The 288358-nt window shown below is 37.4% G+C and overlaps 3 protein-coding genes across 5 annotated transcripts in view; all 3 read right to left on the bottom strand.

Moving 5' to 3' along the window:
• Positions 1 to 11639, bottom strand: part of NFIL3 (nuclear factor, interleukin 3 regulated) — a 47183-nt gene extending 35544 nt beyond the window's left edge. The window contains exon 1 of one of the 2 annotated variants that reach the window (XM_039724126.1): positions 11616 to 11639. The gene's annotated coding sequence lies outside the window, so the exon portion shown is untranslated. Of the gene's footprint in view, positions 1 to 7162; positions 7294 to 11615 lie in introns of those variants that run through there. The other variant, XM_039724123.1, reaches the window with a different exon arrangement.
• Positions 11640 to 67643: 56004 nt separating this feature from the next.
• On the bottom strand, positions 67644 to 211224 carry ROR2 (receptor tyrosine kinase like orphan receptor 2). Of its 2 annotated transcripts, none has more exons than XM_039724168.1 (9): positions 210786 to 211224; positions 112642 to 112719; positions 102744 to 103031; positions 101655 to 101685; positions 80366 to 80493; positions 76689 to 77003; positions 74769 to 75014; positions 72927 to 73129; positions 67644 to 71286 (listed from the first exon to the last, which is right to left on the bottom strand). In XM_039724168.1, the coding sequence occupies exons 1-9, from the start codon at positions 211081 to 211083 to the stop codon at positions 69844 to 69846; spliced, it is 3030 nt and encodes a 1009-aa protein (XP_039580102.1). In that variant the 5' UTR covers positions 211084 to 211224; the 3' UTR covers positions 67644 to 69843. The 2 variants fall into 2 exon arrangements, with proteins under 2 accessions (XP_039580102.1, XP_039580103.1); XM_039724169.1 differs by lacking the exon at positions 210786 to 211224 and adding an exon at positions 210328 to 210379 and having other exon boundaries at positions 67645 to 71286.
• A 19777-nt stretch (positions 211225 to 231001) lies between these two features.
• SPTLC1 (serine palmitoyltransferase long chain base subunit 1) lies at positions 231002 to 266151 on the bottom strand. The gene is made up of 15 exons (XM_039724128.1): positions 266053 to 266151; positions 264311 to 264418; positions 255519 to 255613; positions 250887 to 250980; positions 250369 to 250441; positions 245967 to 246099; positions 244160 to 244289; positions 242219 to 242308; positions 241425 to 241532; positions 239868 to 239963; positions 239488 to 239584; positions 237943 to 237997; positions 236250 to 236367; positions 235327 to 235400; positions 231002 to 234785 (listed from the first exon to the last, which is right to left on the bottom strand). Exons 1-15 carry the CDS (start codon positions 266113 to 266115, stop codon positions 234692 to 234694), a joined length of 1428 nt encoding a protein of 475 aa, XP_039580062.1. The 5' UTR covers positions 266116 to 266151; the 3' UTR covers positions 231002 to 234691.
• Positions 266152 to 288358: the final 22207 nt, after the last annotated feature.

The raw sequence follows: 288358 nt of genomic DNA, 5'->3' as shown, positions 1-288358 counted from the left end.
AAGTTTACATTCAGGTTTAACCAGTTTGAAGCCCTGCTGGCTAACCACATTATTTTCCATGATAATGGTTTTATCTGGCTTATAAAAACCACATTTTAAGGAAAAAAGCTGTGGTATAAAATAGGGCTGGAAATAAACAGCATTGAGGGCAGTGACACCATGCAGCAGCACAAAGCTACAAGGGAAGAGCCTGTAGCCCATCCGACTCAGGCAGAAAGGATAAGAGCAGCTATTTGGGGAGAAGGAGGCCTGGAGGTCATTTATGCTTGGCAGCATGTTTTGAGAAGTTGTGTATGATCACCCTTCTGGCTCCTGCTGGGAAAGGAAACATCAGCTGAAAGGAACCAGGAGCTTCCCCCATAACCTGGCACTTGAGGGGAGACTGGCTTGGAAAAGGGCCCCATTCCACATTGTGTGTGCTGCTCTGACCTTTCTCTCTTGTTTGGAGTCTAGCCTGTCAAATTTTGTCCCTTAACACCCAAGGCCCAGCAATGTGAGTTAAAGTTATGCCACTGGCCCTAGAGCTGTATTTCCTTTGTTTGCAGCTCTTTAAGCAAATTCCTCTTAATTATCTAATGTAATTTATACGTGTAATTGTGGACCACATGAGTATAAAGAGGTAGGCATGGCACCAGAAATGTTCATGGAACCGCCTTTGCTTACACCAAAGGCTGAATTTGGTCCAGTATTTTTGCACAGAAAGGCAATGTGTAATGTTACTGCAACACATTTGCTCTGGCACCGTCTCACTGCTGCTGGCACAGACACAACTCTTTGATATTGAGTAGGTAAATGATTTTCCTTGCCAGCTTTCTATCTGTAACTTTGACTACCAGTAATATTTGCTAGCTACCATCAGTATGGCAGCTTTTAAGTTTTGTTTCAGTTGTAGCTCAGACATTAAAACAAAGCTAGAGGCAATGCCTGTCCTAACAAGTCACGATATTCTGTGATGATGCACTTCTGCGTCATCTCAAAATGACAGTATGTTCCATGAAAAAGAAAAGGAAGGGGGTGTAGGCTTATGGCTGCATTTATCAGAAAGCACAAAAAACACATTTCTGTCTCCATTCCTGTGTACAAAATGCATCCACAATTCTCCATCAAAGAACAGACTGCAACATTGTAAAACAGTCAATAAAACCATCTGAGTGAGGCTGGGTTTTGGGATGGGAAAAGAAAAAGATGAACAGCTATTAATACCAGATTTTAAGTCCTAAATCTTTAGATTTTAAGATGTTGAAGTAGGATAGTTTCTTATCACCAGCCACCCAGAAACCACAGGGACCAACTTGTACTTTAATGATATTTTAATTTGTATTTTAACTTTATATCAAAACATTAACAAATGTGATTCAACCTGTAGGGCTGACTGGACAAATCCTACATAATTTATTGCCTCCATTCTTCCATGCTGGCTTATTAGTCTACTGAGTAACAGAACAGCACTGCAAATACAATGCCTTTTTGAGTGTCTAATAACAGAAATAACAATCTTATACAACTAGAAATAATATTCTACTCAAAACATGGGATCTAGATTAGAAAGGTGCAGCACTCCTACCTATAGATAAGAGTATGCCTCACAAATGGGAAGGGGTTTGTGCAGGAGAAACAGGGAGAATATTTGGCTCCACATGCTTTGCTCAATGTGCAGTTTCACACCACAGCCAGCAAAATGCAATGGGGACATTACTTCAAATGATCTCCTACTTCTTGTCCTCTCTCCAGCATTTTTCACTTGCTGTTGCTCATATCCCATTTTGCTCTCAGGAGCTGCAGAGCTGGCCAGTGAGCAGCTCAGACAGATGGTGGATTAGCCCCTGTGCTGGTTCAGTGAGCTGATCCCATGCTCCCTTCAGCAGAAAGATCACTGGATCTGCTGTACTTATGCCAGTGTTTGCACCAGAGCTGTAGTCATCTCTGTCTGTAGCTTGGACCCAGCATATGAAGCACCTCGTATTCCTGTGACTTGAATCTGTGGGGCTGACAATCAATCAGCTATTCCCAGCCCTGCTAAATTAAGTTAAACAATGACAGCTAATTTTGTAATTTAAAGTGACGGTATTGACGTTACACCCAGTGCATATTTCTTTGAATGTTGCCCATCAGACTGCCCTACTTTCTGAAGGTTGTGAGGGTGCTGTAATGAAAGGGATGCAAATGTTTCGTAATACCAGCAGAACTTCATAAAGGCACTGTTTCTGAAAATTACCAATCATCAGTCAGGGCCTGCTATTGCTAGCAGCACTTGGGGCTCACAGCCTGAGGTACACCACTGCTGCCTCTGCTCCTTTGCATGACTTGTTTGTCTCGTATCCTCCACTGACAGGTCAGATTGTAATCTCGGGTGGATTGTAAGCAGCACCATGTATCTGGAAATGTCTGCTGAGATACATGTTTATGTATGCTGTGTGCCCAAGATTAGTGCTTGGCCCAGCACCAGGAGTTAGGAAACCAGACCCTACCCAGCAGTTAAGAAACTTGCTTACATTTGTTGTGTACTATTTAAAACATAAGAACAAAGAGGAAAACACTCTGCACTGATCCTTGCTGATGTGGAAAGTCAGACTAAGACACCTATTTAAGTTTCACAATGTTGAGGAATATCTATTACTTAGGATGACAGTCGTGCTGAGCTTGTTGTGCAATAGGGATTTACAAGAACTTCTGCAAACTTACCCTCTTAGGTACCAAACGAACTTAAGCCTCCCCATGTTTGCTACACAAAGTTCATTTTAGTGCTGAAATAGTTCATGGCACTCTTTGTCCCATACTTGCTTCACACCCTTCAGCAAGCAGCATGTCATGCAGACCTGGAGGCCAAACCCTGCTGACATGTAGGGGATGGTCTTGCAGTCAAGAGCAGGGTCTTTTTCTGCAGGGTTTTTCCACAGGTTTTTGTTTGTTTTTTGTTTTTTTCTTTTCTAAAGGGAACAGAATAAAGCCAGTAAAGACTTTGAATTTCGAATTTAAAGAGTAGTAAAGGACTACTCTTTAAATGAGGCAAACACTTTAAAGCATCCCCTCTCTCCTGTCAGAGGTTCAGTGGAGTTCTGGAACTGAAATCTGGTGGTCCCTGGTCTCTCGGAGGCAGTCAGTGAGGTCTAGGGAGCTGGCCTAGGTTCAGGCAGCTCTCAGTGCACTCACTGCAGCCTGGAGGAGCCACTGCCTTCAAATCACAGAGAGCAGTTGCAGACCCACACCCCCAGATTGCTCACCTCCCTGAAACGTGTTAAAAAGATAGAAGAGATGAACCCCAGCCTACTGGAGGGGGTTTGCTGGTAAGTAAACAGCAGATAGGGCAGCAGTGAGTGCAAGACAGATGCCCAGTTTTGAAAGGTGTCCAGGCAAAGCAACATTGAGCCCTTGTAAAATTAGGTGCTGAAGTTGGGCTCTTACCGCAACAATTAGTTGCTTACATAAGTGACCTGATTTTTCAAATGTGCTGAATATCCAACAGTTCCCATGGACTCCAATTAGGGCTGCTGGCTGCTCAGCAGTTTTGGAAATCAGACCATTTCTTTGGATGCCTTAATATGGGCTTGGGGATTCTGGCTCTAGCCACGCCAACTTACAAATTCTGGTCATACTATTTCTGCAGCAGAGGCAACCCCAATTAAGCTGAGCAGAGCTAGAACTCATTCTAGAAAAGGAACATGACAGCACTTGGAAAATCTTTCTGGTCTGCTGACATGAAGAAATGAATTTGAAATTCCTGTGTTATTTATTGATAATCATCTGTAAGATAAAATAAGAATGCACATGTCCTTCATACTTCACTATTTGCCATTTTGCTTGGACTTTGAGAGAAGTTGCAGAACACCAGGAACTGATTTTGAAAAACTGTTAATTTAGTATACATTCTGCTTGCCCATCCCAAAACACAATGTACTTCACCACAGGGAAAGACTTGGACTTCTTTTCATAACAAAGAAAAGAAAACAGCAATAAATAAAAGAACTAGGAGGCAACGGTCAGTGTTGAAACTTGTTCTCAGGTTGTTCTGCAAGACTTCCTTCAGTCTACCCCCTCCTTCTATCCCTTCACAGGGAGAAATGCTTGGGGTGACAGTTAGCAATGGGCTTCAGAAACATTCTGACAACAATGAAAATTTTGCATTTCCCTTCAAATTCCATCCAATCGAAGGGAAGCTCTTGTTAGCCAGAAATAACACTTAACAGTTGTCCAACAGTCAGAAGTGACAGTCCAATAGTCAGCAGTGAAAGTGTACAGTGCAACCTGAGTTTGCTCAGGTTCCTTGTAGCACTGGTATGAATGAGACAAGCTCTGTTAGAGATATTCATAACTCTGTACCTTAAGCAAGCTCTTTCTAAATGCCTTCTGACAGCCCAGTCACTCTGAAATCTCTTTCACCACTGTCTGTTTAATGTGCCCCCATGCTAATCTCGAAATGTGAAAACAAGGTTGAGAGCCAACACAGGTTGTCTGAGCAGTGACGAAAAGGTGCTTTTCTTAGGTGTTCAGCTTAAGCTTCTCTATTTGCCTCCCCAAAACAGGCATGCTTGGCAAGTTGGTGTCAAATGAATTACTAATACTGGCTTTCAGCAAATTTTCTGTAAGTTTTTATACTGATTTATTCTCCTGGCAAGCATTTTCTAAGTTCTGAAAACATATTTAGATATTATCACTAACTTATGTAACACTTACAGAAAGCATGGCAAGTAGTATGGAAAGGGAGCTAATTTTCATTTGTATAGCTGATAGAATCATGTAATTATATGTTTGCCCATGGCCTGTTTGCATGCTGATTCCTGTCCCCATAATGATAATGTAATTATATAAAGTCTTCACCATGAGTCACATAGGAAACTTCAAAGACAATGAAGTTCATTCATTTGTACACTATGTATTTCCCAAATTTAAACAGGAAAGTTATCATCACAGCATCCCCCGAGGGGTCAGCCCAAGTGATAACAGTTCCCTTCCCTTTCCCTTGTAAGTATTGCTCAGAGTATTAAGTAACTTTCTCATGGACATTCCAGAAAGGGTAATGTGTAATCTATGACTTCACATAAGACAAAGAAATCCCTGCTCATCTCCCATAATGGATCTCCACTGAATAAAGACAGTTCATTCTTAAATATATTTACTTTAACATAACAGGGGCATTTCATAGCCTGTGACAGCAATTTCATGTAAGTGTCCATTTATTCAGGAGAGCTTTTGCTGCAGTACTGGAGGCAATGTTGCTTGTAACACCATTTCTCTTTCTCTTCTGTTTTTGCTCCACCCTAAATGCCTAAACACTGATTGCCCATCTTCTGGAAGGTGCTTCTTCTAAATAAAGAGAAGAAGGAATGTTAGTCTGGGGCTGGCTAGTGTATGGCTGTGTCCTTTGAGAAAATCCTGGCATCCATTTTTAAGATCCAGTGGTTGAAGGACATACCATAGAAAAACTATCTGTATGGAGATCTGTCCAGGAGCTCCATTGCTAGAGTTTCAAAATAATCTCTGCCTGAACACTTTGGAAAAAAAAAAGGAAAGAATTTTGTTATTGTGCCAAGTGAATCTTACAAGAGAATTAATGTATTTTTCTCCTTTCTGTCCCATCAGAGTTGTATTTAGGATTTGATTTGTCATTCCTCATTCCTGACAGGAAGGGAAGTTTTCATTTGTTAGTCATAAGAAGAATAGAGAATGCTGGACTTCACAAGATATCAAAAAATTTAATTGCAAATACAGAAGGTTCTATCAATGCTGCACAAATACTTGTAAGTTATCAGTGATGTGATTTTCTCAGATGGGTGTCAAACTTTAGAGACTGAGCCACTGATTCTTGAATTTAAAAGGCACCTTCACTTCCTGGACTACCCTTACCTCTTTCTCATCTGTATGCCTCAACCCTGAATTCCACTGCAGTTTTGTAGGTTCAAAGCAAGCCACAGCTGGTGAGAATTTTCAGCAAGCAGGTAATAGACAGTCATTGTAGCTAGGTAAGGACTATGTTTGTGTATAAGAAAGATCTTAACTTGATTGGGGACCTGGAAAAACATATAAATTAAAAAATTATTATTTCTCCAACTCCTGCATAGATCACTGTACTTAACTTCAATAGGCATACTAATGAAATGTAATTCCAGTTACTATTCAGAAATAACAAGGTCAGCCAAACTCATCCCAATAAAATCTTTCAGTCAAACTTTTGCTATGTATTTTCTCTATGGATTATATATCTGTTATATTAAAGCCCACCTTAATACTGTTCTTCTAAAAGACAACAATGTTAAGCATTCAGGATTTAGGAAATCCTGGCAATTAAGGCTCCCTGTGCAACCTTAATTCAACCTCTGTGGCACATATGTATTGTCATCATGTATGGTGAGACAGTCACATAGTGGTTTCTTCTTACAAGACCTCTGCCTCTTTCAATTACTTAGGAAGGACAGTGCCCTGTAGGTTTTTAATATTTAATTCTTTCCTCATGCAGTACACTGTTGCCTAATGTGTTATTTATTTAACACTATTCAAACACTATTTTTTCACTCTGAAAAAAATCACATAAAATTTCCTCAAGGGCTTTTCTGTGGTGCTTACCATAACAGTGCTGCACACAATGATACACAAATGTTAATGATCATTTCACAGGCTAAGAAGTGAGATAGAGACATTAAAACCTGGTAAGCAATTTTGAATGTCTGCAAACTTTTCAATAATTATTTAGCATTATATTTTCAAAGCTCATCTTCCACTAACTGCAGCTGTGAGCATTCAGAATTTCTGCAGCACAGTCTTACAGCCTTCAAGTCAGAAGATCAAGAAATATGAGAGAAAAAAATAATGGCCGGGTCTGGGAAGTCACTTAGCTGTTGCTTAGTTAGGGCTTCCTTCTGGAACAATCCAGGTTTACAAAACTGGTCTGAACCAACCATAAATTGAATTCCTAATCATGAAGATTCCAGTCTGGACTTTAGAAAAGTTGTGTCAAAACTGGAATGTGTCCATTAATGACTTTGTTTTGATAGACTGGAGTTTTGTGACAAAAACATTGTGTGGGAAAATTCCCAAACAGCTCCCTTTTTACTAAGGACACACCAAGAAACCAAATTAAGGTTGTTCCAACATTCATTTCTGGTATTTCTTAGCTTTTTAAGTGCATTAGAGTGTATCCATAATAATAATAATAATATAAATAATTTACCAGCGTGTGCGGTCACTCTGGATCCATATCAGTGAATGCAGATGTGTTCATATTGACAACTGCACGTAGACGCAGATGTGCTGGGATATGGGACTGGGTTAACTGTCAGAATTATCACTTTCATTTGTGTACTGCAATTAAGCAAGACAAAAACAGTATATAAACCAAAGATAATCTGCTGCTTCTGACATGTTTTATAAGTAATGGCAGACATGTCACTTAGGAATATGATTTAGAGGTGGACTTGGCTGTGCTGGGTTAATAATTGCATTCAGTGATCTGAAAGGTCTTTCCCAACTTAAATAATTCTATGTTTCCATGAAGGTGACTCAGGCATTCGTTTACACTGTAGAATCAGGTTGTTAGCAATTTTCACAGCTATGAACAACTATATACAGAAAATAAATAGATTTTCAAAATATTGCTGTATTCATTGTTGTTGTATTATTTATTTCTCTAGATAGGTTTCTAATTCATTCAGGAAGGATACTTCAGGGGAGGGTTACGAGATGGGGAGGATTTTGCAATGGGAATAGGCTATACTTTTACGCTAGATGTTATACAGAAAGAATTTTAATAAAACCACCAATTGTATTACATCAGTGCATCCTCTTAAATCCCGTTGAGATTTTCCTAAAGAGAGCTAAGCCATTTGCTTCAAACATCTTATCTATTTCTGTCACTACACAAATCCCCTAAATATTTCAGTCACTGCAAGGCCAACTGAAATGGTAAATTATCTCGTATACTAAAGGGAAAATGTTGAATAGCACTAGGTTTGGATCCTGCTGAAAATGAGGCTGCTGGGATTGAAGACAACTGCAGGAAAATCAGAATTATAAGCAGTATCGTCCCTGTCCAACTACTACACAAGTGCCTATTGGTAACATTCCTTTATACTTCTCCTTGCTTTTATTTTGTCTGATGAGACATTGCTATTTTTCTAAGCGCATGTTGAAAGGGAACGGACAAAGGATGGCCTCACCTATTATTCTTTGCAATGGAACTGTTTGCAGACAGGTCATCAGAGGCTATTGCAGCTTTGGAAAAGCTGACAATAATACAATAAAAGCATTTCTGAAACCTAAGGCTGCCTCTGCTGTACTTTTCCTTCTTTATTTTACAGTGTCAAATGCTTTTCTTAGTGCCCTCTAGCTAATTTTGGAAGCAGGGATTTTTATTAGATGGATGGTTTTAACCTGAGAATAAAGCTAGCAACACCAGGGCACAAACCCAAGTGACTCAGATAAGGTTCAAATTCACTTACAAACTTATTCATAAAATGCTACAATGAAGGACAAATCCAAAGAACAATTAGCTTCTGCCACTACATGAATTATCTTTCTAACAAAACCACCAGAGCGTTAACTGTAATCCCGGGAACTGACAATTCATAATGATGACATCAGCCTACAAAGGGAAAGCAGAAAGAAATGCGTGGAAAGTATTATTATCCTCCATTATTCTCTAGGATTATTATTTGTGGTTTGTGGTACTGTCTCACTTGGGACACAGCCTTTCAATTGTAAGTTTTGACACTGGATTTTTTTTTTAAGATGTCCTTATCAGGAAAAGACATAAGGATTCTATTTTCAGCAAAGATCCTGAGTTTTGAGGCTTTTCCACACCCTTTAGAGATGAGTCTGAAGTTCAAAGGCAAGTCAGGAAGTAAATTACATCTTCAGTAATGGGGAGCAAACCCCAGAACACATGCCTGTAATTCTCATGTACTATTAAACCACCGATATTATTAAATGGAGCAGGGATAACTGAGCCCAGAATTTTGATTGATCCTTCAAAATTTGACCTTATTTACACTAGTAAACAACCTGCTGGCAACTCTAGTGTAAAATGAGCTCTACTCTCAAATCACGGAGGAGACCTTCAGGAAAGAGCTAGTCATACACTTTGCTGTATGCCAGCAGATATACCTCACCAGTACAACGCCATCCCAAGGCCATGGAGGAGGTCCCAGGTTTTGGACTCTGCCTCAATACCATACTATTTCTGGCATGGACATTTTTTGTCCCTGACCACCTTTCAAGACAACAGCAAGTCACAGTGGCACATTAGACACATGGCATCTGTGTGGAGATGGATCTCCACAGCAGCACGCTCTTTTGCATTAAAGAACTCCTGCTCTCCTTCTCATTACTCTAGCCTGCTCCTTTCCTCACTAGTGCTGGCCTCTGCACTGGCTTGCTCCTCTGTAACTTAGGAAATCTGTCATCTTCATGTTAGATGCCAGAAACATCTCCTTCTGTCCCAAACAGGCCCCCAACAACCTGAGTTGCTGCACTGCCCCTCCAGGAGACAAATGCATGCCTTAGGGCTGCTCTGCTTGGTCTTGTAACAAAACTGCTCACTGTTTGCCAGGGACTGGCCTTAAGATCTTGGAGTGCTTCCATCCTGCTGTCAATCCCACCCCCTGTCCCCACAACCACCCCTGTCTTTGTTTTCACTGATGTCTAGTACTTTAAAGCATTAAGTCTGCCTGGGTATGTATCAGATGTCAAGTGGGATGACAGTGTAGCAATGCTGTCACAAAGGAAAATTAACAGCATATTTCTATTTTGGCAGAAACCAGTTGTTCATGTGGGACTGGAATCTCATTGAGTTGTGGCTCATGCCACTTGTACCTCAAGAGCAAGCAGCACAGACAAGATGCCTGGTGGAACACGCATGCCTGCTTAGCATCTAGATTTGAAAATACAGCTATGGGTGCACTAGAAGAAATACATGTTTTCCTGAAAACTAACCATAGTGTTTGGATTCAGAAAATTCCCTGCTGGGCTTTTAAAAATAGGCTGTCATATTTACATGCCTCCAAGAAGTAACTTCAAAAAATCAAAAATAGTTCTTTCTTGTATGATGATGACACAATGATACCAGCTTTCTTTTCCTGTTCTGAATTGAAACTCATGTCTACAGAGAAGTGGAATGGAATCTTCATCTCTCTCTTTTTTTTTTTTTTAACTTTCTTGAAGACTGACACCAAAATGTATTTATATGGGTTGAACACGTTTTTTTCCTTGAAAGAGGTCAGAGGGGTGAAGTCCCAGTTCCCTCTGACTTCACTGTGGAAAGAGGCCACAGCATATTTCTGCTGAATGTCTCTACTTTTCTTGGGAAATTTCTTTCTTTTTCTTCTTGAAACAATTTATGACATTTTCTGGAAATCAAGGGCAACAGCAGCATGTTCAAACCAACCTAAAAAGCCAGCAGATTCACACAGATGTTGGGACAAAAGCTTTTCAGTTCATTATTTTGAAACAAAGTCAGAGAGAGAGGTCGAATGCCACACTTGGTTTTGTTTGGTTTGTAATTATTTGAAACAGTGGCAGGCTCTCCTGAAGTGGGACCTGAGTAGAAAATGAGGATGAGGAAAGACTGTAATTTCCATATGATCTCTGTGCACCTTCATACGTGCACGCGCAAGCTGCATTTACAGTTGTGTGGCTCCAACTGCAGTGTCCCAGGCAGAGCACCCAAGGACTGTCCCTGATCTGTGCAGGTCAAGAGAAGTGAAGAGGAAGGTTTGATGCTGCAATGTGAATACACTCTCCCAGCAGGTGGGGGTTGCCCAGTGAACTCCGTTCTCCTTCTGGCACAGCTGGAATCTTCAGCCTTCCTGCCATGGGACTTTTTGTAAATGCTGTAGTCCAGCCCCAAGCCTGGAAGGCAATGCTAGAACTATCATAAAAGGCAAAAGTATTGTAGCAGTTACTGCTCAAAGCTAATTCAATCTGCTATTGAAAACACTGATGTTTGTTTGAAAGAAAAAACTCACTGTACCTGTATGTAAATAGATAACTGAAGTCAGCTATAAAAGAAAGACTAGCTGACTTGGGAAGCATTTGCTGAATTCTCCCAACTACAGTATACTGTTTTCTTCCATTTGATACCTTAATTGCATCCACAATTCTTTGGACACAAAAGGTTAATGTAAGAACGCTATATCCCCTGCTGTGCAGGCTGTTAGTTCCATCTCTTCATCTAACCTTCCAAGTACAAACCAGTTCTTAGATATGGAAGAAATGCAGACAGGTCTGATTAATACTTGAAGCTGTTCTCTAGCTTCTGTTCTCTTGTCAGAGGCTGTAGCAGCAATGATCACATCAGTGCCAGCCTTCCTGCATCACACTTTGCACAATCAAAATCCCCAAAGATTTGGTGTAATCCACAAAAATCCTGGAAGACTGTATTTGAATCACTGATTTCTGATGTTGCCTTTGGCCTTTAAAACTTCAGTATCTGGGTTTATTTTTCATAAGATCACTATGAGTTAATACAACTGTTCTCTCAGTATAGATGTGCAAACATTGGAACCAAAAGTCATCCTGAATAGTTTTCATTCTAGTGCCACCTTTCTAGTGAAAGATTTCAAACCACTTTGCTAAGCACTAATGAAGACTCACAGCACTCCTTGGAGCTTAATAGGATTCACTCTTACCTTTTCTGATCCTTCCTTTCCTCATGAAGCAGATGAGACACTGTAGTTACAAGCAGTTTGGCCAGCTTTTGCAGCCCAGAACAGTGGAATGTTGTCTATGAAGAAACATCGCCCAAAATGGCAATAGAGACCTATGCTCCAGATACCACAGCTCACACTGACTTGTCCATGAATTAATTTTAACTTATTCCTGATAGCAACCACTTGCACGCAGGTTGTAAACTAGACTTATAAAACTAGACATTACTCCATTTCAGTTTATCCCTGCTTGGTTTCTCTCTACTTCTAAATAAAGCCTGTGATGTTATTTTTAGACACCAAGCAATGTGTTTCAAGTATTCTATCACAGCTTTAAAATGGCTGTTTACTATTTGATGTGACTAATTAATCTAAAAAAAAAAGAGAGCAAAACTGATCGGCAACATCAAAAAGTATTGAAAGCAAGCCTCTCATTCTATTCACATGGAGCCATTTTTCAGGACACTTCTCAGGTCCTTAGGAAAAGTAATAAAGCAGATTTGACAGATTAGAAATAAACAATTGCAGTTAAGAACTTTAAAATGAAACTCAAGTAAAAGTCCAGCACAAGAAAAAATTAGGCTAACGTATAGTAGCAGAGCATCCCCCAACACAAAAAATAATGTACATTGACTCTATGATTGCAGAAGACAGATCAAATACTTCACTGTCACTACACTATACTATACTACACTAAACTATAACTCTATACTGTATTATACTACTAAGAAAATCCCTTCGCCCTTGCCACACAGTCCAATACACACACCGTGGATCCAATTGGTCAATGAATCAAAATACCAGTGTCCAATTAAAAACCCACCTTTTGGTACACAATCTCCATAACATATTCCACATGTGCACAACAGGTGCAGAGATTAAGATAAGAATTGTTTATCATTCCCTTCTCTGAGCTTTCTTACAGCCTTCTCAGGAAAATCCTGGGAGAGAATTAATTCTCTCTCTGTTCAGAGAATATATGATTACCATACTACCATTGAGGCTATGTGACTAAACTTAAGACATTGCACAGAGATTACATTTTTTCCCACTAGCAGAAATACCTGTCTGGATCAGATCACTCCTGATGGGAGAATCTAGTTTGTACATTACAAACTAGTTAGATGTAGCAGCTTAGACAGGAGACAGAAATTCTGCATCAGGAAATTAGCCAGTTAATTAGGTATTTGTCAACAGGAAAAAAGCTACAGGCACAGATGGATTCCCAACTGAGATTTTTAAGCTTTTAGAAGTAATATCATCTTCTAAGCTGTTTAGAATCTTCAATGATGTTTTGAAGTCAAGGGCAGTTAAAACTGAATGAATCTGATGGAAATACTGTCACCTTTAATGAAGATAAACCAGTGAGCCTGTTGCCATTTGCCAAGTTATTTCAATATAAAAAAATACCTACAGATAATTTGGCAAACAGATTGGAAAACTGCATAAAGCACTTGATTGGCAGAGATCATCTTAGTTTAAGTTCTGGCAGGTGGATAACATCTGGCAGCTTATGGATTGAGTTGTTAAAGGAATGAAAGTGACATAAATGCTGTAAAAGTTTTTGTTACAGTCTACAAGGATAATTATTATAAGCATGATAGATAATGGACAAAGAGCAGATCTAAACAGCTGGACAGCAGTAAGATAAGGCTAACCATTTTGCATGAAGGAAGAATTGTACACTTTGGAAAGAACATGTAAGCAACATTGACCTCTCCCTTTCACCTCTGATTTTCAATCTATTAGAAAAGGACAAGTGCAGCAGATCCAGAGAGCGATAAATAAAGAAACAGCAATAACTGGCTAACCCAGATTAATGGATTACTGCACCAGTGCAGGCGTAACAGGTGTGTTATATTAACGTTTTGAAAAATCTACCGACAAATATCTACTGATAGCTGACTGATAACTGGTTAACACTGAAGAATAAGCAAGCTGCCTTTTTTAGAGTACTGGCAAAGGACACAAGTGTGTCCATAACCCTAACACCTGACATGGCTGAATGGCTCCAAATTGTTTTGGGCTGATGTTATCCATGATACAAAACTGTACTAGTGACTAACTTATTGACTACCTGGCAAGTACATCTTTGCTGCATGCAGCCAGTGTTGTCTCCATGATCGTATTTTTCTCATATTGCCAAGTATTTTTAAGCGGCAAAAATAAGTGCAGAATTGGTGAAAGAAAATGCCAAACACTTGCTAAGATACCAATGAGTTTTTGATTACCTTGCTTTAAGAAACAAGAGAATCCACCCCATTGGATTTTCAAGATGTCCCCAGAATCTGTTAGAGGGAGAGAGGTGGGCTGAGATACCAATTGAACTCATACCAGACTAAATACAAATAGTGCAGCCCTGCTATTCTGGTAGAGAAAGTCCTTAAATATTTTACACTGGACAAACAGTATTAACTGGCATTTTCAGAGGAGCCAAATGAACTAAAGTGTCCAGATCCCATTACATTTTCTGCCTAACTCCATTAGGCTCTAAAAACTTCATCATTTTATACAGAGATATAAAAGTTACTCTGTTTTCCCAATTTCATTTAAAATCACGTTGCATTTCCATTGAAATTCTCCTCATAGTTAAGAACTTTGCTGAAAGTCATGCATTAAGAATTTAATTTTCACCAAGATTTAAAGTTAAAACACACACACATTAGTTGCACTTTAGTCCTTTCCTAAAGAAAAGTACTATCACTGATATAATGAAGATATCCAGAATTTTTCATTAAGGAAATGGGAAGAAAAACCTTAGAGTAAAATATTTTACTTTTTTTTTAAGGTTATGGCTAGAAGGGTTGTTTTTTGTGTTGGTCTTCATATTAAAAAAACAAAACAAAACAAAAACCCACAAACAAACAGAAAACCAAGAAAAAAAAAACCCACACAAAAAACTCAACAAAACAGTATCTTGAGGACCAAGAATAATGAGACAAATACAGAATCCAAATTGCAATAAAAATTCTTCCTTTTTACTTTAGCTCCAGGGTCCAGAAACCTCCTGAACAACTCCCAGTTCCCAAACAACAATACGCCTTCTTTTTTTTCATAAATGGGAAAAGGCAGGACTCTAAAGCACAAGAGAATTAACTAAGGGAAGGTTGGATTTTGAGATATCACAAAAGCATTTATATAAAATTAATTTTAAAATGCTGTTATTTCAAACCTCAGAGAAAGGGTAGAGTTTGCAGACCACATGCAGAGGCAAAGAGGTGATAATTAATTCTGTGAAAGGACCACGGACATAATTTCAAAACACAGCAGTGAACCTAATAAGCCTGATACAGAAGATGAAAGTTAATTATAGGAGTAAGAAGGGGAAAGACTTCTGATAAGAAAATTCCCATTGTGTTTTGGACCCCAAAAGTGAAGGATGTTGGCTTTCTCTACAAGATTTTTTCCTAGCTGTAAAAGAAAATAATTAAAAGTTATTAATTCAGAAGCACCAAAAAAATTTATTCTTTCAAGATAATTCACAAAGATGTCTATCACTGGCTATCAGAGAGAGTGTGGGCTGAAAGGCAGGTAAATTTTATGCAGATTCTACCAGGCCATATGGACTTTAATTGGATGATAAAATGTTGCAATATTGGATAAAAGGTAAAATTATCACTTCCTGAATTTAATGCTATAATAAGACTCATGAGTATATGCCATAAAAAGAAATGCCTTTAGCAACAAAATGTGAGTAATAAGCCAAATTTTATTAATTCTGGACATTTAGCATGCATGTTGAAAACCTGGATACATAGACGGCAATTCAATGCTCTCTTCTAGAGAAGGAAACTTCTTCTAGAGAAGGAAGCAATGCAGACCTCCTCCAGTATTTTGATGAGGAGGGTTTTGTTGCGGACATATGGAAATAGTTTGCTTTAACAGAAGAAATATGTGCAGTACACCGAGAACTGATTGACCCTGCAGTGCACATAAACACATGGGTTATCAGGATGACATCCACAGTACGCAAAACCTAAGCAGTATTGAGACACACATCGAGCTGACTCAGAGGACAGCAAAGATAGTAAACCAGGGCTGTGTTAAAATATCCTAGACTCAATTAAAAATGGGCTGCCAAGAAGATACCAAACACAGAAGCAAAATCTTAGAATCTGGTGCATGCTACAAATAAAAAATATTAATGTCACAAGCAGTACTATTTTGTTATTTTGCTTCTATCTTTCTATTTTATCATTTCATTAATGAAAATTGAAATGTGCAGGGGAAAGAATAAAAGAAGTTAAACATGGAACAGACACCTGTTTTAAAAATTTCTATTCGCCTTGCAAGATAGTTACTGTTTTTTCCTCTGTGGTACGCACCTTTGTCTTCCAAATAAGATTATTGGTGTTTCACTTCTAAGAGCCAATTTGGAGTGAACACAAAGAACTCCAGTGCATTCACCAGGCATGTCTACAGCTTGTACTTTCTCCACTGAAATATACTGAAGTGCTCATACCCTTGGCCTTATTCAATGTTTTCATCCCCCTAAGCTCATAAAATATTTTTAAATGTTGTAGAAGACAGCATGAAAAGCAGAAGCAGAGATGAAGAAATTTTTTTGACAAAGTTACTCTGTCATCTGTACAGTCTAGTATTTTCCCAGGAAGTATAAGCTCCCATTCACACTTGAGAGTGATATACGAGATACTTTTTACAGATATTTTGATATACAAGATACTTTTTACAGATATTTTTGTTGCTGTTATTTGCACTCTCCATTAGGAAGAGTGGATTGCAAGGACAGGAGCATTCAGGCAGGAAGTACTTTGGCCATGCAGGTTTGCTCTCAGTACACTAGGAATGCTCACAAGCAGTAATCAACTTTACAAACCATGACACAAACTGCACCAATTCCTCTTTGCAACTTTTTAATAAGCATTGTGGTCCTTGGAGCACAAGAAGAGGCTCTGGAATTATTATTAAGCATCCCTATTATCCTAATTAACCCCTCCCCGCTTAAACTTTAAACTTTTCCTTTTACTGTGCTAGTGCTAGCAGCTAGTGCTGCTCAGCTTATAGCAATAAACACCCTGTATCATATCACACTGTTCAGTGCTGCCTTGCGCCTCCCTGATCCCTAGTCCCAATCCTCTATACATATGTACAGGCCCTGGCTGCTGTTGGCACTTCTGGCTCGCTTTCACTGGGTGATTTCCAGTGGTTAGAGCAACTCCAGCTTGTGGCTGACTCCACAGACTGAGACTACTTGGCCCATTTTATTTTGTCTGCCTTGCTACTAGTGTGTCTAAGAAGCTTCAGTTAATGAAGACACAATTGATAATGGTCTTGCCTTATGAACAAGTCTAGCACACAGAGTTGTTTTTCTTCAGCTGATAAACACTGCTTACAGATTAGCAATTTATTCAAAGAAGCCAGTTCATTCCTCTTTTTTTCTCTTCTCTTCTTTCCTCTGTCTCTCCTTTTTGTAGTGGATTCCATTTTGCTGGGTACTTCCTTCTGATTTTCCATAAGATGTCCAGAAGAAACATGTGAAGCAATGTTTTTGTATTTCAAGGTTAAATTGTTTCTCCTGTCTCTTAAAGCACTGCCTGACAAGTAAGTCTCTAAATAGCAAAAATAAACCTGTTTGTTCTGGAGGCAAATGAAGGCCAAGCTGATCTGTCCTCTAGGGTTCTTGATGTCTCTTCCCAAGCAGCTGAAATTGGTCTTCACAACAAGCACAGGCAACAAAATTTTTCCAGGCCAGAAATATCCCAAGAAAATATCTGAATTGTGGAGGGAGCTTTCTAATGGGTGATTTATGTTCGGCAGTTTCTTTCCATAATCATAAATGCCAGAAAGACCTTGGGTCCCTTGATGGAGGTCATGACATCTTTCCTCCTCCTTTTCAACACATGAAGGACGTTGGCACTCTGCAAAACTGTGTGATTGTCTTTTTCCATCTTCAATTCTGGAACTTGAATAGGAGCTGAGCAGGAAGGAGATACATGCCCACATGAACAATGGAGTTCCCATTGCCTGCAGCCCACATTTCAGTCCTTTACCAAAAAAAGAGCCTCACACATGAAAGATGAAGGTATATCCAGAAAAACAAACAAGGGTCTAAGTAAAAATTTGTTGCACACAATGCTAATATTCATTACCTACTTCTATTTATTTGCAGTCTCCTGCACATAAACACATTGGTGCCTGGGATGTAAACAAGCCTGAGATATTTGTAAAGTACCTTCACTATCCAGGCTTTAAAGGAATTCAGTGGGGTAACAGACAGTAGCTGACCTTGAAGAGATATTCTTTTAAGCCTCTGTGCTATTCACCACCTTTCATATTTGCTTGTAATACCCCAGAATCTGTCACAAGTTGTCATAGCTACCAAGGGGGTAGATTTTCAAAGTTAAGTATGTGCCAACATCCATCTAAGAGAAAGATATAGTACATTTTAAATCTGCAGTTCTTTTCAACAGAAGTTAATGATGCAGCCAATTTGAGTATCACAAAGCACACAGACATTAAAAATGTAATGATTTAAAGAAAATAAGTTATGACAAGGCAATTTAAAAAATGTACTTACAATCACAGATCCAACCCAAAGTAAACAAAACCAATCATTTCACAAAAGTGAAGCATGCGCCACAAGAATTTTCTGCTGGCTGGTGTTTTCAAAAGAGTTCTATTGTTCAAAGTAGCTGACACTGCCAAAAGATACAATAATTTTATTACATTTTCTCAGTGAACAGTAAACTTCTCTGTGTACTACAAAATGGAGGACGAACTGCAGGGTTTTGAGAGGAAGAAAAGTCTGCATACTAAAACATCTCTGCTGCAGGCCTCTGCCATGAAACAGTTCAAAGAAAATACAAAATAAATACAGAAATAAATGACCCAAATTTTACTAAAGTATCAACAACACCTAGCTGTTTGTTTCTCTGATTAATTACCTATAGACAGCTATAAGAGCAGAAGTTTATAGGTCTGTGCTTAAAGTAATTGCAAAAAGCATGTAAATTTAGACAGCTAGTCAGTGGGAAAAAAGGGAGACGTGATTAATCAACAGGATTAGATAGAAAATTTCTTTGCATATAAATGTAAGGAGCAACTGTACTTTAATTGTAGCATTGAGAGAATATGTCTTTCAAATGTTAAATTATTCATCATATTACATACTTGAATGATCTTTTCTTAAATGTTCATGTAGGAGGTAAAAATTCTACAGACAATACTTTAAGGAAGATACAGTAGGAAAATTTATATAAAAATTTTAGGAGTTGCTTGTCTGCCTAGACTGATAAATAGTAAATATGAAAAGAAAAATAAAAAAAGAATGAAAAATTACTTTGAGAGACATCGTTTGAGAAGCCTGTTTCTTAGAACAACAAATAGTGAGTCATCACAATAGAGAAAGAATTAGTCATTCTTTGCAATGCTACAGTACATCCTCTGCATGACTTATGCAGAAGATATGCAGAATACGGACTAGACTCTAAATCAGGACATAAATGGCTGATTTTTAACAAAGATTCATAAAACGATCAACCAAAGGATGAAATCCTGTGCTTTATAGTGTTCTGTAGGTGCAGCATCAAGGCAACAATGGAATGTAAACTGGATTCAGGGAGGCAGGTTGGAGATGCAGTTAATAGCAGAATCTAATCCTGACATGTCACATCACTAAAGCTACCCTGGGTTATACCAAGAGATCTTTTCAGGATGAGGAGGAAATTAACAGAATTAAGCATGCCTTGCAGAAACCAGTGTACTAGCAGAAGATGTAATTCATCAGGATTACACATGTAATTTGGCTTCCTGACACTATTTTATAGGCAAATGGGGCAAAATTGAGCCAAACCATCATTTTTTTTTTTTCTTTTTAATGCGAGAACCAGTCTAGATTAAAATATGTAAACCAGAATATTTTATTCCACCCTAAAATATCATCCCGCATAAAGCCAGAGTAAGTGCCACCAAAAACCATGGAGGGTATTAGTTATTGTTGACTGACATGGAAGAGGCCAGTTTTCATCTGGATAACCTCTAGAGCAGTTTACTGCCTACAGGACACAGCTGAGTTGGCATTTGGGATGTCATAAAGAGGATAGCAATCCTGCTAAAAGCTCAGGACTATCATCCACTCCTACTCTTTCATGTAGGATCATATGATGCCATGACAAAGAGATTCCAAAATACCAAAAGATACTTCATGTGTCTCAGAAATATACTGAAATAATCTGGAGCACAGATAGTATTACCTTCCATCTTCCCAGGTGGGGGGCTGGGACGCAGGCAAGTGGATATCCACTAGACAAGTGGATAGAGTGAATGACAAGACCGGTGCCTGTTCCATGTTTTGCGTTCTTTGGTCTGGGACACGCCTTCAAGAGACCCGGGATGTTAGCAGTTGGGGAGCACCTGACCAAATGGGACACAAGTGTTCTGGGTAGTAAGCTGGTAGGACTCATTAATGGGGCCTTGAACTAGATTTAGCAGGAAAAGAGTGCGTGTCTGTGAGGAACCAGAAAACAACCGCATGTTAGGGAACAGCAGGGAAGTACTTGTAGATCAACCCAAGGAATTGGAAAGGGCTCCTCCCAAAAGATTAAGAGGTTTCCATTCCAGATGAAGTGCCTCATCATCAATGAGCATGGGTCATAAGCAGGAGGAATTGGAAACTGTGGTACAATTAGAAAACTATGACTTTAACTGCAGTCACAGAATCATGGTGGAAAGAGTTGCATAACTGGAGCACTGGAATTGAGTGTTACAAACTTTTCAGAAGAGGTAGGCTAGGAAGGAGATGCGGGGTCAATGCACTCTAAGTATAAGAAGGGATAAATTGTGAAGAGCTGCCTCTACAAACCATACAGGAACATGTTCAGAGCCTGCAGATGACAACCAAGGACAAGACCAAAAATACACACCTTGTGCTGGGGATCTACTACATGCCTGACTAGGAGGAGCCTGCTGAAGAGACCCTTTGCTTCGGATACAAGAGCCATTGTATTCCCAAGCTTTCATCCCAATTTCAACTGGGATTTCAATTGCCCAGACATCTTCTAAGAAAGCAATATAGCTGGCTGCAAGTGATCTAGGAGACTCTTGGAGGACAACTTCCTGGTCCAGGTATTAGAGAAACCAAACCAAATGTCAGGTGATGCTGGACCTGGTGCTTGTCAGTGGGGATGAGCTCATTAAAGGAATGCACAGCATGTGGAAGCAGAGAACATGACCTAAGGAGAGTACAAGAACATAGCTTAAATCTGTAAGAACAAGGTCAGGAAAGACAAGAAAAAGGTGGAATAGGAGTTGGAAAAGGACTTGCAGAATAACAAGGATTTCTGTGAGTGTTCAGGTGACAAAAGAGAGGCCAAGGAGTATGTACCCACCCCTCTGATAAACTTGAAGGATGAGCAGGTGGCAACTGAAATGGAAAAAGCTGAGGTACTCAATGGGTTCCTTGCCTCAGTCTTTACCAGCAGTCACCCTTCTCATTTCTCGCAAGTCCTTGATCTTTTGTGCGGGTATGGGGGAGTGAAGTCCTTCCCACTAAGCGAAGAGCAGATTTGGGATCACCTGTTGAAACCGAATAGCCCCAAGTCTGATGAAATACGTTCCAGAGTCCTGAGGGAACTGGCTGATGTTATTGGCAAGACAATCTCATCATATTTGAAAAGTCAAGGCAGTCCTGTGAAGTCACTAGTGACTGGGCAAAAGGAAACATTACTGCCATTTTTAAAAAGCAGAGGAAGGAAGATCTGTGGAACCACAGTCTGGTGAGCCTCACCTGTGTGCCTGGGAAGATCATGGAGCAGACCATCCTAGAAGATACACTATGGCACATAAAGGACAAGTGTTCTGAGGCAGCCAGTATGGCTTTACTAAGAGCAAATTGTGCCTGACCAATCTGGTGACCTTCTACGATGGAGTGATGGCAACAGTCGACACGGAAAAGTCAACAGACATCTTCTATCTAGAATTCTGTAATGCCTTCAATACTGCCATGTTTTTTCCTGGCTGGAAGCTATGCCCTTGTTCCCAGAACACAAAGAGTCCCTTCCTCCCACTCTCAGCAATGACCTGATGTGCTATTAAATAACATCTGGGTTCTAGCCATGCCTCCTCCCAACTACTGCAAAAAATTAATCCTATCCTTGACTGAAAGCAGGACAATAGGCAATGTGTTATACAGGAGAAGCTGTGGTTCAGTCACAATCACCTCTGAGGCAGCTTGAATCTGCTTATAAGCTGCCAGTATCTCTTTTTCAGTGGGCATGTAGGACACTTTGGATCCTTTGTATCCCTGACTCCAGAACCCCTGGGGTCATCCTCCCTGGGTATATTTTGCCAGAGATTCCAGGAAGGACCATTCTTCGTGGCTGCAGGGTACAGTGCATTTTTAATATCTTGTCCTGACCTGATTGGCCCAAGAGCAGTTGCATGAATCCTTTTAAATTTGCTCAGAAGTTTCTTGTTGTTCAGGAACATACTTAAATAAAACCTTCCTTCTTCCACATGATAGAGCTTACTAGAGCTTATCTGGAATATGCATCCTCCAAAAAATGACAGTTTCTAGGAAAACCTGTATTTCCTTCTTGCTGGTTGGTGGGGACAAAGGTACTATTTTGTTAACCATGTCTATTGGAATAAGACAATGCCCATTTTGCCATGCTACTCCTAAAAATTGAATTTTCCAGGCAGGTCCTTTGACCTTACTTTGCTTTATAGCAAAACCAGCCCTCAGGAGGATTTGTGTTGTTCTCTCTCCTTTCACAAAGAACTTCCTCTTCTGTGTTTTCCCACATAATGATGCAATGTGTTTCAAGTATTCTGGAGCCTCACCATTTCCCAGTGCAGTCTGTATCAGACCATGGCCAATGGTGGGGCTGTGTTTCCACACATGGAACAAACAGTTCCAGGTGTACTGGATACCCCTCTAGGTGATAGCAAACTGTGGCCTGCACTGTCCTGCTAAAGGAAGAGAAAAAAAAATTGGCAACGTTGATGATGGCACCATCTCACTGCTTTGGACTCCAGCTCATACTGAAGTCCCAGCATGTTGGGAACAGGGACATTCTCTCAGGTACTGGGCACTTTTCTCCATTGTGCCTCAATGACTTAGGTGCATTATTAGACCACCTGTGAGAGAAAACCTTTCACTCATGCTTGGCAGGAGTCACCTCCAAAGGCTGAAAGTTTCTGTCCTTTTCCCAATCCCCTTGTCAATGTCCACATCCCAGAACAGGGATCTGTGTTGCTTGGCTTCACTACCTTCTAGCTTCATATCATGGGCTGTCGCTGTGTCCTCTCAGTGACCGTCCAGTCACTGCCCGACCAGCCTGACACCGCTGACTGTGGGGGACACTCCCCCGTGCCCAGGGGGTACAGGAGAGCAGCTAGGGATGTTAATCCTAAATCAGAGGAGAAGCTGGCAGCTGGTGATGGAAGAAGAAAGGGTCAACTCTAGGCAGGGATAAATCCAAGATTTATTTCAGGGCTCAGGGGAGCTCCAGGCATCAAAGGAACACGCTGCAGAGAGCACAGACGGAGCGCCTGCACCAGGCTATAAAGGTGGGTGGAAACAAGGGAAAGATACATCAAACAACCAATAGGGGAAATGGGGGGTGTGTAAACCGGCGAGATGGACGTGAAGGATCACATATTAGGAAGTACCTTAAGGGAGGGTCCTGACCTCTGCCCAATCACTCGATGCCCCTGAGTGAAAATTCTGGAAAGAGGGGAAGGGATGTCGGGTGATTAACAGGAGTCCAGGGAGGAGACTAGGGAATGGCTCTGCAGACATAGGGAAGATTGACATGAGGGAGGAGGGGAGCAACTGGGGGCAAACCATTTCCAGGAAAGAAGCAGGGGTACATAGGTGAAACCATTTCAAACTGAGAACAAGGATAATAAAACAGAATGCAACAAACATGGATAATAAAACACAACATCGGGCCATGATATCCCAGCATCAGGGTGGCCAGGTCACTCAGGGCTCATTCGACTGGCAGCTAAAATCTTTTTTTATCTCTTGGAGATCACTCAGGGATAGAGACAGGGTAATTACCTCTGGCCCTGCCTCTTTCTCCTGTTCTAAGGGCTCTGCTTCCTCTTCATCCCTCACTATGGGATCTATTCTCAAATTTCTTCTGTCTAGGAGGAGCTGCTACCAGCACAGGTTGTTTCTCTGGCCGTGTTTGAGTGGCCATGGTATGTGTTGGTCTCCTTTCTTCGTTCTCCCCATGAGGGTACTGTCTAGTGATTAGCAGTGTCCAATATACAGTAAACAGCATGTTGCATAACTTTGCCCCTCTCTGGAGCTACCACAGCATTTTTCTTTCCCATTTTTTATCAGTTCAACAGGATGTAATGCCCCAAATGACTCACTGAAAAGGTGTTTATAGTGGTTCCTGTACTCTGGGTTAAACACACAGGAGAAATACTGACTTGATGTTCTCAAGAGAGAAGTGTACTGACAAACTATAGAAAAATCAAGGAACTTTAGCAAAAGGTTTCCTGCAACATCCAACCAACATAAAGCATTTCTTACAGCATTAATTTGCCCCATTAAACTTAGTAAATGTTAAAACTTTTCAATGTTAAGGGGTACTCAAAATGTTTCAAGAAGAGGGAATTAGAAGAGAAAGACACAAAGATATAGGAAAGCACTCATATAGCTACCAACTCACAGGTGCCAGCAGTGCCCAGAGACAAACTCCAAGAGGAAGGTAGGTTCAGGATGTGCTGGCCTTGTGTTCAGCCTTAAATACCTCTGGGACTTTATGGGCCCTCCCTCCAGGTGAGACTTCCAGTCATTTGGACCCTCAGGAGCTGGGTTAGGGAAGAGTGGAACCCCAACTCCATTGTGCCAATGATTGGCAACTCTGCTGCACTGGGATACAGGCTCTGGGATGTGGAGTGCAGACAGTTCACTATCTAACCAGAGGAAGGTTTGACCTGCTCTGTCCCCCTGACAAAGGCATCCCAAAATGTATTGAGACAGCAGTCCCTCCAGGCTCTGACAGGATCCTGTAGCTTTTCAGGGGTGAATTCCAAACCGCTGGAGGACAGAAGTCTTCCAAATACTGACCCATGTCATCTCACATTCCACGCCACTCATGACTACCAGCCCTCAAGGCAGATCTCTGAAAGGCTTCCCTTCTTCTGTAACTCTAAACATGGTGTGGACTGCACTAAGGAAACCTGGCAGACCTAGCAACAAGAACATGCTTTCCTTAACATCTAAGGAAAATGAAAAGTTCTCAACAGGTGTTGTAACAGGCCTGAGGGAGAAAAAGGGGGTGAAAAGCTGGGGAAAATAATTCTCCCCTGTTTCTCCTACAGACTGAGTATAGCCTGGACTCACAAAGGTAACACATGAGGTAAAGGTACAGAGAACAACACTGAATACACATCCCAAATAACTCTCACTGCCCTTGACATTATAATGTTATAAGCTAATATCACACACAGTCCAGCAACAAAGCAATCCTGATCCCTCTCCCTGCTCTGAAAAAGAACAGCACAAGAAGCATGAACAGGTTGGGTAGAGCACCCACATGAACAGAGCAAGCAACATTGTGACCAGTGGTGCCCTACCTAATGCAACAAGTGCTTAGCTCAAAGCCGCCAGATGTATTGTTACCTCAATCCTTTGTGCCACACATTGTGTGACAAATAAGCTACAAATAGTAGTTTAGGTATGGTATTCAATTTAGTACTCCCACTAAAACCATGCATGCATTACTTGCTGCACCCTCCACTTCACCTGCAGCACCCTGGAGAGGGGAATTGGAAGGACAGAAAGCAAAGAAATATGAACAATTTACTGGAAACAGCAATGAGATAAGAAAATTAACAGTAACAGAAAAAATACTAGTGACAGAGGGTACAAGAGACAGGGTCCTCCTGACAACAGACAATACTGGGTGGCTCCATCCACCATTTTTACTCGCCCAGACCAGAACCCTGTCTCCCCTTCTCCTTGACTCCCAGCAAAGACATGAAGTGGTATAGAATAACCTCCAGGTCATAGACATGCCCCTCCTGGCAAAAAATTAACCCTGTCCTAGCTGGAATCAGTACAGATGAGTACATCTAGATACAGACACATAAAAGTTTCAAGGCAGTATATTGACCCATTAATGTATTTCTTAACTTCCACATGCTACCTACATTAATTCTGTAAAAAAGGGCATTTATACACATTTTTAACAATAGTGTCAGAAAAGCAGGATAATCAAACACAGGATAAAACAAACAAACAAGCAAACAAAACCCCAAACAAACATACAAAAAAAACCCCAAACCAAAACATGCTTAAAGAAGAGGTGATTCACTGCCCTGTTAGTGAACAAAAGCAGGTTTGTCTGGCTGTGGAACACAGGTTGCATCTTGCACTGCAGACATGAACTCAGTAAAATACAATTAAACAATCACAGAACAGTTGTTGATCTATAATAGACAAAGGACATCCCAGAGCCACCAGTTTTCTCCACAGAACAGGGACACTTGCCTTTCAGGAATGTGTTGAAAGATTCTTGCCTTACTTTACTTTCACTGCCACTTGAAAGACAAAGATTGTTCCTTCTCGTCCCTCTATGTTAGCATGCCAGTGTCTTGTGCTTGTTTTCACTAGAACTAACATGGTCAACAAACTAAAATGCAGCTGACTCAATCTGACATAGGGTGTCTTTCATGAATTACACTTATATTTATGACATGCTCAGGTTTATGTTCCAAAATATTTCAGTTGTTAAAGAGCCAAGTTTGCCAAAAGAACAGTTTCTCTACACAAAGAAATGATACTTGGAAATTCTGCCAAGTGAGAAAAAGGTCATTCATTTAAGCAAAGAGTGAAGTTGACAAGTAGCCCCCCTCGCACAGGCCTGTTCAGATCCATAGTGTGTATCGTGTGTGAACTGTTCATCTAAAGAGACACAAGCTAGCATTACCCTTGACTTGTGTAACATAACAGTTTCACACCTGACTTTTTGTTTTTAATGGGGGCTCATTGTAGACTGGATATAATTTTTTCTAATTCCAAGGCATTTTGTATTCAAACTTAGGTTTTTCTACACACAAAATGGTTTGAATACAAGGGAGGTGAAGTACCTTTTCTTTAAAATACATCTCTACTTGAATGACTTCATAATCAGACAACTTTTCAAAAGCTAGATTACTGGAGAACTGCCTCAGGATTTAGGCAGAACATCCAAGATGCCAGAGTTTGGGGGTACAGTCTAAACCCCTCAAGTCAGGTGCCAGCAAAGCCTGGAACTGCCTAATACATTCTCTGATTCCCACATTTCTAGGTACCTCCAGCAGTAGCATTGTGGATGGCCAAAACCACCCCTGATTTTGGTGCCAAATTTAGCTGCTGTCCAAAGTAATAAGAAATCAAGAATAAGCTCTGCTTCTGCTTAAGCTTTCTGTGAGATGTACCTTACAGTAGGCATTCCTGGAGCTCACCTCACCTTTGGCAACAAGTCACAGTATCCTCTTAGAGTGTTTCTCTTGTTCCTAATGCTTCTTGTATTTCTTGTTTTGCAGGAGAAAAGCTTACACAGGAAGGGTGGGGATTGCCTCTAGCCAACTTCAGAACTAGTCTGGTGCTGACAACACTTTCATAGAAGAGAGGTAGGAGATAAGGGTTTTGGCAGCCTCAGGCTGAGTAGGGTAAGTACATACACTCTCCTGTTTCCTAAGAGAACATTCCAACCACTTGACTGCTATGCTTAAGGGGCAAGCCCAGCTACCATCTTCCTTCTTGTCCATCCAAGTTTCAAGTCCTTCTAAACAGCCACTTTTCTCTGAAGAGAGCCCTAACCTGTGAATCTGAGGGGAACTGAAGAAGTAGGTGCTTAAATAGCATGCCTTTGCTCCCTCCCTGGTTAGTATTTCCAGCATCTTGCTTTCTGTGAACATTTCTGGTAGCTCTAGGAGGCAAGTTTCTCAGTAGGAAGGCTACAATTTTCCCCATGTAGTTCTTCCAAATGCCCATTTCTCAGCATGAAGCTCTTAGAGAGCTTATATGCATTATGTAAAGTCCTGGGTGGTTTTTCCCAGGCCAGAAAAACTTCACTGCTGGGTGGATGAGAAGATCACCATCCCATGTCTCTTCCATCTCCACCTATTTGACTGGCTGCCATTGTGCATTTTTCCAAGCCATGCAGTTACAGCTATGCATCCTTCTCCATTAGAACTGCAGCTACATTGCTTAGCTAAAACGAGAGGTTTATCCTCAAGGCATTTGTGAATTTCATTGCTAGGAAAGTTCAAAATACGTTCTTGAGTTCAAAGCTAAAAATGACATACAGAAAAATTCTTAAGAAATTAAAATTCTCCTCAAAATGAATTTGATATGTCATGGAATTAAAAACCAACACCCGTAAAATAGTGATTAGACCACATTGCAGTGATTTGATAGATTTCAGTGGACTTAAAACTGGTAAATACTAGTTCAGGTTTTACCCTAGACAGCATAAAATACTAGGCAGACTACTGTGTTGAAAGCAGCTAAACTGTGTGTGTGTGTGCGTGTGTGTGTGTGTGTGTGAGTGTGAGAGAGAGAGAAATAGGAAACGTTATTAAGAGTTTGATAATTAGAGAATTGGATTAAATTAAATCCCTCATTGAAATATTAGTGCCCACTATGGTCAGGGTTGTGTTTCAGATTAATTATCAAATTTACTACTTTGTACTGACTCCCAAAAGAGGATGGCTGATAACTAAAATCAAAATAATAATAATAAAGGAGCTATTCACTTGCGGTCTGATTGGGACTCCAAATTCTCATCAAATCAGGAGCAAATACAAAAAAGTGAATTTGATCACTTCTATTTTAGGAGTTTTTTTGATTTGTATTCAACAAGCAGATATGGAAAGATGTTGTTTTCTTTTTCAAAAACATGACTCGATTTTGTTGATTGTTGAAAATTAGCTTCATGAATATTTCAGTATGGAAAAAGCATTTCATCAAGTATTCACTGACTTCATAGAGCTAATACACAATTGACTTAAAATAACTTCTGTTTACAAGGCTGTATTACATGGAAAATGTGCAATCTGCTTGGTCTAAGATGGGTATTATTCAACACAGATATCAAACCAAAAGATCTCTGACTATTCTGTGGCCAGTCAGTATGAAAAATACTGCAAAGGATATTCCTTACCAGCCTAGATATTTTTAAGAGTATTGCATCTGAGACAGGTCCAGAACTTCTAAACTGAGTTTCTCTGTTTTGACTTCTAAATGCATTTCAGTATATCAGTGAATGGATAGACAAACTCAGATAAAATTCTGAGAATTTTTAAAGATTTAATTTTAAACAATATTGAAAATAAAAATCACATATTCCTAATGATTCATAGACTACAGCAAGATTTCCTTGGGAAATCACAACTTTGTGACAGAGAACCAGAACAAATTTGGTTATAAGGGATGATAAGTAAGGAAGTAAACATTGCTGTATGGCAAACTGTCTGGAAGCCCATTTACTAAAAGCTCCTACCATCTTTATGTTGATTTACTAAACACAAGTTTACAAAAATTCACTTGTGTAGGTTTGAATTCATACATTAAATCTAGAAGGCACAGGGACTCCAAATACAAAGTGCTTGTGTCATGTACTTACCATTATTCTGAAGACACATATAACAGAATTCGTCTGTATCATGTTTACTATTTTTTTATGAAAGGAAGCCACCATCAATTCTACTACTATAATGGGATTGTTCTGAGTTTATTTATAAAATAATAATTTAACAGAGAATCAGAAATTCCCCTATTTTACCTTGCGTTTTGTCAGTGGTTATAAACAGCAAAGTTGCGATGAACAGCTGTGATTTTAACTGCTTACTTTAACAATTTTCACTTGTTACCTCTTAGATCTCATAAAAAGAAGGATGTGCAAGGAATACTTTGTGTGTATACAAGACATTATGGAAGGCCAGGGCAGACTCCAGAGATCTGATCAACTAGTGCAGAAGTAGCATTCAGACTTAGGGTTTTGGATTTATGCTGCTGAAACCAGAAGTAAATATATATAATTTCATTTTTATAATGTAGATAATATTACCTGAAGTGTGGCAATATTTACAACTCATAAAACCAGTTGATTTTACAATTTTCCCCATCTTCTAAAAAAATATCTGTCTAGAAAGATATCTCACTGCAGATAAGTACAAGTATTTTGGTTCTCACCACAATCTGCTGTAGCTTAAGTGAATAGCAGAAAAAAAATCTTCCATTGCACATAAAACTCCAACTCTCTGGATTAAAAAAATCAGATTAAGCCCAAGAATTATTTTAATCTGAAGGCACTTCTTCTAGGACAGCCTTAAGGTTCAGAAAAATGTCAATTCTTATCAAAGGAAAGGTTACATTGATAACTACAGTATGTGTCATATTTCTGTGATATTACTGGGGGCCCTCTCTAAACTGAGGGCCAACATGTCAATTGCTAATAGTTCATACAGTGCAGCCAAAAGTGCTAAGTTTGTCTAATGGAATCTTTCTCTTTTTCTTAATGAAGTGCATACCATACAGACATTTACACAAACTTCCAAGTAAACATGTTAGCCAGTTGATTTTATCTGCTGAAGTTTTACATTATTTCCATACAAAAGCCCTACAAAAGCTTACTGATTGATTATCATTGGTGTGCTTGAAAATTACTATGTATAAATTCTCGTATTTCTGAAATTATACCACGCCAAAAATTTTAAATTTTCGTCTTTGATTAACACACATGATTTTTTTTTCTAATTAAATTTGAGAAAGATTTTAGAGAAATATAATTATTCTCAGTGCATATTTGGCAGAATGACAAAGAAAACCAATACAGTGTTCAAATATGCTTCACAACCAGTATTCAATTGTGTCACATGGGCTCAGCTGGGCTCAGCCACAGGGACAAGTGGTTATCTCCTTTCTTCTCCCACTGCTCCTCAAAAATGAGGGACAGTTGATGCAATCAGCAGTGACAGTGTACAACAGAGTTCCAGGTCTATATGCATGCTACCTGAAAAAGTCACACCACTGCTATGTGAGAGCATAGATTTGCTATTAATGTGAACATGAAGGTTTTTTGAACCAAAAGAAGGCTATTCAACACTAAAACAGTGCTGATTTGTGATACCATTGAATAGTTTGTGTCACAGAAGCCTGTAATGAAAATCAGTTTCTTTCACAGTGAGCCCTAAATGTTATCAATCAAAATCCAGTTTCCTATGGATGTGGACACCCTTTGAAATTATATGCTATCAGGATAAATAAAGACAATTCAATTTCTCAGCATCAGTGGAAAAGTGCTCAAAGCTTTTGGTTGCCTGTTTATGAATTTTAATGAGGCCTGGATTTGTCTCAGAAGGAGACAGCCCTAATTTTCAAAGTGATTCAAACAAGTCAGTGCAATATTAGAAAACAGTACAAAAAAGCATGAGTGATAATATAATAAAGCACTTTCATGAAGCTATGTTGAGGAGGGGAAGGCAGCTTATATAAAAATCACCCCCGCTGTTTCTCCTCCTAAACTACAAAATTACCAACTTTAGATCTCAGTTTCCAATGTTATTTTCACCCCTTTTTTTTTTTTTTTTTTTTTTTTTGCTAAATAGTCTGTGGTATGAAATGAACAGTAAATTCAGAGGATGATTTGACATTTCTCAGCCATCAATTACAGGACAGATGCAAGTTAATTTTGGTTTTAGAAAATGTTTGCCTATTTTAATTAATTTACCAGGATATTTATGTGCAGAAATTGATTAATCCTTAGCAGAAGCTACTCCATTATTAGCAAGACCTTCAAAGTTCCTGGTCCAAACTCTACTCTTACATCTCCCAGACGTGTGTTCATATCTATATACCACAGCAGCCTGGCAGTGCTCTGTGGCCACATGTGAAGGGAAAAGCTGTCCTGACAGCCCCCAGGATCCTATTCCAGCATCTCTCTTCGCTGTTTTTCTTACATTTCCTATGTGTCCTAACTCTGGGCAGGCATATACATTGTTTTCTTACCTGCAAAATGGAGAGCATCACTGCCCAATGCTGCAATACCAGCAGGAGGCTCATCTATGCAGCATCCTTGATCTCTTCAATAAACCAGATTTCAGGGCTCTGTGAAAACCTGTACTCTGTTTGTGTGGGCTTAGAAAGAAGCAATAGATGAGAAGAGTCAATATTTGCCACATAGAAAACATCAACAAACCTGCATAAGTTTTCCACACCCTAGTAGGTCATGTGGAGTGAGAAAGGACACTCAATTCATGACAAACTGATGGATTTATGTGAATACTGTGGTGGCTAAAAAGATTAGCGTTTAGAGCAAAGAGTCAGCTCCTAGGTGATCACACCCTAAACCATGGATGAGAGAAAGACCGGGGAGATGGAGCAAGGAAGGGTATGTTTCATGTTCTTGTAAGAAAGAGGCAGTCCAGGACCTCCATGAGTTGGAAGAACAAACTGATTTCTTGCACTCCCCCAGCTCTATCACCTCGACTTTCAGCACAAGCAACATGGTCCTATCGCTTCTGCTGGAAAAATGTGGGATGGGAGGGTCCCTCATTGAGACACCCTTCTGCAGCTCTTCCTGCTGGATAAATTACACTTCTGTAAGACATTTCTGCTCACAAGAAATGAAATAACCTAACAATTTCCATCAATGATAGGGACCAGAGCATGGGGTTGTTCCAAGTTTCTTAGGGAAGACTTTCCTTTGCTCTCTCATCTGAGCTACTTAGAATTTGCTGTACTTATCTTCAGGATCTCCACTCAGCGTTCTGAAGTCAGACCCTTAAACGCAACAGCAGATGGAAGTCCCAGGTTGTTGGGAGCTTACGTGAGTTTTCATATGTTCGGATAAAATTGTCTTGGTTCTTCTGTTGACCTTACTGACGTGAACATTTAAAAACATTTAACATTCTGTAGAAAGGAATTAAGTCACACTAAATCAATGCTGTTGTTTTTCTCATCTTTTTTTTCCCATGTTGTTATGTTCATTTTCTTCCATCTCCCTGTTTTATTCTCATCCTTACCTACTGGATTGCTTTGTTTTCCAGCCTTATTCCACTTTATCTTGGTCTTTGGTTTTTGTTCTTATGTAGCTCTTCAAAGTGGTATCTATTCTTCTAATATCTATTACCTTTCATTTCCATTCTGGTCCCATTTACTTCAAATTGCTTGCTTATACTGAGGCCTAGCTTTCAAATTATTTTACTTCCCCTACACCTACATTTAGTGCCAGCCCCTCAGTTTATCTATTTCATCTTATTGCATTTTCCTCCTCTCTCCCATATTTCATAGATTTGTTGAGAAAGATAAAGGAGACAGTGTTCTTAGAATGGGAAAGACATGAATAAAACAACTGCACATTTGCAAAAAACCTTGTTCCTTTTAGCCAGAAATGGCAGACTCTAAGCCAGGTATTATCATAATATCCTTCAAAAAAAAGGTAAGAAGTAGGTGGGAAAAATTTTATTTACTCCTAAGTTAAGCACTGGTTCCTACTGCATGCTATGTTATATTCATCACATTCAGATAATGAGATCAGTTAATGGTAGAAACAACATTTAGGAAGTGTACATTTATGCAATATATAAAATGCTTGATTTTGGCATTGAAATACTACCGCACACAGAAAAAAAGGCTTTCTCCTTTTCTGCCTTGCAATACATTAACTATCAGCCCAATACCAGAGTAGTTGTTATCTGGCTCCATTTACTAAATGCGCAGGTAATAAACACCCCTGTCAATGATGAGAATCCTTAACATTTTCCTGGAAGGAGCATAAAATAGCTTGGATTTCTGAAACTTTTACCTAGGGATTTATTATAGGCATATAGCATACTTTCAGATCACTACCGAAAAAAATGTGATCTCCAAATTTCTTCTACCATTTGTACATGGAAAATAGATTAAGCACTGGCCTCAGAACCACAGAATAAGTTGTGCAACTGCAAAGCATCATAACCAGCAATTGGTCAGACAATACCAAGAAAAGAACACTTTTGGATCTAATTAGTAGTAAGTCGATTTTATCCTCCTTTTGCTCACTTGCTTCTGTAGCTATTGGCATTTCGTGACCTATGTTTGGATTCTGCCAGAAAAAACTATGTTATATTCTTTTAACTTAGTTTTTCTTAGAGCAGTTATAGGGTAAATTGCAAATGTGAAGGAATTAGTAGGCTTTGCAACAGTAAGTCTTGAAACACATGGTAGTGTTTCAGTTTTTCAGACAGATCAGAAATCTAAGACATTGCTACAGGACATCTAAAGAGCAAGCCTTGAATTTCTGGTGTTCAGACTGTAGCTGATAGTCATGTCCCTTTCATGTTTTTTAATGTCCATAATTTTTTACATTGTCCTTGGAGTCACTGTCATGGATTTTTATTTCCTATGTGCTGGCTTGGGAAACACCCTGCAAGATAATTAGTCATTGACTCTGAAATGTGAGTATAAGGAAACATGTTCTGCCCTCAGGCTCCCAGTGATACTTTTTGCTGTCTAGGAACATATACCACAAAGCCTCATCTGCTAAGAGAAGTGTGTATATGTGTGTGTGTGTGTGTGTATATATAAAAATATAAAAGATCAGAACGTTCCCTCACTAACTAGATCATACAGCTAAGCCATACAAGAAGACTGCACACTGGTCCAGGGGGCAATTAAGAGAATTTCACTTTATGTGAGAGTCTTTTGCTCAGGATTACTAATCTACTAACAAAAGGGCTGCTTAAGAATGCAGTAAACATTACGAAATCAGATAAGAATGCGCAAAGATTTCAAGAAAGGTTATAAAGATAGAAATATATTAAAAGACACATTCTCATGCATCTCTGGGCGACCCATCCAAGGAAAACAATCAAAATTTTCAACAAGCATGTGAATTTGGAGCTCAGAGGTCTGATGCTATCTCAATATAAAAGTGACTTTTACTGTCCAGCAGATGATAAAAACATTTTATATCCAAAAATGGAAAATCAGATCATTGAAATGCTCATGAGGTGCAATGCCTATTTTACTAAGAAGGAAACAGTGGGATTAGAATTTGTACGATAACATGACATTTCAAGCCATGGATAACATTGATGGTACCTGAGATGATAGGCATTCTTAGTTCCCAGTCCCACAACAGCAGTGGGAAACTTACGTCCATACACTGAAGAGTAAGTAGTAACTATACGCCTTTTCCAGAAAGTTCATGAATATCAAAACAACTGTCAAGCTCTAGCCTCATCATGTGGGAATGAAGTTCAAAACAGGAAAGTATTAAGAAGCACAAGCCCTAAAGCCACATTCTCTGTCTTGAGATACGTATTATGAACCACAGAAATCCTGTGTCATCAAATCTCAAATCATGTCAGGCATGAAGGGAATAAAGAGATTATCAAAACTGGGATGAACTAAGCCCATGGCGTACAACCCTGCAAACGATCTGCTATTCAACAGGTGCCAGCACAGAGCTTTCAACACTGGGGACAGATGTTTGAAATGCTTAATGGGAGCAAGAAGCCCTGCCTCTGCATGTTGAACCTGCTCCTGGAGCATCCACAAGTGCTTGGCCAGACAACTTCAGCAACAGTTCAATTTTCTGTTCCCAGAATTATGACTTCCTACACAAGACTTCCTGCTAGATCTAGGTGTAATGTTCAGGTTTTATGCTTTTGAATAAGCAAGTCTCTGGCAGCTGCATGAAATTTGACTGGTTTTCATAGATACAAATACAACCCTAAGTATTGCAGTTAAACTCTAAGTATTGCAGTTAAAAGCAGATACGAAAATTTGTTACAGGGGCTGTGTATTCACAGACGAGTGGCTACCTATAAATTTAATCTTATGGCATATTAGGAAAAAATCATGTGTTTAGTCAAGTGATCTATATCTTAATAAAAATACAGTGATACACATTTCTAGCACTGCAAACAAATAATCTTAGATATATTCTCTTAGGTACTGGGGAATGGTGCTCTTTTCATCATCCCATTTTACTGATGAAAAAATCAAGACAGCAGCTTCTTACAGGAGGAAATTGTCATAATTTACATCTAAGAGAAAACTCTTTCCAGCTGTAACTTGAATTACCTGTGTTTCTGTTTTGGGTGTGCTTGATTCTTTCAGGACCTTGAAATGGAAACAAGATTAGTTGACCTAAGGTTCAAATGATCAACTAGCATAAATAAGCATACTTTCCTCTGTTTGACTGGACCAATGAAAATATATGCAACCATATATTCCTACTATTTTATTTTATGGGAATCTGAAAGTATTAAACACTTTAGTCTTCCTTTCTTAATAATTATCATTAGGAGAACTTCTTGAAATGAATAACAACATCAAAACAGTTAACTTTATTGGTCTATAGAATCTATCTTTGCTGCCAATAGGTTTTTCTTTGTCATATCCATTGCTGGGCTTTTTAAGGATTAATTTTTCTAGATAATGTCCTGTGCTGACATTTTCTTCTTTGGCCCATAAGTTCTGCCCCTACAGATTTTTCTTCTTTATTTGGAAAGGAAAATTGAAAAGGATTAATTTGATCTCAAAATTAAATACAAAATAGGAAATGGAAAGACCATACAAGTACTTTCCTTCTCCCTACATTATATCTTGAACTGACTCTATAGCTGCCTTTTGGACACTACAGGTTATGGTACAGATGCTTGTACCATAGCATTCTTGTACCATAACAGAGAAATCAGGAAAATATTTCCATTCTCAGCAGATTTTTTACTTTGTACTTATAAGGCCAGGCTTCCCATCAAAGGCATCTTTGGTAACCTTTTTGCCATCATGATAAGTACTAAATGAAAAGGATTCATCATAAAAGGAAAATGGACAGGTTGATATTCTCCATATCTGTATACTGAACTTCACTTACAGAAAGCCTTTAACAGTTTTTATTAAGAGAGGACACTATTAATTCTTCTTAGAGTTTGTCTCCCACAAAAAAAGTGTTGTTTGAAAACATTGGATTTTTCCTACTGAACTTTCTATGACCTGCCTGTTTTAAAATGTCACCAAAGCTACAAACCGCCTTGGATATTCACAGAAAAGTCCAAAAATCCTTCCTCTGGATATTTGAATAGAGGTGCCTAGGGATCTTGAAATTTATGTAGAGACATTAATGTCTGCACAATGAAAATAATTTTTCAAGCTTTCAAATGTTTTTTCTAGCTTCTCACATTTCTCTAGACCTGTGATTCCAGACTTCACTCATTTTTTCCCCACCTCTTAAAAACTAAGGTATTAGACTGCATCACATTCTTTATTCTTTATTACAGGAAAAAAAATGCAATTGCTCCTGTCTGAAATATTCTTTTTCCCAGTAAGCCACTCCTCCTCCTTGTCTAACACTGAATTTAGATCTGATAAACATGGTGAAGAATAATACATTTTGTGGGATCCCAAGTCATTAGGGAATCAGCAAGTACTCTTCTTGTATTTTGCAGCAGTGCTAACAAAATACATAATTGCTAGAGTTATTTTTTCTTCTTTGTAATCAAAGGCAATTAAACATTATTTACTGTGTGGTCAGTATGAGCCTGAATAATATGAATTATAATCACAAAAGAGCTTTTAGGTGAGTGGAAAATAGCAGCCATGATTTTTTTTCTCCCTTAAAAAAAACCTAACAAGCAAACCCAGGAACACAACAAACACAATGCCATTTTAGAACATTTCTGGGAATACTTAATTAGAACTACACAGCACAAGTCAATATTAAAGCTCCATAACAAATTTATACCTTTTAAAAATTCACTGGGTTTCAAATCCAAACAAAAGCTGCTAAGTGACAGAGAAATAATAGAATTACAGCTGTATGCTAGGATACTGGCTGTAACAAAGAATCATGCTATTCCCTGTTGCCAGTCCCACAGAGGTTCCAGTAGAATGGATTCTTCTTGTGCTCCAGAAAAGAAAAACAAAAATACAAATATTTTCAAACTTGTTCCAGCTGTACAGGTGTTACACACTTTCTAAATTAAGTGCTAGTCACACAGTTTTGCAGTTACTATACTGCAAACGAACAATACCTTGAACTAATTTATCTTTTTAAAAATATAGGGAGGATGTCATATGGCGTAAAAATGGCAAATGCCTTGCTGAAGTACACATTTTAACTGTTAAAAAGACAAAAAATTTTAAGACTTTGAGCTTTTGCACACCACAGCTTCATTAGCAGCAGCATCCCTTCTACAGACATCTTCATTTTCATAATAATTGTTCAATTTTGTTTCAATACAGAAACATATCCAAATTCAGTGAGCTTCATGTGAAGACAACCTAACATTTGTATTACAAAGTAAAATGATCAGCAAGAAATCTAGTTCTATGATCTATTATGATTAATCTAGTTAATCATATCTACAGTTTGGCTTCAGTTTTTGTACATTATATTGTTATTACATAGAAAAATTATTATTACATAGAAACATTTTTCTCCTACCCATTCAGTCTTAAAAATTATGTCCGGCTATTTTTTACAGCTCAGTAACTGACAGATCTTTCTCGTGGCCCTTGACAAATGCTGCAACACATCGCCCCTGTTCATTCACAGCTGTTCCTTCTGACCTGCCTATTTTTCTCACTGACTGTGTTTTACATCTGCTGCAGCTTTTCTTCTTCCCACACGTCAGCCTAAGATGAGCTCCCTGGCTTACCTACAGTCCAGTCTCTCCCTGTGTCTGACTCCTGCCTACACACAGCCAGCTACACCAGGCATTACTTTTCCAGCCAGTGCCATCCAGCTTTTTCAGGTTGTCCTGTGATAGACGGAAGGAGTGCAAAGGGAAGGGGCAGCAGCCACGTCCTTTGTGAGGATTCTTGGCAAAAGGCTGTGTCCCTGTCATGCTTGTCAGTATTGTTTCATTAGTGTTTCTTCTCCAGATACTGCTGACTTGCAAGAGAGACTTAGTGTTTGATGTTGCAAGACCCTGCCAAGTGACCTCTGTGTTGCACCATTCAGTGATTTTTGGCTGGTGGTTGTCCCCAGCCCCCTGGGACCCATGATGCTAGTTGGCATTACTTCATTAACAAAGAACCCAGAGCAAAGGTAGCAGCAACCCAAAGAATTCAGACCTGACATTTTTAATTCCACACAATTTTTTATTTCCCTTGGTCTTATTAACTTTATAGCATAAAATAAAGCTGTTTTTTAAACCTGATGATGTTACAGGGCTGTGAGATAGAACTTATGAAAGTCACTATTGGCTTGCTACAGAGTGCACCAAGTACTTGAAGCGTGATGTTTGCAAATTCCTCCACAGTGGCTGGTTGAGTGAAGACATGACATAAAAGTGATGTTTTCAAAATGTCACATAACCAGAAATTTTGCTCAAGAAGTTAGATGGCAGAAGCATGAAACTGTTTTCATATAAAATGAAGAAACCCTGGCTTTGATTAGTACTTAGAAGTGAAAGCTATCCCAAGGCCACTTCTTTGAAACACAGGCATCAGGAGAGCAAAACAGCATCTTGTTAGAGACAGACTAGGCAAAGAAGGTGCTAAATGAGAAAGACCTTTACAGACCCTTAGTACCCTGCGCTTACTAGAAACCCAGTAAGTGTCTCAATCAGCATACCTCCATGGAGAAAAAGCATTTCATAGTCCAGTGTTAACTATCCCTTCTTTTATATTAAATTCTACATCGGTGACCTTGCTGGTTTTCAAAGGAAATGTGAATAAGAAAAGGTTTTGCATTCTTACTAGCATTCATATTTCATACACGCCCTGAAGTCTGAACATGCTTTTAAAAATTCAAGTGTAACCAAGATGTGGCAAAGCAGATCATACATATTAAAGTGCACTGTGGATTGCATATACTGAAGTCTATGTATCTATCTAGACACATAGCTGGAAACCAGCCTCTTGTCAGAGATGCTTTGACTAAGCATGATATTTAAACATTCCGTGGTGTAGATTTTCACCCTTTAGGTTTTGGTGTGTGAATTTAATTTTCAAAATAAATGTTTGTGGATTAGCTTTGGTCTGCAGACTACAATTTAGCACATGGATGAAAATGAGACAGACTCAATTCTAATTCACAGTATAAAATGCAGCTGGATGTACTGAAGTACAGCTGGGATGCACAGGCATGGAGTTTTTTGATGGCTACAAATATTGTGAAGTATATCAGCATTTCCAAAAGCAGTGAATATAACACTATGAAATTATATTTTATATTTTCAGCATTCTGTATTGAAGAATGAAAAGTAGAAATGCAGTGTGTTTTGTCTTTCCAGCAAAATATTTCTCCCCTTTTCCATACAATTTATGTTGATAAGAAATGATCAACCTGATTTGATTTACTTTTTTTTATACACATCATATATCAACACAATCCTGAGCTGAATTTTATGTTCCATAATCCTGTCCAGAAATGTTTTTATCATGACAAAATTACTGCCTTCTTGAAATTCAAGTCTATAACACTTCATTGACATATTAACTCTAGAATTGTAAGAGAATATGTGGAACTATTTTCAGCTGCTATCAAGTGTACATGACTGTGCTTCTGAAGCACTTAGAACATGGGGATTGCTGAAACATTTTGTGAAGGGGATAGGTTTTGAAGAATGATTATTTCCTTAAAGAGATATATCGAAGGTTTTTGCCTTCACTTTCCACAACGCAAACAGCAATGCCTGGGAAATTTAAATACATTGTAAAGAAAGCAGACCATACAAAAAAAAAAAAAAAATTGAAACTGCATTTTAAACCTGTTTTACACTGGCAGTGGCATTGCTTTATATATAAAGAACACAGCATGCGCAAATATTTTTTCATCTGGCTTCTGAGCTGAAGATGATATGACTGGAAAAAAAATTGCTTATACAACTAAAATTTCATCTGAATAGTTGTGTGTGTGATTCATGCCAAAAGTATAATTTTAGACTCCTTTCACTTGCCCTTGAAAAGCTTTTCAGGAAAACCTTAAGAAAGTCTAAAAGCCACGGAAAAGACAGGATGTAGAAAAATATCATCATCTTTGTTCTCTCGGTATTTAAAAGATGAACTAAAAGAGCTTATTGTGATTATAGGTCATATTCAGTAAGAGATGAACTATACAGTAATTTAGCCACAGATTAGGTGTCTAAATTTGTCTCTTGTCTAAAGCCAAGAGACTTTCCTGTCCAACTCCATTATGTCTTCATTAAACACTCTCATGTTTCATGTGCAAAGCATCAGGTTTGTCTGTGAGCCGTGGTGCAGGATGTGACCTGTCCACAGCAGCAGGGGAGATGCTTAGGGCGGCACCAGGCTTGGCCACTCTTTCCCATAGCATCAATCCACACTCCAAGGAAAGTAGTGTAGGTGCTTGGATGGAATGTCTTTTAAAATACATATTTTCATAACAAAATGTGGTTTTGTGGCTACTGCTCTGTAGAGTAAATATTAGATTTCATATACATTCAGCATATTGCTGCAGATCAGTTTAGTGAACTTACTTTGCTGAACAGCTGAAATTTTCGTGGTGTGGTTTGATGTTTAAAAAATATACACCTTTGACTTTGTAAAAATAGTTATGAATTCTGTAGCATAGGCACATTCACTATGTGGAACCCAAACATTGTCATTATCTTCATTAAAACAAACTTTGCTGAACAGCTGAAATTTTCGTGGTGTGGTTTGATGTTTAAAAAATATACACCTTTGACTTTGTAAAAATAGTTATGAATTCTGTAGCATAGGCACATTCACTATGTGGAACCCAAACATTGTCATTATCTTCATTAAAATTTTTTTTTTTTTTCTTGAGATGCTCCACCAGAATTCTTCTACAGGTTTCCCTGCTGATGCAAGTGGGTTTTCTTGTTCAGTTTTTTCTAACATTTCTTCTTTCCATGTCTCACAATGACCTTTACAACATAGCCATTAGATCCTTAAAGTTGTTAACCAATAGAAGGAATAAAATCCAGCTCACCAATAAATTTGGCTGGAATAAAATCCAGCCAAAACTTTGAACCTGTTACAGACTCTTCTTCCACACTGCTCTCCTGCGTCTCTTCTAATGGGCCACAGACAGGCATATTGCAACTCCTCTGGGGGAACGGAGCGTGTGCTCATGGTGCCAGTCCACCTACATGTGCAACTGGATTGGCTGGACCGCTTCTGCCAAATATCTTGATCCCTTGTAGGGAAAACTCACCTATTACAGGGATTTGAGTCACTTCCCACCTTCCTCCTATGTTGTTTCAGACACTAATTTCAACAGATATTAAGGAAAAGTCCTTTGAGACATTTGTTCCAAAGCTGACAAAAATTGGTCAACAGATTCAACTTTCTTAAGCAAAAAAGAAAGACAAGTAGAGATTGCATAATAATAATTTCATCAGGAAACTATGTTAAAAACAAGTTCCTGAGTCCTTAGATGTAATAATTACTGTTATTACTGCATAATACACATTTCTATTAGCTCACTAAATACAAATAACCTTTGGAATTTTTAGGGGATCACACCCCTTTTAGGTCATTTAGAACTAAATTTGAAGCAATTGCAAAGTCATGAAACACGGGCATCCAGTTTCCAAATCTGAAGGCAGAAGTTAGCAAGTTTTCTGTATTAATGTCTTTAACCAATGTGCTAGATGGTATTTGCCACATACCCAGGGATTCTGCTGGAAATTTCAAACTCCAGATATGCTCTTGGTCTCCTTAATTCACAGAAAGATACCTGTATGACAAAGATGTATCAAATCTGTTTTAGTTATACAGATTGCTACACAGATTCTCAATTTAAGGGTCTTATATTGGTCCAACTATTAAAAACTAGACTGCCTGCTTATGACAAAGCATGTAACAGATCAGATAGGGCATATTATAATTTTATATGATCACAAGCAGTGGAAACGTATTGAGTTTTCACCTCAGTTTTCACCTGTTTAAAAACTGGTGAACTTCATTTGAAATTAGTAGAAGGCAATTTCAAAGCAAACAGGAGAAGATGCTTCTTCATCCAACATGTATGAGTTCAGTGGTTGAAGTTCTTCTCTCTGGAGATGATTGAAGATGCTATCAGTCAAACTGACAAAACCGCTAATAATCTGCAAACCACAAATTATTCTGGAAAAGTATCTACTTCTTGGGCATTTTCTACTGACCAGCATTTCCTCTGTTACTTTGTTTTGTAAAGAAATAAGACTTTATTTAGGCACGTATCTCTGCAGCTGCATGTATCTGTCAAGGATCCCAGACCCCAGGCACAGCAGCAGCATGCTCTCTGCTCCCATGCCCTATGGTCAAGACCACACCCTGGTAGCTACTTGTTAGTGCAGCATGGAAAATATTCAGCCCATCTTGGCTATCCAGATGTCAGCTTTTAGTAAGGAAGCGGAACTGGGATGAAAGAGACCAAAACAAGGTTCAAAACTGTTCTTGGATTCTTGTAAGCCGAGTTTTCAGTCTATTGATAAAGAGGCCCCGGTCCTCATGCCGTACTGGGACATGGTGCATACTGATAGAAAGCCGCAGTATACTTTGACATCACTTTTAATCAGCTATTTTATATTAAAGGAGTATTTTATCTTGTTATTAATTTTCATACTGATTATTTTCTCATAATTTCTGTTCTTCAGAAGTCCTATTTCATAAGGCATACATATATTCATAAGGTATGTTCATAAGGTATTATATATATTGCCTTATGGAAGTTAGCACTTCTGTAACTGCTGAAAACACAGCAGAAGGCATCAAAAGTATTTTTTCATCAGAACATATTTCATTCCTTAAATACAGCTTCGCATAGCCTTTTCACACTAATGCTTTATAAATTAATCATCATGAAAGGATGCCAAGTAGGTTATATATTTTCTTGGTAAAGGGGAAACGCAAAAGGCCAGTCTTCTATTTGCTCTAAAACAGAGGCCTCCTGTTTATCTTGTTGCCTATTTAATAGGAAATATTCTGTTTGTATTTTCAAGAAAGTTCCCATGCTATTCCTGTGTTGCAAAAATGAGACAAAATTTCCAAATTAAATGCACTGAGGTTGTTCTTGATTTGAAGTATGCTTGTTAATGTGCATCTATAAATACAAAGAATATCCTGCATACATAGTTTGTTTGCACAAAGTAAATTATCTTTGGGGAAATAAATGTAGAGTAATACAGTGCACTTCACTGGAAGAAACTGGAAGTGTTTTTCAGGTTTTTTTTAACACCATTTCATATTGATGATGAGTGTGCACATTACCTCCAGCATAAGAAATACCAAATACAAGGGATTTTGAACATTTTTAAATGAATGCAACATTACATTGTTTTTTCTGGAGAATAGCTTTTAAAATTTCAATTACATTAAAAAATATTATTCTCAAGAAGAATATTTCCGTTTAATGAGAATCAATGTTATTACACTGTCCAGACATAAAATGGCTCAATAATTATCTGTAGAGTTTGGCTTGTAGGCAAAGTTGAAAGGAGCCATTTGTATACAACTACGTAGAAGCAACATCATCACAACCTGAATATTACCAGCCAAAGTTCTAAGCCACAACTACACAAAAATACTCAGAATTTACTTCTGTAAAAGCCTAAATCTTATCTAATGTTCATTGATTTACTTAAAAATGAATGATATGTATGCCTAGAGAAGGTCTCAAAAATGTATGCAACTTCACTATTTCCTCAGGTCTGTCTAATTTTAGTGATTTATAAGTGCATGAAACCCAGAGCATATGAAATAATTTTGAAGTTTACTTATACAGATTACTCTCAATTTTACATTAGATAAGGCAATTAATTTCTTCCATGTCTATATTCAGAAAGGTAGCTTTTATGTATGGCAAAATTAAAATTATATAAGAGAATATCAGAATTGTGTAGAGATCCTACAAAGACTTGCAAATCAAAACACAAAACCTTTAAGCTCACTAAATTTCCTTTCTTGAGTAACAAGACCTGTTTTCCACCAAGGTTTTAAAAACTAAATTGCAGAGCCAGGCAGCTCCCCTAGTAATACTGGAATGGTGAGAAATTTTTCTTCCAATGAAGAGAGAACATCAGTTTATCCAGTTTATCCAACTAATTCAGACCAATGCACAATACTACTGATAGTCTGAATGAGATATTAAGAAAAAAAGCAACACCACAATCTAGAACTTTTTCAGTTTATACAAAAATAAGCTATTGAACCTTATATCTTCTAGTAGTAGGTCTTGGTGATGAGAACAATTCTTTCATTTTAATTTCTGTACACGCTGCTTAATTGCTTGACTACATACATTCATTAAGTGTCTAAATAATATTTTAACTTTAGAAAATGCTTTACATAGCCAATACATTTACAGTAGTGCTATTACTTAATAGAAATACTTTTTTAAACACCATTTGTGTTCATTTTAAGTGAATTGCTGCTCTATTCAAAAGCAATTTGGCATCAGCCATAAAAAAAGAATAATCACAGAGTAACTTAGAAATACATAATTGATTATTTTTAACAAAATTAGCTACAAACTGTTTAATAAATTTGCACAGGTACATAATTAGATTTTTGTTAGCCTTATATATAAATGTCAAAACTAAGGTCATTAATTTGATAATCAAAATGTTTATGTTCTTACCAAACAATAACAATTTAATATTCTTCAGAATAAGTTAATACTACTATTAAAAAAACAAAAAAAGCAAAAAAACCCAAACCCACAAAACAAAACAAAATCCCCCAAAACCGCAAAAAAAACCAACCAAAACCAAAACCACCAAAACTAATTACATCAAGTTCTTGCTTATTGATCTAAATCAATCTATCTGCAAAAAAAAAATTGTTTGGACTCCCTTAATGTCTTTCTGCAAAGGAAGATATTAATTTTCAGAGAAGCCACAACCATGCAGATTTGTTGTTCTGTAGGTATGACAAAATGGTGTTGACTCTCCTGTGTTTTAAAATGGGGCTATTATTTAGAATGTTTTCTGATAACTGAATCTTTACAGATCATCATAACATGATGTTGGAATTGAAAATTACATCAATGATTCTGCACCATGCATTGTACATGACCTGCATACTGAGGGAAAAGAGTACAAGCAGTAAGGAATGCTTTTTGCACTTGCTGAAACTCACCTCATCTCCCTACATCCACTATGTTCAGTCTCAGTGAACAGATTTTACAGATGTAAAATCCACATTCTACACTGTGTTCCTGCTTAAGTTCTTAAGAAATGCTGAAGTAATGATGAAATAACCTGAGATATAGTGCTGAAAAAATCCAGAAAAAAATACTCTGACACAAATTCAGATTTGTATAAATGCTCTCAAGGTATTTAAGATTCAAGCTGCAGTTTCAGATGTGAAAAAATGCAAGTGAATTACTTAAGAAAAATTGGCATGATTTTCAGAGGCACTCAGCAGTTTCAGCTCCCATTTAATTTACCTTTAAAATTACATAAAACAATCTATTTGTGTAATCTGCAGTCTTGGAGAAAAAGGTCTCCTGTGATCTCTCATAAAAGATTCTTGGCAGATAAATGTGAGTAACAGCAGAGACATTGTCTCTTTCCTGAAAGTGAGTGCTGAAAGTCCAATAGCTTTTCCAAACATATTGTTATAAGCATTTTATTTAAAGAAGATAAAACCATAACACTTTTAATGTTCTCTTTTCCTCAAAGTGTGTTTTGGTTTGGTGGCTTTCCTCAAAGTTTTTCCGAGTTGTGTTGTGATGAGGAATGCTTGATGGAAATAGGAATAGCAAATACTACTAAAGACAAAAAAAAGACAAAAAAAACCCACAAAAAAGACACCGCAATGACTCTGAAGTGATTGATAAAATAAGTTAAATCTGTTCCAAAATAGAATTTTGGGGTTTTTTTCTAATTAAAAAGAGAAATGTTCTGCTTCAGAATCTTTTGACTAAAAAGGACACACTATATCTTCTGAATGAGCAATTGACTGGCTTGAAACACCCACTATACAAGTGTCTATTTATATGTACTCATGGCAGCAGGTATACACACCTGTATGTACCTTATATCAGTGTATATTTAACTGCTTCCCACTGAATGCTAGAACAGTTTACTGCTTCACAATTATTTATTTTCACTCTTACTTCCATATTTTCATTTAAGAAACAGAAGCCACGGTTTCTGAGAATGGAGTACACTGCAGACTCTGAAACTCAAGAGTATGTTTCCTCTTGCCATCATTAAATGACTGTCATTAATTAAAGGACTAGGAAATTATGACATTGCCTATGAGCTACATAGACCCTGGATATCAGTGTGCTTCCTCACTTTCAAATGTTCTTCCCTTGGAGTGTTTCTGTAAAGGGGAACAGCAAATTGGAAATGGAAGTGCACAGTATCTCAGCAAGGGGAAGACCATGTGTCAGTACAACAGGCAAGCCCTGGGACATTCTCCCAGGGCATTGCAACATTATGCAGGGCTCTGGGAGCAGCAAAAGAGCTTGGACAATGCTCAGGGTGCCAAGGTTGTAGCATGGGTGCCAGAGATCATGAGCTAATGTGCTTGTAAAATCTCTTCCCACACAATGCCCAGGGCTATGGGTTTACCTCGGTCTTGTGATGTGACATTGAGATTACAAACAGGCAGTGTTGGAGAGTCACCTGGGCAGTAACCAGGTCAGACCTCAGCTTGTCATCACTAAAATTATGGTCCCCTTCTCATAGGATGTGCCAACACTCCCAGCAAATCTGTTCCCAAAGATCTAATCTTCATTCTGCCAGCTGATAAAATTAAAAGAGAAGTGTGAAGAAATTTGCCTAACAGAAATTTGCCTTAAATGTGTTTTAACACAAAGAGCCTACAAATATTTAACTATTGATTGGTACCCCTTCCTGCAGGATCTGCAGAAAAAATCAGTTCAGAGTAGACTTTAGGTTAGAGCTCAGCACTGGGCTATGGGAGATAAATATCAGTCTGTGGATCACAACAGACAGGGGAGCAACTTGATCCTAGGTGGAGCAGGTCTCCGTATTCCTGTCCTTTATAGTGGAAAGGGAAGGAGCACAAAATAATTCAGTTTTGTCATAATGCAGAGGGGAAAGGCCAGGGGAGAGCAAACCCTTGCTTCCTTTCACCCTGCTAAGGTCATTCACATCAGTGCAAGTGCTAACACACAGTGCTTCCTTCCTGCCAGCTCTGCTCTCCGACTTTGGAATGCAACACAAGTAACCAATTTTATGTTAATCTGTATTGGAGCATAGTAGCATGTTAGTCACATTTACTTTTTATAAACCCTCAATAAGGGCATATAGGAAGACTGGATGAAAGGTTAATGTTCACAACTGCCCTCAGCCCAGATTATTCTGTGCCCAGCCTGAACAACACCCAGCTTCAATGGTCTACACCTCTGAAATACAAATGGAATTAACGAAGCTTGTATGCTCTTATTCATATAGTCACTTCAGAAGAAAATAATTTTAATGGAATGAATCCCAAGTACAAGGTAAGATTTCTCCAATGACTACCTTCAATCTTTGTTTACAACATCACCAAAAAAAACAACCCAAAAACATATGACTCAATTATTTATCTATCCATTATTTATTCATTCTCCTAGTAGTATCTCAGTAAACTAGCATGTGGTTTGGCTGCTCAGTTATCCCCTAAGGATTCTGGCCAAACACTCCTGCACAAAGGAAAGCTGGAGAGTATTTTCATTTGAAAACACAAAAACACAGACATATCTTTTCTAATCTCTTTCACTAAATCTTTAACTGGTCGTGGACATATTCCAGACAGTCTAGTTTAATCTTGGATAAAGTCTTCAAATATTTGGAGACTTCTGAAGTACCCTTGTGCTCTATTGTGCCCCTGAAAGCAAGTCCTAGAAAAACTCCTTATCTCTGGAACACACTAAAAAGGTATATTTGGTTACACATTCCAAATACAAAGAAGAGATGAATGTGAATTTACACACACACACACACTTGTTCATGTAAGCTGAACTGGTTAATTTGAGGATATTTTTGTTCTCAGAAAGTGTAACTTACAACTCTAGCAGGCTTGCTCTGTCTCACTTTGAGTTCCCCTTTTTTGATTTTTGCCTGACAAACATAGTTCCTACCCTAACTATGCAAAACCTGCTGCTTTCACTTCACATCATTTCCTCAAAATTAATTTCTCTCTCTATCTTATTTCTCTTTAGCGAAGAGGAAAAAAAATCTGCCACAATAAACGAAATGTCAGGTTTTGTATCTCATCATTATTTAAAAAAATGCAAAATCTGTGGGGAAGGAAGGATTTGGATAAAATTTGGTCAGGATCCAGAAAAGAAAAATATTCAGAGATGTGGTGAAATCCTTCCATAAGCTTGGGCCAGTCTTCACCATTAAAGTATCTCACATCTATAGTCTAACTGCACCCTCTTGTAAACAAACCCTTTATAAGCAGAGTTCAGCATGAATGCACCAAAGCTCAGCCACCAGAGCAACTCCCTATTAGAGCGAACAAAGAGGGAAAAAACACCCCACCACCACCCTCACACACACATCTTCAAACTAAAAGAAGTCAGAAGGTGGTGGCGGGAGAAAGCCAACTTTCAGTGTAATAAATGTAGTGGGGAAGGTCTGAGGGGCAGTTGCATGCTCTCCATACTAAAGAATAGAGGTGATAAAAGGCAGAAAAATCTAAATAACCTGAGAAAGCATAGCAAAAACCAATTTGGTGAAAGATTGAGATCTGGGGTGGGCCTGACCTGTAGTCAACCACTAACTTAAGCAGTCTGTATTTTAAACACAATTGGTATGTTCTGAGAGCAACTATGGTTCACTAAGACTATATTATTTGGGTATCTAGAGGCTCTGAAGTATTAGAAAATTCTGTCAGTCACTTAAGTATGCAATAAGTGTTATCTGTTTGATGGGTTATAAAAATCCTGATTTAAAAAAATAGTTATAAATTGTATTTAGAAATTAAAATCTTCACAATACTGGAATAAAGAGTAAGACAGCTAACTATGACTGTAGAGTATGACTAAAAAACAAATGGTGTTTTTCAAGTCATCACCTTCACAGGAGGAGATGTCAAATATTATGGCAAGACACACAGAGATGTTTTCATTTATAGCAAGCCAAATTAATCCATCTACATTTATTGTGACTCTTGACACTTCACTTCCCAGTCCCAAGGTTTAATTGTAAAGTTCCTTGAGATCCCAGGAGATAGGGTAAGGCACCCAAGCCCAAACCACTACAATGTTATAAAATGCAGTGAAAATGAATTTCACCACAACTATAATTTAAATCAAATTTAAGCACTGAATGTCATTCTTGTGGCAAGATGGTTTTGTCTTGGCTTTTTGTCCAGTGCAGATATTTACTTACTGTAAATTTATCAGAACAAAAAGACTATGTCTAAAGAACTGAAAGAATTGCAGGACTTGTAATAAAATAAAACTTCTCTAATGACTCTATAATTAATGTAATATAATTCAGGAATTCAAAAGATCTAGAGATTTTAATAAACTGAAACACTTCACTGCATTTGCTTTTGTTCAGGCACGTCCTACATTTACTTTCTCATAAATCCTCTTTAGACCAGCAATTTACCTAAAACTAGCATAATTGAGCATATTTTTAATAATACACATGGTAATGCTTCTCACTAGGAGACTAAAGCCTAAATTTTATTATTTCAAAAAAGGAATAGTAAGTGAATTATTGCACTTCAGAGGATGAAGCTTTTAAATTTTACTCATGTGCCTCTAAATATGATACCACAGTGGCCAGATATAAGCCATGACAAAATTAAGTCCTGGAGAGACATGCATTTTTAGTATGCACTAGTATGTTATGGGCCTGCAGCCAATTCAGACTCTGCAAACAGACCAGCAATACCAGCAGGACTGGAAAAGAATAAAATAGCTTGCTCCTAGATCAGAGAACAAAAGGGAGAAGGATTTGTTCCCTTGCCAATATGACAATTTAAAAAAAAATATGTATGTGTACATATATATATATATATATATATATTAGTTAGAACAGTTACAATAAAATTTTGATGTTCTAGTATTTTCTGTAAAAAAAAAAAAAAAGAAAAAAAAAGGAAAAAAAAGTCCTTTCACAACCTGGAATATGCAGAGGTCAAAAACCAGCCTGTGAGGCACCAATATACCAGCAAACAGCTCAGTGATTATCTGCTCTGAAGAGAAGGCTCAGACTGTTCACTTCAGAAAGACTGAACAAAGTTTGATCACAACCCACTGTGATTTCCCATAGATGTCATTTAGGCCATGCCTGCAGATTGCCAGTTGTAAATGGTACTCTTATAATATTCTTTATTATTCCTTCAAACCTTACCTGACAAGGAAAACCAAGAAATTTCATTGTAGCCAGTCAAGAAAGTATCTTTCAGTGAAATTTATAAAGAATTTGGATTGAAACTGGCACTATCTCGCCCTTATTGATTTTTATTCCCTTATAAACTTATGATGCATAAACTTATTTGGCTTATATTTCAGAGGACTCCACTAGGGATTTATTACATATTTTAGTATCTTAGCCACATGAAGAGGGATTGGTTTGAGAGGGTTTTTTTAGATGTAATTTTTCTAATTGTGCATTAAGTGCCCATTGTAGCACTAAGTCCCTCATGGTGTAACAGATGCCTTTGTGTTTTAATTCATGTAAGTTCCATGAATATTTATGTATATTAGTTAAAAACAATTCAGCTACAGCAATACTATTCTGTGTTCCCTCGTCAACAAATAAAAAGTGCTCCCCTTGCCACACGCTTATCTCTCAGTTATTAATGTACAATAACAAATTCCAAGCTCTCAGCTGGGAACATTATATTGTAATTGCTTAGTAGGCTATTAGGGCATACCTGTCTGTCAGAATCAAAACACAGGAATTAACTCTCCTGGTATGGGTAGAGAAAGATTGATTTCTTGTGCCATCTCGTGGAAAAGGTATTAATTGCAAGACAGTCTTAAATATGTCACACAGTTCTATATATGAAGAAATCTGAGGAATGCGGCTCAAGACAGTTTTGTTTCCTACTCCAAAAAATCTGCTGCTTATAAAGTAGTAATCTCGTTTGGTAATATCTTATAGTCAAATATTTTCAATTATCTGACCTAAACTCAGTAGCTGATCTTTCTGTATGCTTTGTGGACTGTACATACAAACTATTTTTAGATCTTCCTTCATGTTCACATTTATACAAAAAGATACTGTGCTTCTTTTACAATTCATTGTGCAACAGAAGCATTTATTTTCACCTGGACTGCTGGCTGGAATCTGTTTTTTTTCCCCTCTACTTTTTTGAAAATCACAAACTGATTGTTCTGAAAATAAATATTCACTGATTGCTTAATTAAACTTATTAAAATGCAAATTAAAATCCCAAAGTAATGACAATAATTAAAAAAGAACACATTACCACAATGATGAAAGATCAGATTTAACTTTTTCCATTATCCAATACAATGTCAATTAAGTATAATTGGAAAATGAGAAAGCACAAAAGTCTTTTGCCACAGAAACTTAGCCAGGAGTGAGTTACCTCATAGCTCAGAAGAAGATGATAGTGTGTTATTCTGCAAGGGGGTTTGGATATTTTTGGGTTCTAAGTCCACTTGCAGTCCATGAGTTTGAAACACAGGCTTAATCTTCTTTATGTCCTCTCCCCTCCAGCCATAATATTTTGGCTGTAGGAAATTGAAACAGTTTTCTATTTCCCATATCTTTGATCTATAGCCACTTGCTAAACTACATTCACAGAAGAATACAGGTGATAAGCTCCAGGAAACCCCAGTGTGTGTGTGTGGTGGAATAACAGTAATTCTTCAGGATTTAACCATGCAGCTCTTTTTAGCATTAATGTGAGTCAATAAAGTTAATCTCTACATTCCACTTTGAAACTATGTGTGCAAGGGTTTAAATTATTTCTTTTTTTTTTTTTTTTTACAGTTATCCTTTGATATCCTTCAGCATGTGAATGCTAGCAAACAGGATAAAAGTAGAGTTCAGCACCATTTACTCATTGCAAAAGAAATTAAATAGAATTGCCTGGGAGCATTCTAATCCAGCAAATATTTCAGTAACTGCTCCATCCCACTCTCAGAAGCAACAGGCCATTTTGCTACATTTCTGATTATTTCTAGAGTAGATATTGCTCTCTTACACTTCTGCATTATATTTCAATTGTTAAAGAATCCTCTACAGACAATGTCAAGACCAACGAATTGAGTGATTATCTAAATAAAAGCCACTTGATGTGCAAGCTACTGCTAAGATATTGCTGCACAGACCTACTTCAATCTGTACTATTAAAATTCCTCTGGCCTCTTAAATGCTGGTTTGTGCTTTGATGCTGCTGCAATACCTGTGCTATAAAGCACAGTGCACTTTTCAGAGGGACTTTGGAAGAGTTCTTATGGAAGAGAGAAGTTATTCTGATTGTGTCAAGCTCTCATTTAATGTAGGTCAATCACAATAGGAAGAAACACAGACGCATCAGCAGTTAACCCACTGCTGGGAGTGTCTCAGACAAGAAACAAGGTGGTGTCCCTGCCCCTATTATCTTGGTCTCGAGCATTATAGTCTCCTAATGTGGAACTTAGGAGCCCTAAGTTCCTACCTGAGTGCTCTCACCACCTGTATTGTAAGCTGTTGTTTCCAGAGACTTTGTGATCTCAATCACAAGGTTGCAAGCAGCATAGGGTTGTATTACAAACTGTCTGTACAGGCCTAATCCAAGTCACAGTAATTCAAGAGCTGACATGAGTCAGTTTTACTCTGACACAAATAATTTGCTTCTTAACATCGGTCACAGCTTACATACTGTTCTCCATACCATAAACCTGTGGAATTATTTGCTGCAGTACCATCTTTCACGTCACTATCAAAATTGGACCTATTGTAGGTGGTTATTGTTGACTTCTTTTCTAACAGGAGGAGAAGTCTTATTCCAGTCACATAAAAATTAATGAGACTATAAAATTAAGTGCTGACAAAGTACAAAAGATTATGCTCTCTTCCTTTCAGAATGTGTAATGTATGTTCCTTTGTAGCAAGGGTTCACATAAGCATGCTTCCTATTTGTATATTTTGCTGCTACTGTACATCCGTTGCAAATAGCATAATTTTCTGGTCAAGATCTCTTACCCACTATTTGATTACTATAGTACAACATGCTGTCAAAACGTTATTCCTGGTATCTCCTCAAGAAACTTTCCTGCCTTGCCTCAGATGCAGCCCCAGATCTATATATGCTGAGGATTCCTACAACACTCAGCATAATTTCCAGACATTGGATCCATTCTCTTGACCACATGGACTCAGACGGCTTATGGATTGGGTAAGAGAACTGGCTACCTGGAATTTCCTGTGTTGACAGCCCTAAGCATATGGAAACACTAACCATTGAAAAACACAAGGGTTGAAAAAATTAAGTTGATTCGAGGGAACTTTCTTGGGTCTGAGTGTGAAAATCCTGTTAAATCTTGTTTTCCAAGCTGTCTTTGAAGGATTAAGTACCAATAGTTTCTTTTCTTCAGGTTTCAGAATTCTGCAAGATATTATGTGTGAGACTTGGTAAAACTGTAGCTCCCACAACTCATTAAAAATGAAATCTAAGTACCCTTAACACAGTGAAGTCAATGAAGATTTCCTAGGTCAGCTTGAGTCAAAGGACAATTTGGTAGCTATGTTAATGGACACATATTCAAGGAACTCAAGTACATAATCAGCAGTAATAACAATTCTGCAAGACAAATTAGGTGGTTAATAACATGTAAATAGAACCACGGTATTCAGATTACGTCATTAGTAGTAGCTGTGTAACTGCAATGTCGTCAGAGGGAACACACACACAGACCTAGATGGAAATTGCCAAACTGTTTTGTTGATAGGGAAGAAAGGGAGGACAGCTGGATTCCACCCTCCCAGCTGTGTCAGTTGTATAAAGTTAACAGAGCAGAAAGTACTACAAATTTAATTTTGCCCTGGAAAGCCTGCCAATTTTCCATATTCACACTTCTTTTATAGACAATGCCTCACTCTTCCTCACTACTCTCTTACTTGCTGTCAGGCATTTCCTTTTCAATTTGTTATTGCACTTCTTCTTGACATGTTTTCTTTCTTCTATTTAATCTCCTTGTAAATAAAGCTATAGTGGCATGCAAAATGTCATCACTTGCCTCAGAGAGGACATGGAGGTGACATACAGCTCCTCTAGACCTCCTTCCACAAGGAGCCACAACTCACTTCGGTGTCTAAGCTGTGTGAATAAAGAAGAGGATATGACCACCTATGTTCCCATGGATATGACATTGGCTATAATGCCCTTATTTGTTGCAGTGGAAATGGTGTCAGCTTCAAAGTTAAACATTCTTGTTATTATAAGCCTATGCAATGACAGGACAGTAATGCATATTTACTCAGTGTTTTGGTGATCCTTTCTCAGACAGTTATAAATTATTTCTTAGATGAGAGCTTTTTATACTTGATGAATAGCAGATGATTGTCACTACTTTACTGTTTAATTTTTAAATTAATCTGAAGTATAATTCTCCAGCTATAAAGTGCTCTGAGACTACTAAGAAATTAATCACATTAAATGAGCTTCATTATAAATCATCATCCTTACATGACTCTCAAAATCAGGCACTGGAGAAATTAATGCATCAAAACAGGATTCTCAAGGCTTCATTTAAACAGAAAAGGCATTTCAGAATTGAGAAAACACTAGGTATGTATTGAAATTGTGGAATTGTGAGGAACTCCTTCATCAAAGTTATATAAAATTCAAGTTTATACAGAGTGAGAGCATACAAGTTTGTAACACCTCTAAGATTTAAACTTGTGCATTAAGCTCATATTATAAAAGAATTTTAAAAGCATTATAGATCTGAGCAGTGACCTACAGTCTCAGACTTATACCACTGAAAAACTTCCAGTAATTACATTTAAGACAAAAAGCCAGTCATGCATGAATAAAAGCAAATATGTTGCACTTTCTATGAAAAACCATGACATCTTCATATTTAAAACACACAAAATATAGTTATTAAACTTGTAAAACAAATTCACGATGTTTAAAGAGATATTGAAAGATAAAATATGAAGCACATATCAAAAGTTACAGTTTGTAACTGTAGTTTGCTTTTCTGGTAAAATCCAATCCTTTGAAATGAGAAAGAAAAAGGAATAAACTACTTCTGAATATGGGACTGCCAATTTTTGTAACCATATTTGCAAGTCTTAAGTGCAATGTCAGAAAGCAAAGGCAGCAGGCTAAATATCCAAGCTATTCAGCTGGGCAGCCATGCAGAATATTCAAGCTGAAACAGGAAACTACACATTATGAAAACATAACTTCCTTTTTTCAAATACAGTTTAAAATTGTATTTAAACAAAGTTCAGAGGATTTGAACTTGAGTAGGAGACTTATGTTAATCTTTCTGCTAAATGCTCAGCTATCTAGAGGTACCATCCAGTGGCCTACACTAAACTCTGGAGACCACTAATTATGATTAGTTTAGGAACTTGCCTCTGTTAACTTTGTAAAATTTTGTCAAAACAACAAACAAGCACTGAGAATGAAATGCTACAGTGAAATTTTGGAAACCAACACAAATTATATACCACTCAGCTCTTCAGAATTATTTTAAAGAAACTGCTATATAATACACAGATTCAAACCTGCAACTGCAAATTTAAGCTTTTTTTTTCAGGGAACTTTAGTGTCTTAATTGTAAAAAGATATGCTAAGCCTAACCAAGGGGGCTGCATATCTATTGAACATATAGAAAACAGAATGCAGAACAAAAATTATCTAGATCCACACTAACTAGACTTACATTTAATATGCAAGATAATTCTTAGACTTCAATAAGGTTTTAGACTCCATAGAGTTTAAAATTTTTATCCATCTGGTTTTTGAAATTTCAGGGAAGTTTAGGAATTACTGACAGACTTTCCATAAAAAGCCAAAAAGTTTCCTCAATCTGAGAGAATTTCCTAAAAAGAAAAGGTTTTAAAAAGGTTTGGGGAAGAGTGGAGTTAATTCTTGCTCCCTTTTTTTTCTACACATGAGCAGACATTCATGGTCAACAGCTGAAAGCAGAAAATACTAATGCACAGAGTCCAGACAGCATACTCTTAAAAGGTTTGTTTTTCTTAGCTGGTTTATGCCTACTTGATGAGGCAAAGGTCTACAAAATGAGTATTTTACGACCCCAGACCAAAAACCAATAGGCAACTTTGCTGCCCCTGACCCTATGCACCAGAAAAATAGAAGTAAAAAAGAAAAAAAATTATGGTAGAGGGACTGCCTTCATTTTGCTCCAAAATAAACATTTACTTGCTTTTTAAAGGAGGGAGGGAGGAGAGAAGGAAAACATTGACTTAATGGAGCATAAAAGAAAACAAAGTTTGTTAAGTTCCTTTGTCCCTCTCTAGAGAATTACCTCATTTAAATGCAAGACCCATTTATGGATAATGGGAAAAATAAAAGCTTTGTGAATGTAGGCAAGAAAAATTCTTATACTTGCAGAAAACATTGATGAGTCAATATCTGCTTATTTGGAAGATTTATTTAGTGTAACAAATAAGTACTTTAATTAAAGCTTCCATTTCTGGAAGCTGACAAACACTGCACCTTTACTGTTTCTGACCGTGATAATGCTGAAGGGGAATGTTTCTGTGCAATAGTGTCACCGAGGTCATTATATGGTATTTAATGATTATGTTGAAAAAACTGAGCTTTGCACACTTATCTCTGATATGAATGTAAATTTGACCTTTTCTAAAACTAAAAAGGACGTGAATATAAAGAAGGAGTAACATATTCCACTTATTTCACAGTACTTCAGCAAGAAGGCAGATCTAAACCAAGTGAATAAACAAGTGAATATGACACCACTGTACGTGTACTTCAATTTATAAAATGTAAAACCTGCAGATATTAGCTCTATGGGTATAAGAGTATTGATATCTCTGTGTGTTCTTTTGGATTACATTTTAGTCATTTAGTTGAGTTTAGTTTAGTACTTTAGATATATTTTTTATGTGTATTGAAACTGCTTAAATGTTCCTTTTTTCACCAGAGAAAGTGTATCATCAAGATGCAGAAACACAAATTCTTTCATTAAACAGAAGTAAATGGTAAAAAAATGCTTTATAAGTAAACCTAATTGAGATACAAGGAAAACTGCAGAAGAAACATCAAGTATAATAGATTATATGTGGATTGCAATATGCGTACATAAATGCACATGAAATTTATGGGACTAACATAATAAAGGTGAACATATACCAAAGTGTCATCTGCAATAACAGGACACTGCCACTAGCATGAGAGACAAGATGCAGAGGTGGAAGATTGGAAGACTGGTGTACAGGTAAATCAAAATTACTTCTCAAGCAACTGTATTACCCAAGAAAAGAGCTTCATTATAGAGGAGATAAACTAGGCAGTAAACGATCAACACAATTACCTAGTTTTCCATAAGGTTGTCATACAATTGTCAACACAAGATGTTTTGTTACATAACAAAGGATTCCAAATAAACTCATAGTTACAGTGCCATCATGGGTAACACATCTTAATACTCCACTGTTGGCAATGCTACGCTCATACAACACTTTAACCAAATCAATAAAAATCATTGAGAAAGTGTGAAATGAAACATATGGGCAAATCTGTCTTACTATCACAACTCTGGGATATTCCAAAAAGCATCTGCCTTGTTCAATGCCCTTCATTTTATTAAATCCTAGAGGTTCCAAGTGTTCTTTTTTATAAAGACTGTGAAATCGATTAACATATAAATATTTATTTAATTGTTTTTACCAACAGTGTCTAGTTTCAGGATTACTGATAATAGGCTTAAGCTTCTAAGAAAAATGCATGAACTTTGGTCTGTTAGAAAATTTACTAAGAATCTGCTGTTAGATCAAGGCACAATGATGCACAATTTATAAGTGGTTTCATCCCATTATGGAACATCGTACTGCAGAAGTTTAAAGTTCTCAATTATATGGAAGTACATGTGCCAAATGAATATCAAAAGTACAACCATGAAACATCTCACAATGTATCTTGCTTATTCTATCTCACACTTGCAAAAAGAGCTGGTATATTTCTTAGAAGTGTTTCTGTGATTTATGATTTCTAGAATCATGTTTTATTCATTGCTTCTACAGTTACTTAAACTGTCCTATTGCAAGCATACTTGCAAAAGTCTGCCCCTGCAGACATATAATAATGTTCAACACATATCTGTATTTCCATGAAAAATAGTTTCAGTGAAACTTTTTCCTTGTTGCTACAACTGCATCTTCATGTTTCAGAAGTAATTACTTAGAGATACCACATTCCAACTTCATTTGATAAGCAAAAAATGCTTATCCTTTCCAGCCAAAAAAATCACAGGTCAAAGCTGCATTTATGATTGCAATCACCCCCTCTAATGATGCCAGAAGAAAAATAAAATGTTGCTACAAAGGCTTTTACTGTCGCCAGCTACACATCTCTTTCCCCCTGTTTGCTAATGTGACCAATGGCCCGTGCTGCCACCTGTGACACAGGAAACAGGGAAGGCCAAGAAAGCGTGGCCATTACCTTTAGTGAGAAGCAATTTCTGCACTGGCAGCAATATTCAGTAATTCTCAGTAACATTCAAAGGTAATGGAGAAAATTAATTTTTTAAACACGACCCTTAGGACATTGTCCCCTCTCATTTCATCACAGGTCTCAATTATGAAGATTGTGTTTAGAATAAGTGGCACGATTCTAAATGGCAAGAATTCGCACTGATAACTAATTTTTTGTCTTATTTTAAGCATATACTTACAAGTCTTACCAGTTGCAGGCTTATATGGAAAAGAATAGCAAAGAGTAAATGTGAAACATAACAAGGAATCTCCTTTCTCCTAATCCTTTTTCTTGAAAAATGAGAACTACACATTGTTTTGGTGGAGTGCCAAGGTTAACTCTTTAAAGAGTCTTTTATCACGTTTTAATGCTATTTTAGTTCTGATATGCCAATTTTTTTTTTCTGTTTAGCATAAACTGAAAATCTCACTTCTCGTACCTAACAGGACTTTGGTACAACCTGGACATCTGTAGGCCTGAAATGTAAGCTCTCTTAATAACCGTGGGTCCTTAGAAAAGACGTATTTTGGAGTACTGCTGTAGCCAAGACAAAGAGGGCATGGTCAGAGTCTAAGACCAAACCAAGATTTTCACTGACTTTCCTTATTTGATTTTCACTGCCAGCTGGAAATTGAACTGCAATAAAATTAACCAGCATAGTTTCTTTCTACTGTGTTTTCTTATAAAGGAAATTTAGCTGTCAAAATTGTAAGGTTCTCAAATTATATCTGATTGACCAGAAATGCCAAAGCTTGTGACAGTCAGGATTCACTCTAAAGAACTGGTGATAGAGCGTCTCTCCCTGAATTCAACAAAACCAGAACAGTTCTGGCAAAGTTTATCAGCACAGTTCATTGCTGCTTCTCACTTGCTTTGTCAAATGTGACTAGCATCTCCTTTCAGGGATGAGACCATGGCATAAGCAAAACAATGCAATACAAAAGAAAATTATTATTGAGGTTGGTTCCTAAATTATTCTGGAGATTTGTTCCTAAATATAATTTTTTTTATCTTCTAATCAGTATCAGTGTAGAAAACTACACTGAAAATAGAGGATAGGATATGTATAAGCCAAGGGCCAAGTTAAAAATTTACAATTTCCATAATTCATAAGAATTTATAATGCCAGGTGAAATGTCACAAGACATTCTTTGCCAATAGCTCGCTGGATTCCTTTCTTGAAATTTACAGCTCACTCTTTTCCTTGAAACTTTTCCAGGGACATTGTTTAATTTTTATATAAATTTTTAAAAGCATTCATTTTAAAATCCCTTTTAAAAAGTGCTGAAAGTGCATCCTCTACCAAAACAACACTGTATTGGACAGTGTTTTGCGAGAATTACATTCAGTTTTTTAATACAGCTTCTAAAACAGTTAAAAATATTGGCCAGTTTTGCAAGTATTTATTGATTCAATAATCTGCTCAGCCCTGTGAGAGTACACAGGTATGTGCATGTGTATGTGTAAGGCAGGAATCTAAATAAGTAAGAATTGAATGTATAGGCAATTCATTTCAAGGTCATGCTTAAAATTATCCTTGCTTTAGCGACATTTCTGTGAAAAAACATTGAAGAGGTTTAGCATTTCCTCAAAGGCTTACCAGAAATATAAAATCTTGACTTGCAACCCAGGATTCACAGCAAAACCAATCTAAAAGAAACATTAGGTGAATGTGTGCCCACACACTGGTAACAGTGTTTTGGAAAACTGCAAGTCAAGGATAATAACCTCGGCAAATGTAAGGTTCACATTAAGCACTAACCTATGAACCTTGTGTATTAAACCCACAAAAAGATAAACTGATTTTTATTAAAAAATCATCAATTCATCTAAACCCTGAATTTTACTTGCACAAAATACCTTGCGGGACCCCAGAAAGTGTCTTCTCCCCTTGCTATGGCATGCTTCCCTGCTTTCAGGAGCCATCCAGAAGCAGAAGTCCAGGAGCAGCAAGAGTGCATTTCCAGGGCTGTACTTCTGGCCTGGAGAGAGAAAGCACAAAAAGCCCTGCCTGAAACTTGCTGGCAGAGCAGATTCCTGACAGGATGAAGACAAGTATCTTCTTACTGTGAGTGCATTTTCTTGAGCAGGCCGGGTGAAATCTCAGGAGCCTCTGAGACCGGATCAGTATCCCCACCCAACACGACGCCTTGCTGCGGTGCTGGGCAGCTGTTAGCATCCACCACTGCTGGATTCCCTGGAGCCACATGAACACGGTGGCCTTGCAGTGCTCAACTCTCAGTGCCCTGGGACACACACCAGGTATCAGGCCCTTGGAAGAAAGGAATAAAGACTCCAGAGCCAGAGGCCAGCAGGGGAGGGTCAAAGCTGGCAGGAGACACTTGGGTGGGATGTGGCCACTGTTTTATCCCTCAGGCTCCCTGGCCCACAGACTCTCCTCTGACATGGGACAAAGAAAAACCTTACTATCTCCATTTCTTGGGCATAATCTGTCAGAGCTGCACCTCAGAATGGAGGTGGACTTCTTCCAAAGCAGCAGAATTCCAACTCTCCCTCCCCCTCCTCCAAAAGACCCTCTTATGTTAGCACATTTGAATATGCATGAACCAAGTCAGGTATATTAACTCCCACTTATTAAAATCAGATAATTGCAAATATGTATGTGGGTTTGTGGGTTTCCAAGCAAAGTCGAAAAAAAAATATGTTTTCATGAATGTTATTTTGGCAAATATTTTTCCCAAGGGCACAGGCTAGTGAACAAAATGATTACAAGAAATTACAGTATGTACCATGAGTACTTTTTGGTATGCACAGAACAATTTAAGGCATTATAATGTCACACTGCCACATGAAAAAAAAAAACCACCAAAAAAACCCCAAAAAACAAAACAAAACAACAAAACCAACCAAACAAAAAACAAACAATCAAGAAACCACCAAAAACCCCCAAAAAACCCAAACAACAACAACAAAAAAAACCAAAACAAAAAAACCAACAAAATGCCCCCAGATTTTCAATTTATTCAGAAAATCATACTTTCTTTATCGTCTGATATAGAAGCTTTAAAAGTAAAATAAGATTTTTTAAATAATGCTTTGAGCATGTCAATTACAAGTTGGAGAGTGTTTATTTAAAAACAAAGTGAAAATCTCTTATGGCTTTAATCCAAATCCCTTTGAATCTGCAGAGTTTTTCCCAATGACTTCAACTGGCTTTGGTTCAGGCCTCAAAACCATTTGTCATTATAAGATGCAACCACTCACATCAGAGCAGCGCACCCCAGAGGAAGGGCTACATCTGCACATGATGCACCCACAACCAGGCAGCCTGCACCAAGCCCAGGGGTGCCAGCAGCCTCTTAATCCACTGATCTCCAGGGGAACAGAGGATGCCTTTCACAATGCCTTTGTACCATGTCTTGCATGAAGCCTCACCCACCATCAGGGTGCTCATCTTGCCTGCAGTAAGAATTCCATGTATCCCCTGTGTTTTCCTTCACAATGCCTGTAGAAGCACACACAATTTTGCTGTTTACAGCAAAAGCAACAGAAACCTAAACAACTTTCATGAGGTCTCACATGGTGCCAAGTGACAGACATGGACATTCAGTCCAGAATTAACCCCATTCCTTGAACAAACATGATTAGGAAAAATACTCAGCCCCCTGCCCTCATGCAGCACTATCTCAGTGTCTCAGCACAGTCGGCCAGAACGACTGCCTTGAGGCAGAGAAGAATAAGGAGTATTCACTCCATTCCCTGCTGTGGCTTTTGCCGGGTGTCCCAGAGCAGGAGGAGCTCGGAGCTCAAAGCATTCCATCTGTTTTGGAGATTAATTCCTCATTGGTTTGGTTGGATTTGCTTCTTTTAAACTGGGGAAGCTGTTTCCACAAGAGTAGCAGACATCAAGACATCAAGCAGACATCAGACAGCAGAGGACTGCTACAGCAGATACCTGGATAAAAGAACACGTAAAGAAATCACAAAAATAGTCGCTAATTGACATGGAAAAACATCAATGAACATCCAGCACTTACATTTAATAGGATGTAAAATTGAAGGCCACAGCAAAGTCAGGAGTGAACTTGTGATGAAAACCAGAGATCCACACACCCATTCAATTGGGAATATTTGAGTTTGCAAGTTAGTGAACAACAAAATACTTATGCCACTGTCTTTTCGAAATGTCAGGACTGAGTCCATTCATAAGTATGTCTATTTATAAATATATAAATTTTGTCTTTTAGTCTGCCCTGAAGAAAACAGTATTTCCAAGTAGAGGAGATGTAATAGTGAAGAGTGCTGTGGTTGTCCTATGAGAAATATCTGAGAGAACAAGGGAGTGGAACATCATACAGGCATAAGGAACAGAAGAAGCAAAGGCTTATTAAAATACCTTTCCTTCATAAAGAAACAAATTTTTTTATTCCCAGTGCTCTCAATGTTAGCAGTAAACAATTTGAAAGGTTTCCTCAGTAATTTGTTGTAAAATTTTCAGCTGAGCTGGGAAGAGAAGGATTCACTGAGGAGACATGCATTTGGTGTGGACACAAGATGATGGAACAAAAATGGAGCACAGCATGCCTTCCTTGGTATGAAAAGCACATGGCTGCTAGCATTTTGCAAGATATTTCTTCCACCACCTCAGGTTAATTCTCATAAAAATATTTAAATCTGATATGAAAGTAATTAAATGGAAAACCACATCAAGTTATGAAAATGTATCCATAGGATTAACAACAGAGCAAGGCAATGATCTTTATCATAACTGTAAAGCGTCAGACTACATTTGAGAATAATCAGCCTCAGCTGAAGTAATATTATATCTAAATTAAATTATTGTACCTTAAATGTTTCTGGTTTTAAGTTACTTAGAGATTCACTTTTTTAGTTTGCTGTCTCTTTTCCTATCCACCACCATGTCTGTTAATTATTTTGTCATTCTGGAAGGAATTTCTTTTGTTTCATAGTGCTGGTGGATATCAAATAGCTACTTCTAAAACAGAGTAAGAATTAAACTTCTTGATAAGATTTTAAAAACTGATTGTTATGAATCAAAACTACAACAGTTCCAAACATATCCAGTGAATAGTTTATTAGTTTGAAAAGAAATATGCAACAAATCTATGTGGAGGGTGGTTCCTACAAAAAAAATTATTCTTCAGAAAAGATATAAAATATGGAGCAACAAAAACACTTTCTGTAATGCTCCATGATGGTTTTTCATTACTGGCTGTATGAACCAATCACTCAATTAAATGAATGTAGTAATTTTAATTCAAATTCCTTCCTCTAATTCCACTACTTTTAAACTTAACAACCTACTGAACAGATGGATTATTTCAGTTTTAGACAGAAGTTTTAAAAAGGACAGTTAAACCATCAGGTACACTGAAATCGAGATAAAGTAAAGTTCCTCTTTTAGATCAATAGAAATGAGAAGTAGCTACATGGGATTCTGTGTTCCTTCAGTATTTTATTATTTTAAATTCCGACTCTCCTGGAGATTTACAGCCCTCAGAACCCCATACTATTTCCAGCTTCTGCCATAACCTCTGTTACATTACTTCCTCCTGCTTGTGCAATCTTGAGGTATTCAGCTAAGATTTAGAACCATAATTTTAAATTTTTAATCAAAAATTGGGCCTGGATAGGACAAGAGGGACACAGTGACAGTAAAAACCCTCTTGGCAGTTCTACATGGAGGCAGTGCTCCGTGACTGCTGCTACAGGATTCCTCACTAGAGTTTGTCCTGAGAGTCTGCTCTTGCCACAGCCCCAAGGAGTGTGACTGAGTGGAAGCAGTGCCCAGTACGCACCAGGAGAAATGGATTTGGATTCAGAGCTGCACAAGATCTCACACAGCCCTGGGACAACAGCACATCACATGCAAATGTGTTCATCCACTTCATTAGACCCTGAACACAGAGCTGTAGCCTTATGTTCCAGATATTTTTTCTTGCAAAATCAGGTGTGTGTGTGCACACAAACACATGCAGGAGCTGCCTTTTATTTGATGTCACAAAGCAAGCTAGGGGGCCCAGTCTTTTGCAGTGGCAACCCAGTGCTAGGAACCCTCTGTTGTGTGAGGGTTTAAGAAGAAATTGTTGGAGAGTCCAGACACTACAACTTTACAACATCAATCATAGCACAAGCCAGGAACAGTAGGTGCAAAAGGTTTTTACAGCATTTTTCTGGAAATCCTGCTGAACCAATTTTCCTATATTTTATCATACTAGACAGAGTACATTTTGGTCTTGAGAAAGATCTTACTGACCCGGATGATCCAGACTTGGTTTATCTTGCCAAGTGAACACATTTAGTATTTCTTAACAGTCCTTAGATTGTTTAGAATTCATATTGGTGATTGAAGGAGACCAAACTTGTCTTATCTGGAAGCTGTGCAAAACAAAGACTATACAAGGCCCCTTTTTGAAAAACAAGAAACAAAATTCAGTTTTGTGGTAAGGTGGAACTAAAACTCATACACTGAGCCATGCCATTGTTTGTGCCATATGCTATTACTATTTGTATGCTACTATTCAGTTTTCCATTGTTTGAGCAAATCCCCAAAACTTGATTATAGTAATGGATTCCACTAATATTTATAGACTCATTAATAGAACAGGAACATACATTGTTGTCCCTTACAATATGAATTTAGTCCCTTTCCTCAGAGAGGATGGTTTTGCCAGCTAATTTTCTCTTGATATTTTGGGTAACTGAAATGCTGTTTTGGATACAGTTTGCCATTGCATTTGCCTGTCTAGATATAGAATGGCTTTCTACCCCTGGTGAAACTTTGACTTAGGGTTTATTTGAAGATACTACCCTACATGCAGCTGGCATGTTTCTCTCCTTACATCTGTTCTGTCAAACACCTCAAGGTCTGACATTTTCTGAGATTCTCCAACTCAGCAAATGTTCCTGAGCTCTCTTCCAGAAAGTGTCAGACCTATTCCATTTACTCCCACATAGGTGAAGTGAGATGATTCCTCTGAACACAAAACCAGTGACATCTGATTAACTCCTTAGATAGTAAGTGAGAAAAAAAATCAAATTAATCTCTCTAATAAAAGTTTGAGGTACTGTTACCATGAAGAAAATTCCCTGTGACTCACTGTGATGTTTACAGCCGATAGGTGAAGTGAGATGATTCCTCTGAACACAAAACCAGTGACATCTGATTAACTCCTTAGATAGTAAGTGAGAAAAAAAATCAAATTAATCTCTCTAATAAAAGTTTGAGGTACTGTTACCATGAAGATGTTTACACTGTGATGTTTACAGCCATGGCAGATACAAAAGCAAAGGATTCATATCTCAGCAGGGAGCTTGCTCCTCTGGATGAGTCTTTAGGGAAATGACTAGATGAAACTAAGAGTAGTGACGTTTAGATGAAGGAATGAATCTGCCTATCGAAGTTTGTAATAATGTCTGTTTGCAGTTAGCATTGTGGATGAATCCTCAGTTTTTATACAGCTGCCCATACTGCATTCTTTATAGCTTTGTCTTCCCCATAGTCTCAAGGGGTAAAACAGACTAAAAGTCCCTGCAATAATGTAAATCTCGGACAGTATCAGAACAGAAGTCAAACTGGAGCTAGTGACACATCTATAGTCAGTTTCCTCACTCAGACTAGGAACCATTACTCAGTTTTCCTGCCATGTGATTGCAAATCCATTCTCCATCTACCCTATATGCTTTTCTAAACAGGGGCCTTCCTGCCTCAGCAATGGACTGCTGAGCACAGTATCCACACCCAATCCACTTTTCCTAATGTCAGACCAAGTATTCTTATGAAAATCATATAGACAGAGTAGGGTACTAGAAGCAAAAGAAAACTTTTGTCGTAACCTCACAGTCTTCTCAAAAACACCTTGCCCTTTACTCATCCTCTAGACATGTATTTACTGCTAGAAAAGCTGTTCTGCCCTCAAGAAAAATTCCAGCTTTGCTAGACCTGCCAGGAAGAAGAACCTCTGCAAGCCCAAGTGAGAAGTATTGTGCTGGTTTTGTTTGGACCCAGCCCCAAACCTTCCCTCACTTATTGCCACCTTGTCCCATCCACTTACCTCCTCATCCCTTTTCTGATCTCCCTCAGTCTTGCTTCCAAGTCTTGCAGAGGAAAGGCAGACTCTGATACTGCCTGGGACCATGCAGCAGATATCAAGACTATTCTGGGAAGCTGCAGAACAAGAAGTTACTGCCAATCCATATGACTCAAGAGTAGCCACTAAGATGCTGGTGGTGGCATGTGCTGAAGTGCATAGAGGGCATTTGCATGCCATCATGGCTCCAATCTTGACAGCTCAGATGAGCCCACCCACACCAACAGAGGGGGAGTAGCCCTCTCCAGTCCTGGGTGTATTGCCAAGGCTGGCCTAGAAAATTATGTATTGCTCCTCCATAACCACTTTGAGAGCAAATCCACATTAAGTGGGCATATGAAAATCAGAACAGAAATATGACCTTTTTTTCTGTCTGTAGTTACTTTATGAGGTTTAAAGAAGAGAATTAGGAGTTTCTCAAACTGTATTCAAAGCACAAGAAGTCATAATGCTCTGTCTACTAGAAACAGGTTGAACTTCAGGCAGCCCTGTACAGAAGCTTCCACTGACGCCATTCATTTGCTTACCTATCTTTTCTCTCTCTAACAAATCTGTGGTATAAACGAATCTTTTGCTCTCCACTTACTTTGAAGTTAGCAAAGGAACAAAGAAGGACAGTGTAGCTGATTAATCAAGTTCATTTATCTGAGATAAGGAAACTTAGACAAAAACAATGTCACGTAAATAAATGTCACTTTTTTTTTCTTTTTTATTTATCCTTTATTTAGTAAAAGCATCCAAAGCTGCATTATATTAACACAAGTAATAAAGCTTTCATATTTTATTCCTACCAGTGCATTTCCAAGTCCAGGTGAAATGCTGGAAATAAGTAATGCTGCCGTACCTTGAACACAGGGTGTAGATCACAATGATACATGACTTACGAGTGAATCCCAATGTAATAAAATAAAAACTTGTAGTTTAAAGTGTGAAACCTGTAACTTAAGCAATTGAGGCCATTTCTATTTCCACAATGTACCATAACAAAAACAGTGTCTGTAGGATAACATACTTCATCATACCTTTTGCATCACTTTATTGAATATTCCATGTTGGATGTAGAACTTACAGCTATAGTGTGTGTTGGCTACAATGCTACAATGAGAATGTGTACCGCTAGTATTACAGAAAGGGGTCGTGAAATGTATGGACCTGTCTGCATGTTTAACAAAAGGGAACAGCAATACCATAAAACTGCACCACATGTGAATATTGTAAATGGTTAAGTTATAAAGTCATTCATTCAAAAGTCCAAATATTTCAATGAAAAAATGTATATAAAATGTAGTAAAACATAAATTACATTTAAAGGTCTGTACATGATTCATCCTGCAAATAGAAGCTCAAAACCAGCACCTTGTATATTATTGCTTATTTTGGTCTTCTAAAGTTCAAAGATCATTTTTACTAAAAAGTTGGGAAAAAAACATGGTATCACATGCAATCCAGCAGTAACTGTGGTAAATCAAGTAAGTCTGTAACCCCGCACAAAACCCAACACTTTTACAATGCAGGAACACACATGAGGAGCCCTTTTCTATACTTGATAACCAATTAAAGTTGGATTTATTAAGTTAGTGCACACCTATAATATCCCCTACAATATCCCCATTTTTGGTTAACAGTGTATTAAGGCTGTTTGCTGTTAAAAATACACAGCAGAGAAGGAATACTTTCATCCACAAATGCAGTCAGATGATCTCATTTGGAAGCTTCTGTCAGTCATTCACCCAAAGTGATGAAAGAAAACCATCCTTTCTCTTCTCGTTACTCCACAAGCTGTTGTGGATACTATAGCTCTATGTGAGTTCAAAATCATTTGGATAAATTCATGGTAGAAAATTCCATCAAGGGTTATTTAACAGAAAGAGATTCCACTTCTGTCTTGGGAAGGCCCTAAGCCACAAATTTCTGGAGTCTGAGGCAATACCCTGGGACATTTCTGTGAGGGAAATTGCCCTTGCAGTCTATCCCTTGGCAGGCATTATCGATGGTCTTTGAAGACATGCTACTAGGCTGGACAGACCCGTGGTGTTACTCAGCACAGGCATTTTTATGTTCAGTTTTCCCCTTTTCTTCTTATTGTAATACAAACACAGATCATTATTCTCAACTTAGATTTTCAGACTCAAAAAGCAAGAAACAATCTTGTGTCCATTACGTTGAAGAGATAAATACTACAAACTAAGCTGTCCATCACATCCAGGGCACTTCTTTATGCTTAGGGCAATTCTGCAACCATTGCTGGATTCCTTTTTGTGTTATTGGTTTAAGCATAATTCACTAACATTACACTCATGTATCATGATATACATGATGTGCAATGCTACTCTGCAACATGTTGCACAGCAACAGTACATATTTAAAAAGCAGCTTCTCTCAAGAACTGTAGGACAGTAAAAAAGATTAAATTCAGCAAGTCTACACCACCATATTTGAAAAATCTGCTGGTGGCACTGGTCATTAGACCTGGTATGTCATTACTGCTGCGCTTTTAAACGGATGTTGCTTTATTTTAGTTTTGTTTCTTTGAGTCAGATCAAAATCATTCTATTAAGCCTAATGATCTACTGTCTCCATGTATGGAAGCGATGTGACATTTTTAGCAAAGAGGCCAAATTCCTTAGGCTTCTGATTGAATTTCTGCTTCATCCATCTGAAGTGTGTCATTATCACCCAGCAATTCTGTTTCAGGCACAGAGCCCTCTTCCTCCTCCTCCTCCTGCACAGGGTTCTGGGCGATATCTTCCGTTCCATTATGTGTGTCATCCGTGCCTTCAGACAGCAGAGCGGCCCTGTCGGCCACCGACGCATTGGAAGGTGCTGTTGTTACATAGCCTGTGCTGGTAGATCCACTCCCACTGTGGTGGGAGCCTGGTTTGGGAATGATCTGGGGAGGTATTTGCTGAGGAGCCATTTGCATTGGAATTTGGACGGGATAAAAATTTGGCAAGTAAGCACCATAGGCAGGCATTGGCTGGTAACCATTGACTGGAATGTAGAGCTGAGGAGGTGGGACCATTGGTCTCATCTGGCCTTTCATTTGTATGAACTGAGGTTGAGGGAAGGCTGGAGTTTTCTGCTTTGGTCCAATGTATCTAGCATTGCTGACATTGCTAACAGGGCTTGTGCTGAGAGAACTTGTTTGTGTGGTGTTGCTTGCCCCAGAAGTTTGCGCTGAGCTGTTGTAATTGGAAAGGTTCCCCCATGTTCTTAGTCTGTTATGTATATCTTTAAATCTTGGTCTTCTGTTGGGAAATTCATTCCAACACTCCAGCATCAAAGTGTATATCCATGTGGGGCAGTCATCGGGACATGGCAAAACTTGTCGGTTCCTGATCATCTCAATGACATCCTGGTTGGAATAACCACAGTAAGGCTGCAGGCCATAGCTGAAAACTTCCCACAACACAACTCCGTATGACCATATATCCGAATCAATAGAAAACTTGCCATACATAATAGCCTCAGGGGACATCCACCGGATAGGAAGAAGGGAATTTCCCATCAGTTTGTAGTAATCAGCAGCATAAACTTCCCTGAAGAGGCCCAAATCAGATATTTTCACATTCAGTTTATCGAACACCAGTATATTTCTAGTGGCCAAGTCCTTGTGGACAACATGGTGGCTAGAAAGATATTCCATTCCTGCAGCTATCTGAGTCACGATGTGAAAAAAGTCTGCTGGTTCCAGAGTAGATTTTACTGTCTTGTCATCATCAGTGCTGCCAACATCCGAGTGAGGAGATCTCATCACCAAGAACTCATGGAGATCACTGTGGCTACAATAACTAAATATCATACTTACAGGTTGTTCCTTTGTCACTATTCCCAGCAGACAAACTATATTTGGGTGCTGTAATCGTGATCTCATCATTGCCTCATGTTTAAATTCTTCCCGAAGAGCCAGTTCTGCTTTGTCTTTAAGTGTCTTAATGGCAACGGCTTGTGTCTGTTCACCTGGTGCTGTACCAAAAAGATGCCCCTTGTAGACTTTTCCAAACCTCTCCTCTCCTAGTTCCTCCATAAATCTCACAGTGGACAGATTAATTTCTTTAAGCTTAGCCTGGAATGAAGAAAAGACAGTCAATAAAAAATCACAATATTTTCTGAACAAGAGGATCTCTTATTAAAGAAAACCTCCCAGTGGTTTGATCTCCAAATGGAAGATAAATTGGGCCATAAGGATTTTTCTGGCTTTTTTTGTGTATTCACATCAGTATATTGATTTCACAATTAACCTTGAAATGAGTTACACAATTATCAGAAGTATAAATGGAATTATACCACAGGATAATGGATATAATTATTTTTATAAAGGAGTGGCCACACTTCCTGCAAGCTGAATGAATACTGGTTTCATAGTAAATCTGGCAAGCAATGACATCTATTAACTGCAGCTGTATTCTCCCCGCAGACCATCCCCGAGCTGCCCAGTGGACATCTGTCACAGAAGCAAGGAGGCTGAGGAAGTGGCAGTCTCAGAGTGAACTGAAACATCCTTTCCAGCAGAAGAAGGAACAAAATCCCTCTCTTTCAGCTCTGCAGTACCAGATAATGCCCTTTCTTCTCTGCTTCACTATAGGAATGGCCCCATGGGCAGCAGTGTGCAGTACCACTGCTGAGGAACCTTGAGCTAGCTTGGATAAAGATGGGGGTGGAATTGGAGAAGAAAGGAGAAGGAATTTCCCTCTAGTACTTGAAGAAAAAGGTTGCAAACCCAAGGGTGGGAAATCCCGAGCCCTCCCTCTGCAGCTGGAAGGGAAAGCCAGGCAGTTTGTGATGGTGATGTAATGGGTCTGTCCTGACCAGCATGGGATGGAGTCTCTGACCAAATGAGGTGCAGCTGGCACAGCTTCACATACAGGGCACCACAACCTGAGGGAGCAGGGCAGGCTAGGAAGATGTTTTAGCAGGTGATTTGGGAACAACCTCTGATGTTAGTGTCCAAGAGCCTATAGACTGGGCTGGAAAATTTCCTTCAAATATTCAGATATAAAAAAAAATGATCGCAATTAGTTACAATTGGTAATATTCATCAAATACTCTACAGTTTCCTGAACAGATGTTGCCAACTTCTAAAATAAGCATTGTTTTTTAGAGCTTGCATCTTGTAAATGCTGTGATTAACAATTCAACATTAGCTCTGAACAGGATTTTAGTGCAGAGATCAATTAGCTGTCCCAGAAAATCCTATGCAGGAGCTGACAAATGTAGACATGAGTTCAAAGCCATTTTCCTTTCACCACTCTTTGTGATTCACAACCTTGGAAACATGTTGCATGCCATCTCAGCTCTCAACTCACTTATGGATCAGAACACCAGAGGTCTTGTATTGAAGGATTAGAACAAGAAGCCCCGTGGTGCATCATGCTTTAAACAGGCAAACAGGCCATGTCATTACCAGGGGCAAAAATGAGCTGCAGGCTGAAGACAGGATCAGAGGTAACCACTTCTTCAGTCACATAGACAACAGGCAAAATGGCAATAGATGGATAAGGACAAATGCCATTAAATGCTGTGTACTGAAAGCTGTTGTCCAAGGTCAGGATTTCTAGAGACACCTACAAAGTGCAAGACCTGGTTTTCCCTGAAGCAGATGGCCTGCACATTATGAAAATTAGGTTTGAACACAGACAATGTGAGATGCTGAAAATCACTGCACTTTGAAAATATGTGGGCCTAAGCAAATTATGTAAGAAATACCTGTTTGTGTTGATTAATGAGTGGCATTTCCATGTCTTGGCTAGGAGATGCCATCAGCTGGCGGCGCTGTGGTGTAGCAGCAGATGCCTTCTGCTTGTTTCTGCACATGCAGACCAGGAAGAAAAGGCAGGCTATCACCAGAGGGATGGCTATGCTGGGAACAAGGATGTAGAGGATTCCCATTTTGCTGCTGTCACGTGGACCTGTGAAGCACAGAAATGGTTACTCTAAGTATTTTTAAGCTAATTGATAGTAACACAAATTATTATTAATGCTATATTTTAAATCAAAAGTAAACTATGCCCTGAAAACAGAAGTCACATTACCTTTTCCCCTTTCTTCATAATTTTCCATTACATATTTCAAAAAAATTTGAATGGACATAGCCATTGACTGTATGAAGATAAACTAGGAGCCCCACATTTAATGTGAGGGCCGTAGCAGTATGTGATTGATTTTACTTAATTTTTGAGACTTTCATTTGAGGAAACTGTAGAATAAAGACCAAGGTATCATTGCATTATCCTGTTCAGGGTATAAAAAACAAGTAAGCAGTCTCTATCACAATATATAAACCAGTGAACTCAATGTGACCCAGAACAACAACGCAGTCTGACCCACTCTCATAGATTCAGCCATTTCATCAACACTTGGTCAATTCTTTACCTCTACTGGTGCTACTTCTGCCCAGAATAAAATAAGTTGCACTTCTCATTGGTAGAGATATTACTTGTTCTGTACTTAATAGAATTGCACAGCTTTTATGTTCGAGTTCGAGAAAGACATGAAAGACCCATCAATACACTTAGGTCTGGAACCTTCCTAAAATATTTTTTCACTAAATACTTAGAGACTTTAGGAAAGCCTAGTGATGTCAAAAATGTTCGCTAGAACTGCCTGGGATGTTTTCTGTAACCTGTGGTTTTGCTATTTGTGGCAACTGCTTTCACCACAACCACATCCCAGTGTTATCTTTACCCTATGGTACATGCAATGTAGAAATTTATTACATATGTCAAATCATGTTACTGCAAAAAAGTGAAATAACTAAAAAATTTTGTATTAGTTCTGAGCAGTTTTAGAGACCCATGTAATCCACTTTTATGACTTCCATGACATATCTGTATCTTGCTGCAGGAAGCATGCTTTCCTTCCTAATGAAGCACAATATTAACTGTCATATCCAAAGACACCGTCATATCCAAAGACCATTACCAATGTGTGAAGTCTACTATGCCTGTATACCAACACTGGGAAAACGAGCAGAACATAGCAATCTGTGGAGAGCTTTACTTTTCATTTTTTCAAACAGTTGTGCTGTACAGAGCCACTAGCAGATAATGTAGGACTTTTCTGATAAGATCATCTACTTTATGCACTTCAAACTGCTCTGCTTCTGCACTTGAAATGGTTTCTTCCCAGCCAGGCATGGTGCTATATCTCCCTCTATAGGATTTGAAAATCCTTGCTGCCTGCAAGATGTCATACAGAGCAAGAGAATGTACCCTTGAGCAGCATGAGCAAACCAAACACATACCAGTGATTTGCTTGTGCAATCTGTCATTTGACAAGTCAAAATACAAACTGCATCATCATCATTAATTATTACCTCAGACTAAGCCTCCAGTATATAATAAAAAAGTGTCAGAATATCTTACAAACTTTCTTCTCCAGAAAATGTTAAACAATTACATCACAAGACATTACAAAACAAAGTTGCTTCAAGTTAAACATTTAGAAGTATAACCCTCCTAAATGAATTCTACCTGAAATAACCAGGAACATTCAAAATTACACAGGATTCACAACAGCAGTAGGAGAAAAAAGAAAGAGAATACATACTACAAGAAGGTATGTCACACAGTTCCATGCGTACGTTTTTATTCTTTGTAAAACACCAGGGACCATCCATTTGACCTCCAGGATTTCGACAATATGCATGTCCTCCACCCAGCTCTGGAAACTGTGTGCTTGTCAGATCATGGTTGTGGGGACTCTGTGAGTCCCACAGCTGGCAAGTGTGGCCTGACTTGGTAACACTGACGGTCCCTCTGTAGTCAGCTCCAGAGCCGTTGTAGCACTGATGATCTAAAACACAGGGTTTGGGAAAATGTTAGAAAAATCAAAACAATCAAGGGACACCATGACCAAAACAGCTGAAGTCTACAGAATGTGTATACAAACAAGTACTTAAATTTAGGTACCTTGAGATTTAATGAAAGCCATTCAATTTGAAATTTCAGTTCTGTGTGTATCTGTGCTTTTACACCCAGTTATTTCTGGATTATGTCCTGAAATGTCTCAGCTCTATGGTACACACATGAGTACTCTCACTTCTGAATTCAAATGGAGACTAAGAAGCATGTATGAACCTTTAGGTAAGTTAAAGTAAATCAGAGACACGCACTTCCCTTCAGGAAAAGTCCCCAGATATCAAAAATGAAAACTTTTACTTCTCATAATCTTCCGATTTTCTTCACACTGCTCACTTGCTATAGAAATCAGTGCTGTATTTTCTAAAGCCTCATGCCTCTTTTTTCTTATTATAGTCTTTAGAAAGAAAGGATTCAGGATCTTCCTCTTTAGAAGCATCATTTTCCTATCTGCTGGACCCACATCTTTATTCTTTGTTTTGCTGCTATCATCTCTTCATACTTTTTGAGTGCTTGCCTTCCATATGCATCATCTGAGCTGAATCATGCGTTTTTGTGACATTACCTTCTCCATTTTTCTGTTCTCTCCAGCCCTCAGGAATCCAGCTCTCTTAAACCCCACAAATACTCAAGTTGCAGCTGTTCCATCAGCGACAGCACCACTGGCTCTGAGAATCACAGACAACCTTCACCAGATATTTTAATGATCTTGTTCCCATGCCTTTTGCTTCATATCTCTTGTCTCTCAGATTTGCCTCTGTCATTGCATTCTCAGTTACTTCTGTTTCTCAACTACATTGCATTATTTACATAAAAGCACAGAATTAATCTTTTATGTCCACCATTATGCCATGGCTCCTGCTCCTAACTGTGGATTCAGACTATGGATAGACCAAATAATCATATTACACATTGTACTTTAAATATCTTTGGTCTCTTCAAGTTTTCTTTTCGCTTTCTTATTTTCTGATTGAACAATGTAGGGGGTTGTAATTAATCGCTATGAAATGGAGTAGTCAGAAAGATTGTCTGCACAGAATTACTGACATCAGAACAGGATGTAAATACAAATTCATGGAAGCAAGATCAATGTTTTCACCCATCCCGTGTGGGTAAAGGAAGAGAACTGCACACCATGTTCAATTTACAGGATTAATATTCCCATGGGTTTCCATATAGAAAGAATTAACACTAGGTGGTTCATTTCCTGACAGATCTTCCAGTGAAGCTTCAACAAACTATATGAAGTTAATCGATAGGTTCTTAAATAGGTGTATGGGGAGGCTCGCCCAAAAGTGCAAGGACTGAGACACAGGTAGAGGCAACATTCTGCAAATCTGCATCAAATCAGCCAGATGAACACAAAGTTTTATAGCCCTGGGTGGTGAATATAACACATTCTGCTGTACAAGCAACATCCTTTAGGCTTCCTTGCCATCCTAACTCTACCTTACAACAATGCAAGATTATGGTCAGTATTAGCAAGATAAAAATGAATAGTTCAGCACTTTCTTTACAAAAAGAATGGCTGATAAAGTATTGTTTCTCAGACTCAGCCGAAGAAGCAACAAGCTGTACTGTTTCCCGGTGATGAAGCACATACACTTACATCGGCTCAGTCTCTCCACAGGGATCCCAATTCTAATGCAGTTGGCAGCTTCCAGGGTGTCCGGTCGTGGGAGGTCCTCACACTTAGGCAACTGTAGCTGCATCAAGATGAGGGGGTTTGACCTAGCAATGTTGTACTCCTGCCTACAGAGATCATTCTCCAGAACCTCACATTCATCCCGGCACAGCTCCCGTGGCTTAGGGGTCCGAGAACGCTCATCACACAGGGGAAACACAAAGTGGCAGAAGGAAGGTATAGCGAACTGCGAGCACTGGTCAGACAAATGTGTCGAAGTGCCAATCATGGTAAACGCAGCTGCAGAGGAACAAAAATACAGACAAGTGTTGATTCATAGCATGAGAAAGAACTTAATTTTCATGTCATTTGCCTTGAACATCTTTATTCTTTCCTTAAGGGTCTGACAGCCTGCTGTGCAATGGGTAAATGAGGTAATTTCGCTGTAAAGTAGAGTTGACAAATGCAGGAAGAAAACCCAGCATCCCAGTGTCCCTCTGATATCTGCACAGAGCTTGTAGGCCTCAGTTCCCAGAAATTAACCCACAAGATTACCATTGCTCAGACTACAGGCAACTGGCTAATTTTAACTTGAAAGGCTCAAGAGCCAAGGCAAGATACACCTGCTAGGATACTGGTATGCATTTCCAAAGTTCCTAATTACATAAAATCTGCACAAGGATTCTTCCTAACTTATTCTTTCTCTAGACATTTTGATAAATAAGTGTTTTTCAAGTCTTGTCAGGCAAAAAGAAGTGTATCATTGATATTTGGGAAGATACAGCTTTAAACAGACATGAGAAGCCTAACAGGCAGCAGCTTCGTGGAAAATTAATGTAGTCAGTCTCAGCATGCTGATCACATTAAGATGAATGTCATAATGAGTTAGGAATGTAATTCTCCCTTTCAGCTCTCAGCACCTACACACTAACATTTAGCTCAAAATTTTCTTGCACATTGCAAAGGAAAGACAAATGTATGTGTGCATCATGTATCTGGTTCTGAATCAACCTTCAAATGTAGGAACATTCACTCCCCCAGTAAAGCATCATTTATGAGTGAGAGTTGCTAGACTGCATGTTCCACCAACTCACACAGTAAAAAGAGAGGAAATGTCATTCAGCAGTCTATTTACAATCTACAAATAAAGTCTTTCTCTCTTGTCCAGCTCTCTCCTTTCAATCATCTATTTCCTGTGGACACATGGTACCACAGAGTCTCTTCCTGAACACCAAACATGCAACAAGCAGCTGCAGCTCTAGCCTTTTAGACTGTTTATACCTTTGCTTATTTTAATTCAGATATATTAATGCAAGAATATAGCCATTTATCAGTCATATTGGGAACACTGCATGCATGCAGACCATAAGGCCTCAAAGGACAGTTGTAACACATGCTTATCGCAAAGACTAAAACGGAAAAAATAAAACTGAAGGACTGAAGTAGTCACTGTCAGTTGTTTGAAACTCCACACTAAGTTTTGTGAAGGTATTGAATTACAGAATTTAGATTATCATGACAGAAGAGTGCACAATTTGCAGTTATATCTTTATTTTGATGGAATGTGTGAAAGCCAGCAGTACTGTGTGGTAGCATCTAAGGGATTAATATTTTCTTCACTAAACAGATGTTAAACCGCACAGCAGAGACCTTGCTAGCCAAACACATATACACAGGTCAGGCATCAGGTCTGTGCACTATTCATTGTTGGCCTTCCAGTCCTCCAAACCAGACCTAAAGATTTTCTCCAGAAATGTAATTTTTTTTTTTTAACCAAAGATTGCTATTCTCACCCAATCACATGGCCAGGATCAAAAAGCACAAGGGGCCATGGAGACAAAGAATATGTATTTCTCACAAGAATACAACAGGGAAATGAAACTCCAGAATGAAAATTCCCCACAGATGTAACCTGGCTAAATGCTCCTGGAGTCGGACAGTAGGTGTCCCCACTTCCCATGCACATTGGAAAACACCATGAAAAATTGCAGTTAGCAGCTATGGGCAAAACTATCAGCAAAATCTCAGCAGCAACTATTCAGCTTTTTCAACTATTTCCTTTACCTAACAAGTTACTGCAATTTCAAAAAGTACCCACTCATATGGGTATAGAACACCCAGTCTTACAATCTTACAATACTTGCTTTATATATAGTATGGTTTACAAGAACTAATAATGCTATGAAATCCTCAGGGTACTTTTGCATAAGATGTCTGGTGTGACCTTCAGAAAATGCTGTAATAGACTGTCATAACTGCCTAGCTAGGCACTGGGAAGCTCTATATGGTGTCCTCCTGAAAGAGAACCTTCCCATCACCAATTCTCCTCAACTGCAGAACAGAGAGTTCCAACACCCTAGTTTTGGAAATCTAACGGATAATTGGTAATATTAGGAAACTAGCAGCCAGGTCATCAGTGCCCATGTTCCATATCCTAGAAACAAGTACAACTCAATCAATAAACATTTTCTGGATAATATCACAGGTTTTTTGGTTTTGGGTTTTGAAGAGAACATTATGAACCCAATTCACAGAATTACAGATTTAATCATTTCATATAGTCAAACATTTCCATATTGCTGAAAAACATCCAAACAGGCCAAAGATTATATAGCTGGTAAAAAAAGAAAAAAAAAGTATCAATATGTATTAATTAATAACATAATGATTAAAGAGGCTGGAGTTACAAGAGAGTACAGGAGAAGGGTGGGAGGAGAATGTGCTGTAATAGTGTAAGTAAAGGTCAGCACCTGGATTTTGCCAGCCCCAGAAACTGGTCACCATTTCAAGAACAAGAAAAAAAACGGACTCGGATTTCTGGCTTAACAATGAGTCTTTAAGGTAATGTCTTTAGGGAGTTAGAGCTGAAAAGTGAAGTTAAACTCTTTTTGGCAACTAGTTATGCTGAAGTTGGAGAGTACATTAGTGAGCTGTATCTGGTATCTGGCCAGATGCAAATCAGCTCCTGCTGGACTGAGTTAATTTGCTATGCATTATGACAAACAGTTTGCTCTATTCTGTGGGTTCATTTTGCTTGCTCTACTTTATGTACATCAGAGTCACAGCTGCTAATATCAGCTAGCTGATATCCAGTGAAGAAAATCCATGTTGACGTACAGCCCATTAAAAATCATTAAGGTTTTGGATGCATGTTTGCAACTCTGTACAAAAACTATGTTAAGAGAAAGATTAAACATAGGCAGAGCACAGGAAGGTCAACTCTTGTTTTATATAAATCAATGTGAAATCCAGACTCTGCCAGAATTATGCAAAAAGGAAAGACCAAGAAAAGGCCACCATACGTGTTTTCAAGAAAATAAAAGATCAGTACTTTTTCACTATATCACAGATCCATTAAAAAAACCTCAAAATCTTTTTGAACCCATCATGCAAAAAGCTCCAGTATAAACTAGAAGCTGTTAAAAATTCAGTACTCCGACATCTTACTTAAGGACATGGAGGAAGCTTTATACATTACCACTGATACCATCTTCCTTGCTCCAAATTTCACTAGCTGCTCAAGTGGGGAACAGGCTCATCCCCTCAAAACTTTAATATGAAGATGGCTGACAAAACCAGAAGGATGACAGTGCTGTTTTTACCTGAATTGGATACTTTTATGAATGTTTCTTTCTCCCTGCTAAAAAGATGTGTAAGCTTACCAGTAATTCGGTTTTCAATTTCCCCTTGCATCTGGAGGGAGTCCACGTAAATGGTTCTGTTTCCAATGATTCGTGCACACGCAATTCCCCTATATGGCTGACAGAACCCATCTTCATGGTAATCTTCTCTGCAAAAGACATGTTAGGATTTCATATGCAGATGTCTCTCTGCTGCCAATGGATTTTTACAAAATATATTCTTATAAAAGTGGAAAAACTCAAAATACTGTAAACCTGAAATTGTCCCATACCCAAGGTGCAGTTTTTTCCTCCAATTCTCTCTTACCTTGGAAGTCTTAATGAGTATACGGCTCATTACAGTAAGAAGAAAACAAAACCCAACATGAATTTTAAAATAATAAACCAATAATGGAATTTGACAGACGAATCTCTTAAAAAAGCCTTTACACTGAGACAGCAACATAGAACTAGTTACATGTCCCTATGCATTTTTGGCATCCAGCTGTACCCCATAAAGTCAGGCAGTCTGTTCTCTTCTCCCACTTCTCTCTCTCACTCTTCATTTCCTGTAGTGGATAGCAGAAGAGATCTTGCCAAGGTTGAATTAAAACATGGAATAAGAGTAATCAAGGCTATAACCTCTTTTCCTCTTCTCTCTAGTGAAAGCCAGTGCCAAATTTCTCTTTCAACATGTATTTCAATATAGTTTTCAATTCAATGAAACTTTGGGCCTTTCACTCCCTTACATCAACATAAATATTTTGGCACAAAAGCTCTAGTCTAAAGGCTCAGTGGTTCAACACTTCATCCCCAAAGTCCCTGTAAATAATACAGAGCCAATCTGCAGATCATAACTGTCAGAGAACTGAAAAGGGACTTCAGAGTGAGAGCACTCTCAGAGTAAATATCCAGTATGTCATGTGTTTCCTCCAGCATGGCATTGCCTCTGTGCTAGGATTCACTAAACCAATGGATTCACATCATGCTGCATGATGGACCAAAAATAGGTTTAAAAAAATCTAAAAAAATGTGTCTCTAGAGTCGGGCATCTAAAAACTTAATTAGCTTTTGTAACTAAATGGTTCAAAAGTCTGAGCCAGCAACATTTGAAGTATTACTTCAATGCTCCTCTGCACCTCATACTTTACTATCTTTGGATATTAACACCTGTTTTTGTCATGTATGTTCCCTATTCCTTTACAAATACCTCCATCATTTCTTCAGATACCACATGAACAGAACAAAAGTGTCAGTGACTATGTGTAAAATCTCATAATTAGCTAGGAGAAATCAGCATGAAAACCCGCTGTCAGACAATAGTTAGCCAACATTGCATGCGTCTAGTGCAGCCCCTCACAGTGATACCTTACTCTTGTCTTAGAAATATTTTCATTTTTCCTCTGCTGTGTCTCGCTGATAAAGCCCACCACTTCAGGGAAATGTTACCAATATTTCTTTACTCTTTGGCCATGGAAAGTTGGGCAGGACTGTTTGTACAGGTAGCCAAAAGGTGGAACCAGCAATCACCACTTGAGCTGCATCTCTTCTTTGCATCCCAAAAAGACAATGACTTAACAGGACTCTTGAAAAGTCATGGATATAAAGCTGCATATCATGCAGTCATCCAGATATGGTCTTTATTTCCTATCACACTATTACTATTAAATATTCATAAAGCAACATCTTGTCTACAAACTCTGAAACAAGTTCTACTTCCTCAAAGATACTCAAGTTTTTGATTAGGGTGGATGAAGTAAAGGAAGAGTCATAGGATCAACTACTTCCTGCAGTGACATTCTTTCATTCTTACAACAAAAACTGTAATTTTGCAACAATTGCATCATGCCTGAAGGGACAAAAATATCAAAGCATTTTGTCTGTGCCTGTTTTATGATCCTTGACCACCTCAGTAGGAAGTCAGCAATTCCCAGAAGGAGCTGAATGAATATGAAACCTCTATTTGACCTCTTTCTAAAGAGTAAATTCATACCCCTATCCTGCAGAACAAAGTCTGCAATGTATCTTACTGAAACTGTATCTCACACTTCAGGTCTCAGTTCAGGGTTCTTTTGCCAGTACCAAAAAGGAAAAAAAAAAAGCACACTCCAAACAGCATGGGTTTGGTGACAAAAGCAGTGTAATCTCTTACTTAGCTCTGCTTATTTATTTCTGTCAAGAACTTTTAAACACAGCTTAGATATTATAAATACGCACATATGCTCTCCCCTCCCATGTTATAGTCAACTGCTGATTATACTAAACAAGATATGACCATTACCGTGGACACAAGCAAAAGTAAACAGTAACCTGATGTCAGCTAACTCTGACAGAAGCATGGCTGTTATTCTACATGCATCTTTGCCAGGGCAGGAAACTCAGTGAATGCTGTTTGACTAGTAGTGGTATTGAGAGAACGAAATTACATTTGTCTTCTTAGGAAAAAAACTGATTTCAGCTGCTGAAGTGGCAGCAGTAAAAGTCTCCTGATAGATTACTCTGTCCTTCAGCTATACGTACCCTTGGGACGTGGCAAAAAATCTGCAACAAAAAGCAACCTGGGCAGAGTCTGGTAGAACAACACAGGAGTGGTATAATGCTCAGTTCAAACAGGAGCCCTTGGAAGCATGTGTGGCTTTGAATCATGCTCCAAACAACATGCCAGCAATTTAGTTGCTGATCAGAGCAATAATTAAAAGCTGCTGAAAACAGAAATACTGACTCTTCAATTTCCTGCTGCTTGAGCTATACTGTCTGCTCTGACCAAGAACCCTGGTGAAAAAGAAACCTGACTCCACAAAAGGAACCCAGAAGAGTCCAATTTTTTCCACTTGCAGAAATCTTACAAGCTATCCACCACAGGTACTTTTTTACCTTTGTTCTTGAGTTTGCATATGTTTCAAGACAGCATTGACTTTTCTCTCCAGTGATTTTCTTCCATTTTTATAGTATTATTTAAAAAAAAAATAAACAGAGTCAGGCACCTGCTAAGTGTTGGTCTATTTTGCACATTTGCTGGAAGGCTGAATCAAAGACAGTGCACCTAGAAACTGAATTTTCTCAGCACTCAGTTAGAATGGAGGTAAGGTATTCTCTTACTGAGTGAACTCTCCTCCCAACTACTCATCATATGGTTGACCAGAGTTTGGATTTAAAACTAAAATTGTAAAGAATATGACTAAGCAGATCTATTCATAAAACCCCAATTTCCATAGTTCAGTGTTATCATTCGGTGTTAATCAGTTTTCCAGACCCACAAGGTGATCTTCTGCCAGAACAATTCAGTTAAGAACTAGGGTATCTTATCAAAAGCAAAAGCAGAAGAAATTACTACCTCAGTCACATGTAAATAAAACCAAAATATTGATACTATTTTTATGTAAAACATGGAATTTGTATGAGGTCTGATATGCATTTACAAGGTCCTGATCACACATGCACTGCAACACATCATAAAGCCTGCCTTCAGGTTTGTGGGCAGAAGTCCATATGAAATGGAGAATTAAACAAGCAAGCAGTGTAGAAGAAAGATGCAGATTCAATCATACAGTGCTATTCCTCCCATTGTTAGAAATCATAACTTTCAGGAACATCTGGGTATATAAAGGAAGAAATGGATGAACCAGGTGCCTCACAAGAGGAATAAAACCTAGCAGGTGCCTCAGAAGAGGAATAAAACCTAGCATGATGAATAGAAAACTCTCTAGATGGAAGTCATGCAACTCTTCCATAAGATAGCTATCTGCTCTAGAAATACATAAAGAGATTTCTAGATGTTCTGGAAAAAAACATAGCAGACATCACTACCCCCACCCTCTCATTAAGCATTACTTTAATTTCACATGTGACACAGAAAGGACACCAAACAAAATACTACAGAGGGAAACACACTGGCAACAAAGACGCTTTTCTTAATGGAAAATTTGAAATGTGGAAAGAATATGTCTGGGCGCAATACACTATATGCTATCTATGTAACACCACCTATTGTTTGCAACTGTCACAGCTGAACAGACCAGAGGGCATATGAAACAAAAATGTCACAGTAAAAAAAAAAAAAAAAAAAAAAAAAAAAAAAAAAAAAAAAAAAAAAAAAAAAAAAAAGCAACCATGGAAACTCGGTTTAGTACTAAAATCACCTTCTGAAGTACCTGAATTTGATTTGACCAAAAAAAAAAAAAAAAAAAAAAAAAAACAAAAAAAAAAAAAAAAAAAAAACAAAACCCCAAAAAAAAACAAAACAAGAAAAAACCAAAGAAACAATGGAAACTCGGTTTAGTACTAAAAAATCACCTTCTGAAGTACCTGAATTTTATTTGTGTTTTCAGTATGTATTTAGTGCCCCTGAAAGCACAGTAAATGCAGACCTTGTGGATTTCCTTAGAAATAGAGAAAACATATGAAGCTCTATTTTTAGCAAGGATTCACAAAGGGAAATATGAAAGCCAAACTGAGGGGTACCACATATTAATTTACTAGTGAGACACCTTTATTCTGATTGCATACCACAAGTTTTACTTACAAAGACAGCAGAAACTTCTAAGTTAAAACTGCTTTCCTGAAAATAGACACCATGCATCAGATACAGAAAGAAACTTGGAAGTTCTCGAGAAAATTCAGAAAGAGTAAGTTTTTTAATATAATACATTGAAAAAAAAATCTCATTTAATAACACCCTACCAACCTACCCTAGCATTTATATGGACAGACATATTCTCAGCCTACACTTTACCAAAGTAAACAACATAAGCCAGTTCATAGATTATAATAGGATATTCCAAAGGTTATCTTTCAAAAAGTAGTAGAAACTTTGTTACAGAAGTTTCCCACAAGCAAACTAAATGCAATTAAAACTTCCTATAAATTTTCCCACAATAAATAAACTTGAAGCTTTGACCCTCTTCCATGCTGTCCAGGGATTAAGCAGTTTTTAATCAAGAACTGTTAAATACTGGGACCTTCTACTAATGTTCCATTACAAACAGAATGGCAAAGCAAGGACAAATGCACAGAAAACCACAGACTGTGACAGATGAAGGAAAAGGCAAATTATTTATGTCAGCCTATTTGCTATTCTTAGAGAAATACAACATTTGATATACAGTTGCGCATCTTGTTGGGATGTCTCAGGATTTCTGATAGTTACAACTTGATAATTAGTATCAGAAGCTGTGTAAAGAGAATGATCATGACGGACAGCAAGATCAGAGGAAAAAGGACAGGCATCATATTTCAGATTACGAGTTTACTTAGCCCAGTGTGTGGCTACTTCATAAATATAAATCACTGAAATTACATGACATTACAGGATATCTGAAGCACCTGAATGCAATACTAAAAAGAATAAAGGAATAAATCAAATCAAATCTCTTTAATCAAAGAGAGACAAATCTCTCTGACTGGGAAGAGCATTATAAAGGGCTGCAGTAAAAAAAAATAAGGTATTTCTGGGTTTTTACACACACACACACACACACACATATATACATATATACATGTATATCTACACAGACACATACTCTTTTATATATATATTCATATTCATGGTTTGTTTCTACTGAATCTCAAAATCAGGACATCTTATAATGTTGAACTACAGTCTTTGTAACTCGTTACCCTTACTCTTGATGTGTATCATATCACATCATAGTGCTGGGAAGCAAAACCTATTCACAAAAGGATCACTTTTCAATAGTTAAAATGATTTTACATCCCCAAATATTCCCCTCCCCAAGAGGCTACAGATGAGATTTGAGAGAAAGGAATCATACTACCTTTGTCATATGCCATATCACATCTATAAGATTTGCCTCATTTCAAAAACAGTGAATATGTATTAATGTTACTATAGAAAAATACTTCTGGCCAGGTTTGTATATTTGTCTTCAAGAAAATATCAAATATAGCACTCGATTTCTTGTTTCACCACAAAGGAATTTCATTTTTCAAGAAATGCTGTATTTTAAATAACGGGCTTTAAAATTTCTCATTCTCACAGGCCTCCCATTGTCACAGATAATCAATGGAAGTTTTACTACTGACATTCAAGGCAATAGAATTGGGGTGTAAATATTTGATGGAGAAAATGAACATTATTTTTTTAGAAAGTATGGTTTGAACTATTACTATCCATTACAGGGCTGGGCTAATGCCAGGTACTTCTGACATCACCCATAACACAGGGCAGAAATTCAGTAACACACACACAAACAGGTTTTTGGTTTTAGTGTAGTTTCAAAAACCAAGGTATATAGAAAAACCTCAAAAAAAACAAAACACACACACACAAACAGGTTTTTGGTTTTAGTGTAGTTTCAAAAACCCAGGTATATAGAAAAACCTCAAAAAAAAAAAAACCCCAAACATGCAAACCATAAAACACCCAAAACTCCACAGATGCACATTTGTGCCCTTCCTGCTGAAGCCAAGAAACTAATGGGTGGTAGGGACAACTTGGTTGCTGCATTGGGCCCTTTCTTGAATGGAAGCTACCCTGCACCCACATCAAGGGAGAAGGGCACAGGCTTCCTGCCCTACCTGTATTCATTCTCTGAACAAACAGTTTCATCCTCTGACCAAAGGTTTCTGCAAATAATCCACCTTTCCGGCACTTAAAATCATTGTTTGCACATCTTCACCTGTGTCTAAAGATCAGTGCTCCTGGGATATCAGGAAATCCATACTGATATACTTAACTCCTCAAAGAGAGACTTAGAATACAAAATACTTAGAATACAGTAAAAGTTTTCCTTTGCACTAAAGGAATGTAAGAAATACTATCAGAAAAGAAGGGGAGCCTAGTGTTAAAGATAAAAAGCTAACAGGCAGGGGAATTTGTATAAATAGTCATAGCTCAGTTGAAGTTAATGGGCCTATGACAATTTACACTCACAATGGATATGGCCCATGACTTCTGTTACCAGATGCTTATTGAGTGTAACAACAGACCCAAAAAGAAAGATTCCCTTTAGATTTAGCACACAACATGGACAAATATTTTCGGCTTTTTGTCTCAAAAGTAGTACATCACAGAATCCCTTAAAGAATTTACTGAAAGTTCCAATTACTGAACACAACAATTGTGTTGCATTTGATTTGGATATTTATCTACTAGTTACTAAAAAATACAGTGTGAAATGAAACTCCATATTCAATGCCTAAAATCAGTAAAAAATAACAGTTGATCTTTATTCTACTAGAATAGATTCTATTATATTATGGATTTGTTCGTATTAATCATAGGATCTGAGAGAGTATTTTAAGCCAGCTCATAGATAAAACAACTAATTGAAATGTCATCAGTAAAATCACAGCTACAAATGAAACTATTGTTTGTGACAAACTAAAGAGAAGACATTTGTCAAAGAGCAACTTGCAAACTTCAAAACAACCTCATATGTAGGCTACTGAAAATATTGCCAAAATGGATTATGAAATCAGTATTTTTAAACACAAAATTCAGGTTCCAAAGTCTGTCTCTAAAACACAGTCCAAAGAATGTTTTAAACATATATTCCAATGTAAGTGTGAAGTAGGAGTCTTTTGCTGCTAAGTATTTAAAAATAATTTAAAGACAAGAAAGGGAGAGAACATCAGTAGGGTTTAATGATAGGCCTTCACTGACTCATGACCTAGATTGGTCTCCTCAGTAGGAATTGCCTTAAGTGAGTGTCAGCAATCTTAGCTGAGCTGTGTCCTTGATAAAAGATACTACGATCAATTATTTAAGAGGATAAAACCAAAAGAAAATGGTGTTGCCTTCCTTTCTTTCACACACTCATCCACTATTTTTTCTATAACATGAAAAACGTGCCTCACAGGCAGACAAATACAAGAAAGAAAAAGAAACACATGAAACGGTGGCAGGTTGCTCATTAGGTAACTGCATGCTGCTATGGTTTCTTGGTATCATATCTGCAGGTAATTATTATTGCTTTGCATCTTTAGAAAAGTTTTCAGTGTACCAAAAAATGTTTCAGTTACCAAGTACAGCACATACAGAAGTACAGACATATGTGGCATGGTTGCTTTTACTACAATAACCTGGATAAAACAGTCAAGGAAGCAAAACTAAACAAGGCCATCAATGTTCTGAATTTCTGTAAGAAACAGAGGATTGTCCCTAGCTGTATAACCAGCCACAATCCTCTTGATTAACACATGTAACTTCAAACAGATGATCTAATATTCTGCCAACAACATTCAACATTCTGCCTACAAACTCCCTCTTTCAGTTAACTCAAAGGACATTTCTGTAAATTCTCCCTCTGCTTTCATAGGTGTTAGCACATTGGGATGAAATCTTGAAGTCACATGAGTCAGCTGGCAATCCGGGGAAGGCTGCAGATCTGTTTTGCTGAGTGTCAGGTACTTTTAACATAACAGAAACATTTCTGTTACAACCACGGTTAGTAAAAATTTGGAAAGAAAAGCCTTCAGAAAACTAATTTCAACACATGGGAACATGAACCTGGCCATGCAGAATTCTACCTTCTCGCTCACCAAAGAAGCCATTATGAGCCTTCTTCTCCCCCACTTTTTTTCAAGGCATGTTATCCCCCTCAATGTATTATGACTGTCTAATAAATTGCCTTTCTCTGACATCTCCAAGGAAAATGAGCAGGGCCAACAGACCCTCTCTGAAGAGCCTCTAACAAGCAGCTCCCTCTTCCCTCTGCTGATAGAGGAAAGCACAATTCTTAGCTGTTATCCATCCTCTTCCTGCCATGCCACCTTCAGTGAGCAAGTACACATAGGTAAGCTCCTAAAAAGTCTTAGAAAAGTCCTCCTGCTGGTGTATCAGGCAGCAGCAAAGGAGGGACGTGACTGGGGGTGTAGAGCTAAGAGATCATGTCAGCTACCAGGGAAAATGGGAAAACCATGCAGGAGAAGGAGAAAGGAACTTAGATGGCAGTGGGGCTGAGAGAGTGAGGGAAGGAATATCTGACCACACCAAGGGGACTGGCCTGGAAGCTGGGGTCCCTTTTCATGTTGTGAATGGGTGAGAGAAGGGCAGCCTACCTCCCACCAGGCCACTCTGACCTTGCCTGGTGTGATCCTCACCCCACTCTCTAAATGCCACCAGAGATAAGCTCAATATGGTAGTTTTTTTCTTTCACAAACTCCTTTGCATTTTCAGGTAGACCTTAATGCATTGTGATTTACCTACATAAGCAGATTTTATGCACAAACAGGAATTTTTAACTATAATTTAACTGATTTAAATTCACTGACAGAACTATGTATATATATGCCAGGAAGACAGATAAGAAGTAGAAAGTCTTGAGAGAAAAGACTGTGCAAGCATAGCTGAAAATTGCAAGTTATAAAAATCCAAAGAGGAGGGAAGGTTAAAAGAAGGACAAAAGAAAAATTTAGAACATAAAAATTAAATCCTATGGAAATGTCTTAAAGCTTTTCATTTTGGTTGTTTTTTTTCTTTTTTTTTTTTATTTTATTTTGAATGATGGGGAATATAAGCTTTCTACAAAGTACTCCCTGCATTTTTATAAGAGGTTAAAAAGTTAGAACATTGAACATTTTTGTAAAAAGAAAATAAGTCAAAAGTCATTATTAAATGTTTTAAGTGTCCATGCCATTAAAAACGTGATCACTTCTGGAAGAATATGAGCAAATGAAAAAGTTAAAATAACTGTACTGTCACCATTTTTTTCTTATTGCTTCTGTTTTTTTAAAACAGAACAAAAGTGGCTTTTCTATCTCAGTTACCACAGAGATTATACATCTGCTAGCAGAGAGCTTTGTAAAGCAGCTAGAAATGATCACAGCACCAGCTATAAACTGGCTATATAATTATATGTAAAGTGTGCATCTTCAAAGTCTGTTGCAGAACACTTTCATTCAAACTACAGAAACATCAAGTATTTAAGAACATGTAATACTGAAGTGTCAGTTTTCTAGTCTTAAGGAAAAATTAGCACATTCTATCTACTTGAAAAAGATTACATCTTTTAAATTATGTCTTTAAAACATCTAAGTGACAATATGAAATATTTGTTAGTTTCTCTACTACTTTTGATGGATGCAATATGAAATAATTCTAGGTGATGTTGCAGAAAGTTAGAGTTTGTGAATACTTCCCAATACTTCCCAATATCACAAACAATTATCATACCTTCTCTTTGACAGGGCTTATTTGAGATTAAGTTTTCCACAGTACAAAGATAATTTTTTCCTTTTTATTTTTGGTTACTTTTAGATGTTTTGAAACATCTAAATTGTTAGATGTTTCAAAAAATAAGGCCAAGGAATTTTAAAATATTTTATTTCTCTTTTGGAAAAAAATAAAGCCCCAAACACAACCAATACTAGCAGAAGGAGCAACCACTTGGTTGTGATGCTGTCACATTGTCTTGCTTTTGAGCAGACACATGGGACAGACATTTGTCCCTTCCCATGAAACACTGCCTGAATTTGTCCACCCTTTATGTAATTTCCACCTAAATGCACAAATGCCCAGTCCGACCACTGTGTCAATTCTAGGTGATGTTGCAGAAAGTTAGAGTTTGTGAATACTTCCCAATACTTCCCAATATCACAAACAATTATCATACCTTCTCTTTGACAGGGCTTATTTGAGATTAAGTTTTCCACAGTACAAAGATAATTTTTTCCTTTTTATTTTTGGTTACTTTTAGATGTTTTGAAACATCTAAATTGTTAGATGTTTCAAAAAATAAGGCCAAGGAATTTTAAAATATTTTATTTCTCTTTTGGAAAAAAATAAAGCCCCAAACACAACCAATACTAGCAGAAGGAGCAACCACTTGGTTGTGATGCTGTCACATTGTCTTGCTTTTGAGCAGACACATGGGACAGACCTTTGTCCCTTCCCATGAAACACTGCCTGAATTTGTCCAGCCTTTATGTAATTTCCACCTAAATGCACTCATCAGCCCAGTCCGACCACTGTGTCTACGTCAGGCTTTGCACCTGTGTGTGACACAAGAAAACTGCTTGGCACCCATGCCAACTGAGGCGTTTGCTTGGGGTCCAGGAGGACAGGGACTGCGGAAGCGGGATGAAGAGTCAGGGCAGGGATGCAAACCATGGCTACCACCAGGGGAGCACACGTCTCCCTCAAATCTAGAGCAAAACCTAACAATTTTTGTGTCTCACCATTTTCTGTCTCTCAATGCATAAGTAAGGATGTGTCTCCTCTTCTGGGCTGCTCTGTACTGGAGACAGCAGTCTGTTATTAGTGTTATCCGCCCGTCATCTGGCTCCAGTGGCTGAGGTCTGGCTAGCATGGCTAAGGAATCCAGAATTCATCAAATAATTCTGGTGTATCATCATAACTTCACATAACAGGTTTGTTGGTTTTTTCCAAATTAGGAAAATTGCATTTTTCTCCACAGGAAATTTTATGACAGTTTCAAGCAAGGCCTCTGGAGTTCTCAAAAATTAAAAATAAACAGACACAGTTCTGCTTCAGGCACTGGAAGAGGGTGGAAATGAACAAACTTTGGCTCTGCAGCTTGCCTTTTCTGAAGCTGGGGTAAGAGTAGTCTGAATCACCCAAAAATGCTGGGAGGCTGGGGTGCTCATCCACCTTGATGTAATCCCAAAGGTAACTTGCCCCTTACATTTCTTCCTTTGGACTTAAAATTACTTACTGAATGTTTATCAGACTGTATTTTTTTCACTCCTCTCCTCCCCTCTCTTTCTTTTTTTTTTTTTTTTTTTTCTGTGTATAAACAATTAATCCTGACTGTCACACTTTTCCATTTAAATCTTTCTGCATTATAATAGTGGATGCTGACTGCATTGTTCCACAGGCAAAATAGCTCATATTCTGAAGCCAGAATTAATTTCTTTTCAGATGCCACACACATGATGCTATGCAAACATTATTAGCTTAATACTCTGTGAGTAGCAATTGTGCCAACACCACAGCTCCGTAAATTAATGTAATGGGGTTTAACATTAATAAACTGTTCCCAAATCAAAACATGTGGCAAACTCAATTAGGAGAACAAATGCTTCCCCAAGTTTAGTATTTCAGCATAGTTTTTTTTTAAAAAAATTTTAGTTCTTAATGCTTAAAAACTGAGATCCTGTATATTCTGATATACCTGTCAGTCTGAACCACAGGCTACATAAAGGTACAATGATCATTCACAGCACATTCTTGATGGAGCGTCTGAATCCTGAAACTACTGATTTTATGTTACATTTTCACTTTTCTCTCTATTCCTCAACCCTGTAAAAAAATATGCACCTAAACTTCATTACACACTGAGGCTGTCTTTTCTACATTAAATACCAAGCGCAGTGTAAAAATGCTACTTTGCAGCTATCTACAAATGGGTACCTCCACAGCACCTCCAACCTGAAAAGTGACTACAGTTTCAGCTCCGTAACATGGCACACCTACAAGCATGCCTTTAGCTCTAAGAGTCAAATTCCTGCATAATTTAGCAGATATTTGAGCTGAGAGTATGTCTCTATGTAATGTAGCATTTTATGGTTGGACTCAACGAACTTAAGTGTCTTTTCCTACTTAACTGATTCTATGGCTGGGACGCAGCCCTGCAAATCAGATCTGGGGGTGCTGGTTGGAGCAGCTCAGGGTGAGCCAGCAGTGTGTGCCCGGACAGCCAGGAGGGCAAACCCATCCCGGGGCGCATCAGACACAGCATCACCAGCTGGGATTGGGATCATCCTGCTGCATTCAGCCCTGCTGCGGCCTCACCCTGAGTCCCGTGTGAAGTGCAGGGTTGGAGAAGGCTTGGAAGGTCCCAGAATGGTCCAGAGGAGGAAAACAGAGTGGTAGGAGGGCTGGAAGCAATGTACCATGAAGAGTGCCTAAGGATTTTGGATTTGGCTGGTTTTGGAGAGGTGACCTCACTGCTCTCTATGGCTTCCTGAGAAAGGGAGGAGGGGGAAGTGCTGGTCTCTTCTTCCTGGGTTTCAGCTACAGTGCAGATGAGAATGGCTCAAAGCTGTATCAGGGGAGGTTCTGAATGGACATCAGGAAACATTTCCTTACCAAGAGGGTGGTCAAGCTTAAACAGGCTCCCTAAAGAGGTGGTCAATGCCCTGTGCCTGTTAGTGCCTCAAAAGGAGGGATTTGAACAATGGTCTTAATAATGGGCTTTAACTTTTGTCAATAGAGTGATCAGGAAGTTGGAATAAATGGTCATTGTAGGTATCAGACAACTGGAGCTACTGTATTTTATTGTACTGTATTGCACTTATATTTTATTGTATTGTATTTTATTCTACTATTTTCTGTTTTGTATGTTTACTCCTCTACTAGTTAAGATTAAGCTTTTTGAGGAGAATGAGAAACTGTTGATGACACATGCTTATTGCAGCCCTACTTTTAGAGTAGTAATACCTCAAATACTTCAGACTTTAGACTTAACAAAGCAATACCAATTCAAAAGAACAGATTTTCTTACTGAATTTACTTCTACCTTCTCAAAAAACAATCCCGTCCATCACTGTTAATGCTATTTAGTTTTGAATATAATTGTTCAAATAGTATTGGCTCGTACCATCTGTTTGACTTTTCCTCAAGTACAATAGATTAGCTGCATCTAGGGTTTTTGGCTCTTTCAAACTGAAATAAAGAACATAATAATACAAAAGTAGGGAAAACTCTAACCATAAAGCCATAAAAATTGAAAGGATGATTTATGGTGTGGTGTTCCAGCATTATGTAATTTTGTTAAATTACCTACTTTTCACTGGAATAGTGTTCCTTTATCTTTCTGCCTAACTACAACATTCACCCTTTCCCTGTATGCACTTAGAGGCTATTCAGCATCCTAAGGAACTCTAATTAAACCCAATGTGGCATCAAATGCCTACAGGAAGTCTCAGGGACATATAACTGTCCTTTTGTAAGACATACAATAAATACTTTGAAAGCCATTTAAGCTACTGAACAAATGAGAATAGGGGAGGGATAGAGGGAAGAAGTAAAATCTAAACACACTAAGGATTGCTGGTTATATCAGGGATGTCCAACAGCTGCAGTAGCTACTTGCCAAAACCCCAAGGGCCATTACTACTTTGAATATCAATTTACATATATCCTTAAAAGGAATAACAAGTGTTTAACTTTGCTTGCAACTTCTTTGGTAGTTTAATACAAACTGTTTTTCTGAGCTGCTAAAACCTAAGCACCTGCTGCTGATCTGGAATTTGCTGGAAGAGGGCGTGTTGGGGTCACATATTTACAAAGAGCTGTAAACTGGCTCTTTGCCATGTATCACACAGCTTATGAGTCACACCTTACAGCTCGCCTGATATGACAGCCTAGGCTTTTTTGGCTATCAAAAACCTAGCCACTACTTTGCAGAATAGGAAGAAGGCTCTCTGAATACCGAGAATTCTCACCCACAGAAAATATCAACTCCCTTAAATACTCATATGCAAGCTAAAGGTCTAAGTTTTTGAAAAAGAACCCTTCGGAAAGAAAGTGTTTGTGTTGTTTGGTGTAGTGCACGCTTGTAGCCCTAGATATAATGAATTACATTCAGTACAATGCTTGAGCCAACACATTTAAAAGTATCTTGACAGTACTGCTAATAACAAGTGGGCAAGTACTTCTGACATTTAACCCTAAGTTAGCTTAACTGTAAGAAATGTAACTAAATACTACTTCTTCCTAAGGCATTTTGAAACCTTGCCCAAATACAGGTCAAGTCCTGTAGGGTTGCTTTTTTGTCTTTGACACCAGTCTCTCTCAGTAAAGCAGTGCATCTGCATTACAATTTTTCACACTAATTCACACAAAGGCATTTGATTTATACAATAGCAAAGAGAAGGTAAAACTTTCATGAAGATTTATTTTTAATCACCTGTGCATATGCTTGGCTTCCTTTGTTTTTGGTTTTTTGTTTTTTTTGGGGGGGGGTGGTCTGAGCAACATGGGTTATTGAGCATAACAGACTGAAGCAAACTATTTTCATTTTTTTCTGCCTACATATTCCCTGTAAATGTCTTTTTTCAGTTCTTCCCCTCCTCTAACAGAAAGGAAGAAAACCTACCACTTGTAATAGTTTCCCCAGATAACAAGTCGCAGGAACACAGACACTTACTTGTGTCTACTCCAAGATGGTATGTATATTAGTTTAAATACACATCTGGCTTTTAAAATTTATCAACTTTGTAAGCACACTGAATTTCTACTTCTATCACTAAATAGTATAAAATGCATTAGATTGTTCATAATTTATTTACTTGTGATTAGAAAGCATTTAAGTGAGAGATTCAAGCTGAAGAAGCAATGTCATGTGGGAAGAAGCTGTGATTTGGCATGGTGCAAAACAACCCCAAACAGTACTTCCACTGCTCTTTAACTCTGCCTTGAATTACACATGTTCTGGTGTTTAAAAAGAGGTGGGGGAAGGGGGGGAAGTATTTTTTTAAATGCATGAGTAACAATAAGATTAAAAAATTGGGTTTATTACAAGATAGACTGTCATCTTCCTCTGAGTACACCCTACATCTCTGGGCAGAATAGAGTATAAATTTTAGTTACATGGTAATTTGTGATGTCATAAACTTCTGAGCCTTTCTAGGTTGTATCCAACATAACTAGAGGAAAAATGGAAAAATTGCACTCTAAAATAGATAAGAGAGAAAAGATTAGTGTAACCTTGGTTTTAGTTCTATCCTTCCTCCAAATTTCCTGTTTCGGCCTGAAGGACTGTCAAAGGACATTTAAAATGATGAAACCAAAAACAGATCTGAGATTGTGGATCAAAATCCCCTGAAAGGAGCCCCAAACCCACAGGAGGGTGAAATATGGCCTCCCCCTCAGCCTTGAGAGAAACAAGGGAAACTGACACACAGGGGCTAGGAGGGAATTGCAGCATGTTTCAGCCAGATCCCCAAATTGGATTGTCAGGGAGTCAGGAAATCTGCCAAGACAAACACATGCTGTTTAATGTAGACCAGCCCAAGATAATATGTGCCTCAGTTCCTCACTCATAAAAGAGGACAACATTCCAGGCTTTATGGGGAGAAGAACGTACCCGAAACACTTTGAAATAATCTGATCCCATAGCAGAAGAAGGCAAAAAATTCCCAAGATCCACCATCTTCATTTGATGCACAAAACATGGACAGACAAAGGTTAAACAACTTGCTGCAATCACACACAGAGACAGGAGTACAGTCAGAAATTAAATCCAGACCTCTGAAATTACAGTCCTGTGTTTTAATCACAAAATTCTTTTTTTCCCCTTGATTAAAACAGGAAATGAAAACACAAGTATGAGCTTATTCTGTACCTTCAACATATTACCACAAGCATCTTAAAAAAACATACATAGTTCAAATATGACTGTCTCAGCCACATGAATATTTTGATGAAACAAAAGGCGTGCATGTCATTCTAGAGGAAGCACATCATCAAACACCTGGTCCTTATGGCCCTGAATAAACACTGTAACTTCTGAGTTGAAACAACCTTGTATTGTTTTAAAAAAACATCTGTTTATGTGAATTTTAAGATAATCTTGTATAATTTCCAAGATTAACAATGTTATCTGTGGCTAAACTGCGTTGTGACCAAAGAAATTTGCCGCACTACGTAAGGAAAGTAAGAAGACACAAATGGTGTCACTATTTGACTGTAAGGGAAGCATTTTTTTCTTAGTGTGATGTTAGATACCTTTGGTTTGCCAAAGAGCTTTGGCAAACGTATTAGCCAAAACTATTTTCCTTCTCAGCTACTGTCTTTTACCTGAAGACCCCAGTAAGGGGCAGGGAAGTGGCCTGAGGGTGAAGTGCTTTGATGATCCACTGCTTTCTATCTTCTTTCCCAAAACTTTATATTTTCTTTTCCATCTTGTAATTACATGAAGATTCATCACATGATGAAAATTAGTTTGTTCCCATCATAAAGATACACAAGTGCCCCTCACATCATGCAGGAATTTCCCTTTGAGGTCACAGAAAAGGTGTGCTTTGGATATGCAGACCATGAAGAATAAATGCTCAGGAACCCAACCTCCTCACTGGAGTTTTAACACAGCCATGTTACTGGTTTTATACATTCTGTTCTCCACTGTTTGAAAGAACTGTTTTTTTCCTAACTACAATTGCCTCATCAATTTTCTTCAATAGACTAAATCTTAAAAAAATTACTGTTGTCCCAAACTACTTAAAAATCAGGCATAAGAACATGCCAATTTATTCTGAATAATTAATACCTCAAAAATTCCTCCACAAAGTAATGATTGTTTGTATTTAGTGGCAGTGTTTCTTCTCATTTATTCTTCCTAAGCATTCAAAATACAGCCATCAAAGGCTGCAAACCCATAACTGATCTCAGTCAGAGTTCAATAAAACAGGGACTTCTCAAAGTTTCTTGAAAAACCCAGTTCTTCTGCACAAGGCTCAGCTCCTGACATCCTAAGCAGATTTCAGAAAGGTCACATGGGGAAAAGTGCAGCAGTGACAACAAAGATGTTTCCCATACACTTGGCAAGGGCAGAGCTTAGGGGAATTTCTTTCTGCCTGCATTCTATGTGCCTTCCTCACTTTGCAGAGGCCTCAGCCGATTTTCCAGAAGCTCTTAAGAGCCAACAAACTGAATATTCAAATATTAGATATCTCCCAACCCAAGCCCTACTGATGGCACTACTATAGTTAAACTGCTTCAAAACAGTAATTTGCCCAATGGGAAAAATTTAATCTAACCAATCAATTCAAAAGAAAAATATAGTAGACTAGAGAACATGCAGTCTTTTAGAATAATGTTATCTTCTAAGAACAACACTTCTAGAAGGAAAGACAACTGTTTCTGCCCTTCTGCTCTTAGACTCCAAGATATTAATGCCCATTGCTTCGTTTTAAATCATGGTAAAAAAACATTCTCTTGTATTTGTTAAACATTTATTTTACATTCAGACACTTCTATCTTTCTGAACAGATAGAATGTCTCTGTTTTGAGAGGCAAAACTAAAAATACTAATGATGCAAAAGGCAAAAGCATATTGCAGTGAGAGAAAGGATTGCTAAAGGGTTGTACTCAAATAAAACAACCCTTCAGTAGCACAGCCCTCTTAACAGCAAAGGCTAATCAGAAACTATTTTTTTGACCAAGTTTTGATTTTATTTCTTTTGTAAATTAGTCTGAATTATCAAGTAATATTTTTGACAATTTTAAGACTTTTGATAAATAAGATAGACTGTAATTCTCAATTTCTACAGAAAAAATCCTTAGAAATTTTTAGACATGTGGATCTCAACAGAAAATAAAGACGTCTCCAAATAATCCACAGAAATTTAAGACTATGTATTTGATGGAAAGTTTTGACATTTAGATTTTTATGAAAATGCCTCAACTTCATTACCTGAAGGTCAAGATGCTTTTTTGCACTGGCAAGTCTAACTGCATAACACACATCTTCTCTCTGGCAATCTTTAATTGCCAATTAATTCTAAGAATCCACAGCATGAACAGCATAAAAATACCTTACTAGATGGTATCTACACAGGTAATGTTCCTTATCCCTTAATATCCAATAGGTATAATCTTACACCATGTTACAATGGTTTTATGTTTCAGGTTTTCACTGAAGCATGTCTTTTTTGAAGCACTAATACCAGCAGCGATGGCTCTGGCTTGGATCAGTGTGAGGCTGCTCTGTGCAGACAGTGAATGGGAAGAGACCTTTGTTCCATGAAACCTCCTTCCAAGCACTTAGGTACTCCTTTGCCTTTTTCCACCGTTCCTCTTTTATGGCTTACAAAATGACCTGCATGATTTTATACAAAATATTCTATTTTTAAAAAATCACGGTCAGTTTCTGAAAATAAATAATTCTACCACCAAAACACGGCATTTTATTTGAAGGACTGATTTTTTAAAAAACTGAAACAGAACTAAGTATGCAATGAGGCAAAGATCTCTAATCCCTGAAAGCTCCTGGGCCTCATATGATAAGACCCTCATGACTTCTCACTAGACCTTTGACCTGACCTTGTTTTTCTGAAGTTTCAGGTTTCTCTCCAATCTAGTGGATATTATAAAGAAAATAATCTACCAGCAGTGTACTCTTCACTTCACCTTTTAATGGCAGGTCCAGAACAACAACGGCACACTACTGCTTCCAATACCAATAGTACAAGACCCACTGTGAAGTGTCATAAGCCAAATGTAAGGATTTAATGTTGGTTTTTTTTCCTAGTTATTTCTTTATTTTAACTTACTTTTCCAAACCAGCAAAGGTTGCATAGCAAAGTATTAAAAACCTAGGAAAATCCAGGATGAAGGATGTCTTGGTAACCCTAATTTACTTCCACTTGAGGAAGCCATGAAGTAAGTCTCTTTTTCACTGTATCGCTTGAAATGTTCTATTTATGTTGGTATCTGTGAAATATTAACAAGTTCATTCTCAGTACAGGAAAAGCACTTGGAAGATACTAGAGAAGCCAGAAGAAATAAAATTAATTACTTTTCCTATAACAGAAGTGAATCAATGTAAAACGTGGGTCCCAGGCTTATTGGTATGACATAGGCCAGAAAAGAAAGGCCAAGGAGAATGACAAGCAAGAAGGACAAACTGGTGTTAACTGATAGGAAGAAAAATGAGTTATTCAATGACTTCTTTGCCTCAGTCTTCACTGGCAGTCACCCTTTCCTTTAAAGTCCTTGATTCTCTGTGTGGGTATGGGGGAGTGACATCCCTCCACTAAGTGAAGACCAGATTTGGGATCACTTGCTGAAACTGAAAAGCCCCAAGTCTATGGGACCTGATGAAATATGTTCCAGAATCCAGAGGGAACTGGCTGATGTTGTTGCCAAAACAATCTCATCATATTTGAAAAGTCAAGGCAGTCAGGCGAACTCCCTGGTGACTGAAAAGAAGGAAGCATCACTTCCATTTTTAAAAAGAGGAGAAAGCAAGATATGAGGAACCACAGTCTGTTGAGCCTCACCTGTGTGCCTGGAAAAATCATGAAACAGATCCTCCTAGAAGTTATCCCACAGCATATAAAAGACAACAAACTGACCCAAGGCAGCCAGCATGGCTTTACTAAGGGCAAATTGTACCTACCTCATGAAGTGCCAAGATCAAGTACCAAATGCTGCACCAAGGCTGGGGAAATCCCAGACATGAACACAGACTGGGAGATCAAGTCACTGAGAACAGCCGTTTGAAGAAGGACTCAGGGGTTCTTGTGGGTAAAAAGCTGGAAGTGACCCAAAAATGTGAGCTCTCAGCCCTGAAGGACAATTATATACTAGGCTGCATCCAAAGCAGGGTGAGGGAGGGGATTCTACCACTTCATATGGCCCTCATGAGACCCCATCTGGAATCCTAGGTCCAGCTCTGTCATCCTCAGCACAAAAAAGATGTGGACCTCTTAGAGTGGGTCCAGAGAAGGCCATGAAGATGATCAGAGGGCTGGAGAAGCTCTCTGTGAAGAAAGGCTGAGAGAGCTGGGGTTGTTAAGCCTGGAGAAAGAAAAGGCTTTGGGGTGATCTCACTGCAGCCTTAAAAGATTCTCATAAAAAGGAAGGAGGGGGATTTTTATACTGGGAGATAGTGCAGGTCTAGGGGCTATGGCTTTAAATTGGAAAAGGGCAGGTTTAGATTTGATGTTAAAAACAAATTCTTTACTCAGAGGGTGCTGAAGAGCTTGAACAGGTTGCTCTGAGAAGCTGTGGATACTTCAACCCTGGAAATGTTCAAGGCCAGCCTGGATGGGACTTGGAACAAACTGACAAGAGTGGAAGGAGTCCCTGCCCATAGCAGAAGTGTTGGAATTGGGTGATTTTAAGGTCCCTTCCAATCCAGACCATTCTAGGATTCTCTTTTCATCCTTACAACTGAATCAGCAAGTGAACCCAGGTCTCTCGCAGGAATCACCAAACCACCACTCAAGTCAAAATCACACTAACAAACAGAGGCTTTTCCTAGCTACTCAACGACAGGATTCTAGTCTTGTTTTACCTGGCTCTTCAAGTTCTAATAATATAACATGGGTAAATTTGCAACCACAGCAAGCTAAACATTTTACGCATTCATTTTTAACCACTCTTCTAGCCCATACTTGCCCTGTAAACAATTACTGTTCCAACATGACTTTGTGGTAATTTGCTTGTTCAAAACATGAAATAAGCAAGCAGAAGTTGCTCAAGAATAGTCAATCAAACCAAAACCCAATGCAGCCTCTGTCTAAAAAAGTTGCATCCATTCTGAGAGTTTTTGGTCAAATTAGATACTTTTGGCAAAAACACTGTGGTTGCAGGCAGCGTTTACTGAGTTTATGAACTAAATTCTGACAGAACAAAAATAGTCAGAGCACATTAAGTAATTTTTCAAAGAGTACTTACTGAAGATTGTGATTTGGGCTGTTTGTAGGACCTGCAAACATAAAACAAACAAGTACTGCTGACAAGTTTAGCTCAAGGACAACATCATAAAAAAAGTCAATAGCAATCTAAAGGAAATTGTCTCTTTAAGGAAGGTTTATCTCAAGATCCAAACAAAACCCTCTGCATTCCTGAACATAATTATATATTGTTATTTTCAAAGCCACAAATAAAAATCACATGAATCTACTGTCTACTCCAGCAGCAACTTGAATGGACTTAGTTTTTTACATAAAATATTTCCTACCATAAAGGCACAGGTAGTTAGACAAGATGTTATTTTAGCACATCACTTACCTTTTAATAAGCTCCAACTGTGCCTTACTATCAGAATTTAGGATGTGGCAACTTTTGTCACAGCAGAAGCAAGGGTCAATACTCAGCACTTCAATACTGAACCACTACAAACTAAACTGTGAAATCCATTACTTACATTACAAAATAAGGAAAAAAAATTAGAAAAATATGTCTAGAATTTTTTCTCCCTTTGCTCCAAAGGCAAGCTAAATAAAAGCTTGGCTTCTGGATTGGACTATTGAGTCTCCAAAATGTAATATAAGCACTTGTTCAAAGGTGTGGTGTACCTTTACATGTCAAAAGACAGAATTTGAGGCCACACTCCAGATAGCAGTGGAGAACTAATATTCACAAGGATGGGCCCAGAATTATGAACATCACACAGAAAACCACTTCTCATTCTTCTCATCAGTTTTTGTTTTTTTTCAGAGACTGAGGTCAGCAATAGAGTGAAAACTCCAGGCAATGAAATGGTACCTTTTTGTACTTTTTACTGGCACTTCTTTAATTTTTTTTCTTCTGTGTATTTACAGACCTCTACATCTGTATTTACTTTCTTTTATTACCACTGAAGGGGTATCAAGTTCAACTGAGAAGTTCTGTGCTGGGAGAGAGGCCCCAGGTGCTGACTTTATTTTCTTTTGTGTTGAGAATTTTTCTTAAAACATTAAATTCATTTCTCATTGTGCTATGGTTAAAACTAATACCTAGTCTATAAAGCAGTCTGAGTAGTCATAAAAGCCAGGAACTCACCAAGCCTGACAAACAAAACTCCTGTTGCAGTTATTGTCTTCATCCCATTTGAAGCCACGCACTGGTAGTATCCTGTGTCTGTGGTATCCAGATCCTGGATTCTTAGACGTGAACCATAATCTGTTTTTCTGATGATGATCCGTCTTGGCTCCTGAACCACTGGAGCGTCATTTTTTAGCCATCTGACATTCGGAGATGGATTTCCTGCTACCTTGCAGTGGAGGATTGCTGTTTGCCCCTGGACTACAGTGATATTGTTTACTGGTTCCAAGAAGGTCAGGAAATAACCTAAAAGGATAAAAGGTCATAAAAGATCAAACTTTACTTGGGTTAAGATAAAAGCCTGCTCAGAGGTACTTTTCTAAGAGAGAACCTTGGAAACAATTTCAGTTTTCTTTCAAGATTAAAAAAATGCTATTCACTGTCCTAAGAACACCATATCATCACACTCCAATTTATGTTTCATTGCTAACTTCATGCTTGTGTGCAGGTAGGTATGCAGATTCGAAGGTCAATCATGAATTGATACTATTACACTCCTAACTGTATCTGAAACACTCTGAACTGTCTATCTATCTTACTTTTTCTAAATCTGACATGCTAAAATACTAACATCCTAACATACATCTAGTGCTGCTCTGTTCCAACGGCAGAATACAGCCTTGCTCCATTAAAGAATAATCCCAGTTGTAACTAAACTGGACTATCATTGTGATGTAATCACATAATCTTCTTACATGATCACAGATTTGTCTCAAAAAGAACTACAACTGGAAAAGTTACTTTTATATATTAATTTGACTTGTTACTCAACAAAATCTTAAAATTAGGCTGATTTGGACAGCTTATATTATAATAAGTTTTCAAGATGCTTGTCTCACACTCCATTTAAAGAAATAATGTCTCAATTGCAGAAGTAACCTGTGATACAGAGGGGACCCATAAGCTGATTATAGACAGCCATTTTTTTACATCATGTCAAAATATATGGTCAAGGAAACATCTGTATGGATATTGTGCAATAACATTTTGTAGTTATTTTGTAAGAGAAAACTAAAGTCCTAATTAGTGGTTTGTTAAAAGCAAAGGGCTTTTTTCAAGGCTGCATTGGTGATCTCTAGGGATGACAAAAAAAAGAAAGAATTGATGAAGAATACTGTCAAAACTTGACAATCAAATCTTTTGTATGTTATTATTTATAAATTTAATTTGGTGTTAGGAGTTCTGCAACAGATACACATCACAAACTGAAAGCTTGACAAAATGTAATTCCACTGAAACAATGACGTTGTTATATTACCTTAAAAAACAGGTAAGAACAGTGCCCAGCTGTCATGCTCATGTGTTTGTTCCAGTGAATTTAGACCTTCTAGACACAAAGCATCAGGAATTCAAATGACATTATATTTTTATGGCAGCTGGATACAAATATCAAATAATTTTGATGGATGCCCACATGTAGACCTTTGCTATCACTCAGATTATTTTGCATCTGTTTAAGTAATACCAGATTATTGTACACAAATCCAACAACAGTAAAGAAATGGAAATCAGTTCCTCTATAATCGCTAAGTGTAATACTGGAGAAGGGAGCAGTAGAAACATCAGAATATAATAAATGCAAGAGCCAGATACTGCTGGAAAACTGGATTTTCCTGTGTATTACATTGTTCTCTACCATCTGGCCTTTCAAAAGAAATCCTGCTATAATGAATAATATGAACATACAATGTAGGCAAGTGCAAATTTAGTTTGTTACTAAATAGAAAATCAATAGAATAAGTCTAAATAGAAAATAAAATAAATACAAGTATATAAAATCTTCACACAATATGGAAAATTATTTCATCCTTTTTTGTCATAAAATAATAAATTATTCTTTATGTAATTTTATATTAGTTGTCCCTATTTTTAATTTTAAAACCTTTAGCAGACTTCAAAATATTCTGACAGTACACAAACAATATCTGTTTTCTAATAACTTATATAAAAGGGGGAAAACTATATTAATGCCTTCAGTAAGGTCACAACACAACAACGTAATTTGTTATGTTTTCCAGTTAGATTTCATAGCTGAAAAAATAGAAATACTATGATGACATTCTGGCAGGGAAAACTAAACCAGTGAATTTACTTCCTCATATAGTCAACTGAAGCCATTGATTAAAACTTCTCTTTAAGCCAATATTTTACACACATAAGCATTTCTAGCAGCATGAAAGAAAAAGCATGATCAGTTCTACCACAAGTTAGAAAAGGATTTCCTATGGCCACTTCACTCATAGGTTGTTATTCAGAGACTTATTTAAGCACTTTTTCTTAATCTGTATGTAGTTTATTCTCATGAGCACCACTGAGATACTGGGCAGCATCCATAGGGGTGTTACCTAGCAGAGACAGAGATATCATAATCCCATCCTACTCAGTGCCTATCAGGCCACACTTGGAATATTATGTCCACTTCTGATCTGCAAAATTTAAAAATAACACAGAAAGACAGGAGAGGGTTCAAAAGAGGGCTACCAATATCATCAAAGGGCTAAACATGATGTCCTATGAGGAAAGACTTGAAGCAGTTAAGTCTTTCTCCCTGGAGAAGAGAACAGACAGGGGGGCACCAACACAGTCTTTCAATACCTAAAAGGCACCAACAAAAAGAATGGAGACACTCATCACAATGAGCTACATGGAGAAGACAAAGGGAAATACATCAAAGTAGCCAGGAAATGTTTCATTTCAACAGAATAAAGACATTTTTTGCAGACAGAACAATCATTCCCTGGAAAATGAGCTGCCTAGAGATGTGGTAGGGTCCTCATCGCTGGAGGTCTTCAGGATGTGTAGAGTACTAGATCATCTTGTCTAAGCCTTCTTTCCCCAGAAATGCTGGATTTGATGATCTTTTGAGGTGCCTCCCAGTCTGAATGTTCTGTATTTCTGTGGGTCTCTGGTTCAGTAATCATGGGGACAGGCTGAATGAGCTTATACAAGGGAGGAAAAATAGACTGTATAAAGACCTTTATTGCAAAGAAGATGGGCCTCTTCCAGCATGAAGCCAGCACAGAGGTACGTTCATCTGGCTCAGAGATGCTCCTGATACCCAAAAAATGAAAGAAGCAGAGCTCTGTCTAAAAGGTTGAGGCCAATTCAAGTCCTGTAAGATGACAGACAGGGATAGTGGTTTGTCTGGCTCTCTAATATATTTTTTGCTCTTCACATGCAAGTACATGAGAGGGCTACATTATACTTGTGCCATTGGTCAGCTTATATCTTGCTCAAACCCTTATCACTATTTTACTTTTTCTGATTTAAAATCAGCTGGGTAGAGTCCTCTTTTTGGGATAGTAATGGATATTAAATTCAAATATATTTGGATGAAAACAGATAGTAAGTTTACTCATTAGGACTTAATAACTCAGGATTAAATCCATGTTAGAACTTCCTGTTTTACCAATTAAAACACAACTACTGCAGGAAATAATTAGATCCATATATTTTAAACCAAAATATTTCATATGAATCTGTGAATCTGATCCTAATAATAACGAGGAAAAAAACTATTACCATGGAAAGCAATGCCAAAGATTTATGGGTTAATTCAGACCCAGTGCAATTAGACAGACTTCGCCTGAAGTCAGCGTCACTGCACCTATTTCCTGCAGGTCAAAATTCAGCTTTAGTTCATCATTACTCTTGCCAATTTTACAGGTATTTTCTGCAGTGTTTTATATTACCTTGTTATTACAAACCAAGTAATAAATATTTTAACCTAACGAACTTCGAAGCATTTGTGTTTTCCGAAGTTCTCCAGAGCAGCCTAAGAGCAGTAGGGCAGCTCAGGCCCTATTCTCTGCCTCTGTCCAGCCTGAACTGCTCCCTCTCTATTTGCTGGTTTCATTTCCTCTTTGAGAAGTGATGTTTATGTACTCACTGATTCTGAAGTATTTCTATGACAGAGCGGGCAGCCATTTGTTGAGCTGCTCTGTTATTTGGTGTCCACTTTAGATAACCCATAATTGCAATTCTTTCAAACAAAGTGGAAAATTTAACCAACCATGTTTTAAAGAATGTTTTCTTTATTTAATTTCTGTGGTGATAATCAGCAGTTACTTTTTTGGTAATGTACGTCACACCACAAACACAGTGTAGATGCCAGTTTGATGGAATGCTTTGGGGGAAAAAACAAATTTTCCCAGGATAAATTAGGACCTCAACAATGTGCAAAGCAATTTTTCCCAGTGTAGTTCTCCTTCTGTCTTAGTGAATCTTAATTTCAACAGGCACAAAGGAAAATGAAATGTGAAAATGCCAGAACTTGTGTTTAACTTGGGTCCTGTATTTTGTGTTAAGAATTAGTCAAGTAGAACTTTTAAAAGCTGGAACAGAAGTGTTAATCTGTTTTATTAATAACATCATTTTGAAACAGAGAATAAATACTCTATATAAAATATTTTGTTCCTGTTACATATTGCCAAACCTATGACTGTCCTATAGTAAATATCATATTATAAATATTTATATTTTATTTGGGAGATGGATAACAAATATAATTTCTTTTAAAAATACAAGTAAAATGTCCAGAAATTTCCTGTGCTGTGAAATTAATATTGTTATATAATGGTTTTTATACTCTGGCTTGCTTCCAAAGGTCATTGAAATGAAGGAAAATGCTTCCTTTGCCTTCAGTGATCTTTGGCATGGTTCAACTATGTCAAAAGGAAAATCTATCTGGTAGATATTTCTGCATTTCCTGCAGGCAAAAATGCTGTAAATTAAATTTCTCTTTCATTATGGTTTCCAACATAGTCTACAACCAGTACTAGTATTTATTTTGCTTGAACAGATTAAAAACTGTTCTGTCAAGAAGCTACGAGAAGACAATACAATTTAATCTATGTATTATGTTTTGCTATAATATTCTATGTACTGTATGAATAACATAGCTTAGGGAAATGGTTGACATGAATTCCAGCAAAACTCTTTCATATTTGGAAAACCTTTGTTAGGTTGCCAGTACTTTATATTTTTAAATGGAATAAATTTGATATAAATATATCAAACAGAATCCCAAAGCAAATCAACATTAAGATGACAGGTCTATTATTCATGTTTTGGCAAGACTATAAAAATAAGCTTTTCCAGAGTGCATCAAGATATGCTCAAGAATAGATACTAAACTAAAAACCTAAAGGGTGCAACTATCACTAAGACCTCACATGCATATTATATTTCTTAGTTTTATTTACATTATTCTGGCACTTACATGTCCAAGTCATTGGCTCAAACCATATGTGTTATTCTTGGCATAAACACAATATAAAACAATTGTTCTGCTTTTGTTATTTTAAGATCTTAGCTGTGATTTTGAGGTTCATTCTAAAAAAATATTTTAAGGCTCCTTAGTTACTTTAGATCATGTAAATTTTGGCTTAATTGTTTGTAATTCAGGTTTTCGTTCCTGTTCCTATTTTATTGCTTTTACTCTTTTTTTTCTATGTGATTTTAAAAACAATTATTTATTTGTAATTTTAAAACAAGCTGCAGTATGGCAACTGTGAACAGAACTTAGTAATATTTTTTTTAACCCTTTTTACTACAGAACTCCAAATAATTTATAAATATTGAAGTATCATGAGATGGGATGATACCATCATGCTTATTTCCCAAAAGCACAAAGTAAAGCAAGGGGACTCTAAGTGATTGACAATTTACACATAGACTAAGTGTCAGTATCGATGATACTACACTGAGATTCACATCTTTCTGTATCTCTGAGATAATGATGCTCTGAGATAATCACCCACTCTGGCTCCTATCCAAGTGAATTCACCTTTCTTTCTGCACTGCACAAGAAACACAAGCACTGAATATCCAGTTTTTGAGAAAAAGAAAGGAAAATTTTATTCATAAATGGCTAGCTACCTGAAGATACAATAGTCTTTTCAGAGCAAGTAGTAATAATTGTGTATATCTATATCTATATCTATATTTTGTCACTTTTTAGAATACTTATTTCTCCATAAGATATATATATATTTAATTGACTTTATGAGATAGTCAAAAAAGCCCATAAAGCAATCTGTTTGGTATTACAGAACACATCAAAGTTTACAAGAGTCTGAGCTTGAAATACTCAGAATTTAGAATCACCTTTTTTATAAAAAAGGGCAAATATCTTTCTTTTCTGCATAACTGCATAAATTTAGACAATTTCAGATTCATGGAATAAAAATTTTCCAATGTTTAAAACCCCTATGAAAATATGTATATAATGATTTGTGTAAAAAGCAATGTGGGATTTTTTTCTCTAAACTATCTTACTTTTTCTTTTTTTAATTCCTTCCCAGATTTTTTCATTTGTGTCTTCAAATAATCTTTTTTTCTTAGGTACAAATAAAAGAGCATGATCTTTCTCACCACAACTCTTTCAAATGGCAAATTTCTGCTCTGGCATTTAAAGACTAATACAAACTTATATCCAACACAAAAGGGATTGGGGACAATATTTTGAGTAATTAAACTAATGATATTTCCATCATAAGCAAAGTCACATTTTCCCACAATGAGACATAATTTTTCACCTAGGATGCGTACTTTGGCTTATGGAATGCTGAGGAAGACACCATTGCTCCAAAATTTACTGTGTTATCAACATAGTACTAAGCATAAAGCACTCACAAAACTGACAGGTAATCTATGAAGAACATCCAAGAGATAGGGAGTTTCCTAGGTTTATATAAGAACTGAAGACAGTAATAAGAGAAAATGTATGTGAAAGTTGCTGACATGCAAATTATGTCTTTCTAGAGGTGTGTATGAAAACACTGAGCTTAGGGGACATGAATGGCACTGCAACATCTTGGCAGGTGGTGGGAATCCAGTAAAGTGACTCCTTCCACAAGTAAATGAGAATTCCAAATAAACTGAGAAACATTGTCCTACTAAAGAGGGTAGACTGAAGCCTAAGACTCACGATTATTTGCACAGAACATTTTCCTAAATAAAAACCAGTCTCCCCAATTCTTCACCCTCTGTTTTATTTAATCCTGATACGAAGATGAGTGATTTACAATTTATTTTGAGCCATGTTAGAAAATGGAAGGGATGTTGGCAGATCTCCCAAAATACATATGAGTGGCTAAGGAAACTACGCTACTATATACTGCCACATAATATTTCCAGATGAAATTAAACCTTTACAGCCTAATTTAATCCAATTTGCATCTCATGCTTCATCATATTTTTTTTATCTCAATGTACAAAAATCCATCCAGAAATATGTAAAATAAGTTGATTTGGTTCACATTCTCTTAAAATGTCCTTAGGAACAAGGAATGAACAACTGCCAATCCAGGAATGAAGCAGAATTAGCTTTGAAACACTGTCAAAATGTGCACATTGTCCTCTCCTCTGAAATCAGTGGGTTTTAGGACCCAGTGAGAGTATGTTAGATCATTTGTGCAAAGGAGAAAAACACCAATTGAGGCTTACTTGAACATAAAACTGGGGAAACTTTACAAAGACTGACTGGACTGAGAGAAGACTTGGACTGTGCTTGAATGTTTTACTTCTATTCCAAAGCAGACCTAAGTTCTTCTGCAGCAAACGCTCACTGCTCTGCACTGGTTTTCAGTGAAACATTGCTCAGACACAGTGCTTTTTAGTCATTCAGGTGCTCATTTAAAGGAAACAAGGGAAAATAAATTATCCTTAAAGGCCTAGCCCAGCTATTGTCCCCTCTCATCAACTATCAGAAGGCTAGCTTCACTTGTGGGAAGAGACTTGCAACATTTTTATAAATGAGCTTTATTAACAATACCTTGCTTAAACTGGTTTTGTCATTGGAGACAGAATCATTTCATAGGACTTCTGGAAGATTCCAGAGAAGAGGATGACTAATATATTTGGTACTTTTAAAGTGGCTTTTAATTTGGGTATTCTTAAAGCTGGTTATCTCCATGCCTGTTTTGGGTCTACTCCAAAATAAGAAAAATTTTTAAAATGGGAGGTTGCAAGCAAATCAAAATAACTGAAGATTTCTAAAGCAAAGAAAGAAGGTTGATGTGATGGAAGGGCTTAAGAACTGTTTCTAATGATCTCAACAGTATGCCCAAACTTTGAAGTAGAACTGTCCAGTGGTTTTTGGTAACAAAACCTGATACCTTACTACGACACAGAAACACCTGAGATAACATTCCAACAAGTTTTGCTTCTATAGAGAATTTTGTGCCCATATTAAAAAAAAAAAAAAGAGAGCGAGCAAATGAGGCCATTTCCAAACTAGGTATGCTGGAAACTAATAGCGGATTCTATACCAGTGAATAACTTAAGAACACGGGGCTCTTTTTCTTCTTCCTTATTCTTTTTCTGAAGGAAATATACAGTTCTTATGGTGTAGAAATGTTTGAGATGTGATTAATTACTTCCTCAGACAGATATTGCCTGTGGCTCTGCAAAGAAAGGAAGGAAGTAACTGGAAGTCCTTTCTCAGCAAGAAATTAACCTAGCACTGGCACAGGAAAAAAAAACCCAAAAAAAAAAAAACCAAAAAAAACCCCCCAAAAAAACAAGAAAAAAAAACCAAACAAACAAACAAAAAAAAAACACCAACCAAAAAAAACCCCCCTCTTTTATGTCTGTAGCCTTAAAAGCTCAAACATAACAAAAGAGAGAAGTGGGACCAACTTGCCAGGCAAACAAGCCTATCAAATGCAGTTAAAAATTAAACATGGCCCTTTTTCATCACAACTAGTGTGTGCTTCAGTGTGACTAAAACAACTGGTAGTAATACAGTGCGACTGACAGGAATTACTACTACAATATTTTTTTTCCCCAGAATAAATATTTCACCAGTTTCAGAAAGTAGCAAAGAGTTGAGAAATGGAGTATACCAAGTCTTGTTTCCAAATAGGAGGGACTTAGTCCCATGCTGATGATCAGGAGCAAGGTGGTTACATATGCAGGGTTTTACTGACTTATGGACAAAATTTAAAGGAAGATTACGATAAGGATTAGATAACCTTGGATGTCTATGAGAAGAGAAACTATATCCAAAGTACCCCCAAAATTCATGTTCCTTTGAAAGACAAACTGCAAGAACATCTGGTCAATACCACAGCTCGGTAGACTTCAACATGTACTCATTAACGAAGATGACATTATTATCTGACACTTCTCTTTGAAGAAGAGTTGACTACAGCAGTGCATCCATAAAAAGATAAATTGAGTACACAGTAGAAAAAAATATTTTTCTTTAGGTAGAATGTCCCGCTTTAGAAAGCTGCACCAAATTGCAATTGGCAGCACAATTAGCAGTAAATATGTGCATCTTCAGATCCAATAATAGCATTTGAATCTATAGTTTTAAGTGGTAAAGCGTCACAAAATTTATGTTAACTAATAAATAACTAGAAATCCTGACACTACAGTCAGGATTAATGCTTTGGTTTAGAAAACCAAAGCATTAATTCACAGAGCTGCTTAAAAAGTATGTATTCTTGTGTTGTAATGGACTAGATTTAATTACCTCAAACTAAAGACACCTATACTTAACATTTACCTGGAGATGCTAAGAGTGGCACTGTACAAAATAAAATAAATTTCATGGAAACCATTTGAAATCAAGTATGCTAGGAAGATTATAATAGCACGCTGTGTTTGGATCAAACATCTAACCCCTCCATGTGGGTGGACTCATGCTTCAAAATTAATTTTTATAGACTCCTTCAACCTTGCTATCCCTTGGAATCAGAAGTGCTAATTCATGAAAGGAAGGCTGCCCTCCGTATAGACTCATATAAATAGACAAATATAGGGAACATACCATAGCAGGACTTTGCTGGTCCTTTCTAAAGAATGTTTATACTTAAGCAGGTGAAGAAATTACAATTAATTTTACCTTTAGGTGTTGGAATTGGTCTCTCAAGTCCATCCATATGACCTAAAGGATCATTTGAGTCTGGAATTTCCATTTCACCTACAAAGAAAAGAAGATTTTGTTGAATTGAAGTGGTGAGCTAATCTTTCTGTTAAACACCATTAGAACAGTGAGTTCAGCACATTCTCTCAGTCCACATTCTGCCTCCAGAGTTGCACATGGGAAACACAGCACACAGGAAACACATATTGACAAGGTCAGGATTTATCCATTGCGGATTAGAAAACGCTACAATAACTACTTTGTGGACTACCTGGTGTTTGGCAAAATAGAAAGCATTAAAAACTACATTCCAGGTCTTAGTAGATATAGTCCACACATTTTTACAAAGAATGCAAGGATTTCCTGGAAGCAATGGTGGCTTAGCAAATTAAAAAGTACCTGAGCTTTACTGATAGCCTTAGTTACAAAATGACATAAACTTGCTTTTAAACTTGCACTACGGTAATTCAGCATCCATCTCCAGAGGTCAGACTCATCATTGCTACTGACTTTCTTATTCCACTCTCAGCCTCATCCCTAAAAGATATCTTTAGAAATGAAACTATAATAACTGTTTTCCAAGGATTTCAAAGCATGAGGAAATGGATAGACATCTTCTGTATGTGCTCCTTTTTTTTCCTGTCTAATATATCAGTACAAGTTAGCACACTGCAGACAGTACTTTGAAGTTCCTTTGAATTTGCAAGTCTTGTAAAACTCCAACCATTATATATCACCTGTGTGCTCTCACTTTTAAAAATATTAGGTAAGGAACAGAACTGAAGTTCTAACTCGGATAACAGTATAGATGTGATTTGACTAAAACAGCTTCTAAAATGATACCCCCTATTTTTTTATATTTTCTAATTTATATTCAGTCATCCAAATTCCTTACATCCTTAGCATATCACAATGATATGTAAATCTAAGGTCATCTAAGATCTGAAGTAAAAGATCTGGGATTCATTGTAGGTCTGTTAGGGGTTTTCATGGTATTGTTTTAGGTGAAATGAAGCTAGAGAAAAGACTCTCCTTCTTCTTTTTGTCCCCATTACCCTTTCTTCAAACTACAATACCACTCTGAATGTAAGTAAAATATAAATAACCTTATCCCTATCTTACACCGTATTATGAAAGAAGAAAATAATTGAGACACTTTTTTTTGTTTGTTTATTCTTTCACCCATTATTTGAGAAGAGATTCAGCTAACTTGCCTTTAACTTCATCAAGTAAAACACAGAAATCAGAGAAATTCTCTACAGCAGGCTGGGTCTGAAAGTATTTCTTTCATCACAGTACTGTCACTTGTCACTTCTTCATCTCTCCTTTTATCTCCCATTGCTCCAGGTTCTTTGCCTGGCAATAGTACAGATTCCACTTGATTTGTGTGCTCAGACACCACAATTAGAGTGACGGTAAAGGTGGTGTTGTACGCCTGGTAACACACTCTTTCAATTTGGAACTTAGCACCTGACTTTTAGCTGCACAGAACTTTTGCTGATCTTTTTAATTCAGGGTGATGTGGTGAAGGCATGACAGGCATATTCTGTCAAATTTCAGCAGAGATACATCACATCTTGTCCCTACCAAGGGGCAGTACGACAAGTTCACCTCTATCCCTTGCTCTTGCTTGAGCTTCTCTGTGTAACACAAGGGTTTAGAAGGGGCAGCAACATTTACTGGCCACAAGGAAGACAAATCCAAGATGAGACAGCCAGAGCAGAAAGAAGAGTAGGAAAACTGGTCAGTTTTTTAGTCCACAAGTACCTCTTCATATCTTATTCTGGTGATCATAATCCACCAGTATTCACAGAGTGGAACATTATTGCAAAACTGTTCTTAAGGTTATTTGATTGCTTAACACTCAGCTATCCAGACTCCAGGTTGCTTGAGAACTGAGTGGCACTTTTGGTTTAACACCACATCTTTAACTTTAAAATAGTTGTTTCCATTTCTTCAGTAATCTCACTGACTCACAACTGAAAAGGACATTAGAAGTTCAGATAAATGAGCACAGAAATGTTTTCCTCTCTCATCTCTCCTCCCCAGGCCCATATCTCTTAATATTTTTAAGTTTTTCAGAACAAAGGTGGAAAGAAACAAAAGCATTTGCTGTTTTGAAAAAATTCCAATAATAGTTTTATGTGATTCACTCTTTTACTTGATAAGTTTCAGTCTGGAAAAAACATCAGTCTTCTTATGTGCTTTTCCAGAGAACAATTACAAACTATAGATGCCACCTATTTTCAAAATCTCAAGAACTAAGCAAAGTTAAAATTAAAATCCTTTGCATTCTTTGCAAATCATAAATACAAATCAGATCTGTCACTTGAACCTGCTTTTATGAAAGAAACATGTATATTTTCCGTAAACTGCAAAATTCCACTTCAACCACATTTGTGATGAATTCCAAGCTTTAATCCTAAAGTTTCTCTACTACAACTTAGAACACAAAAAGTTTATTATCAATTTGAAAAATTAAGTTTTTAACACTATAAAGACAACCAGAAAGTCACTACAACAAAATAAAATCTTTTATCTCTTGTGCTAAACAGAATTTAAATATTCTGAAGTCAAGAACTTAGAGCTGCATATTCATCTTGAATGTTATTTTCTTTTTATTATTTTCACTGCTTTCTGGTTTTGCTCTAATAATACAGCATGTTTTTCCTGCCAGGAGTGAATCCATGGTGTTTACCTCAACACCTAGCAATTTTTGCTTTTTTTTTTCTTTCCAATTTTCCTCACCATAGTACACATGGACCCTGATCATGTCCCATCATCAACTCTCTGCAGTCTTATTCTTGTTGGAAGATGCCTACACAACTATGCTCCTGTCTACTCCTGATTTTTAACTCCCTTTACCCTCTTTGTTTAATCAATATTTCCATAAGGGTATCCCATTTTGCTTTTTTCTTCCTGCTTCTGGCATCTTTTTCTGGAAGATTATTCATGTGCTGTTGCACTCCCTGAAGGGGAAAAAAGTCCATGAAGTAATTTAAGGTGCCAAATTTTCTCTGTCAGTTTTCATCAGTAAAAAACCAGTACTAGGAAAAACATAATTGTTCATTAAACTGGTGTTAGATGTCCCAAAGATATCAGACAATCACATAATTTTTTATATCTCTAACAAATGCAGGACTGTCATACAACACTAAGAAAAGAGGTAGACTTGCGAAACACACAACTGGAAGAACAGCAGCAATCCATTATACAGTTGTTTTTAAAAACTGGTAACAAAGTAAATGCTGAATAACTGAACCTTACATGTGGTCTTACCAACTCACTCTGGCAGTAAGTATGCTCTCATTGTGTGCTGTTGAGGCTCTCTTACTTCAAAAATGGTACAGAACAGTTGGAAGATTTTCAGGGAATAGAGAATATTTACTCATAAACCAGTTTGTGTACTGCTGCTAGGATTTGTCGCTCTGCAAAGGAGATGGCTGAGTTCAATGACTGTAAAGCTCTATGGAGTCATGAGAGTCTGCAGAGTGGATGGACTCTTTTAGTAAAAATGGCAGTGCTAGAAAAAGTAGCAATAATCAACTTCAAAACAAAGCTAAAACAAGGGAAAGTTTTCTCAGAAGAGATGTAACTAGACTGAGTGCGGAGTTCAGATGACCTACAGGTAAGACTGGACAAGTTCAGTGAGACCTCTCTCACAGAAATCCTGTGTGGGCATATTGAAGAACCCGAGTTAAAAATGGCTGGAGGCTGGGCAAATACCCAGCATAGTGTAGTACTATGTACTTAGATCTCTTCTTACACTTTTACTTCAGCATTGCCTTTTTTGCTGCCATCAGAGCCAAGACAGCACTGCACAGAGTGGGAGTGCAAGGTAGAAGAGATCATGAGTGCCCTGTTCTCCTTCCACATTGCATGACCAGACAAGTCTTCAACACAACCAGAACTCAGCCTGAATGCCAACGGCCAGATGTCCCACTTGCCAGATGCTAAGGAATACCTTCATAATCCTCTTTTCAGGGAACACACAATCAAGTAAAATGCAGATGCTGTAAATAGTAAATCTTTTGAACTGCTCACACACACAAAAATGATCTCTTAACTTTTCAAGGCAGTAAAGCAAATCATTTCAACTTATGGAAAATCCCACTCCAAAAGAAAACTCATATTTAAAACAATATAATAATCTATATTTTTTATGTAAAAAATGCATTCAGTTCCTTTGACTTACATAGTGAACTGTAGCAAGGAAACAGGTGATACAGAAAATTCTTTTCCTACTTGTATATAAATAATTGTCACTTCTTTTTTATTTCTCCTGAATATGAGGATGACTTTCTTTCTGCCAAGATTCAACACAGGCAGGCCCACTGCTCTACTTTATGCACCAATGACCAACAAAACACAGGAGCAAATATCCAATGTTATGGGGGCAGGAAGGCTCTTTTACACTTTTGAAAACTAAATTGCCCAGCTGATCATCAACTCACAGGACACACACCACTCATCATAAAAGAGCTGATTTTTTTTCCTCTAAAATGGTTATGACTTCGCAGATCATTCATTACTTGAGCAGTAAGAGCAACAAACGGATTCCAAAATGCTCATGGCCATAAGCAGACATCAAAACAACACATTAATCTACATCAAAAAGCCAGTCACAAGGAGGGGGTTACCATAATTGATACCAGGAACAAAACAAGGCCTCAGCCTCACACAGAAAGAGGAAAACAGTACTCAGGTATTTTCAAACAGAGTGGGCCTGATTGATTTAGAGCAGTTAAGGGCCGGCTGATGCAATACCATGCAATGTTATTAACTGTCTTTCATTATTTGTAGAGCACAGATGAGATCTTAAAATATGAGAAATCGCACTAACATTTCCTATTATTTGTTAAAAAGGGTAAAAAAAGGTGTGCCAGAGAATTATAGAGCTATCAGCTTAACTTCAATTCCTGGAAAAATAATGAACAAAGTTATTTTTAAGCAGAGAGATGAGTAATAACTAAAATAGAAGCCAACGGTGACTTGGCTGACACTGATTAGAATCAGACATAAGTCAACAATTGCAAAGTACTGCAAACAAGGCAGATTTCACCCATAAAAAGCAGTAATCTTTCCCATTTATTCAAAGCCAGTAAGGCCCTAGACTATTTTCTTCAATTTTCTGTGTTCCATTTCAAGATAGGTAAGAATAAAAACAAAATACAATAGCTAGCACTGTGAAGATAGTCTACAACCGTGACTAAGAAAATCAAAAACATAATGATTACAAAGCCTGCTTGATCTGAAGAAGATTAGCTATGGACTGAGAACAAGTATTCTTTAAACAGAGAGATCTCAGTAGATGAAATTTTCTAGTGTGGCAGATTTGGCAACTGTCTAATGCATATGGTACTGCACTGGTAATAGAACACCTTCTCCCAGATGAAGATCTTTTCCAATCTTATGAGTCTATGAATGAACCATCCTTCTACCATTGTATTTTAAATCCCAAAGCTTACAAATAAATCCTTCAACTAAAAATTGAACAGCCCTACAATTAGCAAAAGTGCAGATTTTTGTTCCGACATTTCTTCCACTCATCAATAATCCTGTTTCTGTAGCTGAAACTATTTTCAGATTTAAACATCAATATGCAACCTTTGCTTCCTGCTGCTGTAACCTTTTACTCGAGTTCTAACTTTCTTCCAAAAACACAAAACTCCCAAACTCTCTCTCTTCAGCCTAATACCTTCTAATATTCTGTTCTTTTCTTCATAAAACTTTGTTGACCTTCTGTCAATTACTAGCCTCTGGAGCTCCCAAACAAAGGGCCCACTGTACCCTTTGATTCAGCTGCCAATCTGATTACTTTGGCTGGGGGAGGCAGGCTGCTTGGGTTGCTGAATCAGGGTCTTTCATTGAAATTTCTCTTTTCCAACATCTGCAGCCCCTGGCAACCAATTGCAGAGTGGGCTTGGCAGACCTGTAAAGGGTCGTGAATAGGCTACAAAAGATGCAGTTTGTAGCTCAAAATCAGTGCACCCCTTTCATAGTGATGGCAGATTAGAACCTTCACAGCACACGTTCCTTAACTGCTGCAGCTTCACATAAAAAAAGCTGAAGGTGGGGGAAATAACCTTCACTTTCTCTTGCAGTTGCTCCACGGAGACAACGGTGAAGTTGTCTGCAAAAAAGTCACTTCTTAGCTGGCTATCAGGTCGCAAAGCATACTGTTCACAGGTTAGCATGTTAACTAATTAAATGTGTGCTTTGGCCATCCAAAACTCTTCCGTATTACTTTCAGCTAAATTCATAGTAATAAAACATTCTCACCACGAGACTATTAGAAAGGGAGTAACATCTTCTAAGCCTGCTGTTATAATATCAAAATAACATTTTTAAAAGTATATTTAAAGTAAAAGCAACAGCAGCCTAAAAGTAATAGAACCTTCAGAAAGCTGGTCCATAACACAGACAGAAAACCTTTTAAAAAGGCCATGGTCGACTTATACAGAATACATTCCCGCAATTCATAAGCATTCCCTGTTAAAGAAAACATCTTTCATTAGCATGGATTTTCCCCTCTATAAGTTTTTTTCTATTTTACCTAATAGCTATGTTGAAATGTTTTCATTTCAGTTAGTATGAGGAAAAACATTCTATTGCAAAGTGTGGGAAGTACACTACAGGACAAAGGCAGACACAAGGTTTATGATCTGTAGCAATAAAAAAGAGTATCATTATTTGGATGGAAAACACACCAATTTTAAATAAAATTTTAAAAACCCACAGACATTAAATCACTTTTATTCTGCACAGTGAAGACTCATTTCTCGAGCACATGTTAAGAGAGATTCAAAATCTTGTATTTTGTCACTTAAAGGCATAAAGAAGGAATCTGCATATCACATTAATCTCTGTTGCTGTTAATGTTTGTTCACAGATTGATCCAAGACAGACTAGTAGTCTGTTTCAGAATACTGGTTGTTAAGTGCATGATGAAAAAACCACTTCATAAATTTCACAATGTTCCTGCAGGAACTTCTTCATTTAATTAAGAAATCCTTATTGGCCGACCAATAAAACCACTCTAAAACACGGTAAAAAAGATCAGTTGGTCATCAGCACAGAACTACAGAGAAAGACTGATTCTTGATTTTCACACAGAGCTGCAATGAACCCTCAATCCAGAAAAAAGTATACTGAAAATGCAGTTTATCTTCTTAATCATCAGCCAGGCGCCTTAGCAAGCATGATGAAGTCAGTGTGAGAAGAAAGAAATCAGATAAGTCATTTAAAATATTATTAACAGAGATTCAAATGCAGACTTCAATGGATACCTTGATTTATTTCAACACCTCATACTGTTAAAGCATATTTTACATTAACCACACAGCTGCACTGTCAATCTTTATCCTTTCATTGCACAACTTTCATCATAGAGCTTAGCTATTAAATAACTTGGATTCTTCCTCCTGCAGCTCCTATTGGCCACTTAAAATGAGAGTTCAGAAATGCTAGTGAGACAAACCAGAGATAAAGATTTGTTCTGATTTCAGTCATAGAAGGAGCCTCATTAACAGCTGTCAAAACATTACAATGAAACAGACAGAACGCATGGAAAAGAAGATACTCAGTTCAAGTCAATATTTTCAATGTGCAGCTAAGTTTTGAAGATGCACAAAACTTTAGATTACAAATCATTCTATTAATTCACAGCCAAAACACTCTGATAAAGTTACAATAAAGTCCAGACCCTCTTATTTATAATGTAAAGTGGAGAACATTTAACAGAATGCAGCCTACATGATAAAGGAATATCCAAATCCTATTTTCAATTCTTAGCGCTTCCTGCAAAGTCCTGGCCAAGTCACCTTAGGCCAGATTAGTAAAAAATTTTATGCCAAAAGATGCAGACAGATGTCTACTAGGTTTTCAAAAGCATGTGGGCACCTGAATCTCATGTCTGCAGTAAATATGCCTTAATCTTTTGTACCTCAGTTGCCCAGAGGCTGAGAGGGGAAAAGGTTAGCTCCCTGATGTGGTTCCCAGTGCAGCTGCATGAGTGTTTCAGTCAGCACAAAGAAAGGAGAAGCATGGAACCAAGAAACTAAGACAGAGAAAAGGAGGAAGCGAGTTTTTTTGAAGACTGTTGTGATTTATACCACTACAAATCACCACAGAATTTCAGACAAATCTGTGACAGAGGAACTCCACAGTCTCCCAGAACCCTAGTTTTGCAAGAAAAGCAAAACATAAAGCACTATTTGAAAACAAATTAAAATAATAAAACTGTTCTGAGTGTTTAATAAGTAAGAATTAACTCTATGATATTTACACTGAAAAACACCTGAGTTTTTTTAAGACACTAATGGATTTCAATGTAATTTCTAATTTAGCAGAAATGCAACTAAGTCTACTAGTGATCACAAACACAGCCTTTCTGTACACTTGTATGCTAAACACTCAGAGACAATATACCAGGGAACATATAAAAGCTTGGAATCATTGGGAAAAAAACCCCAAAAGTAATTATGGATTCCATAATGAGTGATATTTGTTGCTAGTGCATTATTCTTTGGGGAAAATAAAAAAAAGAGTAAAGCAATTGTGGGTACATTCCAAAGCTCTTCACCACCTCAGTTGTAAAGTCACAGTTTAAACACAACCAGTAGAGGTTCTGAACACACCTGCAGTAGCTCAAAGAACACCAAGCAACATGATAATTATCCATGGCATTATTACATGATTGATTATTTTACTGCTTCTGGCTGTGAAAACAAAATAATCTCAACCAAAAGGTTGAAAATAATCATGATTTATGAGTATAACACTCCATCAACCGGGATAAACAATGATTTTCACAGTGCTCTTTTTTTCCTGAAAGAAAAAAAAAGGAGTAGAATCCAAAAATGCCAGTCCTGTCTGCAGCCTTAGGCTGAAATATTTAACACTTCAGTTCAGGAAAATACCCCAAGTCAGAAAAGCACTTGAAAATGGGCTTATTTCTAAGCCTCTTAAATTCTTTCCTATATTTGAAACAAAGCAACAATAATAATATCCCTCAGCCTTAGAGGCAAAATAAAAACAGCACAGATCACAATTGAGTGTAACAGGATATAGTAGAACATACCACCTATTCTAATAATTAATCTGACTGGGTTGACAACAGCAGAGGAACTGTCATAAGTGCAAAAATACCTTCCTACAGGTTGTTTAGTTTCCATTCTGTAATTGTACTTCAAAAGCAGGAATTGCAGCACCAGTCTTTGATGGTAGGGAGGTTACAGCTAGCCATTCTCCTCTATGGAAAATTGTGAGAGCAAATAGTCTGTTCATATTAATCAGAGCACTTTTCATATTATTTATGGTAAGTATTATAAACATCTCCCTGACGAAAAGGATACCATGAAAATCAAAGAATAATTAATTCTCAAACACTAGGAGCTGAAACCAGGGCACCTAAGCATAACATTTGGGTTATCAATACTTTAAGAAACCAAGGCTGGCAAGTGAGCCAATGATAGGGCCTTATTCATCCTTCAATAAAATCATTAAATAGATGGTCATGCTCTCTTCTACCACCAACTATCACAAATAGATGTCCATGGTCTTACCTATCACAAAGCATCAATAATTTTTTTAAGACCCAAACAGACAGAATACTATACTGGCTATCAGAAGCTTTACCTAACTACTTGGGATTCACCTGCCATAAGTCAGAGCAGAATGGAATTTTACAAAATTCCACTGCTAGAATTAACATAAAATACTGTGTTCAGAGAGCAGGAGCTGATCACAAGTAATGTCTACTTCCTACTATTGGTCTGGATCATGACCAGTAAAAAAAAAAGTTAATTATACCAGATTCAAATGTTAGAGAGGGCAAACTTCTCTTCCTCAGAAAGTATTTTGGTTTTTAGATCAAGAGTTTAAAATTCACAATTTCCCACTGGAAGTTCTCTTCATAATGAGTAATTAGCTATGGTCTGTATACATAGAAAATATTAACTCCTCTCCCCCAATAAACAGTACAGCTCCAATGGCCATGGAGCAAGTATGGAGAGAAAATGTTGACATGCAGTTGGTGTGGCCAGGCAGGTCACTAGTGATCAGCCCTAGCACTTCTGACCAGCTCAAGTATTGCTGTGGCTGAAAATTACTGTGTGCACACATGCATGTGCATGTGGGAATATTTGCCTCTGTGACTAGAAAAGGGAAGCAAAACATAAGAAATTGTGCCAGGGTGTAAAAGAAACTAACACCTGATCTATACTTTAGCCATTGAAAAATGCAAAACAGCTATTCTAATTGTAAGTTTTAAGATATGTTATCCACTTGTTTAGTAGGCTTTTCTACATTTCCTAGTATGGGGTTATTTATTTAAATACCACTACTAGTAAAGTTTAAGTAATACTTATATGTCTTCATTTGAGAGCAGATATCTAAACCACAGATGATTTCTGTTGACAAGTTTTGTCCAGTCCACATTGGAAATATCTTTTCCTACTGCATCTGTTTGACTTTTTGGATTACAACTGAATGTATACAGTGAAGTCATAATAGATGTCTGCTCTGAAACAAACTCCCATTTCTCTTCCTGCTTTTGTTTTAAACTACCTTTTCTTCCACAGAGGAATGAAAAAAGCTCAGATGCTAGGTGGACTTTGATATGGTTCCTGTTTGTTATTTAATCAACAGAGCTAAGCAACAGTCTTCTGGACAAAAAGAGATGGCATATTATTTGCTTTTGTTCTTCTCAAGGAAAACAATAAAACAGGAGTGGAGCCCTGAGGTGAAAAAGAATGTTTTCAGAATGCTTCCTGATGTGGATACACACTGTTGTCAGTGAGTGGACAGTGAAAGAACTCAATGAAAACTTGGTCAGAGTCCAATAGACAATAGTCAACATGGTCATAAGAATGCACAAGAACCCCTTTCTGCTGCGCCTGCCTGAAAGCAAAGCAAGGAACAGCTTCATTAACCCTGCAGTGCAGACAACCCAGGCATGTACCCATTAGCAAGCAAGCTCAAACCACGTAGCAATTTCCATCCAATTCGTCTATTTCCCTATACAGGAAGGAATTTCCTTGAGCTCCCACTATCATGCTCATGACCCAGTTTATTAACTGTAACTGGTCACAAGATCAGACAAGATTTAATGATTATACTAGTATTTTGCTTCAGCTGCAACATTCAAGGTAGCCATGCTGCCATTTTAATGTTCTGAAAGGAACACTTGGGTACAAGTGCCGTGCACTTTCAAAGTTTTATCCTCTCCATCAAAAAGCTCTGAATCTTACACCTCTAAACTCTTGTTGTTTTGCAACCTACAATGCCTGCCGTCTTTTTGTTACTCTGACAGCAGGACTGACACTGGTTTTTGTTCACCACGTGGTCAGCCTTGCTTCTATGTCATCAAAAATACTGTGGCTGTAAAACACATGTTTTCATGACATGGAAGTGAGAAGGAATTTTACATTCCAAGGTTAACTCATGGCCCAATGCTGTAACCTCGAATTCATACCTACACACTGAACAAAACTTGTCAGAAAGTCACATACAGCCACAAAGAAATTTCATTAGATATGTTTTCAGAAATGGACTCACTTGAAATGATAGCCTCTTATTTTGAATAAATGCAACAAAAAGCTCACATGTCTGATCATGCAGACATGATCATTGATGGGAGTGGAACAAGCTGTGTGGAAGCAACAGAAGCTACCACTGGAAAATTGGTTGGATCAACCCCTGAAGTGCAAAGCACACAGAAGACAACAGCAACTGCATTCAACTGCCAGATATGGTGGTCTTAATTCCTATCAGCACTTCTGATCCATAATGCCAATTCTAGTAAGAAGGAAAGCTGCTAGACACAGAATATATCTGACTGCACAACAATCAAAGCCGCAATTATAATGGAGAGCAACGTTAAGAAATTACATGATTTTAGATACTTGTAGGAATCTGAGCATTTGTTGATAATAAAACAATAGTGAAAGCATCTCATTTTGTGTGATGTAAATGGAAGTAACATTTGCATAGCTGGCACTTACTGTACAATGTAAAGACAGAAAACTGCTAAGCTTAACAGGCAACTTCTTAAATGGCAAATGCTCTTCTTTAGTCTCAGTACTGGATATTTTGTCAAATACTAAGTGGGTTTTCTCTGGTTTAGAAAAAAAATGGAATCAAGTATTTCCATCATTCCTAGCACATGCAGGAAAAAACACTTTCTCTGTGCTCTGTGAATTTCCCAGGTCTGGCTGGTACAGAGCCCATCAAATAATTACCAGCTTGTTCTGCACTCCTGTGCAGGCTGTGATCTGCGGTATTTGGCACAGCAGCAGATTCAGAGAAGGAACTGCCACAGATCAAGAGGACAGCATTTTGAGCTCACTATGGACAGCTGAGAGGCTCACTCAAGACTGGGAGAAACCAAGCTGTAGGAGAGACAGTGGCATACCCAGTCAAGCAGGATGGAAGAGGGAAACTCATAACCGTACAAGACAGCTGGCTGGCAGAATGACTTGAAGACATTGTGCATTTCTTGTCATTCATGTGACCATTTTGCTGCCCACACAAGTCAGAATTCATACAAGGTGAACAGCTGTTTCCTATCAAAAGCAGAAGACTGGCTGATATGAAATAAGACCAGTCGCCTGAGTTTAACCTGGCAAAGGGTCACACAATAGAAGTAGTTATCTAATCGTTGCCCGGGGGGCTCTGCTTCATTTGTGGTAAACAACCTTTACATGACAAAAGACTACCATAAAAATTAGCAACCACTAGCTATCTTTGCTAGCAGACACAGAGATGCCATTATTTAAGTGGTCAGAGTCATCTGTCATGTTACCTAAGACAAGGAAACTTTATTACTTGTGCATCAGTTTCATGAAAACAAAGTTTTTTCTTCTCTAGTATTATCAGACATTAATTTCTCAGCACTTACCTCTAAAAAATGTTTATATATTTACAGCATTTTTTTATTTTGTGAACATACACTTTCTCTTCCTCAATCTGTGATTTGTGAGAATATACATCTTCCTACAGAAAATTCAACTACAGATAAAATTTTAAGTCTTGGTGGTGTACCTGCATTAGGTAGCAGTTACTGTGTTAACTAATTCTATGGAAGGTTATTTTTCCTGACATATATGCATGTTCTCATGCTTTGGGAAAACATTTAGGAAATTTTGTTCAAAGCAGCAAGTGAGATGCTAACCACAACCTGACCATTAGCTGTCTGCTGTGGCACTGAAGAAAAGCATCTTTGAAAAGTCTGGAGTGGTTATTTGCATGTGCTGCACTTTTTGTTGGTAGATATGAAATTAAGAATACAGAGCAAAAAATCTCCTGCAGATCCTTTACTATGTCCACTACCTACTGCCTTCCAGACTTACTACAAAGCAGCCAACTTGAAAGAGACTGGGTGATTTACAGTCCAGCTCCATGAATGTAGATAAGATCTGGTCAAAGATCTAAAACAAAACAAAGAACTCTGTATTACTCTTGGAATGGATTCTCAAATATTTAAAACTACTGTGACCCAGAAAGCCAAACGACTGATATATTACCCTCGACCTTGTCATTCTTGGCTAGTCTGTTTTGCTCTGCTGTCTGTATTCTGCTTTGTATATATTAATCTGAAATATCTAAACTCTCTCATTTGATAAAGTAAGCACTGTAGAGATAATTGGTTATTAAGTGTTCTGCCCAGTTACTTGGCTTTCTACAAGTATCTCCTGACTATGCAATACAGCAGAGACATTTTGTTAGCATCACAAGAAGAATTCAGAAGAAAATTATCATTTCAAAAGAAAAATATAATTAGAAAAGCCTATAGCAATTCCTTGAAGAATAGTGAAACCAATACCTAAAACATATTTTCAGAATATTTTTTTCATTTTGTATATCGATTCAATGAAATTATATATTATTTATATTTTCTCTTACTCTGAAAAAATGTACAGTGAATTAATTTATTCATCAAAAAAGAAAACTATCTATATATTTATAAATATAACAATCTTGAATAATAGTAAATGCTAGTCAAACTGAAGGAAATCTTATTTATAACACAAGGCAAATGAACTCCATTTCTCCTTGTGTTTGTCTCTCTAACACAGTGGTAAACTTACACATGTAAACTTAACACGGCAACGTGAATATAATGAATGAAAAAAACCCCCATGTATATAGAAGAAATAAAATGGACTGCATTACATAACGTTTCTCCTGTTTTTCTCTTGTTGTTCATGAAAATAAGTATCCAACAAAACCCCAGCCTTCCCTGAAAAACTTGTTAAAGAATCTAAACTTCACACCTCATGCAGAAATTGGAAAATAAGTCAGAACTGCATATCTGGCCCTGCAATTCTTGCATGTTTACAACTGCTAATAGGAGTTTGAGACAAGAACAATTAGAGATGGAGTCCTTAATTGGCAAGAAACGCTTCTCTGGGTTTCCCGGAAATGGTCTACAAAATGGTAAAAGTAAGATTAAGTTACAATTATGAAGAAGGACATTCACAGACTGTAAAGTTCAGCTTTGAAGAACACATATCCTGGCCACAGCACTGCCACTCAGCTTTTGCTAGTCAAAGAAGGACTGAATTAATTTACCATCATCCACTTTCCCACCCACCAATTACCAAGAGACAAAGGCTACCTCAAACTTTCAAGCATTTGGCTTGGCAGGAGTTTGTGAAATTACTTCATATACAAAACAAGTAGGATACATGCAGTATTATGTTACTGTAACAAGGCTTCTAAGCAGATTTTAAGTGACCTTATTGGCCCAAGTCATAAAATGGTAATCCTTAGTGGACTTAAAATTCATGGAGAAATTTGACATAAGCAACAGCCTCTCACTGCTGTAGTTAGTAAAAAAGGCTATAGCACATTCTGATTTATTGCATTCTAATGCCTTTCAATTTATTTTTTAAAAGAGATTTCTAAGAATGTTATTCTTAGAAACTCAAACAGAACTTCAACTGAATAGCAACAAGCAAACCAATAACCAAACAGTTTTATACACACTTTGCTTTCCAAATAATGAACACAGGACTCAACACTAACCTCAAAGCGTTAGCATATCAGCTACAATCATTGTATCAGCCAGATCATCATAAGGTTCAACTATGTCAATTCACTGCAAGTGCATCTAATGAGGTATATTCAGCAAAATTCTTTACTACCAGAATTCAAGTATTATTAAAATACCTTTAGCTTTCCCACATTCCAGTGACTAAATTTTCAAAAATAAATGCTTAGGGGCACAGAACAATAAAGTAAGGTGAAGCCTTTGTGTTCCAGCATAGGAAGAAAGAAACAACATCTGACGAGACAGATGTGAAGAGACTGAAGAGACTCTGTGACTGGTGTCACCACCAAAATGTGGGGGTCTCTACAAGCCTAGGAGCCAGAAAAGGAAGGTCAGAGAAAGCACATTCCCCCTGCTCCTCCCCAACCCTCGTAAGCAAGGCTGACAAACTGGTAACAATAGCGGAAGAGGAGGCTAAGTAACTTAACAAATCTTTTGCCTCAGTTTTCACTGGCAACCTTTCTTCCCCCAACTCTTGAGATCACAGTACACAGGGAAAGTACTGGGGGACTAAAAGTTCCTCCCGCTGTACGAGAAGATCAGCTTTGTGACCACCGATGACCAACCTGCTATAATTCTGTACTTTCTCTCAGTAACATAGCACAGCACCTTGGTAGTTTACAATTGCTTGTATGACCATTTTCAGATTAACCAACAGTAAAGGGTGTAGCCAGGTAAGCGTCAGCCTCTTCTCCAAGGCAAGGCATAACAGAACAAGACAAGATAGCTTCATGACAACATAGCTGCATGAGGGGAGCTTGAAGTTGGATATCAGGAAAAAATTCTTCACTTTGTGAGGGTTGTCAAACTATTTGAATGTGTTGTTCAGGGAGGTGGTTGAGTCTATACCCCTGGAGGTGTTCATTAAATGACTGGACATGGCACTTGACAAGATGGTGTTCAGTCGTGGGTTAGACTTGATTTTGAAGGTCTTTTCCAAGTTTAATGATTCTATAATTCTTTCTACAGACATCTGTGTTTCTGTAAATATTATGGACAAGAGCCACAAAAAATGGACCATTCTCTGTGTATTTACAAAATTCCCAGGGGTAAGGATACATTTCACCTTGGCAGGCTCATGGTGAGTCAGCCCTCTCTCCCTTTCTGTCCAGCTTTCCCACTTTTCCTCCCCCTCTTTCTCCCTTTTTCCTCCCACCCAAGGAAAGTTCTTGATTTTTCTCACATTTTCACTTCACCAATTTAAGCAAAAGGAATTGCATTAACCATAGAGAAAAATATTTGTATTTACTGACATAGAAAGTTTTATTCTCACTATAATCAACAAAATTCTAAGGTGTGGTTAAGCCATTTTCCACTATGCTTCCCTTGGACAACAGGTATGTAAGTGATTATCTGAGGGTAGAGGATAGAACTGGCCTGCCTCCTTTTATGTCCTTAGATATGGGGTCTTAAAGACTCAGATCTAAAGGTCGTGCGTCCCTCAATTTTCAAAGCATAAGAAACAACAAACCTGTTATATTGTGATTTAATTAGATGCATAGGTCTGACTCAACTGGTTTTTAGAATTAATTTTAAATATTACCATGCCACTAAATAAATTTCAAATAGTATTTTTCCCTCTCGTATTTTATCCAGGGAAAAGATGTTTATGACCAGACTTCTCTAAAATGTTGACTTGTTACTCATTAAGAAGTAGAACATTGGGCTCTGTTTACACTACTGCAAAGTTTAAGGCATTTTGTGGAATTTCTTCTGCCAGATGTTGCCCTGTTCAAAATTTGTACACAGCAAAAGAAACATAACAGTCAAGTCCTGCCTTTTGGCAAAATGACAAAATAGACATACATTAAATGTCAGCTTTTTAGAGTTTACATCACTCACACCCTTCAGTCTACAAGGACCTACAAATTACAGCTGTCGAAGTTTTTGCATAACCTAAACTTTCAGCTCTAGAGAACCATTACTTGTCTACATTTATTTATATTCTTGGTAATGGAGTGGTTCATTATTTATACTAGCTGTTTAAACAGTAACTGGGTTGTTTTAGGAATTGTGCATTTGCGCAGAGATGGGCTGTGCATTTTATGTGTCTGAAGGAAATCAAGATTCCTCGACAAAGAAAGCAGAACTAAAATTGTGCAATCATAAGAGTAAAACATTTTTCCATAAAATCTCTTGCAACAGTTTTTGCAAAGAAAGAATGTATTTCTCACATCTACTAGTCATGTTTTTTGACTGCTAGGATTTAACATTTTTAAATCTATAAACAGACACTGCTACATTTTCAAGTCTCCTTTCATTTTTAGAAATGTGTAACTTTGCTCATGTATAAACAGCTCTGAAGACATGTTATGGAAGAGTTATTACCTACACACTGAACTTAAAACTGAGACTGGTGCTCTGCAGACCTTCAAAAATAGAAACGTGAACCTTTTCAAATAGGCAGCCTTTTGATCTTGATGATTCAAGAGTCCACAGAAGCAGAAACGCTTACATCTCTTATCGCCAACATTTTCAATGCATGTTTCCTTCCAAAATTGACAGCATCAAGAGAATTGATCATTATTTGTAAGCAAATGGAAACCTGAACAATGTGTGAATGAAAGATAGTATTACTTTGCAAAGAGAGCATTAACATAGGTAGGAATAACCTGCCTGTGCATAAATATGCACACAGGAAATATTAATTCAGAGTTTTTTCCTTACAGTCCCATTCCTCCAGAATCTCTTAAGCATGCACATTTTAAAACATATTCAACAACTTAGAAATTTGAGTAATTTTCTGAAAACTAGCTCAAAAAGTTAATAACACAGCATTCTGGATTTCACATTTCAGACCTTACACACACTTAACAAGAAGTTAAGGGTTTCATGATAAAACACTGGTAGTGACCACGTACCTCACACAAAGGTGAGTGTTTATGACCATGGTGAGATGGGATTTCCATTTCCTTTAATGAGCCAAGACATCAGACTCGCACTCTTAACTCACGCAAACACAGGACCTGCCCCTGGGACAATACGTCTGTTTCTGCGGAAGCGCAGGAAAGTATGTGTGGAGAAGGGGGCAGGAGGGGAGATGGGGATGGGGTCCTGTGCAACCAAACTAAGACAGAGATGGCTGAGCTGATCTTTGGGCCACAAAGAAGAGAAAGGAAGGTCAACTGTGAAGTTTTGCATTGGGAGTTGATGGTGGCACCCCTGGGCAGCACTGCATGCATTTTTGCTGCAGAGGCTGACACCGTCAATAACTCTGATCAGTGCAACATACTATTTTCCAATTTGCTCTCTCTGGAACAATGGCTCTTAAAGGCAAAAAGCACAGTATATTTTTCAGAGCTGCTTGGGTTTTGAGTTTGTTGCGATGGCACATGTGTGTTGCCTCAGCTTCCCTGTCAAAACATTTAGTATTGGCAAAGACTGCCAACTATACCAGAAATCATCTGTAGTATTTAAAGGCATTTTGTTTATTCACTTGCTTCTTCATGAAGTCAACAGACACATATCAAACTCACAACACGTGGGCAAAGTTAAAACTCTGCCTTTCCCCACTGAGAGGCAGAATGTGGTTTTTAGCCAAAGGATCACAAACCAGGTAAGTCTGATGCCTTTCCCCACTGAGAGGCAGAATGTGGTTTTTAGCCAAAGGATCACAAACCTCTGCTTTGGGACAGCAGAGCTTGGTTGCTGAGTGAGGAAGAACATATATGCCAGCTGTACAGTCCACATCTGGCTGAGCAATCATACTCTTTGTCCAGCAGCATGTACTGCAACTTCACTCTGGCAAACCAAACAGAGCAAAGGGCAGGAAGTCCATATGGAGATGAATTAAAAGAAAAGCAGAATGGAGGGGCTGCAGGACTCAAGAAAAACAGGTTAGATGTAGTGACATAAGGGAATAGGAAAAAAAGTACCATCAGGGAAAAACAGGAAGCCAGCTGATAAACAGACTTCTAAGCAGAACACATATTCACATGCCTAGTATAACATAAGCTCCTTTCACCATACCACCTGAGCCTCCATTTCCCACATATCAGAGACGCAAAGGCTAAAAGTAACCCAAGTCTTGGAAAGCATTTTAGAAAACATATGAAACCATGGGTTAAGGCGAAAAATAAGCTGTGGCATTTGAAATATAATCTGGAATCACAAATAGAAAGCTCTTGATGGGTAAGACATCAAGTGCACAACTTCCTTGCACAAAGACAATCATAATCTGAAGTGCACATTGTTTCAAGCGCAGGCTGAAAAGATTGAATCTGCAGAAACACTAACATTGAGATGGTCTCTAGAAGAATACACTAATAGCCTAATTTACAGATGAGAATGAGATATGTTCAGATAAAATACTTTTTAACTCCAGAAACAATTAAAGGTTGAATGGCTAATCCTCTTCCTGGAGCTTTTCAATTTCTTAGTATCTGTGAAAAGCTACTAACTGAAACTCATTTGTTGCAGCTGTAAAGTGCCATTAAGTGCCAGACTGAGTCATGTCATTAACTCCTGTTTCTGAAGGAACAGCTTGCTAATTCTATAAAGTCATTCAACTTCCGTGTAGCACATGTGAGGAAACATAAGCCAACCCAAAGCTTTCCCAGCCACTCTTTCTGAGAACAGTCTGGCAGTAACAGAACGAGAACCAGGGAATGGGGAAACCGCATATGGCTTTTATCTGATCTCTCAGCCTTTGTCATAAGGAATGTTATCTGCACATAGAAGAAACCACGCTCCAGTCAAAATGCTTGTTTATGCGTCTGCCTCAGTTTTAAGCAGGGTTTTAGCTGTAATCTGCAAGTTCAGGAGACCTACACAAGTCAGTTGGTTCAGAATCAGAATAATGGAACTTATGCTGCTACAAAGACTGAGAACATTGTTTTGGATAAAACAGCCAGGTAGATACAATTGTTAATTGTCTTGTTTATACCGTGTAACCAAAATGCAAGAAGAGAGCAAGGAAGACAAAAGGATTTCAAGGAAGCAGAAACTTTAAATGGCTTTAATCCTTAGCAGCCTATACTCACCTCTTAACATAGAGGAAAGATTTGTGACTTATGTAAGAAACAGGTATTTACTCTTTTTTAATCAACCAGCCCAGATCTCTAAAGCTACAAACGCGGGTTTACGTGCGAAAAGGACTACAAACCTTCCCCATCCATTACAATAACCTTGCACTTCAGTTATTTTCTTTTGAAAAACAACTTTATAATAAGGAAGCAGTATATTTTAAACTTACAGCAGTGTGCCTCAAAGCATCTTCTTTCATTAATACAGTTTGTCATTTTACAAAAACATGTACTAAAGCTATTGTGCACAAAGCTAGAATGTAGGACTTGAAACGGAACAATCATCATTTAAGAAAGAATGTGTGCATTTCAATTCCAAATGAGGCACTAAATCACCAAAGCTTGTTTCTGATGGACTAGTGATAAATTATAGGATTTTCAGTAACTTCCAATAAACAAAGTGAATACTGTTCTTCACACAGAAACTTCTGGTTAAATCACACATGACATAGATCTGATATTCTTGCTGGAAAATATGACATTGTCTTGATTGTCAGACAGCCTTCTAGAAACACTCAATTTTCCAGTTTGCCTCTATGTAAGCACAGAGTTTAAAAGAAAAATTATGTGATAGGAGTCATAAAAATACAAAGATCTACCAAGCAATGTAGCTCTTGAAAGAGCTTTCTATACTCTGGATCAAAGGAGAAAAATACTTTCATAAATACACTGTGAAAGAAGGAAGAAGGATTATATGAAGCTGGAATTATTTTGCAGAAGAAAATGAAGCCTGTCGTCCTGTTCTAACAGGCTGTAAAGATGCCTAACACTAAAACCAGTGTCTCACCTGTAAGAAGTAAGAGTTCTGCATGGTCTTTGGAATAAGAGCTGCCTTGCAATAGTAAGCTCCCTAAATGTTTGGCAGGGAAACAGTACCACCTGCAGTATATGGCACAGCTTGTTTATTTGTGTACAAGGCCAAGATCACATACTCTTTGATGAAACATGTCTGTTTTAAACATGTATCTGGAGCAAAAACATGGTGTATTTAGTGCTCCATGCTTTTAAGTGAAAGTTTGCCATGGCAGGAGTCATTCACAAAATAATCTCAACTACTATTTTATCATACAAACAATTCTCTTGTATAAATGCCACTTTGACAGAATAAAACTACATTCCACCCCGCATCTGTCTGCTTTCAAAGTGATGAGCAGAACTATGTTTAATGAAGCAGAAAAAATCTATCATTCCTTTCTATTAAATTTATTTCCTACAAAATGGCACTTTCTCAGATCTCTGAGGGGTCTGGACAGGTAGATTTTTTTTAAACAGCTGTCTTTCATATCTTCAGATTTAAAAACATTTTGTTTTCAAACACCCTATTTCTACTTAAAGTATTTTATTCTGTGCAAAGCAGTAACATAGTAAAACCAATTAATTTATGCTACAAAAATATTCAGTAGTATTTAATAGTTCAAGAAAAAAATAACTGAAGAAACAGAAGCCAAAGACAAAGGAACTGGAGCGAGCAGACTATTCCACAGGTGCACTGTGCGTTTTTGCTTCATTCCAAATTTCAGCTACTTCATTCAAAGCTGAAAAACCAACTGGGATTTTGAAAGCCAGGAAACCTTATTTTTCTCTTACAATCCGTGAATAAAAATGAGGTGAGCGGCTGAGATCCAGGTTTAAAATCTCAAAGTCCATGGTAATGAGAAACAATCAGTTCAATTCACTACTATAGATAAAACTGTATTTACTAAGTCAATATGTTTCAAATTAAAAACATATTTTAGAAAAGTAATTTTCTCTTCCATATGACTATTAAAGGGATTTTATTTTACTGTGGGTTTTTTTCCAATCCTTGTTTTATACACAAATAGCACAACCATGGATAATAAATATTATTATACTAACATTGTTTAAATCTTAGGAAATGAGAAAACATAATAAATCTATATTAAACCACACTATTGATGAAGTCCTTGCCCCATCAGAAAAAAAGAAAGGGATACTAGTATCATACTCATGAACCTTTAAACTGTTTTAATTACCAAAGACAACAAATATTACCCTAACAAAAACCAACCAAAACAAAATTAAAAGAAAATTGCAAGTAACAGTTTTCCAGCCTTCCAATTTCAGCTGTAGTCAGAGGCACTTATATTAATTTTTTTCAATCCTCTTTTTCATTACCTAGAACCTGAAGAAAAGAGAATGCATTACATTGCTTGGAAACTGAACAGCACAAGATTTCATTTTCTTCTTTTAATAAAATATGGCAGCATGGAGCTGACAGTGCAATTTGGAAGTTGGCACCACCCTTCCCATTATCTCAACTTGAAAAAAAAATCAAAAGAGCTCATTTCTGGTTTAAGACAAATTTGTTCCCTTTCTCATGGTATAGAGAAGTATATTTATACTTCATCTTTCAACAACAAGGCATGGTGTACAGACAGGACAATAGAGGGAGTTTCCCCAAAACTGAAATGCATCAGAAAAAGTGACAAGAGAGGCATCAGCCTACCTACTCCATCTGAAGCCACTTGCTTTAAAGCCCTGGGCTAGAAGCATAATATCTGCTTTGATATAAAACAACACCTCCATAACTACAGGTTGGGCAGTGAAAAGACTTTATCAAGTTGCTTTCAATTAAGTAATTTACTGTTAGGAATTCATCTTCTCTTTCCCTAAGAGAAATGAGGAGGGAGTTGAAAGGGTTGATTTAGGCTACAAGACGTTTTCTGCAGCAATCAAGTCGTCCAGGTGAAGTCAGAACACTTCAAATTGATGGTATGGGCCAGATGCCTAGTTAGCACTTGGATTCAAAGAGCTTAACATTAATTAATGTTAGAAAACATGGAGAACCATTTAATGTAAAATAATGGCAGAACCTAATGTTTTTCTTTTTTTGTATAAACATCTAACAAACTGCAATGGCTGTGTTTATCAGCAGAAGCAGAACTAGCTTAGCCGCCTTTGTAATTACCTAAAATCCCGTATCACTGGCTCAGTTAATTTGATGCACACCTGATCTCAATCTGAAGGTCTATATTTTAACCAGTTACATCACCTAAGCAAAACATAAGTTGCTTAAGAATGGAAATAGCATGCTGTGATACAATGTAGGTGTTCTTGATCAAAACCACAGTACGAAGATAAACGTACTAGCTTTTTCCCAGCTACTTTCTCACTTCAATCAAGCTTTCCCCCAACAAAATTCACTTTTGTGTTAATACTGATTGGTATAAAATTTGAACATATTATTCTGTTGTACTGTACTGTGTGTTAACTTATTTAACAAGAGGTTTTCCTCAGTTTTGATCTGTGATAGCATGTAATATGAATCATACAGTTTATATATAGTTCCACCAGTTCCACTGAAAATTTTCAGTATCTTCTTAAGTTATTTCTATTCAAATGAAGAAAGTCCATACAGACAGGCACCTGGTAAGGCAGAATAAAAAAACCCAAAGCTTTTACTGCAGAGTTACTCTCTAGATATGTTATTCAGCCATATATATGTATATATGTATCATATATGATTGCTTGTTACAATCATATATGAATAAATTTTAAGAATTCTAAGTTATCCGGGAGAAGCAAATAACTTTTAAAGCCGAATAAGTTTGCTCACAAACCAGAATGAGCTACCTGAAAGGTATGAAGCTAATCCTGTTTGGCTATGCTGATATAATTAGCTTCAGTTGCCTGAGCTCTGATACCATATTAGGTAGTAAAAAAGTTGCATAATGGATAAGAGTGTACTGTTATAAAGACATCTGTAGCCCAAACTCCCCAGGTACCAGTGGCTCTGTAGATAGTCTGGTGGCTAGTGGGCAGCCACCCCTGTCTTCCAGCTATTTGCTCACAGGAACAGCAAAGACGAAACTGAGGACATATGAAACTGTACCAAAGATAAATGCAGTATGACAGCAGTAAAAATTCTTATTTGGCTTTCTAAGCTTTTCCTCTCTGCACCACCATGAGACCCAAGTCCATACTAAAATCACAGAAAAACAATAAACACAGAATAGTCTGAGTCGGAAGGGACCCACAAGGATCACTGAGTGCAGCTCTTAGGTCAATGACTCACACACAGATTGAGCCTGTGACCTTGGCATAGAGTTAGCACCATGCTCTAATGAATTAAACTGATCTCAAAGGAGTCTGGCTGCTCCCAGCAATAAGCATTTTGCAGACACTGCACAACACCAGGCATTAACCTCGATTAGGGCAGGAGATGGCTCAGCACTAGAACTGGCATTTTGAGGCAGAGGATGCACGAACAAAAGAGCTTAGCAAAGCCCTGAGTGGTGCTCTCTGTGAACTCTGCCTGTTTACCTTTTCCCCTGCCCCCCAGATTGCTTTCCAGTCATAATCATCTTTCCCTTCTTCTTCCCTTACAGAGACCTATGCATTGGCCTTCCTCAGAGTAAAGGCTGAGCAGGTGAAACCTCTAAGTCAGGAAATTCTGGCTTACTAAAGTTCATGCAGCAATAACTTCAGGCAACACAGGAGCCTCACTCTCCCATTCACCTTCAGTATCATGCAAGGTGGCTACCTGCACCTTGGGGTTCCAGAGGCTGACAGGAACATATTGCAGTGAGTTGGGCACCTACTCAGCTTGCTAGGGAAGAGGTTTGCTCAGTCTTTCCTAGGAAAACTGTGACGGTCACAGCACTGAGAAGTGGTGACACAGCATCTGACCTAGAACTGTATGACTGAACATGGCTACAACTGGTTGCAGCCAGATGTAAGGGAGAACTCTTCCCAGCTTTCTTACCAGCTCTCTTTTCTGGTACCCAGAGACACATCCTTTTTCTCCAGTATCCAGCATAGAACAATAACAACAGAAACAGTCTTCTGTTGGACTGAAAAAAGGAGACAAGGAGCAGAAATATCTGGGAACTGCAACAAGCATATGGATCCTGCAACAGCCAAAACCTGTTTGGGATGGGAAAGTTAAAGTCATTTCCAGCTGGGTACAAATGAAATAAGCCCCAGACACTCAGTTCAGAAATACAGCTATGTTTGTTAAACACAAATCAGAAGTGATAGCAGTGTTTGCTTAATCCCAGACCTTATGTAGTTCAAATACATACAGCTAAAGCCAGGTTATTGTAGTTACATGGCCTGTCTTTGAGGCAGTATGCATTCTTCCACCACCTTCACATTAAAAAAATCACGCCACACTTGAGCTGAAGTCGAAATGTCTGTGACACATTCTACCAACTGTCTTTATTAATATGTTTTTTTTTTAAATGTGGTACTTCATTTCAGTGACCACTACCCGTAACTTAACATATGGACAGGGTCCACAATGATGTCACACTGGTCTAACAGTCAGTGAACCATCACACTTCAATTTTCAGTGTTTTGCCAAGCATGTAGGTTCTAAGCATACAAACCCTGCAGCACTGTAATTATGCAGTAGCAACAATATAATTATAATTGCACTAACCAAGTAGGGGCAGTTCTGGGGAAGAAAAGAAATGGCAAAAACCCATCATTATGGAACAAAATGGTAAATACAGGATCCAACAACTTAAGTGTTGGATCACACAGTATCTATCTTCTGTCATTCAAGCAGAACGTGCCATAGCAATCCAGAAGAACTGACTAGAACTCACTTTAAATATACTCAGTTCACTGTTTTCAATACAGATTTCAGAGTATCTGATTAAGTAGATTTATTTTCTCTTTCTCAATTCAAAAAGAATATTTTAAAACACAAAAATGAAAACTTGACCCTTGGTAAACATTATGGAAGCTAAAGGCTGGACTTTAAAAATAAGTCAGACTCACTAAACTCCATTTTCACAGCTGCTGAGAATTGAGAATATGGCAATCTTACCACAGGGCTTTTATTTCCAATTGTAAAATTATGCACTGCATCTGCATCTGTATTCCAAAATAAAAGCTGAAGGATTTAATGATGCTGTGTAATATGGATTTATTGGCTCAGACTGATGCTAAACCCAGTTTCTTAGGAGACTTTGTACTCAACAGTGCCCTTGGTTTTGCTCTCATTTATACCTTTGATTTATGTTTCTATATTCTCAGAAAAGCTTCTTCAAAATGCTTGAATGCTGTCTTTAGCATAGACATGTGGTAGTTACACAGCTTTGGAATCTTTAACACTCTACCACCTCAAGAAATCTCAGTGGTGGCTGAAATGTGTTTTAACTGATACTCAACAATTTCAGAAAATTTATTAGAGATCTTTCTAAAAGTATCTCATCATTTATTAGATAAGTGGATTCTTAAAAATATTGACCAGGCTAATCAGGAACATCATTATTAAATATTGACTCTGTTGCTTTGTATTTTTAATGAGAATTTTAAGCATATTTTTGCCCATCTATTTTCTAAAGACCCAACAAAACATTATGGATCTTGTGCTACACTACCTCTGTGAAATGAAAGAAACAAACCAGCTAACTCTTATGCTACTAGGCAGACATTTTCAGAGAACCCATCCCAAATACACATTAGAAATGTTCTTCATAAACCAAAGGCAGGACCCTAGACTAATATGAGGAAAGAGAGACTTTTCATCCATATATCCATCTTTTTCTCCTTATGTCATTAGTTATGTCTCAGAACAAATAACTTGATTAAATCTTCAGTGTCCATCAACAGTAGCTATAAACTAGGGTGGAGAAGTGTCCTTGAGTTAAAGAAAACTTAAAGTATATATCTTGATATTGAAGACTTTCTGTTCTGTTCCACAACTCTGTCAGCAGAATCACCTGAAACAAACAGAACTTGGAGCACTAGACAGCAAGTAGGTGAGATTTTAGGTGTTTTGGGTGAATAAAGAGAAGGTGCTTTAAAAAAAGCCTTCTGGGAAAGTGACATCTTTGGTAACTCAGGTACCACAGAGACACCTCTGATCCCCTGCATTCAGCTGGGGATATTTGATGAGAGGACTTCAGTTCCTGGTGTAGAGAGAACAGCAGCATTCAGTTGCTAACATCTGTAGGGATCAAAAAGAAAACCCCGTGTCTGAGGCAGGAGGGGCCCTGGCCAGCTCAGGCTTATCTCCTGAGCAGCAGCAAAAGACAAAGTATGGACACCCCGCAGAAGGTAACCAAGTCCCAGGCATCAGAAACAAGAAATACTGGAGCCAACTCTTCTACCAAAGAACCAGGGTTAAACACAATTATGTAACTGAAAATATGCAAGGGCTGTGAAGACACTTGGCTTAGAAAAACAGATTGAGACTGCAGATCCAGATCATCCCTTTAATTTGTGAAACAACCCAGAAGATTCAAGAGTTGCCTCATGCTTATCCACTGGATATTACCTGCTCCTAAAATGAATCTCTAAACAAAGTCACAGCCTCAATTTTCAGTTCCCTGCCAAGTGTCTCTGACCTTACACGTTCACTGAAATCCAGAGCATATTTGTAATGCAGGCATGAGGCACCTCTTCACAAAAATTCAGACATGCAGGAAAGTTTCTTTAGACCTTTATATCCAAATAAAGACAATAAGGTCCAGGATCAATGCACCTACTTCTCATGAGCTTTATGATCTGTTCTGTTTTCTTACAATCAGAGAAAACTGTTTGCTTTTCTGCTCTTATTTGTTTTGTTTTCTATATTAAACAACAAACAAACAACAAGGTGGCAAGAAATAGGCAGAAAAAAAATAAATGTAGTAAAAAGTTCCCAAAACACAGTAGTCTGGTAAGAAAATAATTCACTCACAGTAAACCTGGACATCTATGACCTGAAGGGTTAACAAATCTGTTGCTAGCCTTACTTTCCCCAAACAGATGTTCCACACAACATTAAACAGGGGCTAAAAAGAGGGGGGAGGCACAGAATGAACTTTGGCGCAATATGGAATTTTTAAAGGCATTTCCTTCTCTGTAAGAGCCAAAAGCTGTGATCACTTAAGTCTTTGCTTTTTTAAATACATATTAATTTTGTAGCTTTTGCCAAACTAAATGAATCCAGTCTTTGAAAGCCCCTTTAAAAAAAAAAAAGAAATCATAGTTTCCTCAGTCATACTTGAAGTCTGAGGTTTTTTCCAAGAATGCCACCAAAAATGTATATGAATTTCTCTCTCTCAACAATGAATTCTTAAGTATTCAGGTGTGTAACATTGTTACACAGTAACTTATGTTACAGTTCTTAAAACTTCCATATCTAAATAAATTCATTTTAATAACTCGGAAATTTATTTATTGTTTAGAGGGATTTTTTTGTTTGTTTGTTGGCTGGTTTGTTTTCATTCATTGCTTGGAGTTTTTAACTGGGTTGGGTTGGCTGATTATTTTAATTTGCTAAAGATAATACCAAGCAATGCTAATATAGCTGCCCATTCTGAAATTCAAATGTTACTTAGGAGTACAGAATAATATTTTAAAACTTTATTCATCTGCATTTGGGACTATTTTTCTTAATGAATAATTTAAAAGTTGATCATGTTTCCAAACACTGATCCAGTTTTCTGACAACACAGATGTTTGATAGACCTCCCTCTTCCGTTAAGTATAGTCCCTAAGTGAAGTATAAATGATTCAGCGAAGTGGCCTCCCAAATGAAATCTCTCTTTAAAATGTTAAATATGTTTAAAATGTTTAAAAATCAGAATACTGTTATCCCCCAAGTCACAGTGTACCTCTGAGACACCTGCTATGGGAGAAATTTCTTATTTACTGGAATAGTTATACATTTGCTGAACTAGACAAATCACAAGATAGAAGAGAAAAAATTCAAAATAAACATGAAAGATATATGTACATTACACATTGATGGCATTTTCCATGTTCTGCTTTCTCACCCCCAACCTTATGCCTTTTACATATGAGAAAATTAATCCTGAAAAACATTAGCCCATTTTAACAGTCATAATGGGAGGCAGGTGGCAAATGAAAACAACACTGATAAATTATGAATGATGTGATAAAATAATTTTGCTTGGCAGGGCTCCACATTTATGTGTATGTTGAAAGTGTTCACTATAGAAACAACCTTTAGTAAACTAATAGTAGTAAGTTAATGGTGGTGAACAGCACTGCAATGTAGGAAAAAAACAGATAAATTAGTTAGATACTCTGAAGTTATATGTTCAAAACAACCAAAATTAAAACAGCATTAGATTATTCCCATTCTGTGTTGGTGAGGACTCTTATGTAAGTGGGGATTTGCAACGCAGCTCCCACCCATGCATAGAGCAAGAGCCATCACATCACTTTTGTTCTAACACAGAAAAGGTATACATCCTGGAAGACAAACAGGAATTCTTCTTCTACTCTGTGTAATACAGTAGTCAACCCTTTTCAGACAGATTTATTTTTAATTAAATCTAAAATGTTAATGGAATGAAATTTATTGGTTTTTTCCCTTATTAATTTGTCTAGAAACTATGCTTTCATCTCCCTTAATCAGTGTGCTGTGTCTTGAGAATTGATTTGGGTCCCAAGCTTCTCTCCAACAAATGAAGTATTTTTTCTCTTCTACAAGGTCAAAGAATAATGAGCATTTATTTCTCTTTCTCTGCCTATATGCTTGATTTATTAAGTCACTGTATACCCCATAGCAAAAGTAAAAATAAACAGAAAAATTATCAGACTCTCAGTAAATTGAGAATAAATTGTGGTTTTCTGAATGCTACATAGTCCAGCACACCAATAAATGCTCTGAAGGTCTGTTACTACAACTGCCAGCTACAACAACTTCCAGCTTTCTTTTAATGCATCAGATCAGAAACCAAGGCATTGAAGACAGTGAGGAACTTCCTGGTTGTATATAGAAAATACTTAATATAATAAATAATGTTAATAATTAAAATCAACAATACAATAGAATAAGTTAAAATAAATTAAAATAAATTAAAATAATCACTACTGACTTGGCAGTATATGGGATATCAAAGTTCCTGATACTGTAGTGCTACTTCAAACACTAAAAGAAAAGCAAGTACATGACACAGATTGGGCAGATTATGATTAAATTAAATCCTCAGTGTCAGATTTGCATTAAAGTTGTGTACTTTCTAGAAACATAAGTAGCATACTCTGAAAACAGAAGCCATTTTATTATAATGGATGTATCAAGCCTGAAGTCAGATAGAACTCGATCCATACTTATAAGAGGGAAATTTTCACATCCAACTCTCAGGAAAACAGGCAGCACAAAGCCAGAATTTCTGGGACTCGGATAAGAGACAGTTATACTGCCTTCTTCCCAAGTTCTTGCATGCCATTTTTCTGTCAGTACCTTAGACCTGAAGGAAATGTGGGCTTTTCTTCCTCATATGCATCACACATGATGAAAAATAACAGCAAGGAAGAAAGTAATACCCAAAACACAAGCTGATTCATAAGTCACTCATATTTCTGATTGAAAGCATACACTCACATCTTCTGTAAAACAGGAGACATACCACTTGCCTTTTAACTGTAAGGAAATTCAGCCCAAATAGTCAAGATTTTTCATCAAGCATAAAATGACCCTCACTAAAACAACAGCTTGAAACTCTCAAAACCCTTTTTTCTGTTAAGCATGTGTAAGGAGCTTTTTTCTGGTGATGAGAGAGGTAGCTGAACAAATGCCAAATACCATTAAGAGTTGTTTCAAAATCCCTAATCCTCTGGAGATTTCAAAACTGGTTCTATAGACACCAAAAGACATCATGGGGCTGGATGGCTGCTCATGACAACACTCCAAATTCTGAGTACCTGGTTACACGAGAAATTACTGGTAATAAACTGTGATATTTTTCCAAAAGCTAATGAAAATAGTCCTCAGAATATAGTGGAGATTAATAAAAATAGAAATTGTGTTCATTTTTCAACAGTGTTGTGGCAAAGGAATAGTAACTATACATCTGTATTTTGCTCATCATTTCACACACCAAAAAAAAAAAACCAAAACCCAAACCCCAAAAAAAACCCCAACCCACCAAAAATGCACAAAGAAACAAAGAACAAACCCCCCAGCCACCCAACAGTGAATAAACTGATATTCACATGAAAATTACTAGAAACGTGACAGTCCCATTTTTTTTTCCGTGTTCTGTTTATACAAATGTGACCCTTCTGCAGGAGAACAGTTCATAGGGGAAGAGAAAATGAACTATGTGTTCAGTGCTTTAAGGCTGTGATGTCAGGGCCCTGCTGTGCATAGGCCAACATTTGTATAACAGCCATTACTTATTCTTGCTAAGCATGAAGTAACACTGAAAAGATAACAGAAATACGCAAGTTTTTTGATTCTTCTCAAATTTCCTCAAACACAGATAATGCAATGATGGAAAGCAAAGTTAAACTGTCGGTTTTAATTCTTAACAAGGCAACTGCTTTTCAAAATCTTTTTCCTCTTAGCATGAGCTATTTTCATTGAAATATTTTGGGGTGCTCACTGCCTGCAGAGCAGCTGTACTGTGTCACAGTGTGATAAAGCAGACCTGCTTTGACAGAGAGCAGGGTTACTAAGGGTTGTCATTCATATATGCTAAACCGGAGCAGGAGATCAGTCATTTTTGAGTCCATGCCCTGCTCTTTATAAATATTTCCATGTGTTTGCAATTAGTTAGTGGGCTATTCTGGCAGCAAAGGTTATTGAAGGCTGTTTTCCAGAAGTGGGTTGTTTCTTTTTTCCCAGTCTGTACAACTAAAACTAAACCTTAGCATGTTTAATAACAACCCAGCCAAACAGTAGGCTCCTGTACATATATATCAAAAAACCCCTTAAATGGAAGAGTTTCTCTGCCTTCCTTTGCAAAAACTGGGTGTGCTTTAGATCCAGAGGGCTGCAGAATGCAATTGTGAAACTTTTAGCAACCTGTGAAAAGGAATGGAAGCCTCGTATAGGGGAAAGAAGATTTCTGAAACATGGTTTAGCTGCCATAGTGTTTGGAGGGCACTGAACAGGGGGAAGGACTTGACCCCTGCTGATCTGAAATTTCATTGATTAGTTGTTTCATTAAGAAATTTAGTTATTTAATATTGCCCTCCAAGATATGTATTTGTCCAGTTAATGACACATTCGAAGTTATATCTCAGAAAAACATTCTTTTGGTGCCTGACAGAAGTGCAACCTACATCCTCCTGGAGTAAATCAACACAGCCTTCAGAAACACATGGCATGACATACCACACATACATTAAAATACTGATTGTTGTTCTACATTAGATGTTAACTTTTCTATCAACCTGTGTCCCATAAATTGCTTCTTTTATGAACAACCGTAGATTAATACATAGAAAATATCCTCAACCACACAGAGTATTCAGGATTATTCAGAATACACCACTACGATACTAGGGAATCTGATGGACTCAGAACTAGCACTGAATAAAGAAATATAACAAGATTAAGTACCACTGTAAACAATGTTTGCATTTCAACAGCCTGATTCTATTCCTCAGTGAAATTAAAACCACAGTGCTTACTTTAATTAAATCCTTGGATACAAAAGGTAAAAATAAACAAACTGCAGAGTAAAGGGCTACACTCTAAGAGAAAGGTCTTATGGGATTACTGATTTACCATCCCAACCACCCTTTGCAGTCTATGTGCTCACAAATTCAGTACAGTAAGAACTGAAGATGTAGAATAAAATAATTGGTTTCCTAATCTAACCTAACTGATTCTCTCCTATCAGAGAGTACAGTCTTGCAATGGCTAAGAGCATCCAAAGAGAATTAGAATGAACCTAATTTAACAGCTAATATAAACCACTATTTCTCATCCACATATTGTTGGAGTCTGCCTCTTCACTGCAACACAAAGGACAACTGAGTCAATAATAAGCGCCAGATACACAGTCTCCACTATTTCTCATCCACATATTATTGGAGTCTGCCTCTTCACTGCAACACAAAGAACAACAACTGAGTCAATAATAAGTGCCAGATACACAGTCAGTAGTAGCAGAATTAACTCATGTGGTTTTATCTGTAACAGGAACTATTTAAATATGTAATAAACCCTGAAATTTTCAGTTTTTATAGAAAGAAGAATTTAAAATATATGAGACTAGGAAAACCTGATCGGGTGGAGCTATCAAAGTCCAACAAGTCCAACACGTTTCTCCTTTCATACTCACACTTACAAGCTAGGCCAGAAGCAAGTAATGACAAGAAGAATAAAACAGATTGTTCTTGTACAGCACCACTGATACATATCCAATTTAAAGAAGATGATCATGAGAGAACAGAGTCAAAAAAGTTGACTCTGAAAAGGTCTTTCACATTGAGTTACAATCAATAGAATTACTCGCAGGACTACTTAAAACTTATGTAGTGGATTAGGTTTCAAATTAAGAAAATTTCAGAATTAGCTAACACACAAGAAGGATGAGAAATAGGCTGGATGAAAGGGAGGACTCTAAAACGATGAAATCTTCAAGCATACCACACTGGTACAGTAAAAAAGTCTGTTTAAAAAGAAAATCATTAGATTATTCTCAAATTCCATAGCTACACATAAACCATAACCAATTACATTTAAACCATATCTCCATATTATATATTTAATACAGATGTGTTAAAAAGCAAGCCTACCAACCAGTCCTCTTCAGTGCCTAAAAGGAAGCAAGAGTTTGATCCAGAAAACAAATGCAATCTAATTTTTCCAATACCAACTCAAATACAGACATAACCTTATGAGATATTTTGGTTTCAAGATACTTTTACCATTGGGGAATGAAATAGTCTGATAGCAGCTTCCAGGAATCCAGCATAACTAAAGCCAGGTACACCAAAGTCAGGATTTGGGCTTGGTACAGATCAGACCATAGGTGAAGTATCATTCCACTTGGCCCTTCAATTTCATCTTCAATATTTATATTCCAGTAAGGGATAAAACTGACTGGAAATATAAGGACATTACGTGGAATTGTATTTTTGGTACTATTTACAGCTGTGATTTTTTAAAAAATGCTTTAATTACATAATGAAGGAAAAAAAAAAACAGGAAAATCAAAGTACGTCCCTCATGCACAAAAAGATCAGTCAATACATACTAGGCATTTACAGTCCTAGACTACCAAGACTGAAAATACTCCACTAAGACAATTTGCATTCCTGGTTCAGTACAGGATTAAACTTTTCTGTGTTGACTCTTATATAAAAGGCTAGAAACCATTGTGCAGGAAACTAGCTGAAAATTCCTGTCTCAAAATATTTCAATTACCAGCAACTCTGTCTACACAAGGAGGACTGCTTCATAAACAGATACTGTAGCTTCACTACAACACTCTGACCTCTGAAGTCAATTCAAGCCACTGGAAACCAGCCCAGCATCTCATTCGTAGCTGGCTGTTGTGAAGGAATGCTTGCAATATGAAGGAGTAAGAGCAAGGAAGCAGATAAAATGTAGTAGGTATGGTCAATAACATGATTGCACAGCATGCTCTGCATCTTGAATTTCCCATCTGAGATATAGTTTTGGTCTTCAACATCATTTGCCACCTTTGATTCACAGTTGCTGAGATGTAAATGTGTAACAGATCTCAGTCGTTCACCTCTCTGCCAGCGGAGAATTACTTCATACAGTTTGTTTTCTAGTATTTACCCAACTCAGCTTCATGAGTTCCAAGAAACTGAACCTCCTTCAAGAAACTATTCCTGAGAGAAACAGAGACCTTCAATGCTACAATGCATTGCATTGACAGTAAAAACACAAAACTAACTAACCAAACTAACCAAAGCCAAACCCAGAAAAGTTTATTGTTGTTTTCCATTATTTTACTACAGCCCTTGTCATCAGTGATGCTTTCACCATTTAAGTATTTCTGCACTTGCACCTTCCTATGCCATCTTCACTTCCTCCAGCTGGTCACACCAGACTAATCCTCTTCATGCATTTGTACACAAATACACAGATCTGATTATTTTTGCTGCTTTTCTTCAAGCTTCTTTCAGTTCATATTAAGATCTCTGTATTAATGGCACACTCACATCTGCAACAACCTACAACCTTCCTGTGCAGTCTTCTTGCCAGCCCAGCTCTTTCTAAAGGGAGTCTTTACCTCCCCTATCCTGACGACATTTTCCCAGTAGGACTATGGCAGCAGTGTATCAGTTTATCCAGCCATGCTGTGACTTAGGTCAAGCAACTGACCGGGCTAAAAATAACACAGCAAAAGATTAAAAAGTTATTTTTAATGCAAATCAGTCTTCCAGTCCAGTTCACTACAACCCTGTTGTGCCAGTTGATGATGTGATCTCTAAAGACTGGAATAAGCAGTGGAAAGCAGTGGCTGTAGTGCAGAATAGCACTGCCAGAAAAGGATATAGCTATGAAACTACACAGTCTTCCTATGAAGAACATCTTGCCAGGGAGTGCCTGGAGCTGCACATCATCGCCTGCCCAGTGAGTCCTGTGCTGTGATGAAGTGCAAAGAAACACTCATGGGTGTAAGTGAGATACTGCCGAAATCAGGTCTATTTTTATTCTCCATTCCAAATAAAGCAATGTATATCTTTAAAAGGAGAATAAGGCAGTATCTTTTCACCGCCAGTAAAGTGTAAGAATTTCTATCTGTCCCCTCCACAGAGTATTTTCCAGTCACTTCAGGTATGCTCATGCATGCTGGATCACTGATACAATGGCTTAGAAATATCCCAACTTTGAGAAAAGACATTGCTCACTTACAGCTTCATCTTTTAATAACCGTGACCTTCAAAACAAAACAAAAACCTTGAGGGGAAAAAAAAAAACACAAACAAGAACTATTTCCCATGAATTCATTAAAATAGTTATATATTTATATGTAATTTGTGTTCCAAGTGTCTGTGAATTGTACTGGATACAGCAAAACTTTGGCAGAGATTGTCCTTCCAGGGACAGGACACCAAAACTATAGTAATTCATATTGGATTAATTAATTTCATTAAATAAAACAGAATCTGATCTGAGAAAGACACAAGAATCTAGAGGTCCTCATTTTTCTCTCATTGCCTTAAAGTTAAAAATGTACCCTGAAGTTACACAAAGTACGAATTTACTGTCAGAAGGAAAAGTCACCTGCACACTCTCTTTCAGGAAGTGGCCAGTTGCCAGTGCCCTTTCTACCTCATGCCCTCATCTGGCAGGAAGGCAGCTACTCTGTTCACACTTCCTGCCACACTTCTCATTCCTTATGCCAGATTCCTCTCCTCTTTCCAGAGGTCTCTAGACACTATATTCTCCATTTCCGTCACAGTTTTTTAGTTTCTTTCTGCTTGCTTTCACTCTTTACAACATATTGTTCTGTGTTCTCATAAACTCTCACTACAGTGCCCGCATGAGAATTCCTTCTGTGGCTCTTCCTCCACAGCCTTCCAAATGAAGGTCAATGCTCAGAGCCTTAACCACCCAAATTTTCAATGTAATTGAACTTACTGACTTTCCTTCACCCTTCCCACCAGAAGACACGACCAAGATACAAAGTATCATCTTTATGTAGAAAGTTGAATATTTTTTAACTCCACAGCATGCAAATTAGCAATTTTATTGGTAATAGAATGTTATTGTTGAGCATCATTTCACTTACACAAAGACAATTTCATCTCTTCACTTCAGACCCCCAAAAAGTAGTGACGGATTTTTAGTTCTGCTACTATAAGTTTTTATATTCACTTCATTACTGTGACAAAGCATTTTACTTTCTGCAGTTGAGAACTACCAAAATTCTACTGTGACTAAGGGAACTTTACTACACACTTATTCAAGAACATCTAAATTCCTCGACAGGATCTTTGAAAAAATATATATCTATAAGGAAGAGAATTTCAAGCAATTTTAAAGTATACAATTATAAGTAAATTTGAACAAATACCGATTTTAAATCTGTAGGGGGATCAAAAGCCTTGCTTTAGCCAGATGTCCAATCCAATTATGTCCAAATCAGAAATTAAAATTTAAAAAATAAAGGACAGCACTGCAGGAACTCACAGCCTGTACAAAAAAAAAATAATTATCAACTTGATCAAACACATATGAAAGATTGATATCCAAGAACTAAAGAACTCCATTCTGCACCAGCTGAAACAACCTTCAGTTTTGATCCAAGCACAGCAAACAGCCATATCTTACCTGACAGGTGGCAGAGGCATGACATAGCCTCACCCCCGCAAAGATGACAGAATATTATGGAAAGGGCTTCATGATTATTGAGTACAAAGTAGACTATGCCACAAAAATATGCTTGTTCTTGTTGCAAACCTTCATCTGTATTATGTGGAAAGCAAACGCTATGAACCTAATGATGTGCAGGAGGAATCATCTAGTAAAGATGTAACATATCATACTGCTGACAAATCTGGATTTTAAAAATACTGCAAAGGTGCCATTGCTGATCCTGCAGAGGTAGATTCTTCACTTCCCTTTATGCTCCTTGTTCCATGTTTTGACAATATTCTTTAGAAAACCTGAAATTCTCATTGTATGTGGCTTCTTACTTGTGCACTACAAAATTCTGCCTCCTCTATTATTATATTTACTTTAACACAGAAAGTGAAAATCTGCTCTGCTGTATTGACAGCATTACCTGCACTCCAAGCATCTTCTTTCCCTTCCTGAAGGACATGGGGAAAGGAAAACAGAAATTCAAGAAATAGCAGGCTGAGTCTTCAAAGGACCATTTCAAAAGACAAAACGAAGACAATGCCACTGCACAACAAAACCCTTGCTCTGATCAAATTTATTCTGGTACTCCTATCCTTTTTTTTCTGAACAGGATGAATAGCAGAGAGGCTCTGCACTTCTCCTGTTATAGAGGCTTGAATACTGTAGGAAGGGAAGTTACATTTTTTTGTACTATTTGGATAAGCTTTGTGTTTCAGGAGGCCAGCCATGGAAAGCTAGGCCCTACATAAACATGAGCAGAACAAGAGACTGAGCTCAACCAGGTGATACACTCTTCTCTAAGTAAGGCTGGCATGACTGACATGAGGTGCTTTACATTAAGCAAAGGGGAAGGGGTTGAGATATATCTGTGATTTCTACACCTATTATACAATAAAAGGTAAATCTGGCAGGTAAGGGTACAGTAATAATAAATAAAAAATAGTAAGGAGAGGAGAGAAAGCAAGTCCTAATATGGATGAGAAAAGCAATCGGGTATGCATAAGAAGCAATTCAGAGTGCTGTGTCTTATATAGCTAGGATTTAGGGTGTAAACAATCAGAAGTAACCAAAACATGATCAAGGAATTTCCAGGCCTGGGTTTCATTAATAGGCGAGACTTCAGAACAGACTTTTAAGGAAAGAATTATTAATATGCAGATCAATTGCAAACAAAACAAATTATAACAGGATCTATAATCATTCTATCTGTTTTACTGGGTAGCCCTTTCTAATAAAAGCACTATATTTTATAGACAATATCTAGTTTTGCTTAAGTAAAACATTTGACATATGGAAATTTATGATACTTTTACTACAAAAAGTACAAAAGGTACTACACAAGCAAGATGAAAAATAGATAACAATAAGTAACAGATAAAATGACTTGCAGGAGATCATTAGAGAGATCCAACACTCACTGGTGCTTGGTCCAACCTTGCTTAATATTTTTAGTGATAAAGATAGAAGAAATATCATAACTTTGATGCTGAAATCATTTAATCACAATGCACAGTGATGGAACCACAAAATGCCTATGAAGAATGGCCTTGAGGTCTGGATCAGAAGAATTAAATGAATCAGTGTCAAAATAATGAGGTCAATGAATTAGAGAATAACATAAAATTTCACAGTTTTTTAGGAGCTCATACTTTAATCTAGTTAAGACTGGTCTAAATGCTCTAGTAATACTGATATGAAACAGAAAAATATAAAATTCCTAAACATATCAAGTGACACACTGCAATACTGCAGAACAAGTAGAAGTCTGTATAGATCCTTGAATTTATGTCACATACGAAAACAGAATGATGCAGAAAAAGGAATTGAGAGACAGAACTTACGGAATACATGAAAACCAGATTTGCTTGTTTCCCACAGCAAAACAAAATTAAAGAGAACTCATGTCTAGTCATCATGGGAAGTTCAGGGAAAGTAAGCACAGGATGAAAAATAACTGCTTGCACAAAAATAAATAGATAAAATGAGGAGTTGATAAACTTCTGCTCAAAAGTGAAGGTTCCTACCTGCTAAACCAATCAAAACCTAGGGCAGCCTTTCCAATGGGAGTAGCAGAGACAAGAAAACACTAGCCGGTTTTTATACCGACTTAGATAAGTTTAAGGAAGGGACTATATGGCACAGTGCCTTCAACAGCAGAAAATGGCTCAGTGATGCAAAAGGTTCCTTATAGGTCTAGGAAACTTGCTTTTTCCCCATGGGTTCAACAGCTCATAAAGAATTTGGATTTCTACTCTTTCCCTTTCAGCTGATCCCTGTTACAACTTATTGGCTGTGAAAAAGGAGTTCTTGAGACAGTCCAGAGTATGACCACCAAGAACCAGAATGATTAATGCCAGAATGAGGAGGAAATAAGCCAGCAATATGCTTCACACTTCATCCTGCAGATGTGGACTGACCCAAGCAGGATATTCCCCAGATAGATCTTTCCTGAATGAGAAGGTGACGAGTGTGTCGCCCCAGCCACAGGGTCCTGTTTCATATGAGATTCTAGAAAAATGCTGCTCTGAAAACAGCACCAGAGCAAAACAGCTGGGGTCAGAGGGAATGTGATTGCCCCTTCTAGCAGCAGCAATATTACATTAGCTTAACTGTAACATCAAATCTAAACGTGTGCTGAATGTGGGCTGATTCAGGGCAAGGCCAGCTTGGGTGGCTCTGCTCCATGCTTACAGCACTGGTGTTCTGGGGCGTGTCATCTGGAGACAGCCAAACACTTCTCCGAAAACTCACAGCTCAGTCTGGCTGGGTTTACTGGCTGATTTCAGCGCTCCTGATGCAGATCTATGCAGCACATTTGAGGATAAGAAGCCTTGGATGTAATGACTTGTGGGGCTGGGAGTGAAGAGGCTAAAGAAAAAGGGTTAGATTCTATGAATCTCAAGCACCAATGTTTTCCTCAGCTAGGCCAGAGCAAGCACTGCTGTAGAGCACATAGGTCATGGGCTTTAGTGTTGTAATAAAATCTGTACACTGGCCCTTTCTCTTTCCAAAAGTGTGCAGCTTAACTTTCAGAGAAATAGATCACATAGTTCTTAAGCCCATCTCTCAAAGCATCAGTGGGCTTCTGAAAAGGATTTACTCTTCTTTATTTTCTATATTTTTAACACTTTTTTTTTTTACACGAGGCAATTTCTGAATTGACAAGAAAGAGATTTCAAAATGAAATGAAACATTTCTCCACAGTCCCATACTTCATAAAGGCAAAACCTTTAGATGCAGCACAAGCATTTACCTAAAATTTCCATTTCTCTTTACTCCCACAAGGCCCAAGATAAACAGTACCCTAATAAAAGTTGATAGCACGGGCTCTGTTCAAGTGAAACCACTTTATAAGTTGACCAAGTTTGTTCTCTGCCAGGAAATGATTGCTTTTCCAGTTCAACCCAAGAATGCTGCTCTGCCTTATGTCTGCTGGCAACAACTTCTCTGTTTATGGGTGGGCTAAAAAAGGAGGATTCAAAGACTAAGTTTAGGCTTCAGCTAATGGTGCTATGATTAAGATTTGGTCCTATACCATACCTAACATGCTGGCTTGGGAGCACGCGCAGACAAACAAGAAAGTTACAGTAATGTAAAGCATAGTTCACTATCCTTCTGTTTTTCTTCCCCTTACACTTACTTCAGTATATCTCCATAGAAATCAAAATCAGATCTACAGTACGAATTAAACTGCTAGCAGACTTGATTTTCCTATACTGTCTTAACACTAGTACATATTTTTTTTCTGTCGTAGTCACTTACTTTCTTATAAGTTATATCCTTGTACCTTACTGCAGAAGATTCTTCCTGATTTGCAACGCAAAACCACCACTGTAATTGGCAAAGGTATTGCAATGTATCCATGGCGCTGTAATGAAGAGAAGGAAATCGGTTCCTCCCAAAAGAGAGTTCCTTACGCAGTACTGCTGCAGTACACCACACAGCACCCGTGGCACAGACATGTGGTGGAACATGCTGCCTGTATTCCCCACACCCCTAACAAAGGGAGTGAATACCAAAATTAAACTATGCCATTGACCTGCACCCAAAAGCAAAGCACCTCAACATTAAGCTACATAATTTAGGTGCATTCATAGGAAATTGTTCAGGTTTGAGGAATTATAAAGAAAATCTAATATAAGACAAAGTATTCAAGTTATACTTCCCTGTTTTAAAGTTTTATGTAATCATCAGCTAAAATAAAAAAGAAATTGTGCTACACAGCCACACCTCATTTATTGTTCTACCTGTACACTGATTTCTTCACTTGGAGAAAAAAAAATAGTAGGCTTTTTCAGAATAAAAATCTGTTACAGGCAAAACTGTCTGCAGTTGAGGAATTGTACTTTAATTAATTTATTGCCATGCAACACAGATCTCTGATCCCTCACTTGAACTCTGAGGAAAAAAAAAAAACAAACATAAACTACTACATTTACATAAAGAAATAACTTCTTCCTTCCCCAGTCCCAACTTACCTGACTTTCACCAGAGTTTAAGTTCAACCCATTCACATGGATCTAGTGAAGCAAAAAGCAGTTTAAGAGGTTGAAGGGGAGCACATGACAGATTTAGTCTACTTCTTTGCTCTTAGGATTTCTGTGGCCAGATGATAAATAGTTGTTTCACCTTCCCATTATTGCTTCTACTCTTCTGTTCCTCAGTGCCCCTGCCTCATCATAGGTTCTTCTGGTCTGGCTGTGGGTTGCAGTATTTTGGGGGTGTCCTGCTCTGTGTGGCCCGCCCACACTACTGCCCCCTCCTATTTCAGCCTGTGATATATGTGTGTCCAATCTACCACTCTCACCACTGCCGAGAACATCTTCAGCCCTTGGTAACAGGAGTTAACATCCTAAGAGCCTGGACATGTTTTTATTAGGTATTTTTTGGAGCTGAATTATTTTGGGCAGAACTGCCAGAACTGTTGCAAGAAGAGTGATGGATAACAGAAATAATCATCAACAGTACAGCTTGGAAAATATGCATAGAAATGTCTAAGCAAGAACAGCAGAAGAGAAGGAAACAGCTCAAATGAACTTCCACAAAGAAAAACAAGATTTGGACATATGAATCTAAACGCGTCAATACCTAGCTATCAGAAAAACAATTTATCACTGAGCCTTTTATATATCAGAGTCAACTTCTAAATTAATTCCAGGGTAGCAAGGCTTACTTTCATAGTCTGACCAAAAAAACCCAAGCAAACAAGCATAATTAGAGACCTTTCAGAATTTCAGTAGCTTCAGCAGGGAAAGCAGGAGAGTGAGCTTTCCATCTCTTCAGGTCTCTGCTTTTGACTGCTCACAAATGAAGCAGATGTGCAAGTCTATCCCTGGAAAGAAATACTTCCTACAATTTATTACAGCTGCAGGAAGACATGTGAAAGTACAACCCATTAACAATTTATTCAGAACTGAGAACTACTAGAAGTAGTCCAGAGATGCACTAAATCAAAAAGGATCAGAATATCTTCATGCCAAATCTGTGTCAAATGACAGAATTGACCTGATTTATAACAACTGTGTTTACAGGGACATAGCGCTACCAAAAAACAAAACAAAACAAAACAAAAAAAAACCAACAACAAAAAAAAACAAACAAAACAACACCAACAACGAAAAAAAAAAAAAAAAAAAAAAAAAAAAAAAAAAAAAAAAAAAGAAAGAAAAAAAAAAAACACCAAAACAACACCAACAACAGCAAAAAATCCCCAGGTTCCTGAAGTAACACAAAGACATAACAGACATGCGAGAGGTGTGTCTGACATGCAATTCAAGCAAATACCAGCCTTCTTGAATTGATACTTGGAGGTTTTTATTTAGCTTACTTATAGTTTACTTACAGGCCCTTCTGCATTATTCAACTTGGTAATGCAAACTACCCCTGGGAAGCCACTCTCACACAGAAGAAGGACTTTCTTTAAAACAAGCCTTGCTTGCGTGCACATCTGACCGTATCTTGTCTCAGTTGTCATTAGAATTTTTTAATTGCTTGCAACAGAAATCTTGTTATTGCAAATGAAGAACAGGGAAAAATTAGCCTTGAGTAAAAAGACTTTTTGTAGAAGAAAGACTTATTACAGTCTTAATCTAAGGAATTTAGGATTTAATAGCAGAAGATGCAAGTATCTTCTGAGAAAGAAAGATGTAGAGACCAAAAGGAGACTCAACTGTCAAAGGAATTAATACTTCAACCATGTGTTTCTAGAGGGTTTACATATAGAATAACTAGGCAAAGTAAAATTAGACTTTTTCATGCACAGGGACAAAAAAATATAAAAAAATATACTCGTGGGGGAAAGAAAACAACCACAGCAGTAATATAATAAATTTCGGAGACATGACAATAAAGACAGAAAAAAGAGGGTATCTCTAGTGTATGAAGAGCTTTTAAGGTAAAGAGAATAATCAATCTAATTTTTAAAAAACCTTAATGGACTCCATAAAAAGGTTAAAACTTTATAATCTTAAAATTCAGCACCTTGAAAAGAGATAATGTAACAACGTATCAGGAATGTGATGCAGCAGAGGATCAGGAAAGAAAGACAAAACTGAAGAAACAGGGAGGAGAAAGAGGGCTGTGAGGAGAAATTATAAGGATTTAAGGAAGAAGATAAAGCCTTTTTATAGACCATGGTAAAGGGCAGCAGATTAGCCATAAGAGATGTCAGAAGCTCCATTCACGAAACAGTGGTAATCTGATCCAATGACCACACTAAACTGTACTACCATATAGAAATATTTAGAAATTAACTAGGAAAATAATCAAATGTTTCAAAAGTATTTGAATAGAGCCTTGGGAAGCATGAGGATTTTTAGTTTATTTTTTTAATGCTATTGACATTAATGTGACTGTGTTTGCTGTTGAAAAACTGGACAATACTGCTCCAGATCTTCTCACTCCTCAGTTGCTTTTCCGGCAACTTAATAAAGTCCGAGTCACTACAGAAACATGTGGTTATAGGCATCCTACATTATTAATCTCAGCTTCTTACTGATATATTGTAAGAGCTAGCTAGTTTTTCAAGTCAAGCACTGACACTCCCACCTACAGAGCTCTGATCTGATTCCAGCAGCAAGCAATTGTGACAGGATATTGCTCTACATCTAAAAGACTTCCCAAGTGGATGGAACATCAATTTTTGTAAGAAAACTAACTTCTGTAACTATATATATATATATAAAAATATTTTGTTTTAATGTCTGTATTACACAGGGCAGTCATCACATTCATATATTCCTCCCAGCTGAAGGTTGCTCAAATGTATCACTTTATGACAGCAGTTTATCATTTCTATGAATAATGAGTGTGGAAGTATGCCCAAGGTGGGATTTTTTGCTTAGTATGAGGAATATCCAGATGATGTCCAGGTCTATAATTCAGTCATCAACCCAGTATGCACTATAAACAGTCTATGTCACAGAGTCCATGAATATTAGCCTAAAGGCAGCTACTCAAAACCTGGGAAAGACAGTAGAAAAATAAGTGCTTGGAAGGAAAAAATACTCAATAAATTTACTAAGGTAGTGCTTGCTCATTTGAGAGGTGCTGGAGTCTGTTCAAAAGGCACACAAAGCTGGTGAAGGATCTGGAGCACAAATCCTATGAAGAAGCACCTGAGGAGCTGGGGTTGTTTAGCCTAGAGAAAAGGAGACTGAGGCGTTACTTTGTGGGTCTCCACAACTACCTGAAAGGAGGGTGTAGACAGGGAGGGAGCTGGTCTCTCCTCCCAGGTAACAAGTGACAGGATAAGAGGAAAGGGCCTTAAATTGCACCAGGGGAAGTTTAGATTGGATATTAGAGAAAATATCCTCACTAAAAAGGTTGACAGGCACTGCAACAGGCTGCACAGGAGTTGCCAACCATGGAGGTATTTGAAAGACATGTAGTAGACGTAGCACCATGGTGGATTTATTTTGGTTAGGTTTTAAATTGTACTCGATGACCTTAAAGGGTTTTTCCCACCTAAATGAATCTGTGATTCTCTGATTAAGCACTTGTTAAGTCTTGCTATACAGCACACACAAACTCCACAGAGAGCAAAGGTACATTTTCTTTATCATTTCTGATGGGAAAAAAAATTACCTGGGTTCTGAAATTAAGAAACTGTCTTTCAAATTAACTTACATTTCATTTTTATTATGTACTATTTAATTCTGTTTAGCTGAGGATACATACCAGTGAAACTCATCAACCACATTCATGAATCAGCAAGGACGCCTACGAAATCAAAGCAGCTTGAGCTTCATTGCCTGCTTATTCATTTTGGGATGAATTTAAAGTTATGACTTACACGACTCTCAACAGAGAGCTCAACACACACAACAGAAATTCATCAGATCTTTTGTCAGATATTAAATGCTACTTTAAAACTCTGTATCACAGCAGATCATACAGTTACATCAGGTTCAGATATAAATACTCTTTCTTAAAACCTTCCCTTATAATGGCATCCTACCATAAAAAGAAAAGAGAAAAAGAAAGAAGGATGGAGACAGCAAAGAATGATGAAGGAAGGAACATGCACACCACTTGACACAACTCATATTAACTTTATCTGTAGGACTACAATAAGATAAAAAGTGCACCTTTTGGGCATCTAATACATTGTCAATGCCAGCTGGCTATTCTTTTGGATGGTGACGTGCATTTGTATCAGTGAACTTCTGTGGAAGCATAAGCTACAGAAATGCATTCCACATTTTGGATAGTGTGTATTCACTTGACTACCGACTTCAGCAAGGCTTATGCCAAATTAATACAAGCTGATCCTCCTCAATAATCTCTCCAGCCAAAGAGTCTCACTGATAAACTATGCCACTGGGTGATGTTGAAGAAAATTTCACAGCAGATGGAATCACCAATTAATCCACTGAACACACAATAAAGAAGCACTGAAAGAAAAGACGATTTGTGCTTTTCTTACAGAACCAGATTTCTTAATTCCCAGGTGATCTAACAGATAAGGAACTTCATGGAAAAGAGATCTTCCTACACAAGATTATTATTTGTACTACAGCAGCTGAATTCTTTCTGCAGAGTTCTGAAGTGCTGATGTCTAGAAAAAGAAACATAAAACTCTCCTTGGGACTTGTGTTTGTAAAGAGTATCATTTCACAAATTTAAAATGAGAACCAGCTCAAGATTAGCTCCTAACAATGGTAAACCATTTGAACATTCAAATAATCATTTCACAAATTTAAAATGAGAACCAGCTCAAGATTAGCTCCTAATTTGAACATTCAAATCATTTAAATTGTTTCAATTTGTATGTCTTTAAAGAGCACTTCAACTATTCCACAATACACAAACTTACCAGGAAAATTTAACACAGAAACGTGATTTCTTTTTCCAATTTGAATTTTTCCCATTTATTTAGTCTTCCCCCAATGTCTGTTCTATAGTTTCTCCTGGTCCCTGAGTTAGATATTCAATATATAATCAGGTCTCAAAAAAACAAACACAAAAATTTAGAAAGGACTCCCTCTAAATAAATATATATAACTTCAAGCAAATCAGAGTGGAAAAGAATACAAGTACTCTTTCCAAATCTCACTTCTTATTTCTTTCTTTGGAAATCCTCAACATCACAATTTGGGACCAAAAAAATTATTTTATGAAAGAAAAGCAAAATACTTCAATAAAAATTTCAGTCACACTTTGGCTTTGGAAATAAAGCTTATATTCATAAAGAATTTTCTTCTTATTTTGGTGACAGAACAGGCCAGGAACTGAAAGGAAAAATAAATTGAGAACTGGATTTAAAGTACTTATTTTTAACTATAAATTGCTTATTTTAATTTCCAGTGTACCCTCCATAATAAGGTCTTTCTCCTGCAATATATTTTCACAATATGAAGCTAACAAAAGCAATTGAAGAATTGGGACCTAAATTCTTTGTACTTTTAGTGGCATTCATGTTTATGTCTTTATATCATGAAGATGTTCAGCATCTAGTAGCAAGAAATAAACAGCAGTAAAAGAGAACAAATGCACACAAAATGACCATTTTGCATACCATAACAAGACACGCTAAATTTAATTGCATATTGATAACTTATCCCAGCAAAAAATAAAAGCATAAGAAATCCCGAAGAAAGCAATTGCATCACTGGCAAAAGTCATGCATAACTGAGCAGAGGGTACTGAAGAATGGCTACCTTTTAAATTGTATCTGTTTTATAAAGAACATTTCTTTGCTTGAAGAAAAATGTAGCTTTCTTAATTGAAAATTCCCTTCATCCTCCTCACATTACTTATGTGAACTCCTTATGTGAACATAGCTTGGATATTTCTGGAGTTTTCCATGTTTTTTTAATTTTCTTAATGAAAAGCCTACAGTGATTTATGGGCTTCTCTCCTCTGAAAGGCAACTACCATCTATAAAACACCATTAAGAACTGAAGAAACACTTTAATTCCTCTTTCTCCCCTAAAACAGGTGGCTGCACTACAGAGAAATGAGGGGAGAAAGCCACAGTGTTCAGGATTTTCAGAATGCATGGACTTACTACTCTGCTTTACAGTCTTCATTTGCACCCATGAAGGAGCAGGGAAAATTTCTGGACTTGTGTTCAAGATATAAATACTTATCTTTTAAATTGCACAGTCCTCTGGAAAGCTGAACTATATTTGTCTGTAATGTGAGAAAAAATAAGTTATTCAAAGATAACCATTAAAATTTTTACTGAAATCCCTCAGCTAGAAAATACTTATCTTTTAAATTGCACAGTCCTCTGGAAAGCTGAACTATATTTGTCTTTAATGGTTATTCAAAGATAACCATTAAAATTTTACTGAAATCCCTCAGCTAGGTAATTTCATTATATCCTGTTCCCTTTTTTCTAACATTGATTGTAAAACTTCTGTCTGGCTCTTTATATATGATGATGAACACCCCTGATTACAGTCTCTTATCAGAAAGGATTTAAACATGGCTCTGCTCTAACCTTAACAGAAAAGTGTCTGTGATTTCCCCCACAGCACAGAGGACATTTCAATTCAGCGGTTTAGTTCATTGGGTGATCAAAGACATGCCTATGAGATAACACAACACAGTGGCCAGTATAAAAATCACACAGCCCAGCACTGCATCACTGACCTTGGTAGAGGGCAGGGAAAGGCTTCTGCTGCCCAAGGACATCAGGGCTCCCCGAGGTGCTTCTGTATGGCATCACCTCAGGCTGTGTTTTGTAGGCATGTAATCACAGACTTGTCCCCTCACACTTGTGAAGAAACCAAAAGCTCTCATTTTGAGCTCAAGCTACCCCCCAAAACCAAGACAGAAGATGGATTTTTTTTCCTCAGTGCCCACCAAATATTTATTGAGTACCTGGTTATAAGTAAAAGCTGCATCAAACATGAAAGGCAGTGGGGATACAGCTGCATAGACATAGCTGTAGCATAACACACCATTCTCAACAGCACATGGAATGTAAAGCCTATGCTTCAGTCTAAATCCAAGCCAAACACACAGAACTCATAGATGTCTGTATGTCTTTGCATGTGCATATACACATACATGTGTGGTGGGATGCTCACACGTGTTTTGGTTGGAGTTTTTCTGAATTCACACAGCTGGGGAGGTAGAGTGTGTTTATGTGTAGCAGGGAGTATAGATTGGTGGGTATTGGTAGGTGTGTGTGCATGTGCAAGTATGTGTGGGTACAGGGGTATGCATGTCTATAAATGTACATGTAACATGGTGTGGAGGTCCATGTGTTGGTGGAGGGATATAGAGCCACGTGTGTGTAGGTGAGCCTGTGGAATTATTTGTGTGAGTGTGTGAAGGGATTGGTGTACACAGATGTGTAGCTGCATGTATGTGTAGTGAATGTGTATGTATAGGTGTGGGTACAACAGGAAGGTGCAAAGGTGTGTGTGCAGATGGGAAAGCACTGCATCTGTGCTGTTTTGTCTGCAGGTAAGAAGATGGCAGAGGTGTGGGCGTGTGTGTGCAAGTGCACACACAGCATAAGACAAGCATTTGTAACAGCATTTTACAGAGCACAGATTTTCAATACAGAAGTCCACTTTTAAATAAACATTTTTAACAGAACTTAATACTATCTTGTACTGTCTTATGCTTAGGGGTAATTTAGAGTTTACTGTAATTTCTGTGACTTTTATCACAACTAAAGAATTTTGTATGCATTTGGAGAAACAATGAGGACACACGGCTGGGTATTCAGAGATTATCCCATGACACTGATTTACATGACTTCACATGGAAACAGCGAGCAGTCAATTTCTTTAAGAGTCTTCATAGTCCTGGTGTGCCTAGTTTAGTGTCTCATATTAGCCTCGGATTTATCCAGAAAGAAAAGTGTTCCTATTTTTCAGCACAGTGTCATTTTATAACACAGAATTTTGTAATATACCACCACGTTTAAGTAAGGACTGTGTTCTGAAAAGCTGTAAGTTGTTGCCTTCTAGTTTGATTTATCTGTACTGATTTATCAGATTTATTGTGTTACTGAGAATTATAAGTTGAAGATTTTACTTTATAACACAGAATTTTGTAATATACCACCACGTTTAAGTAAGGACTGTCTTCTGAAAAGCTGTAAGTTGTTGCCTTCTAGTTTGATTTATCTGTACTGATTTACCAGATTTATTAGACTACTCATTGTGTAACTGAGAATTTACCATATATAAGTTGAAGATTTTATTCTCTATATTATGCACTACACTGAAAGAGAGTAGGTTTAGACCATGTATTAGGAATAAATTCTTTACTACTGGGATGATGAGATACTGCAACAGGTTGCCCACTTGTGGATGCCTCCCCCCTGGAAGTATTCAAGGTCAGGTTGGATGGAGCTTCAAGTCACCACTTTAACAGAATACACCCCTGTCAATCTGGAAGTATTCAAGGTTGGATGGAGCTTCAAGTCACCACTTTAACAGAATATACCCTTGTCAGCAGGGAGGTTGGAATTAGATGATCTTTAAGATTCCTCCCAACCGAAACCTGATTATATGAATAGCAGTATCTGGTTTCAAATTCACTTGATGTTACAACTTAATTCCTAGGTTTAAAATCACCCATTCAAAGCCCTCCCTGTTCAGAAAGAAACTACAGTGTTTCAGCACAGAAAGGACATAACTGTATGACAGCAGGATTTTAAATAAAAGAGCTTATCTTATATTAAAAAAAATTAAAAATAAAGAAAAATTGTGGAAAATGTTGAAAAAGTGAAGACAATGTTGTAGGCACTGCTTCCAAGGCCAGTATTTTCAAAGGCGAAAAAAAAATCATAGCATCTGAAACTGAAGATCCATTTCTGACAATACAGATGTAAATTCCTCAGCCTGGTATAAGAGGTGAGCATAGGAACTGTACTATACAGCAGCTAATTCTACTTGCATTGCTTTGGTAACTACGAAAACATACATATCTGAACCAAATTGTGCAAGGAATTATTGACCTGAGTGACAAAGCAGAAAGTTCAATCTATCCTACTTTCAGTTGTCAGGCAGTTCCTGTTAAGTACTAAGGACAAGGACAGGATGTTTACCACAGAACACACGTCAGAGTTTCAACTAGGGTTACTTCACATCATTACCTTCAGGAACTCAAGGGACACAAAGTACTCCTCTGCCAGAAGTGCAGTGCTGCGAAGCCTGCACACTATACCAACTCCAACAGCTCTCTCATAAAGTCAAGGGAATGGGACACTGTTTTAGACATGTCAGAAATAAGAGACACTCAGGAGCCATTCTTATCTTCCTGTGTTGCTGATTTTCTCACTAGTGAGTTGTGGCAAGTATTGCAAAGTAAATACTGTTTTCTTACTATATTTTGCCTTATATTGAGGGTCATGACTCTTACATCCTGACTTTGAGCAAAGACTTAATATTCAGAACATTCAGAAGTGGTTTTTCTGATGATGAACAAGGAGTGAAGCAATGAAAGAGCCATAAAGCAATTTTGGTGGTTTAAAAAAAAAAAAAAAAGAGAGAGAGAGAGAGTAAAAGAAGAGAGAGAGAGAAAAAAGAGAGATAGATAAGAAGTTAATAACATTCCAGACCCTGTTACTCAATAAGAAAGATGAAAAGGGCAGGGAAACATCACTTCTTCCTTTTGCAACTGTTTTTTCCCTACACAACATTTTTGAGGTTGTTTGTGAGGTGGGTCTCCATGTTTAGGGGAAAGAAGTAATACTTTCACCAGAATACAAATAAATGCTTTTTCTTCTTGCTAGAATGCTCTTCTCCCTCAGTCCATGCATGAGCATTCATGATCAGTTTTAATAGATGAATTATTTACAGTGAAGAGTAACAGATTCACCACTACAAAAAGAATATCTCTAGATAATAGTGCAGCTTCTTTCACATGGAGGGCAGGTGGTAGCTGCACATGCATAGAAATTTTTTCATCAGAAAGTGAAAATTAATCCAATGTAAGACATGAATTCTTACAATGCAACATAAACTGCTCTCTTTTTGAAAGCACTCCTTAAATTTTACACCTTATCACTCTGGTACACAACATGCAGTTTCTGACACACTGATCTTTTTGCAGAAAATCCTAAAACTTGTCTGAATATGCTCTTCATAAAAGAAAAATCATATTTTTGTACTATGGATTACAAAGAAGAGGCATTGCTGAAACCGCTTGAAACCCACGCAATTATCACTACAGGGGCACTGCCCAGGTACACTCTGGTACATGAAAGGCCTAGAATACCTTCTGTCCCTCTGTGAGAGCAGTTATTTTGAAAGGAGAATTAAAAAGTAAAACACAGTTTATAAAAAAAGCTCCAGTAAAAAAAAGCCAGTACATTCTCACATCTATTAGCTGCCTGCAGCTGAAAAGTGTCTGAACAAAATATGGTTTATTGTTTAATAGCTTCTGGAAATTCTGGAGACCCCTTAACGTGCAGACCTGGAACAAAAGGTAAAACCTATTCTAGTTTATATCTATGAAACAAAATCGCTAACAAAGAATGAAAGCATAGAACTGGCCACATTACGTTAGATCAAATGAGTATTTAGCCCCGTGTCTAAAAATAGGCAAAATCAGATTCATGTATGACACTTTTCCTTAAGTCTTCCACCTTCAAACTCTTTTCAGTCTCAGAAACTCCCTGCAGTGGATGCATTCTCAGTAACCCTAAAAGGACTTCTAATCCATAACCTTGACCAAAGCTTCACTTGAAACTACATTTTGGCAAATAACATTCCCAACATCCCTTGGCGATAGTTTTCAACAGAGGTTCCAACCTCTATTGCCAGATGTGTAACAACACACCTCCTGCTTGGTAGGAGATGGTTCCAAACAGCTTTACTTGATACATCTCAGATATTCTGAGCCTAGAATGAGCAACACACCTTCACATTTCTTTAAAGTGTGAAATGTAGAACAAAAATTACATTTCAGATAGAGAAACACCACAAAATTCAAGAAGTGGATATATGGTCAATGCAATTTTGATAGTATAATTACAGACACCATATCTTTAAGTTGTTTTTGCAAATGAAATGTTCAGAGATATTAGTTCTCAAACAAAAGAAGCATGTATAAATTAAAATCACTCAACTACTGCTATATCCTTTACAGCACTTCACTAAAACTGCAGGAGGGGAGGTATCTTTGTGTGATCTGAAGTGGAAACTAGATTAACTTCTGTTTCAGTATGAGAGGAAAACCTTGTAACTAAATCACAGGCAAAGAGTCAAAAAATACACTAAAATACAGATACAGAAATCATGCTGTGCAGGATCCCAGTGATATCCATACTCCTCACAAGCAAGGCGCATCTCAAAGCCCAAAATCATTCAAATATGGAACAGTAACACTGAAAATTTGAATGTAATAAAATATCAAGCAATTTTTAGTGAAAGATACAAAACAAAAAAACATCTCCCGCCCCCCGCCTTTGGTCTGATTCCTGGCGCCACTGGTTGAACAGGGAACCACAAGCATACCATATTTACAGCAAGCTTTCCCAATTGCATTGTAAGAGCCAAGAACCTTTTCTGTAAACTGAGGCTTCAATCTACCCCACACAGTACATATTGCAGCTATATGCCTTTAATAAAGCTTCACATTCACATTTTTATTTTTCTCGTTACATTGTTTGTATTACTCTCTATTAATTTCCTCTTTGTAAAGTCCTCTAAACTGCTCATAAAACTGCCATAAAAAAAGTAAAATTATACAGCTCAAAGATCAAGGAAGAGAAGTGGGAATATTTTTCACTGGAGATGCAAAGAACGGAAAAGAAATAATGTATCACTGACTCCTGCACAAGCCTGGTCAGCAGATAAAATTTTCAGCTTTTTTCATCCCAGAATTTGTCCCAAGTGGTACATGATGGAGTTTAAAAGAAGGCAATACAATTTCAGAAGGCATTTCTGAGCATAGAAATACAGGTATTCATGATCCTCATGAAAGTACAGCCAGAACAGGAAATCCATACACAACCAAATTTTGGTAAGTATCACGTGTTTGAAAATCAAGTCAGACATCCTGAGTTGTCTTTGACAGCAACAAAGGTATATCCCTATGTACCCTGATACTAAGACAGAATCAGTCACATGGAAAATAAGGTAAGGTAAGTAAATAACATTCTGAAAAATAACTGCCACAATCAAAAAAAAATCAAAAAGGGGAAAAAAACTTAAAACTTATATTTACTATAAAGGAATTAATACACTATTAATGCTCTCTCTATAAAGGCTAGAGAGACAACTGCGTACAACTATTCTATATAGATATTTATCCTTAAATTCCTATTTTCATAAATCTTCTTGAGTTTTAAAAAAAAAGAAAAGAAGCTAAAAGGCTTAGGCTGACAAGCCCACTTGGCAGGAGCTACTATAAATATTGCAAAGTTTCCATTTCTTTCTATTAAAAAAAAAAAAAGCACAAATATAGTCCTTTTATGTTCCCATTTAAGTAATCACTTCCAGGTTCCATACAGATCCATCCACATGAGTAAGACTTAAAGTCTGCTATTATGAACAGAAAGGATAAAACTGCCCTTTGGCAGAAGTATTATTTTCATGTAGTTAAATCTTTTGGAGTTCTACCACTTCCCTTTGTTGGCTTTCATTCTTCCACCCATCCCTACTTGTTTACCGGACCTTTAACTTGCACTGCCAAGCAACCTACCTACAAAGAGTACATCAGGGGAGAAAAAAAAGTGGTAAAAAAAATCCCAATCAACTTTGCTTTCCAATACTCTGTAACAAACAAGCCACAAAAGAACATTAAGTCAGCAGAAAACAATAAGCGGATTATTGTTTATCCTCTGGAAGTGTTCTATCTTCTACACAGAAGGGAAGCTGCACCCACTGGAGCTCCACCTATGCTGCTCTGGCTTATCTGATTCTCCTTGGCTGGCAAGTCACCATAAGCATTTCATGGGAACATTTAAAATCATACCCCAGAAAACTGTTAATCATAATACAGTAACTGAAAACTCATCATAGAACACATCATACACTCTGAACCACAGCAGACATTCAAGAGCCAATAATCATCAAAATAAATTACTAAAAAGCTCCAGCTTCTGCCTCTGTGCTGACTTACACTAAATTAAGCCATTCCCAAACTATAAATCTTTTGCAGAAAACAAAGCTAACATCAAAAAAATTAACCAAAGTTCACTTCAGATTTGTAGATGTTAATTTCAAAACTAATGATCTTGCACACCTCCACATTTGAATAATCAATGGGACATATTCTAAGGAAAACTTAGTTTTGCAAAAGCTACTTCATGAAAATGGGTTCTTATGAAGTACCCCTACCAAGTCCCAAAAATAACTAGATTCTTCAGACAAAAATTGTCTGAGAATCATAGGAGGGACAAGTAGGAGAGTAACAGGGCAACATGTTAAACACTTGAGATGTTTATACAGAAACATCAGAAATAAGGAGAATAAACAGGAAAAACATTAAACTCTTCAGAATCAACAGAAATTGCCACTTAATCCACCTCACAAAGACTGAGGATAAATCACAAAGCTGGAATGGGTGTGGAAGGGTGAAATGAACTTGCTGGTGAAATGGTATGGGGTTGAAGAAAAACAGAGAAGGTCTTATATTGTTAAACAAGAACACATACACTTGCTCTGAAGTTCAGAAAGAGTTGAGAAGCAGATTACTGAGTATCCCTGAAAAATATAAAGTGTGAAAAGAGTGAGGTCAATCACATGGTCTTGAAAATCTGCTATATATCACTAATCAGAGACAGGAATGCATTATGCTTATCCTTTAAGTAACTAGAAGCAGCATCCAGAATAAAAGAGATGATAGTGTGGGGTCTTCTCTGAGAAATCCATGGATTAGGAGGAAAACAGACAAAAAAGAGTATACAGATAATCCAATATTATATTTGAGATTTCTGACATGAGGTTGACTTAAATCTTAGTAAAAGAGAGATGAGTCAAGAAACAGAAGCCAAACTAGTGGTCATAAAATGACAAATTTCTCATTTCGTGGGGGCAAAAAAATCCAAGATTGACAGATACATTAAACTTTTCTTAAAAACTAAAAAAAAAAAAAAAAAAAAATTAAATAACCCAAACCCAAAAACAACCTCCAAAACTGATACAATAAGGAATGCTGCGTTCAGAAACACACAGAACAGCATTCTGAGGATACTGGTAAGTATCTGGTGATGAAAATCTTGAACAAAAAGAAGACAGAACTTGTCCCAAAATGGAAGAAACAAGAAGCACAGTATGGGACCAATGCAGCTATGAAAGGGCCTCTTTAAAACAAGGAAATATAAAACGAACATTCTTTTTAAAGTTCAAAAATAAGGGCCTGTGATGAATGATTAGTCATAGTATAGAGGAATTACATAAACACATATGGGTAGAATCAGAAAGGCCAAAGCATACAATGAGTTAGATTTAGCATGGATACAAAAAGACAGTAAAAACATGTTCTCTATAAACTGTATGTTTAAAGAAAGCATAAAAATTAAGGTCCTTAATTAAGTGGGAAAGAAAACAAAGACAAGAATAAAGAGGCAGAAGTTGCTTTCTCAAACAGTATATTTCTTAATCAGTTTTTAAATACTGATTGTGAGCTGCGTTTTGAACTAAGAAATATGATCAAAAGCTTGAATAAGAAAATGCCATAAAAACTGAAGTTACTGTCAGGTCATTATCTGTATCTGATCTATCATGCCCTGTCCCACTGGAGTCTTTCTTAAGGGCCCATCAGATGAGGGCAGTGTCCCCAGGTTCCCCCCACATACAATGGATATGACCTCACAAGGCAGGACCACATGTGTGCATACAAGGTGAGAAGAGCAGCAGCTGCCCCTTTACAGGGTTATGGGGATGTTAGAATACAGAAGGCATGTCTGGATGGCAGTCATACAATATGTCCTTAGTAGCACAGCTTCTGACCTTCTCTTCAAAACAGGCAACGTGAACACAAGCAAGAAGATAAGTTAGGTGGATTCACAGCAAACTGAAAAACTCTCTGCCCAAAGAGTAATTCTGGCTGCTGGAAAACTAGAAAGATAGGCTGTAAATGCTTAAGACCTAAAACCCCTATAAATTTTACTAAGGGTACTGGGATAGGATACTGGGGTATCTGGATGCATTACTTTGTTTTACTAGATGCTTATGAGAACTGGAAATAGTTACTCCCCTAATTAAGTGCTAAGGTCCTTATCCAACTTTATGCATCACTGAAGAAGCTACGATCACCTGACAGCTCGAAAAGTAAACAGGAAACATGAGTCTTAAAAAAAATGCATGGCCAGGTCTAAGCGTAAAAAAGACATAGGTAAGCATTTGTCCAATGTACAAAAGGTTGCTATAAAGAATACCAGAGAGAATCTGTTTTCATTTCTGCTATATGAACAAGAAGGTGAAATCAAGGCAATTTGCAGCCTAGAGGATTTGGGTTAGAAACCAGGACAGGATATGCTATTCTGAGGACAGGTGAGCAAAGGAACCCAGCTTCTTCACTGGAGATTGTGAGGGCTTGCTTTTGAAGCACACAAAGACTGAACAGAACACAAGCCTGAACAGCATAGCTTCTTGTCTGTTTTAAACTTCCATTTTTCCTAAACCTTTAATTAGTTCTTTGTAGTTTTTATCCGACAACTGAAATTTCTGTTAAGAACTGACAATGCTTTTAAAATTTTATTTTAAAATAAGGTGTTGAAGCTCCTAATATTTTAAAAGTTCCGTCCTAGAAAAATCCTAGCTGATTATTATTCTCTTATTCAACCTTCTCTTTCCAGGTAAAAGCTTGAAAGAAATTAAACAGCTACTTATGTTTTTCTTGAAATTGAAGGAAGACAGAGAAAAGATATAGGCAAAAATTGTTGGACACAAAGTTGTCATCTCATGGACAAAGGAAAAGGCGGGAAAAGAAAAGTAGAGCTCAGTTATGGATAGCTTGAGGGACCTGTGGAACTGAGAGGTCTGAGTACCATTTCCCAGGTCCTAGAGAAAAGCACTCTGATAGATCACTTTCATTCAAAGGACATAAGCAAAGCAGTAAAAGGGTCTTTGTGCTGCCTGAAGAGACATTAAGCAGTTTAAAACAAAAACAACAACCTGGAATGTCTCCTTCTTATGTTTGAAGACAGTGACCTTCTTGTATAGACTTTCTTGATTTATCATGCTTGAATTCAGCTTTAATAGCTGTTAAAGAGGTGCTGTCAAGAGGTGTCTTTTCCAATAAGCAATAATCTGTTGTCTCTTCTATCCCGTATCACTACCTAAAAGAGCAAAACAATATGCATTTGTCGCCTGTAGACACCCACTGAGCCTAGATTAAGCCTGAAGTCTTACTGGCAGAAGATGAAAGTAAATTCTGGTCACAGTCCAGAGGCTGATTTAATCTGGGAGAAGAGACCAGAGCTAAATGAGCATGTTAATTCCAGAAGTTTGTTTTCCCTGTTCATCTCTGCAGCAGAAAAGAGGTGAAGCTGGAAGAACATGGGTGAATATACCGCAAAAAGTGTTGAAACACATGAATCAATTTTCAGAAAAAGCATTCAGTCTTAACTGCAGGCTAGAGAGAAGTGAAAACACACTATGTCTCTTCTTATCTGAAAATGCAAAGGTGAATTATTTATGTCTTTAATGAAGAATTTCTCCACTGACAAATGAAATGATACACCAAGATAATACAACCAACAATAATACAACAGAAATTAAATAACTTTGACTGTCTTCTATGTAAGTGGTTATAAATTTGCAACATTGAGTTATATAATTAAATAGGAAAATAATAATATCTAAAGGTACTTAACCTGCACTTACATCAGTAAGCATCATGCTGGTATTTTGGTTGCCTCTCCAAAAACCTTGAAAACCTTTAAAAAATTAACTTTCACTACCATAGCAAAGATTCTATGACTATTACAGAGGCAATATCCCCAAAGAAAATTAGTTAAACCTGAGTCGGTTTAAGGTTTGTCCTATCTTCCTGTTAACAGAATTTCTCTTTCAACAGAACTAGTCTATCAAAACTGCCTGGTTTGTACAACAGATACCTCCACAATCTAGTTAATACTTCTATATTTTCCATACTAATAACAAGATACAACTGCAGTTGCCAAAAAAAAAAAAAAATTGGTGTTTCTGCTATGCTGCTACTTAACCTTAGGAAACTTCTTCTAAGCAATCCAAACATGAAGAAACCCACATGCTTTTTGTACTCCCAAGAACACTTTCTTCACGTCTTATTGATCAATGGGTGGTCTAGCTAAATGATGGCACATTCCACAACAGTCTTGTGGACAGACAGAACAGGAAGCACATGACCTGACACCTACCATTCACTGTAGGTGAACATACAGTTAATTTCTCTTTGCTGCTGACATATCTCTTATAATGTTTTCCAAGAGTTTTCTTTGGAAACCAGTGAAATTCTTTAAAAGGACATGGATCTCAATCTGAAAATACTTCACTGATGTGTATCTACGTCAAGACATGCAGATTGAAATACAAACCTTCCATGAATCTGTGGACAGGAAACCTTTCCCCCCTCAAAAAATTCATTATCCTCATATGATGAGCTATCCACATTCATCCACTTTAAAATTACTGCCAGTAGAAGACTTCCAGTACATATCTAATTCATCACTGAGAAGATCTTCAGTAGGAAAATTCTACTATTCACCCAGAAGGAAGGGGTGTCCATAAATATGTGGGTGTTACATGGGAGTAATCATTATGCTTTGCTTTGTTTCAAGTTACTGGCTTTTAGCCCAGATTTTCTACCCATCTAATTTGTGGCTAATTATCTCACTGTCACGAGCACTTAATAAACATTAGAATAATTGCCTTCTGCAGAGTGGGCAACTCTGAAATGATGACATATTCTTTTTCCTCCCCATCCATCCAAGACAAATCCATTATTTATCATTTTGTCTGCTTACATCTGAACCATGTAGTTCAAATCTCCAAACCACAGTCTGTGCTAGACAGTTTAAAAGCACAATTCCCTTTTTAATAAAAAAATTAACTCTGCAGACTGGCTATGCATTGCAAAAATCATCAGAGTTTTCTTTTTAAGTAATTTCTATATTTGCTGCCTATAGGTATGGAGATGTCTCATCTTCTAACGTGCTGAAGAAGAAGGCTACTAAGCTACTACCATTACAATAGCTATACCATGAAAGAATTATGCCAGTGTAAGAACACACACAAGAAATCCAACCTCAAACACTCACATTCTTCAGCCAAACTCTGTCCAATTCTAGAACCATGTACAACCACATTACCATTGCTGTCAAGCAGCAATGCTGCTGTGCATGGCCATCAATGCTAAAGTTGTGCCTCACCTCTACTACCAAGGCTTGTCTGGCCTTGGCTTCTGTAGTCCCTCAAAGTTGGGCAGGGGCTGAAACTGATTATGTCTCACCAGAAGCAATTTTCCTCTCTGCAGCAAAGGGCTAGTGAAGACATTGTGCAGGTGAGTAAGCCATCGTGCAGTTTTTCCACTTCTGTTCTGAGCAGCTGAAACTTAGCTGTAGTACTCAACAATGAGCTGCAGAATCCCACAGCCCATGGGAGAGAAAACATACCCCAAAGTCACTAGCAGGGCATCTTGGGGAAGATGCCTTATTCCCTTTGTTCATAAGGGAATCAATCTGCTTGGGACTGGGAACCAGTTAACAAGGGATACAGGAGGAGGAAAAGAAGAAATAAAGACTTAATTTTCTATCCATCTCCTTCCAGAAACTCATTCACCTCCAAGCAAAAGGTTTAACAGGATACCAATTTTTTCATGCTTATTATGGCAAATGAAATTCCAATTACCTTGTTTCTAAGTCAAATACTCCTGAACTGCAGGGGAAAGAGGCCAGTTATCTTCCTATCACTCCAGAAAAAAATCAGCCTCCCTCCTTCGCTTTTTTTTCTGTGTTTACACATTGAGCCAAAGATAAGCCAGAAAAGGTTTCTTCTCCCAAAACTGACTTATTTTATTGCATTGGATCATAACAGTGACTGAGAAAACACATTTAAAAAGAAATCCTGAACACCCTTAATTCAAACACATCATCATTAACATCACCAGCAGGATATTATCTTTCATTGCTGAACAATTACTACCAGTTACATCCCAATATGACCAGAGTAGCCTTCTATGGCTCAGAGCTCCTTTGATGTCGGTGGAGATCTGCTTTTCCATTAATTCATAAGAAGGAAGCACATATATTTCCATTGCAACTCCCACTTTAATATCTCAAAATAGTACATACACTCTGTGGTAAATGCAAAACAGATGAGCTTTAAACGAATGTTATTGGTATCATTGAATGCTATTGATAGAACTGAGTCTTTCAGTCAAATTGAGAACTAATGTTGACATATCACCTGTCACTCTCCATTAATAAAAGTTGAGTATGGATATTAATATGGTGAATGTAATGGGGAAATAAATTTTTTTTTTTGATAGAACTCTCACAAAAATCTAATGACAATTGAGATTTGTAAATCCTTAAAGAGTAAGTTAACAAGAAAAACAATAAATAAATGCAACAACATAACTTCATTTTAAAATGTTGGAACATAAGAACGGGTGGTTTAAATCTTCTCATTTTGATACTAATTATAGTTCCATTCTGGGCAACTTCCTAAGAGGCATCACTTCATTCCAGGAATATTGCCTTAATGATTTCCAAAGCAATCTGTTCAGTTTACTTTCCTGCTCTGCAAACTTGAATTAGAACCCAATCATAAAACTGAAGTACTTCATTCCTGTACAAAAATCAAGAACAAAGATGAGCAAAATGCTGCCATAGTGACAGAAAATTTTTCACCACCATCAGCATAGCAGATATTGTAATTGCTGCCTTGTCAGGAATCCAGGTGAAAGATGAACTATAAGGAAGATAAAATCAGCTCAGGTGAATGACAGAATTACAAGTGTAGGGCATTACTACTCGACGAAGAACCATCTCTGATGTTAAACTTCAAGGAAGTAAGACAGCAGATGAGTTAAATCATTACATGTTCAACCAAATCAGTCCATCTAGCATCCAAAAAAGACTCAGCCAGATAAACTTCAGGAACAAACTGAATATAAACTACTAATAATTTGCTACTCTTGCTACAGGAAGAAAAGACTGAAGATACCAAAATCTTTTCTCTGCAGCCAAAGATAAAGCCTCAAAAATACTGAAGAACAATATCTAATCTGTCTCACCCATGCTTTTTTGGAAAAACTTTCTGATCTGTAAATGAATTATGAACTGGAATATCCTGCTGTCAGATATGTACCAAACACCTATGACTGAGTACAAAGGGGAACAGCCACGAAAAAAGTATCAACAGTGGTTCTCACAATTAGCCTTGTACTACTCATACTTCAGAGTTTCAAAATGTGCACATCACATCATAAAGATTTGCAGATACACGAGTGAAACAGAGGTTATTATTTCTTAGAGGAATTTTAAGATAATGTTGTTGCTTTTGGACTCAGTCTGTAACTTCTAATGGTAAATTAGCCCATTCTGTGTTGAGAAATGCTATGTAGTTGTCCTCACAGCGTTAGGAGCTGATAAAGCCCGGATAGAGACTAACCATCCTCTATGGTCTGGGCCATATTGCATCTCCATCAAGCACTGTTGATATATATAAAGAGAGAAAATGTGTAAGAGATGTATTTATTTCTATTTAAATTTCCAGGTAGTGCAAGTACAAAGAATGAAGCCAAATCTGCATGCAAAAAGATTTTAGAATCTGTTATTTGCTCAGCTCTTCCTTGATTCGATACTTGGAAACAGTTTTGATAGAAATTATATCAAAATTTAAGTTAGAAACTTACTTCAAACTTTTAAAGTCAGCAGAACACAAGATTTTTCTGAAATACCAAAAAAAAAAAAAAAGTGATCAACCACAGAAGTTCTATTATAGTTTATCAGAATACACCGTTTTGCTAGAAGGACAGAATAATCCAGCTGTTATTGGCTTACATTTTCTCTACCCTTTTTAATGTTCTCTTAAAAATTCTTCATCCGGTGTGTTACTGCCTGAAAGTAACTTCAAATAGGTGAAAGCTGACAGCAACAGTGAAGTTTTCTCTGCCAGGAGTATACATTAAAAAATAAAAAATTTTGCAAGCACGCTATGCTGTTTAAAATGAGACTCTAAGGCACCACAAGAAGAAACCTTTTATAAATCAAGGACACACTGTATACACTAATTCACTTACAGTCCTGAAGAGAGAGATTGTTAAAATCTACTAATCCATTTTTGGCATGAACTGCAAACAGGCAATAGAGTTTACAAATACAGATTATAAGCACTGTTGCTAAAGCTGCCATTCTTGTGATCTCAGGCAAACTCTGAAGCATGTTGCTTCCTTTCTGAAAAGCTTAAACATGTTCTCTCCCCCCACACACCCTTAGTCTGGACAGTTGAATCATTCTCACAGCAGATAAATCTTTCTGACTGCTGATTATTCTGACGGGGGGAAAAAAAAGCCACTTTGTGTGACAGGGTCCCTTTTGTTTCACTGCAGGCACAACAATCTGTTTTCCATTGAACAGAGGTTTTAGTTCTCCCTCCACAACATTTTTCTTTAATTATGATAAAAGACAGTAACTTAATCAGGCATAAATCCTGTTCAAGCAAACACATGAAAATAACGGGGTTAACTATGGAGGCAAGACACTAGACATGTGACTTCTCAATTACAACTGTAGATAATAAACCACTAAAGCACTGACAAGTGAAAATTTGTTTTTTCCTCTGATTTGCACTAGTATCACTAGAGAAATTAATTAAAGAAACCCACAATCATGTTTATTTTGTTTACCAGGATTGCCTACAATATAGCTATTCAGTTTTTAAATTAGCTTGACTTTTACTCGAATAGCATAACTACACACACAGTTGCTCCCAAAGAAAAATGTTTTCATTGTAATATGCTATTTCACATACTCTGGGGACCAGCACCTTAATATGCCAAATAAGCTGGTTACAAATTAAGATGTTGGGACTGATAGTAGGAGGGAAAGATACTGCCTTCATTCCTTGTCTGACACACGTAATACAGATGCATGTGAAGACTAGGATCAGCGTCCTTAGAGTACAGTCAGTATTGTCAAGGACTGGCACAGTAAACTGCAGCCTTGACTTGGAAGCAAAGTTCCAGACTTGCTGGAAGCAAAACATAGCTAAACTACAGCAGGACTGCTCTCTACTGAGACAGCTACTTTTCAAGATGTGAATAGGCTGCCTGTATTTTAACTACAATGAAGCAGGTTGAAGCAGGAGTCCACCTCCACTCATGTTCTTGAGGAACTGAATATTGCAATAACCAAAATGACTCACCTCTTAGGATTCTGAACATGGTGGAAAAGGCAGAACAGGGTTTCAGCAGAAGAAAGTGACAGGATACACCAACAGACTTGGTGTACAAGGGAGCCTGGAAGCAGGGACAGGAGAACAGGAGGTATTAAGAAAGTCATGGAGCGACAGTGTGCCAAACTAGAGACTTAGGCCATTTTCAGGAGGAAGGCACAAAGTGTTGTTTGTTATACACAAAGAGGAGACAGAACAGGAAAGAAATTTGAGAGCTGAAAATTAGAGGCCACTGGAAACATGAATAGGGTGTACCCAATGTATTTTAACAGAAAAGAAACTGGATATTTCTAGGCAGAAAAGGCCAGAGACAGTTTGTTGGCCCTGAGGACAAATGAAACAGCAGTGGTCATGTCTATGTATCTGCAACATCTCTTCTCATCCCCAAAGAGGCTGGCCACATCAAAGCTAAGCCTGGGAACACACCTTGCCACATGTTCCTCCTCCCCATCATGCTGCTGCAGCACCACAGTTAGACCCACAGGCCAGAACCATGGCACAAATCTCCCCAGTAAACTGCAGACAGGCGTCCAAGATTCCAACAAATCCTCTGTAGTTTATGGTAAGAACATAGCCCAAGCTGCTGTACAAAGGTGGTCCATGCTAGGGAAAGACACCAGGGACAAAAATTCACCATTGAGGATAATCTAAGAGCAGAGTTCCCTAAATATGGTAGAATGGGAGGATCAGACACAAAGGCCTTGGTGGACAGAATAAGTGGATTGCATAGATTTATGCACCAAGGACACTGGGCAGAACCTGCAAAACACACAAGTGCTTCATTCCTCCTGTAAGCAGCAGTAACTGCTGCTACCAATGAACGTCCACAAGCATCACACTTCCATTCTGAGTTTCTCTAATCATGTCTGGTTTGTAGCTAGTAGCTTCTTTGCTTAACTAGCAGGGAGACAATTTCTGAGATTTCAATTAAAAAATAGGTTTAGTTATTGAGTTAAAAACATTTCTGAATGAAACATCCCAGATTCAAATTACAGATTGGATAAACCCTTTGGTTGGGTGTGGGTGGGTTTTTAGGGGTTTTTTTTGTTTGTTTATTTAGGGGTTTTATTTGTTTCGTGGTTTTTATGTGGTGGTGGGTTTTTTTGGTTGGTTGGTTGGTTTGGGGTTTTTTTCCCTGACCAGTCTTGAGTGCATTATTTCCGGCACCATGGAACTGCCTCTGGCTATAGTTACAGAGTAGAGTTTAAATGAAAGCTGGTGTTCGTCTGCATAATATTTGGTGCACCTGGGAAAAAATATTTATCCAAGCAACAGCCAGCTCAGTGGCCACCAAACTTGTTGAGAACTCATTTGTATTATTTTCAATGGAATCTTTGAACTCACCAACAGGTACCTGTTGCATTTAATCAGGTTTCTTACCTTTCAAATATAGGAACAAAAATTAGCAAAAGAAATATCACATTGAACTAACAATTAGGATATCACACAATGTGATCAAATTTGCTGCACAGTCACTCTCATAATATGCATTTTCAGTATAAATTTTACAATTACAATTTAGGTTTACAAACATCACATATGTAATTAGTTTTACCCTACTAGGCATTTAGTACCTTTAAAAATGTGAACATGTATTTAGGGTTTTCATATCTTAGTATAGATCTACTCTTGTTAAAAGTCCTATACAGACTTACTCAAGCATACCAGTGGGGTTTTTTCCTATCACAAGCATTCATGATAAAGCATACCAGCTTTGCAATAACTCAACATCCAAATACTGGACTTTTTGGTTGTGTGATGTTGTACAGAATCAAGAACAGAATCAGCATGCTTCCTTATCAGGAAAGCAGACAATTTAAAATACCAACATTCTTTGTTTATACTGAAAGATTAATATATAAACTAACATACATTCCTATGCTTCCATGCAGTCCCAAATTCTCCCTGTTCATATTAGTGTGCTCCTGCCCCTAACTATTACACTATTTGAGGCACTGGGGAAGTTTCAGTTAATACCAACTTCATCTGAACTATTTCAAGTACAGTTCACCATCCTTTTTTTTTTCTGGAGTAAAATAAAATATTACGTCCATTTCAAATACATCCAGAGCTACATTACAATTTATGTTGTCCCTCCCCCTACATGTTGAAAGAACTCTCTTTGTAAAAGAACTCTACTGAAGAAAGTGTCTGTTGCACAAATGTCTTTAGTTACCTTCCTAATCCTGAGATAATTAAAATCTGCTAAGGTAATAATAAGGTACTAAGTCTGTAAACAAGCTTCTTGGGGAAATGCTCACTGCATTCTGAGCAGCACCTACAAAGTTTCCATTGACATTCACAGGGCTTTTTTCCCAATCAAATAAAAGTACTTCTTCTCAACAAGAGCAAATGTGGAATTGCCAATGGAACCACAATTTATGCACTAGAGCACAGCTGCCTCAAGCCACGTCAAAAAGCATCCTCAGCACATCATCAGCACTGCACTGCTCTTTAGCCACATGCTCCTTGGAGTAATTGCTTTCTGAAAGAGCTCAGACTATAAATCACCTCTGACAAATTGACTTTCATTTTGTCTCCTAGAGTAATAAGACCAGAGATGCCACTTAAAATTACATTAAAGAGATTATTTCTTGTTCCCCAGGGACCACATTGCCTGGACTATGCCAAATGCCATGTACAAGCCATCTTTTCCTACTTTCTGACATGCAATTTATTTTACATCCACAGGTAACTCAAGCTGATGCAGAAGAAAATTGCAATGGACACTTGAAAAGGTGGGCCAATAACATTTCTGCCCTGAAAACCATCACAAACGCCCACTAAAGACATACTAAAGTTTCAGAGGACAAATACAAAAATGAAAGTCATAATTACTCCAAGGAAACTTGGTGCAGCAGCAGGTCTACTCTGAGATCATCCAAATGAATATAATTTTCCAGAACATGCACCGTCAAGTATTAAAATATTTTTTAACTCTACCATCTACACGGTTAACTGAAACACGTGTTTAGTTCCAGAAATTAACACTGCATAATGAGAGTAGGAAATTCTAAGCAAGAATATTTCTCTCAAATTTCAGTTCTAATTTACAAAAAATTTGCAAGCACTACTAATTTCATGAAAATCCTTTCAAACCAATCCATCTCAAAGTGGTTTATCCATTTTATATAGCCACAGTGATTTATAGAAACCTAAAATAAGACAAAGTGGACACCTGAATATTGGTTCATTTTTTCAAAATGACAATGCTTTACCAATTGATATTGTTCAAGATGAGGGAGGTGCAGGGCTGGACAACACAATGAGAAGTAGAACTGTTTTTTCCTCCTCTGTCCAGTGAATGTGCATTATGAGATCACTAATGAAGGTTTTGCCACTGAGCAGAATTCCATGAGTCTTTTTCATCATTTATCATGTGGCAGAACACATTGTGTTCAGTATATGCTGGGTCCAAAAGGCAAAGCACCAACTTACAGCTTCTGCTCTTTAGTCTCCTTTAATTTCAGAGTCTGTCAGTAGAAGAAGGATTCATATGTTGGCTGCTTGCATAAAAGTGCTATTACACAGTCCAGAAGTGTAAAGTTAGAAAAATTGAGAAGATGCCAGTGAACAATCTTTGATAACTCACTAGGCTAACAAAGCATTAGCAGATTAACACATTAAAGATATGGAAAACTCAGATTTCACCTTCCCTCACCCATAAGTAGAAACTACTGCATACATATATAGTTTTATCTTTTATGGGAATGCTCTAAAAACCATTTAGCAGAAACAGTACAGAAATTATGAGAGCTACAGAGTGAGGGTGACCATTATCTCCACTATTTCATCACCTTACTTTACCTCTCAGCTTTGCTTAAAGCCTGAGACTTATCCCTGATCATTTGTATCAACAACCATCAATTGGGTGTTTTCACTTGAGACATCACCACAGCAGACCAGCTGCATAAAAAATACTGTTTATAATAGACAGATGAAATGTTGGATTTAAAGCGAAAGGGAGCAATGGCTAAAACTGGCAAGTCTGAACCAAAAGTTGATGACAATTTATTCTCAAAAATAATCAGGTCAGAAATGTTCTTGAACATCCCTATTGTTTTTAATTCTCCCATCCTACTTCTTACATACTACCATAACTGTTTCTGAAAAAATAACTGTCCAGTATTAACAGTCTGATTTGCTATTTCTTATTATAAATTTCTGTCTGCTGCCCTTTCAAATCCTTGGTGAACTGGGAAAGAAACAGTACAATTACATCTGAATCTGTTATTACCTTTATTTGTTGAGAAATTGTTGGATTAGAAGCAAAGAAAGGTTGGTTAGGGTTTTTTACTGCCTTAATGATTCATCTAGCAGAAGAAAGAAGCCTTGATTCTTGGCAGTGAGGAACATACTTAGAAATCTGTGACTGGTCCAAAAAAGTAATTTCTAGTGCAATAATGGAAAACATAAATGCATTGTTGAGAAAAAAAGCAACCAAAGGAAAAAAAAACAAACAAGCTACTTAAACCCAAACAAACTTTCTTAAGAGGGAATCACATTCTTTACATCAATTGTAAATGAAGACTAACCAACATCTTATCTAAGCCCAGAAAATATGGTTGGGAGGTTTTGTGGGTTTGGGGTATTTTGTTGTGGGAGGAGGGAAGTGTATCCCATTGTATTTCTTTTTTCCTGAAAATTTTGTGCTTTCATTTTAAAGTTCTCTTCCTTCTCTGTTCATCTTCTGCTTGCAAATTTCCACTCTTATGGTTGCAAAGGTATTATTACAAAAAACAAATGCAGTACTTGCACCCCAAATTCACAGCTGCAATGACACATCAGTTAGAGTCTTAAAAAGTTTAGAACTGCTGCCTGCAACCCCACATGGTTACATGGCAGTAAAATTTCCTATTGTTTACAAAAGCAGTGCAAAATGTGAAATAGGGAGTTCAAGTTGCTATCTAAGAAGAAACACCCAAGAGATACAGGCTGGGGACAGAAATTTTTTATCTGTGTAAGCTTATCAATATCCTACATGTGCTAGCTTCTTATGTTGAGCTGCACAACTTCTAGCTCACCCACATGGATACTCTCTTTCTCCTGCAAATCCTGCAGACAAAAGTAATGTTTACAATTTTACTAGGACACCATCATCCAACAGAAATGTCCATGTTCATGGAATAGAAAGTGATGAGACTAAGAAAACAGAAAGTCACCATCCCATACAACCCACCTCCAAAAATGTTTTCTCTACCTTCAGACATATAATTTTTGATCTAACTTAACCCATTCAGCTTTTCACAACTGCAATTTAAGATTTCTCTCAACCTGAAAAGAAAATGAGTTAGAAGTATATGCTGTAGGTTTCAATTCTCTGGAGCTTTTAGCACTTCAGGACTAAGCTGGTCTTCTGGGCTGGGGGGAAAAAACCAAAACATTTTGAAAAGCTAATACCCAAAACCCACACACCACAAGCAAACTGGCAAAAATTTGTATGATTTTTACTAGGTGCAGGAATGATCAATTCTATGGCAATCAACTCAGACAAGCAAGCTTTTGGTATTTATGGTTCTTAGTCCACAGGTATTCAGATGGAAATGTTCATAAAAAAATAGAAGAGGGCTTGGAGGGGGTTTTATTACATATTCATTTCATTAAATATATGATTAAATACTTTATAATGTTGACATGCCTTCTTAACTATGAACAATGTGGAAGTAAAAATATTCTTATGGTCTTCCATGCTTATATGGAAAAATGTGATAGGTAGACATGCTTAGAAGAAAGCAGTTTAATATGCTGAAAAGAAGAATCTCCAAAATTAAGAAAAATTTTAAAATCTAAAACTGTATTAAATACTCTGTGCAAAAATCTTACTGAAGCTTTTACAAGGACAGAATATCTACTTTAAAAAAAAAAGTTACATTATGAAAGAAAACAATTTTTGTCAGCTACCTAAACCAAACATATCCAATTACTTTTAAACCACCAAAAAGGAAATTATGTAAATGTATGAAAAAACAACACACACTGTTTTCACAAAATGGGCTCAAAATCAGGTTGATAATTTCATTTGAGAAAATATCTTAATAAAGCATGTTTTATTAAGAATATATCATGAAGTCCATGGTACTTCAGTTTCAATTGAATTTTTCAAAATATTTTAGAATTACTGTAGACATGGAGGATCATGAATATGTTTTTAGTTCTACCTCAGATAGCCTTTAAAACAAAGACACAGATGTTTGTACACTATCATATATACATTAGGATATCATATGTGTGTGTGTGTATATATATATATATATAAAAAATATACTACCATATATATTTATTGTATACTATCAAGTTTCCAGACCATACTTTAACTCCTATATCCCAAGAATACTGAGTTGTTCACTTTTCAGTTGACATAGACAACTGCCTGCAAGCGCTTTTTTAAACCCTTTTCCCAGACCCAGTTAGCTTTCTGTAATAGCTTGCAAAGTGTAATAGAGTTATCCAGGAATGTACCTTCTAACTCCATTTCCTGTTGTATTTAAAATCCTGCCAAAGGAACATTTCAAAGCAGAGTGCAGGATGTAAGTGTATGATGGAAAGTTTGCTGATGGTTTCCAAAATCACAGAAGTCATACTAATTTAAAAGTGAGATGCGAAATTCTCTATTAAAGCAACACGGACTATGACATTCAAGTGGGTCTCAAAAATAATGATTATTTTTGCAGCCGCTACAGACTTGTTTTTGACTTACGTAAAAGCTTGTTAATGAAACAAAGGACAAATGTTTGCAACACCGCTCTTCCCCAGTTAATATCCGGAGTGAAACAAGTTTCGAAGAAACCGCCTCTAAAACACTGCTTTCTGCAGACTTTGGACATAGTTGCATTTGACTGGTGCTGTAATTCACAACGTGTAGCAAAAACACCACAGTACATCAGTCTGCCTGGTTTCTGTGGCGCATTAAAGAAGAAGCTCAGAGAACAACTGAAAACTGTATTTCAGCAGCACCACTAGACGAATTACCTGAAGAATGTATCTGAAGGTATCCATTGACTGGGAAGATGTGTTAGCCATTCTCCTCCAGCAGTGTTCTTGGAAATGTAATCATTCTACGTGAAAAGAGAGCGAGCTTTCAGCTGCACATCAGCAGTGAGCAGTACCTGTGCCTGGCACACAGCTCCCCGCAACAGCTTCTGAAACTCACAGCACTTTCTCTCAGCATGGCAACATAGGTTTGAACATACAAAAGGATTGAGACTGCCACCCTTCAACAGGCTGGAGACTCCTTAGTTCATAAAACAAAAAAACATGCGGACCTATACAGCAAGGAAAATCCTGCATCCTTGTATTACCGACACAATTTTGTTCTGAAACCTTCAGACCTACAGTGAGGAGGAACACAAATGTGTCATATTTGGAAAACCTTTTTTCCAAGTGATCATGAGCAGAAAGTTGCATTTAGATATTGGATTCACTGAGATACTACTGATAGTAAGAAAAACAATGCAGCAAATGAGTGAATGTAAGAAGCTGCTTTGTTACAGATGAACAGACACAGACCAAACCCTTCAAAGTATACAAAAATAGAAGAAAAAATTAAATGCACTTACATTCTGACAGCATTAAACTTGACAGAATTGAATATGCTGGCTGTCTTAGCTAATAAGAAAATATTCAAAAATACATTTTAGAGAAACTGATTTATTTTCTGGTTTGCTGTTTTCCATAGTATTCTAATTTACACAGAAATATATGCTCTTCCTAGGATGGTTAGCTATGCTTCCCTATGCTTCAGCAAAAAACACCTGTAAAAACTTTAAATTCTAAACTTAGGCTAAAGTTTGGTTACAACCCTTTGGAATGACTGGCAGTAAATATGGCTTTTTAAGTAATAAATAAAAATGCTTTCATTTTATTTTTTTATTATTATTTGGTTTGGTTATTTTTGTTTTGTTTTGCTTTATGTTAGCTGTTACATGTTATGTTACTGAAGGAACAAATATTAAAAAGGAGTCACTTGCTAGGAAAAAAATTCCCCAGGATGGTTAAAGAATTGAATGCAGATGTCAAATCAAAGGTAACACCTCTATTGTAATCACAGGTCTAGTTCTTCTCATTTTCCTAGGAAAAGTATGTTTTGAATAATACTACTCATGGTTTCTTTTAAAGAGACATTTATTTCTGACAGCTGCTTTCATTTTACATACAGGAATATTAAAGTCTTTTATTATTACAGAGAACGCATAATTACAAAAAAAATTAGCATTTGCTTTCAGATGGTCCCCAGATTTCCCCCATCCATCCCCATCATCTCCACTGCCATGCTATTTTCGTGTAAGAGGCAAATAAATACTACACCATATAATTTAAAATAGTTCGAGTTTAAATTATACTAACTTGAAAGAATGTCTTTTACAAAAAGAAAAAAAAAGTTATTTTAATCCTGCTGCAATTCTGTTTTTCTTTAGACTTAGAATTGATTAAAACAAAATAATGGTCTCTCCAACTGCATTCTTTTCATTATTTTCTCATCCTTCCACTATCATCCTATAATACCATACTCTTACAATATGGAATTCTTTAATCAGTCCTGACATGCATCTACTTTTAACTTGGCCCAGCCCCAGCAAACACAGTTGTGCTCTACTACACATCATTTCTCTCCATAACCTGTTTTCCTTTGGGTAACATACTTCATTTCAAACCTTCAGTATTCCGTAAGGCTTAAATTAGAGGTTGGGTAACTAATACATAAGCAGAATTCTGGTTTCATTCAGAAATACTGCTCTCATTCAATCTGAATTTTGGCCAAACCAGCTGCAAAACCAAGCTTTAGTCTGCCTAATCAGTTGCTATAGCCCGTTACTGAAATCTTTGTTGTTTTTTTTAAATACCTAAACTTAAGAGTATGTTCCAGGATCAATTATTTTTCAGGATCATCAACTCTTACGCAGTATCTAACAATAAATATTTCAAAATAAATAGATAAAATACAAATCTAAATATTACTTCTGCTAAGTATGACCATTTGAGATCTCAGCTCAACACCACCAGTAGAAAACATAAGTAATTTTCCAGTACCACACCACTGGCAAATAAAAATATTCACATTTTTCTAGTAATGTTAATGTATCATGGAATCACTGAATCACTAAAATAGGAAGACACCTTCAAGGTCATTGAGTCCAACAGTTAACCCAGCACTGTGAAGTCCACTACTAAACTATGTCCCTAAGTGCCACATCTACTTGTCTTTTAAATACCCCCAGGGATGGTGAATCACTGTGCAGAAGCACATCCTTTCAGAAACAAAAAATAAAGAAATAAGTATCCCTATTCACTTCAGAGAATAGGGATACTTAAACCTATGTATAACTTTCCTACACCAATGGGTTTAAGCCAAAATCCATTAAAAGGAGTCACTCTTCCTCTGACTTTAAATGAAGTGCCACTAGTCGCAGCAACATATTAAATTATGTGAAATTTTTGGGCTCTGTTTTTCATCCTCCAGGCTGAAACCCTTTACTTGATACTGTAACATTCTCACTGTTCTGGAGAAGAATACTGACCATACATCTGTTTTGTACAGAGTTTTCAGAAGGAACAGAAATGTCCTCTTCTGCCATATCCTCCTGTCTTTCTGGAAAGCTGTTCTACTGCAGGTGAGAAAGCATCCACCAGTTCTAATTTAACAATATTGTCCTGTTTCATACTCAGATTAGACCAAGGCACATACATCACAATAACTACAAGACTCAGAGAAAGACTCTAAGAAAGAAATTTTGAAAATACCTCATCAAAGTTAGAATAACCTTAAACAATTGCCTTGGTGGCTGCAAAACAAAAATCAACAACCAAAAACACCCCCAAAAAGCAAACCTAAAACACCAAAACACAACAAACCAAACACAACGGAATTGAGAATTAAACTTACCAGTTCCTTATGAACTTGTATAGGAGCAGAATATGATGTGATTCTGCCTTTACAATAATCCTTCACATTATTCCACAAAAGTGCTCCACTTTGGAGCACATAAATAATCAATACCTTCAGCAGGTCACATGCTGAAAATGTGATGGATGCTCACAGTCATGAATATGCACTGTGCTACTAATCCTTTTTTGCTCTACACCAGGATGTTTTGATGGTTATATGAGATTTACACTGGAGCTTTGATTTTCGCAAACAAAGCATCCATAATTCTATTTCTGCATAACAATAATTTTTAAAATATCAATTTGAAATATTCATAAATTCTTGATCCATGTCAAAAGCAATGCTCATGAAGTAGTTTTGTGCTTAGATAAAAGTGGGTTTAGAGTCCACTCATGCTAACACTTATACAACACTTTCCTCCTGTGATTGAGGGCCAGAGGAAGAAATTTAATAACACCCTAAGAATTTGTACAAATCAATTAATTGAATGTCTCTTATACAACTGTATTTTGAGTAGTGTTTTTCCAACAAAATATATGTGAATCATTAGAGAAAACGAAATCCTTTTTCTAAGGCTCTAGAGCCTTAAGTCCTTAAAGCATGTGGCTAATATGCTTAGGGCTGTATGTTGCCTCTGCAACAAAAGGTGAAATGCATCAGCAACAGGAAGGAGCATGCACATCTTATGAATAATGCAACAGATAAAAGTGACACTACACACTGTTGACAGAGGAGCTAGAAACCCCCTCCAGGGATGGAAACAAGGAACTCCTGTTTTTGAGTTGCATGTGTCCTTTCTAAAGGTCTTCTTCCTCCTGGATAAAAGATGGTAAGCCACACATGTCCTGTACAGGTGGCGCCTCATTTGCAGCTAGTTGAACAAACAGAGCAATGTTGATTCATGTCATACAGACTAGTCAGGTTGGGACACATTCATTTCCTCATACAGTTTCTGTATCCAACTAAAGAATAGAAGACATAGCTCACCATTCCTTACATGTGCAGCATTACTCACAACGCTTTCCAAGACAAAGTAACTTCGATATTTGGCAAGCCAAACTTTAGTCTGGTGCCGAATGGAAATCTCTTTTGATCACAGCCTTTCCACATCATAGCTTGTTCTTAAGAAAACAAAAAGAATAAGAAAACTGCTCTTTGCCTTCACAAGTCAATAAAAACAAACCTACTTCTAATACTGTTAAGCAACTGGAAATACTTAGGAACATAAGAAAATGGAGATTAATTTATTTTCATTTTATTAGATAAACAGATCAATGCACACATCAATTCTTTTTGTTTAGGAAAATCCTTAATATTTTGTTTGCTTTGTTGTCAAAGATAACATTTTTTTCACTCAAGTTAAAGATAAACCTTATGGCTCTTGTTCAGATAAATTATCAGTATTCCAAGCCTGATGCTTGACCCTAATCAATAGGACCAGCCAAGCGACTTAGATGTATAACTTTATTGAGCCAATTCATGCTAACTTTTGCTACAAGATTTATATAAAAGCAAATGTCAACAAAGGCAAGAATAAAAGGTCCATTATATTTGCTCGGAACTACATGAAACTTGCTAAGAACTCTGTTTAAAACACCTTCAAAGCAGCAGAAGAAAACTTTTAATACATAAGAATGTGAAATATAAAAGAAACTAGAGTTTGCAATACAACAGGTAATGATCACGGATTTAAAAAATGAGAAAAGCTACCTATATTAAGCGAAAAAATGTTTTGTTGTTCTGTTAAATATTTTCTGTACTGCAGTCAGGAATGCAACAAGCAGGTTATAAACCCAAGATCATCTTCCCTGCAACATGCTTAAATCCCAGGAAGAGAGTCTGGCCTCAGACTGACAGTCAGCATGAATCATCACCAATTCCAAACAGCTCTCTTGAAAAAAAAAAACAACTTTGCTTCCATATTTTTGACAACAAGACTTTTTCCTTATTTTGTAGCCTGTTTTGAAGGGAGAGTGATGCTCATTATCTGAAGGCTTAGGAAGACCAGAGAAGATGCCAGAGGAATACCATGAAACATCCTTGCTTTAAATTTGTATGGCCACCTACATTCTTTTTCCATTTTCAAGTGATCCTCAGGAAAAGCAAACCAATTGGATTCATTTAGACCTAATCTTGGAGAAACATTAATCTATTTCATTCTGTCATGATCCTGTATAAGTCATCAACAATGTTCCAAAAGGTGATGGAAGAATCTCATACTTCAAAAGCATTTAGCTCACCATATGTACTGCTCAAACCAAAAAACAGTGGAAGAAAAGCCTGAGCTCCCAGAAGGCAAGCGGTGTTAAATGCCTTCCTCTAAGGCTTCCTTTATAATGTAAGGTAGTAGGCATCTACACATAAAGACTCTTCAGTTCCCAAATACTTCAACAACAAAACTAATAACTGGTAAGTAGCAATTTTAAAAAGTAACTCAGTCTTCAGTTCATAGGTAAACTCCTGGCAGAACAAGCAGTAAAAATGGTTCAACTCAAGTAAGACTCAGCCTGAAAAACCAATCACATGGTGTCACAGTAATCTGAGAACTGCAGGAAATGCCAGAGTTGTCAGGCCACCACCTTCTCAGTAACAGTTCACCCAAATTAGAAACTGGATACACTAGGTCACTAGCTGGCAAAACTCCCAGCCTCAAACGATGGCCTGTCAAACAAGAGAGAAGGGCACTCTTCCATCTCCTGCACTACTAACAGATGGGCCTGACAGTCTCTGGGGAGTAGAATCAGCCCTTCACCACAAAAACACCTCAGTTTTGTCTTCTGTAGAGTACTGTATGCCCCAGCAAGCCAAGATCTTCAGAATTCACAAAATTAATCTTCTTTTCAAATTGTCGCACTATTATGGTGATGGACAACTTGATCTATTGCTATGTAATACACTCCATTGGAACTACAAGTTACAGCTAGAAGTTCATTAGGAAAAAAGAAATCTGATTATCATTGTGATAAAAACCTGACAGTAACTCTGCCAGGGGGAAGATGGTGGAAAATGGAGCATTAATAAATGGTCAGTCACACTTTTTCTAATGAAGTTCGTGGAACAAGAAAAACAGCTGATTTTAAAATCAGCATCCAGTGTCAAGGGTTTCTTTTCTCACTTGCATCCCTTTCCTTCCCAGCTCTGAAGACAGGCCACTGCTGCAAGAGCTTCATCCACAGAAATTATGAGAAACAGTGCCACAGTCACACATGGATATCCAGTATGTCTTTATTTTAGCAGGGTCCTGAAATATTTATGTGGTTCACTGTAGTAATGTAAATGCCCCAGCCCCGATTCACAGAAGGGAGGCATGATCTCTCTGCATCATGGGGAATGAACGCTCTGCAGAGCACTCTGTGGCTGTGAGCACCTTGAGTCAGCAGAGCACAAAATTTGATATACATCTTGATTTCTTCCCTGCCCAAGAACCTTTCCAGAAAGAAACAAAACACACAGGAGCAGTGCATATCTCATCTGATCCTGACATTGAATCAAATCACCCTGAGAGGTATCAGGGGACCAGAAGGAACATAGGTGTCCTGGAATGTGTTTGCTGCCATGTACAATAAAGAACCATTGAAGGCAGCAATGCAAAAGGAAAAGGCAACAAAATCATTTGCAGTGCTGAAAATTCAGATAACCTTAACTAGGCTGTGGTCTATTTCTACTTATGGAAAATAGGATGTCAGAATTTAAGGTGAGACTATAAAGCTTTCTGGAACAGATTCTCCTGAAATGCTATTTTGCACAAACACACTGTTCCCATATACTTCAAGTTAAACATTTACTACACAGCTGGGAGAAATGAAACAGTGTCAGAACTAGGGAAAAAGAATCTCTTAAATTCTTTCCAAAGGTCACATATATGGACTAAATATCAATCAAACTGTTGTTCTGATAACCAGTAGTGTAAAAATCTTGAGAGAAAAAAAAAGAGCAAGATCCTAACTCACTCTCTCTCCAAAATGAACACCTAACACTCCTTTTCCTAAAGACTGAGCAACTATTGAAATCTATCAAGACAAATCAATTAGCACACCTCTTTTTGAGAATATTTACTAGGGTTCTTTACCCAGCTAAGATGAAATTATAACACTCAGTACAGCAGAAAATGGTTAGAAATAATACATAGCACAGACTTTCAAAAATTCCATTACTTATGTAGGCTTGGGGTTTTTTTATTCTTTTAAATATAAGCGTGGTGTTTACTAGAGATTGCACATTAAACAGAACTGATAAAAGTGTAAGGCATACAAATATGCAAGCTTGCATCATTAATTCTTTTTAATAACAGTAACATGCCAAAAACTCGTGAACTATATAAAAGGTTAAATAAAATACTTATTCTAATGGCAAAATAATTTATACTAAGTCTCAGTGAAATTACAGAAATGGCACATACTCAGATGCAGTTTTTAGCATCTATAGATCTCGTTTTGGGATAAACTAACTTCACTGAAGCCAAAGTGGGTAGCCAAGCCTTTACCTTGTACAAGCTGATTGAAGAGACAGACACATTAGTCTGGCAAACCAAAAAACTGACTTTTGATGAGGAAAACCAGTCTTCTGGAGAAGAAGAAGGTGGGGAAAAGTAGAAGGGACTATGTCAAAATGTCATCTAGGCACAATGGAGATTGTAAATACATTGGCTTCTCACCCCAGGATCACCCATCCATTCTCACAGGGACAGCTCTGGAAGAAGGAAATACATCTTCACATAGAACTCTGAAATATGTATAGCACCAAGGATTAGGAAATAAGAAAATACTAAGCAATGCTTGAAAATTTATCTCACGAATATGAGCATCTATGACAAAGAGTTGCTGGGCATCTTACTGCAGAACAGACAGTTCCTCCTCTGGGAGCAAGGCTGGAAAGCGTAAGGTAAGAGTCTGTGTCACAGTACTGAAATACAGACCTGATGATGAGGTAAAGAGAAGACAAAAAGGCAACAGGTTAATGAAATCGTTGAGGAGCAGGAGTGCCTCACAGGCCACCTGGACCCACCTAGCTTGCTTTCTCTGCCAGGGGAATCCGGCACCTAAGCAGGCACAGACCAAGCACGCACAGCTGGGCACAGGGCTGTGGGCAACCCCCAGCCCAGAGCCAGACACCACTGTCACCTGTTTGAGGAAGGGTGCAATTTGAACTGAAGGTGTTGAGGAATTGCTGTGAAAACAGCAACACAAACCCAACCAAACCTGAGATGGACACCTTCAGGTCTCCCTTCTCTCTTTGCAGCACAGACAGCTGGTGCCACTGCTTGGCCACTGGTGCTTCTCCAGTACTACTCCTAGCCAACACCCACAACGTGAGGCAGAGCAAAACCCACCCCTTCAGTCTTTCCCGTCTACACAACACAGACATCAGATTGATAAAAACCATGCATAAATCAGAAATAAAATGAACACTGGCTAAAGGAACTTTTTTTAAACATAAAGGCTAAAGGACAAGCACCCATGCTACACAGGCAAATGATCACCCAAAACTTGAAAAAAAGTTGTCAAGAATTTACACCTTCACACAACATGAGCAAACTTTTCACCCAGTATTTTCAAAACATTACGACAAACAGAGCTAAGTTTAATTAGCACTACTCTAAGTTATCTTTACTAAATCAAGTACAAATAAGCTCAGTTAATAGACTACTAGCTTCATCAGAACACTTAACTTTCATCTCAGTAAAGGCTGAGTGATTTTGTATTTCAAAGACATCTCTTGCCACTCTCCAATAATTAAATGTGGAGGCCACTAGAGAGAAATACAGAGAGCCATCCAGGAGACCTTGGAGCCATGAAATAATTTAACTCTTGAAATGTGTTTAAACAATATTTCAATGTGAAGAAACAGACATCTTTAGTGTGCACTACATTCCTGCCATTCCAACCTGTCCACAGGTTCCTGTTCATGTTCTTTTTCCTGTATATACAGAAAGCCTTCTTTCTGGGAATACACATTGCACAGGGAAGTTTCAGAGCAAGCTACACTTTCAGATGACGTGTTTGAAAGTTTGAATTATTGAAAAAATACTATCCTTTAAGACAGGAAAAAAAAAAAAAAGGAGCAGGAGAAAGACATAGACCAGATGGTGTGGGAGGCAAATCAAAACAGCACAAGGGTTATTAAATTGCATCCACTTGGAACTATTAACTGGCCAAGAATCTGCAAGAAACGTTTCCAAGTGAGCCTGAATACTCAAGGCTAAAATCCAGGGCCTTACTGCAAAAGATAGTTGAAAAATCAATATCGAAACAATGACACTGTAAACACACAAGAAAAAAGAATATTTTCTGTTTAATTTATGTGCTTGTCACAGTTACAAGTATATTGGAAGTGAGCCATCTTTCTGAAGGGAGAATATGAATGCTGACTCCTATGCAGAGTACAATCCTTTACCAGAAATACTCTTCCTGTACATGGTATGTCACAATACAACTAAAAGCCATAAAAATACTTTAAAAATTAAAAAGCATGTGTTTGTTTCTGAAGAAATATGCAGATACTCTGTATTTCTGGAGTTATTTACATTTTACAAGCAACTTCAAACATCCAAGTTAGAAAATTTTGGCCAAATTTCACCACTGCATGTTTCCCAAATTTGCAAATGTTGCTTCCCAAATTGTTGCAAAATGCAACACAAATTACAACACCACACATTTAATGAAATGCAAAGAAGTCATTATTCCCTTTTGTTCTTACACTCTGAACTGCACAACTTTACACACTGTCTACTGATCACAGAAAAAGGAGAGAAAAAAACTCTTCTGAAAGGCTGCAGGGTAGAGTAATAAACCTGAAAACATTTTCACAGGAGTCAGAGAAACACAGGAGCTAGGAGCTAGGACATTTACCTAAATTACATTAGGAAAATATAATGACAGCTCAGATACTGCTGAGCAGTTGTTTAAACAGAACAAGAGTTCTTGAGGCCAAACAACACTTTAAACAACTCTTTTTCAAATGCAAAGTATACAATGCAAATAAAAGAAATCACAAAATTATGCATTGCCTGCTAAAGGGAAGGGGCTTGGGTCGGGTATTATCAGCAACTACAGCTATGTAACTTCATCTTCAAAGCACTAAACAATTAAGATCTCCACTCCCCACTGACTCACAGTATCACTGCTATTATGCATAGAGAGAGAAATGAAATGCTTATGGCAACCTCAGGCTGTCAAATCAGTCCTCATGCAAGCAAGCATTACAGGTTGAAATTTGACTCGTGCTTCTTTTAATTCAAGATACAATTCTTGCAGAGTCAGAAAAACGGAGATGTGAAAGACACTGTAAAGCATGACTGCCAAGAGAAATGAAAAATGCCTTAGTGATATCTGTTTTTCTTTGGTGATTTAAGTTAAAAGGCAGAGTAGCCACAGAAATGTTAGCCCTGCTTTGAGGCCTGGATCCCATGAGGAACTGAGGTCCTTTCCAACCCTAATTTTCCCCAAATGGTGTGTATTTCCACTTTATTTTCCTATTCAGTGTCTAGCCTAACTAATGTTCAATTCTTTTCATTTTCTGTCATTCCTTGCCCTATTATCCATCTCACAACTGAACATCAGTCTCTTCAGGATGACCACACTGTAAATCCAGTCTTTCAAGCAAAACCGCACAAATGACCATTGGCTGGGCAGTGTATTTGACTGCTCCAGGAGGCTCAGAAAGCCTTCCCCCTCAGTAAAAAAATACAGAGATCCATCTGAAGATAAGCAAATTGCTGTAAATCTAAGCAGATCTATGAGCAAAATTTCCAAGGACACTTGTTCCAGTGAAATAAAAAGCAAAATCAAGTTCTATCAATAGGTATAGGACAATACAGTACTAAACTAAGCCAGGTAAAAAAAAAAACATTAGGCAAAATTTTCAAACTTCAGAGAAGACTACACTTTATTTATATATACTTCTACATACATAAAAATAAAAACATCCATTAAAATATCTCTCAAGGTAGTACAAATTAGACACACAAAGCAAAATTTTTAAACTTTCTTTCATTTCAACCAGTTTTCCTTTAGAAAGAATCCCTAGCCTACAAGTAGTCTAAAATATCCCACCTTTCTGATTAAAAAAAAAAAAAAAAACAGAAAACACCACCAAATAATGAGTGGCTATAAATTATAGTCAACCAATCCAAACAATACCATTCAGCCATCATTTAACTAAAAGTTAATAAAAAAGAAAAAACAAAAGAAATCAAAATCAGCAGATATCTTGAAATCCTACAGGGAGCAATTGCAAAGACATGCTAAAGTGCAAGGCGTTCCTGTATTTTGACAAGAAGCAAGAGGAATGTTGCTATTTACAACAACTATAATGTTTCAAGGGAAGGCCAATTTGCCTGAACACAGATTTTCTAAGCTAAAATACCTTCAAGACATAGAAACATCACCAGTCAAGTCTAACACAGTCTAAATTTGTTTAATTGTTTAATAACGCCCTCACTGTAGCTTCACTGCAAGACTCCTGCCATTTTACAAGACCTGAAGATGAGCATTACACTTTTTGTAGTATTACCTTATAGCCAACATCAGCCTTTGCATTCTACAATCTTATAAAAAAGGATAAAGGATGAGGGGGGAAAAAGTAACAGAAGACAAAATGTCCTGGAAGTGTTTGGTACTCCTGTGGTCAATAGTATCCTAAAATTCACTTTGGGAAAATGAACTGTTCCACCACTTCCATTAAAGATGTGCAGTTTCTCCTGTAATATAAAATGGGAAAACACCCCAAACAACCCCATACACAGTTATGGTGAGCAAACTTTTTCTACAACAGCAGTGTCTGGATGTCATTTTGGCTTTCTGGTCCCAGAAACACTCTCCACTATTTCACTATTTCAATTTCTCCCTTCAGACCCAAATCCCTTCTCCTATGACTACAAAAATTTTGTTGTCTTCTGAAGCCTGGAAGTCTGTCCTTCACAAAAAGACTTTAAAAGCTTGCTACTTGCTTGAGTAAATGATAGCGTATAGAATAAATACTAATGGAAATCTAGTAGGTAAAGTATTTTAACTTTCTATTCACTTTTATAAATTAGAGAAATACTAAAAGCATATACTAAATATATACTAAAAATATGTCACAATGACTCCATAAGTCATATGCTAAAAATATAAGCCACAATGATTCCATAAGTCAATTACTGAACTGTTCATGTTACATGAACAGTTCATGACACATTTTCCTATCTTTTAATAAACCCATTTTAGCAAGAGATGATGTGAGATTCAGTCACTTTAGAACAGCTGTTGGTTTCCATCTAATTATGAAAATTTTCGTTTCAAAATTAATTTTCTTCTGTACTTTCTGTTTTAAAAACAGACTTTTATATGTGTATTTACAATTCTGACTGACAATAACTTGTTCATGACACTTTGTTCAAAAAATGCTGTTAAGTTTTTGGACAATTATGCTGTGCTACCTATTCCCTCCTTTTAACAAGTAATAATTTGGAATGAACCACAGAAATTAAGCAAAGTTATTTATATGCAGTAGGGTATGTGTATTCCAGGATATGTAAATTCAGTAACAGTGTAATTTTTATATTTCCCTGTCTAAAAAAGAAGGAAGCTAGTTACTCGACTACTGAATCTAAATCAAGTAGTCTGACCTAAAGGTTTTATTTTAGCATTTTGGTCTTTTTCTTCACAGACTTTTGCTACGTGTGCATGGACACACTGTACAGAAACTCTTGCTTACAGTAAAACTTCTCTGCTCTCAGTGCACTTCCCATTTCCTTCTGCCCCATTTTTCTCATAAACAAGACTATCTCAGTTTCTCCTATTATTTTAAAATTAAATAGCCTTCGTTCTTTTGTTTGCCTTGGCAACAGGAGTTTGAGAAGATGTTACTGATTCTACAAAGCAAGATACCACCAACAGCTATGACTGTGTCAGTGAAATGAGACTCCCTGTTCCCTTTTAGATGCTGAACGCTAATGGGTGCAAAAGTAATACAAAAATGCATATCTGACATGTGAAATGTTTTTCAGTCCAAAGTTTTTAGAGATATACTATGATCATTTAGGTCTGACCTTTTGTTTTTCAAAATCTTTTATTCAGGTAAAAGAAAAACAAAACACTTTATGTTCACAAGAGAATACAGTTTCTTACTGAGTTAAAAACTCACTAATACCTTTCTCAAAGAGGTATAAATGCTACCTTAATTAATAAAGTTTAATTGTCTATCTTATAGAAAAGGTAGAGACTGCTTCCAGAACAGCACTGCTCCTATACAATTTATAATGCCACTACATGAGAGACAAATGAATGTCTTCATCCTCCTGGAAGATAACTGTTTTAGAAGTAAAATAAAATGGAAAATATGCTCATGAAACCAAGTATTTTAAAGATTTTTCATCCCAGCACACAGCTGCTTGGGGGAGAAATGGCAGAAGAGTCTATAGATTTTTGCACAAACGGTTTTGTGGGATCTTAGGTATGAACAAGTCATGGTTCACATTCTTCCTTAACCAAGCAGTCTCAGGGAGTCATAGTTTGTCTTTAGATGGTTCAGGTTCACTCACTGTTGTCCAGTTCAACAAAAATTTACAGTAAACTATAAACCATCTTAATGCAAAAACACACATTAGCCAGGAAATCAGATCTTCATGAAGACTTATTTTCATTCATATGTACAATTATACAAATGAAAACGTAAAGAAAGGAGATTAAAACAACTATTCTATTCCATGTTACATTCTACAAAAGTCTGCCTGTCTAGATGAAGCCAGAAATAGGGACTCCACAGAAATGGCTGTCCATGTAAATTAAATACAAGGAAAATTAAGTTTCTGAGAATCCAATCAGAACTATTTCCACAGAGTTGGGGTGGCACTCTAGAGCTAAGGAAACATGGCCAATGAATTAATGATGTAAGTCACTAATTATTCACTTACCACGTAAGTGCTAGTCTATATTTATTGAAAAATTCAATACATCAAAAATCATGCCTGACATAAGGTCTACTGATACACAACTGAAGAAAGAAAGGTTCACACACAATTTTTTTAGTAAACATGAGAGACACAGAAACAAACCGCTGCTACTTCAACAGACATAAATGAAATACCAAACAGTGTTTCTTTCAAAACTTTTTATGGTGAATCAGTGGTACACGCAGAATTCCGTTTAAAAAGACTGTATTTACACTGCACGTCTGGAAAACACACATAACATGAATATTTCTACAGCCTGTGCCTTCACCACTATGGCTGTAAACATGTTAAACACCAATAAAAACTATGCAGAAATTAGGGAAATATCTGCTGAGAACATTGTTACATGGCAGACAAAACAATCCCAAGCAAATATCACAAATACCAGCTTCAAATACTTACAAGGATTTAGCCCAGTAATTGATAAGCCAGTAAAACAAGTCCTGGGTACCAAAAAAGTGAGCTCAGGAATATGTTTTTAGTCTTTAGCTGTGTTTTACAGTCTGCACATACTATAAAAGTATTAACTTGGTTTCTAAATAATAAAAAAAATCCTTTCCTTGGATAGCTACTTACAATATTAATTTATATGAAATGCTTTTTCTATAGCAGGGGTCAAAATTACTGAAGTTTTGAGCAGTTCCAGACATTCTACATATTTAGGGGGTTACTAAAAGATTAAAATTGTTGCAGTCAACTTTGACATAATTTGAAGTTGAACTGCTTTATTTGCTAGTTAAATAGCATTTTGTCCCACTCTAGAGACTAAATTCACCGCAGAGCAGAGAATTCTTACCACTTCATAAATATCTTGTTAACAGCTAAACTATGACCTAGATAAGACACTTCATCATGAAACAGAACATTAAATCAACTGAACTCATTTTTGTTAAGGCAGCAAAACAAACTGTAGCCTTTGCAGGAGGGAGGACAACCCTAATGGTGAAGAGAATGATGACTAATTGTACAAATGAAAGTATTGGCTTTTTTCTCTTGGGACTCGGGAAAGATCCTTTCCAAATTATGGTTTTAAATTAAAGACATTTGGAGGTCTCAAATCTTGTCCCTTTTGGACATATAACTAAATCCCTAAACCACCACATATTTTCTAAGATCTTGGCAGTCTCTGCACAGAAAAGCCCAGGACTGACCCAATTGACTCAGAATTACCAAAGAGAGTGGTTTCATCAGTTCAAAGGGAGAAGAAAGAAAGAAAAGGGCAGGAAGGAAGGAGGGAAGGAAGTGGCGGAAGGAAAAGGAAGGAAGGAAGGAAGGAAGGAAGGAAGGAAAAAGGGGTGAGGGGAAATGAATCCCCACACTAGGAAAAACGGCAAAGAGGGGGGAAAAAACCCCACAGTTTTATACCATAGACATGTACAACCATAAAGGATGTAATTATTTTCACTATTTAAAAACTATGGTTTTGACACGTAGAAAAACAAAGCATGTTTTTATTCCTAAATAAGCAGAGTCCATAGTTTCTTCTACACTGTTAAGGCTCCCAAAGGGCCGGAACTGTAGATGACAAAAACTTCCTTCACACCTCTATTCACTTTGAGTGTTTCAAATTCAAAATGGTATTTGAAATAGAGCCTGGCCATCACAGCAGGCCCAATTTCACTTCCCTTCTTTTTCCTAAGCAAAGCTTGCTATACAAGCAGGTGAAAGACAGCATTGTTACACTGTATGTCCTGAAGAAGAAAAAAGTGACCACCGTATAAGGTAGGACTTTCCCAAAGACAGCACTGCAGCCATGGTGGTGGTGCAGCAACTGAAGTTTCCAATTCCCTGCCACTCCACACTCAGGAGCACATTAAACTCCCCTAAATTTGCTGCCACACATTCTTACAACCCTGACTCCATTTCTACACCCCACAGACATATATTTTCCTCACAAACTGGATCACAGTCCAGACGCTCTGCTCAGACATGTCCATCCACACCACCTGTTCCCATACCACTCTTTCCTAACTTTAGTCTTCTATTTCATGTTAAAATAAGTACAGGTGCTGATGCCAGCAGCTTCTCAAGCAACAAGAGTTACAAAGGAGCATGATAATCGCGCAGTCGCAGAAAATCCTCTCTTTGGAGACATTTTTCCTACCTGCTGTCCAGGGACTTTTTCTCTCAGACAGCTAGGAACAGCCACTGTGGATCACTGAAGTACTTAGTAGGCAACTATATGAATTCCTAAGATCCAAAGTGCTATTTAATGGGCAAAGAATTAGTCAGAAATAAAACATCCAAACAACAAAACTCCCAAATGTCAGAAGGAAACATGCTACAGAGAAAAAGATTAAATCAAAAAACAGAAAAATAAAGTGAGAGGAGGATAGGATGATGAGGAGGAAATCAGGAGAACTCTGTAGAGACAATGACAACTACACCTATTTATTCTTACATCAATTCCAGAATTTTAAACCCATAACTTATTTCATTTAAGTATTAATGCTTAAAAATTAATTTATATAATATGCTTCCAAAGCTAGAGTATTTTTAGTTAATTGCCTTGGTCTTGCAGTATGCAACTACTCACTCAACATGGGACTTTGAAGAGTAAAAGAAGTAGAAATACATGACTCAGTGTGAGATTAAAGGGTACAATTGTAATCCATTAAATTGATGGAGGCATGATATTGAGAGAGTGAAAAAGATCATTTGCAAAATTTTATATGGGTTTTATCTGAACTCTGAAAAAAAAATCAGTCCTGAAAATAGGCAGGTATGAACACTCTGCCTTTCAAATTGATGAGTATGGTATAACATGAAAATGCACCTTACCAGAGTTATGAAAGTCACAGAAAGGCAAGTTATTTAAGAAGAAACCACAGAAGCAGAGACTTACACACGTTACAAGAGTTTCTGCTGCTGGAAGTTCGCTCCTGAGGACCATAATATGACATCTATTATCCTCTATGGAATGATAGCCTGAAGGCGCTAGTGGGGAGGGAGCTGCTCCTTATGACATTCTCATAGGTGAAACATGAAATTTTATATAGAGGCTAATATATAGAGCTCCTTAGAAAACCATTGGAGTTACATCTCAGTGGTTAACTGAAACAATGGAGCTTCACCAGTCTCAGTGCTATGGATATCTGCATTACTGAACTCCACAGGCAACCAAGCTGTTACGTGCTGCCAACATTCTGGTCTTAGTAAATGGAATCAAACACCAGCAAAAAAATGGTGTGGAGAGGGTGAGAGCAAAGACAGGCAGTAGAGTGAAGACAAGCAGAAAGTTTCCTGCTTAAACCATTTCATTGGTACCAAACAGGGACTTGGCAACAATTCTGTGTGGAAGATCTGGAGTAGATCAGAGCTTGAGCAAGGCCACCCTGCCACAAAACAGTCAGGCTTCAATCTGGGAAATAAAATGTCATACAGTAAATATAGGAAACAATCATCTTCCTTCAGCTGGTCCTGCTACGGCATGAGCTAGAATATACCAGTTTTGGTTAGCATGCCTCAAGAAAGATGTTTTGGAGAAGGTCCAGTAGAGAAGAATGAGCACAACCATGAGATTCAGAAAATATGATGTAAGAGGAAAGGCTGAGAAAACAGTGGTGAAGAGGATCTTGACAGAGATATCTACAAGGAGACAAGATCATTTTTTGGAAGAATTTCTGTAGGAACTATTTCAGAAACCACAAAAATAAAATCAACTACAATTACAGGAGGGAGAGGAATAAATTGTAACAGGAAGTAATGCACTTGGACTGCAAACAAGCGTAAGTAATCACTAAGCCTGCATGCCTGCCTGTGGAAGTCACTGAATCTCTGCTCCTGTCACCTCTGGAGAATAGGCTATGCCTGCTGAAGTTGATTCTGTCTTGAAGAATAAATAATCCAACCTCTCAAAGTCCTTCTAGATTCTTTTTTCCCCAGTCATACTGTGGTTACAGAAGACCTTGATCTTCCTAGAAAATATAACAGTGGTAAAGGCATTAGAAAAATTTCTACAGAGCCTAATGCCACAGTACTGAGGTTTGATTTTTCTCTACTTCTAGAAATGCTAAATCCCACACCAATATGATTTAGTACCAGTAAAGATGACATTACAAGTAGTCCACTGATCAAAAAAGCCTTGTCTACAGGAAGAAAACTGCATCTAGTTTACTCTTCGGTTTCACACTGAACTAAGACTATCTAATAATTGCTTCTGTGGACATAGAAAGTATTCAGTACATGTGAGATAACATTTTCTGGGTTTTGTAATTCTGAAAATATGCTATAAATCAACACCTTTGTTTTTGCAGTTCTTTCCTGCATAAACACATCATCCTCAAATTCCAGAATCAAAGTTCCTCCTGACTTTAAATTTGGCTTCTGGATTACAGACCAGTGTAACTTCTGAAACCTGTCTTTCCTAACTCTGCATGCTCTTGTGTTTGACTAGCAGGATCCTCTTCAAAATATTTTCTACATGTGATATGTTCTTAAATAAACACTAGCAAAAATAAGTGTATTTTTCTCAAGAGCAACATTATCTAAAAGCTCTCTACACATAACATTTGAAGGAACCACGGCTGGGTTTTTTCTGTTGCTTTGAAAACCACAGTATCATGAATTTTTTAAGTTTCTCTACTGCCTCTGTTAGAGAACAGATTTCTGAATCATATTTCTACACTGACCCAGAGAGAAAAAAGATGAATGTGAGAGCAGCTTTAGAAAAATGGGTTGGATTACTATCTGTAATTTCAGATATAAACATCCAAATTCACTGAGTTTGCAAAACCAAGACCAAAGAACAGACTCACCCTCTCAAGGTATTTATTAAGTACTGCTTCTGGTCTGGCTGGAAATACTTTTGAAAAAAAGCAATTTGTTGTATCAAATTGTTTCCAGGCAGAGCTATGAAGCACAGTTATTTTTAAAATTTAAACAACAGCAGATATGTTTTTTCTCATGTAGGTTTGGTTCAGAGCCTATTCAAGCTTGCAATTTTATCTACATATGACCACTTTTCCCTTTGTAAGGTATTCTGGTCTACCATGGAAGGAGTCATCATTAACCACCACTGTAACTACAATTTTTAAAACATTTTTTTATGTTTAAGCTCATCCTTCAACCACCGAGTTCCTAGAGTATCATAAATTATTTTAATTTCCCGCTCCCCAGTAAAGAAAATTCTTATATGAATGGAATTCTCTGTTTTTTCTGCCATAGACTCCCCCCCTTTTTTCTTTCAACTTACTGAAAGAAATGTTTCACACCTACTCAAAAGCAGCATGATCTGTATTTCTGCACAGGAAGTTGTAAGATTTAAAGAAGTAATTACAGATAGATGCTACAGGATTCTTAGTATTTTCAACTTACAGAATATTTAAGATTTAATAGGTCTTTCAAATTTTCACAAAACTTAGATTCTGTCCATTTCCTTCTCTATTGTACTGAAAAAGCTCTGTTGTTTTATTTAGGCCTTTAATTTCAAAGCTCATCTAGTCTTACCTGTAATGCAATGAAAAACTCAGTGGACTCCTTAAAATGCAGCTTAAGCAACAACTCTGAAGATTCAAGAGTTCTAACACAAAGACAAATGGCTAAGGCAGTTTGTGGTGAGAATCTGACAAGTAATCACACAGCTGTTTGCAGACTACATTTTTGAGACGGGTGAGAATTTTCTTATTTGAACTGCACAGGTTCAGCTTCTCTCTGCACAATCCATATTTGAGACAGCCATCAATTACAGTAACACTGTGGAATTGTCCCTAAAATTTCTAGCTCACACAACAATGTTGATACTTTCGCATATCCAGTTTTCTGTCTCCAAGAGAAAAGTTCCATGGCAATTTAAGCTGCTCTGCGAGGCTGCCATGTGCTCATCCTCCCAGCCATCTATTGTCTCTTCTCCACACCAGTGCTGGTGGATGTGGGATGCACAGGACTGGAGGAAAGCCAATTCAGGGAGCCTGGCCAGAACTGGGTTGGATCCTGCAGGGTTAATTTTTGTCCAGTCAGCTTTCTGATATGCAGTTGCCATGGTTTTGTATTACTTGACAAATATACACGTCAAAATGATATTTTATTTTTTAAAATGCTCCTTTAGTTTGTCAGCATAATGTGGAAGCCAATAATACTTAGAACCAGAACAGAATTGTTCTTGCCTGAAATAAAAGGGTACATATGATATTATATTTGGGTTCTCTGTCCGCAGCTTTCAGTTGCCTATTTATACTTTTGGATTTTTAAGAAAGGGTAAATTTTATTATATAGGGAAACACTGCTGCAACATTAGTAGCTCTAGTGTTATTATCGGGCTTTTTCTATAAAACAGTTCTGCTGTGTCACTTTCCCAAACCAGAAACAAGCACAGCAAAACATTTGTTAACTCATCATCCAGACTATGTGCTCTCTCATTTTAAGCATAAAAAATCTCAGCATTCTCTTTACATCCTGTAACCTCTTCCTAAACTTTCAGATGATAAATGAAACAAAAATTTTATACATTGCTAGGGCATCTTAAGCTTTCAAGCAGCTTTATTTATTGTTGGTTCATATAAGAGCTTAACAGAACTTAATTTAAAGTTACTCAGCTGCTGCAGTCCAAGACTGCCAAGTAACACCATTATTTTTTCCATTTTCTCATTCCATTTTCTCATTTTCAGACCTTGCTCTATTCAACAATACTTTTGATATACTCATATGAATAATTTCTCATGCAGGTTATTCAAACTGAATAATGTTTCTAGAACAGTCCTTGGCTTTTTTCTTCCAAAGACATCTTATTCTTATACAATCACACCTTTGTTTGTTCTGCTTCCAAAGAGAAGAAGAACAAACAAGCAAGATCCCACAGCATCTTCATCCAATCTGAGGTGGCACTGCTACATCTCAGACCTCCTGTCCCTCAATGTGCAGTGTTAAGATCTTCCTGTGAAACATGGCTTCGACACCTGAGGTGCATGTACTTGGAGTAAACCTGCTCCTAGGATTTTCCTGTGCTGCCTATATCTGCTCCTGAACTTTCTTCTTCAGAAAAATCTTTTGTGTCTCCTCTACAACCAATTTAGAGATATGACATCCATCTATTCTGCTATAGACATGGAAGAAAACAATCTCCTCCATTTGTGCGGCAGCCTGCCACTCTCACTAGCCTGCCTTTGGTAGAGCTCTGTGATTCCTTTTAGACATATATACAATAATATTTTTGGTTTTTTCTTTATTCATTTGACTTAGGAGAGTGTTTCTGACCAGTAGAAATCAAGTTTATTCTTTTCAAACCATAATTTTTATACTTAAAGACACATTAATAAAATTCCTCCTGTCTTTTGTGGTACATTTTCTGTTCTCTACCTACACAGTAACTGAATATGTGACTGTATTACTGCTCTGGTAAAGAACAATCCATTCTTAGTTTCATGCATGATTCAATTAGACAGTTGTGTAGAATGTTTTGAAAAATAAGCCTTCAGGATTTTAGAACTCTTAGAGAATTTACCTCTTTTTTATATAATCAGTCAAGTCATTCTTCTTACACAGACAATACCACAGGGGGAAAAATAATGTTAAGGTGTTAAACTGAAAATCAAGGAAAATAATTTCTAGAAACTATTTCACCTTGAAAACATAATTACCAGATGAACTGTTAAATGAACACCCTAGAGCAGTTCTGATGAAGACAAGTGGCAAGGGATAAAGACAAGTAACCTGAAGTTACAGAATTAAATGTTTATGCCATTCATATAAAAGAAAGTCTAACAAAGGAAGTACAGTACAGAAATCTAAGTTCAGGAAAGGTTTCATAGGTATGACAACACAAACATGGTGCTTTTTGGTCAAGAAAGAATACTGATTCTATTTGTTGTTGTCTTAAAATCACATCTGAATAGAAATTTCAAATCCAAAAGATACTTTAGATGTGCTTCCCATGTGATACTGATGGATTGCTCAGGGAAAAAATGGTAAATTTGGGATCCAATCTAAATTCCTGATTCAGCTACTCACACTTTAAAGCCAAACTCTGGCAAACTGTGACACCCAATAATTTCACTTTGCTGTTTCTGCAAGCTGTTCCCAGACAAAACACCTCTCTGCTGCTTCAACAAAAATCATTACAGTGGAAGGAAAAAATGCCTTATCTCTTGTGCTAATTCTCTGTCCATGTATTCTTCCACTACTCTCTGGCTACATTCCAATGGAGCCAGCTTGCTGATTTAACTAATCAAGCCAAGAGCTTCAGGTGTCTGTGAAACTATGTCCTCACCAACCACACAGCCTTCTCTTTAGGAGATGTCAGTGAGCTCTGCTCTAGACTCAGAGGAACAGACACACTCATTCTTTAAATACTTTCTACAGAACCTAACACTGCGATACCCTTCCTCTCCCCCAGCTGCTATATCACCCTTCTTCACCATCAAACACAGGCGCACATTACAGCAGAACCGGAAAGCACCAGTACAGATGAGAGCTAATTCAATCAGCACAGAGGAGTATGTTCCCTGTGCTTCATGAAACAGCACACACTACTACTGATGCATGTGCCCAGTGGCTCGAGGAGATACACACAGACTGATCTGACACCGGCTCAGAAGGATGGAATTGTCTGTAGGATACTCCCACAGGACCTTCAGCTTTGGTGGAATTCATTTGCTTATGCGCGTCACAATAACTGTGCACTGCTTAGTGAAATGTATTTCTATTGTGATTTCTTGTTCTCAGTGATACTACAATGTAGATTTGTTAGTGTTCTCAAATGAAAACTTTTGCCCATTACCAACTAAAAGACAAAGTCACGATTTCTAGCTAAGAGATCGATTTTTGACTTTTTGAAAAGTATACTTTATGGCCTGAAAAGTCATGTACAGACAATTTTAGTTTTTAAAAAATTATCACCAGCTGGCATCACTTGGAAGAGGAAGTCCTTTCCCAAACTGGCCAAGGAGGACAAACAGATGTCATGAGAAAAAACTTGTTTGTGAATCAAGTCTGTGGAAAACATCAGCAAAACTATCTAGTAGGATGCTGCAAGTGAATATTGGTATATGGCAAAGGCCCAGAAAAAGTAAAGAAAAAGCTGGTAAGGGACATGTCACTACTTACATTTAGACAAAAGCAAGAGAAAATACAGTAATTCAAGTAAAATCCATGTTTGTCTCAAATGATTACTAGCAAGGCTGTAGCAGTCTTTAGTAGAGTAACAACTAAAAGTAGGATTAACAAACAATGCATCTTCTTTCAGTGCAACAAAATCCTGTCGTTCCTTTTCTTTGAAGCGTTAACTACTTTGTAGTCACTGGATTAGAAGACTTGAGTGCTTGCATGCTTTCCAGACATGCTGAGCCTAATGACAACTTCCTTTATAAAGCAACAGCCTTACAATGAATAAACAAACTTAAATAGCAAACCATTCTTTGCACAGAGAACATAGTGACAGATGCTATAAATTAGACGGAATACTGTAAGTAGCATTTCTTCCTTCTGAGCAACCACACAAGGCAACAGAGAACATCTATAGAAAGAACTATTATTTTTGAAAAAATGAAAAAAGTTTGCTTGATATTTTTGCTTCATCTGCAATGTCAAAAAATAAATACAAAGAGATCTTTAAAATAAATTCTCTCAATCAGAAGTATGATTAAAAGCTTGAGATACCAACTGCTTCTAAAACATATTTTTATTGAATCTAAAATGTGAATTTAAGACTCTGAGAATAAGCTATGAAAAGAGCTCCACAAGTCTTCCATACAGAAGATTCTCACAGCTATCAAACAAAACCCAGTATTTCTTACCATTATTTCCTTTTACTCTTCCTTCTCACTGGTTGGTGGACTAAGACTGTCAGTTTCCTAATTAGTGGTCAAATATATTTCCATGCCAATGCCTGAAAGCTATTCACACCTTAAACAAAGTGGTGAGTTTAGACAAAAGATCAGCTTTTCTGCAAACAACTGAAAACTCAGTAAATAGGATTAATTTGCCTTGTCTCTCATCTGTCCTTTTATTCCAGCATCTTTCATTTAAGTGCTGTTTACAGCAACAAAGAGATTAAGGGAAAAAGTGCAATTCCACTACAAATACTTAATTTAATCGAGACACTCAAGGGGGAAAAAAATTCAGTGCCAACTCTAGACCCAAAGATAAACTTCATCACTAAACTAACAACTTAATTAATGCTAGAAAGGTTTGATTTAGATTTGACCTAAAAACAGCGAATGTGGTCAATATGATCTATTAAAATCTATCTGTGAACTCCTTGTACTCCAAGATGTACTGACTTTTATCAGATGACTTGTGTACAGTTTCCAGAGCTGAATCTCTTGCATCAAAGTCAGGATGGAGTGATAGCTAAAGCTTATGCAACTTTCAAGATTTAAGTATTTTACAACTTTTTGTAGTTCAGCATTTAAAGGCATTCAGAAGTAATCCATGCTTGTATTAGTTTCTCCATAAACATTGTAAAAATGTTGGAAATTAGAGGGGTTTCTTCCTTTATGAAATTAGGTAGAAGTTTACAAACTTCAGGGCTTTCAGAATCATAGGCATGAGTTACCATTATGTTTTCATTCATACACATTCTGTTGACAGAGTTTTGATGTTTTGGTTGGGGCTTTTTGGGGTTTTTTTTTAACTCTGCATTCTGCATATTTGAGAGTCACATGAGCATTAACTTCCAGTTGATTAAATGTCCTTTCCTATTTAATGGCAAGGGGGCTAAAGTCTGTGAGCCGGGTCCATTGTGCATCACCATTTTCAACGCTGCCTCTCACCTGGCAACATATGCTCACATATTCTAAAAGTGCAATTCAGCAAGGCTGAAATAACATTTTCAAAAATAAACCTTTAAATGAAATGTAGATTAACAAATACTGTTTACCATTAAGCAAATCTAATTAAACAGAAGAATACCCTTCAACAATAGAAGTACACAAGAATTTATTGCTGTGATTATGGGCCCTCAACCACTGGGCTGCTTATTCAGAGGAAGAAAATGGAGTCTCAAACTTCATGCCTATCGAGTAGAGTGAATACACACTTTCTACAGGTGGTTGAGACGATTACCACAAGCCTGCTCGTGTGGTACAGATTTTAAAAAAAAAAAAAAAAAAAAAAAAAGCACCACCCAAATACGCTTTTAATGGTAATTCATGATTTTATACTGCCTCCGAGAAGGCTGAAACCTGACATGTCTCCTGAGAGCATGGCAGTACATTGGAGGGGGCTGTACACTGCCCACAGTAAAAGACAGAGGTACGCAGCCACGCTCCCAGCGCCAGGCGCTCCGCGCCCGGCCAGGTTCCCGGGAGCCCGCACCCCTCCGGGAAGCCGTGAGGAGGCTCCGGGAAGGCAGAGAGTCTGGCCGTGGACGAGGCAGCAGTATCGGTGCTCTGGAGCAGCGGGGGGCAAGAGGACGAAGGAAGGAAGGAAGGAGAGAAGCTCATGGGACACTTGTGCACACCTCCCTGCCGCTGCATTCGGAAAACAGAGCGAGCTGCCCCGGGTAAAGGGGATAAAGCAGAGACGGGGACAGACAACCCGGCATCTCCTCTCACAACCTTCGGAGCACGACCGCCATCCTCCCTGCGGCCCCGGGGGATCCCCGGAGCCCGGGACCCCGCAGGAGGGGCAGAGCAGCCGGGCAGCCTCTTCAAAGGGAGCAATAAAGGCTCTAGGAAAAATAAAGGCGACGGGAACTGACCCCAAATCCGCGAGCTGTAACATGCCCGCCTCCTGCTCTCGCCCCGGAAAGCTCCCAGACCTCTAGCTTTCTGCTGACCCTCTCCCTTCATGGCAAGGCAACAAATGGCAAGACCTCGGTCCCCGGAGCTGAATAACAGGAAATATAGGCATCTGTCACCTCCCGGGGAGAGCTAAATGGATTAGCGAAAGCAACAAAGGGAAGAAAAGCTCTTTCAAACGTGCAATTGATTAACAAGTTCCCTCTAATCTGCAGCATCACTGTTTTTCCTTAAAGACATCATCGGTCTCCTCCAGCACGTCGGTGCAATTAAGTTAAAGCCAGGAAAGGCGGGGGAGGAAGGCACTGCTAACCCGCCGAGCTCCCGCGCTGCCCGGTGAGGACAGAACGGGAAGGGTTACAAACCTGGCATGGAAATGGTGCAGCCTTGTCATCTGCTTCCTCAGTGCCTGGGCAGAGACTCCCGGGAAGGACTTTGAGAGTAAAGTTTATCTGCTGCAGAGGGGGAGAGGGCAATTTTCCAGAGAATGGCTTCATGAAAGATCAAAGAGCTGGATCCGGCAGCTCCTACCTCGACGGTGCATTTCACATCCCAGAGAAAACGAAAAAGTTAAGCCTCCCCTTTCCTGCTCTGAGAGCCCCACACAACTTATGCGCGAGTGGAGGAGGGAAAAAACTTTAAAAAAAAAGAAAAGTTTATGCGGCTTCTTTTACAGGAACTGTCTTACACCATCGTGGCTCTCCAACCCCACACGTTCCCTTAAGGCCTCTAAACCACGGCGCTACCCTCGGAGATGCCGGACAAACTGGCATCTAGTCAGCAGCCGCACCGCTGCTGCCACGGCGCAAGGTCAGATGCTAACACGGACAGTTTATTCAGCCCTGAAAACAACCGCGGAGCTCACTGAACCGCGCGTCCTAGTGTTTCCTGAGACCAGAGTCTGACCTCCTCAGCCCCTGAGGGCCGGCCAGGTACACAGAGAAAATGGGACCCTCTAAAGCCCAAAAACACACAGAAAGAAACCCCGCCGAGCCTCCATGAGCTGCAAGCACGGCGGCTGCCCCCTCGCCCACTCAACTTTAATCCCCTCCTGGTTCCCGCTGAGATTCTGGCAACACTCAACGTCCCAAATAATAACGCATTATTATAACCATTATAACCCCTCCGAGGAGAGGGCTGGAGGGCGGGCAGAGTGAAGGAGGAAGCTCCGCTCAAAGCTATCCACCCTCGGCAGTAACAAAACCCCGAACTTTTCCTTTGTTTTCTCCTTCTTTCTCCCTCCACCCTGCCCCCCCTCAGTGGCTACCAACCAGCCTCGGAGCGCTGAGCCGGCCGAAAAGAGGCACGAAGAGCCTGCCGCCCGAGCGGGGCAGGGGCGCGGGGATGCGCTCGGGGTAAAAATTGTAGCTGCCCTCGCCTCCCGCCAGCCCCCGCCCCCTCGTAAAGAATACAACATCAGGTTTCCATTGTGCCAAGAAGAACGAGGGAAAAAAAAAAAAAGAAAAAAAAAGGATGGCGGAAAGAAAGCGAGAAAGGAAGAAAGACAATAAAATAAAAGGGGGGGGAGGGAAGAAAAAAGGTAAGAAAGGAAAGAAAAGTAGCCAACATGAATCACCACCTGGGGATGCTGGCGGGTCCGCCTGTCCCAAATGGATACGCGCAATCCTCCCAGGAACAGGAGCAGCTTTCCCTGCCTCCCCTCTCCCTATACACCCCTGCTCGAAGAGCAGAAGCATCCTCCCCTCCAGCCAGGGGTCCCGCTCCTTACCTGCGGCGCGGAGGCGAAGGAGCGAGGCGGCCGCCAGCAGGAGCAGGAGGCGGCCCGCCGCCCCCCGCCGTCCCGCCGCCGCCGCGGGGTCCATGCTGCCCGCTCGGATCCCGCAGGGAGCCGCAGGGAGCAGCGCCTGCGGGCGCAGAGGGTCCGGTGGCGCTGCCGCAAACTCGTCCCGGGCTCCGGCGCGCCGGCGCTGCGCTCCCGCTAACGGACCGAGCCCGACTGGGGGCGGAGGAAGCCGCGCTCCTTTCCCCTCCTCCGCCTCCTCCTCCGCCTCCTCCTGCCCCAGCATCCGAACGTCACCCAGAGCTCGGCACAGGGGAGGGGAGCGGCGCCGGGGGGCGGCCGGGACAGGGACAGTGCCATGGCTCCGGCACCCTCTGCCGGGGGCAGCCTCCGGCCCCAGCCCCGGCCCCGGGCGAGCCCGCGCACACTTTTCCCTCCGCGCTCGACGATCACCAGGAGCCAGCAGGAGTTGGGCCCCCTCTGAAAGGCGAGTCCTGCTCCCAGAAGCCTCGGGAGCCTGCAACCTTCCTCACAAAAATCCCCATTAAAACAAAAAGGAGCGGGCCAAAACCTCTACGGCTTTTCTCCTTTGCCTTCTTCTTCCTCGCTGCACAGCTGAAGAGTTTTTGCAGCCCTACAGCGTTAAAAACAGTTGATTGAACACGGTTTCTGCTGCCCCCAAAGCGCCCAGGGGCGTGAGCACCGCCGCACGTACTCCGAGAGGCAAGAACCAGTGCCGCTGGGATCTTCTTTGTGCTCTACCGACTCTCTCATGATGGGGTGTCAAAAGTAAAGTTTGCTTTCTATCTTCAGCAGGCAGAAAATATTCTGCTGACAGTAAAGTTTCAAAATATTCAAGTTATTTACTACCAGAAATAAGAACATTCAGAGCATAATTTAAGTAAGCTTTTCGAGCTGATGTTTTAGTGATGGGGGAAGGAGGGAAGAAGGAGTTGTCCTGGTTTGCGTTTGCAGTTCAAAGAAATCAGTGTTCCAAGATAATGCAGAACTGCCAGCAGGCTTCTTTTGACTGCCTCATATAGCTTCAAGGATACAGTTCAGCCAATTAATTGCTGCGTTTTCAAGTTATAATTTAACAGCACATTTAATTTTGTTGTCTTCTCTGCAAATACATTTATGTTATTTTAGATTTCATTTCTAAGGATCTGATGCTGAGTTATGCTGAATACATACAAATCCCTTTAAGTTCTTCTCCAAATCAAACTCTAAATTCACAATAATTTTAATGAAATTAATTTTCCATTAAATTTACCTCCTAATGCAAACAAAGGCAAACTCTACAACATATTCTTTCTTCCTCCTTTTGCACCCGGCTTCTTTCCACTCAAGTTTTCAATTCCATCTTGAAAATTCTTCTGGCACCTAAGAATGACAAAGGGAGGTCCTGATCCCTCTTTGGCAGAAATGTCGGACTGACTGATTCAGCCCCTTGCCATCACAACAACACATTTTAAAATCCCTTTTATAAACTTATGAAACTAAGGGAAAGTAGTGATGATCCTTTTTATAAATTCCATTCCTTGGATTAAAGGCTGCTCCAGAATTTGCTTCTTTGATAGGAGCATGCTGCTGACTTCCAGACTATATATATTCAGATCAGTTTATATTTCTTCTCTCTTGTGTCACTACTACCCTTCCCACTTCCCCTCTCTATGACATAAAATGACAGATTCACTCCTCAACCTTTATGTTGCTACACTAAAAAAACCTAAATCTTTTCATTTCCTTTGAAATGATCAGTTATGTGCTCCCTGATCATCTTAATCTTTTTTCCTGCCACACTGAATATCCCCTCATTCCTCCAAAATTTTGGGAGTCTGATTTAATCTTTCTGATGATGAGTGTCTTGAGGTCGACACAGTGCTGGAGATGTTTTGTCTGCTAGAGCACTTTTAATTTCCTATCTGTGGTGAAAAGACTAATGCATACCAGTAATTTACAGCACCTTGCCAGTTATAGGTGTACTATGATGTGTTAGAAAATCTACTTCCCTTTTTCTTTATAATTTCCAGTGTATAACTAACAGCAGAGACCTGCATCAAAATTCTGACCTCACTAATCCACCCCAATGCCCCTTTTTTGTAGCTCAATTCATCAAGATCGGTTCCTTCTGCACCTTCTTTTGTTAAGATCACCTCTTAGCTCTGCATCAACCAAAAAATTTGGTTTCACATTGATAAATAAAATCAGTGTGAAGAAGTGTCCCCAAGAAACTAAAGCAGAGACAGTGCTATGACTTTTAAAACAAAGTTTAGGTGGTTAAAAACTGCAACAATTACTTGCTTAAAGTGTTACAAGTTCAAACTCTATGTTCCTCTGAAACTTATGATTGTACAGATGTGTTACTTGCCTTCCAACCTTAATAGGAAATAAAAATGTCTGCATAAATTTGTCTATATTTTGCAATAATCCCAATAAATAATATTTTGGTTTTTTCTCTTAGGCTTTCAGAGATCTCACAAAATAACGAGGATATAGGTCTACTTTTTGCATTTGGGAATAAATTAGCATTTGATAGAAACTTTGGTTGTGAATAATTTTTTTGTCTTGGGAGGGGAAACTGGTTGTTTCATGAAGGTTAAATGACATGGCCAAGTTAGCTACTGAGAATTTAAGTCAGCTTCAGTCCCACAAATTATTTTGTCATTAACCACAAAAACAGCTATTCATATTTCACATTGCAAGTAAAGTCACTGCAGTGAAGAAACCACAGCACAAATTCTCACTCTGTATTGTAGAAAAACATGTACAGCAAAGACACATGGAACTGCACATTCTGAGCTGGTTCCCCCAGTTCACATAAGCCATTAGAGAGATCACATGTGCTGTGCAGCATATGGTCTCAAACTGTTTTGTCACTAGCTGAGGGAAAAAAAGCCCTGTGCACGTATTTGTTTGCATGACCATATGGTATGTGCCTGATAGATGCAGTTAGGAGCAGTGAGCAAAGCTGGAATTCAGCATGACCTTCTTTGGGAATCCCTGACAGAATTTGGGTGGATTCCCTATGCCATTTTTTCTGCTTTCATAATAAATATAACAAAAGTGACTTTAAAGAAAGTGTAAGATTAAATGCAGTTCCAACTTGAAGGTCTCAGTGTGTCTATAATCATCCTGCAAGCTCAGATAAGTTTTAGTTGGTACACTATCTTTAGTTAAAAAAAATTAATTCCTTACCTAAATTCTTGTGATGAAAGCAGCACAAAAAATATTACCTACATGTTTCACATTTTCAGGAACAACTTTTGGGCTTTATTCTCTAGTATTAAAATACATCACATAGATTCCCACTCTTGGCCAAAACTGAAAAAAGAATTTGGGCAGAAAACATAGGAAGGATTCAGACAATAAAGTCCAAATTTGCAATGCAAAAATGCACCTGTTTAGTCTTGAAAGTTCATTCTTTGCTGAATCCTGTTAGGTGTAAACTTTCCTTGTGTGATCAGTTACACACGTTCAGAGCTGCCCCAGCAACAGAATGATCACAGATCCAGAAACTTTCCCGCTAGAGCACTTGACAAACTCTCCTGACAAACTGTGCTTGATTCTGACCACACAAACAATATTAGTCACTGTCTTCTGAAGAGCATATTTTGGAATAAAACTGAGGAGGTGATTGTGCTCAATGTTATGTATCAGCCCAGCAAATACAGCCTAACCCATGGAGACCTGGGCTCTTAACCTTTCTCAACATCTAGGTCCTCAGGGAATTACTTGGTCACAGTACAGTGTGCAGAAGAGTGGGACACATTCTACTCCACTTCCTGGAGCTCTGCCATTGTATGCAAACAAACTGGCGAGTTTGGGATGAAGTGGGAAGGCACAAGGGAAAGCCCAGATGGATTGCTCAAACACCGCACATAATGTAGGAATTCAATGAGACTGTTGGTTGCCTGATAAATGTTACAGTTAGTGAAACAAAAAGAAAAGTGTTTGGAGCAGCTATTCAAATAAAGAACTGCATGTTTACAGTCTACCTGCATATTTCTCTGATTTGTTGTTTTGTTGGTTTGGGTTTTTTTTTAATGAACCAAACCTTGTAAATATTAAGTAAAACACAATTATTGTAAATATTAAAATAAAACACAATTTAAAAACACTAATTAGAAAATATTTTCCTACCAAAAAAAAAAAAAAAAAAAACCAGCAGGTTTTGATCCACATTTAAAAAAAAAAAAAAAAAAAACCAACAGGTTTTGATCCGCATTTTTAGACCTATGCTTTAAATATACGTGATTTTGCGAGATTTGTGTGTGTGTGTGTGTGTGTATTAAAATAGTGACAATAAAAATTTTGAAGGAATTATTTTACCTCCAGAAGGTAAAACCCATTTCTACCAGGAGAAAGGTATTTCACCCATCTCTTAGGAGCCGTGTCCTTGCTTTTGTTTCCAGGTCAACATACACAAACATGTCAAGTAGTACTGCTACAGGAGCCAACCAACCAGAATAAACAAATCTGCAAGCATTCATACCATCAACACTGTTATTAAAAGAAGATCACCAAGGATATTTCTCATGCCTAGAACCACAGGAAACAATAAACAAAGTGTTTCATTTGATTCATAAGTTAGGATGCAGATAACATTCCCAAAACCAGAGCCAATTGCTCTAACTTGTAAAATCATGCTCACCCAATGGTTTGAGCACCCTGCAGTGTCTTCAGACTGATGCACCCTCAAACCTCTCAAGTCCTAAAAACTGATAGGGGTAAAAAGCTGATCTCTCCTCTGTATCTATTATTCTGACATGTGAAACAATTACAGAATAACTTATTGAAGATAAAAATCTGAATGGGGACTGGGGCTTAGGTTTTCATTATATAAATTAAACAGGAACATGAGTGTCTGATTTAATTTAATTTAGGACTCAAATACTCCTTGAAACTGTTAGGATTACAATAAAGGGTGATCTTGGCATTTAGACTCATGCTCAAAAAAAACAAAACAAAAAAAACTTATACTGTTAGGATTACAATAAAGGGTGATCTTGGCATTTAGTCTCATGCTCAAAAAAAAACAACAACAAAAAAAAAACCTAGGTTCTTTTACCATGCAGTTTTCATTATCATCTTGTTGGTTGTACTGAATTACTTATGTATATTTATTTTAGTCGTTTATGTCAGCCATCCCATGTCACTAGCATGCTACAGTGTTGTAAATAGCATGTGAACAATTAAAATTGTAGCTATTTAACTTATGTAAACTCCAGGGCAAGTTCTGGCTGTCAGATTGGAGCACCAACCATCAGACATTTGACTGACTGCAAAGTAAAAAAAAGGCTGTCTATTAATCCTTGACGCCCTAAGTTACTTCCAGAGTTCATAAAGAACTATAAATGTACCACCCAAGCTCACAGTACTGGGATAAAATGCTAAGTGGTGCAGTTTACAAGGCAAAAGCAAAAATACATCATTATGTCAGTGAGACAGATGTAAACTTGTCAGTGGATCCTACACCAAAGATTCATACACCCTGCTGGATAAAAATACTGTTCAATTAAAAAATGCATCTGATTTTCTGTAAGTCATTGCAAAGCTATATATTATTTCATTTTGAAAGATCATCCAGATGTGAAGGTGTCGAACAAACCTGAACTGAACCAAGAATTTAAGTCAGCATCCAAGGAGTACTGACTACGGAAAATGTTCTTTTGAGAGCTTGGATATGCCTTTCTAAAAGACCGTTATTGGGAAAACTGGGAGAGAGAAAATAATAAAAGATGAGGATTGATTTTTTGGGGTTTTTTAATTCAGTGTGGTCTGGGTTTGGGAGCTTTTTTTTTTTTTTTTTTTTTTTTTTTTTTTTTATGGTGTTACTGTTTTATTTTGTAAAGGTAGCCTTAGCTAGGGAATGGGCAATCTTCAGGATTGGAACATGGTGGTTCAGGCCCACAGACAGATGAATATACTTGAGAAAGAAGTAAAATTTGTAAAGAAACCAGAAGTAGTCATCACAATTTATTTTTTCTTATATTATAGACATGACATTTCTTGCAATTCCTCTGCCTTTGGAGTCCCAAAAGGCCCCCAGACAACAAACAGTCTAGCAGAGGCAAGCTAACAACATTACAATCCTGCAGGAGGGATCAGCCATGTGGTAAAACAAAAACCTTCCCTCTTCTCCCCCAGACCTGGGGGTACATATTGCATGCAAGAACTTTAAAGACAGCACACAAACAGTACCAGGAACATGAATGCAGCAGCAATCCCTTCTGTGCTGCTGTGTTCTGTGGCACAGGGCAGGTGAGTGCTGCTGGCTCTCTGTACACATTCCCCAGTTTTTTTCCTCTGGCCTGCAATCCTGACAAAGACAGTCTGCCACATTTGTCCCTTCTCTTACCTACAGTATGAACTCCAAAACACGTGGAACGAACATTCAGTATATTGATGAATATTAAAATATTTGGGATACCATAAGCTAATAATGTATTCTACAGTACTCACAGAACATTATGCCTAAAGAACAGGAACCTGTGAGAGTAACTTGGGCTCAAATAGATTTACAAGTTTGAATAAAACTTCTTCACACACACCCAACTAGTTAACAATATGGACTATAAAGACTTCACAATGAAGTACACTAAAACATATGTGATTATATTGGATTGTACTTTTAAAACATTTTAAAGACAACTTTTCTCTGCAGAGAGATTTGCAAAGCCAATCACCTGGAACAAAACCAAAAATTGTGTTCCCAGCTCCTATATGAATCGTTCAGGTTCACTTCTATTAAAAGCAGTATAGTGCCAAAGTAAAATTATTTTAAAATACACTTTTTCATTATATCCAGTTACAAGGTTTAATTGTGTCTTGTCTCTCAAGCCAGTTTGATTTTGCAGTGTTACTACCTTCTATATAGTATTTTTTCCTTCATTTTTGTCTGTGCACCAGTCCCATAAATATATAAGACTTTACAAGAAAAAAATCCACCAAAACAGTAAAGTGAGGTATTTCTGTTTACTTAAAGAGGCTCTCTACCTCTTCTCATTCCTTTTACTGGCATTGGAGAAATCTGAATAGTTAGTTGCTAAACAACTGCAAAAAGGAGTTTGTTCCTTTTCCGCCCTCTTTTAGAACTGCTTTGTTTTCCTTGAAGTGAATTTTTAATATCTAATTGTCCCATATCTTCTGTGTAAAAGCGGAGAAACTTTATCTAAATATATTTTTCCTTCATGATCTTATCATCATCTATTTTACATTCTGTATCCTTCATTCACAAAAGAGACACAAGACTGGAGACAAGTAATAGTTAGAAAAATGATTTGTGTTTTTTCTTACATTTAATTGGAAACTCAGTTTGACCTACCAAGGGAGATAGGCAATTGCCTCAACCTAAGGGCAGATTAGATATCTCTCCTGAGTGCAAAGGTCTTATCTCCATACACAAGAGGCAAAGGGATTTCAGTCAGTAAGTTTTTTCACCTTTTATTAGGGAATCAATATTTTTGTAGCTGGTCTGCTACTTTGATGACACCATGTTCTGTTTCTCTTCAGGACTTGTGAGAATACATTTTGGGGTCCAAGTCACAGTTATGAAACTGAATTTCTGCATAATCTGAGGGTCTGCTTACAGGGATCAGTATCCCTCACCTGGCGCTAGTCAACATCCCCACTTTAAGCAAACAGGCAAGGATGGTTTATCAGCTGAGTCACTACTGTCATCCCCAACAGCTGTAATTTGACCAAGATCAAGCAGGAGAGAAAACTTACTTTGGTTTCTATGTTGTTCAGAAATTCCTATATCATAGATTTTGATAGAGGCTTATCTTACTTGCCCCTGCCAGCAGCTGTGCTACACAAGTGTCTTATCTGCCTTATCAGAAAGCCTCTCAAAAGAACACTCCCTAATATCTTTCTTTCCCAACCAACCATAGCAGCAGCAGCCAACTTCTTGCAACAAATCTATAATTATGTTAAATAGCACAGTTAAATTAGACTCAGATGCTCTGAGCTATTGCATAGACTTGATGATATTTCTGAGACACCACTGTAATTTTTGTGGAGAAGGGTTCATCTAAAAGTCCCCAGCATGTGCCAGTCTCTGCCTTGTGCAACAGCTAACATTAGGCAATGCAGGCCCAGAAAAAATTATACCCTCGGCACCACTGTCCTCTGTCAGATTCTCAGCAACTACCAAGCAGTGTGGGAATCAATCTCCCTAAGAAAAATACCAAGTGGAGAAACAGGACAGCTTATTTCCAACTCTGAACTGAAGCCCTCTGAGAATGTAAAAGATAAATGTGAAGAATCTGAACAGCACTTTTTCTATTGCCTGCAAGTTGTGAATAATAGGAAAAGCAAAAGACAATGGAGGGTAATATTAGTTCTCTGTGTGGTTTCTGTGGTGTTCTGAAGTACTTGGTATTTAATAGCAGTTAAATCAGGCAAGAAGGCGTAGACTGATTTGGCAGAAAGTTTGCTCTAGTACGTAACATAAAACATATGAAGGTGATCTATTTAACCTCTGCATTTTTACCCTTGCACAGCTTTTAATTCCGCAGGAAGTGGTGAAAGACTGCACTTATATATACGTGTGTATGTATGTATGTATGTATCCACACACGCAAACTTTTTGAAAGGGTAGGAGAGAAAGTGGAAGATTTTGTTCTTTTGTGACCGACCGAGGCCTGCTCACACTGAAAAGAACCACAATGGAGCAGAGGGCTTCTGAGCTACACGTGGCAATAGAAATAAAAACAACTAAATAAATATACCTGGGTGGAAGGAACAATGAGAAATAATTTTTCCACTGTAAAATGTGTGTATGTGTGTGTGTGTATCTTCAGTATTTTTTAGCAAAACTGCAGCCAGTGGATATGAGTATGAAATTGACAGCTTTCCTCGGATATTAACCTCATTGAGGAATTTTCTGTGTGGACAAGAGCTTGAGTTCCTAGAACACACAGACCATATACTGGGTATTTAATAAATTATGTACCAGCAACATGGTCTTATACTGATGTGTATATTATTGAAATAAAGAATCTTACAATATCTTAAATATCTTACAATATCTAAACCCACATTTTCCCCCCTTTTTGTTTAAATTCTTTGGAAACATTAAATCAAAAGGAAGAAGACAGCATTAACAGTGCAGTAAGGAGAAGATAACTTAAAACAGAGTTCTGCATATATTTGTTCTAAAATCAGTTTCTGTTTACATTTGGAATTTTATAAAATTCTGTTATTGTATCCCCAGGCAATAAAATTCCCATGAAAAAAATTTAGCTGGAACACAAATATTTTCCACATCTACAATATGAGCGAGTTATTGCTACTCTTGGAAATTTAACTTTTGCTGTTTACTTTTAGTTACAACTTCAATATTTTAAATAAAACAAAATAAGCAACTGGTGTTAAGAATTCTGGGGCAAAGCCTAATCAAAAAACTCCTGTCTTTAGCATTGATAATAGCCAAAGAGCTGTGATGTTTAAGGCTTTAGAGTTAGCCTTCCTATTACCTACAATAAACTCCACGGAGTTTATTTTGTTTATTTAGTGATATATAAGGTTGGAGTGACTTCTGGGATAACTTGAAGCCTACAACTTTTTCAGTTTTCATTAGCATTTGTGGGAACCACATACATGCATCAGTGTCAAGATAAACTCTAAAAGAATTAATCTGTAAATAAGAAGGCACATTTAAAGAGAGATTTCTATCAGTGCATTTTACATGACTATGAAAGATTTTGATTTCATCCACACTCAGCAGGGGTGCCCGTTATTCAAACCATGTGGTATCTGCTTGGTATGCAGGGCATAAATACTGCTGCTGTCAGCATTTGCTTTAAAATCTGATGCAATATATTACAAAGAAGATTTGAACAATCATAACTAAAATTTGTTGGGAAGACTTGAAACAAAGGTTTGAATGAAGTTGAAAACTTATGGAAACAATAAAATCTGAAATGTTATAAAAAAAACTTAGTATCCACATGGGAACTATTCTACAACCTTCCTAGCAAATTTTAATCAGACATGCCTAACAAAAGTAATACAACCAAGTTCTATATAAACAAAAACATGCATACCTTCCAACAAAGGGATTAAATACTGCAGTTTACATTTTTTTACAACTACCATATATAGGAATACTTGGTGCAATCTGATGGCACTAAACTTAGAGAAAAATGCACAGCCAATTAGCAAAAGACTTTCCAACATATATCTGTTTATCAGGTAATTTTTCACTATTTTCCACTGTGAAATCTATATTTACATTGACATTCACACAATGTCATTCTAACAGCTTTATTCCATCTACCTTTACTTGGTCTTCTTAAACCTTATGAGAGACTCTTCTGTCTAAAATACATACACTGATAAGCATAACCACCACAACCTGCAATGTTTAAATTTATTTAAAGATTTACTATCAATGTTGCTCTAATTTGATATTTAGACAGGTCTGTCAGAAGTTATGAAGGCGTTCAGACGAAACAGTTCTTTCCAAAGGAGATACAAAGATGTACTATAAACTACACAGCTGACACAGGACTTGAAAATAGTGATCTATATCATAATAAATATTTTATACTACATAACTTATTGGTCCAGAGGTTTTCAAAGTCTTATGAAAACATTAATATATACAATACAAAACTAAAGAAGCTGTGTTAACAACTCTTTAGAGATGAAGAATCCATGGGGACATTGATCAACATTTTAGAGAAATTGTGACAGTAGAAATAAAACCTGTGTCTCTGATCAGGATATTGAAATGTATACTACTTTGACATTCAGTCTGTGCTTCAAAAGAGTGGTCTTCATCTACATGCAAAAAAATCCTTCCTTTCCCACTCAAGTAGTGAAGTCTTCTCTGCCAAGCTTCAGTTGCATTATTTTTAACATATTGAGGGTTAAAAAGTAATGTGGAAGCATAAAGGAACACCTAAATGTACAAATATGGAAAGAACTTCAAGAAGGATATTTGAGGTAGTAAAACATATTTTGCATTATTTATAGTGATATTAATTAAAGGAAATGAGACCAGCACTACAGGTTTTTACTAATAAAAATGTTGTTTTGCACCTTTAAGATTATTAAAAAATTAAGATTATTTAAGATTATTTAAGATTGCTATTTTAAGAAGTAGAAAGGATATTCTTAAAATGAGGTAAAGTTATCTTTCTTATAGGTGTTCCTTAGACTGCTGTAGACAGCAAACTGATAGTTCCTAGGCAGACAGACCTGGATCCAGTATGATTAGTCTTTATTTAAGTATGTTCAGCAGAAGTATTCTAGTATCAGATTAAGACTAGACTTTACTGACAACTATTAACATGTACTTGATTCTGCTTCAAAACAGATGACAGGGCCTTTTGAGATCCTTTCCAAGATACTTTTTATAAAAACAGCAAGATGGGTCTTATTGTTAATGTATAAAAAAATACAAAATCACTCTGTGACCACATTGAAATGCTAAATTCTATGTCAAGAAAAGTGTTTTTCACTGACATAAACAAACAGTGAAAAATCAAGTTCGTTTATGAAGATGAATACAGTGAAGTTGAGTCTGAACTGATGACAATCATCATTATTTATATTTCATATCATTGCATGTCACCATCAAGTATAGGTTCTATCACAAATCATGAAAATAACTTTTAAGGAACATGTTACTATTAACCAAGGATAAAGGTTCTGATGACAGGATGCTCAATTATTCTGATGGTAGAAGAAAAATACATCTGAATTGTGCTTTTGTCACTTTTTCACCTCTTCTTTTTGGCTTCAACACAGCCAATTCTATTTGCCAAGATGGTGATATATTCCTGTGGAGACATCCTCAAAAGCAATACCTCCAAATAGAAAACTCAAATATTTTTGTCAGTTTAAGCAATGGCAAAGATTCTACAGAAACTTGTCAGTTCCAGTTCTCAACTCTTTCCCTTCCATTTATATGGATTATTTATTATTTCTTAAAGAAAAAAAATGGTTTATTAAAAGGTAATGATGGTGCAATAATAAGAAACAACAATGTAGCAACAGTAAAGTCAACTGTGCTTTATTCACTGCTTCGTTCTCATCATCAGAAGGCAGCTTCCATAACATAAAATGACTGGCCAGGTGTGGGGATTTTGGGCTTTCTTTTAAGAATTATTTTCCCCGCCTACTATGTAGCTAGACTACTAACGTAATATAGCAAACATTTATTTTTATGTTAGACAGATAAATGATGGTACTAGAGCACAAAGTTTCTTAAAGAGCAATGTTGTAGAGAATTCACTGACCACAAAGCGCAGAACCATCTGTCAGACATGGTACCAGAAGGCATAGGCCATGTGTTTCTGGCATTAGCTTTCTAGTCTTTCTAAAGATGTTAATCCTACCTCATCACAGTTACCCATTTTGCACCAGTAACAAACTTCCTCTCATTTTCTTGTTTTGATGGATCTATGGCATCAGTTTTATCCCTAATACATGACACCTTGTATTTCAGTACCTTACTCTTATTCTTATGGCCACAATAAATCACCTAGAGCTAACTGTTATTCTGATAAATAGAAAAAAATTGAGATGCCATTTCAAAGTCTTTAAAGTATTTCAGAATACTAGTTTGATGAGCTGGAGCATAAAGTTCAGACAGGACTTATACCCAGTGGGATTCTGAGGGTATATGAACTAGTATGTGGGTACTGGTTGAATTTTCCACTTTCCAGTACTCCACACTCAGACAACACACATTTCTAAACATTACCACCCAACACAAATCCCTAAGTATACTATTAGGCACATATTGGCTAATAATGTGATCTGCATATTCCTCAATCCTGCCATGATTTCCTATTTACAGTCACAGATCTTGTTTCAAATCAGGGCCCTCAGAAGCTGGGACAATGGTGGTAGAAGTTATTCTTAGGTTTTTTTAAATCACAAGAACTGTGAAAAGAGTACAATTGAAGCCATAGTTTGGATATAAATAATGACTCAGACAACTGTTTTTTATTTTCATTTTTGTTTTCACTGACTGAGAATGTAAATTGAACTTTAGTGCTATTGTGCTTTGTTCTCCTTCTCTGTGAAAAAATGTGTTCTGCATTAAATTGCATGGATAAACTCAAACAGCTCCAAATATCACCCTTCAGCTTTTGTATAACACAAGAGCCAAGAAAAGATAGAGAATGTGGTTTTATGACCAACAGATGGTGTAATTGGTATCATAGATGTTTTTATGTCAGGGGGTCGTAGGTTCAGTCTCCATCTGGAGCCTTCTCAGATCTGCTGTGTAGCCCAATGATTAAAGAAGCTATATTGGGTCAAAGACACAACCACCTGCCTGAGGGTAAAAGAATTGCTTTCTTGATCTAGTTGTTATACTACAGTTGCCTCCCATACTACAGTTTTCAAGCCAACCAGCACAGCAGTTAATAACAAAGGGACTGCACAAAATATTTAACACCAATTTGCTCCTGTCCTTCGAGTTTCTCAGGATCTTTTGACAAATCTCATAAAAGTAAGTCTTGTCTTGCTTACATGAGTGAAAAGCTATACTAACTCAGGATGATAAATAGTTGTAAAGGACCAAAACCCAAGGAAAAGAAAACAAGTAGGCTGGATAGACCTTGAGAGATTCAGCATTGTTCAGTTGGCCAAGAGGGCTCACACCTCCCAGTCAGAATTAGACACACTTGTACTCTGATGATAAAATGCAACATCAGTGCTCAGCACAATTAGTCTTTGCTACAGTTTATGGATTAGGATCAGAATACTAAAAAATCTCTAATCCTACAGTGTTACGTTTGTATGTGGTTTACCTGGCTAAAAGGTTACAGACAGACCAAAGACAGTAATTTATGCACACAATGAGATCATCTGTTTAATTTCCTTATGGGGTGAGTATCAGCAGTAATAAATGCGCAAAACCAGTGAAACTGCGGCTTCACTGGAAACCAGTACTGTCACTTCCATGAAGCAGGGATTCTACACACTCAGAATTATTACACAGTGCACCAAACTTGCCTGGCCTACTTCCTAATTCAGTTGCTCTCTACAGAACTGGTGCCAGAGTGTTTACCTGGCTAACAGCAAAAATGAGCAAAATATTTCTGTCTAATTAAAAAACACTTTGCAAATTACTAGTTTAATGAAGTTCTGCCACAAAGAATCATATGAGTCTTCACAAACTCTGGATAGCAATACCCCTGTGCTACACAGAAACCCATCCAGAACCTAAATTTTAAAAATAATGACACAAGCATGAGTAAAATTATTTCATTTATCACATTTCATGCACTTACACATAAAAGAACAGTAAAGTCATACTGTTTCACAATGTTAAAATATTCCCTTATATCCTGTTTTAAGGATTCTCCCATGCTAATGATAAACTTGGTCTATATTAGTACTTTAAAATAAGCTTTAACACAAATTAAAAGCTAATATTACATAGACATATATATTTCCAAAATTTAAACATGATACCTATTATTTTAACTGACTGTAAATACAAAGAAAATAACATGGGATCTCATTACAAGCTTTAAAATTTCTCTTCCCCTATATGACTGAAATGACAGCCTGCTAGATCAGTGTAATTACTCAATAAGGACTTCTCTGGCAAACCTACCTCCCTGATGTAGGTTCAATATCACAAACTCAATATTACAAGTTTCATCTGTTGATAATACACAAGACTATGTGCTTCTTTTTGCAGATCCATAAACAAAATATACATATGTCTTTTGAAAATACAAAATACACATATGTCTTTTGAAAATACAAAATACGCATATCTTTTGAAGACATGTGTCTTCAAGAAAGCAGTTGCACATATTTAACTGCATTTGCTTCAATACTAAAATATATATTTGCATGGGGTGTCATTCACATGAGAAATCTTTGCTGGTACAAAAAAAACTTGAGATGCAGTAAGAGGGGAAAAAGGTGTATTTTCTCTCTCATATGACAAAAATATGCATTTCTATTTATTTTTACTTAACACAAGCAGTGAGAATATTTTCCTTGAACACAAAAAAGAAATTCTTTCTGCTGTAGAGCACTCTCCCTAATAGGCTATGCTTTGGGGAGGATAACAATTGCCACTTCAAAGTAATAATCTATGTTTCCATTCCAGTCACCTCTATGTAGCTCAGACATTTCAAGGCAGGATTTATAAAAATTAGTAAATTTAACTGACCCAAATACAAATAGTAGCTGCTGAGTATATTGCTTAGACCTTTGAGTGGACAAGTATCATACACATAATCATTCAGCAGCCAAAAAACCAAGCTTATTAATTTAAGTACTTTGTGAATTCATGTAGCCTGTCCTCATGGGTATGTCCCCTTCTTCCAGTCGTCTCCTCAAATCCATCAATACTCCCTTTAAGGGGTGATAGACAAACACACAACATTGTGTATTAGCAGTCTAAGATTCTTGTGAGACGACTCTTGTTGACTGAAAGTAAAGGACTGTGTCAGTCAGCCCCTTCAGTCACCAATAAAATATTCAAATGTTAAATAGCTTGGGCATTATGCAAGTTTTATGCTGCTCAAGAACAGTTCCATAGTAAAGTACACCAAAGGCAAATGCTTTGCTGCCCTTTTATCACCTGTTACAACAAAAAACTCCTTCATCCATGAGTTAGGCCACTAAATATTTCTTCTGTCCTGCAGGCTGCACAAATCTCTTTGGCTAAAGCAGTACACATGTGCTGAACTTTTAGGGTTTTTCCATTTTAACCGAAACTTGTTCAAACCCTGCCGTTTGATACCAAGTTTTATCTCTGCTCAAAACTGTTAGGAGGTTATGGAGAGGTTTTTTCATCTAGCTGTTTTCAACAGCTTTTGTGGGGTTACACCAGGCTGATGACTGGTCACTTCTGCAGTTTCTCAAGGTTCCATCTTAGGCCCAGCTCTCTTCAATATCTCCATGAACAACTTGCATTCATCCTTCAAAGATACACTAAGTGGGAGGAGCTGCTACCTCCCTTAAAAAAGGAAAGGGAGAAAGACCCTGCAGAGAACTTGACAGATCAGAGGACTGGGCAATCACCAACTGTGTGGCGTTTAACAAGGAAAGGTCCTGGATTCTGCTCCAGGGAGACGTCAACCCTGCATGTACAAACTGGAAAACAGGATGTGGAAAGGAGTGCCACAGAAAGGCAGCTATGGGTCCTTGTTGAGGGCAAGTTGAATGTAAGCAGGCAGGCAGCCAGGAGGGCCAGCTGTGTCCTGTGGGGCATCAGACCCAGCATCACCAGCTAGGCAAGGGACAGGATTGTCCCACTCTGTTCTGCTTGGCCTCACCTCAAGTGCTGGGGGGCAGTTTTGGGTGTCATAATACAAAAAGAATACAAAGCTATTAGAGAGCGTCCACAGGAGAGTAATGGAGAAGGTCAAGAGTCTAGAGCAGAAGCCATACAAAGAGCAGCTGAGGTCCCTTGGTCTGTTCAGCCTGGAGACTGAGGGGAGACTTGTAAAGTGGAAGAGCAGGGGAAGGCACTGATCTCTTCTCTGTGGTGACCAGTGACAGGACCTGAAAGAATGGCCTGAAATTGTATCAGGGGAGGCTTAGACTGGGGTCCTTCCTCAAACCAGGGTGGCTGGGGAACAGGCTCCCCAAGGAAGTGGCCACAGCACCAGCCAGACAAGACTTCAAAAAATATTTGAGCAAGGTTCTCAGGCATGTGCTGTGATTCCTGGGGCTGTCCTGTGCAGGTCAAGAAGCTGGACTTAGATGATCTTTGTGGGTCTCATCCAACTCAGGGTAGTCTGCGATTCTGTAGTCTCTTTTATTATCTCAGCATAGAAAATGTATTTATAGAAAGACATATGAATAGGTAATAAATTCCCCTTGATATCACACACCAAATTCTTCCCCCAGATTGCAAAACACATACAACTTCACTAATTTGGTGATTTCTTTGTGATGCAGTTGCATCTAATGTTTGCCGTGAGGTAAGACACTATTTTATCCTGCAAACAGCTTCTGATTATGTGACAATTTGCAGTACAAGCTCACCATTCTCCAATGTACATTGTTACTGCCTAGACTTTGAAGGGACCAACAATGGGTGAGTTACAATTCTGGAGAAAGAATTGCAGACAGAATTGCAATTCTGCAGACAAAATCTGCTGCAGCCCTACTGCAGCACCTTGAAGTCAACTTACTGCTCTTAACCAGCATCTAATGAGCACTTGTGTTCAAATCGAAGGCTCCTCAAATACTACCAAATTACGTCTTTGTAAAAAAACACCATCTTCCTTCACCTCATAGTATTCAAAAACTGTTTCCATTTTTGACCTGTAATTCCAGCATAATTGACAATGCAGCTGTGATATTCTACCCACACTTAAACTCTATGGTTTCAAATTGGGAAAAATATTAAAATATTTGGTGCCTAGAGGTGATCATTGACACCTTGAGTATTTGTTTCCACAGACCTCAACTTACACTTAGCATTCACCAGCACTATGTACCATGGAAACAGGTCACTGTATTTTCATTGGCATCACCAAATAAATCAAAATAATTTGCACAATCATATTAAAGCAAACACTTGGGTAATTTTCAAGCATCTAGCAATGCATTTAGTGTTGGTGTCTGTCCTGAAAAATTAAGGAAAAAAGCAGGAAGATGACTGGAAAATAAAAATGCAGGAAATAGCAAAAACTTAAAGAAACAAGAAAGCAACCTATTTAAAAGTTCTAATGTTTTCAAATCCTTAAACATTTTAAAATTCCTATTTGCAAAATAGCAATCAAGGTTAAGCAGTTTTTAAAGTTCAGCAGGTAATTTAAAATTTATTAAAAAATTTTAATAAGCAAATTTTGTAAAACTATAGTGCCAAGTTCTTTTATCCATAAGGAAGTCAGGAGATTTATTCTTGCAAATGCTGATCACTGTTTAGTAGTGATTCTTTGTATATAGCCTGTCTTTGAAAATCTAAAGCTGGATAAAAAAACCAGAACTATAGTATCTCACCAATAAAATATTTGATCAGAAGTGTCATTGATAGGAATTTCATTACCACTGAGAATTCCTGACTATCAGCTGCTTTAAAGGCCACTTTAATACGCCCATATTTCAAGCCTAGAGGTTGCATACCAATGTAAAGGAGTATTACTGCCTGTTTAGATCTATAACTAAAGTGAATGTGAATCTATAACTAAAGTGAATGTGAATTCACTATTGACACTAAGACAAATCTTAACTCAGTACAAGCATATACACAGAACTGAGGCTAGTTAATCAAAAAATATAATCCTGGACAAAGTTAGAACAAAAAAAAAATCATCTTTGATCTTTCAATTACCTGTTGAGAACAGCCATTTCTTTGCCTCATTATGTGAAAGAACAGTAAAGAGTCCTAACCACTAAAAATTATGAGAGGAATTCAAAGTCACCACTCAGGTTATCAGGAAGCGCTGGTGTTCCATTACCTTTTTCTATGCTCTCAGTCATCAGCCTGACTTGTATTTACTGTCTTGCTCATGCACTCTTCTCAACAGCTACTGTAACTTTGGTAGTCAACAGCAGGTTTGCTCCAACCGAAATCCAATTTTAATTAGACCAAGTGTGAAAAGTTATTTCCACTTCCAGTTCCAAGTGTCACAGAACAGGAATCAGTACGAGAATTACAGTCACAGAACTACCGAATCCCAGAACAGGCCAAGCTGGAAGGCCTCAAAAGACCATCTGGTCCAACCTTTTGTGAGAAAGGAAGATGAAATTACCCAGCATCCTGTCCACCTACATCTTCAAAATCTTCCATAATCCATGAGGAGGTGGTTTTCCAGTGATTGACTAGTCTCCTCACCAAAAAAAGTTATGTCAAGATTAAATTTCCCTGTGCAACTTATACATATCAGGTTCCATGTGACTCACCTTGAGAAACCAAGTTTTCTGGTTGGGGGGGTCCATCTGTCAGACAAGAAGAAAAGCATATTTCTTTGCTCATTAGCTTGCCAAGTTGGTGAAGAGCTGCACCAGGGGAGGTTCAGGCTGGGTATCAGCAAGAATTTCTTCATGTAAAGGGTTGCCAAACATTGGAACAGACTGCTCAGGGAGGTGGTGGAGTCACCATCCCTGGAGGCATTAAAGAAATGACTGGACATGGCTCTTAATGCCACGGTCTAGCTGACATGGCAGTGTTTGGTCAAAGGATGTACTTGACCTCAGAGGTCCTTTTTCAATCTTAATGATTCTATTCTATTATATGCATATAATAATGTAATAATGCCCACGTCATCTGTGGATGCCCCATCCCTGGCACTGTTCAAGGCCAGGATGGACAGGGGCTGGAGCAACCTGGTTTAGTGGAAGGCACCTCTGCTCATGGCAGTTGGTACTGAAATTATCTTCAAGGTCCCTTTCAACCCATTTTATGATTCTATTGTCCTACCATTCTTAATGTGGCTCTTTGTGAAGAGAGCTTCTGCCATCTTTGTAGACACTGTGCAAGAACTGGGAGATTGTCCTCCAGTTTTGCTTTCTTCACAGGGCATATTCTCCAGCCCTTTGGTCATCTTTATGGTCCTCCTTTGGACCTTCTCCAATCTGACCTAGTCTTCCTTGAATTATGGATACCAGAACAGGAGCACAGTCTGACAAATGCTGATTAGAGTGAGACAATCACTTATTTTTGTCCTACATAAAATGTAAGTCAAACAGTGGATTACGTATTTCCAATTCTACTTAAAGCAGTTCCTTTGACTCCAAAACTTACTGGTTTTTGCCAGTTCAGAATCCTCTGCCGGAAAATACAACTACACTATACAAACAGTATACTGAGCTAAGTGGTAACATCTCTAATAGCAGAGGAAAATAGAGAAATCTTATCCATAAAATATGGTAGGCAAAATAGCATTATTTTATTTTGTAAGAGTGTCTCAAAGTTGGGGCACATGTCATCCGAAATCAAGTTTGTTGATACACCAGAAATTCTATTCTGAGTCACAACAAAACTGTATCTGGTCCAGTGCCTAGCTTCCAATAGCAGTTTTCAGCAAGTGTGTGCTACCGAAGTATTATAAATTGGACATGTAGAAACTGTCCTTCCCTGATAGGAACTCTTCAGCAGATTTAGTAGTTTCTGTGACTTCTACATATTTTGCAATTACCTAGTACACAATGGACAGGAAACCAAAATCTGGGAAATCTATCAACAGCAAGACAGAGTAAGCCTGTTACCTTATTACTATGAAAACTGCCAAAGAACATAAAAACACTAGAAGAAATGTTATCCAGACATTTCCTTTTATTAGGACACTGAAACAGTTTAATGTACAAATGCTTTGTGTTAGTTGTAAATATTTCCTCTGTTTAAGCAGCATTTACAGCTCTGTACATTTACATGTGCACTTCTCTAGTCCTCTTAAGATGCAAGACACTTTTGTGGTAGCAACTTCATAGATCAGTGAATGCCAACACTCCACAACCCTGTTTAAAATAATAAAGTCCAGATGGAGTGACAGAAAGGAGACAGTACACCATTCTGTGCATTGACTGGGCTCATATTTCAAAAGTGGAAAAAAAAAAATCAAAGTTAGTCAGCCATACGTTTCTTTCTTTCTTAATATCCTCCTTATGCATTTCACCTCCTATCCAAAAATAATGATTACTATAATAAACAGAAAAGGCATCTGTAGTTTTTCCTATTAATATCATGAAACTACACAAATAGCAATCAATTCTTTTTAAATATTCAAGGAAAATAAATGTCTTTGTTTAAAATATGAATATATATATATCATGTAGACATGTTTCTTCAAGATAAAATATTTTGAAAGTATAAATTCTTTCCAGTTCATCTCAATCCTCATATACAATAAAAAATTGGTTTCACCAAGACAATTTCAATAAATGACCAACTTTTTAGAGTTAAAATGCCCCTCCTTCTCAACTATCAGATATTAATAATCAATTAAAAAAAAAATTAACAACATTTATTTTTCTTCACTATTTAAAATATTGGATTTATTATCCACTTAGCTGAAACTCTGTTCCAAGTATGTGGCAAAGTGAAATACATAAATTAAATTAAATAAGCTTTATTTTCAAAAGATATTTTGAAGTTTGGGATAAGGTCCTTGTGTTTGATTCATCTCACAGTATCCTACTTAAGAGGTTTACACTGAGCTGCCATTCTCATGCCCATGTCTGAAGAAATGGATGGAAAAATACCAATTCATCCAAATGTAACTATAAAGCAACTAACACAGTTTTGTTAATATATTTATCAGCCAAGAGTACTGGGCAGTTAAGCACCTTAACATGCTTCTGATTTTTCAAATGTCAGAAGTTTAATCAGAATCACCTGCTGCCTCCCTAACCCAAATCAACATTTTCCCCCAGAGCCACCCATTTCTTCATCTGCTTGCCATCACAGAGACATTTATCAAAAAAGTCAAAATGAAGAGGAGCCAAATATGCTTAGACTGACCAGGGATATCACTCTCCACCAGTTACATCTCATAAGTGTCTTAATTTCTTACAGAGACCATGCATACAACCTGTCAGTAAAATACATATTACAAGAGCACTTTAGCTGCTATTAACCAAGGTATTCACTTTACTGTGATCTAAATGCTTCTTTCCTATATACTGGTAAACAATAAAAAAGGACAAAGGCAGATTTACCAATGTTTTAATGGTGGGTATGTGTTTGTCAAATTAATCAGATTATGGCATCTCTTAGCAACATTTTTGAACTTTTATATCATCAGAATTACTTAGTCACAGATTTGAAATTGCTAGAAATTTCACTCTGCTTCTACCTTAGTTGTCATCACTTCATCTAAAAGCAAAAATACCCAACAAACCAAGAACAAAAATAACAACACAAATCCATGTATCTCAAAATTATTGCTAGTTCTCTAGGCACAACAAAAATTCCACCCCATTTGCAGACAACCTAAAATAAAATAAGAAAATTAAATATAGATTTTGCAACCTAGAATTTCAATGCTAATGGTTATTTGCTTACTTTCCCAGGCTTATCTTAACTCCAAAACCATTTAATATGCTGCACTGGAATCAAAGTACCTCATTTGTTCCAAATTTATACATCAAAGTCTTGACTTCACTCGAATTTGCAGGTTTCAATTATCCAGCCAAAAATGTCTCAAAAGCTCAAAGTAGAGCCATAACATTTAATTTCCATTTCTCGCAGTCTCTGATGGTCTTCAAGATGACTATTCTGCTCTTCAGTTCCAGTCTGTAAAATGGGAGTCAGTCTCATTCTGCGCATTTTTTTCTCTTCCGAATTGTTGGCTTCTCTTTGGCTTTTACTCACAGTTAACACAGAAAACATAAATGTTATTGAAATAGAGATTCTCTTTCACAATCCCCTTCATCTTAGGACGAAGGTTTTACTACATATATTGCACAGATAATGCTTTGACTATTACAATTACAATTACAGAAGTGCCCCAACACAACGTCAGGTGTTCTGTCTGAACATACACAGATGAAAAGTTTTGAAAGCCAGGGTAGAAACAGACTCTGTGAACTGGAGGCAGCATAGACTATGCTTACCTAATATAGAATATTTAACAATATATGATCGACCGTGCTACAAAATCCAATTCTGTAAGTAAAAATCTGAATCAAACATGATTAACTTGATATTTAACAATGATGTTTCTCAAAAATAGTCCTGTAATCCTTGTAGTAGCAACCAAAAAGGCACACAAGTACAAAACAACTCAACACATATTAGGCAGAATACAAAAATTTCAGACAGGCGTTCTTAAAGCGAAATTGTGAAATAAAAAGCTGCATTTTCTGTTTTATAAAAAGATACGTACTTCCTTACCAGTTTCCTGATTGAAATAAAATGTCTGCATATGTGATGTCCAACTGTGCTTTCTTAAAATCCTGACAGGACAACCTCCAAACATTACTTTGAAGTTACTTGGGAATTTTATGTGCACAGATTGACTTATGTTTCATTAGTATTGTACCATCTAAACTCTTAGTAGCTATCTGTGAGTCTTGCTTTCTATGGTATAGATGTTTACAGATAAAACTAAGCACACATCATTTTTGTGCTTAAAAGTAGTTTGACTAAGCTAGTATCTAGTTGCTGTTTCAAAACCTTGATTCATTTTCCATGTTGCCTATTACTCCTCTTCAAGACTGGTACAAAGCCCCCTTCTCTGAACATACTATACTGGAATTACACCAGTTTCACAATTCAGAGGTTTGAATTTAGATATTTTAAAGATAATAGTATGAAAAACCTCACCCATAATATCAAACATGCATATACTTACATATGGAATGCAAAAAATGAAATAGTATTTGATATGAATTTACTGTCTGGCCAGGCTTTCTTAAAACCTGGCTGCCAAAAATGGTTAGAGAAAGACACATAAACAAAAAGAACTGAAGGTTCTCCCCTCCTATAATTCAATAATAAATGACATCACATAGCACAAAATTATATCTTAATGTGTTATCCTTTTGGTAATATTAGGAACAGTGTATTTTCATTTGGAAAGTGGGGAGGGATAATTCTTTGAAATTTATCTGAAATTCCCACATTCTGAGAAAATGGAGAGAAAACAACATATTTTACATGGTTTGGGGTGAAATGGAATGCTTATATACATTTTTGAGAACGTTTAGGGGTTTGAAGAAATAAATTTAAAACTTTTTATACTAACTTATGAAAGAGTCATGAAGTCAACAGTGATATCCCATTTTAAGTAATGCAAGTAAATGGTAGAGTTTGAACTGGAACAACACCATGTCATTCACTAACTCCAAAATTCAGCATTCTTCCCCTCACTACATTTGTATCAGTCTAGAACCATTTTGTTAGTCAGCTTTCAATGCCATCAGTGGAAGAATCTGGAAGTCACTATACAGTGTAAAACACTTATCCTGATAATGTGGGGAAAGAGGAATCCAAAAATAGCAGTCTAATTCAACACAGACTGTGCAGCTTCCTTAAGAAGTGATGCAGCCTTGTCCAGTTCTTGTTCTGTTTGTTCCACTGTTATCACTACTCGAATACTAGAAAAAGAAAACCAGAACACAGAGAGTAAACTTCACTCCTAGCCTTCCACTTAGAATTGTATTGTACTAATTCCAACACAATAAGATCACCATCTGTAGGGAAAATATTATAAATTCAAATTCAACCAGGAACAAGACACATGACTAAACAGATGTTATCAAACTACTTTTTGTCCCTGTTCTGCCACCCCACCATACACACTACAGAAATCTCTTCTCTTTTTTACCTACAGAGTAAGAGTAATTTTCCTCATGGGTATGTGCCTGCTAACAGGCTGCATGCTGATCCCCAGGACACAGGTAGTTTTGATACTGTTTTTTCATGATACTAGCAACCTGTAACAGTCACTGAAAATATACCTCAAAACTGGAGCCTCTCCCATTTTTCCAAAAAGGAACTATTCAATCCAGTCTACTGAACAGACTGGATTGAACAGTTCCATCACTGTATGGAAAAGAGATGGCCACAGCAAAAAAAAAAAAAAAAAGAAAAAAAAAAAAAAGAAAAAAAAAAGTAACATGTTAACTTTCTGCTAACCTGGGTGGAGGAAGACATTTTTCTTCTTTCTCCAGATAACGAGCCTGTGTTAATGCAATACCACTATTCATGCACTACAAATAAAGAAAATACAGCAAGTCAACGTGGGAATTTCTGATGGCATATCCTTTTGATCACCGAATACATATAACTAACTTCTATTAATCTGGTGTCAAGACAAATACAAGTTGTTTCCCAAATGGAGGTGTTGAAGATAGTGCAAAATCATCTCTTAATTTCAATACAGCTTTAACACATAAAATAGTTTAAGATGCAGTGCCTTTAGTTTTCACCTCCAGGTAATCAGGCAAACATACCAGACTGATCAGGCATTTAAATAATATTTAAGTGTATTTTCAAAAACATTAACTTCAGAACTGCGTTTTGTAGTGTAGTCTTGTTTGCCCGCCCCTGATATATGATGATATATCCACCCTCACTTCTTCACGTGGGACAAAAAGAACCCATGTGTATCGAAGAAGGGAAAAATACTATATACAGAACATCAGATTGTTTACACATAAAAAAAGCAAATTCATGGACTCAAAGAAGCAAAAGTTGACCTTAAATGGTTAAAATGCACCTCCACTCTAATAAGAACACTCTTCTTATTAACATAAAAGTTGTCTAAGCAACAGTTTTATATACAGATTTGAGCATTAAAATAGATAACAGGAAATAACTATTTCCTGAAGTAAATAGTCTAATATATATATTTTTAATCCAGATCTACAGACCTACAGGCAGCAAGAAATGGTTAGACAGTGATCTTTAATAAAGCCATATAATCAGCACAGAAACTCAGTTTCTTGCAGCATTCCTTCAAGATCTTTCAGCAAGTTACCCAACAAGCCTTCCTACCCTTTCTTCATTATTAACATTCAAAGGCAATGATATATTTTAATTACTGTGGTGACACTTACATAATCCACAACTCTTTTGAGTAACTTCACATCATCTTCTCGAGATCCACAGCTCTCCTCCAACTGTAAGTGCAATGCTGGAGAAAAAGATTCTCCCACAACTTTTAAACCAGAAATCCTAAAACAAATAAAAAGCCTTTGATGTATATCCTACTTGAAAACATGCTGAAATTCTAGATAAGTGTTTCTCCTTTTTAGGTGGTGACAAAAGATGGATATTTCACTTTACTGATATTAATGCAGACAAAACATATGTGCATTTCAGCTTGCATTACATAAAGATAACAAAGTTATCGAACAAATGTTTTCTAAGGAGTTTCAGTAAGTTTGTGTAACAATACTTACTCATACTTTTGCAAAAAGGATTAATAATCCAGAAATACTTAGAGTCCTTTTAAGATGTAAGAGAAATGTCTGTTAGGCCTGTAATTTGCTGATAAAAACCCAGCTAGCTGGGTCAAGTCACCTTTTTATCACTTAAGGGATAAGAAAGAACAGATGTTTTGCTGGGGGTTTTGCAAGATTGTCAAGATTTATAGTTTTAAATGATTTCCTGTAGAAACTCTTTACAGCATCATCTGTCAGTCAGAAGGTTTTCTAAACTTATAGAACTGTAATTGTTCCCTCATCTGTACATAGGAACAGTTATTAACTGGGTTTCTAGAATTCGACTGAATGACTGACATTTGATTGTCATTGTCCTGACACATCACACACATTTAGGATTGAGTTATTCACCTCCAAATATCTGTATTCAATATACAAGCAAGACCTCTGGTCCCTGAAATTAACGGGTCACATAAATGCATATTAACTATCAGGTGTAATTTTGATTTCTGGACATTGATAAGCTTGCCTAATACACATTTTAAGAGGATCAAGCTCATTTTATGATAGTATCATTTCAAAGAAACTAGTATAATCAATCATGTGTTAGAGATTTGTGTGAGTGTTTTTAAAAGTTATTAATTTCTGTAATATGCAACACAATTGTTGAGGAAGAAGAATTGTAAAATACAATTGTACAATTACTGCACATTAAATGGTTATTGAATATCACAGCAATTCATGTATCTTCTTAGTATCAAGACCTGACAGATAAAAAAGCAGTTAGTCAGTACAGCCATCTTTTAAAACATCATAGTATTAGGAAATCTTAAACGTTATTTTTCAGATAAATTCTAGCCATTTTCTCTCCGCCTCCAGAACAACGGGTACTTTATTATATTTTAACATTCAAGTCAAATATGTAGGAACACTATTGTATTTAAGGTGATTGAAAGGTGCATTGAGTTGTCTGAAAGAGTATTTGCTAATCTTCATCCCAAATGCTTTTATTTATTTATTTTATTTTTAAAATGCCCATCAATACTTTGTGTCACTGAGAGCTATCACACTCTCCTAATGATTTTAATATGTAAGAGATTGCAGCCTTCCTCTAAAGTCTTAAGGTATAATCTCATTTCAAAACCTGTAAAGGATTTAAAAAACTTGGACTCTTTTTAGTAGTGCAACATGGACAGTTGGGAAAGAATAATTTTTCTACTTTAATACATACACAACTGAATGTACATATCCCAGTCTAAGCATCTATAAAACCAGAAACAGATTTGGGCAAGAAGAATTTCTTTAAAGTTCACATTATAAAGACATAACCAAATAAAAGCCAAAAAGCCCCAAACCCCACACTTACCCCTGTAAAGCTTTGTGAATCCGTTCACATTTAGCCCGGAGAGTCTGAAAAATGTCTGTACACAAAAAAAAACAACAGCAAAAAAAAAACCAACATAAAAAACCCCAAAACAAAACAGAAAAGAAAGGCTTAGATTTCCTGTTTCTACTTTACATTTCTCTACTATTTCAAATATAGCATTCAGAATCAAACTAAGGTATGTATATCCAGAACTAATAAGTCTCTTCACTGTTCTTCTTAATGTTCCTGATTCCTATTTCTGCCAGGAAATGACAAGCATTTAAGTCCTGACAAATGCACTACTTCCCTTTATCTCATTACTCCAGCTGCATATGGTGCTGCTGCTGTTCATGACCATATGGAAGGGATGACATAAACACTTTGTAATGGGACTGAAATGGAAGGTCCAATTTACAAATATCCATAAATATCTATTGCCATGCACACTCTGCTGGTTGAATCTTTTCCCAATTCACTGCCATTCTTAAAGAGAAAATTGACTCCTGGATTTGCAAATTGTGGCTCTTTTCCTTGATTAAGGCTAATCCTCCACTACACCTAACAGTCCTTTAATTTACTCTTCATTTTTTCTTGATTCTATTTTACTTGATACAACTCATCATGGACTACCCAGTTCTTTTTATTTATTTGTCACAAATTAAATATGTTTTCTCTGCAGATGTCCTCCAATCTGTTGATGCAAATGAAGGTTAAAACCAAATTCACACACATTTCACAATTTGGCCAATTTTGTCCTTGTGTCCTCTCCAATTCCTTAAAAAAACTCAAAAATCAAAAAACTTCTTTCCCACTAGGTGTTTCTAGTGGCTGGAATTTGGTACTGCAGTGGTCTGGCCTCAATTCCTGGTAGCAAAAGGATTTTTCAAGGCCAGGTTGGATGGAGCTCCTGGTCTAGGTGTCCCTGCCAATGGCAAGGGTGTTGGAAGTAGATGATCTTTAAGGGCTTTTCTAGTTGACTCCCAGAGCAGAATCTTCTGTCTGTCACCTTTATAGAAATACCCTGTATCTGGTCCTGTACGTCAAAGGCAGTTTGCACCCTGATCATTCCTGAGATTCTCACCTGAATGCTTAACTAAAGAAGGAAAAAAACCCTAATTATATAGTGCAAGTGGAAAGGAGAGGATTGCTGTCCTGAGGAAATACCTTACCATTTGTTTCTATTTAACTTTCTCTTCCTTCATTTGTGCTGAAGGAATATGTTTTTAAGGAAGAGGCAAAGAGGAATATCACTGATTTAAACTGCAGAATAAAAATTTCTCATTTGCTTTTTCAAAACCATCTGTGTCCCTCTTAGCCTCAAATAACTTGCTTATTTTCAGCTAGAAGACAGAAAGGGATGGAAACACTGAAGAAGAAAAGCAGAGTGGGAAATACCATTAAGAAAAAACATGCAGGTAAAATTAATTAGGAAAAAAATAAGAGGACACTGGAGTGAAAAGGTAAGGAATCAAAGTCGGGAGAAGTACAAGTTATTAGTTTTGGGTGAAGAAAGACTGAAGGATAACATTTTCCTGAATTAAGTACCTGGATTATCCTCCATAATATTCAGAGCCTCAATAGCAGCAGCAGCTAACAAAGGAGGCAGGGAGGCAGAAAAGCAGTAGCCTTGACCAGACAATCGCTATGGGAGAAAAGGAAAAAAAAATTACAATAACGTAGACAATGTTTTAAAAGATAATCCATGTACATATTAAAAACCTCTCCTCCACACCTACAGATACACGTAAGGACTTAAAAGTAGGTCTCCAATTTATCTACGATATTTCATAGGAACCAGACAGTTTCTGCGTAGAATCAAACAGAGCATGAACTTCTATATCATATGTGCAAATGAGTATTAATAATCAACTCTCACATATAAATAACTAATAATACCAGACTATTTATAAAGAGATCTGTCTTACCTGATGGTCAATAATAAAAGATCTTCCACAGCAAAATCCACCAATAGAAGCCAGTGAATTTTCCATGTTTGCACTAATAAGATCTATATCATCAATCTGTCAGTTAAATTAACAAAATATTAAAAGATGTTTTTGACTGCATCAAGACTAAAATTTAATCCATTAAAGATACATCTTGTTGTATATTACTGTGAATACTAGAGACGATCCACCAAACCATGACATAATAAAACGAAAGTACAACTGACATAAACATTTTAATCAATACAAAAAGGACATTTGAGAAATTGAGATTTATGGATCTGTAAATAAATTGCATATAATCTCTCTTTTCCAGGAACTGCAATGTGAAGAACACAAACAGATAAAACAAATTATTTAGATGCTGGTGGCAATTCCACAATGCAGTCAGTGTGGCAGTGTCCTTTAAGAGTATAAGTAGCCCCACTGTCGTCATTAGGAGGTAGAATGTGATAAAAATTAAGCATAAATCTAAAATAGTCTGAATATTAGAGACCCAATTGTGTTATTTCACTTGTGAGTTGCGAATATTTTCTTTTGCCAGGCTTCAAAAGATTTTTTATGTAAATGAATTTAATGTAAAAGTCAATTAATTGGAAAGGATTTAACATAGTTAATTAGCTACTATCAGCTAATCAGATGGCAGTTTGCATGTATCACATTAACACTGTTTCCTTTTCTAAATCAAGCTTCTCTTTTTCACGTTTGGTATTAAATGAAAACAACAGGACAAAGGGGAAGACAAAATTAATTTTCTGAATTTGTTGTTTCACTTCCAAGCTGAATACAGACACTGTTAGAATGAAGTGAAACATGCTCCACACTCAAACATTGGCAAACAAAAAGCATTTCTTCCTTCCCCTCAGTCTAGGAGACTGGTAGTAGGCAGCTGCAAGGACACCATTTTGGATTTCCAAAGTACTCCTTAGCTGCATGAACACAATGAAAAGTAGATCCTTGGAAAAATAGTCTGGCTGAATCTGCTGGTAAAGTACTATAATAACACCTTTGAAAGAACCATCAAGAAGTTTTATCTTAATTTTACCGACTGGAGTAAAAAGGCAATAGAGCAAAATAGGATGGCTATATACTGCAAGGGTTTTTCTTACTTACTCCAAGACCCCAAATATTTCTGTGCCAGAAATATTTGAGGTCTTGGAGTAAATAAGAAATACTGTCTATTCCAGCTACTTACACTTTTAAGTGTAAGTAGCTACAATAGACAGTATTAATTATCTCATGGAGAGTCTAAAAAAAGGATAGAATTATGCAATGCAAAAATTCTTTTGTTATCTTCATCTAACTAAAGTTAAGTAAAACTATTTCAAGTAAGCACATGAAAGACTGCCAAGACCTGAAAGCTCTAGGACTGCTAAAAATACTATATTTAAATATATATATATACATTTAAAAAAACCCTATATTTAAATGTTTACGGTACACTGCAAAAGTATCTGTTAGGGGCGCAGGTATTAGGAAACAATTGCACAACTTGCTTCTGTACAAATCTCTCATTCACAACAAAAAAATACATACATTTATTCCAAAGTGCTCAGTAATTCCTCTCCCATGTTCTCCAAGGACTCCAAAGGAAAGGCTCTCCTCCAAAAATATTCTAACTTTGTATTTATACTTCAATTTAATCTAAAATAAAGGAGATTTTATAAAAGACAAGTCAGAATTTGGTGACAAAATGCATGGGGGAGATAAAGAAAGACAAGGACAGCATTCTGAATACTGCATATAAGTCAGTTCTAGAGTTCTGTTCTGTTCTTAATACACTTAAAAAGCCTTCAACATTATTTCACCATGTAATACTAAAACAAATTTCATAAAAGTTCATATATTAAAAATCCTCTTTTTTAACAGGTTCTCAAGTACTTTCAAGATGAAGCATTTTTACACCATTTCTTCCATCATCTACAAGAACAGATAAAAAGCCATTTTATTCTGAATAGCAAATATTTTCCTTGAAGTCACTATTTCTGACATTTCATGAAGGTTTCTTTGAAACTTTTTTTTTTTTTTCAGATATAACCTGATTTAACTATCTAGTATCATACAGTATAGCTGAAAACACAATGTATTTTACAGGACAAAAATGAAGACCACAGCCAGACATTATTTTTAAGTCTCAATAGCTTCAGAATCCTAATCAGAAGTTTCAAAACAAGCTTAAGGTTTGGAATCATCATTTCATGAACATGTGAGAAAGCAGGAATGTAAATAAAAAAAAAACTCATGCAGAACTTTTCTATGTAGGCAACACTACTATTTCATTAGCCACATGCTTTCATATGTGGTTCAAAAGGCAAACTAAAACCACTTACCAACTCTGGAAGAGGGCAAATGTCTCCTGTGTTCATATACAATCCTTCCACTACAATAAACCTTCGAGTTACACGGGCCTTGCGAGGATTCTTCAGAAAAGATATGTTTTTAGTTTATATTAATTGTTACTAAACAAGCAAAGCTTTAAATATTTTTTTTATAGGGAAGATTTTTCTGAAGGGAATGGCCACTTTCTCAAATAAGCTGTTACTGTAGTTTAAACTTAGTATTTTTCATTTGTAACAAAAGTTGAAATTACTCACTTTTGTCTTTTATTTTATTTATTGTGTAATAATTTCAAAGCTTTTGATTTCTACACATGATTTAAGAGGCCTTGTTTTGCAACAAAACATAACCAATCCATTTGAACTTTATGAATAAAATTCAATCAATGTAACTACAGAAGAAATACTGCAAATCTTGGTCTCTATTACACTCATCATTATTCTAAGCATTTAGAAGAGTTTTCAACGAGTGTTTTGAGCACCAGAATTCACAATGCAGCACAAACCTCTTACAAGTAGTGCCTTTGTAAAACACAATGCAAAAGTAGTCATAACACTCATGTTAAAAAGTCCTTGTCTGATCTTTGGATACAATACAGACCATTAAAATATCCTTCACTTGTTCCTGCTAAATTTCAATGGGTATAATTTCAGCTTTGCTGTTTTAAAATGCCATTCCTCTGTTATTTACTTTGAACCTTATTAATATTTTCTGATCAAGGATATTTAGTCACACTTCTTTCATTTTTCAGTTCTTGTAAAAACTCAGAAATATCTATTTAATTTTTCTATGTGGTAGGTACCAAACTAGTCACTGTAGGCTCTATAGGCTTTATGAACTCTAATGATATGACTTACCCTTTTCTAGTCAGTGTGTCTTAGTTATAAACACATGGTTTGTATTAAGCCCATGCCTACCAATTATATGTTCACATTCAGCTAATTACAGTAAGAAACTTTAACCAAGTAGCTAACTCAAAGCACTCTGCTCTAATAAACCAAATGTGTTACACAAATTAGTCTGAAAACCACATCTAAAAACTCATGTAAAGATTATCTGACAAAATGTATTTTCCATGAAGGTACATTAACTAGTATGTTATCTATAAATCTGGTATTAATCAGATTCATTACTGATTTACACCGATGTTAAGCTGATTGACAGATTATCTACTTTACTTTTTCTAGGTCTTATCACACAATCAGCTTTCTTTCAATTGTCTGTAACTTGTCAGCATTCTGTGAACAAACATGATACAATCATGATAGCTACTCACTTAATTCTTTTAAAACTCATTTAATCACGTTATCTGTACTTTCCCATCCTGATCTTAGTAACTGCTTTTGGACATCCCTTTGCATTACTATCAGAATTACTAGCCAGCCATGAAACTGGTTCAAATTTTTCACGAGAGAGAACATCTTAAGAGTTTAATGCAGGATAGGGGAAGACAGAGAAAAAATCAACCATATTGATTCTATAAAGGACTAGCCATTTTCGCTGACTTTGCAGTGTGGCACTCAAAGTGATAGTTAACTTGCATGATGTAGTATTAGGTAAATACAGCTACATAAATTGCTCAGAGATACAGAAAAAAAAAAGCTCTTTGATAGTTTTTAAAGATAAGAACATTATCTCACATCATCCTGTACAGAACATTATCTCACATCTTCCTGAGAAGATATTCCCCTGCTAGTAATGCCTGTGAATTCAGTTCTAAGGGTTAAGAAGATAAATGCAAATAAATGAATACTTTCTTTAAAAAATGTTCTTAATTAAATAATTAAGATAAGCAACATTAACTGCTCAATAGAGACTTAGGAAAACTAAGAAACTGTCTTTAAGCACTGCATCCATTCAATTACACGACTCAGTAAAAAAATGTGGGGGAGGTGGCACAAAAGAGTACAAATATTTCTTCAAAGGAATGGTACCTTTTGATCTTCAGTCTCTTGTTCTTTCAACAGTCGTTCAAGGTCAGCCATATCATTATGCTTAAATAACTTGATGTTACTACGAGATGCTTGTAATCCCTTCTGAATAGCAAAGCAGGCAGCTTCATCTCTGTAAATATAACAAACCCTTCTAAGTTTGTTAAACACGGTGCAACTATTCAAAAAAAGCTGGCTATTAGGACTTGTCTTTCTTTTGAGCTGGTATTTGTACTTAAATGTTTTAAAGCACTGTATATTTTATTAACATTTTGAAAAATCATTTCAAAGCTTCTCAATTTTATATGAATTACAGACACTAAAAGCAAGCCAGCAGGTTTTTGGTTGGTTTTGTTCTTTTTTTTAATCTACAATCATCCTTTTGTTTGTATGTGACAGTTTGAACACTGCATTCCATGGATCAGGTAGAATACCACAGTAATCATTCCAGAAACCTCCCACTTCTTTCCTCTGGGTCTTAGAAAAAAAGTGCAAAGATGTGCCTGTAACATTTACTGTAGTCCTCCAAATACTCAAAACGTCCATTTTAATATCCTTCGAGAAATAGTATCTCCATATCCAAAGAACTATCCCCCATTTTTAAGTGCTGGAACAGCAAATTTCCAACTATGCTGGGGTATGCAATTTCACAGCCACTTAGGTGAATTAATCTTGTATAAGTGGCAATGAAACCAAACCCACATATGCTAAATGCAGTAATTTCAATCACTTTCCAATACAGTTAGATCTTTCATCAATGAGAAGCTGAAACAGTATGAGATAACTAAATCCAGGGTACTCTGGGATCCTTGAGTAGTGTGTCCACAATCCTGGGCATTTATCTCAAAAACACTGATCCAGAAGATAATGAAAGACAATCAAAAAACATTATTAAATTATGAAAGAACTTCTGTAAAGAGGTCAAATAGGCTGCAAGCCTTACACTTAGAAAAGAGAGCACCAAAGAGAGATTTTGGCAGACAAATACACAAGTACCATTGTGTTATAATTTAACCACAGCAGGCAGCTGAGCCCCACATTGACACTCACTCCCCACTCCCAGGGAAAAATGCATGGGGAAAATCCCTGTCTAAAAATCAAACGCACCGATAGGAATTAGTAGGTATTATATTTGACACAGGTATTTCTTCATATTTTTCATAAAATGTACAAGTTAAACATTTGCATGTCATAGAAACACTGAGGATATTAAAGATCTAAGGTACTGAATCAGAAGACAAGAAAAATCCATCAACTCTTACTAAATCCAAACCCTCTTCTTTGGTGCAGTAAATTGAGTATTGTTACATTGTTTCTCCCAGCTACTGAATCTTCCCTAGATAAATCATGACTGGCTATTCTTAGGTATCAGATACTGGGCCTGCCAAATAATTTATTTGCTTCTGCATATCTATTCTTCTGTTATTTTAATACATAACAATATTTATCCAACTACTCCATTGCAAATAGACATGAGGGGAACAACTCTCCTGGAAGAAAGGTGAAAAGCCAGCAGTAGACAGGAGAAAAGCAAGTATAACTATATCATTTAAGAAGAAAATTAATTATTAGAATTACATTAGTATTTGAATGCACAAGTTATTTTGCTTTTTTTGCAACTGAGTGCCCACATCTGAGCTTTCACAATGAAAGCAGTAACTGATTTGTAATATTTGGCACAGAAAAAATATTTGAACTCTGCACTACAAAATGTACTACTTTGATCAAAACCAGCAATATTTTAAAATGTTCAACAATATGTTTACAAATCATTAAAATAAGAAGCAAGCAATTAGAAAACAACACTTACACAAACACAATGTCCCCTCTTTTTGAATATGCAGGGATAGCACTGGCAATTGTTGCAAATCCATATGAGTATATAATAGCTTCCTCTGTCCTCATGAATTTTGCTAGGCGTTCTTCTAATTCTAAGTGCACATCTATTTGAGAAAAAAATCAAAAATATATTAGTTAGCTTGCTTTCATATCAAAAAATCTATCATTACTTTTAGAAATCATTTAATTGAAACAAGCAGAACATTTATTTGTAGGAATAGTATTAAAAGAAGTAACTTCCCCAAACCCAGTTTTAACCAATCCAGCTTCACTTAAACCGACAAGTATCCTGTTATTAACCACAAGTTTTGACAGACCTGAAAATATTTATGCAACATGTTTCTCTAATGTTCTTACACCAAAATTGTTAAAATCTACTTGTGATTAGACCACAAATGATGCAGCATTCTCGGGCTGCAAATAGAGAGCACAGTTACTACAGTCAGAAAACAAATTATGTCATTTATAGCAATTAATGAGGTCCTGTTGGCAGACCATCAGTCCTTCCAATGATGCTTCCCCTACATAAATATAGCTATCATTATAACAGAACACTGCTCTTGTCAGACTACAAGTCATAAACAATTTCCTGAACACACTCTAGCCCATTGAAAAGGTCACACCTCCAAGCCAGAGATTATTTACCCTCAAGATATAGTGACCCAATCACACAGCATTTCCCAAACCAATTTGTTCAAAGTGGCCTATGACAAAAATCAAAATATTAAAAATTGTAACAGCACTTGGTGATTGGATTGTTGCTGCAGAAAGGTAACAACAACATTAAGTATTCTGCCTAAGGAAAATAACCTGTATCAAACTGTTATTTTGATTGTCTAACACTCTTGCCACTATCTGCTTTTGCTAGCACCAAACAATTATGCTTTTTGTCAACTGGAAATAAATAAGATTAAAGTGCAAATAGAGATCATTACTGTGTGATTTGAAAGACCACCAGTGGCCAAGTGTTATCTTTTTGCAATCACTGGAAGTTCATTGAAACTAAAATCAAATAAAGCAACATCAGTTATATGTACAGATTCTTCCAATAGTCTGTTATGTCAGTGTTGCTCTTTCTGACCAGACACCAACAGAAAGGGTACAGAAAGGAAGGATATTGTATAACTCCCAATTCTGCCATACTGAACGTATCTAGCATAATCTTTCCCCAAAAGGACACAGCCATCTGATGTATTTATTAATTAAAGGAAAGGGTATTTATTCAAACAACAGCCTCCCAATCACAGCAAAGAGCAATTTTATCCATAGCACGGAAAATATAAATCCTCAACAATCCTTTCCTGATGTTTACCTGGGAATTAAAAAATAGACCAGAAACAACTGGTTTTCCCACTGCCTTTAAATGAAAAGAAACAGTTAATCATCCATTATTTGGAACTTTTCTTTTGCACCCTATTATTTTGATCCAGCTGCACTAGATATACCAAGTGTTCAGGGATATCTAGAATAGCCTTTCCTCTCCAAAGACATCAAAAGGGAGGATACTGATTGGAATTCTCATCTGCTTTCTGACTGAGATTGCAAATAGTCAATTTCCAGAATATTTGTGTCTTTTTCTTGTGTCATTGCTACATGGACTTCAGAATCAATAAACAATCTTCAATCAGGCTTCCAAACAGGTGGGATGACCTTTGATTTATTGACAGAAAAGCCCAACAAAGATCAGCAATAACAAAATTTAAAAAAACAGACTGGCCACATAGCATTTAAAACATGCAATATAAACAACATTCAGTCCAAAATGTTTCTTTTTGAACCTTCATTAGTAGAGAATTAAAAATTAGGGGAAATAAGAACTGAACTACTATTTTTGAGTGGTCAGCTGTTGATACCTAATGAAGAAAAATGTTCTGAGTGACACAATTTAACAGAAAAAGATGACAAGACCACCACTGCTCAAAATCAGAACTCACTGAGTCTTATTGAGGAACAACCACCATTACACTACGCAAAGTCTAGGTAAAAAACAGTGGGCAAAATAAGTATTGTCAGGAAGGGCAGCTAACGAATATATTCAGGTTTGTGCTGAAAAAAGTTCTGTACGCCTAAGCAAATTTTGCCAAGGGCAAGAACATGTAAAGTTCAAAATGACATGCATTTGGCATATCATTACGTAAGGGTATGAATGCTTTGTTTAACCATGAGGTTGAAAAAAGTGCTAAGACAATATTAAAGTTTTGTTGCGATAAAATCCAAATAATATTTGACTCTCCTTTATTGCAATGATTTGCTTTAGTCTGGTTACTCCACTTAGATTAGCCTAGCTTAAATGAAACTGCAAACACCACTTGAAGTACATTTGCACAGAGGCACACAACACTGAAACAGCTTTCTATGCAATTATGAAATGTTAATAAAAGTTAATATTGTTAACTGTTATGGAATGCCTGTTTAATGCCTTGTATATGCTCACATGGAAATCAAAACAGAAGAAATGAAAAGTATGGAGATAAAACCCACAAATATTGAGGTATACGATAACATACAAATATTTCATGCTCGTTATAGGATAAAGGCACAGAGAGGGATACAAGGCAAAATAAAAAATGTCTTACAAGGGACTCACTAAATCTATTAATTACCTTCAAAGTGGCATAGATATGAAGAACCAAATGTCCATTCAAAATAGATTATAACACAATATGTACATTTCAAATAGAGATCTCTGATACCGATATGAAATATCGGCTCCTAGGAGGGGATAAATCTGAGCAGTAACAATCAATAACCATCAGTTAAATTCTACACAGGAATGTAAGAGGAAGCCATGTATAGTTCCGCACAGGACATGCCCCATTTACCAAAGGCCTGGTACATGAAAAATTGTGTGAAATGTTCAAGGCACACAATGACGCAAAAAGTGTTTCTTCTAATAGATTTATAATCCTGCCACACTTAAATGTTTAAAGTTAGGTGGAAATAGGAAGACAATTTCAGATTGAACAAGCAGAGCAGGAGTCTGTCTACCATTTAAAATGAAGCCTCCATTATTTTATATGTAAAAGATGATACCTCAAATGGGTGAATATAATATCACTTCTTCTCTACCAATGTCAAGTAGCAATGCTACAGATTAGGTTCCTTGCTTTGTGAAATAGAGAGCTTACTGAAAAAATTCAGAAGCCAATGAATAGGAAAAGCTATAGTTTACATTTCAGGATTAGCCCTCCAAAGAGGGCAGGAAACAACCAGAAGAATCTCTCACCAGAAAAAAAAAATCAAATTTAACCTATTATAATTACAATTATTAATTGTCTATTTCAAACAATTACTAAAAACAAACTAAGTGAAAGACTTCACAAAATTTAAAATCAGCTTGGATTCAAAAGGTGATTATCATTCCAGAAGGTTTTTTGAGCACTTCACTGTTTTGGAGGGAACGGAAGGGAAAAGTCTATATGAATTCCAACAGACCACTGCTGAACTGTGATCACTGAGAGAATCTAGCATCCCATAAGTTCTCTCTGTACTAATCAGATAGACTTATATTAGACAGACTTATATTAAATCAAATTAGGTATAGCAACTAGTTGATCACTTATGGAACTAGTTTGATTAACCAAAAAAAGCTGAACTTGTCTTGTCCTGTAGCCAAGGCTACAGGAAGCTAACTCTATGAAATAATTTGAGTATAGACCTGTTCCGAATTTCATAATCTCTGGGGAGAGACTGGAAAGTTCACAAAATGTGTTGATGGTTTTAGCCTGTAACTGTGCAGCTATTCATGTATAAGTCTTTGGTTTACATGCAATATTTGAAAATATAAATGCCTGTGAAGAACTACATCTAGAAACCAATATTTAAGAACTTACTACTTTTTAAAAATAATGAAAAAAAACCCCCTTACCTTAGTAACACCTGCCCAGGTAATAAAATCTCTCAATTACAACATTAAAGTTATCAGTGGAAAACTTCATTCTGGCTACAGCATTAGTAGTGACAGAAGCAGTCACATTAGTTATCACAGAAATCAGACTGCCCCCTTGTGGAAAGTTTAATTCGCACTTAAATTTACACTTCCAGTCACTGGGAATTATTAAATGCTAATAGGTTTATTTTATCTTCCTACTATGGTTTCTACTATGGCTATGGTTCTACAACAGATTACAAACTTTGCAATTCTTTTCAAAGACCAGCATTAGAAAGCATAAGAAAAGAGAAAAAATAATAAGAAACAAAGCCAGAAAGAATAAATGCTGCCAATCCTCAACAACTACAGCAAAATGTGTGTTAGAGGATAACTGTTCTTCAGAGCAACAGAAATAACTTTTGGCTTATATATTGGACTATTTTGGCTGGCTTACCAAACTAGTCTGAACATCTTTAAAGGCAGATCAAAGAAAGTTACTCACCAAAAGTACCATAGAACCCTCTGGGTCCACAAGTGCCAACACCGTATTTCTTCAGAGAAGCCTGGGCTGCACTCTTTAATAGGAGAGAATTACATGAAATATTAGTTTTCCAATACATTTCACACTGAAAATTTTACACCAATGTACGCAGATGAATTTTTGTATCCTGTAGGATGACCCGCTTCACAGAAAGTGTAATAATGTATGGAATTCTATAACTAATTTCACCTCAAAACTACTTTAGACAACTGTTTAAGCATCACTCATTTTATTCCAATATTTAAGGACATTAAATACTAATCTAGCTTGATAATCAACCAGGTGTGCAGTAAGTACACCAGATTAAACTTCAGTAAAAATACAATCTTGACTAGCACAACAAGATTTATAGTCTGACTTCCTGCTTTAGCAGTATGTCATTATTGATGAAGTTTATGCTTTCAGTATTCTTTATCCAGAGATAACATACCACGTAAAAGGGGAATAATCACAAAAACAGAACAACTGGAAGAACTCACCTTAACTTTTTCATTATTCAAAAGTCCAAGGAAGTTAAATGATGCGAAGTTTATACATTCCTTGCCATTAACAGTGATTACATGGGTAGGAGGACTGAAAAAAAATTACAGACCTATTGTTATGAATGAAGTTGTAATTTTCATAAACAGTTGATACAAAAGTTCTGTTTTTCAATAATAGAAGGCACATAGGTTTTTGAAGATTCCCTCTTTCTACTACTTCTGTTGCAGCTGCCAATCAGTATTTAAATTCAATGTCAAGTCACAAATATATTCAACAAAACCTATATTCCTGTAATTTATAAAGAAACTGTAAATAGTTGAGATATTTAATGATTCCTTGTTGAAAATTAATTCATAGAAAGATGACCCCTGAAGAGATGCATAAAACTTCTCTTTTAAAAACAAAGCAATATCTGTTTTCAAGACGTACTAAAAATGCAAAGGATACCTCATTGCTCTTACTTCCAAATAAAAAATTAATTCAAAATATTTTTTTTGTCATAAAGCAACCCCAGAATAGCTATCTTCTACTGATCTGGCTATTGAAATATAGGTAGTAGCTGTAAGTAGACGAAACTATTGCATTAGCTATCAGCTCAAGTTTCCAATTCAGTTTAATCTGTAATGGTTTGAGTAATTTATGTAATAAGGAAATAGAGAAAGTCTGAAAACACACATTACTAGCAAACAAACAAGAGTATAATATACATGAAGCAATGGGCAAAAATTTTCTGCCCTTAAAAAATTGAGATTTAGGTAAACAAAACAAAAAAAAACTGGAATAAAAAAAATTATCCCTTTAAATACAAGCATCATATTAGTATACTATGTTCTATAAGCAAATCTTTTTGGCAATTATACACATCAATACAATAAATTAAAAAATTTCCATTAATCACTTGGAGCACTAAAAAGTCTCAAATCTAAGCCAAATACAAAACCCTATGCCTGCCCATTTCTATATCCGCTGTCAAATATTACAGATGAGGTTCTATGCTATTCCTCAAACACAGTAATTTCCACAAGCTTTTCCCATGTGGAAAACTAGCACTGGGCAACTTTCTTCATCAAAATGAAACAGGGCTGCTCAAATGTCAAATGCCTGTGCACAGCTGTTCCAAATCTGGTGTCTGACAATATTTCAACGGGCACATTTGGTGTGCAAAGCAAAAAACTTTTAAGTCCAAGCTATTTACCTCAAGTTAAGAAAAACTCTGAACTGCCTGAACTTCCTTTATAAACTCCATGATCTCGTGTTATATCTGTTCACTTCAGAAAATTCAGCACATGTTGCTTCAACTAAACAATTGCAAAAGTTTACTAAACAGTGCATGTTCCTCTTTTGAATGCTGAACCTGTCCACACAAAGAAGCTGTCCTACATTACAGCACTGCATCTTCTGCTCAGTAGTAACATTACAGAAATGTGTAGCAAACTGTCTTGGGGAACTAACTGCTGTTAAAAATATACCTGGATCTGTTCCTCTGTCTAGCTCATCAATGAACTGTACCAAAGTCTCGATGTCCTAATAAGTGAAATAATTACTTAGATTCACAGATATTCACCAGAGCAGACCTGTAAATATATATACAATTTGTCACTAACGAGTTTCAGTATCTTCCCAGCATACTATCAAATCTGGTAAATTTACAACAATTTGCCTCACAGCTTCATCTCTCAAACCTAGAAAACACACCAATGTTCACCAATAGCTTGGCCACCCTTTGCTATCAGAATTTTACCCCAACTTCTAAAGAAACAATAACAAAAACATAAATGGAAAAGGATATTTCAGTGAATAATTATAACCAATACATGCATACTGACCACATCATAAACCCTGCCTTGCAACAAGAGTAAGTCTTTACAAAAGGAAAACCCTGAACCATTTGATTTTTTAATCTTTTCATGTATCTCCCTTCTCCTAGTGTAACAGCTCATTAGGTATCATAATTAGGAACAACAGTTATGAGATACTCAATGATCCAGATTAAACAGTAAATTAAAATAGCATTTCAAGCTATATTCAGAGAACTTGCAAGCAAAGAAATTCTGAAATTGTTTTTTAAGGACTCGGAGCATGCACACTGTTTCTGGGCCTCTCATTTAGGTGTTTCATATATTGAAAAAACCAGTCACAGAAAAAAACAAAGTTAAGAAGGTACTGATGATGTGACTTCTACTTTAAAGCAGAACAAGAATTTGCATGAAAATTTTTCAGATGCATTGTTCTACAAAACAGATTTACATTTTCTGAGTGAGATCTCCTACAACTAAGCTATTTTGCATAGATTAGTTCTCAGAAAGGCTACCACAAGGAGTAACTAATTTCTGAACTACTGAAAGCTCTTGTGGGTACCTTCTTCAGCATTGGTTCAAGATGGATCAGTTTTTTGATTAGGAAATGTCTGAGTTTTTAGCTTTCCTCATTATTTGGCAACATTACTTGATTATGCAGAAAGGAGAATATGAACGCATGGTGCAAAATGCAGAGCCTGCTGAGGGAGGAGAAAATCTCACACACACAGCAAGTAAAAATTTTTACTGAAATGTTTCATTTTTCTGTAGTGGTTACGAGCTTTTATAATCCCCACAAATTACCGTAAACACACAGTATTATAAAGATAAATTAGAGTTGTGAGGCACTAGAACAGGCTGCCCAGAGAAGCACAGGACACTGAACCTGAAAATGGTTCAAGACCAGGCAGGCTGGGGCTGGGAGCAACCTGGTCTAGTGGAAGGTGTCCAAATGGCAATAAGTAGAAATGAGATAACCATTAAACGTTCCTTCAAATATAAACTGGTTTATGATTACAATTTTTGTAAATCACCGCTCATGATAGACATTAAGACATGAAAATAATTGAAAGAAGACTACTTCAATAGACAGGGTCTCCCTAAAATACTGGTTAAAAAGGGAAAATGCTCTTGAGCTGAAATCAGGATGCAGACATTTTTCTTCTGTATTAACTCTTGAAATATATTTTAAGTTTACAGTCAAAGTTACAGTCTACAGCTGTCGAGCAACTTGCAGGGTAGTAGTCAGTTGGCAGCTTAAATATTACAAGACAAATGTCAAGATTTCCCCACAGCCACTGTTGAGTTTAAGACACAACACATTAACATTCTAACATTTCCTAGCTATAAGCACTAGAAAGTTCTAATAATTTAAACATTTTCTGAATCACTCTGAAATATATATTTGTTCTATTTTTTTAAACAGTCAACACTTCCTTTAACTCTACAGTACAGCTTGTTTCAAAATTATGAAGAATAACAGAAAAATTGTTCACATCACAATTAATTAAAACAGGCATCACTTTTACACGGCAGACTTTTCTGTGGCAGCGTAACCATCAAAACGGAACTCACTATGACACTACTTCAAATCATTAGTGTCAATAGAAGGATATTACAAACGCTTACAAAGTAAAGTAACGCGCAAATCTGAAGATTGTAAAAAGAAGCTTCAAAGCAATTTCTGAAATAATGTGACTCTTGCTTAAGTCATCAGACATTTTAAAAGCCTTGTAACACAAGAAAGAAACACTGACCCATAAAATTCCTCACAAAACAGCTCTACCATCCAGCATTTCCAATTCTGATTGTCCCAAGAAAAATTACTTTCCATGAAGTGTGTGCTGGGTTTGGGGTAGATTCAATTTTCTTAACAATCACTGCTGGTATGAGGCTGTGTTTTGGATCTGTGCTGGACAGAGGGTTGATAACATAAAGATGATTTTGTTACTGCTGAGCAGGGCTTACACAGAGCCAAGGCCTTTTCTACTTTTTATACTGCCAGGCTGGCAAGGAAGTTAGAGGTGCATGGGAGGCTGGGAGGAGACACAGCCAGGACAGGTGAACCAAACTGACCAAAGGGTCCATCCACATGACACACTCAGAATATAAAGCAGGGGAAAGAAGCAGGAAGGAGGGCACATTTGGAGTGATGTCATTTGTGTTCCCAAGCAACTGTTATATGTGATGGGGCCCTGCTGTCCTGGAGATAGCTGAACATCTGGCTACCCATGGGAAGCACTGAATGAATTCCTTGCTTAGCTCTTCTTGTTTGCGTGGCTTTTGCTTTCCCTATAAAACTCTCCATCGCAACCCATTACCTTTCAAATTCTCCACCCAGTCCCAGTGATGGGGGAGCGAGTGGCTGCATGGGGTTAGGCTGCTGGCTGAGGTTAAACCAGATAAAAGTGCCAAGTGGCTACACACAGAATTTCTTTTAAAGTGATTAGTGATGATGTAAGAAGGTGGTATCCACTTTTGGATGTCTATATTTTCAGGAAATATTAAAAAAATTAATATCAAACAATAGAGAACCACAATGAAGGCAAAGATACAACATTCCTTCTCCCACCCCCAATATTTAAAAAAAAAACCACCCCAAAAACAGAAGACAACATTTAAAGTAAGAAAGATCTTAGTAACATAGTCTTGATAATGTTACAAAGCCAAGACCTCTTCAGAGGCAAATTCAGTCCTGCTCTCTCAAAGTGCAATTAATTTATTAAAGGTTTTAAGGATATGGAAATGCTTAATGAGCAAAAAGCTGCAGAATATGGATATCAAGTATTTGAGTTGAAATAAGTAAACAGAATTTATTTTGGTTACATTTACCCTGAAACAATGTTGTAATTGAGAGCTGGATGATCTTTTGGCACAGGAGGTACAAGAGGCTCTGGCTGCCATTCTTCAATCAACTCTTCTTTTTCCTGATCAGGAGAAAAGAAATACTGTTTGAGAAGGGAATTCCCCTAGAAAATACATTATGCATTAATAAGTAGTTGATAACAATTGTATTAGAAATCATGTATACTAGTACATGTCACCTTTCTGAAACACTTAAAATTGGCATTACCTCAGGATCTTTAAATGAGAGGCTCAAATTATGAAATTGGATCTTGATATCTTATTCCCTATCAAGAAACACAGACCAGATGTGTCTGTGTATTAAAGATCTTATACTACAGTCAAGAGATGAGATACTAACATGACATCCCTGCCAAATTGTAATCAATACTGTTTCATTCAACATGTTAAATATGAAAATTCTCCTCTACAGTTTATGCAACTGAATATGAATTACATAAAAAATTAATATAAATTGCCTCAATTTACATTCTCAAGTCTTCAACAGTGCTGTTTCAAGAATCTGGCATAAAAAATATTTAGCACAGTAACAAATATGTGAGAAGGATACACTAGCGAAAAACTGTCAAGTGCTCAAGAAAAGGTAAAAACAACTACTAAAGCACATATTCTACACCTAACCATGGAGGAATACTGAGGTCACATTAATTTTCAAAGCAGTACCTAAATTCAGGTTAATCTTAGAGTGGAACCACAATCATAGCCCAAGGAAGAAAACTCCATCCTAACCTCACAACACTAGTGGGCATCTCTATACCATATTACTATCTGGGTGGAAAATAAAAAATCAAAAACATAATTTTACTCCAAGGGTGCTGGTCCACCACCCTACAAGCCAGCAGCTGGCTACTGTGCAGTCCTCTCCCATCCAAACATTCCTGTTCCTTGTGCTGGCAGAAGCAGTTAAAAGAATAGACAAAAGCCTTATTCAGATCCAGATGAAAACTAAGTCAGCAAAAGCAGGATGGTATATATGTCTAAACTAGAACCCACAACAAGAGCCCCAATCCCAACCTAGACTGGCTGATGCTATTGGGAAAACACATCCTGTGTTGCAGTTGCCCAGTAGTATCTTATACCTTTCCAAAAGAGTGAAAAAAGACTTCTAACAATCATAAAGGAGGACGTATGCTCACACAGCATTCACTCTGCTCCTGCAGTAGTTGTTGAAAGGCTCCAAATCCTGAATGTATAGTGTGTATCTAGAATAATGACTTTTGCATTCATTTTGGAGCAGAGGGCTGTTGGTTGGTGTTGTTTCATTTTGGTTTGGGGTTTTAGCAGGGGAGGTTTATTTGGTTTGTTTTTATTAGGCAGCAGAATAAATCAGGTGAGAAGTGGGTGCAGCCTGTCAGTTATGGAAGAAGAAATAAAAGCTTTATTTGACATCAAATGCCTTAGAGGGAAAGACTTCAGGTCCTTCAGGACTACATGCTATTTCTTCTGTTTGGGACCTGAACACAGAACATTTGAACAGCTTTAAGGTAGAGCAGGCAACATAAAATTAATTTTCTTCAAAGAAAGCAGAATTGAAACTGTGTAAGCATGTACTTAGCTTTTTCATTAAAGTCAAATTTTTGAGCTAAGCGTGCAAAACATCATCAAACAGCTTAGCTACTGAGGACACAAGCTCAATTAAAATACCTTTGTCAACGAGTTTAGCAGAAAGAAAAAAGAGAAGTATGTACAGATGGACACTAACTACAGTAAATTAGCACATTCCAATTGCAGGTAAGATTTATGAACATAAAGATAACAAGCAATTTCTAATTAGTATTCTTATCCCCCACTCACACTCATTTCTAAGAAGTTTCTACTCTTCCCTTTACAATCTTTGCTGCAAACAAACTTAACAGCGTAGGTTACAAGCCACAGATGAGACATGGCAACATCCTAATTTTTCTCTTAACACAACTTAGAATATGTAGAAGTCTAGTTGTCCTTTCAAACAACACCATTTCATTAATTCTAGCTCACACTCATTCTCCTCATCCACTACACAGCATTTTGCTTTTTCATGGACATAGACAAACATTTGCATATTCACATCCTATGTCATCTGTTTCCACCAGCTCTTAGCAGAGGAGGGGACTGGAGATATTGATGATTAAAACAAGCACCGATCTCAATCTAAACCAGCCATCCACCAGTGCAGACTAGATACTGCAAATATTCACCAAATACCTCAGTACACTGGCCTGACCTTCTGACTGTTCAGGGTAAACATGACCATCTTCCTCTCAACAACAACAGAAGGCAGAAACAGACTTTCGTGCATTAACCCAACATCAGAGTACTTTTATCTCTTACCTTCTAAACAGATAAAATTTCACACCAATATTAAAAAAAGTTAATTTTCAAACATACAGATAAACCATCTTTTTAATTCACACTGTAACGTCCTCTATACATACTTGAATTGCATACTTCTCCTGAGTTTGCTGCACTGAAAACATTCACCTGATGAAGAGAATGAACTCCAAACTTTCAGTTTCTACCTTCTTGGACTGCAGTGTACATTAACTCATCCCTAAACTTTTCCTCTTGCCCTTTTATAATTACTTTTAATTCATATAAGCAATAAATAAAATATACATAACATCATAAAGTGTATATATTTTATTTTATGGCTAATACATAATAAACATGAAAATATAATCTGTAAAATGCTTGTAACTGTATTTTATAAATTATAATATACATACCTTTTTATACATTTAGCTTTAGGCTTTCTAGCTCTTTGAAACCTAACGGTAATATAAGCTTGGTGCAGAGGCTAAAGTCCCCACCTCCACGGCTGTCCCATACTAGAAAGCTGTGGAGGCAGCAATGTTGGTACCTTGCTATAATCTACTAGGCATAACTTTTCCAGCCCCAATATCCCTTGGACTCTGAATTCTCTGGTCTCTGAAGCCTAACCCTACATATACTGGAATCTTGAATTAGTTCGTGCATATTTATACATAAAGACATCTAAAATCTGTTTACCTAAAGACACTCAGATACCTACACATACAGATACAATGGTTTTGGGTGGTTGTATTCTGTTGCATATTTTACTTCTTAATTGCCATACATCTTGGATAAGGAAAATATTTGGATGTAAACACATTCAACCCAAATTATAAAAAAAGTTGCCTTGTTTACTCAGGTTCTTAAGAAAAGGTAGCAATTCTGTTCACGAAAACAGTTCTTAGCTAGCACTAGTGTTCTGAAACCTTGCCAAACATGCTTATTCTACATTAATATCAAAAGATTAATAAAACTTTTTATTTACTGGTCCTCAACTCTTTAATTTCACAGTATTTCTGGACTCATGTAACACAATGGGATAAATTGGCACAAATAATGGGCATGTCAGTTAAAAATTTCTTTCTTTCAAAGTATGTATGTATGCACACACATAAGAGAAATTGTACCTACCTAGGGAGTCTCGGCTTAGAATTACTGAAAACCTTGACAAGAGCAGACTATCTCTGCTGTTCCCTACAGAACAACATCTGATTAGTCTGTGAGTGCTGTTCCTGCAAAACAGCTCTCAAGGTCAATGTATTTCTCATTTCATTGAACATTTGTCTCCAAGAGGAACTTTCCAGACTCCTGACTGGAGTAAAATGCATCCCATGCTACTGCTGCAATTTAGTTGAAATTCTAAAACCAAAGAAAAAACTATTCCCCCCATTTGCAAACGGGACGATGTGACTCTTAGTGAGTACTTCTGAGATTTTGAGAGAAAAGCTCAGTATCATTACCATTTACTGTAGAGTACAAGACAAACAGACCTGTAGGGCACCTTCTTTTCACACACAGCTAAATGCTGCCATGCAAACTTCCACAGCCCACTCTAGTCCTTGTTGTCACTTTGTCACTTTCTACACATTTTACTTTGTGTGAAATCCCATAAGAATCCATGTCTAGCACGCTCTAGGGCCACAGACTTATTTATGTTTCCTTAAACACTGAACTATCAGGAACTTATCAGAGTATCAGAGTATCAGAGAAGTACTCCACCTTTTTAGTTAATGATTTGGGAGATACTATTTTCTAAAAGAAGCAGTAGGAATACTTACAAACACTATTACCAAAGCATAAGAATTAGCCAGTTGAAAGGTGATTTTTGCACTGGATTTCGCAGTACTCTTGCTACATACACATTTAACTGAACGTAGAATCCACCTTCAGGGTGGATTTCTTCATGGTTTTGGAAGCATGACTCCTAAGTGCACTAGGTTGCACAATATATAAAATTTCCTTCTTGTTCCCCAGGACTGACTTGTCCTAACAGATCACTAAGGTGGCTGTGCAGTAATTGTATTCTTCATTAATATTTTTTACATGGAGCCAGCTCTGCTCTGGCAGCATTCCCAACAATAATTCACAAAGAAACTTCCAGTACCATTACATGAATGGCTGGCACAAAGGTAGTGTGTGCTCTACCACCTGAGCAGGCCTGCCTCCAGTGGTTCTACCTGACTAAGCTAGTATTTCTTTCCGGTGTGGTAAAGACTGGACACCACAGCATGACTCAAATTAGAACAAGACAGAAAACAAACCAGTCTCTTTACTGAACATGTTTCTACATGTAGATGAACACACGCACACAAGCCAGCCTGTATGGGATCCTATACTGTATGAAACAGACTGTACTGGGTCTGGCTGTGAGGGTGGGAATTTCCTTCACTGCAGCTCACACAGTGCTGTAACCAAAACAATGCTGGTAAAACACTAAAGTTGTATCTCTTGCTGAACAGCCTTTGCACAGTTCATGCTCCCTTCCCGCAGTGAATAGATGAGTGATTGAGAAAGAGTGCCCGAGACTGAGAAAGGACACAATCAGGCTTATACTAACGAAAAATAGATTTCATACTGTATGATGTCACACAGTAACAAAAAGGAGAAGAGGGGTTTTAAGGAATTTAGTCACCTTTTGTTTGGGAACTGTCTGATATTGGTCCATCCACTGGAGGCGGAGAGTGAGACATTACTTGTTTTCTGTCTTCTTACACCTTCTTTTGCTTATTAAATAATTCTACGTTCACTCACAAGTTTTCTTGCTTTTATTCCTTTGCTCTGTGAGTAGCTGAGCAGTCTTCAAGCCCACTGGGGTTAATCCACAACACAGACTGAAGCCAATTAGGTGCAGATTTTTCATGAAATTTAAGGAGAAGGCATGTCTCTGTGTGTTCACAGCTATTCCCCTACACAAAAGACATGAGCTCTACTCACAAGAATTATCTACACTGTAGAAACGGAAATGGAATAATTCCATGACTCTGACATATCAGTTTGCTTAACTCTTCTGACTATAGAAGATGTATTCACACTATCCACACTGCTGTATTTATGCTTACTTTCAGTGAACTACCTGTAGACAAGACTTTCCCTTCCAAATACAGTTCTTTCTAAAGCAACCACTACTTCCATCTTCAAAGGTCAATGATACAGTCAGCTACTCTAACTCGCACCATCTTCAGGGCTAGCTAACTTGAACACAGGATCAGAACAAAGAATGTTTCACCCACGCTATTTTTTTTTTGCCACCAAGATAAAGGTAACAAGCTGCTGGCGTCTTTTAACAGTCAAACCCTTTGCTGCAATATGGCTCACTGCACTCTGTAACTTTTTGCATCTGTAATCTGCAGGTGAATCAATGTATCTAGTCTACATACAAGGTAATTCTTGATGCCTGGTTGCATTTTTGCTAGTATTCACATTCCTTTTTGCCCTTTAACCTCAGAAAAGTTTTTATAAATCTCAACAAAAGTATTATCACAAACAATAACATATTTGCATGCTCCTATTTTTCAGAAGGCCTGTTAACAGCTGTCCTGACAGTGAATTTTAATACTAATACTATGGATAAATGTCATACTGCTAAAGTAAGGTTATTTAAGCCTAAGCCATTTCCACATTTTTCCTCCTGACATCCTTCTAAACCCTTTCTTCCAATGTAGCAGACTGGCTACATGTCCCAGCTGCTTATCGCCCTCAGTTAAACAGACACAGAACAACTTTCTTCCCCACATAGCACTATTAGAGATTTTTCTGCGTACTTTCTTCAGCTTCAGCAAAATGGTCAGTCACAAATTAAGATGATGACCTGCAACTGCATGATAGAATCCAAGATGCACATAGAGATATATGAGCCAATTTTTTACTTTGTAAGGAAAAGACAGGTTTCATCTTTTTGGGTCACCAGTTATCAAAGAGTTGCAAAAAGCCTTTTCCTGCCTTCTACTGCAGAGAGAATGACTCTTAAAAACAAAAGAAAGTATCATCCAAAATACTAGAAATAAAAACTATCTGATGCACGAAAACTCTAGTAGACAAACTAGAGTTTGTCTACTAGAGTAGACAAACTAGTAGAGTACTAGTAGAGTACTAGTTTTCAGATTGAAAATCTGGGCCTACTTTAAGGCTGCAGCATGTTCTTCCTAGATGATATGAGCACTCAGTGTTTCACCACACTGGAGGTCCCTTTGCATTCATCATTCCTCCTCCTTGTATTATTATCAAAGATGGCAAACTTTGAGTATCCCATGATCAATTATAACTCTTCCATGCACAAAACTGAACCAGCCATTCTTGATTCCTGCTTAGTTCACTTCCTGCCTCCAGTTGTAGAAGCATTTGGGTTGGAAGGGACATTAAAGCCCATCTAATTCCAACATCCCTGCCATTGGCAGGGACAATTTCCACCAGACCAGGTTGCTCAGAGCCCCATGCAATTCAGCTTTAAACACCTTCCAAGGACAGCGCATCCGAAACTTCATTGGGCAATACGTGCCACTGCCACCCCATGCCCACAGTAAAGAATTCCTTCCTAGTTTCTAATCTAAACCTGCCACTTTGAAGTCATTCCCCCTTGTACTGTCACTACAAGCTCTTGAAAATAGTGTCCCTCCATCTTTCTTGTAGGCTCCCTTCAGGTGCTGTAAGGCTGCACTTAGGTCACCCCCAAACCTTCTCTTTTGCAGGCTAATCAATTCCAAATAATTATCTCAGCATTTTCTCATAGTAGAGGCACCTCACACTGATCATCCTGGTGGCCTTCTCTGGACCCACTCCAACAGCTCCATATTCTTACTGTGCTAGAACCCCAGAGCTGGATGTAGGTTTCCAGGTGGGATTCTCACCACAGCAGAAGGGCAGAATCCCTTCCCTCCCCTGCTGCCCACGCTGCTTTGGATTCAGCCCAGGACATGTTTGGCTTTCTGGGCTGGCAGTGCCCATGGCTGGGTCATGTCCAGACTCTCACCCACCAGCACCCAAAATCCTACTCCCCAGGGCTGCTCTCCATCTGCTCATCCCCAGCCTGTGCCAGTACCAGAGGTTACTCTGACCCAGGTGCAGTACTTTGCACTTTGCCATGTAAAACCTCATGAGACTCCCATGGATCCATTTTTCTGTCTTGTTCTGTCAAATGTGTCAGCCATAGCATTCAGCTTGGTGTCATGTGCAAATTTGCTGAAGATGCACTTGGTTCCATCATCTAAGCCATTAATTAAGGTATTAAATTAATTAAGATATTAATTGAGATATTAAATAACAGTGATCCCAGTACAGATTCCTGAGGGACACCACCTGTCACTGATGTCCACTGTGACTCAGAGACAATGGCCGCTACCCTTTGGGTGAGGCGGCTTAACCGCTTTCTTATCTACCTACCACCACATCCATTTCTCTCCAGTTTAGAGAGAAGGATGTCGAGGGGGACCATGTCAAAGGCTTTACACAAGTCCACGTAAATGACAGCTGTAGCCCTTCCCCTGTCCACCAATGGAGTCACTCCATCCCAGAAGGCTACTAGGTTGGTCAGACAGGACTTGCCCTTGGTGAAGCCATGCTGGCTGTCCCAGTAAATACTTGCTGAAGTGCTCTCTAGAACACTCTTAAGCTCATTTAATAAGTGCTCCCCAAATGAGGACACTGCCTACAGTTTTGCTCACAATTATAGACTTGTGTCTACAGTCCTCGTATCCTGTTCATTGATGAATTACATTAAGCATGTATCTTTAATATGCATCATTAGTGAGAATAAAATCAAAAAGCATGCAAACACATGACATAGATGAGAATTACATATACCCATTAAAAATACCCATATATTTCACAAAGTTTCTTTAGTACCATGAAGAAATTTCAGTATTTTATCCTATGTATAAGAGATAGCACTACTATGAGGCTAGTCCAGGGACATCTTCAAAACAAACTTTATTCATTTGTGACAGTTGACAGCCAGAAGTCAGGAAGAAATTCCAGTCTTCACAAGTATGGCTTTTTTATTTTCTCGGGATAACATTGTAAAAGAAAAAAACTGCTGCTAAACTACAATTTTTGTGGAACTCATTGTAAACTCTCAGAGTTATTACTCACAGACACCACATATACAGCCTGAGCATTTTCCTACCATCTACAGTCTTACAGTTCATTTTGCTTGGTGGGCGTTTTTAACATAGCTCTTTCATTTTTAAAATAAAGCCCTCCACTGAGTAGAGCTAATGACAGCTTTCCATAGCTTAACAGTCATTGTCATATCAGTTTTCTTATTTCTCAGACTCTCAAACACAGTGCTACTTTAAAAGTACAAACTGACACATTTAAGCAACAAGCAGTTCCTGAGTGCAAGGTAAGCTCAGCCTTGGAAGTTAAAGAAAAAAAAGCAAAACCATTTATAACACAGCAGTGGTTCAACACCCAATTCAACACATGAATTGCTATAAACTGTTTCTCTAAAGAAAAATATTTTTTCACTATACCTTAAGTGTTAGATCAGATCGCTCTTGAAGCTTATATGTCTTGGAGAAAAGAAGTCTGATTATCCATAGTATTAGAATTCCTTCTAAAATGAGATGGTAAGCTGGAGCCTGAAAACAAAAGTATAAAAATGAGTCTAGAGAGAATTCTATTTAAAGCAGTGTGACACAACACAACCATTTTGTCCCTACTAGCACACCTAGAAAAAAACCCAAAGCTGATCATCAGCTGATATATTTCTAAATCAGTGAAAATTTTAATTATATGGAAATGAAATGTTTTTCAGCTATTACTTGTTTAAACTATCAAGTCTGAATGGATTTAGTCTGTTGTTCATACAAAAAATTTGCATAGCAAGAGTAAAGGCCATTAAGTCATACAGGTTGCACCAGTCAGGACCTGTGAAGACAGGCAGCCTTCAAAACAAGCAGAAGTATCCTGAGAGCCTGAAAGTCTGTGACATCCATACAAAGCCACTTCAACTCTCCACTTTTGCAACCTACAGTCCACCAGCAGGGACAGCCAGTATTTACAAGGAAAGACAATTCTGTTCTTACAGCCAGCCAGCTTCTGTCAGTTTTACAGGCACTTTGATCAGGTATAGAACAACTGAGTCGGCTCAACTAGTTTTGTCCTTGTGTCCTTTATTCTCTTGTGTGGACACAAAGTGTGGGAATACACAAAGCAAATGAGAGTTGATACAAGTTAAAGTGCCTGGGGGACAAAAATCAGTTTGCTCTGGAATCACAGCTAGTTTGAAGTAGATGTGGAGTTATTAGACACCTGGTATTAATGAGGAGTTTAATTATTCCATTTCTGAAAGGCTCCTGTCTATTATTTTTAAAAGACTAAAAGTACACACAAATGAGCACACTCCCTCTTCAAGTCAGGGGAACTGATCCCACACATCAGCATTTTTGGTGGTATCTGACCTGCCAACAATGCAGAACTTACCATACATCCAGAAACTAAAGTAAATTGGATGCAAGCTTTTAAAACCAGTAGAGTCCTGTCCTACAGCATATCGAACTGCAAATAACAAATGTTACTTACTGCAGAGTACTTTTCTGTTTACCACACATTTTAAGAATACGTTCACAACACGTATGACACGACATCTAAAGAACACACAGTATACTCCCACTGAGGTCTCTGTGCTTTTTCAGTGCCTACAATTATCCTGGATTCAGAGCACTACAGCGTGCTACCTGCTTCATTAGCTAAGCACTTCTATATTTGGACTGCAAATCTTGCATACATTCTTTAAAAGTTACCACCCTTTGCCAAAGGAAGGGACACAAAAACACCGCCTATCATCAGGACATCCTTTTTAACATCACGAAACAAAGCCTGGGTACAAACACGCACAGCTGATGTCCTCCAGGAGGCAACTCAAGCCCTAACACTTTAACGCTGTTTCTTCCTTTGCAAACGACGTTCCGAAGTTACAAACCTTGACCCCAGTAAAATCCTGTGAACCTTAAGGCTTAATGCTCTGTTACACGCCTTAAATGTCCTTTTATGAACCTGGAGAAACAAGGCGTGCGTGTATATTTTCCAGATAGAGCCGTGGCGCGCTCACGATTCAGCGAGTGCAGCCCGGCGCCGCACACCGACCCGCACCCCGCTCCCGATTCACCACCCACCGCCGCCGTTCCCGGGGCAGCTCCGGCGACACCTCCCCGCTCCCTGCGCCCCAAGCCACTCTCAGGCCGCCCCGCTCGGGGCGCCTGCCCGGCCGCACCTCGTAGAAGGCCTGGACCATCTCCACCAGCACCCACTGCTGCCCCACGCCCGCCGCCGCCATGGCCGCGCCGCCGCTTCCGCCTCTCCGCCCACGCGCGCCAGGGCGCGCCCGGCGCGGCACCCAGAGCCCCCTTGCGGCCGGCGCGGGCCGGAGGAGCCTTGGGGCGAGCGGCGGCGCTGGCTCCGAGCGCGGCCTGCCCCTGCGCTCGCCATCGCTCCCGCCTGCTGAGTCCTGTGGGGAGCTTCGTCAGCGAGCGAGGCTGCACTGGGAATGCCAGAGAATCACTGACTCTCACCATCGGTCATGTTGGAAGGGACCACAGCCGGTCATCTGGCCCAACCTCCCTGTTCAAGCCGCGACATCCCAGAGGGCATGGCAGGGGGTTGTGTCCAGAGAGTTCTTGGATCTCTCCCATGAGGGAGGCTCCGCAGCTTTGTTGTGCAACCTGTTCCAGTATGCAGTCACCTGCACAGTACAGTTTTCATGTTCGGGTGGAAATTCCTGTTTGCACCCACTGTCTCTTGTCCTCTTGCTCAGAACCTCTGAGAACAGCCTGACTCCATTCTCTTGCTGTCACTCTCTTTAAACACTTATATACATAGATGCACCCTTCAGTGCTGACTAAACAAAGTTAGCTACAAACTGGACTTGCCTAAGAAGATAAACATGGATGTATTAATATGTACTTCCTCACCAGATTTCAAACCTTGTCCCATTTAAAGTTGTACTTGCTGCAGTTAGCGTGGTGTTGCTTTCTCCCCACACAGACTTCCTCAGCTCCACACTGCCCTAGATGGAATGGGGCAAGGGACAGATCCTGTGCTTTTGTGCTTCATCCACAAATATTACATTTGATACCTCCGTATCTGTAACTGGTGAATTCACTGCTGGAAGGAACAATTGCTCAGATACTTGGCTAATGAATGGAGAGGCAAAAGTAAAACCTGAGTATAGTGGAAATAATGGGTAAGTTTAAATAAGAGCAGAAATTACTACATTAAGAGTCTTGCCAAAGTGAGCGGCCCTAAAAGCTAAAGACTATTGGGGAGAGATAAATGCCATGAAGAAAAAGAGTAGTGTTGAACTCTCCACACAGATGCACCTGGGTGTGGGGAGATGAGTAAGTCACTGTGCGTAGCTATGCACGACCTGAGCAACTGGCTAAAAATCAGTGGAGAAGAGGGGCAACTAGAAAGAAGACTACTTGGGAAGTGAGGTAGGTGTTAAAGGCAATGTTTGAGAATGGTTTGTGTGGAGCTACACAACTGTGGAGTGTTTCTGATGGTCGTCTTGGACAACACAATAGAAGCACACCCCTTGGGTTTTCAGCATGGTTGGGTGAGAGAAACCTGGGGCAACAGCTGATGAAACAGTTGATAGCAAAAACTTTGTGGCTGTTGCTAACTACAGACAAACAGTAGCTTACAATTTTACAGTGGTGAATAGTTAAAATCAGTGAACTTCACTGTCACACTGCTTGAAATGCATAGTAGTTAATCTCCCTGAGTTTCTGAACTTAATGATATACTTGTCAAATTCCAGTCTCTGCACGATAAAGAGAAATATATGGATTGAGGCTATCTGAAAAGTCAAGAGAGACAATAAATACATCTTTTGGCTTTTAGTTGCATGAAGACTCTTGTCTTCACTGTTAAGTGCTTCTGTGGCCATTGTGTCATGCTGGAGTCTTGGACTCTTGGGAGATGGCTGCTACTACCAGCCTCAAAAAATGTGTCTGGTATGCAGTCCCAGAAGATGGGCCACGAGTTGTCTTGGTGAGCAGTACATTGAGTCACATCTCTGATGTCATCAGATTCTGACTTTCAATATTTGACACATATATGTACCATTGGGAGACTAAGAAATTGATTGAACACTGGATGAATTATTTCCAACATGAAATGCAATGAAGTTAATAACATACTAACTAGTAATTCTTCTGGCAGTGGATTTGGAGTTCCTGGTCTGGATTATCATAGTGCTGGGTCTCTCATAGTAATGAGTCTATCCCTATTGCTCAGCAGTTTCATTGTTTCAACACAGGGCTACTGCTGCTAATCGCTTAAGGCTGCTTTACTTCTGACAGTAACAAAGCGAGGGAGGTAAAGGGACAAGTCCTTCACAATGGCAGTTTATGACTGGAAAGAAAAGGGAGAGGAAAAATATCTCTGAAATTAAAGACCTGATGAAAGCTATGGAGATAGTGCCCTGTAAGAATTCCTGATCTGTATGTTTCAAATTCTGTATTCCCCCATATTCTCCATTTGCACAGTATTTCTAAACCACTCTCATCCTGGATCTTCCTCACCAACCCACTAATTTCTCACACGCTGCTTTGAATCCCCAGCTCAGTTCCCCTAGGTCAACACTGGAATTCCAGCTATCTGGTGTTGTTCTCTAGTCACTCCAGAAACTGAAAAATTAGACTTAGTACGGATAAGGATTTTAATTTTTTCCTATCACAGATGTAGGCAGTGCCAGTGTTTTTTCTGTCCTCTTTGCACTAATAGTTCTTCCTCTGGCTTCTTCATTTTTGCTTTGTCAAGTACAAGATAAAAAGTCAGAGCTTCTATTGACCTGGTATCAATTGAGAAGGGGAGAATGGCATTGGAAGTGGCACATAGCTGTGAAGGAGTGGTGGTACTTGCTGCCATCTTAGTTGTATTGCTGTGTTGGAGGTATGTATATGGTAGGCAGAGAAATGTGGGAACTGGTGGAAAAAGTTCCTGAGGGTCATTTACTTCTCCCCTGCCTTCTCCAACTGCACTCACAGAAGGGAGATGATGGTATTGGAGATTCAGGACATAAGGAAGTGTTTGCAGCTATTCTCACACATTGTAGGTGATGAAAACTTAGTTTAGATTATTGTGGTTTTAGTGTGCCTAATTGTAACATGTTGGCTTTGTGACTACCCTGAAAAAATTATAAAAAAATAAATAAAGTGTTGGGAAAGCAATCCCAAAATGGCAAGGGGAATAGCATGATAATACTAGTTAGTCCTTTTACTCTTTGAAACTTGATGCTCCGCTGAGATGATTCTGGCAGCAAGCACAGAAAACTTTCAAAGTCAGTTGAAAGCTGTCTGTTAAGCCAGAAATTGTGTCTCAACTCTTAATGAGAAGCCCAAAGATGTTGCAAGAGTACTGTGCAAGTGCCAAGAAGAACTGGAATATCAGGTTCTGTCAGTTACCCAATATATGGAGGAGCAATTATAAACAAGGCAAGCAGAACACAGGATAAACTTTATGTTATCTAAATCTGTGCACCATTGCATCTCGGAAATGTGCTTCATCCAAGTTCTATAGCTCTGATCCAAGTTCTAGATCTTCTATAGCTTAATCCAAGTTCTGAATTAGCTCTGAATTAATTATTAAATTAGAAAGCACAAATCTGTCTCAGGTCTGCATGGGAAACATCTGGAGATCTCAATTTTGGACACAAGATTTGTGAAAGAATAAGAGCACCTAGTGGTCAAAGCACTGGTGCATTCTAGCTGTTCTGAAGTCTTCCATGGTGCCTTGAAAAACTGTAGCGACTAAGTGGCATAAAGTGGAACTGCTGTAATGTTTTCCTGGCATACCAAAAGGGCCAAATTTAACCTCAACTGTTTGGACTTAACAACAACCATGTAAGAATGACCAGAATCTTCTTTTTAAAGTATTTTCAGCCAAAGGTGGACCTTTGCAATGAAAATCTCACTTGTCAAAGAGATGGACCTCTTCTCAATGCATGTTCCCTATGTGGGCTTGGCAGCACTGGAGTAAGCATTGAAATTTCCAGTACATGGCTGAACTAACCATCTTAAGATGGAATTGACACCAGGTAGGCCTAGTTCTGTGATAACTAAAGAACTTGTATTAGGAACTTGTAAGAGCTGTAGGGACCACTGACAGAACATACACTATTTAAGTGAGGATGTTTGCCTTGCAGAGAACCAGTTAACATTTGTGGTGTTGCAGTATTTCTGTTGCAAAGTTAGGTTTTGTATCTTGTGTGTTTAGATCTCACATATCTCTCATTCAAAACTTCAGACATATTCAGATTGGGGTTTTGCAGCCCAGAACTTCCACCTGGGTTGGGTGCCCCTGCTGCAGAACAAACTAGATGTGTGACTCATTTGTTTCTCTCTCTCACCTCAATACACAACTGAACTGCTGTCCACCCTATACTTCAAAACCTTAGTCCAAACAGCACATTTTTAATTCCAAATTGTGTCAGTCTAAATCTCTTTTATTTTAGAAAAATAAACATTGTATTAATATAACATTTTAAATTTGTGTTCTCTTCTTCTTGTCCCACTTTTTGCTTATACTGAATTGACTAATTGCCACTTCTCTTAGCATATTTGAATTAGAAACATAGCAGACATTATGAGGAGACCTGTACTCAAAATTACTTTGATGGAGTTAAAGCAGGTTGACCATAATGATGTCAAGATCACAACGGCAAGAGTAATTCAGCCAAAATAAATAATGCAGCATGTTTTGAAATGTTGTCACCTCATCACATACAAAATGTCCAAACTGACTAGATTCAATATGCAGAGTGATAAGTAATAATTTCATGTGTCTGCATGAGACTGGGTTTTTCTAGGCTGAAAAGTAATTTTCATATGCTATTTCAAAGTGGTATAATGAATTAATTGGATATGAATTTTGTGTACCACATACAACATGCACTATAGGCAAGGTAGAGCTTGAGACCTGCAAGATGAGAAATAAAACCACAATTGGCATGAATTCTAACTGTCAGTAAGGTGTCCAACAGAAGCTCATGGGGTTTGGCTCCAAAGGTTCATATTCTACATGTCTTTTAGCTATTGTCATGCAGGCCTTCTCTCGTAAGAATGAAACTGGAAGAGAAGCAAAGGGGTATCAATCCTACGTCAATTACATTTATTTACCTTAAGAACTGGACTCCAACCTCATACAAAGTGTCTTAGAAACTCTTGTCATCAATGTTTTCCACACTTACTGTTTTGATGTAGAAATTTCAAAGGAGTATTTCATCTGCTGATGCTCTGACTAACTAAAGGCCATGTGCTAGTGAAACCAAAATAGACCTTTAGCCTCTGTGTGGTTACATGAAGGTCACACTGGTTTGTACAAACTCCTCTACTTTTAAAGCACTGCTATCCACTTATTGTCTTGTATAAAAGTGGGATCTCTAATGACATTTTCTGCAACAACAAACAGTGGAACCATTACTTGAATGTTTTTATGAGGCATAGAGACTGTAACCTCTGTACTGAGAAACACGAAAATGTGATGCATGCAGTTTTCACATAGTTACAGCTAGATGCCTCAGACAAGGATACACTAAAAATAAGGTGAGAAGAAGTGAGAATTTGGTTGTTGTTGTCAGATTATCTTTTGAAGCAAGATTTTTTATTTTTTTTTTTCAAAAATGCTGCAGTGTGTATTGTAGATTTCATTTGCCTGCAAATAATAGGAATTAATAGTCGGCTACACAATCATAATATTATAGGAAGTGGCCACATTGTACTACAGTTACAAGCAAACGTACAGAATCTGTGAAAGGTAGTATCTATATCAGAGACAAGCTTTTTCTGTACTGGACTGTTATTGTAAGTGTTCCCCAAAATTAGGTTTACAGTGGGGTTCAGATGTAGGAAATCTCATGGAAACCATGTGTGGATTTAAAGCTGAATTTTTAAGATTAAAGTGGTGATATTGTCCTCTTGATACACAGAAATGCAATAGATACCTATCTTCCAGGACCAGTCTTAGTGAATTGGTTTGGCTCAGGAACCACAGACATGCATGTTAAATTCATTCAGTAAGTTGATCATATTTAAATATTAGCAGCAGATTTAGCCTTCTCATTCTGCCACAGTTAGTTGATGACAACAATTTGTTCTTAGTAGACAACAAATCTTTGTGATGGAAAATAGAAAAAGAACTATTGGGCTTCTTCTGGCCTACTATGTTGCAGAACTCAGATCAAAATGAGTATGAAATTGTTCTTTCTGCAGTGACTATTTTTGTCAGCCTTAGCAAAAAATACAAGAATAGCAGATAGTTGGAGATTTTGCCGAAACCAAATTAGCTTTTGATCATAGCCTTCCTTGTGGCTCACATGGCTCAATATCTGATTGCTTCTTATATCCATGTAACACTGTGGGGCATTGAAGCATTTTAGAATTCCATTCTCTCTTAACCACCTCAGTCTAAATGTTTGCTTTAAGTTAAGCATTTAAGCAAATTGTAAATCTTCACAAACCCTTTCCAGGAGCTTTGAGAGTAGATAAAGCTGTCTATAACAGTAGCCTTTTTCTCCATAATGACTGGGTTTCACCACTGAGGTTGGCAGAATAAAGTGCTCTCAGTGACACCATTGTGCTGACTAAAGCCAGCATTGATTACTAATGCATTCCCTGGTACCTTCCACAGATGGTGGGACTTCTTGTCTTTGTGTCTGCTTCACTTCAGCTCCTTTGCTGTTTAGGTGGCTCTGTATTTTAATGGTAAAAGTGCTGTCTGCAGTGTCTTACTAGCATTTTAGAAATAAATACTAGTATTTTAGAAATAACAGCAGTCGGGTGATGCTATCAGAGTAGAGAGAAGTTTGAAAAGTCATGGAAACTTCAACTTTTTAATGCACAGTATTCACCACAGAGTTTACTTCCTTGAAGGTATATATATGTAAAAATGCCTGTGAAAGAGGCAACAAAGTATTCCTTTGCCAGATAATCATTTTTGCCAATATACTGAAGCACAGAAAAGCACTGTATTGTTTGCAGATCCATGCAATGCATACCAGAGCACTAGTTGAAATTCTTTGTGGTTATAGGTAAAACATGTGTGCTTGTGTTGGCAGAGCTAGTCTAGTCTGACAGGCAACACCTTGCATGTATTACTCAGAGAGTGCCACATCTACAAATTCAGACCAGATTTGGCTAAAAACATTTTTTAATTGATAGACCAATGCCTTTTCAAGCACTGAAATTCTTACCTGGCTTTTAAATCATATGATTTTACCTGAGCAAGGCCTCAATAAAAGCACAGTTCTGCATTCAACTGCTGTTTCATAGTGAATTAGTGGAATACAATCTCTGTTCTCCATAGTCACCCCAGGTATTTCACAAAACTAAGTAATTGTAAGCAGTTAACATCTAAAAGATAAAATAAACTAGAGAAAATTATAATGTTGGGGAATAAAGTTACTGAGAACCCCTCAAAAGACTTTCCAAACATAGAGTAATTGTTGAATATAGCTTTGAGAAAGACCTGAACATGGTATTGAGACAACAATGAAATCCTTGTAAATGGATGAATGTTGGTGCCCTTATAAGACAGAATCATACCTTTCTGACACCTCTGAAAACCTAAGTCTCCTGAAATCAAAGAAGAATATCTTGTTTTTTGAAGGTTTGCAGAATTTCACAGTGCATCACTAAACCGTGGGTTTACAGCGTCACTTCTGTAAGATATTTGGAAAACAGTTTGCTGTATGCAATTATTTATGCCAGTAGCTGAAGCTAGTAAACAGTTTCAAGTGAAAAAATGGTCACAACATAGCTTCTGCTCCATCTGAATATTCTCCTAATTATTCCTGAATTACCCTAACTGATTTTTCCCCCTTCTCTCGAAGAAAATGTCTTCAATTTTGTTGTTCTAATGGTAGGACATTTTTAATATAAATTCCCGTTTATACCATTGTTTCACTTTAAAATTCACCTGACTGGTGATGTCTTAGAACAGTGTTCTGAGAAATGCAGTGGACTGCAATTCACGTAGCTTGTGCTTTTTGGTTTTGAAAAACAAGCAAGCTGATTTTCAGTTGCTAATTCTTCTTTGCAAATTTTATATCTATACTGCTGAGTTAGATTCTGAGTGATTATTTTAAAAGGCAACAGTAGTCTTAGTGTGTGAGACGAAAAAGCAGCTTATAATCAGTTGGTCTTTGCTTAAACATAGTAAATGGAACAATTCTAAATATAATGATTGATTTTTCCAGAAGGCAGGAAAGGACAAACATGTTCACTCTCAGGGCAGTTCACAAGTAGAAAAGAGTGTGTGAGATGTCACTTTCTTCAGCTAGTATCTGTAACAGAAGTCACTGACTGTTCCAAATGCAAATAGTTGATTCTTTGGGTGAGGCAAAAAATCTGGAGAAAAGTCTGGTAAATTATTTATCCTTGGAAAAGATACTTTTTGCTAGATTTCCATACAAAGAAGCTGATCAACTCTACCAGCTCTGTTGATTGCTATCAAAACCAGGAAGTAAAGCAACCCAATCACTTTCTGTCTTCCAAGGCTTACACATTTTTCCAATTATAAAACATTTACATTTCATCAAAGCCAGAAAACAATTGATAACATTTAGAGGCACTTCTAAGCAAATCTTAGTTCCTTCTGTACCTGGTAACTAAAAATTCTTGGTGTGATTCATTGGAATGTGTTTGTAGTTATGTAGAAAGAAAAGAAATCCACTTGTTAAATTCTGTGGCATTTAAGTAGTGCCTGAGAATTCTGTGTTCAGTTTTGTGATACTGTAACATTACCCATGTTTCTTTCTGCTCTAAGCACAGCTGTGAAAGAAGAATAACACATTGTTTAGTTGTCAATAGTCTTATCATGAAACGGGTGGCTTTTGCAATAGAAGTTTTTACAGTCATTTCATATTTCAAGGCTTTTTGTATATGGATCTCATCAGGAAGTGAGTGAGACAATAAGAATTTGGAATTGTGGCACCAGCATTCCCAGACACATTTCTTTATTCCATATGGAGAAAAAAATGCTTAAAAACATTTGCAAAATTACAGTACATTTTCCAAGTGATTTTTCTGTTAAATATTTTAACCAAATTTGGACCTATGTGGCTAGCTACAGAAACAAGGCTTGTCATTGCCACCCTTCCCTGCTCTTAACCACACATATGTTTAAAGGTTTGAAAGAATAAGCAGGGTTTGAAAAAATATCATTGTTGGGTAGATCCTGAGACCTCACCAACAAAGCAATTCTTGATGAGTGTTGTAGAACCCCACTGAAGTAGCTCTAGCAGCTAACACCAGTTGTCTGCAATCACTGACTTGGAAGGATTACTCTTGCTCTCATAATCTTAGAAGAGCCATAGTGTCCTGGTATCCAAAGTGGCAGACTTATGCTTACTTAAGTAGTGCACAATTGGAAATTTAGCTACTCTCAAAAATGCAGGGTTAAGTAAAAGACATAAAATCTAGATTTTTCCAATTTTTGTACTTGCTTTTTCATTTAGATCCCTAATCTGCCGACACCAGGATGCGAGGATGGGTATTTAGGGGATCAACTACAAAAATTCAGGTTCTGTGTTAGAGATTAAATATATTTATATACCAACCAAGGAATCCCAGGGAAGAAGATTGACTCATTGCTGGCATATTGGAAAACTTACCTAAGAATAATTCTCTTCCTTTCTTTTATTTGTTTATATGTTTGTTTGAAAGCATAAAGTAAAAACTGAATTGAGATATACAGAATTTTGATTTTTTTTCCTGATCCTTCAGTCTTAAATTTACACAAACATAGAAGAAACATATTTTGCCTGTTCCCAGACCTTTGTGGAAATGAATGAAGTAAAAACATTGTGCTGCTCAACAGATGAAAACTGTTTATGCCATTTCGCAACTTGCCTTTTTTACAAATGTAAAATGTTGGGCACAAGGGGACATCTGCTGCCAGCAAGAAGCAGTGCACTGAAGGCATTTGAACAGAATTCATGTAACAATGTTGAAGGAAAGTAAAAGTTACAGATGTCAATAACCATTGTAACTAAATTATTTTTAAAATATATGAAACTTGCGTGGGATTGGTTAGCAGACTTGATCCAGTACCTAGAAAATACATCAATGGATAAAAGGCTAGAGTAATACTAACATACTTTTAAAAAATCTGCTCAATATGGAAAGTGTGTCAGAGTGATTGTCAGGGGAATTTTAGATTGGAGCACAGCTATATTTCACTGGAAAAAAGTGTACTATTTGTTTTTGATATCTTGTCTATTTTTAGTTGTGTAATTTTAATGAAACACTGTTATGTTAGTTTTCCATTTGGAAATTCTATACCATACATTAGACAGCTGCTGAAGCTTCTTTCAAGCATACATTTCTCTATTTTTATGGTGCTTATTCTTTAGGAGGCTAAGAAAATGCATTTCTGAGCAGTAAAAGTATTGCTATTAATTTGGGGCATTTAGCCTAAAAGTCAAGAATCAATGTACTGTAAAGACAAAACTGAAATATTAAATACAATTGTGTTGCTCATTTCTGTCATAAGGATTTTTCAAATATCTTTTGACTTCCAAGTGCACATTGTCAGTGTGTCTACTATCACAACTATAAACACTATCACTTGCTTTGTTGGTGAAAATATTGTAGCAGTTGGGAGCTGCTCAAGCTCAGCTAGTTAAAACTATTTCAGAGATGGCAAATCAAAATAGTAATGGGGATCAGAAAAAAAAGTGAAAAACATACCAGAGCTCTCAATTCTGTGGACTGGCTGTGTTTAAAGAAATCCAACAAAACAAAAACCAACAAAAACCACAACCAACCTTACAAAAAACCCACAAAACAAAAAGGAGTGTAGGAAATGGCTCGGGATAGCATTTTCTATTTTCTAGACTGCATCTATGATTTAGTGTATTAATGACAGAAAAAATATGCATACATCACAAATTTAGTCTACTATGAACACTGTACATAGATCTTAGCCTTAATAGTGCTCAGAAATTTAGCATTTCCCTGCCTGGTGCCTTGCACCAAGTCCCTAGGTACTTGTGTCTCTGGTTTTCACCTGAAAGTCTGGCAGTTGGAGTTTTTTCTCTGGCCCTGACACTGCTGTGAATGGGGTAAGACCATCTCCCACCCACAGGGCAATAGTGTAGTTGCACTTGGAAGACCCTTGAGGCATGCTCTGCCACCTACCAAATGAACACTGCTGATTCAATTTGTCAGGATGAGTCTGACCAAATTTCCATTTTTTGGACCAAATATCGGATAATTTTTCACCTGGGCCACAAAAAACCCCACCCTGACAACAAAAGCAAACCACCTTGAGAGCAGAACTCTTTACAGTACATTTCCTCCCTGGGGGAAGGATGAAAGTACAAACAACATATGGTTAATGTTAGCCATGCTGTTTTAAGCCCTAGAAGAAGCTCAGACAGCATGGTGCTGAGTGAGAATACACAAGCAGTGGAAAAGTGGTCTTTAGGTAATTTCTGAGGAGGGTTGCAAGTGCTGAGATGGAAAGACACGCTGATGTTGCAGAAAACATTTTTGCTAGGATTATAGGGAAATAGACTGTTGAAGGGGGAGCTTAATATGTGGTGAATAATCCATTACCTGGTTTTTATTATTCAAGTTACAGCAGTTGGCTGTCAAACATTTATTAGCTGTTTAATGCATTTAAATTTAATATAAATGAAAGTTTTTTCTTGGTTTTCATTGCTGGGCTTTTTGAGGCAGGAGTTTGTGAGTTTTTGCAGGAACAGAAGAGGTTGCATATTTTTGCTTTTATCATTGGGATTAGTAAATATTTTAGATGGTGAGGAAAAGATTTCAGTGGTCAAATTTCATTTTTAATATTGAGTGGACACCAGAAGGAAAACCAGTTTTGGGGGATTAGACAGTAAAGACAGTTTTCCATTCTTATGAAACATGCTTTATATTTTCTTATAAGTCAGTCAGCATACAAGTCCTAAAGCAATGGATATCCCTCAAAGGATTATCTCTTGTTATTGCTCCAACTGCCAATTATATTGAGCAATTTTTCTATCAGAGTTTTAAAACAAAAAACAACTAATTTATGGAAAAATATCAAGCCAGAAAGGTTTAAATGTTCACATTATTTCACTGGAAAAAAATATCATTCCTATATCTGAGACACTGTCCTAGATTCTTACTGTGGCTAATCACTTATTCTTTACTGTCCTGCTGTGAAGAATGTCTTCTTAACCATGAGGTCTTCCCTTGCTTCTTCCACTGTTTGATGTTCAATATTTATACTTTTTGTGATAACCATTCACCCTCTCAGGTTTAATATAAATGTCTTACTACAGCTGGACCACCACATGAAAATCTTAGTTTGCATATACGTATATCTTCCAGCTTCCTTCTCTTTGACCTCCTGCAAAACATTAGCCCAGGATGATAGCAATTTCTGCACTCAATTATGCTGTAAGGAACAGTACTGTGACTATTTTTTCAAGTCCTTTAGAAGTGCTGCAAGTATGTCTGACTCAATGCTTCCTAAAAACATCAAGTTATATTAGTACAAATCTTACAGTTATGGGATACTACATATGCGATGCAGTGACTTAAAAATGTATTAAATTTGGGCTGTTTAGCTAAGGGCAGCCTTTTATGCTTAATGCAAATCTTTTGTTGTTGTGCATGTGCTTTTAAACAGTACTGTGGAAAAGAAAAATTACAAAGTGGTAATATCCCATTGTCAGAGAGTGTGAGTAGAAGTAGAAATCCTTGGTTAATTACAAAAGGTAATGTGTATAACTCAGATCTGAGCTACACTGTCACCTTATGAGGGCAGACCATGAGGTTTCCTTGTATACTTACCATGTGTATGTAACACAGATCAGCCAGGGAACTCCAGATAGACATGTTTCCGTACCAGTTAACTGTCCTGGGTAGTCCAGTTGGAAAATTTAGGTAACTCCTCTGAATTGTTTTGTAGCAGTGATTCCACAGGAAATAATCTCCAGATTTTTTTTAAATTTCAAGTCTCAAACTGTATTAAAATTTTGTGGTTTTGAATATAACATCCATCCTGATGTAAATCTTTCTTTATTTAAGTTTAATTGGTATTGTTACAGTATAACTTTGAGCCAAGATAAGTTTACATTTAGTGCTGCTGGTATTTTTTTTCATGCTGGAATATAATATTGTGGGAAATAGCAACAGACACTTGGACAGTGGCCATCTAAGACATATCTGGGAGAGAACCGCAAGATGTCTGGTTCTTACACAGTTAAGCAGCTTCCTTCCCCAGGAGCCTGTTTGCTATAACTACTTTTTTTTCTTCACACAAAACAAAATACTTGTGTCTACATCACACAGGCCTTTGATTAGCTTTGTACAGCAGCCTTGTCATAGCAGAAATCTGCAAGTACTACAGAGGAGCACTTGCAGGATTTTTATGCAAGTATGGAGCAATTTTATTACAAATATGAAGCAATTTTATTGCCCCTCTAAGTCTCCAGGGAGAGCATCTTCTACACTGTGTCAGCATAGCATGTTTTTGCTCGTTAGGCAGTTGCTGCTCTGTGATGATTTTGTTTTTAGAGAACAGTCTGCCTGTCTCCCTCACCTTGGTAATTATGTTCAGCGGTTGATACTTTGGTGCCTTAGATTCTACCTGTTTGGGGCAGGGATCAGCTGCCCCAAACAGGTCTTATTTAGCATCTGCAAATTGGATGCTATTTGGAGGTCTTCTCTAATTACATTATAAGGAGTGTGCAGCAAAGGACTGCATGGTACTGCAGTGCAGAAATATATCAAGGGGAAAGTGCTAAAGGATCAGCTATTTATAGCTTTCTTGGTAGACAGTTATACAGGTTAGGCATTTGTGTACCTTTACACATGTAAATGAAAAATTAGTTTCTCTTTAGCAAAACAAGAGTCAGGGCTTCAGATGATATAAACCTTTTACTGCAGTGCTTAAAAAGAGAACTTTCAAAAGCTGTTGGTCTTTCTTATCTTCCTAAATGTAAGGGCTAGCAATTAAGAAAGTCAGCAGGCTCTATGAAATCTCTGATTGTTATGAAGCACAACCTCATTTTTTTGTATTCACCCACTTTTTTTCTCACTCTTTTATATTTTGCTTTTACTGAACATCTGAGGAACACACCGAAAATCACACAACTTCATCGATGTAAGGAAAACTCCAAGTATTTCTCAGGATGGTTAAATCTTCTTAACTGTTTATAAAACTCAATTTTATCCTGCCATTATGCTCAATTTTATTCTGCCAATATGCTCTCAAATATCAGGTGCCTTGGAGGCTATGGCTGTAGCAGAACTGGTCATCACTTCTTTTGTGTGCCAGTCAAAAATGCTTACCTAGTTGCTGCTGAATTTCTGCATATTAAAACAGCCAGTGTTGGGTAGCCTTTACTTCCTGGACTGGAAACTAGTGGTTCATTCCTCATCCATGTATCTATGTCAGCCAGGTTCTAACCTATAGAAGTTGTGGTAAATTTAGTTATTCTGCTCCATTTTAACCTACCAGTGTTCATATCTTACAAGCTTTCAAGATTGCTGATTCAAATCTGCTAAACTGCTTCACCATTCATTCCAGTAGTACATTAGCTTTTTTGGGAGGTTTTAATTTGTTATATTTCTTCTGATGATTTTTCCACCACACCTCAATTATATTTTAAGCTATATTAAAAGAGATTGATATAGTACTGATAGAAAAATTAACTGGAATTATCAGATCTGAATGTTCAGTCTCTCATGTTCAGTCACTCAAATATTTATTTCATTAATCTTTTTTTTTTCCCTTATAACTCACTCTGCAAAACAACAATGAATTTACTTAATTACCTCAGGATTAACTAAGAATTTTTCTGTAAAATTGTTGTGGTAATTTCTGGCCACTAGAGAGCAGATTTGGTCTGTAAAGAGTAATGCATGCTCACCTGAGATGTCAAAAGGCTGGGAACAGCATCTTGTAAATAGAACTTGATAATATGCATATATTAATATCTTCTTCTGAAAGCTACTTTAGATTCTTCCCTGATTATTAGAAATTGTTTCTTTCAGAAACTATAATGGTTAAAAGTTACATGTGTTTAAGCACTTCAAATAAAATGCTACAATTCCCTTTACATTAACCTGAAAGTCAGGAAGGAGTAAAATATTAACATTACTGGTTCAAGTATACTGCCCTGGTAAATGTTGTATGAACTGATGGAAAATAATTAGCTCATGTTAGTTTATGTCTAATTCTTAAATGTGTCACTCTAAATCACCTTTCATTTACTTGGACTTTCTATTAAGGTTTATCTAGGAGCAACTTGGACACACCTTTTGGCTATTGAAGTATTGCAAAGTACCTGTGGTGGGGCAGGGCAGGGCTTTCACATTCTGTTTTCAAGATTTCTGACTATCTGAAGGAAGCAAGGACTTGTCAAAAGCAGAAAAGGAAAGCTCAGAAATCCTGTTATGTGTTCAAATGCACCACAGAACTCTAATATTCAGTGGGTAATTCTGAGTTTGTTAAAATCAGTAATTGTGCTAATTCTTTGATAAAATATGTGTAAACCCAAGATTTACTGCCAGGCAAATACTCTTACACAAGTTGCATCCTTCAACTGAGGACACTTAATACATATCAAAAATTATATTTGGTATATAATTTGTATATACTTAGAGAATATATATTTTAGAAGATATAGAAAAATATAAATATATATAAAAAAATATATCTTGATATATAATTTTAAATAAAAATGTGTATTTTAAACACTTCAAGATGTTTTTATTGTTCCACTAGCACACCATGGAGAAAAATTGCTGCTGAACAAGGTCACAAACTGACACAGTCAGTGTGACAACCAAGATTCATGGGCCAACAGTGACTTATCCCTTACATTATTCTGGTAGTACATACTTGTATATTAGGTAGTACATATCCTACACATGCAGTTTGCTAGCTGAATTAGAAACCAAACATACAATATTCTGTGATCACTGCAGGATGCTTGAAGAACTTCAAGAGTTAATTCGTTTTCTACTCAATTTTCTTTGTTATGTTCTGTCAACTCGAATGCATGTATAGGTCATAAAAGGAAGTATTTGAAGATTTGAAAAAAGATCTGTATCAGAAGCAGAGAGTGGTTTAAGTGTCCTGTGATCTCATTTAAGATTACCTTATAGGTTCTAAGTACAGAGAATCCAGCTTATATAATAATTGTGTATCTCTTTGTGAGGTGTGGCTTGAGTGTTAAGAACCACAAACATTTCAAATTAAATTTTAATCACCTCTGAGTTATGTGACAGATCCCTTCTGTTAGGGGATTGAGAGAAACATTTATTTCACTTAATCTTGTTATACTCAAAATATGGATTAATATATTCTTGGACATTTTTACCATATGCTTGTCTCTGTTTTGGCGGAAGCGACTGTGGAAAAACAAATTAAACTGAGATTTGTGAAACATGACTAGGAAGAGGAATTCAAATGCATGTCCTCAGAAGACTTCAACCATAAAAACTTAACTCAGATATTCTGAAATGCTTCTGCACTGAATCTATTCTCCCAACAATACTCTCACTATTTTTGCCTTTGTGATGTCCACTTGTAACTGGAGAACAAGGTGATGGGAAACAGAAAACATATCTCTCCTCTACCCAAATAGGAACAACTTCTTGGCTGCCGTACTGCACATAGAAATTATATAATTTTTTTTAAATACTAGGGTTTAATGATATCCTAATATCATTTAAGCAGGGTTGAAGGTTCCTATGAGTAAAAGAGAAGAATGGTGAAATCCAGTTTTCTTCAGCATTTCAGAAAGAAGCTATGAGAATGATCAGCTATGGCTCAGTCTTGTCATATGAGATGCAATGATATGGTGTCTCGTTTGCTTTCTTCCTAAATAATCAAACATTATGTTCACTTTGTCATTCTATGTGGTTTATTTCCCTAGATTTCCCTAGAGTTTCAAATATACTGAAGAGATGTCACTGTCTTTGTCTAGCAATTTCTCCATCCAAGATGGGGATCTGAGTATTTCAAAACCAGCACCACAACCATAACCCTTGCTGATGTTACCTTGACGATGTCCCCTAGGGTTCACTGAGACAAGAACTGAACTCCTCAACAGCTGCTGGCAGAATCCAGCTCAGCAACTCAGGTCATGGCTGCTTCTATTCCTATAAGGCAGCTACATCATTATAAACATTAAGTAAGGAGAGAAGCTTCAGCAGAATTTGTCCCTACTGCTATATCTAAGTTAGTTATGCTAGGACTCTCAACTGGAAGTACATGGTATGGTTTAAGTATTATCCCTTTGGTTAATTGCCATGCATTCAGTCCAGCTACAAGGAAGGCAGAAGTTGATCCGAAGCATAGCCAGCTCATCAGAAACCAGCTGATCAGAAACCAACTATTGCCCTGAAATACTTATCACAGTATGAAAGTGTGTTAGGTGTAAGTCAAAGTAGTATTTCATTGGGAACTAATGAAGTCAGATTAATACTGCTGAATAGACAGTGTATTTACTAGGCTTAATTATAATTACAGTATGTGCAACTACCATTTCTTCCCCACTTTACCATTAATGACAAGAAAGTGCGACCAAGAGGAGGTGTTCTCTGATCAGTGGTTTTAGAATTGCAATTCTATATATTGCCATCAACACAGTGGGAAATTCTGACTTTTCATATCACAGAAAGGAAAAAAAGGAAGCAAAACACAACTGCCTCCTGCCTTAGTCTGTCCAACTGGATTTCCCAATATTTGCAGCTTTGCAGATGCTAATATGCTAAGCCTAATGTTTTATTTCTGCTGACAGAGTACAGCAATTTTTTTAAGGCTGATAGGAGTTAGAATATATCTTCCACCATTTGACTGAAAAAAATTCAGGCTAGATTAATTGACTATTTAAATATTCAAATTTACAGCTTAGACAAGTAGGTTGTTGCATGGGGTGATGCTAAGCACTGAGATGCCTGGATCATGGAGAGTGACCAGCATATGCAGTAAGTTTTTAAGCTGGCTGGAGTTCTTGCATCTCTTCCTTCTAATCCATATGCAACTTTTTCTGTCCTCCTTAGTATAGTATTCCTCCTGTTTAGCATGGAAATGCCAAGCTCATACACCCACAGATTTTTGAAAAATAGATCTGTAACTAGTCAGAAGCTTCTGCTTATTGCAGGGAAGTGTGATTTCTTCCTGTGGTGTCAACTCCTGCTGTGCCAGAATGATCTTTGAGATTCAGGGGGAAAATAGCAGGGGCTATTTTAAACGTTGTAATGTTAATCAAAAGCTACCATCCAGTATCTAGTTCTAACCGAGAACAGTATCAAAGTATTTCTGATTCTTTCTTATAAACCCCTGCTTTTCCTATGAGCCAGAAATTTATATGAATTTGTAATAGTATTGACTTTGTGCTTCTCTCTTAGGACATAGTTTCACAATGTGAAACAGTACGTGAAACAGCCTCCAGATAAAAGCACTTAAAGATTATAACTCTGTCTTTTTTCATGGAGTAGTGCTCATCAAGAGTACCTTCAAATAGTGGCTAATAATAAATAATCAAACCAAGACGTCTTGATGTATTTCTAGTGTTCAGGTGCCAAACTGCAAAGATAGATTGGCAGTGAAATGTAATGATGTATAAATATTGGAGTATATTAAATAAATATGTTGTAGATGTTCAAATTCAATTAGAATAGATCAACTTTAGTTAATAAGATCTATGCAGATTATTTAGGCTGGTTGAAGATTGTCATGTATGTTCATTTCTTAAATTAGGGAAGACTCCAGCAGAAATTTAAGTAAGGATCCCAGCCATTTTTGCTCTTCTCTAAAGGCCTTCAGACTTCAAGCATAGTAAATATGTATATTTAGTGCAGTACTTTTTTGCAGCACTGATAACTTTTTTTAACCTTATGTTGATGTTAGATAAAAGAAGGTTTGTTGTGTATGAGATACTGCTTTTCATTGCTGTGCAGCAATGAACATATTAGCCTGGAACTCTATGAAGTTGGATTCTCAGCACAAATGAATATTTTTAAGTGTCTCAATCTCACTTCTCTTTCAGAGAAGTCCAAGTAATTTTATTTCTCTGGTATGATACATCATAGGATTTTGAGGTACTCACATGCTAAAGAAGCAGCAAAAATATTTAATATTGAAAGCAAAATTTTATTGTTTGCACAGAAGAGCTAGCAGAGGATCATTATTCTCTCTCTATGTTGCAGATGTTCAAGGATGTTGAAATAAATCTCCTATAATAATGTGAGAAGAAAAATACCCACACACGGTGTATTTCCTACAAACTTTCTTAGTTTCATAACATACAAAAAGAAAACTGTAGTTTTGTTTATCTGACATACCAGTACATTTTCACAATGTTTTAAAATATTAACAGCAGTATTTCTGAAATATTTCTGTCCTAGGACAATTTCAAATAAGTAAGTAGTATTTTCTGCCGCTACAAGCGGTCATATTGCTAGCACACTTCTTTTAATTCACTGTTTGTTCACTTTTATTCACTTATTATTGTGAGTTTAAATTACACACGTTTTCCTCTGAAAATAGAATCTATGCAATTGTTTTGCCCTGTGTCTTAGACTTAAACAGTTGCATAGTATTGAAGTTCTTTGGTTCCTTATGTAGAGATAACAAACTCCTCAGATGTCATGGTCTTTTTCCTTTGAAGAAAATGGAATAGTTATTTTTAAACCAGTAACATAATTAAAAAGCACTGTGACCTTCCTTTCAAATGATTCCAGTTTAATTTGTCCATATAACTTCTCTGTTATTTTTATCACTTGTTAAATACACATGATTTACAATAATTATTATTATGGAATGCTGTTTTTGAAGAAATGCATTAGATTTCTGGAAGTGATTGCATACAATAAAAGACTCTCTGCCTCTTTGGGGTTCATTCATAACCAAAACATAAGTTGAAAAAACTTTTGTTCTTTTAGACACCTCTTAAAATGTCTGTATCACAGAGGCAATTCTGCTTTGTCTTGCCCAGTTGACTACTTCCAGAACAGACCTTGGAGGAAGGGCAAGTTTCTGCATGGGTAGTTTTGGGAAAATCACTAAAAACTTGTGCTTAGGCCCCTAAATAGTGGTTAAACAAGAAAAGGAAAGGAAAGGGAAAGGGAAGGGAAAGGGAAAGGGAAGGGAAGGGAAAGGGAAGGGAAGGGAAGGGAAGGGAAGGGAAGGGAAAGGAAAGGAAAAAGAAAAGAGTCCTTATATACAGTAATGTCCTTTACTAATTAAATGGTTTACATTTGTGCCATGTGAATGATTCATTATCATAATTCTTTTATGCAAACCCAGGAAAGAGAAGATAAATGCTGATTCTCTTACCATTGAGTTCACTTTAACCAGAGATCTCAAATGTTTTAGCTTTTTGGAGAATCCATGGCTCTATGTGTTAGCTTTTCATTGCATTTACAATAAGACATATGTAATCAGCATGAAAATCCAGTGCCTTCTTTATCTGAGTGTTGTGTAAGTAAAAAGCTGACCTCACTTGGATGCTTTCACAATTTAATTCTTTGAAAGTAGAATGTGCATTCAAGGGACATATTAGTGCCCATGTCTCTGCTGGTGCGTTGAAATGAGCTGGGAAGCCTAGCCTGGTAAGGCTGTTGAATGTAGCATTTAGGGCTAGCTACAGGATCAGTTCATCTGAAAGCCTTGGTGATAGGCAGGTCCACCTTCACATCCCGCACTGTTCCCAAGTCCTGAACTTTAGAATTGTAAAAAAAAAAAACCAACTTCTTAATCCTATTCACCAGAGAGCAAATGATTGAAGTCCAGCATAGCAATACATCCTGAAATACACATCAAACCAGGATATATACATCACAGGCATCAGTGGGGAAGAGGATTCTGCCAGCACAAAAGCAGTGAACTTGGTATGGGTTGTTGGTGCTTCTTGCCTTGCTCTTATTGTAATAGGTGCTGGATTCAGAGCATTCTTCTTCCACCTTGTCTGATGCTGCCACTAAGCAAGGGGGAAGGTTCTATTGCCATTAAAAAACCCTAGAAGGATCACGGGTGATTGTCTAATCCTGATTGAGAAAAGCTGTGGATTAGGGTTCCAGTTTCTAACCTCTGGAAATTTTTTAATTGGTTTGACTGGGATTTTTCTTGGTTTGGGTTGAGTTTTTTGGGGGGAAGGAGTGACTGTCGGTTTGACTGGGATTTTTCTTGGTTTGGGTTGGGTTTTTTGGGGGGAAGGAGTGAGTGTCTTTTTTGTTTGTTTGTTTGTTTGTTTTTTATTTGTTTGCTTTTAATTTTGTTTTTAGAAGTGTTTTGTCCAAAATCAAATTTTAATGTGAAATTTGTTCTATGAAGGACTAAGTAAACTTGAAGACATGCTATAGTCTTGATGTGTTCCAGAGGAACTAAGAACTGAGAGGAGTTTTAGTTGAAATCCTACTTTATAGTAGTTTGCCAGCTATTACAGAGAAAAACTATGGTATCATCCTTGCATCCTCTGGCCTATTCCTTTGAGAAATGATCAAAAGTATGATTTTTGTGCATTGCAGACCTGGAGGCCCTTCTTCTTTTTTGAGTTCCAAATGTATGTGGGGTTTTTTTGGCAGCTTTCCATCCTATGCAGGTTTTGAAAGGATATTTGGCTGAAATTTAATTTGGTCTTGCAGCAGTATTTAATTAACCTTTGTCTCTCTGAGATGAAGATTAAAAACTGTCAGGAAGTCTGTTATTTATCTTGGTTTTCACAGGTAATTGCTAAATGGAGTTGACAAAGTACCCCATCAGAACACTGTCAATTTTGGTAGCAGTCTGTGAGGAACTCCTCAATACTAGTAAGTCTGTAGAGCAGACTTAAAAGTCTGTGAAACAAGCATAAACATCTCACATTGTGTGTTCAGCTTCTACTGATGACTCAAGCTCTTTTCCTACACAGAATGAAGTCAGGATTATTGGCTAAACTATACATGTCCTTTCTCACCAGGCACAGTACTGTAAGTACTTTTTATTGCATAATCCACAGCATAAGATACTGCAAGGAACAAGGCTGCCTCTGTTTACCTTATTTATTCTAGCCAGACCACATAAAAGGATGGATTAAAATGCTGAATCAAGATATCCTTAAATTATGTCACCATTATGTTACAGACCTGTCTCAGCAAAGATGACTCAGCACTTCAGTGGTAATTTCCTAAATTGTAACATAGTTATAGAATGTGGCATAGATTGCCCAGAAATTGCAGTGGAAGGCAGAAGGCAAGAGAAGTGATGCAACCATTTTTCTTCCCCAGATTTCTCCTTGGTTTTTTGTTTGGTTGGTTTTGGCAGTCTCCCAAGACGTTTCTGTTCAGCTAAACACCAGGTACTTAGCCGCCAGTGTGCAAACTTCACTCCACTAACTTTCTGCTACTACAAGAAGTCATATTGCTAGCACACTTCTTTTAATTTACTGTTTATTCACTTTCATTCACTTATTTATGTGAGTTTAAATTACATTTTCCTTTGAAAATAGAATCTATGCCATTGTTTTGCCCTGTGTCTTAAACTTGCCCTCTGTCTTAAACTTGCCCTGTGTCTTAGACTTAGGC

This window comes from Passer montanus, unplaced genomic scaffold (assembly GCF_014805655.1).
Source record: "Passer montanus isolate IOZ18808 unplaced genomic scaffold, ASM1480565v1 scaffold52, whole genome shotgun sequence".
NCBI lineage: Eukaryota > Metazoa > Chordata > Aves > Passeriformes > Passeridae > Passer > Passer montanus.
The sequence above is the reverse complement of the archived record's forward strand: the minus strand, read 5'-3'. Positions and strand labels throughout refer to the sequence as shown.

Coding starts and splice junctions, on each gene's coding strand:
- ROR2 (XM_039724168.1), bottom strand. CDS start 211,083: ATGCTGGGGCAGGAGGAGGCGGAGGAGGAGGCGGAGGAGGGGAAAGGA. Junction 80,494..101,654: donor AGCCCAAATCACAATCTTCA/GTAAGTACTCTT, acceptor TGTCTTTTGCAG/AGAAGATTACCATGAAGATG. Junction 73,130..74,768: donor GTGTGACATACCTTCTTGTA/GTATGTATTCTC, acceptor TGTGCTTCACAG/GTCCACGTGACAGCAGCAAA.
- SPTLC1 (XM_039724128.1), bottom strand. CDS start 266,115: ATGGCGGCGGCGGGCGTGGGGCAGCAGTGGGTGCTGGTGGAGATGGTC. Junction 255,614..264,310: donor GATCTGATCTAACACTTAAG/GTATAGTGAAAA, acceptor TCTCCTGATCAG/GAAAAAGAAGAGTTGATTGA. Junction 235,401..236,249: donor TCAAAAGAGTTGTGGATTAT/GTAAGTGTCACC, acceptor CTTTATTTGTAG/TGCATGAATAGTGGTATTGC.